The following is a 288,358-nucleotide window of genomic DNA, read 5'->3' as shown; positions in this document are numbered from 1 at the left end:
CCTGTAACTCCTGGAAACCACTGAGGTTTCAAATATCTGCTTAGTTGTATCTATTCCAGAATGTCATGTGTTGGAATCATACAGCGTATAGGCTTCTCATATTGGCTTCTTTCACTTAGTAGTATGCACTTAAGTTTCTTCCATGTTTTTTCATAGATTGATAGTGCATTCTGTTTTAGTGCTAAATAATACTCCATTGCATGGATGTGCCACAGTTAATTTACATTCACCTACTGACGGGCATCTTGGTTGCTTCCAAGTTTTGGCAATTATGCATAAAGCTGCTATAAACATTTGTGTGCAGGTTTTTGTGTGGACATCGACTCTTTTTTTCAAATAGTTTTGGCAAATACTAAGGAGCAAGATTGCTGGATTATATATATGGTAAGAGTATATTTAGTTTTGTAAGACACGTAGACCATTTTTGATTGACTTAAATTCTGTAGACAAGGCCTCAAAATCAACTCCTTTATTTCATATACACTCCATTACAGCTGACAGTTTGTATGTTAGTGCCACATCTATATCAAGGTCTTCGTTTTGTTGCCTTAACACATTTTTTCACAAATATTTCCTAAGATCAGTATAGTGATGTTAATGCTATCTAGTGGAAGTAAAGAAAATGTGTTTTTAAGGAACACCAGCAACAACAAAAAATAATTCATCAACAAAAATAAATAAATTTGAAATGTTATTCTACTGTGCTAAGGAAGAGAGAGATTCTACTCTTTCGGCTCAACTTACGTGCTACAGTGGAGGCCAAAACTTGAAGAATGGTAGAGAAAAGTAATTAACAAAGACTAGGCCACAAGTGAATATCTTGAATCTGAATTTATTTACCAAAGAAATTTGGGATCCTCGTACAAATGCTAAGTTTTTCTAGGGGTGTGTGTGTATGTGCATGCGCGCCCGCATGTGTGTGTTGGGGAGGAGTTGTGTAGAGGGAAGGGGAAGGGAGAGAGTTTAAAAGATAAACTTGGTCATTGTCTTTTGCTCTTCTAATCTAGTTGTGGGGCAAGACCAATTATGGCAACGTACACAATATGATTCAGTGTTAAACTGTAAATTGCAGACAGGAGGAGAGAGAGAACTCAGAAGGCAGAGTGCTCAGGGAAGGTATCATTACAAAAACTAAACTGGCATTAGTCTTGAAACATGAAGTGGATATGGACAGGAAACAAGGGTATCAAGAAAGAATAAATTCAGGACAATAAAAAAGGTCTGAATATAGAGTTCACCTACAATATCTATGTTGTAATTCACTGGGACTTAAGAGGGGTAAGTGAAAGTAGTAAACTGTTTTAGGAGACTAATGAATAGTAATTTTAAAAATATTAAAATATAATGTTAATATTAAAACATTGATAAGAGCTAATGTTTACTGCTATCTTTGACATGTAGTCACTATCCCAAACACTTCTACATATCTCATTTAAACCCCATAATTATCCTACAAGGTGGATATTACAATTCTTCTAATTTTATTTTGTTTTATTTATTTTTTTGAGACAGTCTTACTCTGTCTCCCAGGCTGGAGTGTCTTGGCATGATCTCAGCTCACTGCAACTTCTGCCTCCAGGTTTCAGTGATTCTCCTGCCTCAGCCCCACTGAGTAGCTGGGATTACAGGCATGCACCACCACACCTGGCTAATTTTTGTATTTTTAGCAGAGATAGGGTTTCACTATGTTGGCCAGACTGGCCTCAAACTCCTGACCTCAAGTGATCCACGTGCCTTGACCCTAAGTGTTGGGATTACAAGCGTGAGCTACCATGGCTGGCCCTATTTTTTAAATTTTAATTTGAGGAAACTGAGTCATCAAATTTTTCAAATCTTTCATGAGATCACAAAGCTAGTAAATGGAGGAGCCTTGATTCACATCCAAAATTCAGATTTCAGAGTCTATTATGTCTTGAATTCTGCTAGATAGAGTAAAAGAATTAGGATGAACAGATTTAGCAGCCCGAATTATGGACCTCATTCTGTTATTTACATAACTTGGGAAAATCCCATCCTGTTTCTAGGCATCAGTGTCTTCGTGTACTCGGTGAGAATTTTAAACCACATCACCTGTCAGGTATCTCTTAGTTCGAAAATACATTGATTATATATAACTAGGATTTGAAGTATTTTGTTCTGATAGTTAAATAACACTAAAATATCTGAAGTTATAGAATCCCATTACTTTAGAATTGATGTTAAACTATTGGAGTAATTTAATGCATTCCTGACAGATCACTCCTTTTTCCTGATGTAAGTTTCCCAGCTTGTAAGGTAAGTGTTCAGATTGTCCTATATGGACAACAGTAGTGCTGTATCAGGGTGTGGGGGTGAAAACCAGCTCTGGATTGAAATGCCACAGAGATATAGACCAATGGAACAGAACAAAGTCCTCAGAAATAATACCACACATCTACAGCCATCTGATCTTTGACAAACCTGAGAGAAACAAGAAATGGGGAAAGGATTCCCTATTTAATAAATGGTGCTGGGAAAATTGGCTAGCCATACGTAGAAAGCTGAAACTGGATCCTTTCCTTACTCCTTATACGAAAATTAATTCAAGATGGATTAGAGACTTAAATGTTAGACCTAATACCATAAAAATCCTAGAGGAAAACCTAGGTAGTACCATTCAGGACATAGGCATGGGCAAGGACTTCATGTCTAAAACACCAAAAGCAACGGCAGCAAAAGCCAAAATTGACAAATGGGATCTCATTAAATTAAAGAGCTTCTGCACAGCAAAAGAAACTACCATCAGAGTGAACAGGCAACCTACAGAATGGGAGAAAATTTTTGCAATCTACTCATCTGACAAAGGGCTAATATCCAGAACCTACAAAGAACTGAAACAAATTTACAAGAAAAAAACAAACAACCCCATCAAAAAGTGGGCAAAGGATATGAACAGACATTTCTCAAAAGAAGACATTCATACAGCCAACAGACACATGAAAAAATGCTCATCATCACTGGCCATCAGAGAAATGCAAATCAAAACCACAATGAGATACCATCTCACACCAGTTAGAATGGCGATCATTAAAAAGTCAGGAAACAACAGGTGCTGGAGAGGATGTGGAGAAATAGGAACACTTTTACACTGTTGGTGGGATTGTAAACTAGTTCAACCATTATGGAAAACAGTATGGCGATTCCTCAAGGATCTAGAACTAGATGTACCATATGACCCAGCCATCCCATTACTGGGTATATACCCAAAGGATTATAAATCATGCTGCTATAAAGACACATGCACACGTATGTTTATTGCAGCACTATTCACAATAGCAAAGACTTGGAATCAACCCAAAGGTCCATCAGTGACAGACTGGATTAAGAAAATGTGGCACATATACACCATGGAATACTATGCAGCCATCAAAAAGGATGAGTTTGCGTCCTTTGTAGGGACATGGATGCAGCTGGAAACCATCATTCTTAGCAAACTATCACAAGAACAGAAAACCAAACACCGCATGTTCTCACTCATAGGTGGGAACTGAACAATGAGATCACTTGGACTCAGGAAGGGGAACATCACACACAGGGGCCTATCATGGGGAGGGGGGAGGGGGGAGGGATTGCATTGGGAGTTATACCTGATGTAAATGATGAGTTGATGGGTGCAGCACACCAACATGGCACAAGTATACATATGTAACAAACCTGCACATTATGCACATGTACCCTACAACTTAAAGTATAATAATAATAAATAAATAAATAAATAAAAGAAATGCCACAGGAAAGTCAGCTCAGCAAACAGGCAGCCATGGGAGTGCTTCATTCTTGTCTCACTCCTCTCTCACCACTTGCATCAATCGAGTCGTATTGATATAATTCATAAAGTACTCTTGAATCCATCTGATGCTGTATTGATCGATACCCAGGTTCTCCTGAATCCATTCAAAGCACTCATTCTCACCACCTTTATCCTAAGTCAGGACATCATCATTGTTCTTGAACTATTGCAATAGCTTTCTAACAGGTCTTCCTGCCTCCAGTATGGCCTCCCTCCAACCATTTTGTTTAAGCTGTGAGCTGAGTAATCCTTCTCAATGAGAAGTCATAGCATAGAAATCTTCAGTAGTACCCCTCCAGTGGCTTCTCAGTGCACTTGGGATGGGTTCCCAGAATTCTCATTTCTTTAACATGCCTAAGCAGTATATCCCATTCAAGTCATGGCTCACCTTCCAGCCCCAGACTTTACCACTTCTTAAAGTGAATCTTACCTTTCAGCCATTTCATATCATATATTCTACCATATACAGGCTTCTGCAGAGTTTTCTCTGAAAGACAGCACTCCACAAACTCCCTACTTTAATCCCACCCCTACCCGGTCCATCTGGTGCTAGGTTTTAGTCTAGATGTCACTATCACTGAAAAGCATTGCTTACTTTACTCCTTGTGGTAATCGAGGTGGCCCTTCTGCCTGTCACCATGGCATTCTGTATTGCAGTAATCATAGCATCTGCCACACTGTGATGCAGTTACTTTTGTTGCTCACTGGGCTGTAAGAACCGTGATGGCAAAGATCGTACCTGCATCATTCTCACTTGGTTTCCCAGTTCCAGTACAGTGCTTATTACTAAACAAATGCTTAATGGATGCATGAACAAACACATGAATGAACCAATTGACTAAAAAAAAAAAAACCTTAAATATCTAGAAAATGTATAGAAGAGTTTAAAAGGGCCTAGAGATCACATAGCCTAACTCCCATTTAGAACATGCCTGCTTCACACAGACTGTAAAACTGTGCCAGAAATCCGCTAGTCATAGATAAGATAAACCTCAGAGCTATAAGAGACCCCACGCCTCAGCCTCTGCTGCTCTTGGTGCTCTCTGACCTCCTTGTTATGCTGCTGAATAACATCACCTAGACCATGATGTCCCTTCTGATTACCCTCACCCTGGGAGTTTCCTTCCCCTCTTCTTCTGGGCTGAGTGGGGTAGCCTCTGGAAGCTCTCAGACTGTGAAGAACTATCACGCACCCCAAAGAAACCTGTCAGATCTCATTGTGTGCTACTGCTACCTCATGGTCATCTTTTCCCTTGATCAACTACACAATCTTTTGAACTCACCACAGTGAGGTTAGGCTTTATCTTAAGAGTGAATGGGAAGTTATTGAAGAGTTGTTATCAGAGGAGTGACATTGATCCTATATATATCTCCAAAAAAAAAAAAAATTCCCCAGTTGGAGAGGAGCAGGAGGGAGAACCAGGAGACCAGTTAATAACCTGGGTAAGAAGAGATGAGGCTAGGATTAGGGAAGCAGGCAGATACTGGAGATGGAGAGAGAGAGAGAGATGAAGGTAAGAATTTAAAGGTTGAGTCAATAGGACTTCCTGAGAAGTAGAATGTGAAAGTGAGGGATCAAGGATCAGTGTCCGAACAACTATATGGAAGATAGGGCCATTTACAAAGATGTGTAAGATGGAAAGAAACTGATTTGTGGATTGAAGGGGGGGGGTGAATAAAACTCAATTTTAATATACCATGCTTAAAAACCTAACAGTGATTTTCACACCCCCATCTCTGAAACCTTGTAGAGTCTACTAGTTTCTGTCAGCAGTGTCCTAAAATGTCATTATATGTGGGTGTCTTGGAATGTGTCTGATTCATCTACTGTTCTGGGAATTTGCTGAGCCCTTTGGTGGGCAACTACATGCCCTTTCAGTCTAGGACATTTAAAAAAATAATTTTACTGTTTACTTTCCTAAATTTATTTAGTTCTAGAATTTCTATTTGGATGTTGGTATACTTGAACTGATTTTGAGTGTTTTTTGTTTTGTTTTGAGACAGGGTCTCACTCTGTCCCCTAGGCTGGAGTGCAGTGGTGTGATCTTGGTCACTGCAAACTCTGCCTCCCAGGTTCAAGCAATTCTCCCACCTCAGCTTCCCGAGTAGCTGGGATTACAGGCGCACACCACCATGCCCAGCTAATTTTTGTATTTTTTGGTTTCACCATGTTAGCTAGGCTGGTCTCGAATTCCTGACCTCAAGTGATCCACCCACCTCAGCTTCCCAGTATGCTGAGATTACAGACCACCGTGCCTGGCCTGTTATTTTTTAAACCTATCTTTTTCTATTTCTGTATTTTTGTTCCACTTTCTTGTTTTTATAAACTTTGTTTTCCAGCCCTGTTGTGACTTAAATTTCTACTGCTGTTTCTAATATGCAAGAGCTCTGTTTGGTTTTCAGCAACATAACCTTTTTTTGGTACTCTCCACTTGTTTTATGGATGAAAAATCTGTTTTTGTTCTGAAGATATTTGAGATTATCAATGAGATTTTGTTTAAGCTTCATCACCGTGCATAGTTTTGGCTTTCTTCTGTAGTTGTGTTTTACATTTGGGATTTGGATCTTTGTAAGAGGATTTTCTCAAATGTTTTAGGATCATTGGTGTTTTTTTTCTTATTAAAGACAGGCCTGGGAGATCTGGCAGAAGCAGTGAGCCTCAGGTTGGAGCTAGTCAACAATGGACTTTACTGAGGTTGATCTGGAAGGACTGTTTTCTTGGGGGATCCCCCAAACGTCAATGCTTTTAGGTCTTTCCTTGCACATTCATCAGGTTTCCCAAAGAAGATTTTTTCCATTTGAGAACCAAGAAGGAACAGAGGTCACTAGGACTCAATATTCAATACTCACCATTGACAACCTGGAAAGAAACACCAGGAATGTGTTTCTCTTTCAGAAAAAGAACCTGTTACTGTCATTCACAGCCAAAAGGCAATGTGTCTACAAGTGGATCTCATTTGGATAAAGAGAAAGAAAATTCGCTTTGCAATAAAGATGAACGTTTTATAAATGTACTGGATTAGAGACTGCTTTTTACTGATTTGACATTGAGGTTTGTGTCTTAAAGAGTGTGTGACTCCTGATTATCTAAAAGTGACAAGAAAAGTCTCAGACTATAAGAATTTTCATTCAGGGGTAGAAAAAGAACAACATACATTGAGTAGGAAATTGCTGATAGAAGAAATTGGAGACAGAAATAAAGTAACTTATAACTCTACTAGTTTCTACTTCATTGTATAAGTTAAACATTATTAAAAATGTACAGTTAACATATTAACCTTCTCTACTAAAATCACAGGGACCTAATAATCTGTTATCTCTGATTACTTTTAATTTACATGTAATTTTTACATAGTAGTTATATCATTTTGGAGCCCACAGATTGACATTATTGTTTGTATACAAGGTTCATACTTATTTTCACATTTACCAACTTGTTTGCTCCCTTCTTAAAATTTCAGAACTACTTTCTAGGTCGTCTTTCAAGTTTTTAGAATCATGAAATATATCCTTTGAAAATTTCTTTATGAAGCCTCTACGGTTGGCAAGCTCTTAAGAATAATTTTTCTGAAAATATATCTAATTGGTTTCATTGGATGCATATTTCTAGATTGACATTTATTCTCTGGCTTTTATTTTTGCTGTTGAGAAGCTTATTGCGAGTATAATTGTTGCTCTTTGCAAGAAACTCATCTCTTCCCTCTGGCGGATTTTAAGTCCTCTTCTTTGATTTTAATGTTTTGCAATAATACTACAATGTGCCTCGGTGTGCCTTTTTTTGGTGACTTATCCTACTTGATGCACAGGGTGTTTAATCTTTGTTTGCATTGTAGTACTGCTGCTTTTAGCTGTGATTGCTTTTTAGGGAACTTCTGTTTAATCCTCTTCCATCATGAGAGGAAGCAATGAACACTTGCCAGAATTTACAAGATAACAAAAGAGATATAACTTTTGGAGGAAATATGCATTGGGTCCTGAGTCATACCTGAGAAGGGGAAAGTGGTCCAGGACATAACTGAAGTCCTGTCTGATGATGAGTCAAAAGGGGTGCTCTTTGGAGGACAGCCTGGCAGGAAAAAGGAAGCCTCACATCAAGAGGCTGTGGAGTGTACTTTTGGGAGTGGCCAGCTGAAGGAGAAGTATCCCTACATCAGGGAGCTGCAACTGGAGAGACCCAACAGTGGGGATGAGATGCTGGAGAACTCCTGGAAGTATCCTCCCCACATCCTCAACCATGTCTCTCTTGTCACCTCAACTGTTTGTCTCTTTGTCCGTCTAGGTTGATTAAAAATATTTTTAAATAACTCTAAAAATATCTTAAATATCATTTTGGTGAGGTTTTAGGAGAAAACAAAAATAAATATCTATGTACACAAAGGTTCTTAAATGTTTTTTAACACTTAAGTTATATTTCATGTGATATTTGGGACAATGGTTATTTGTAATATTGAATGTGTGTTATGGCGCAGAATAGTAACCACACACTTGCAACCCTATCCCCCAACCAAAGACACACAACAATGCCATTGTGTCAGGATGCCCGAGCACATTCCCCTTGGCATCCCTTTTTCAATCTACTCAGAGAATCCCCTCCTAAATGTGTTTTCTTTTTTTTTTTTTTTTTTGAGACAGAGTCTCGCTCTGTCGCCCGGGCTGGAGTGCAGTGGCCGGATCTCAGCTCACTGCAAGCTCCGCCTCCCGGGTTCACGCCATTCTCCTGCCTCAGCCTCCCGAGTAGCTGGGACTACAGGCGCCCACCACCGCGCCCGGCTAATTTTTTGTATTTTTTTTTAGTAGAGACGGGGTTTCACCGTGTTAACCAGGATGGTCTCGATCTCCTGACCTCGTGATCCGCCCGTCTCGGCCTCCCAAAGTGCTGGGATTACAGGCTTGAGCCACCGCGCCCGGCCCTAAATGTGTTTTCTTGCTTTTTTTGTTTAACCTCTTGGTTTTGAAACATTATTATATCTTTACTCTCTATCTGATAATTTCAAGATTTGAAGTCCTCTGGAACCTAAATTTGCTGACTCTCATTTATGGTTTCTTGCTTCCTCATGTGTTTATTTCTGTTCTTGTTTTACCTTTCCTGAGGTCATTTAAGGCTGAACTTACCAATTAACACTAAAGGACCAAAGTTAGGGATGCATTATTCTGTGGTGTACTTGTGCTTGCTTCTGCTGGACCTCGGGAGATGCTGCCACATAGGGACTACTTTATTTCCTTGGCTTGGGATTTCTTTCTGACCAGAAAGATGGTGTCCATTCTAACTCCAGACCCAGGTGAGAGAAGGCCAAGAGCTACAGTTCTCAAGGGAAACTGCATATGGAAACAACTGCAGCCAGAATTCCTGGTGACCTCCTTTTGCTGATAAGCAGACTCTTGCAGGGTATAGTCCCTCTGTGAACCCCTGGCTTAATGTAGGAGTCTAAGTTCAGCTCCAGTACTTCTCAAGGGCCTGGAGTTGCTCATTTCCGATTTCCTTCTTGTTTCAGCATGCCTTGAAAGCAGTCCTGATTCATGCGTTTGATTGGTGCTGTGGTGTCAGTGCTTTGCTTATTCTCATTGGGTTGCTTTCACTGTTACTGTTTATATGGCTTTATTTTCTTGAGTGCTTAGCAATGAACCAAAAAAATATACATTTGTCATAACTTATCTAGGTCTCATTAAGGAATCTAGTTCACTGTATTGCTAGAAGCAAAGTCTATACTTGAAATTTTTATATCCTTTATAATAGAAGAACTATTATGAGAGAGGTTTGCATCTCTGTTTTGTTCAGTTACATTTCAGGAGTTGCTAGTATTGCTGATCCCATATTTCCTGTTTCACTTTTGCTTTTCATTCAAGTTTTATTATGATGACTAAAAAATAAAGTCAGTTTCTTCCTTTATCATTTTGTTTAAAAATTTGTCTTAGTGTTCTATTAGACAGCTTTAAGTATTTGAACAGTTTATATTATCTCTTTACAATATCTTTACTGTATTTTTGAAGTCTCCTTAATAATTTTTTACTCACCTGAAAGGTCAAGTTTTATAAGAGAGAAACAGTTTGCTACCTTTTTTTTTTTGTAGATTTTACCTCCATTGTCTGTATAGATATCAATATTATATCTTTCAGTGCTAAAAGATCGAATGATAACCATGTGTTTATAGATTATAACCTTAAACATTATAAGGAGATTTTCTTTAATCAACACTTTTATGATATAAATAACATACTGAAATGGGAGAAGTTCCCTTATCCCTCTCGCAGGGCTTGTGACAGGGGTGTGGCTCACTTCTTTGGTTCCCTGCTGCTCAAACCCCTAGGGGGAACATACAGGCAGGTCATGGGGAGTATTTTTGGGCGCCGAATCCATGGCAGCATCTAAGATTGAGTGTTTACAGCTCCTGAAGCCCCAGTGGGCCTGTGTTACAGTGTGCTCTTTCAAGCTTTGCTGTCTGCAGGTGACTTGTATTAATCAGCTCAATTAGACCCTCTGCCTTATCACAAGGACAGAGGGCTTTCTGTGTCCTGGGTTCCTGCACTAGTGTACCGAAACAATGGGATCACATGTGAACTTAGGGGATGGGTGCAAGGATTTGTTGAGTGGTGGAGGTAGCTCTCAGATTGGTGAATGGGGAGCTTGAAGGGGGATGAAGTGGGAAGGTGGTCTTTCCCTGGAGTCAGGTCGCCCAGCTGCGGGACTCTCTTCTGACTTCCCCAGATCAAATTCCATGTTGTCCCACCATCAATGGACTGCTGGTGTCTACTGGTGTCTGTCAGTGTGCTCTTCTGCTGCTCCTGACATCCAGAAGCTTGTGTCTGTGCCGGCTATGGTCTGGGGGTTTTTATGGGCACGGGATGGGGGCCGAGGCAGGCCAGAGTGGTCTTGGAAAACACATCATTTGAGTGTGAAAACAGGAGTGCCTGTTCTCACTTAGATCTGTGGGCACAGGACTGAGGGTGGAGCCCTCACCAGGGACTGTGACCTTCTATGTCCAGCACTTCCCTGACCCCCTCCCGTATCAATACCAACTTTGGATCAGAGAAAGCCAAATATATATCCCTAACTGATCACATATGATACCCCAAATTTGGTAAATGACCTACAGCCTCCCCAAACCACCAGCCTACAGTCAGGGCATACCTGAAGTCTTCCCGTGTATCCACTCTAAAGCTTCTCCACTGCCCTGCCTGCCTTTGAGTCTCTGTTAAAACTCTGGCTCCCTTGCTACAGCAAACTCTGAACAAATAGGACTTGCTTATTCTCTTTGGGTTGGTTTTCATTCATTTCCATTCTCTGTTGTATCATAAGGACTAGGTCAGAGAAAAGGAGCAGGAAAAACAAATGTGCCTTCATGGAACTCGCATTCAAGTGGGGCAGTGATGAGAGGTGACAAACAGTAAAATGTGGTAAGTAAGCGATACGGAAGTATGGGCAGGTTATAAGTGCTATAAATAAAAGACATGGGAGCTGGGGGAGGAGACTGCAATTTTAAACAGGATTGTCAGGGAAGACTTTCTAATGAGGTGACATTTGAGCAAAGCCTGCTAGGAATGAAAGAGTAAGTCACACAGAGGCAATGGGGGAGAGGAAAGCATTTCCAGGAGGAGCCTCAAGTCAAAGTCTTGGAAGCAGGAGATGCCTGGCAGTTTTCAGTAAAAGGAGGACTTGGGGCTGGAGTAAAGGGAGAGAGGAAAGAGACAGGTGTGGTCAGAGATGTCAGGCAGCCAGATCATGGAGAGCTTTGCAGGTCATTGGAAGGACATTGGCTTTTAAGTCAAGGAGGTGAGAAGCCTTTGGGAAGGAGTGGCAGGACTCTTGTTTTAAAAAGATCTCCTGGCTGAATGGGCACGGTGGCTCATGCCTGTAATCCCAGCACTTTGAGAGGTGAAGGGGGAGGATCACTTGAGGTCAGGAGTTTGAGACCAGCCTGGCCAACATGGTGAAACTCAGTCTCTATTAAAAATACAAAAATTAGCCAGATGTGATGATGCATGCCTGTAATCTCAGCTACTGGGGAGGCTGAGGCAGGAAAATCACTTAAACTCGGGAGGCTGCAGTGAGCCAAGATTGTGTCACTGCATTACAGCCTAGATAACAGAGTGAGACTCCATCTCAAAAACAAAACAAAACAAAACACTCCTGGCTTCTGTATTGAGATTAAGTAGAAGGACCATACGCCCTGCCTTGTGCAGGGCAATCCTAGCTTATGCCTATTGTCCTAGCCCCTTTCACTTTCAAAATGTCCCAAGTTGGAGGATGAAACACAGGATCTCCCTAAGAATAAACAACTAGGGGCAAGGATGAAAGCAGACACAACTAGGACGCTGGTTTAATAATCCTGGTTACAAATAGTAGTGATGTGGAAAAGGGTGATGAGGAAAAGTAGTGATGTGGAAAAGGGTGGTAAGAAATGTCCAATTCAGGCTGTATTTTCAAAGTGGAGCCAGTGGGATTTCTACATAGTCTAGATGTATGGAGTAGTAGAGAGAACGAAATGTTAAAGATGACTCTGCTGGGTTTTTGCATTTGAGTAAAGAGAAAATGCATTTTTGTTAACTTCAATGTGGAGAAACTGTGACCTAATTGTCAGGGGAAGACGTGGAATTTGGTTTCGCAGATTTTGTTTTTGGGTTGTCTATTAGATAACTGGGTGATAAAGAGTAGGCTCTGGAATGAGTTTGGAGTTTAGGGGAGAAGTACAGGGTAAATGTGTTTTCTCCATTTATTGCGTGCAATGTTTTACAAATATGCAATTCCCTGTTAAAACTAAGTAGGCATAACTCAGCGATTTGCATCCAAACTGTCCCAGAAGTCAGGGCCTGATATCTCTTTTCTTCCTGTTTCACTAACCACTTCTGTACCTTATGCTTTTAAGATACTTTCTTTTCCTTCTCTTTCTTTCTTTCTTCTTTTTTTTTTTAATACAATTCTAGTGGGACTCAAATGCAACATTCTTTTATTGTTAAAGTCTAACAACTTAAGCAGAATTGTGATTTCAGACATTCTTTAAATTTCCTGGAAAATGAGAAACCTGTTGGACCTTCAGATAAACTCTTGCCTTCACTTCTAAATTATTTTCTTCCAATACCTATTTGAATATTTTTTTCTATTGCAATTAGTTTTTCTCCTTTTTCAGGGGGAGAAATTGTACATGTAATGGTCCTGTATTATCTGTTCCCCTCTACATAGTTACATTTTTCTCTAATCATCTTTATTTTAGTCTTTTTTGACTTCAGCATTATATATGATATTTTTCAAGCCTGCCTGCAACATCACTGACTTGTTATTTATTTGTCATAAATGCCATTTCTGCTTTAACTCCTCATCCTTTTAGAGAGTATATGTAAGGGAGGAGACCACCCCTCATATTGTCTTATGCCCAATTTCTGACTCCAAAGAAAGAAGTAAAAACTAAAAGGCAGAAATGAAATCCACAGGCAGACAGCCTGGCACCACACCCTGGGCCTGGTAGTTAAAGACTGACTCCTGACCTAATTGGTTATGTTATCTGTAGATTCCAGACGTTGTGTGGAAAAGTATTGTAAAAATCACTATCCTGTTCTGTTCTGATCTGATTACCCATGCATGCAGCCCCCAGTCATGTACCCCTTGCTTGCTCAATCGATCACAACCTCTCAGGCGGAACCCCTTAGAGTTGTGAGCCCTTAAAAGGGACAGGAATTGCTCACTCAGGGTGCTCAGCTCTTGAGACAGGCGTCTTGCTGATGCTCCCGGCTGAATAAACCCCTTCCTTCTTCAACTCGGTGTCTGAGGGGTTTTGTCGGCGGCTGTTCCTGCTACATATGCAATACCAGTATTCCTGTACTATTACTTTTCTTTTTATTGTGTGTTGTGGATTTATTTCATGTTTTATAGCTTCATTATTTTCTTTAATTTCCTTAACAGGGAAAAGCAGTTGGAATATATTATTTTCTTTGCTATCTCATATTCCATATCTCTTTCATTCTTTTAGAGGTTCTGTACTGGGTTATTTCTTCTGCTTACCTATCATTCAAAATGGGCAATTCTATTCAGTTCATAATAGTAAGTATGGTTATTGAATGAGGCAGATTAAGTAAACCTCCAACAGAAAACAACTTTATTCTTTCACTGTTGCTGTTACTCTGTACTGTGTCAAATAGCCTTTCTGTAACCCTGATACTACCTTGAGTATATTCCATAGCTTTTGATGTCACTTGTAGTAGTAATAAACAGTCTCCTTTTTCAGGCATCCAGTCTAATATCAGCTTCAAGATTTCTTCCAGTTTTTGCCTTTACCCCTTTCTGTTGAGCCAGATCCAGGCTTGGTTACCAATGGAGAAAGTGAGGGATGGTCGGACAGCTTGGACATCTGCTCACTTGTCCTTACAGGACTGCTCTGCCTCCTGCATGACTATAGGTTAGGGCTGTGAGAAAAGGGAAGAGGCATTAAAGTCTTATAGGACAGGCAGGGTTGTAATCTCATGTTGATGCTCTCCAGCTATGAAGGCCGGCCCTATGAGGCTTTTGTGCAAACCCAACCTCTTCCACAGAGCCATCCTGAGTCATAAGATGCCATCTAGGACTGTCTGCTGCTGAAGGCTCCTCAGCTGTGTCTAACAGTATGAGGTTATACATACAAGAAAACTTATATAGCAGTGTTAGGTGTTATTATTACTCTCATGAATGGTTCTATTGTTATTACTGGTATGAGAGAGATTTTAGCCTCTTAATTTTGGCTAATTCTATGATGTACTTGTATAAGACAGGTGATGTTTAAATGAGAAATCGTAACTAACAACTTTACTTGGCACTAGATATGTGAGAGAAATCGTAGGTATTTATTTGTAGATTATATTCTGTTTTATTAGAGAGGAAAGAACTTAGAGGCTGAGTTTATTTCCATCATTACCGAAGCCCAGAGAGAAACAGAGGCCTGTCTATTCTCTAGGAATAGTCAGGACTGGGACACAGAACTTCAACTTCTGTGTAGTTGTCCTCAGTTTCTGTGGTTTCTCCTTCTGAGGAAAGGTGCTCCGTCCTTCAGGACTAAGTGTAGATCTCACCAGATTTTTCCTGCCCTCTTGGTGGGTAGCTCAGTTCTGACACATGCTTTGATAGATAATGAACTTTTCCTTAAGGTACAAACCTTACCCTTTTAGTGAATGTTTGTAAACCTTTTAATAATATAGCCACCAGATGTCACCCTAGGCTAGCTTATGCCAAATAAGACTATTGTATCTGTTGCCAGATTTGCTTTGAGGAAAAAATGGGATCAAATAAATGCTATACATCCTAATGTTTTAGCTTATAAGGGAATTTCTAGGGCTGTCTTGAGACAGACCGCCAACCATGAGAACAAAATATGAAAGAATCCTACAGAGGTACAATAATACCAGTATCTTGGTAATTACAGTTTAGTGGGATGTGCAGGAGGAGTCATGTGCAAAAAATTACATGTTACCCATTCCTTTTGCCTGCAAGTGAAATAGACCAAGACAGGAGAAATCAGAGTGAGTGAAAGAAAAAGCTGACAACATCAAAAGGGAGAAAATTGCAAGAAGTCTTGATGGGTGTCTTAGATTTGGGTCTGTAGAGTGTTGAACCTGGAAGAGGCCACTTGATGGGTTAGAAAGGGGTGGGAAGGATGGCAGAGTTAAATGTATAGCAGTGTAAATGAGTGAAATAGCCTGGACTTTTCAGAAGAATGGGAAGAGACCAGTTAACCATTCAAGATGGGATAAGTCCGAGAAGGGTAGCATGTAAGGCTGGCAGTGTGACCTGGTGGCACAAACACAGATTCTACAGACAGGCCACCTGAGTCCAAATCCCAGCTGTGGCACATACTAGTTGTTGGAACATACTTTGGGGCATGTTACCAACTCAAACTCCTCATTGAGAAAGTGAGATGATAATATATTCAACTCATAGGGTTATGGAAAGATTGAGTTTATATTTTTACAGTGTTTAGAAAAGTGTCTAGCTCTTAAGAACTACATTAAGTCTTTGAATAAATAAGTTTCTGTGTAGCAGTAGGCATAAGAAGTCAAAATAAGGTTAGTGATTAAAAGACAATAGTTTGTATTATTTAAGGAATTTATCTGGAAGTGAAGTGAACATAGGCCTGAGATATACCCAGATCAGCACCTGTTCACTGAACACTGTGCCAGACATTTAATGGGTGTGGCATAAAACTTAAAAAACCTATAATGGTGTTGATAATAATTTCTACGTACTGATCTGTAACTAGGGTCTAGGAACTAAGTTTGAAGTACTTTAAATGCATTACTTTAGTCTTCTCCAAAATTTGCAGGGTAGGTTATTGTAATTTCAATTTATAGATTAGGGAAGTGAGACCCAGAGAGAATAATTAATTTGTTCAAGGTCATACAAGCAGTAAATGGCAAAGCTGAGATTCAAACCCAGAGCCTGATCATTTAACCACTGCTCAAAGTACCTAACAGACATTGAGGCATACTATAAAATCACATTACTTTAGAGCCAAGAGGGACTTTAGTTTGACTGACTCATTTTATGGATGAAGAAACTGAGAATTATAAATTTTAAGGGATGTATTCAAGATCATTTGGTTGAGGGATGGGATGGATGGTATAAGAACCTGCATTTTCTTTCCCAGTCCAGTTCTGATAATAAGGGGTTTTAAAAGTAAACAGGAAGTATCAATCCAGCATATTATTATTCAAAGAGACTATGCTAGATCTTTTATTTGTTTTTTGCTGACATTTTTGTCTTGCTTCTGGGATAGCATGAACTCTGGTGTGTTATAGTGATCCTTGTTGTTTAAGATCTTTTTTCAAGATAAAAGTTAAAGAGTGGAGTGGAAACCTGCCTGGAGAGTATATAGTATTTAGTCCAAAATGTGAGTTACATAGTGGACCTCAGACAGTAAAATCAGCTTCCTTGTCATCAGAGAATTCCAGGCAGGATAAGTTATAAGTTATCAACCTAGAACAATTCATGGAAGTTCATGTCCTCTACCAGGTCACAGTAATTGAAGTTTAATAGATTGCAGGCGGTGGAGGCAGAAAGGTGTAAACACTAATACATGACTAATTGTTTTCTCCAACACATACAATAGATTGAAAATGCATGTGAATTATAAATATGAAAGAGAGACTAGATTAAGCCTTTGCATGATTAATGAAAAGTATATGTTGGAGAAAACAATTGTTAGTGTATGAGTGTTCACAGCTTTTCTTCCTTTACTGCTTGCCAAGGGGAATTGTGCCTGCCATGCTGTTTCTGGGCTTCATTGTAAAAGCAGGACTGTGGGTAAGAGAGCTAATGGAAGTGAGCACAGATAGGCTGGATGGATTTAGTTTGGAATGAGCAAAGATGTCTCTTAAAAGGGGAGAAAATACCAAGGTGGGTGAAATGAGAAAGAGAAGTCAGCTTGGGATGGGTTGAAGAGAGTTTTGCAGTTTTGAATTACAGTCAGTTGCTTTACTATGTTAAATGGGGTTTAGATGCAACAGATGGATACAGAGAAAATCTTAAATTGATAGGAGTTCTGAAATATACCTGCTATGGTTTGGATGTCCCCTCCAAAAGTTATGTTGAAACTTAATCCTCAATGAGGCAATATTAAGAGGTGGGGCCTTTCAGGGGTGATTGAAACATAAGGGGTCTGCCCTCATGAATGGATTAATTTGTCCATAGACTAATGGATGATCATGGGAGGGGAACTGGCCCTTTATAAGAGGAGGAAGAGAGGCTTGAGCTAGCACGTTAGCACACTTGGCCCCCTTACCATGCAATATCCTGTACCACCTCAGAACTCTGCAGAAAGCCCCCACCAGCATGGAGACCTTCATCAGATGTGGCCTCTCAACCTAGACTTCTCAGCCTCCTAAGTCTAAGAAATACATTTATTTTCCTTATTAAATCACCCATGTTTAGGAATTGCATTATAAGCAACAGAAAATAGACCAATATAATATTTCCTGGAATTTAACTACAAGGAAGCCTGATACAGACTCAAAGGACTCCCTAATTTAAATTTGAACATTAGAATAGTGGTTTTTCTAAATGTGACACCAAGCTGTGTACTAACTCAGGGGCTATCAGATCGATCTCGTCTAAATGTGAGGGGGAAATACATTTGTGTTGTACCTTAAACTACCAGTAAGATCTTCACTTGCATAACATCCTACTATACAGGACACAGTTTTGCAAACTGTATTCCTTGAATCACTTGGATTAATTTTGTTAATAAGTATTTGTACAATAAGGTTTTAAAAGTAATACACAGTCTCTTCCATTCTGAGTGTCACAGAGCACATTAACATCATAAAACCACCAAGAAATTCAGTAAAAAAAAAAGGAAAAAAATTTACATTTGACCAATGTTTTTCAGACTTAAAAATATGTAGAACACCTATTAACATCTTGATGGGAATATTGTTTCATGGAGTATTGTAGGAAATGCTAGTTCAGTTGAAAGAGCATAGGTTTGGATATCTGGAAACTAATTCCCAATTCTGGTCTTGTAAACTACTTAGCTGCAGTCAGTGCTACTCAAAATATGACCAAGGACTGCCAGTTTGCATACTACCTGCTATTAGACTGCACTACATAAGAAACCAGAATGTAACAAAATGTATAAAATAAGCATACGATTTAGTTGAGCTGGGGTTATTTGTAGCCAGACTGATGAAGGAAGTCATAAATGCTGATTTATATTCTACTGCAAGTCTGACACTCGGAGTAGTATTAGCTGCAGTGATTGTAGTAAATCACTTGACCTTTCTTTTTTTTTTTTTTTTTTTTTTGAGATGGAGTCTTGCTGTGTCACCCAGGCTGGAGTGCAGTAGTGCAATCTCGGCTCATTGCAACCTCCACCTCCTGGGTTCAAGCGATTCTCCTGTCTCAGCCTCCCGAGTAGCTGATATTACAGGCACGTGCCACCACACCCAGCTAAATTTTGTATTTTGGGGTTTCACTATGTTGGCTAGGCTGGTCTCGAACTCCTGACCTCAGGTGATCTGCCTCCCTCAGCCATTTGTCCATAGATTAATGGTGGGATTACAGGCGTGAGCTGCCGTGCCCAGCCTCACTTGACCTTTCTGATCTCAGTTTCACTTTCACTCAAATGATTAGGTAGGAAAACACACATGAAGATTCAACCTATTCTGAGTTCTATAATTCTAAACCCAGTAATCTTCTGGGAGCCCAGGGTCTTGGGGAAAAGCTGAATATCTCTGTTCTAAACTGGCATAATCCATGAGAATGATAAGGTTTTGACCTGCATCTTCACTTCTAAACTAGCAAAATGGAGATATTTAATATTCTCTAATTCTTGTCCTAATTAGTAACCAGTAATGCTGATCTATATTTCATTGTCTTATTGTTGCTGTTTAAAGTCTATAGCTATTATAGATAAAGACACAAGCCAATCATCAACTTCAGCAATGTTGGCTAGTACTTAAATTGTGCTTGCAATAATGGTATATCTGTTTCTCAGATGAACACATTTTGTTATAGGCCATTCTAGCATATTCTTGATCAGAGGTAAAGATAACAAAGATAATTCCAATATGGATGAGGATTTAAAAGCAGCATGGTACTCTGGAAGGATTGCAGGCTTTTGCATCATGTAAACCTGGATTTCTATTTCATCTCCGTTATGTAGTACCTGTGTGACCTTGGCAAGTTTTATTAGCCTTCATGGGTATTCATGTTCCCATCTATAAACCTGATAAGTGTGCTATGATGATTACATGAGGTAATACTTGTAAAGTTTTTATCATTTTTGTAGATTTTTAAAAATAAGAAAAATATATGAGTTAGAGAAAGAATTATAAAATCAGAACAGAAGTGTTTAGGGAAAACAATGTGCAGGTCATAGAATGATGGCCACCAAAATACTGATTTAGACACAAGAATAGAGCCCACTAAAGCCACTTGAATAGTAAAAAGTGAGCATAACTAGAGGTTTCACAAGTTCAGAATCTGGGTTCATAGGTCAAATATAGAGTCAACACGGGAAGCCTAGGCTGGAATAAAGAAAATATCAGCTTTATGAGTTAAAAAAAATGGCTACATTAACACCTTTATTCTATTCTGTCTAAAATAATAGCATTCTTCAAGTGGGAGGAGAGTTAATAAAAAGAGCTGTAACTGACCTGTATGGTGACTGGAATAATATTCAACAGGGTAAAAAGCTTGATGGTATCAGGTGAGTCAATCAATATATAACACTTAACTGAGTTGTCATCACCCTGCATAGTAGAATTGAGTTCATGTAATCCTAAGTAAAATGGGTAAACCCATTGGGACCTATAATTGCAAAAGATCTCTCAATTTTAAATAGGAAGCCTGCAGATATTTTTTTGCCTCATAATAACTCATATTTTTATAGTACTTCTCAATTTCCAAAGCACCTCTGTGTGCATTGTTTCAATGGAGCATTATGACAGCTAATAAGACTCTGTGTAGTGTAGCTAAGGACCCTAAAGCCCAAAAAGGTCAAATGGTTAGCATGAGGATGCATAGTCAATACTTGAAAGAGGTAAGATTGCTATTAGAGATCTTAAGTCAACATAACTTAGCTTTTCCCAGAATGCAACAGTGTCTCCCTGAGAATGAACATTATCAGTTACCATCCAGCCCGTTCACTTGTATTAGATGGAGACGAAGTCTCCCTGAGAGGATCAGCAGAGGTATAGTTGACAGACACAGGCTTCACAGCTGAAAGGTTCTCACTCCAAATAAGCCACTTAATTGTTTTTTATTTTAAAATAATGGCCAAATGTCAATATGATTATTTCAGAATACTTACAAGAGGTCACATGAGTTGAAAGCTAAAACTGCAATCCTTTATTAGTCATGGGTGGTTTAAGTCAGAGAAGATATGTACAGTATATTCAAGCTACCATTTTCCATTTCCATGACCATGACAGTCATCGATAGTCAATTGTGATATTCTTTCTCATTGGATCCAGATGAGCTTCATAGTTCTTTCCAATTTGGTGTTCTAGTCAGGCACTGCTAAGTGTTCAGAACTAGTCTATTTTCCATGTTGCTTTAAGCACAGACATACTTAGAGGTTTGCCTGAGCCTTTTGATCTAAAACCATCCTTGAAACCCCATTTCCTTTTCTAGGTGATATTCAAAACAATTGTATTCTCTTTATTATGCCTGGTACTTATTAAGAAGATAGCCTGTGTTACTACAATTCATATGAAATTATGTAAACATTCCAAAGAACATGACATTTGCACAGAAGCTGACAGACTGGGTACTTTGTTTTTTCTACATCTTTGAGGATATTATCATTTCTGCTTGTAAGAAGACACAGTGGCCCCCCAGTAGTCATTCGTGAATTCCCCTCTTCAAAAGCATAATTGCTATGCACTTACTTCCTGTACTTCTAAGAAGTAATTTTATTCTAGGGAGCTGGTGAAGTCAATCATTTACTTTAGAGAAGAAAATTTTTCTACTTTATTGTTCATTGTTACTAGCTCAGAAACCAGTTATTTGTTTCATAAAGTGTAAGGCACTGCTTTAAATTGGAATCTCACTTCTTTTTTTTTTTTTTTTTTTTTTTTTTTTTTTTTTTTTTGAGACGGAGTCTCACGCTGTTGCCCAGGCTGGAGTGCAGTGGCGCGATCTCGGCTCACTGCAAGCTCCGCCTCCCGGGTTCCCGCCATTCTCCCGCCTCAGCCTCCTGAGTAGCTGGGACTACAGGCGCCCGCCACCGCGCCCGGCTAATTTTTTGTATTTTTTAGTAGAGACGGGGTTTCACTGTGGTCTCGATCTCCTGACCTTGTGATCCGCCCGCCTCGGCCTCCCAAAGTGCTGGGATTACAGGCTTGAGCCACCGCGCCCGGCCTGGAATCTCACTTCTACACCATAATTGAGTTCTTGGCACTCAATGTAACAAAGCAGTATAAGACTGTAAAGTTGTTTTAGAGCTAGGAATGAATCAATCACTCAAGAAAGCTTTCTTGAAATAAATTTGCTTATATTCTCAACTTTATTTCCCTTTTACTGTCAACCTTCAGCCTCTCTTCATTCTGGTTTCCCTGGGGGCAGGTGACTATTGAGGGAAAATGTACCTGTTGGAAAAGTTATTCTAAGTTATTCCATGACCTAAGTCTCATTCTTCCCTGCAAATAAGACCGATGCGATGGAAAAGATACTTAAATTTTAAGTCGGAGGACATTGTTGGATTTGAATCTTGGCCTGTCACTTTTTTCCTAGATAAACTTCGTTATTATTCAAGACTTACTTGTTTTCAAGAAACAGAAACCCAATCACACTGGCTTTGGCAAAAAGAGGGGGTTTAGTTCACATATCTAAGGCTGATTCTGGCTGGCTCCAAGTATAGCTGGATCAATGTCCCAAGAATTATTACAAGAAACTTATTTCACCATCTCTTTAGCTCTTCTTTCCTCTCCTTTGGTGTGATTCTCTGATTCTACGTGGGAGCCCCCAATGAATTTAGGATTTCTCTCTCTGTCTCTTATAGCTCAACAAGCCTCCAAGGAAGGAGACATCTCCTTTCTTTAATAAGTCCTCCAAAGACCTTAGTTCTGCACATTGGCTTGACTTGTCCCTTGTGACCATTCTGAAACTAATCACTACAGCCACTGAGGATGAAATAGCTGAGTTTTCTTGCTTCTTGTCAGGAAAGAGATCACTCAGTAATCACCCCTATAGTTGTTATGGCTGTTTGTGGCTGATGTATTCTATGCTGTTCCAGGGCTACATGCTGTATATTTCTGTTCCTTGGCTACCGGCTCATCCTTAGAGTTAAGAATGGGGGTGATCTCTCCTGAACATAATGATTTAGAACTGGGAAAGTGGTTGATTCTCCGTAGGAAAATTACACTAGGAGAAAATAGAATGAATATCTTTTTTTTTTTTTTCCCAAGGAAATGGTATCACCACTTTGGGTCGTGTTTTTTTCATATGTAAAACAGAAAGTATGAATCAGTTGTTCTTATGAGTTGCTTAATACATTCTAATTTTCTGTGAAAAGAAATAGTACTCTGTAGGCTTTTCATTACATATGTTAAATTTGTATAAGTAGATGTATATATATGCACATGTAGGTACATACATGGGTCTGTGTGCGATTGTGTATACGTTGCTGTGTTTGCACATAATCAAACAGACACACAGAACTTACTGGAGACACACTGACAAGTAGTATTGGGGCCAGTTCTAAATTTCCTAGTGGAGAGCTTTAAAAAAAAAATATATATATATATGATTATACTCATATATTCATGCCTTATCCTTGGAAAGTTAACACTTTAAGAGGATTTTACAATTTATGTCAGTCTCCTTAGAAATGAAAAACTTTAACTCAAAGATATGTGTGTAAAATGCTGGAATTTGGAGTACCATTACCAGAAATGTGCAGGTGGGTCATAACCTTGAGGAGAAAGGGCATTAGAGAAAACACAGGGTCTGCACCATTATTTGGTAAGGCAGTATTTACTTTATAAAGCATCGGCCATTGATTGCTTTTCTACCTTTGTCACCATGGTGTTGCATTTATGGGTATCATGCGAATAGCCTATTAATCACATGCTTCATACTTTTATTCTCACCTGTTATCTAATCAAACAATAAAAAATGCACCAATTTTCTAGAAAGTGGCCTTTCCTACCTCCCTAGCTACTACCTTAGCATGATGTGCTAACAGGGGTAAAAATTCAGGTTGTGGGGCAGCTTCTGATAATTTTTAGATCATGTTATATTAAATCCCTATGTATTCCATATATGTTTGGTTGTTGTTTTCTCTTCATAGGTCCCAGGGCCCAGAAATTCTTTCTCCTCTCCATTTCTGACAAGGGCTTCCTGCAGAAATTATTAGGCAAATAGATAAAATCCAAACCATGGGCCAAAAACGAGTCTCTCTATCTCACTTAGGTGAAAATCATGTATTGAATACCTATTCTGTGTAAGTCTGGGTGTATAAAGATGAATTGCTGTCTTATGGAGATAAGGCCTGGATATAAATCAGCACAACACAAGATAGATAGTAATGTGTGTCACAGGAGAGGAAGAGATAAATTGCTACGGGAGGTGAGAGGATAAAGAAGTCACTTTGTTGGAGAGGGGCTGAGGAGTGCTGTATGTTGGCATCATTTGACTGCAAGTAAATGACTGACTTCAAATGCGTGTAGGCTAAAGTCAAAGTATGTTTGCATTTAATTCTGGGGTAAGGGAGGGTTTTGTGAAGGAGAAGGGGTTTAAGCTGAGCCTTGAGATGAGTAAGATTCAGTGTTAAGACAACTCCAAGAAATTCTATAAGGATCCAAATTACCTTGGCAAAGGAATCACTTTAACCCATTTGTGGCTATTGGATGCTTAGTTTAGGGGTGACAGTATTTGTCAGAATTAAGAGGAGGCACCCAGAAATGGATGGGAATAGAAAGAGGAGAGGCTGAGCACAGGCCATGCCCTGAAGAGGCAGGTGATTCTGGGGAGTGGGGAAATGACCTTGAAAGTGGGAGAATTCACTTGTCTGCTTTCAAGTAGGTGTCAGGTAGTTTACACAAGATCAGGGACAGATTTATACATTTTAAAAAGTGAGAATTGACAAATAAGATTTGGAAGAAGCAATATGAAGGACAATGTTATGGATGAAATATTTGAAAAATGGATGCAACCTTATTTAGAAATAAAGTTGTCATTTCATTTTTATATGTGAAAGTAATGATATGAAAAGGGACAAGACGGTTTGTATCTCCTTACCATAGACAGGCTCTGTTCTCAGTGTTGGAAATACAACAGTGAACAAGCAAAAGTCCCTGCTCCCAGGGAGCTTATAGTCTAATGTGGGGAGAGAATCAGTCAACAACCAAGAGTTACATTTGTAATGTCTGTGACAACCCTGCCTCATTCCTGGGGCTTGAATTCTCCCAAATGACCTACCCCAACCATCCACTTTAATTATTGGTCTTAATTAATAATTTCCCCCACTAGTAGTCATTCAGTTTTTCTTTTATTATTTTCTATTCACTCTTTGATACATTTATTTGACAAACATTTGAGCACATAATATGTTCCAGGCTTTATCACCTGTGCTGGAGGAACTTATGTTCTAGATTAGCGTTATCCAATAGAACTTTTTACAATGGTGAAAATGTGCCACATCTCTTTTGTTAAATGTGTACCTGCAAGCGACCTGTGGCTATTGAGCACTTGAAGTGTGGCTGGTGTGACTGAGGAACTGAAATTTTAATTTTATGTAATTTTCATTAATTAAAATGTAAATAGACACATGTAGCTAGTGGCTACTGAATTGCATAGCATAGATCTAGAAGGAGTGGTAGGCAATTAATTAGTGCCCTTTTAAAGAAATAGGGATTGTCTTAGGTGCTGTGAAATAAACGAGGTCTTTAGAGGAAAATGGGAAAGGGTGTACTTTATGGGGTGTTCAGGTACAACTTGTCACCCCATTTGAGATCTGAGAGGTGAGAAAAAAACAGCAATAGAAAGAATATTGTGGAACAAAAGGAAGAAGTCCCCAATAAAGGAACTGGGTTGGTATGCTTGAAGAACTGACAGAAACTGGAGCTTGCTGAGTGAATTGTATTGTGTATGACAGAAAGTTGAAGGAGCAGAAATAGCCACATCATGCAAAACTCAGGCAATGTGTGGGCCAGTACCATGGAGAGCACCATGCTATCTCCCGAGGCATGCACCAATCCCTGTTTTGCATTACAGGAGTCACTTCCTAATGAATCTTTTTTGTAGAGCCCAAGTGCTGGAGCCCCTCACAGCATCTATCATCATGTTTGATCATTTGTCAACTCTATTATGTGATTTGATTTGAAAATATCAGCGCCTACCATGGAACAAAAAAGTTAGGCAAGATTCTTGCTTATAAGAAGTTTAATAAACTTAATGTAAATTAAATATTGGCCAGAGCAAATAGGCAAGAGAAAGAAAGGGCATTCAAATTGGAAAAGAATTTGTCAAATTAGGCTTGTTTGCAGAGGATATGATCTTATACCTAGAACAATCTAAGGACTCTTAGAACTGATAAACAAATTCAGTACAGTTTAGGGTACAAAATCCACATTTACACGTCTATAGCATGTGTTTATACCAACACAGTCTGAAGAAGATATCAAGAAAAAAAATTATAGTTGCGATAGCTATAAAACCCATGAAATACTGGGTGTCAATCTAATCAAAGAAGTGAAAGATCTACATAGGGACAACTATAGAGCTCTGATGAAAGAAATTGAAGAAGACACAAAAAAGTAAGCTACTCCATGCTCATGGATTAGAATAATTAATATTGTTAAAATGACAATAGTACCCAAAGCGATGTACAGATTCAATGCAATCGCTATCAAATACCAATAACATTCTTCACAGAAATAGAAAAAGCATCCTATAATTTATATTGAACCACAAAAGATTCCTAACAGGTAAAACAATCCTGAGCAAAAAGAACAAAGCTGGGGGAAATCACTCTACCTGATTTCAAAGTTTTCTACAAAGGTATAGTAACCAAAACAGCATGGTACTAGCATAAAAACAGATACATGGACCAATGGAATAGAATAAAGAGCCCAGATATAAATCCACGCATTTACAGCCAACTCATGTCTGAAGGCACCAAGAGCATACGATAGGGAAAGGAAGGTTTGAAATAAATGGTGCTGAGAAACTGAATAACTATTTGCAGAAGTATGAAACTAGACCCCTATTTCTCACTACACACAAAAATCAAAATGAATTAAAGACTTAAGTCTAAGACTTGAAACTATGAAACTACTAGAAGAAAACATTCAGGAAATGGTCCCAGGACATTGGTATAGGCAAAGTGTTTTTTTGTCTGTGTGTGTGTGTGTGTGTGTGTGTGTGTGTGTGTGCAAGATGTCAAAAGCACAGGCAACGAAAACAAAAATAGGCGAATGGGATTACATCAAGCTACAAAGTCTTCTGCTCAACAAAGTAAACAATAAACAAAGTGAAGAAACAACACACAGAATGAGAGAAAATATTTGCAATGTATGTATCTGACAAGGGATTAGTAACCAGAATATATAGGGAGCTCAAATAACTCCATAGCAAAAACAAACAAAAAATCCAACAACAATTAAAATGTACAAAATGTCTGAATAGACAATTCTCAAAAGAAGACATACAAATGGCCAATAGGTATACAAAAAAATGCTCAACATCACTAATCATCAGGGAAATGCAAATCCAAAGCACAATGAGATGTCATCTTACCCTAGTTAAAATAGCTTGTATATTAAAAAATAGCAATAACAGATGCTATCAAGGATATAGAGAAGGGGTCACCTGTACACTGTTAGTGGGAATGTGAGTTAGTACAGCCACTATGGAGGTTTCTCAAAAAACTAAAAATAGACCTACCATACGATCCAGTACTCCCACTACTAGATATATAACTAAAATAAAGGAAATCAACACATTGAAGAGTTATCTACACTCTCATGTTTATTGTAGTTTTATTCACAATAACCAAGAAATGGAACTAACCTAAATGTTGAATCAGTGGATGAATGTATAAAGAAAATATGTAATATGTAGACAATGGAATACTATCATAAGAAGAATGAAATCCTGCCATTGGCAGCAACATAGATAGAACTGAAGGTGATCATGTTAAGTGAAATAAGCCAAGCACAGAAAGACACGTTTTACATGTTCTCACTCATATGTGGGAGTTTAAAAAGTGGACCTCATGAAGATAGAGAGCAGACTGGTGGTTCCCAGAGGCCAGGAAGGGTAGGGAGAGGGGATATGAAGGGGGAAAAAATATAAATGTAGTTATTATCACTTAACTGTACACTTGCAAATGATAATGGGCTGGGCGTGGTGGCTCATGCCTGTAATCTCAGCACCTTGAAAGGCCGAGGCAGGCAGATCACTTGAGGTCAGAAGTTCAAGACCAGCCTGGCCAACATAGCAAAGACCTTTCTCTACTAAAAATATAAAACAATTAGACAGGTATGGTGGCATGAGCCTATAGTTCCAGCTACTTGGGAGCCTGAGGCACAAGGATCACTTGAGGCAGAGGTTAAAGTTAGCCAAGACTCCACCACCGTACTCTAGTGCAGGTGACAGAGTGGGTCTTCCATCTCAAAAAAAAAAAAAAAAAAAAGGAACGATGGCAAGATATATATATATGTGTGTGTGTGTGTGTGTGTGTATTTTAAATGTTGTATCAGTAATCAATTGAGAGTGATTAAAAGTAGGATAAAAACTTTTTAAAATTTTCTTTTATGATATTGCTAGAAGGAAGCTAACTTATGAGGTCTCGAGACATTTACTTTTTGAAAGCTTTTGAAAGAAAATATGAGAAAGTAAAGAACTGAATAGGAAATTGACCTAAAATAACTTGACTATTTTTAAAGCTGTCAGTCCTTGGAGTTTCTTCTCCAAATGTATAACATTCAGACTGCATAGATTAGTAATTTATGGTGTGAGATATAAGTGATTATGCAGATGAAATGCCCATGGTTGGGGTGCTGGCAAATAGCTGTGTTTTCCAGCAGTAATTTTTGTTAGCTTCATTGATTTAAAAATTTGTCAAGAACTTGAATTCATAATACAGGTTTCTGTTTATATACTTTTTTTTCCTACAGTGTCATGGTACATTAGTTTGAGTTCTAGAGCCAAGAGAATTACCTTTAAATGATTTTTTTAAATGCAAAATGTCATGTGCTTTGTTCTGTAGAAATGCAATTTTTCAGTTAGCTAGCAATATGTATTACAGATATTCGTTAGACATCACTAATTAGTATAACACTGACTTGAATGACTGCTTAACCTTTTCATCTTGCCTAGTCCAGCACCAAATTTGTACATTTATTGTCTTGGCAGGTTGTTTTCATAACTCTATGTGATACTAAATTTTATCACCGGAGCATCTAGTTTGAACTAATGATAATACCTAGTTCTACTAGACTTTAGACTTGACAACATTCATTCATAAACATGTTGTCATTTCATACTTAGCCACATGAGAAAGTACGACGTGTGGGACATTATCTGCCTCTTCTTACAGAGATCCTTGGGACCACCTCTGTTATGCCATGGAGTATTGGATGAAGTGTGGGTAGCACTTGAAGTCGGGATAGGCAAGTCATCTTGATAGAATAAAGAGGGAGTACTTCCTCCTCTCCTCCTCCTTTACTATTCAATGTAATTTGATTATAAAACCAGAAACTAGGTTTAAGAGAATCCTTTGAATTCAGAGAGAAAAAATTCTGAGTATCAATTAAGAATCTTTGTTTCACAAGTAACCAAAATATAACTTATGGTGGTCTAAAATCACAGGAATATATTGGCTCCTATAACTAAAAAGCCCAAAGACAGCAATGGATTCAGGGTTCAAATGATGAAATAATGAATCATCACTCATTTCCTCTGCCTTTGGATCTGTTCCATTATCAAAAAAGACATCTCCTCTTTTAGTGACTCAACTCATACTTTTAAAAGAGCATCCTATATCTTAAAGAGTCAGTAGCACACAGTGGAAAGAATACAAGATTGGAAAGAAGGAAGCCTGGTGTCTATTCTGAACTCATCATTGGCTTTGTGAGTTCCCTGTGTCAGAGCAGTCAGACAAGTGAGTTAGCTAGAATTACATCATTCCATATTGAAATCTAGAGTTTATGTATGTGTGTGTGTGGGGGGGGGCGGGGGGGGCAGGGGGTGTACCTTGGTCCTCACAACTCCAGAAAAGGTGTTTTCTCTGTTTGGGATCACATATTTCACAGTCCCACCCAAGAACCAGTGTGGGGGCTTGAGCAACGGAGTGCCACCTGTGAGTCTATACCACCTGAACTATGGAATGAATGACTGTATAACTTGAAATAGGGGGCTACTCTTAGAAGTACAGTAAATGAATTCTAGATGGTCCTGTATCCAACAAATAGTATGCAACATCACATTCACTGATCCTCTATAAATCAAACCTCTAATCTCAATCTTTTTAGTGCCATGAGCTAATCTCCTTGGCTGACTGTTCACAGAACCAGAATTCATCTCTATGCTTTTCTCTCATAAGGACTCCCCAGTCACAAGATGCCCAAAGGGGAACTGGGCTACTCCAGATGGCTTTGATCCATGCCAGTACACTTCATTATGTAAACTTTCCTTCTGACAGCTCACGCGGAACATGTCACATCTTGAAAGAGGAGTTTTCATTAACTACTTTGCTTCTGCCAAATGGAATCAGTGCATTATGTGGCCCCCTGCCAGACGTCAGAGAGAGATGTTCCTTCTGTCTGCAGCACCCGCCTGGCTCCCACATTCAAGCTGGAGTCTCCTGTTTTTCAAAGATCAATACATGTTGCACCTTACATGGAGGAAGGTCTCTTGACCACTGGAACCATAGCCTCAGTAGAATAGAATCTAGGTTTGTCTCACAAGAAGTGTTGTGCTCTTTCCATTGTATAGTCCTTAATCTTTAAAACCCCAAATTTGCTACACACACACACACACACACACACACACAGCCACCATCTCAGCTTGCCTCTCTCACCTCACTGCCATATGTGGTCAGTCAGGACATTCTACCTACTTTAACTCTTAAGTACTTCTAAATATCTTCACTTGAAGAAAAGTCTTCACTATCTAGGCCACCATCATTATTCTCCTGGCTATTATAAAGTATCTTAAGTGGATTCCCTGCTCACAGAAGACATAGGAAGTTGTCTAATGTAAAAATTGATCAGTTCTTTTCTTAAAACTTTTTGATGGCTTGTAAGATTTTTGCCTCAATGCTCAATCTCGTATAAAGTTTCCTCCACTGCTTTTCTGGCCCACACCCTGGACCCTTTCTCCAATACAGAACAGAACAGTGAGCCACTTTCTGATTTCTTTGAAAGAGCCTGTTCTCCTTTTTTTTCATCTGAAGACCTTTGCACATGATATTGCCCTTATTTGGAATGTTACACTCCTTCCCATCATCACTACCTTCAACTTAACAACGTCTACTCATTCTTTTGCTCTCAGCTTAGAGGTCCCTCATTCTGTTAAATGTTCCCTCACTTCTCAATCTGGTTTTGGTGCCTCTGCTATTTGCCTCCATAGCCTCTTATACTGTTTTATCCCTGCTCACTGTGCTGTCTGTTTTATCAGCCTCCTTGTGTTCACACCACACACACACACACGCCCCTCACTGTAAGCATTTGCTGAGTTTACTGCAGACTTGGAAGTTGTGGAGAAGGAATATGTGACACAACAGGAAGCTTTTCCTCTCACAGATCCTGCTTCTTATCTCCCCTTCACGGCCCTCTTGACCAAAATGAAGAGCCTTCTCCGCAAAAACCCTAGCCTCTACCAAAGGCTATTGTATTTATCAATTGCCTGTGTTTTTTTTTTTCTTTTATAATCAGTTTTCCTTTAGCTTCCACGTAAAGCATTTCTTCTGGTGAATGTGTAGTGCAGTCTAATCCCCTTTTACCTAAAACCATTCTTTTTCTCCTCAATTTCTTTATTCAAACAGATGTATGATAATTATTCATAGAGTTTAAGTCCCAGGGGTAGTTCATGTTTAAATAAAAATGGACTCCTTAAAAAAGATACTGAAATGGCCGGGTGCGGTGGCTCACGCCTGCAATCCCAGCACTTTTGGAGGCCGAGGCGGGCAGATAACGAGGTCAGGAGATCTAGACCATCGTGGCTAACACGGTGAAACCCTGTCTCTACTAAAAATATAAAAAATTAGCCGGGCCTGGCGGCGGGCGCCTATAGTCCCAACTACTCCGGAGGCTGAGGCAGGAGAATGGCGTGAACCCAGGAGGCAGAGCTTGCAGTGAGCCAAGATCGCGCCACTGCACTCCAGCCTGGGCGACAGAGCGAGACTCCGTCTCAGAAAAGAAAAAAAAAAAAAAAAACTAAAATTTTGGTGATAAAACTTCAGGAGACATCCTGAGAATGACTAGGATGTTGTAGCGAACATCCCAGCCATTCTTAGAATGTCTCCGGAAATTTTGTTAAATCCCCTAGAATCTTGCCTAGGGATAGTAAATCCCTAGAATCTTGCCTTGTTAGTACCTAGCCAGGGTCCCAGAGCCTCAGCGTTGGAAAGAAATTTCAATGCCATATTTGTGATTCTGTGACTCATTCTTCTCCAAAGTTCTTTATAGACCTAAATATTTGTGTGTGTGTACATGTGTGCGTGTGTGCCACCCTGATTTAAGTCACTATTAGTTCTCCAGTAGATCGAGTAAATAACCTATAACCTCTTCCTTTTTCTTCTCTATTTGATTCTCAACATGTCATAGCTGGAATGATATCTTTACAAAATTGGTCATTATGAGTGAAAGCCGAAGTGCTTAGGATGGCCCTGAGGGTCTTTCCTCTATCACTATGCTGATCTCTCCTCTTATTCTTACCCTCTCACCCATTTTACTCCAGCCACACTGTCCCCCTTGTGCCTCACACATGCGAGGCTTTCTCCCTCTTCATAACCTCAGTGGGTGTCCTTGGCCATGCACACTCCACTCCCCCACCTCATTTCCCATGATTGGTTCATTCCTTCTTCAAGGTTTTGCTTCAGTGCCCCTTTCTACATGAGATCTTCCTTGACCACCCTACTTAAAATCACAACTTTCTCATGGCATTTCTGATTACCTGTCTCTGCTCTGTTGTTGTTGTTGTTGTTTTTTTTTTTTTTCCCATAGCTCTTATCTAATCTACAATGAATTTATCTGCTTATTCGGTTTATTATCTACCTCCTTAAGAAAGGGTGAAGTCTTGATGAAAGCGTGGTTATCTGGCTGTGTCCTCACTGACACGTGTCTGTCAGCTAGAACAAGTGCTTAACAAATATAGGTTGAATAAATGACCATTGCCTACTTTATACTTCTACTAATTTATTTATTAGCTTTTTGAGAGTTTATAAAACTCTAGGCCAAACTGTAAACTTCCAGTTAGCCCTAGCTAAAGATATAACAATGCTTCTTATATTATCCAATTTATGTTTAAAATTGACATTCTGTTTCAAAAGCACATCTCATGAAGTTCCTAAACCCATTTATGATTTGCCACCTGCCACCCATTCTCCCTACCTCATGGTATTCCTGGTTTCTAACATGACCCTTGTTGATTTCAATCAGCCTCATCTTCCCATCTTGCATCATACCATGTTCAGGTCTGCCTTTGCATCTTTTCCTTAGATACCTTTTGAAAACAGACTCCCTCCCCTTTCTGATAGTTCCCCACTCATCTAGCAATACCCACTTGATAGAATACAGCCATAATTAGAAGGGTAAAAAAATTAGTTTTTTGACCACTATGAATAGATGCCAGAGTTTATTACTAAATCTGATGTATTTAGTTCATAGAAGTGACGAGTCACTCTATGCACAACCTTGCATGTTTAGAGCTCCTTTATTCTCATGTGATTCCAAAATATTTCATACCAACCAAAAATTTAGTGGCTTAAATCAACAACAGCTAGTTATTTTCAGTGAATCTGTGAGTTTACTGGGCTCAGCTGGTTGGTTCTGCCTTACATGGTATAGGCTGAGGTCACTCAAGTGGCTGCATTTAACTGGGGGATCAGGGATGGGGCTGCAGTGTCCAAGACAGCCTTTCATCTTCTGAGGCCTGCCTCTCGTCCTGGGCCTCTCATTATTTAGTAGTTTGTTCTGAGGTGCTTTACAGCATGGAGGTTGGGTTTTTAGAGTGGAAGTGAAACTGTCAGACCCATTAAGGGCTAGGCCCAGAATCAGCATAGCATCACCTCTGAAGCATTCTTTTGGTCAAAGCAAGTCATAAGGCTGACCCAGATTCAAACAGATCCACCTATTAATGGGGGGAATTGTTGTAAGTTATATTTGCAGATCAACTACCATGATTTTTTTCTTAGAACTTACAAGGAGCAGCAATTCAGAATGTGGGGCTGAAGGCAGGGACGCAAACATTTGCAGAGACTTTGGCTAATCAAATAGGGTGTATCAGAATGGGTGTATATGTGCATGGGTGACTGGTGGTCTTTAAACAAAATACATATAGATGTATAAAAGAGTGAACATTTCCAGTAGTATTCATATCTTATGGGATGTATAACATGAAGGCAAAAAGCATGATGATCCCCAAGAGAATGTGTCATAGCCAGTCATGTAATTGATATGCATATTAAAAAGTTTATCTAATTGCATGTATGCTCAATTCAAATAGATGAGAAAATGTTTATTGTAGAAATTTTGCAGAACAAAAAGCTACATTATTTTCTGAAGTTTTGGGATCCAGAGGGTAAATTTTAATTTAAAAATAACTTATGGACAATGATCTATTTCCCATCCATATCGGAAAAGAGTCTTCCTTATAATTTCTTCAAAGTTGATTGTTTTTAAGCATAAGTCTGCACACACAATAGGTGTTTGGTAAATGCTTGCTGATTAAAATCAGGCCATAGATGAAAACTAGAGAAATGTGATGTTATCTTTGTATCCAAAGGCAGATTTTCTTTCCCATAAAGGTTAATTTTATAGCTTCTAAAAATATGAACAATAGGCTTTTTTCTTTTCATAGCAGTGATAATGGTACCTGAGCGAATTAATTACCTTTTTGTTCCCATTAGCTAATGGCAAGTATGCAGGGCCAACAGCACAGAGCAAAGGAAGTTATATTAGTCATGGTTTTCTTGCAGACCATGGAAAAGAAAATTAGGTTAATGAGAGGGCATGGGGATTGAATACCAGAGCCCATGGTGGAGTGCACTGAAGATAGAGGCTTAGACAATGAGTAATTGGATGGGGAGGAAAATGCATATTCTGAGAAATCAAGGGGTAATTGAGCAAATTTCAAAGAAACAGAGGTAAAACTAAAAAGGTTTTGCAGAAGGAAATGACCAAATTAAAAGGCCACCTATGGAATGAGGGAAAATAATTACAAACGTATATCTGATACAGGGTTAATATCCATTGAAAACATATAAGGAATATCTACTTAATATCCAAAAACCAAATAACCCAACTTAAAAAATGGGCCAAAGAACTAAACAGACATTTCTCCAAAAAAAAAAAAAAAATACACAAATGGACAACAGGCACTTGAAAAGGTGCTCAATATCACTAATCATCAGGGAAATGCAAATCAAAACCACAGCGAGGTATCACCTCATACCTGCTGGGGTGGCTGTTATATTTAAAAAAAGTACTGGTGAGGTTGTGTAGAAAAAGGAGCCCTGTACATTGTTGGTGGGAATGCAAATTGGTGCAGCCACGATGAAAAATGGTGTGGAGGTAAAAAATTAAAAGTAGAACCAACAATTATGTGATCTAGCAATCCTTTGGATATACAGAGAAATTGAAATCAGAATCTTGAAGAGAGATCTGCACTTGTGTGTTCATAGCAGCATTATTCAAATTAACCAAGAAAACGAAGTAACCTAAATGGCCAGAGGCAGATGAATAAAGAAAATTTGGTATATACACACAATGGAATATTATTCAATCTTAAAGGAGAAGATCTTGCCATTTATGGCAGCAAGAATGGACCTGTAGTACATAATGCTAAAGTGAAATAAGCCAGACCCAGGGAAAATACTGCACAATACCATTTATATGAAGAATCTCTAAAATAGCCAAATTCATAGAAGCAGAGAGTAGAATGGTGGTCGCTAAGGGCTGAAAGTATGAGTAAAATTAGCAGATACTGTCAAAGGGTATAAAATTTGTTATGCAAAATTAGTAAGCCCTTGAAATCTATACAGTGTAGTGCCTATAGCTGACAATATTGTATAACTTAAAAATCTAAGAGGTAGATCTTATGTTAAGTGTTCTTGTCACTCACAAAAATGTGATAGGAGTAAGCTCTTGGAGGTAATGGATAAGTGTATGGCATAGATTGTAGGGATGGTTTCACAGGTGTATACTTATCCCTAAACTCATCAATTTGTATACATTAAATAGATACAGCTTTAAAAAAATGTCAATTATACTTCAATAAAGTGGTTTAAAATAAAAGAAAGTAACTTCTCCTGAGAAGATAGTCTTTACTTTGGAGAATGTGATTCAGCCCTTGATGGTTGCCCTCTTCAACCATTAAGGAATGCCAGGTATTTAAACTAATACCTATGTCTATAGAATTTGCATTCTTTCCAAATGAGCTTAAGAGTCTCTAAAATCTAACTCCCACCTCATTCAATGTTTATGATACTTGGATCTCTGGCTTCTGTGTGGACACATCTGATGATAGGAAGCTCACTTGCATTACAGGGTTTTGGTTCATTAAGAATACAGTTTCTGACTGGGCGCAGTGACTCATGCCTGTAATCTCAGTACTTTGGGAGGCCGAGGCGGGAGGATCACCTGAGGTCAAGAGTTCGAAACCACCATGGCCAACATGGTGAAATCCTATCTCTACTAAAGATACAAAAATTAGCTGGGTGTGGTGGCAGGTGCCTGTATTTGCAGCTACTTGGGGGACTGAGGCATGAGAATTACTTGAACCCAGGAGGCAAAGGTTGCAGTGAGCCAAGATCATGCCAGTGCACTCCAGCCTGGGCCACAGAGCAAGACCCCGTCTCAAAAAAAAAAAAAAAGTTTCTGGCCCCTGTCTCTACAAAAAAATTAAAAAATTATGGTTGCTGGTGAGGCTGTGGAAAAAGGGACTGCTTATGCACTGTTGGTGAGAATACAAATTAGCTACTATGGAAAGCAGCTGTGAGATTTCTCAAAGAACTTAGAACTACCGGCCTGGCACAGTGCCTCACGCCTGTAAGCCCAGCACTTTGGGAGGCGCAGGTGGGCAGATCACATGAGGTCAGGAGTTCGAGACCAGCCAGGCCGTGGTGAAACCCTGTCTCTACTCAAAATACAAAAATTAGCCAGGTGTGGTGGCATGTGCCCGTAATCCCAGTTACTTGAAAGGCTGAGGCAGGAGAATTGCTTGAACCTGGGAGGTGGAGGTTGCAGTGAGCCAAGATTGTGCCCCTGCACTCCAGCCTGGGCGGCAGAATGAGACTCTGTCTCAAAAAAAAAAAAAAAAAAAAAAAAAAAAAAAAAAAAAACCACCAACAAAAAAGAAACAGAACTATCATTCAACTCAGCAATGCCACTACTGAGTATATACTCAGAGAAAAATAAGTCATTCTACCAAAATGACACATGCAGTTGTATGTTCATCACAGTGCTATTCACAATGACAAATACATGGAATCAACCTAGATGTCCATCAGTGGTAGAGTGGATAAAAATGCGGTACATATACACCATGGAATACTATAAACCCATGAAAAATGAAATTATGTCCTTCGCACCAGCATGGAAGTAGCTGAAGGTCATTATCCTAAGTGAGTTAACACAGGAACAGAAATCCAGATAACTGCATGTTCTCTGTAGTTTAAGTGGGAGCCAAACAACAGGTATTCATGGACATGAAGATGGAGACAGTAGACACCGAGGACTACTAGAGACGGGAGGAGAGAAAGGGGCCATGGGTTGGAAAAACTACCTATTTGGTACTATGCTCACTACCTAGGAGAGATGGGATCCATATCCCAAACCTCAGCATCACAATATACTCATGTAACAAACCAGCATATGTACGCCCTGAATCTAAAATAAATGTTGAAATTGTTTAAAAAGCCAGGCATGGTGGCATGTCCCTGTAATCTCAGCTACTCAAGAGGCTGAGGTGGGAGGATCACTTGAACCAGGTGTTGGAGACCGCAGTGAGTTACGATCTCACTGCTGCACTCCAGCCTGGGTGACAGAGGGAGATCCTGTATCTAAAACAAAAAAGAATACAGCTTCTGAAATAAGAAAGACTTACCTAAATCCTCAATTCATAATTGGCCAAGTGTTTTCCTTTGAGTCCATGACATCCTCTCTAAACCTTGGGCTTCACATTAGTGAGTTGGGGGATAGGGAGGAAGGATAGATAGTATTTATATCATAAGGGGATTAAATAAAGTAGTGCAAGTAAAGTACTTAGAGTATCTAGCCCATATTTGTTCCTCTGTAAAAGTTATTTTTCATTTCTGTTCCACAAATATTCAACACTATTGTTCCAGTGAAGTAGCATACTCAAAAGTATTTTGCATCCTTGCTTCCTTAGATGCTTGCAATAATAGTTCTCTGCAGTAATTACCATTGTTTTTAGTTTTCTGTTAAGATGACGAAGACCCACGCTCTGTGTTTCTTCTCTTGCTGTTTCTTTTTCCGGAAAAAAAAAGATGAAATTTTATGTTGGTAACAAGTCTTGCTATTCAGAGCTGGCCTGGGACAAGATAGTGCATGAATCACCTTTTGTTTTTGTCCTGTTACCCCTATTCATGGCACCTCCACTCCTAGATGTCAAGGAATTGCATACTATTTCCAGAATCTCACTTGCTAAAGGAAAGACTCTGACAGCAGTCAGCACGTTGGGAAGATGACCTTTGGGTTCTCTCAAAGGTTTTATACTTAGACTCTGAGGGCATTAGGACTTTTCCCGCCAAAATGAATTCCTGGCATTAGGGAGCCAGGTGCAAGAAAAGTCTAGAATCATTAAATTTGACGATGTGTTGACAAACTATTATTTCCTACATACATAGGTAGGCATCCCTTTTCCTAGGTATCTCAAGGCCAGGGGAAAATTCAGATCATTCCGTAGCTACAGTTTTATTAGGGAAGGAGCCTGAAATACTTAGACATGAATAGATTTTCATGGAATGTGGGAAGATCATAGAATCGAGGACTGGAAAAGGATTACTGTAGTCTAATCTTAGGATGAAAATTTAATCTGAAGTCCAGAGGCAAAATACACTGTGCTTAAGGTCAGAGTCAATGTCAAGCTGTGCTAGAATCCACATCTGCAATTTAACATCATTGATTACAAAACCCTAACTTCCCTTTGGAATGGTTTAAACTCACTGGGCCTGAGAATAATATGTTTGTCTCTTCTTTTTAAAAAGACTTTCTAAAGCTTTATTCTCATTCCCTCCATAGGTGACCCTGCATGAACACATGAGTCTAGTGTTTTTGCTTTATAAAGAACACTGAAAGTTAGGGAGCCCCTAGCCCTGCTTGGCACCAAGAAGCTGATTGGAGCTGGATACTGGCCAAGGACGTGTCACTCTCTGTGTGCATGCTGTTCGGGCCATCCTGCTTTCAGCACAAAAGCAAAAGGCAGTGGAAATGTGGATGCATTTAGAGATTCATTTCACATTATTGAAGCAAGGCTGGAGTCAACAACCTGAATTTAATTACTGTTCTGACAGTTGGGAGGCAATTAATCCTTCTCTCACTCCTCCTCCTTCTGCCCCAGCTTCAAAGTGTCATTTCTTTTCTTCCCTCCCTCTCATACTAATTAGAAACATGCTGTAGGGTGAAAGGTGACTAGTGTAAAGCTAAAACAGTGTCACCAAAGCCCCTTTCATAGAAAAGAGAGCTCACGGTTGGAGGAAGTTGGTCCCCAACACAGGAGCATCTGCTTCTGAGGCAGAGAAGAAGAATGGGGTGTGGAACTGGCCCTGAGGCCTGACTGCATCTCTGCCACTCACCGGCTCCATAACTTGGGCAAGCCATATCATCTCTCCATTCATATTTCCACTTCTGGGAGTCAAGGGCTCCCAACTTTTCTACTGCTCAGTTGTATAAGGGAAAACAATACAAGTGACTGTCATTAGAATAGGAAAAGCATCATTCTAGTATAGGACATAAAGATATGAAAAATGACTCCCTTCAAATACAGCCATGAGCTGGACCTGGAGAGCAAGGATCCTGAAATTCACAGGATGCAAACTTCTTAATGTATTTAAAGGTGGGAGTCAGTTTTTATACACTGTTCTCACTTGGCAAGCTGTCCGCTTCTCTTCACAACACCTCCTTAGCTGCAGTGCCAGGTTCTGCATCAGCCCCAGGGCCTGCTTCATGACAGTGAAGAGAGAGAGATTCAGAGATCCCATGTTGCTTCCTTCATGGATCCCTCCAATGCGGCATTGAGCTTTCTGTTGTTTGTCCTAGTGTCAGATTTGCTAGATATTTATGTTAATACATAGAAAAAGTTTAATCATTTTGATGTTCAGGGTAGGGGAGATTATCATCCCAGGAGAGCTGTAGAGTCAAAGTGACTTTTCCAAGTCACTTGCTAGTTAGTTCTCAAAATGGGGCTGTAATGCAAGCTTTCCAAATCCCAGTAGGAATCTTAGTTTGGTAGTTAAGCTCCTCCATAATTCCTTTCTCCTGTTTAAAGATGATTATGGCTCCAAGTCTCATTACATTGAATGGCTCTTTCCATATGTAAACTACTTGTAGACACACAAATAATAATTCAGCTTATAATGCATCCTTCTTTTCTCTAAGTGCTTTTGATCCATCCAGGCTGCATTTCTTACCCAAATCAGCATGCATTTTTTTTTTTTTTTGAAATTGGCACTTTCTGGAAAACAGAGGCGAACTGTAGATGAAAGTCCCTACTTGTGTCATTGTGGTTCTTTTCGTAAATGGCAGATGTAACAAGATGTGTGTGAGGGAGAGGAAAACATCTGAGAAATATATCAGTTCCCCAATAAAATGAGGTGCAGATTATTCTCTTGTCTCCTTCTGTCCTTACTGTTGACTAACCATGTGACGAGATCCCTTTCCCCTAACTTCAGGTTTCATTCTTTAACATATGGGGCCCTAAATAGGTCAGAAGGGCAAGTAAAAGTTCTGCAGGCTGAATCTTGGTCGCTGATCTGCTTGTTTGACTTGCACTGAAACAAAGTATGTTTTGAAAAACCAGGAAATATTATATAAATTCCAGAGTTTTGACTTCTCTTAGTATATTTGCAAAGCTGGCAAAAGCATGCCCACATTCCTGCCTAAAAACAATGATCCAGTTCCGAGTTGTGGCTACTCTCACAAGATAGGGCATTACTTGCTCCTTGGTTTATCATGGTCCCACCTCCAAACCAGATCACACGTGTGTGTTATCTGCCTGGTTCATGAATGAGGGACACCTGGAATAGGTCATCCTTGGTCTCCTTTCAACTCTGCCTTCACCATAAAATCATTCGTCTTAAAGGCTAAGAAGGAGTGTGACGCTGTGTATCTATGATGACCTGACTCTACCTCTCATTGTGGCCTGGAAGATTTTACTGCTTTTGTGTGTTCTGACTCCATATGTGATCACATTCTCAGGGACAGTGTCCAAAACGATCTGGATATGACACACTTTGAACTAAGATCATAGATTTTGGGGCTACCATTTTATTGCCTGAGGGCCATTTTAGGCAGCTCTGCTCAAGGTGGTAATGATAATGTTATTAATTATGTTATTAATAATATTGCCTATAATATTAAAAGAAGAATAATATTTTTCAGTATTAACTAACATTATTGAACCCAGCCATGAGCCAATCACTGTAAGTGTAGCATCAGTATAGGGATGGTGGGCATCCTCGTGTGCTCCCAAATGACCTAGTGCAACATCTAAATGTGCTCCTATGATATACTAAAGAAGGGAAAAATAGGATGACTTGGAATGTGCCAAACCCTTGGGAAGAACACAAAAGTACAATGTGAAATGAAAGTCACAGTTCTATTTGTTCTGCAACATTGTGAAAATCACATTTTCCCCCTCTAGATAAAAATGAAAAGCAAAGGTACAAGGAGCAATGGCTTATGGAGCAACTCCCCGTTGCCCCCCAGAATGATGGTCCCCCTTCACTAACTGAAACAGCCTGCCACTTGCTTAACTGAGCATTTTACTTTTGGATCCTCATTTAATATCACCACAAACCTACAAGTTAATTTTATAATATTCATCAAAAAGAGGAGAGTATGGAGACTTAGATTAAGTGACTTGCATATGCCATAAAGCTAAAATGTGGATCATCCTGACTTTGGAATCCAAAGGTCATACTACTTTTTTTTTTTTTTTTTTTTTTGGACAGTTTCTCTCTCTTGCCCAGGCTGGAGTTCAGTGGTGCAATCTCATCTCATTGCAACCTCTGCCTCCTGGGTTCAAGCAATTCTCATGTCTCTCCTAAGTAGCTAGGACTGCAGATGTGCACCACCACAACTGGTTAATTTGTGTATTTTTAATAGAGATAGAGTTTTGCCGTGTTGGCCAGGCTGGTCTCAAACTCCTGGCCTCAAGTGATCCACACGCTTCAGCATCCCAAAGTGTTGGGATTAGAGGCATGAGCCACTGCTCCCGGCCTGAAGTCCATACTCCTGATCACAATGCCATTCTGTCACCAATACCATTGAAAGGGTTTGACTTCATGGTCTCGTGGAGTCCTTTCAACACAGTCTATGATTTAGGGTGGCGGAATGGCATAGTGGGGTAGCATGACTTCTTGCCTTATTTTCTACATCTGTAATGAGGATTAAGTATGAACCTGTCATTCTATTTTGCGATCAGTAAACTCAAGTCATAATCATTATTAACATGTGTATCCCCAGTGTTCACAAAACAGTCACTACAAAGTCAAAGACTGTTTCTATTTTTCCCACAGATATTCCCAGTGCCCAGAAAAATTCTTCACATTTAGTAGGCAATCAGTTAAATGTTTGTTGAATGAATGTATGTTTCTTTGATAAACAAATGAAATATTTGGTACAATGGAAGACCATCCTCCTCTGAAAGGAGGAATGTGTGTTTCTGAGATTTTCACTTTGACAAACAAGGTGACTACTGGAACTTACTGCACTGCCATGTGAGCAGGGAAAAACGACTTTATAAATCAGCACTGTCAATCACACCAAATATCCTGTTTTGGGCCGCATTTCCAAGCTGTTACTCTTACCCTGGACATGCTCCTGTGGCCTCTTGTGACCACGAGGGGGCACTGCATGTTTACTCACGCCAGGAGCTGAATTTATTCTGAACAATACCCACAGCCAGTCTTTGTGTGGTCTTATTCCTTGGAGATGTCTTTGTGGTGCTTACGAGTGTGGAGCGAGATTGCTTTCTAACTACCTGCATGGCAAATAAATTGTGTTCTTGTTAGTGCAGAATATTTAAATAAAATAGGATAAGAATCAAGTGCAGTATTTTAGTAGGCTGAAACTGACATAACACCATGTGATGGTGAGGCAGTAAGTGGCATACCATCCCTATTTTACAGCCTTTTCCTTGAGTCTTACTGGAGTGAAACCCATCTATTCATGAAAGGCTAGCTCAGACTGTATTCCATGCCTAGGATATAAGCAGCACCCAACATAGGGAGTTATGATTTCCATTATTTTCATGTAGACACCGGAAGGCTAGAACCTCAGGCGTATGGAGGGATCATGGTGTAGGTTTTGCTCCAGGTCCTGTGGCAGCAATTCCAGCAGCAGATATCAAAAGGCTTGGCTGCGGTTCCTGTGCGCTGCCATGGCCCATCACCTGGACTGAGGCAGCGTGGTAGATGAGGAGACACTCTCTTTGCTGGTGAAAAGTTGTCATCGGTTTGGAATTAACACTTAGTCACCTTGGGAATTATTTTCATTTCTTCCAAGAAAAGAAAATTCCACCTGTGTGACCAAGGTGTTTTGGGAATTTACATTCACAGGCAGTATTTTAAAGTGATGGCAAGTATTAGCCACAATATGAGATTATTAGGCCTGATGGACCAAGACTTCAGTTACAGCTGCTGGTGCATATGAGAAATTGCTATTCATGGCTACTAAAGCCTATTCAAATTGACTTCTCTGCCATCTCTCCATAGAGGTATCCATCCATATGTTTTTCTGCAAAATGTTTTTACTTTACGTTCCAGCCATTTTCTGGCCTCCTGGAAGCCAAGTTGTATGGAAGTCAATAAGGGCTACCCTACCATGCATTTACAGGGACACCTTTCTTGTTGCCTTCAATGTGAATGCCACCCCTTGAAACACAACTCTAACCAAAGTAACTGGACTCAGAGGTGATCCAAAGGTGAGGCCCTGGCTCCAAGTTTATTTTGCAGGATCCTGTCAAATGCATCTCAAACTGAGGCTCAGAAAATGTTCATTTAAAGAAACTTTCCAGATGGTTGTGATGCCGATGATCAACAGGTTCTGTTGATGACTCTTTTGGACTGTGAGGGCTCTTTGTCTTTTCTAGAAGATCCCTCATATTAAGACAGGGGAATAAAGGTAGCAGACTAGACAAAAGCGCACTAGTTATTTGGTGCCAATTCTGCCCCGAGTACTGAGTTGGGCTTGTATGATTTGTTAATGTAACTTAATTGAATTTTACCCAGTGTTTCTGTGTTCACCTTTCAGGTGAAGAACCAGGATGCCATATAATCCTCTAATCCCCTGGTCTCAACGTTTAAAATGTCTATCATAGCCAGTCAGGCACCAAAAACATAGTTAACCAGTTTCTAGAGAATATTTGCACATCTATGGGATTCAAGTCCCACTTTGGATGTTTTCATGTTTCTAGAGATGTTTTTCAGTTTCTAGAGAATATATGCCTCTATTTATTGCCTGACTTGCTGGATTTTTCAAATAAAACTAGAAAAAAAAATACGTGCAATTTCTTGGTTTGTAAAAAATGTTGGTGACAAGTATAAATTTTATAACAAGTAGAATATAGGATAAACAAACCCCCACTGTGGGCCAGATTCTAGAGCATAACTTGTCCATTTGCAATCCTGATCTAATTCTTGACAATCATTGTTTTGAGATGGAAGAGCCCTTTGGTTATGGTGGAGTAGTAGAAAGGATACCAAATGTGTGGTCAGGGGACTTGATGTGAGTCTCAATTCTGCAAAACTCTAGGAGACTTTGAGTAGTTCTCATCTCTCTGAGTATCCATATTGTACCAAAAAAATGGAATTCATAGTACCTTCTTCACAGGATTACTATAAGGCTAAAATTAAATACTATGTGTCAGTATATTCTATACTTCAGTAACTCAAAAACAACCTTCACTTTTTTTTGCCACAGCCAGATAACACATCTATTACTTAATATTTTTCTTTCTATTCACTTTTTAAAAATCTGAAATATCTACATAGCTCTCAGTCAAAGTAATAATATTCATAGAAATAGGAGTTCAAGCTAGGGACATGTTTTTCTCCTGTCATATGATAAATTAAATATAAAACACATTCAAATAGTTTGGCTATATGCCACTTTATACTTCCACAATACTTTCATAAGATTAACATGCTTGTAAAACAAAATAGCAGATGAGTGGGTATAATTGCTTCAGTAGTAACTTTACGGCAAATGTTGATCATTACTTTTAATGAGGTAAAAATAGATTTTATATTTATGAAGTAGCTCTTAAACTAGCAGCTCTCAGTTTAATTTTTTTATCATTTTTAACTTGGGGCTTGCAATTCCTTTTCTGCTTTCTTTAACAAAAATCAGCATGGGGTAGGTAGGATCCAATAACCTAGGATGTATTTAATATCACAGCTTTTCCTTGATATTGATTTGTATATTAATAAACATTTCCATTTTTTAGCATCTCATTTTAGTGTTAAGTCAATAAACAGTAATATCTTCAAATTGATTTTTTTATTACATGGTTGGTGGGTCTTTAGTATCCCAAGGTTGAAGTTAGATAATAAGGGAGTTAAGGTACCTGATATGGTTTGGTTGTGTCCCCACCCAAATCTCACCTTGAATTGTAATAATCCCCAAGTGTCAAGCGTGGAGCCAGGTGGAGATAATTGAATCATGGTGGTGGTTTCCCCCATACTGTTCTCATGGTAGTAAATAAGTCTCATGAAATCTGATGGCTTTATAACTGGGAGTTTCCCTGCACAAGTTCTGTCTTGCCTCCGACCATGTAAGATGTGACTTTGCTCCTCCTTTGCCTTCCACCATGATTATGAGGCCTCCCCAGCCACATGGAACTGGGAATCCATTAAACCTCTTTTTCTCTATAAATTACCCAGTCTCTGGTATGTCTTTATCAGCCGTGTGAGAATAGACTAATAAAGTACCACACCTAATTCCTAAGACTGACTCTGTAGTTATTTACTCAACAAAAAACATACTGAATATACAGCCTGGGCACTGCGAATACAGCAGAGAACAAAACGAAGTGTTAGTCCTTATGAAGTTTCACTCTGGTGAGGGAAAATAATCAAAAATAATATGTTTACTATATCAGGTGGTGATAAATGCTATGAAAACAAAAAGCCAAGGTGGAAAGAGACAGCGATAGGATTGGTCCTATTTTATTAGAGCCTGAATAAGGTGAGAGAATAAACGATGATGTTACCTAAAAGAAGTGTGATCCAGCAAAAGAAAAATTAGGAATAAAGGCCTTGAGAAGGGTGCTGGGTGTGCTTGTGAAGTGGCAAAGAAGCCAGCATAGCAGATAGCTGGAGGAGGAGATCAAGCAGGAAGGAGAGGGGCAGGTAATGGGGTCAAATAACATAGGTCTTTTTTTTTTTTTTTCAAACGGAGTAAGCGGGAGGCCTTTGGGGGATGTGAGTATAGGAGTGACATGATCTGATATGATTTTGAACTATCTGTCTAGCAGTTATGTGAAAAAGAGACTTGACGAGGATAAGTTTGGGAAAGGCAGACCAAAGACCATTGTTATGCTGCCATGAGAGAGGATGGTAGCTTGGACTAAAGAGATAGCCTTAGAGGTGAAAAAATGTGGTCAGATTCTGGACACATTTTAAAACTAAAGCAGATGATACCTTCTGATGAAATACATGTGGGATAAGAAAGCAAAGAGTCAAGGATAAACCTAAAGTTTTCAGAAACAGAAAGAGCATTGGGAATAATCAAGTTTTGATTTACTGTAATTTTCACCTTTGCTAAGCCTTTCATACTTTTTCCATATGCAGGGCTGCCTTCATAGGGCACCCTGATATAACTTACTTCCCTGTATGGCAAAGGCTAGTTTAAATTCATGCTTTATTATGCAAATTAATATGCTTTTGGCCGGTGACCACTGACCACTTTTGTTAGAGTGGCCAAAAATATCAATTAAAGAGCTCAAGATAAACAGAGAATAATGCTTACTTTTCACCATTCTTCTCCTCTACTTGATTCTTTTAATGATATACTGCCTATACCTAAAAAGATGAACATTTCCCCAAAAGATTCATATCAAGTAAAATAATACGACTTGAATTATTTCTACCTTTCTTGTCCACTTTTTATTCGTATGAACCTAATCATCCACTATGTCCTAAACACCAGTCAGTACTCTCTTCTCTTTTTCTTTCTCTAAATACTATGTATCCTTGCACTTTAAATATTATTAAAAGCTTACCATTGGGTTTTCATCAACCCTAAGTTAGTTGTATTATCTCCTTTTACAGTTGAAAAAACTGAAGTTCAAAGACTTTACTTCAATTAATCAAGCTTATAAATCTCAGAAAAGGTGGTACTGAGATTTGAAGCTGGGAGGGTCTGACTTGCAGTGCCAGCTCTTACATGCTATGCTCTACTGCATCATTGTTCTGCTTTTGCTGTACGGCATTCGCAATGATCACATTCCTCCTACTCTACTGATTCCACTAGCTTCCCAGTAGATTCTATTAAGATGCTGTCTTAAAGAAAAAGTGGAAATTTTTAAGTGGGAGACCTGTCATCACCAGGAAGCCTTCCTTGAATGCCTCAGCATTTCTACAAGTCTCATTTCTTCCGGAAATACTACAATATTGAAATATTCTCACTGGCATGCCTAAAATATCAACTCTTTTGTGAAGCCTTCCAGACTATCACCATTGCAATTTCTCTCTGCTTCCTCCTCCTACAGTGCTAAACCATCTCTATTATGCTACTTGTCAGAGTCCACCTCCAGTCATGGTCCAGTCTTGTAGTGCTAATAGTACTGTTGTTTGTTGGTGGTGTCAACTCTCCAATTGAGTTCCTTAAATGGGCACCATCTTTTTGTATTTTTCATAGCCCAGCATTGGTACTAAATATATTTAATTCTTTGAGCGTAAGAATCTACATTTATTCTATGTGTTTCCCAGTGCCTAGCAATATGGTTGGATGTAAAGTAGGAATTGAATATATCTTGAATGAGCAAAGGGAAAATAGAGAGTTTCTATTTGTCACATTACCTTCTAAAGAAAAAAAAATGTATAGTCAGTTTCTCTGGCCTTTGTAGCTTCATGAATTTCCCTTCATAAGGAAGGTTTATATTTTTGTCAAAAGAATTTCTCTAGGATGTACATGAAGCTTACTGAGGCTGAGCTTTCTCTTTCAAGCAGCAAAGGCCAAGTCAGCAGGGAGACTCCTGCCACCCACCCCAGCCTACTCCAAACTTCATGCAATTTTTATTAGCCCTCTTCTAGCCAGCCAACTCAGTATTGCGCTTACATACAAATTCAACCCTCTGGCGTCTGATGAATAAAATAACTCCGTGGCCAGATATACTTGTGGCAGGGGAGGGATTCAAAAGACATCCAGCTGTGCATCTACTCAGATTTCCTCAGTGGGGCATCCTTCCCATTTCAGTGCCCCTCAGTAATTAGCCCAATGCCATTTGCTCACCTAGAGTGTCTTTGCAGTGGGAGGCAGCAGGATAGGATGACAGGAATACCAGACTTGAAATCAGGAGACCTGCTCTAATATTTACTAACTTTTCCATTTGTCTCAATGTTTCTGACTCTGCAAAATGGGAATTAGAAATCACTTCAATAGCCACTGGATTGTTTCTAGAATCAAATGAGAGAAGATGTATGAAAATGTTTTCTAATAGATAATTCTATTTACAAAATAACCTTAAAATGATCTGTCTTTGCAAGATGATAATTAGACAAGTGAAGAAGAGGTGCACAAATAAGAAAATGGAGGAAACAATCCATATGAAACACTTAGCACAGTCCTGGAACCTGGCAAATGCTCAGTATGGCTGAAGTAGTTGCTGCTGCTATCGGTTTTGCTATTATAACCTAGTTTCTTGACTTTACCCCTACCATGTTGATGATCCCAGTTCTAAAATTAGTAATAACTATCAATTTTGGGTGTTTGCTAAATGTCAGAAACTATGATAACTGCTTTGAAAACATTTTCTCATTTAGTGCTGGTATCAAATATCCCCTCTCCTCTTTCTCCTCCTATTGTTTTACAAATGAGGAAATTTGTGTTGAGAGAGGTTACGAGTAACTCAGTTTATAAGTAGTCTGAGGTCTGAACATGACAGTCTTAACTCCAGAGGCCTTACACTTATTGCTATGAATTATCGGCCATTGGTGTAATGTAACACTGTAAAAATAAATATAGTGAGGTATCTAGCTAAAACAATTCTGGAATTTTATATTAATCATCTGCCTTTTGATCTGAGCAGTAGAGGATATATCTTTAATTACCTTTGTAAATAAGAAAACTGAGAGAGGCCTAAAATGACTTGATGAAGAAATTGTGCCATTTCACAAAATTTTAGAATTCTTGGAGGTCATCTTGTTTAAACCTGTCATCTTATAGAGGAGACGTTTGCGGGGAGAAAGCATAATCTATTCAACTTTATACATTGAGCTACTAATATCATCAAGGCTAAAATATATTCTCATTTAACCATATTCAAGGACAAATTGACCAGGCATGGAAGCATTATCAGTAGTTACATATCAGATCACATGAACTGATCTGTACAGCTTTGGAATGAGTAAGATTTCTCATCTACTTTAACTCCTTGATTGCATAGAAATATGGTGGTAGTTCAGGTCCTGAAGTAAATTCATGCTATTATTTCTACTGGGAGCAATTTTAGATTGAATCAAAGGTAGCTATTGGAGGATTTACCAGGTTTTTTATTAACACCTGAAATGAAAAGTACAATGCAAATGGATATTTTTACAAGGATACTTGAAGCAAATAGGAGGCCAGTGGGGAAACTGATTTCCTCCTTAAGCTAGAGACACTAGAGGGAGGGGATAGAGGCTCATTGACCTTAGTGTGTCTGCCATTCTTGGGAATGACAGAAATGCTAAGCCTTTGTGATCCAACAATGGGTGCCAATGTTTCATATGTAGTACAGAAACTATGATTTTTGGGATTATTTTTCTCCCTATTGAAACAAATAAGTATTGGAAAAGCACTTATTTTCACCAAAATCCTAAGCAACAATTCTTTCCTCATCTAAAATTGTATGCCTTGCCAATGATAGTTTTGAAATCTATTTTTTCTTCTCTTTTCTTTCTCCCAGCAATGACAACCTAATAATGATGATGATACTTAAAAAAATAGTAATAATGACTCATAAAAGCTCTCAGTCACTAGACAGAAAACAAGATGCCAAGTTTGAGGCTCTCTTGAGATTTGGAAGAAATTATTTTTTTGTCATTGACTTATGTACTTCATCAAAGAGCTTGCTATATAACTTGGCGATGGTTCAGAGAGAAGTCCAATGCACATGAAATGTGGACGTTGAATCCAAAAATGCCACTGTATCTCTTAGTGGAAGAGAAAAATATATACTCAGGCTTGTGACAACCGCTAGACAAAGGATGCATAATAATACTTCTGGGGAGGACTCGTACACAGGCTATTGTGGATGAATAAGTGGAGCTGTCCGTGGAACTGGACAAAAACCAAGAATCTGTGCAAAGCCATCTGGAATATTTAGGCCTTCACAATGGGGGCAATCAGACTTCTTCTAAGAGGACTGATTGCTAGTCTTGTTAACAGGGAGGAGTTAGTGATCAACGTGTTTAATCACAGCCTGACAATAACTTCTAGTAAATAAGGACTTAAGGAAAAACATTTTAGACAAGAATCAGTGTTCTATAGTGTTTGAAAAGTTTTGTGTTTTGCTGCTTCTTTTAAAATCTATCAAAAAAAAAAAATCTATCAACCCAGGCAGCTTTTTTTTTCTTTTCAATGTCTTTTTCTTCATAATAAAATCGTATGGATAAAGGATACTGAAATCTGTAGAGCACAGCAATGTGACTCCATGGAAATGTGTGAGTGGGAATCTATAACACTGTAGGTGACTTTGGTTAGTGCTTATGTTTGGGCAAGAATAGGTAGTTGCATATGTGTAAGTATTTTAACTCAATGAATAAAATTCCATTGTTAGCAGTATCACATTTGAGGGTGATTTAGAAATGTTCCAGGCGCAGATTTAAATTATAGTGGAGCTAAACTGCAATAACACACATTCCCTGATGTCAGATTACAAAATAATATAAAGTATAACAGGTGACATATTATCTAATACACCTTCAGTACAAGGTAGAGTAAACTAATGCCTTTACTGAGAGGTACAGACAGTGTAATAGGAATGTAAATGAGAGAGAGAGACATATATCATATATTTGGTAGAAAAACAAAAATGTGAGATGTAGAAATGACATTTGAGAGGGTCTTTGACAAGCAGACAAGATTTAAATCATCAGTAGTGGGTCATGTCAAGTATTTTTCCTATATAGTAGTCTTTTATTTTAACTATATAATCCTTCACTGTATTATGACATACTAAACGATTAAACTAAAGGATGCAAATTGGTGGTTTCAAAATTTTTCAACTAGTACAGGTTTTTTGAGCATTTTGTTACATATACTCTTACAGGTTTTTAAAAGCATTGCAATGAAATAGTGTTTTGTTTAGTAATAGAACAAGTGCTGAGTACATATTTTTGTATACCCAGAAAGCATTGTGATAACTTTATTAACCTTCATACATTTGAATATATGACCTCTGGCCTAAATAGTAATGACTTTATCAGATTTATTTCTTCTGAAGACAGGGCTAATGTGGGCAGAATGAGGAATGGGATGTTTTATGGAAAACAGGAGGCATTAAAAGAAAGTACTTGGCTATGGAAAGGAGGGAATGAGACTCCTTTCTATAGAAGTCATTAGTTCCTCTTTTATAGATAGAGAATTGAAACCCAATTAGAATCACACAGTAAGCCAATGGCTAAACTTGGAAGTTAGTCAGTCAACCACTCAACTTGTCACGTGTTGTTTTTCTTTCTTTTTTTCTTTTTCTTTTTTCTTTTTTTTTTTTTTTTTTTGAGACAAAGTCTTGCTCTTGTCTCCCAGGCTGGAGTGTGCTGGCGCGATCTTGGCTCACTGCAACCTCCGCCTCCTGGGTTCAAGTGATTCTCCTGCCTCAGTCTCCCAAGTAGCTGGGATTACAGGCACACGCCACCATGCCTTGCTACTTTTGGTATTTTTAGTACAGATGGGGTTTCACCATGTTGGCCAGGCTGGTCTCAAACTCCTGACCTCGGGTGATCTGCCCGCCTTGGCCTTCCAAAGTGCTTGGATTACAGGTGTGAGCCACCACGCCCAGCCCGTGTTGTTTTTCTTACACCCTAATAGAAGCTGTTTTCAAAGACAACTGCCTTCTAAATTTGAATATTCACATGCAGCTCATCCTGACAGGTTGACTTACAGGGACATCTCAGTCTTAGGGCAAAAATGATAATGATATTGATGATGATGGTGATAACTTGAACCAAGCAAGCCATAGAAAAAATGTGATCTGGATCAGTGAAAAAGGATACAGATTTAAAAGCATTAACAAGTTCACAGATTTCTAGTTGTTTAGTTGAATGAAGCACTGGCAGTCTATTAAATTATTTATTCTGGTAATATCTTAATATCTCCTGCTGAAATATACAGAAATATATTTTAATTATTTTTTTCTGAGAGAGAAAAATGTCCTAACTACCTGGCCGTTATTTGTGTTTTGTCCTCTGACTAGCAATGTCTTTATTGTTTATCTTTTTTGCAGCAGGAATTTATAATGGATAAGAACATTTGGGTATAGGGGAAAATGCTGACATTAGAGATGAATCATTGAGTAAATTGACACAAATTTATTGTGACTGCAGGTCAGTGTGCTGACATCAATTCTCCCAAGAAAATTTATTTTATCAAAATACAAATTAATGAAGAAAAATTTTCTATTTTCTTCCCTTTGAAGAAATTATTCCTGGTCCTTCTTATATAGAGTGCTGAATATTTCTGAAAGTAATTATTCCTCAGGAAAATAAGCTTTGGATAACTTCATGAGTTGTGAAAAAATGCTAATGAAGAATATCTGATTTTCTGGCTACAAGTAAGACATTTTCCTTTTGTGAGACTGATGTTCAGAGTGGACTAAAGCATGCACAGTTTGAGCTTAATAGCACTTAAATATATTTGCATAATATTTTATGTCAGTGGTTGTCAAACTTTATAGTGTATCAGAATAACCAAGAGGGCATGTTAAAATGATACTGCAAACTGCCAGCCCCTGCACCTCTCCCCCCGCGTTTCTGATTCAGTAAGTCAGGGGTGGAGTATGAAAATTTTCGTTTCTAATAAGTTCCCAGGTTGTGCTAATGCTACTGACTCAAGGACTACATGTTGAGAAAATGTTTTACACTGTGCTTTAAAATTTTCTTTCACAGTAATCATCAGGTTTGTTTGTCAGATAAGCTACATGAAATAGGAGAGGCTGGCAAAATTTCTTATATGTTATGCATGGTAAAAGGGGAGCTGAACTAATTTGCCAAAGTTTGTATGGTAAATCAGTGTTGAAGAACATACTGAAATCCATCTTCTAACCCGTAGAGTTGGCTTTAATGATGCAAAATCTTTTTTAAATGAGGCCCACGTGATGAGGCTAAGAAACAGGATATGAGATGATCTTTATTTGCAAGTAGATAAGATATAAATTACATATGAACTCTTTTGCCCTGCGATGTGGTTTGGCTATGTCCCCACCCAAATCTCACCTTGAATTTTAGCTCCCATAATTCCCATGTGACATGGGAAGAACCTGGTGGGAGGTATTGAATCATGTGGGCAAGTCTTTCTCATGCTATTCTTGTGATAACGGATAAGTGTCTTGAAATCTGATGGTTTTATAAAGGGGATTTCCCCTACACAAGCTCTCTTGCCTGCTGCCGTGTGAGATATGACTTTGCTCTTCATTCACCTTCTGCCATGATTGTGAGTCCTCCCAGCCATGTGAAACTGTGAGTCAGTTAAACTTCTTTTCTTTATAAATTACCCAGTCTCAGGTATGTCTTTATTAGCAGCATGAGAACAGACTACTACAGTAAATTGTTACCAGTAGAGTGGGGTGCTGCTGTAAAGATACCTGAAAATGTGGAAGTGACTTTGGAACTGGGTAACAAGCAGAGGTTGGAGCAATTTGAAAGGTTCAGAAGAAGACAGGAAGATGTGCAAAAGTTTGGAACTTTCTAGAGACTTGTTGAATGGCTTTGACCAAAATGCTGATAGTGATATGGACAATGAAGTCCAGGATGAGGTGGTCTCAGATGGAGATGAGGAACTTGTTGGGAACTGAGTAAAGATCTCTCTTGCTATGCATAGAGACTGGTAGCAATTTGCCCCTGCCCCAGAGATCTATGAAACTTTTAATTTGAGATAAATGATTTAGGGTATCTGGCAGAAGAAATTCCTAAGCAGCAAAGCCTTCAAGAGCAAGCAGAGCATAAAAGTTTAGAAAATTTGCAGCCTGATGATGCAATAGAAAAGAAAACCCGTATTTTGAAGAGAAATTCAAGCTGGCTGCAGAAATTTGCATAAGTAACAAGGAGCCAAATGTTTACCACCAAGACAATGGAAAAAATGTCTCCAGGGCATGTTAAGAGACTTTCATGGCAGGGCCACCCATCACAGGCCTGGGGGCCTAGTAGGAAAAAATAACCATTGCATGTGCCTGGGCCAGGGTGCCTCTGCTACGCAGCCTAGAGACTTGGTGCCCTGCATCCCAGCTGCTCCAGCCATGGCTAAAAGGGGAAAAAATACAGCTTGGGCCATGGGTTCAGAGGGTGCAAGCCCCAAGCCTTGGCAGCTGTCGTGTGGTGTTGGTCCTGTGGGTGCACAGAAGCCAAAAATTGATGTTTGGGAACCTTCACCTATATTTCAGAAGATGTATGGTAATGCCTGGATGTCCAGTCATAAGTTTGCTGCAAGAGTGGGGCCTTCATGGGAACCTCTGACAGGGCAGTGCATAAGGGAAATGTGGGGTTGGAGCCCCCACACAGAGTCCCCACTGGGGTACTGCCTAGTGGAGCTGTGAGAAGAGGGCCACCATACTCCAGACCCCAGAATGGTAGATCCACTGACAGCTTGCACTGTGCACCTGGAAAAGCCACAGAAACTCAATGACAGCCCATGAAAGCAACCAGGAGGGGAGCTGTACCCTGCAAAGCCACAATGGTGGAACTGCTTTGGGAGCCCACCTCTTGCATCAACCTGACCTGGATGTGAGATATGGATTCAAAGGAGATTATTTTGCAGCTTTAAGATTTGACTGCCCCACTGGATTTCGGACTTGTATAAGGTCTGTAGCACCTTTGTTTTGGCCAATTTCTCCAATTTGGAGCAGGTGTGTTTATCCAATGCCTATAGCCCCATTGTATCTAGAAAGTAACTAACTTGCTTTTGATTTTACAGGCTCATAGGCAGAAAGGACTTTCCTTGTCTCAGATGAGACTTTGGACTGTGGACTTTTGAGTTAATGCTAAAACGAGTTAAGACTTTGGGGGACTGTTGGGAAGGCATGATTGGTTTTGAAATGTGAAGACATGAGCTTTGGGAGGGGCCAGGGATGGAATGATATGGTTTGGCTGTGTCCCCACCCAGATCTCATCTTGAACTGTATCTCCCATAATTCTCATGTGTCATGGGAGGGACCAGGTGGGAGGTAATTAAATCATGAGAGCAAGTGTTTCCCATGCTGTTCCATTGATAGTGAATAAGTTTCACAAGATCTGATGTTTTATAAAGGGGAGTTCTCCTACACAAGCTCTCTTGCCTGCTGCCATGTAAGATGTAACTTTGCTTCTCATTCACCTTCTGTCATGATTATGAGGCCTCCCCAACCATGTGGAACTATGAGTCAATTAACCCCCTTTCCTTTATAAATTATCCAGTCTCAGGTATGTCTTTATTGGCAACATGAGGACAGACTAATATACCTGGCATTCAAGGTTTTCTTGACCTATCTCAATCTTTTTGTTTTATCTCCAAATTACCTCTATTCTAGTCTCAAACTGAGCATTCCTTAAATAGGCAGATGATTTTCAGCTTTCAAATAGGAAGATACCCAAAGTATTTCCTCCATCTCTTCTCAATAAAATTGTATCTCAGCATTCAGTTAATATGCTACCTCTTCCATAGAACTTCCCATGTCTTTTCTAGTCTTACCCCCTTGTTCACACAGTAAGTACTATGTAAGTATGTACCAAATAAGTGAATAAAAGCACATCATTGTGGAAGAAAAATATTAAGCTTTTATTTGATTTGAGAGGAGGTACACAGACAAATGGGAGAAGCGAGTGGTAAGTTTTCCATATTTCATAGTCCTTTGCTTGTCATTTATTTTCTATTTTTGTGTTTAATTTTTAATAGAACATACAATAAAATTTACCTTTATTATGTGTATGGTTCTATGAGCCTATGTTTAGATTCATGTAACTATTGCCAAAATCAGTATATATAACAGTCCTATTACATTATAAAATGCCCTCATATTATCCCTTTGTACTTACACGTTCCCTAAACTCCTAATCCCTGGCAACCACTGATCTGTTGTGTCACTATAATTTAATCTTTATAAGAATGATATACAAATGAAATTGTATACAATATAAGCTTTAGAGACTGGCTTCTTTCATTCAGTATATCTTTGATATTCATTTGATTTGTTGACTATATCAGTAGTTTTATTTTTTATTTTTACTTTTTAAAAAAAATTTAGTAGTACTCCACTGTATGGATGAAACAAAGTTTATTCACCTACTGAAGAACATTTGGATTTTTTATTCTTTGGTAATTGTGAATAGAGCTCCTATAAACATTTGTGTACAGATTTGTTTTTGTGAATGTAAGTTTTCATTTCTCTAGGGTAAATATCCAGGAGTGGGATTTATTGGGGCATATGGTAAATGTATGTTTAACTTAAGAAACTGAAAAATGGATTTCAAGTGACTGTATTATTTTTCATCCTCACCAACCTTATATGAGAATTGTGGTTGTTTGCCATCCTCATCAGCACTTGGTGTTCTTAGTATTTTTAATTTTAACCATTCTAAAAGACATAAAGTGATATCTCATTGTAGTTTTAACTTGTGTTTCCATAACAGCTATCAGTCTTTTGTGTGCATGTTTGTCATCCATATATCCTCTTTGTGAAATATCCATTATTTTGATATTTGACTGTCTTTTTGTGTTTTCAGATTTGGGGTCTCCTTCTGTTGCCTAGGCTGGAGTGCAGAGGTGAGATAATGACTCACTGCAACCTCAAACTCTTATGCTCAAGTGATTCTCCCACATCAGCCTTCTGAATAGCTGGGATTACAGATGCTAGTCATGATGCCCAGCTAAGTTTTTTAGTTTTGTAGATACGTAGTCTTACTATGTTGCCCAGGCTGGTCTTGAACTTCTGGCCTCAAGCAATGCTCCCTCCTCAGCCTCCCAAAAATGCTGGGATTGCAGGCATGAGCCACCACACCTGGCTGACTCATTGGGCTGTTTGTTTTCTTACTGTTGAGTTTAGAAAGTTCTCAGTATATTCTGTATTTAAGTTGTTAGATGTGTAATTTGCAGTTGTTACCTCCCAGCTTAATCTTCTCATAGTTCCCTATGCAGAACAGAAGTTGTTAATTTTTATGAAGTAACAATTTGTCCATATTTTCTTCTATGAATCATGCATCTAAAGTTGTGTAGTAATTCTTTGCTAAGAAAGGAGATTAGTGGATGGCTAGAGCTAAATGATGAGGAGGAATGGGAAAGGTTGCAAATAGGTATAAAATTTTTTATGCTGGTGAAAATGTCCTAAAATTAGATTGTAGAAAGAGTTTCAAACTCTGTGAACATACTAAAATTCTTCAAATTGTGTACCGTGGGTAAATTTTATGTAAATAATATATCATAAATTTATATATTATAGCTCTATAAAACTAATAATCAGTGATTACTAATATATCAATATTATTTAATTTAAAAATAATTCATTCAACTATATAAATAACATTATTTTTAAAACAAGCTGTTTCATCTAAGATGATAAAGATTTTCTCCTGCGTTTTCTTCTGAAAGAAAAATAGTTTTATATTGTACATTTAGACCCATAATCCATTTTGGGTTAATTTTTATATAAGATGTAAGATTTAAGTTAAGGTTTTTTTGTTTGTTTGTTTGTTTTTTTGGTAAATGGTTGCCCAGTTCTTTAACATTATTCATTGAAAAAAACTCTTCTTTCATTGATTTGCCTCTGCACCTTTGTCGAGAATCAGCCATATTTGTGCTGATACGCTTCCGGATTCTTTGTTTTGTTCCATTGGTCTATACTTTTGTCAATACCTTGCTGTCTTGATTACTGTAGCTCCATAATAAGCTTAAAATCTGCTAGTGTGATTTCTCTGACTTTATTTTTTTAGTTCAAATTTATGTTGGCTGTCTTTGTTTCTGTATCTTTTCATGTAGGTTTTAAAATAAGCTTCCTTTTATCTATAGGCAATTCTGCTGAGATTTATTTGGTATTGTGTTGTCTATAGGTCAATTTGGGGAAAATTAACATCTTTATAGGATACGTCTTCCAATCCATAAACATGCTATCTTTCTCCATTTACCTAGATTTTCTTTGATTTATCAGCATTTTGTAGTTTTCAGCATACAGATATTGCACATGTTTTATTATATTTATACATAAGTGTATTATTATTTTGGAACTTTTCTGCATTAAAAAGTTCTGTTTTCAGTTGCTCATTCTTAATATGTAGAAATGCTATTGATTTTTGTGTGTTGATCTTGTATCCTGTGACCTGGCTAAAATCAATTATTATTTCTAAGAAATTGTTACGGATCCTGAGAATTTTCTCAATTATCTTCCTTTACAATGTACATCACTTTTATTTCTTATTCTTAGGTTATTTCACTGACTAAGACTTCTAGGATGATGTTGAAGAGAAGTGGTGAGAGTAGATATCCTTGCTATATTCCCGATCTGAGGGGGAAAACATTCTATGTTTTACCATTATATATTAGGGTAGTGGTAGGCTTTACAATTTTTTATTTTTATTTTTTATACCTTCTGTTAGGATGAGGAAGTTTTCTTCTATTTTTACTTTACTTAGACTGTTAGCATGAATGGATGATGATTTTTAAATGCCTTTTCTGTGTCAATTTTATTCTGTAGGTTTTTTTCCCTTTGGACTGTTAATATAGTAGATTACATTGAATTATTTTCAAATATTGCAACCCAAATGCATTCCTGTGACAAGGCCCACTCACTTGTGGTGCACCTTTCTTTTTATATATTATTGAATTGGCTTTGTTAATATTTGATACAGGATTTTCATGTGTATGCTCATCCGAATTACTGATTTTTAATTTTCTTTCCCTGGACTGTCATTGCCTGTAGTCAGTATTAAGGGTAATAAAGATCTTACAGGATAAATAGAAAAGTGGTAGCCTTATCTTCAGTTTTCCAGAAATAATATGTAAAATTGATATTATCTGCTTTTTAATATTTGGTAAATTCACCGGTGAAAACATTTGGGCCTGGGAATTTTTTTCTAAAGAGTTTCAACTATGAATTTATTTAAAAAATAGTTAAAAAGCTATACAGGTTATCTATTTCATTTATTTGGTAATTCATGTTTTCTGGGGAATGGGTCAGTTTTATTTACATTTATGAATTTATGTATATAGAGGTCTTTGTATTATTTCCCTGTTTTAAGTTATTTTGATGTCTTTAGTCTGTACTGCCATTTCCTCTTTGATTCCAAACAATTTGTAAACTCACTTTTAGTGTCCTTTATTTTATCTTTGTTTTATATTTCATTGACTTTGTTCTTACCTTTTTTTCCTTCTTTATGCTTACTCTTAATATTCTTAATTTTTTTTAGTTCCTTAAATAGAAGTTTGGATTTTTGATTTGAGACCATTTTCCTTTTCCAATGTAAGCATTTAATGCTACACACTTAACTCTTAGCCCAGCTTTAGCTGAATTGCATAACTTTTGCAACGTCTTACTTTCATTTTTGAGAGTATGCTAAGTTCCCACTTACCATTGTTTGTTCACAGTATTTTCTAATATCCTTGATTCATGAGACTGATTCATGAAGTATTTACAAATATTATTTTTTTAAATTATACTTTAAGTTCTGGAGTACATGTGCACAACATGCAGGTTTCATTTCTAAGTGGATATTTTTCTGTTATTCAGTAATTTAATTCTAGTTTACTTCTATTATAGTCATAGAAAATGTTTCATATGATTTTAATTCTTTAAACTGACTAAGCCTGAGATATGCCTATTTTGATGAATGTTCTGTGTGTGCTTGAAAAGAATGTGTTCTGCTGCTCTTGGATAAAGAGTTTCAAAGTTGCAGTGAGATTCATTCAATTGACTGATGATGTCCAATTCTTCTGTATTCTAACAAATTATGGTCTATTAGTTCTATTACTAAGAGAAAACTGTTGATGTCTCCAACAATAATTGCAAATCTGTTTTTTCAGTTGTATGAACTTTTGCTTCATGTCTTTTAAAAGTTCTGTTATTTAGTGTGTATATAATTAGGATTGTTATTTCTTGCTGATGACTAGCCCTGTTATCATTATGGTCCTCTTTTTTCCTGTTAATTTTCTTTGCTCTGATGTTTAATTTGTTTGATACTAATATAACCTCTCTAGCCTGCTTTTAATTAATGTTTGTGCAGTATATGTATTTTTCATCCTTTTGATTTTAACTTTTCTATTTCATTATATTTGAAGTATGTTTTTTGTAGATATAGTAATTCTTTTATATACATTCTGACAATCATTGATTTTTCTTTTTAAAAAAATTCTAACTTTTAGGTTCATTGGGTACATATGCAGTTTTGTTATATAGGCTAATTGTGCATTGCAGAGGTTCAGTATACAGATAATTTTGTTACCCAGGTAATTAGCATAGCACCCAATACATGGTTTGTCAATCCTCACGCTCCTCCTACCCTCTACCTTTGAGTTGGCTCCAGTGTCTACTGTTCCCTTCTTTAGGTCCATGTGTACTCTGTTTAGCTCCCACTTATAAGTGAGAACATGAAGCATTTGGTTTTATGTTCCTGTGTTAATTTGCTTAGAAAAATGGTCTCCAGCCCATCCATGTTGCTGAAAAGGCCATGATCTCATTTTTTCATAGCTGCATAGTATTCCATGGTATATATGTACCACATTTTCTTTATCTAGTTCACCATTGATGGACATTTAGGTTAATTCCATGTCTTTGCTATTGTGAATAGTGTTACGGTGAACATACACATTCATGTGCCTTTATGGTAGAATGATTTATATTCCTTTGGGTATATAATCAATAGTAGAATTGCTGGGTTGAATGACAGTTCTATTTTAACTTCTTCAAGAAATTTCAGACTGCTTTCCACAGTGGCCGAACTAACTTAAATTACAACTTAGCCATGTATAAGCATTCCCTTTTCTCTGCAACCTGCCAGCATTTGTTGTTTTTTGACTTCTTAATAATAACCATTATGACTGGTGTAAGACAGTATCACACTGTGGTTTTGATTTGCATTTCCCTAATGATTGATATTGAGCATTTTGTTTCCATACGCGTTGGCCACATGCATGTCTTCTTTTGGGAAGTGTCTGTTCATGTCTTTTACTGAGTTTTCAATGGGGTTATTTGTTTTTTGTTTGTTGATTTGTTTGAATTCCTTATAGATTGTGGATATTGGACCTTTGTCAGACGCATAGTTTGCAAATATTTTCTCCTATTTTGTAGGTTATCTTTTTGCTCTTTTGATAGTTTATTTTGCTGTGCAGAAGCTCTTTAATGAGGTCCCACTTACCAATTTTTGTTTTTGTTGCAATTGCTTCTGGAGTCTTTGTCATGATGTCCTTGTCTGAGCCAATGTCCAGAATGGTATTTCCTAGATTTTCTTCTAGAATTTTTATAGTTTTATGTTTTACATTTAAGCCTTTAATTAATCTTGAGTTGATTTTTGTGTATTATAAAAAGTAGGGATCTGGTTTCATTCTTCTATATGTGGCTAGCCAGTTATCCCAGCAGCATTTATTGAATAGGGAGTCCTTTTTCCATTGCTTGTTTTTGTTGACTTTGACAAAAATAAAGTGGTTTTAGATATGCAGCTTCATTTCTGGTTCTCTAAGCTGTTCCATTGGTCTATGTGTCTGTTTTGTACCATGTTGTTTTAGTTACAGTAGTCTTGTAGTATGGTTTGAAGTTGTGTACTGTGATGCCTCCAGCTTTCTTTTTGCTTAGGATTGCTTTGGCTCTTTGGACTCTTTTGGTTCCCTGTGAATTTTAGATGTTTTTTTCTAAATCCAAAAAATGTCTTCGGTAGTTTGATAAGAATAGCATTGAATCTATATGTTGCTTTGGGCAGTATGGCTGTTTAACCATATTGATTCTTCCTATCCATAAGCATGGAATGTTTTTTCATTTGTTTGTGTCATCTCTGATTTCTTTCAGCAGTGTTTTGTAATTCTCATTGTAGAGGTCTTTCAGCTCCCTGGTTAGCTGTATTCTTAGGTATTTTATTCTTTCTGTGACTATTGTAAATGGGATTCCATTCTTGATTTGGCTCTCAGCTTGGACATTGTTGGTGTATAGGAATGCTATTGATTTTTGTACTGTGATTTTGTATACTGGAACTTTGCTGAAGTTGTTTATCAGTTCTAGGAGCTCTTGGGCAGAGACTATGGAGTTTTCTAGGTATAGAAATATATCATTTGCAACAGTTTGACTTCCTCTCTTCCTATTTGGATGTTTTTTTATTTATTTCTCTTGCCTAATTGCTCTGTCTGGGATTCCCAATATTATATTAACTAGGAATAGTGAGAGAGAGCATCCTAGTCTTGTTTCCCATCGCAAGGGGAATGCTCCAAACTTTTGCTTGTTCGGTGTGATGTTGGCTATGGGTTTGTCATAGCTGGCCCTTATTATTTTGAGATATGTTCCTTTAGTGCCTAGTTTGTTGAGGGTTTTTAACGAGGTATTGAATTTTATCAAAAGCCTTTTTATCAATAACCATGTCTATTTAGATGATTATGTGATTTCTGTTTTTAGTTTGGTTTATGTGGTAAATTATATTTATTGATTTATGTATGTTGAACCAATCTTGCATCCCATGAATAAAGCCTACTTGATTGTGGTAGATTAGTTTTTTGATTTGTTACTATATTTGGTTTGCTAGTATTTTGTTGAGGACTTTTGCATGTATGTTCATCAGGGATATTGGCCTGAAATTTTCTTTTTTTGTTTTGTCCCTGCCAGGTTTTGGTGTGAGAATGATGCTAGCCTCATAGAATGAGTTAGGGAGGAATCCTTCCTTATCAGTTTTTTGTAAGGGTTTCAAAAGAATCAGTACCAGCGCTTCTCTATTTTATTATTATTATTTTTTGAGACAGGGCCTTACTCTGCAACCAAGGCTCGAGTACAGTGGCATGAACGTGGTTCAGGGCAGCCTTGGCCTTCTGGGCTCAAGCCATCCTCCCACTTCAGCCTCCCAAGTAGCTGGAAAAACAGCCATGCCCCACTAGACCTGGATATTTAAATTTTTTTTTTTTTTTTTTTTTTTTGTAGATATAGGGTGTTGTCATATTGCCCAGGCTAGTCTCGAACTCTAGGGCTCAAGTGATCATCCTCACCCAGCCTCCAAAAGTGCTAAGATTATAAGCATGAGCCACCCAGCTCTTCTTGATACAAGTGGTAGAATTTGACTGTGAATCCATTTTGTCCAGGCCTTTCTCTGGTTGGCAGGTTTTTCTTTTTCTTATCTTTTCTCTCTCTGTTTTTTTTTTTTTTTTTTTTTTTTTGAGACAGAGTCTTATTCTATTGCCCAGGCTGGAGTGGAATGGCACTATCTTGGCTTACTGAAACCTCCCCTTTCCAGATTCAAGCAATTCTTCCACCTCAGCCTCCCGAATAGCTGGGATTACAGACACCTGCCATCCTGCCCTGCTAAGTTTTGTGATTTTGTAGAGAGGGGGTTTCACTATGTTGGTCAGGCTGGTCTTGAACTCCTGACCTCAGGTGATCTGCCCTCCTCAGCCTCTCAAGGTACTGGGATTACAGACATGAGCCACTGTGCCCAGTCACAGTCTTTTCATTACTGATTCAATTTTGGAATTTGTTATTGGTCTCTTCTGGATTTCCATTTCTTCCTGTTTGAAGCTGGAAAGGTTGTATGTTTCCAGGAATTTATTCATTTATTCTAGATTTTCTAGTTTGCATGCATGGAAATATTCATAATAGTTTCTGAGGATTTTTTTTTTTTTTGTATTTCTGTGGGTCTCCTCACATGTGAGATGGGTCTCTTGAAGACAGCATACAGGTGAGTCTTGTTCCATGTCCAATAGTCACTCTGTGCCTTTTGAATGGGGTGTTTAACCTGTTTACTTTAAGGTTAATATTGATATGTTTTGATTTGATCCTGTCATCGTGTTGTTAGCTGGTTGTTATATAGAATTTATTGTGTATTTGCTTTATAGTGTTGATGGTCTATGTACTGGAGTGGGTTTTTGTGGTGGTTGGTAACAGTCTCTGATTTCCATACTTAGCACTCTCTTAAGGACCTCTTGTAAGGAATGCCTGGTGGTAATGAATTCCCTTAGCATTTGCTTGCCTGAAAATGAATTTATTTCTCCTTTTTTATGGAGCTTAGTTTGGCTGGATATGAAGTTCATGGTTGAAATTTCTTTTGTTTAAGGATGCCAAATATAGGCCCTCAATCTCCTCTGGCTTGCAGGGTTTCTGCTGAAAAGTCTGCTGTTAGCATGATGGGGTTCCCTTTGTAGGGTGATCTCCCTCTTCTCTCTGGCTGCCTTTAATATTTTTTCTTTAATACTAATCTTGGAGACTCTCATAACTATTTTTCCCGGGGAGAGTTGTCTTGTATCTCACAGGAGTTATCTGAATTTTCTGAGTTTTTATGTTAACCTCTCTAGTGAGGCTGGGAAAATTTTCATGGACAATATCCTCAAATATATTTTCTAAGTTGTGTGCCTCTCTCCCTCTCAGGAACACCAATGAGTCATAGATTTGGTTTCTTTACATAATCCCATATGTCTTGGAGGTCTTTTTCATTTTTTAAAATTATTTTTCTTTATTTTTGTCTGAGTTAATTTGAAGAACTGGTCCTTGAGCGCTGAGATTATTTTCTCAGTTTTTTTCTATTCTGCTGTTGATACTTTCAATTGTGTTATAAAATTCTTGTGAATTATTTTTAGCTCTATCTTCTTGGTTTGGTTCTTTTTCAAAATGGCTATTTCATGTTTCATTTTTTTGAATTATTTTACTGGATCCTTTAGATTACTTGGAATAGGTTTTAGTTTCTCCTAAATCTCGGTGGTCTTTGATGTCATCCAGATTCTGAATTCTATCTCTGACATTTCAGTCATTTTCTTCTGGTTGACAACCATTGTTGGGGAGCTAGTGCAGTCATTTGGAGGAAAGGAGATACTCTGGCTTTTAGCATTGTCAGAGTTCTTCTACTGGTTCATTCTCATCTGTGTGGGCTGATGTTCCTTTACCTGTGGTGTAATTTGAGTATAGTCAGTTGACTTCTTTTCTGGATGTTTGTAGAGGACTGAGGCTTTGTGCAGGGTCTTTATTTGTGACTAAATTCTTGTCCTTGGTTTCACAGGGGGACATAGCAAAGTATTTTTGGTTTTGAAGTTTGGGCTGTGATGCAGTAGATGGCCTTTACATGTAATGGCTAGTAGGTAGGCTGTTGCTCAGTCACAAGGCTCTTCTGTGTCCTTGTGTTTATGGCCATGCTCTCTCTCCATGCTCTGAGTATGAGCTCCTCTCCCACTTGAGTGCTGGCTGCACATCTTGGTTTGGCACTTCCAGGCTGCATACAGAAGCCCTGGGGCAAGCTCAGGCTTCATGTTTCCTCTTCAGCTTGGGGACAGCAGGGGTGGGAACCTTGGCAGTGGCAATGGCAGAGGGCCTTTCACTTGTCTCTTGGCACTCCACCCCAGAGAACCACCGCCAATTGGAACAATCTTCTTGGGGTTGGGTGGCTGCATTGTGGGCCTAAGCCAGGGGCCCAGCCTGGTGATAAGCAGAGGAAGGTGGGGGGCTTGCAGGGGCTCAGAGGGAAGACAGACTGGCCTTTTTTCCACAGGGCACCTGCAGCATGCTGGAGATGCCAGTAAATCACTGAGGGTCTTTGTTCCTTCTCCAGTCCAAGGGCAGCAAGGGCAGTTCCACTGCAGTTGCAGAGGCCTTTCAGTTGCCTCTGGGAGCTCCATCTCAGAGAAACACAGAGCCACTGCTAATGGGAAGGTTCAGTCATGGGTGGTGTGGCTGTGCTGTGGACAGAGCTGGGGGCCCTGCTTGGTGAAGGGTAGTGGGTAGGGGCTCACAGTGAAGAGAGACTAAGCTCCTCTCTGTATGGCAGCTGTGGCATATTAGAGGTGCCAGCGAAGTGGCCAGGCCCTTAGTTCCTTCCCCAGCCCAAGAACAATATGGGTGGTACCTCTATAGCTGCAATGGCAGAGGGGCTGTGGATTGACTCTGGGCTTTTCTTCCCAGAGAAAGGCAGAGCTGCCATTGACTAAAGTATGTAGACAGGGGTAGGGCAGCTGTGCTGGGGGCCCAGGTTGAGAGACCCCAGGCAGTTAGGAGTAACAGGGGCAGGGACCCTTGTGGAAAACACTCTGACTGCATTTTGGAAGGCATCTATGCTGTCCTGGAGGCCGGTAATTGTCCATAAGTTCTTCATTCCCCACCAAGCCTGAGGGCAGTGGGGTGGGAGAGAAGAGAGGGGCAAAAATGTCAGGCCTGTCTTTTACCTCTGAGCTCTGTCCCTTGGAAATGCAAAGCTTCTGCTGGCCCCAGAGTTCAGTGAAGAATGGAATGTCTGTGCTGGGATACAAGGTTGAGTGGCCCTGCACAGTGAAGATTAGCAGGGGTAGAAACTCAGCAATCACTGATTTTCAACTGCTGTGATTAAGCCTTTAAACATAATTATTAACATATTTGGATTTAGATTTGTTATTTTCTTGTGTGTTTTCTGTTTCCCATTTATTTGGTTTCTCTCTACTCTCTTCCCTATCTTTCATATTATTTTGAACATTTAAACAATTCTACTTTATCTGCTTTATTTTAAAACTATCTCATCCTATCATTTTGATAATTGTTTCTCTAGGGATTACAAATGCAAATACTTAATTCTTTTATTTAGAATCAGTATTTTACCACCTCAAGCATAATTTTCAAACCTTACACTTTGATATAAGTTTCTTTTATGTTGCAGTTTTCTTATATATTGTGTATACATCTGCTGGGAACCCTATTAGACAATGTTATAATTTTTACTTTCAGTACTCAAATATATTTACTAAAACAGGTGATAGACTAGATTTGGCTCATTGACTATAGTTTGCCAATACCTTTTCTATAAACTGGATTGTAATGGAGGAAAAAAGACACAGAATAACAAATTATACAATCTAAGAACATTAGTGGCTACTATAGGAGTGCTGAAGATGAGTTATCTAACCTAGCACAATAGTGATGCTTAAGAAAGTCTTCCTAGAGGAGGTCGTGTCTGAGATATGTCCTGAAGTGAAAGTGAAATTAAATGAGGAGGCCAGGCTTGGTGGCACACACCTGTAATCCTAGCACTTTGGGAGGCTGAGGTGGGCAGATCATGAGATCAGCTGTTTGAGATTAGCCTGGCCAAGATGGTGAAACCCCATCTCTATTAGAAATACAAAAATTAGCTGAGAATGGTGGTGGGTGCCTGTAGTCCAAGCTAGTCGGGAGGCTGAGGCAGATACTCTCTTGAACCTGGGAGGTGGAGATTGCAGTGAGCCAAGATCATGCCACTGCACTACAGCCTGGGTGACAGAGTGAGACTCCATCTCAAAAAAAAAAAAAAAAAAAAAAGTTAAATGAGGACTGATTAGAGAGAAAAGGGAGGCATTAAGAGGGCATATTCTTAGGAGAAAATAACGTGACCAGAGTACAAAGATATGTGCAGAGAATTACTCATAGACTTACAATGTTTTCTGAAGAGTAAGTTTTTTGAAGTATGTGTGCTGCTCAAGTGAGAGATGAGGTTAGAAAAGTAGATCAGTAGGGATCCAGTGAAAGTTCTTAGGTGGATAATTAACATGTTCAGGTTTTCATCTTATGTAAGTAGTTCTGGTGGCCATGTAGACAGAAGATTTAAAGAAATCCTGGAAGCCATGGCTTTATTAGGAGGCTATCCAGAAGAGGACCTATATCCAGAAACTGGACAGAAGTGAAACGCAAAGAGGGTTGGGGGATAAAATGCGAGAAATATTTAAAAGCCAAAATGAGTGGGATATAATAATTGATTAGACGAATATATTGTATTTGAAGATGAGGGGAAGATAAAAGTCAGAAAATAGAGGAGGTTCCAAGATGGCCGAATAGGAAAAGCTCCAATCCACAGCTCCCAGCATGAGCGACACAGAAGACGGGTGATTTCTGCATTTTCAACTGAGGTACCAGGTTCATGTCACTGGGGCTTGTCAGACAGTGGGTGCAGCCCACAGAGTGTGAGCCAAAGCAGGGTGGGTCATTGCCTCACCTGGAAAGTGCAAGGGGTTGGAGAATTCCCTTTCCTAGCCAAAGGAAGCCATGACAGATAGTACCTGGAAAATCGGGACACTCCCACCCTAATACTGCACACTTTTCCAACAGTCTTAGCAAATGGCACACCAGGATATTATATCCTATGCCTGGCTTGGAGGGTCCAATGCCCATAGAACCTCACTCACTGCTAGCACAGTAGTCTGAGATTGAACTGCAAGGCAGCAGCGAGGCTGGGGGAGGGGCATCCACCATTGCTGAGGCTTAAGTAGGTAAACAAAGTGGCTGGGAAGCTGGAACTGGGTGTAGCCCACTGCAGCTCAAGGAGGCCTGCCTTCCTCTGTAGATTCCTCCTCTGAGGGCAGGGCATAGCTGAACAAAAGGCAGCAGAAACTTCTACAGACTTAAATGTCCATGTCTGACAGCTTTGAAGAGAGTAGTGGTTCTCCCAGCACAGAGTTTGAGATCTGAGAATGGACAGACTGCCTCCTCAAGTGGGTCCCTGACCCCCAAGTACCTAACTGGGAGACACCTCCCAGTAGGGGCTGACTGACACCTCATAGAGCTGGGCGCCCCTCTGAGACGAAGCTTCCAGAGGAAGGATCCAGCAGCAACATTTGCCGTTCTGCGTATTTGCTGTTATGCAGCCTCAACTGGTGATATGAGGCAAACAGGGTCTGCAGTGGACCTCCAGCAAACTCCAACAGACCTGCAGCTGAGGGTCCTGACTATTAGAAGGAAAACTAACAAACATAGAGGACATCCACACCAAAACCCCATCTGTACGTCACCATGATCAAAGACCAAAGGTAGATAAAAACCACGAAGATGGGCAGAAACCAAAGCAGAAAACTTGAAAATTCTAAAAATCAGAGCACCTCTTCTCCGCCAAAGGAATGCAGCTCCTTGCCAGCAACAGAAGAAAGCTGGTTGGAGAATGACTTTGATGAGTTGAGAGAAGAAGACTTCAGATGATCGTTAATAACAAACTTCTCCAAGCTAAAGGAGGATGTTCAAACCCATTGCAAAGAAGCTAAAAATCTTGAAAAAAGATTATATGGATGGCTAACTAGAATAAACGGCATAGAGAAGACCTTAAATGACCTGATGGAGCTGAAAACCATGGCATGAGAACTATGTGATGCATGCACAGGCTTCAGTAGCTGATTCAATCAAGTGGAAGAATAGGTATCAGTGATTGAAGATCAAATGAATGAAATGAAGTGAGAAGTTTAGAGAAAAAAGAGTAAAAAGAAATGAACAAAGCCTCCAGGAAATATTGGACTATGTGAAAAGACCAAATCTATGTCTGATTGGTGTACCTGAAAGTGACAGGGAGAATGAAACCAAGTTGGAAAACACTCCTCAGGATATTATCCAGGAGAACTTCCCCAACCTAGCAAGGCAGGCCAACATTCAAATTCAGGAAATACAGAGAATGCCACAAAGATACTCCTTGAGAAGAGCAATTCTAAGACACACAATTGTCAGATTCACCAAAGTTGAAATGAAGGAAAAAATGTTAAGAGCAACCAGAGAGAAAGGTCAAGTTACCCACAAAGGGAAGCCCATCAGACTAACAGCAGATCTCTTGGCAGAAACTCTACAAGCCAGAAGAGAGTGGGGTCCAATATTCAACACTCTTAAAGAAAAGAATTTTCCTCTGTCTCAAAAAAAAAAAAAAAAAAAAAAAGAATTTTCAACCCAGAATTTCATATTCAGCCAAACCAAGCTTCATAAGTGAAAGAGAAATAAAATCCTTAACAGATAAGCAAATGCTGAGAGATTTTGTCACCACCAGGCCTGCCTTACAGGAGTTCCTGAAGGAAGCACTAAACATGGAAAGGAACAACAGGTACCAGCCACTGCAAAAGCATGCCAAATTGTAAAGACCATCGAGGCTAGGAAGAAACTGCATCAACTAATGAGCAAACTAACCAGCTAATATCATAATGACAGGATCAAATTCACACATAACAATATTAACCTTAAATGTAAATGGACTAAATGCTCCAATTAAAAGACCCAGACTGGCAAATTGGATAAAGAGTCAAGACCTATCCATTTGCTGTACTCAGGAGACCCATCTCATGTACAGAGACACACATAGGCTCAAAATAAAGGGATAGAAGAAGATCTACCAAGCAAATGGAAACAAATAAAAGGTAGGGTTGCAATCCTAGTCTCTCATAAAACAGACCTTAAATGAACAAAGATCAAAAGAGACAAAGAAGGCCATTACATAATGGTAAAGGGATCAATTCAACAAGAAGAGCTAACTATCTTAAATATACATGCACCCAATACAGGAGCACCTAGATTCATAAAGCAAGTCCTTAGAGACTTACAAAGAGACTCAGACTCCCACACAATAATAATGGGAGACTTGAACACACTGCTGTCAACATTAGACAGATCAATGAGACAGAAAATTAACAAGGATATCCAGGAATTGAACTCAGCTCTGCACCAAGAGGACCTAATAGACATCTACAAAACTCTCCACCCTAAATCAACAGAATGTACATTCTTCTCAGCACCACATCGCACTTATTCCAAAATTGACCACATAGTTGAAAATAAAGCACTCATGAACAAATGTAAAAGAACAGAAATTATACCAAACTGTCTGTCAGACCACAGTGCAATCAAACTAGAACCCAGGATTAAGAAACTCAATCAAAACCGCTCAACTACCTGGAAACTGAACAACCTGCTCCCGAAAGACTACTGGATACATAACGAAATGAGGGCAGGCATAAAGATGTTCTTTGAAACCAATGAGAACAAAGACACAACATACCAGAATCTCTGGGACACATTTAAAGCAGTGTGTAGAGGGAAATTTATAGCAGTAAATGTCCACAAGAAAAATCAGGAAAGATCTAAAATTGACACCCTAACATACAATTAACAGAACTAGAGAAGCAAGAGCAAATACATTCAAAAACTAACAGAAGGCAAGAAATAACTAACATCAAAGCAGAACTGAAGGAGATAGAGACACAAAAAACCCTTCAAAAAATCAATGAATCCAGGAGCTGCCTTTTTGAAAAGATCAACAAAATTGTTAGACTGCTAGCAAGACTAATAAAGAAGAAAAAAGAGAAGAATCAACTAAATGCAATAAAAACGATAAAGGGGATTACACCACCGATCCCACAGAGATAGAAACTACCATCAGAGAATACTGTAAACACCTCTATGCAAATAAACTAGAAAATCTAGAAGAAATGGATAAATTTCTGGACACATACATCCTCCCAAGACTAAACCAGGAAGAAGTTGAATCCCTGAATAGATCAATAACAGGCTCTGAAATTGAGGCAATAATTAATAGCCTACCAAACAAAAAAAGTCCAGGACCAGATAGATTCACAGCCAAATTCTACCAGAGGTACAAAGAGGAGTGGTACCATTGCTTCTGAAACTATTTCAATCAATAGAAAAACAGGGAATCTTCCCTAACTCATTTTATGAGTCCAGCATCATCCTGATACCAAAGCCTTGCAGAGACACAACAAAAAGAATTTTAGACCAATATCCCTGATGAACATCGATGCAAAAATCCTCAATAAAATACTGGCAAACCGAATCCAGCAGCACATCAAAAAGCTTATGCACCACCATCAAGTTGGCTTCATCCCTGGGATGCAAGGCTGGTTCAACATATGCAAATCAATAAACATAATCCAGTACATAAACAGAACCAAAGACAAAAACCACATGATTATCTCAATAGATGAAGAAAAGGTCTTCGACAAACTTCAGCCCTTCATGCTAAAAGCTCTCAGTAAATTAGGTGTTGATGGGACGTATCTCAAAATAATAAGAGCTATTTATGACAAGCTCACAGCCAATATCATACTGAATGGGCAAAAACTGGAAGCATTCCCTTTGAAAACTGGCACAAGACAGGGATGCCCTCTCTCACCACTCCTATTCAACATAGTGTTGGAAATTCTGGTCAGGGCAATGAGGCAGGAGAAAGAAATAAAGAGTATTCAATTAGGAAAAGAGGAAGTCAAATTGTCCCTGTTTGCAGATGACATGATTGTCTATTTAGAAAACCCCATTATCTCAGCCCAAAATCTCCTTAAGCTGATAAGCAACTTCAGCAAGGTCTGAGGATACAAAATCAATGTGCAAAAATCATAAGCATTCCTATGCACCAATAACAGACAAACAGAGAGCCAAATCATGAGTGAACTCCCATTCACAATTGCTTCAAAGAGAATAAAATACCTAGGAATCCAACTTACAAGGGATGTGAAGGACCTCTTCAAGGAGAACTACAAACCACTGCTTAACGAAATAAAAGAGGACACAAACAAATGGAAGAACATTGCATGCTCATGGATAGGAAGAATCAATATTGTGAAAATGGCCATACTGCCCAAGGTAGTAGATTCAATGCCATCCCCATTAAGCTACCAATGACTTTCTTCACAGAATTGGAAAAACTACTTTAAAGTTCATATGGAACCAAGAAAAAGAGCCCACATTGCCAAGACAATCCTAAGTCAAAAGAACAAAGCTGGAGGCATCACACTACGTGACTTCAAATTATACGACAAGGCTACAGTAACCAAAACAGCATGGTACTGGTACCAAACAGAGATCTAGACCAATGGAACAGAACAGAGCCCTCCGAAATAATACCACACATTTACAACCATCTGATCTTTGACAAACCTGACAAAAACAAGAAATGGGGGAAGGATTCCCTATTTAATAAATGGTGCTGGGAAAACTGGTTAGCCATAAGTAGAAAGCTGAAACTGGATCCTTTCCTTCACTTTATACAGAAATTAATTCAAAATGGATTACAGACTTAAATGTCAGACCTAAAACCATAAAAACCTGAGAAGAAAACCTAGGCAATACCATTCAGGACATAGGCATGGGCAAGGTCTTCATGACTAAAACACCAAAAGCAATGGCAACAAAAACCAAAATTGACAAATGGGATCTAATTAAACTAAAGAGCTTCTGCACAGCAAAAGAAACTACCATCAGAGTGAACAGGTAACCTACAGAATGGGAGAAAATTTTTGCAATCTGCTCATCTGACAAAGGGCTAGTATCCAGAACCTACAAAGAACTTAAACAAATTTACAAAAACAAAAAAAAAAATCAACCCCATCAAAATGTGGGCAAAGGATATGAACAGACACTTCTCAAAAGAAGACATTTATGCAGCCAACAGACACATGAAAAAATGCTCATCATCACTGGTCATCAGAGAAATGCAAATCAAAACCACAATGAGATACCATCTCACACCAGTTAGAATGGCAGTCATTAAAAAGTCAGGAAACAACAGGTGCTTGAGAGGATATGGAGAAATAGGAACACTTTTACACTGCTGGAGGGACTGTAAACTAGTTCAACCATTTTGGAAGATGGTGTGGTGATTCTTCAAGGATCTAGAACTAGAAATACCATTTGACCCAGCCATCCCATTACTGGCTATATACCCAAAGGATTATAAATCATGCTGCTATAAAGACCATGCACACGTGTTTATTGCAGCACTATTCACAATAGCAAAGACTTGGAACCAACCCAATTGTCCATCAATGATAGACTGGATTAAGAAAATGTGGCACATATACGCCATGGAATACTAGGCAGCCATAAAAAAGGATGAGTTCACGTCCTTTATAAGGACATGGATGAAGCTGGAAACCATCATTCTGAGCAAACTATCGCAAGGACAGAAAACCAAACACCGCATATTCTCACTCATGGGTGGGAATTGAACAATGAGAACACTTGGACACAGGGTGGGGAACATCACACACCAGGGCCTGTTGTGGGGTGTGGGGAAGGGAGAGAATAGCATTAGGAGATGTACCTAATGTAAATGAGGAGAAAACACTCCCTGATTTACAGCTTGATAGTACTATGAAGTGATATCAAGAATATTGGTAGGAAAAAGCAATTTAGGGGACAAGATAGAAGTTTAGACAAGTTGCATTTTGGGCATCTGTGGGAGATGCAGATAAAGTTGTTCTGGCTGCAATTAAATATCTACAACTAAAGGTTGAAGAAGAAACACGAATGTACACAAGAGGGAGAACTGGATGGGATATTGTATCATGTTATTTTTAAAGACTGGAGGAATGAAGGTGAGGATTGGTGTAGCCGCATGTAATTTACAGTTGGCAGTAGGGAAGCTAGTTGATGCAAATCATACTTGGTGGCCTCAATTTTTTGATGCAATAGAAGACTGGACCATACTTTAAGAGAGATATATGGGCTGCATACTGGGCTTGAAGATAGTGATAAAGACCTGTGTGATTCCCATGAAAAATGGGAAAGTGAACTGATTGCAAAAAAACATGAGGCTCATAAGTAGTTTCAACTCATGAAATTATAAAGACTCTGATTTTCACAGTGAAATCAATCTTTCCAGTGATGCTAGTCACTTAGAAGGGCAGAGAGAGAAGACTGTAGAATTGAGCCAAGGTTATGGGCTTTCTAAGCAGGTATGGTGCTCAGATGAGGTGGATGACAAGGAGAATGCCAGAAAGGAATGTGCCACAATTCCTGAGCACTTTTATCTTTTCTTCTACTGATGCTTGTATTTTCTCCTGCTTTGTCTACAATACAAAGGGTTTTATGCTGTGACTTAGCATAATCCTCAAGATATTTCTCTCTTCTTTTGTGGTTCTGAGGCAAAGCACAACCCTGCTATTATCTGAGATATATATGTGTGTGTGTGTGTGTGTGTGTGTGTGTGTGTGTACACACACATATATATATTTTTTTCTATTTAAATTTCTTTAAGTCACTTTAATGTCATCTGCTTGAAAACTGCCATGGTATCACAACAAATACTTAGTAACGAGGAATGTGAGTGGTGCCCTCTAGAGTTAGGAAACGAAAAATTTACACAACAGTGAGCAGTAGGCTTGGTTAAACAAATAACATGGTCTTACCTCTGGTAAACAAAACATAACATAAAGGAAGATTGAACTAGTGATTTGACACACCAACTTTTGTTTTATTGACTCCCGTTATTTATTTCCATGCCCATACCTGTAATTCTTTATCGAGAAGATCAGCATTTCTGGAATAAATAGATGAAGTGATTTCTGTTCATTCTATTTCACCTTGGGTTAGATCTTACTTCCAGATGGTAGGGGAACTTGTTCCATCTACCTAGCGTGTTTTATTCTGAGGAAACCATTCGTAAACACAAACTGTCCCTTCTTCTTCTTCTTTTTTTTTTTGTTTTTTTTTTTGAGACGGAGTCTTGCTCTGTCGCCCAGGCTGGAGTGCAGTGGTGCGATCTCCACTCACTGCAAGCTCCGCCTCCTGGGTTCACACCATTCTCCTGCCTCAGCCTCCCGTGTAGCTGGGACTACAGGCGCCCGCCACCACGCCCGGCTCATTTTTTTAAATGTATTTTTAGTAGAGACGGGGTTTCACCGTGTTAGCCAGGATGGTCTCGATCTCCTGACCTCGTGATCCGCCTGTCTTGGCCTCCCAAAGTGCTGGGATTACAGGCGTGAGCCACCGCGCCTGGCCAAGAGTTGATTCGTAGGTACTATTAAAAACATTAAAGAAAACAAGAAGTCATGCTGCCCTTAAAAATAAAAGATATATTATTCAGCTGCAAATAATAAGAACTAGAAATAACAAAGGTTGAAATTTAAGTAATTTGAGATCAATATAAAGAAAAACTTTCTAACATTTTTGTCAGACCAAATATAAAATGCATAGTGAGAGCTAATAATTTTTGGTCACTTTACTGGAAATTCTGCAGAGTTTCTGATAGTCAATTTAATTTAATTTAATTTAGTCAATTTTGATGACTGTGCCACTCTGTACAGCTATAACTTTTCTTAAGAATCTATTCAATATATCTCAAAAGTTAGTCAGCTTTAGAATCCTATGTCTGAATGCAACATAAATGAAAACAGATTCAATGAAAATAATACTGTTCGACCAAATTATATTTTAATAATAAATTACATTTATTTCTCTCTGAATCTCTTAAAGGACTTTCATTGTGTTGTTACTGAAAACAAAGTAATTTAAGAAATATTGGCATTGCTTTTCAATTTTCTATAACCAAAAAAAGTGTAAATAATGTTTTTTGAAGAGGTTTATTTATTGAGTTGACTTCTCCTAAAGACAAGTATTTCCATGTAATTGGTTAACTGTCTGTTAATAAATGTAATTTGATTTAAAGCTCTTTGTACAAAAAAAAATTCTAAAAACCCACATTAATCTACTTAACCTCCTGAGTCAGGTCAATAGAATTGGAATCAGATGAATTTGGCATATTACCTGCAGTATGGGAATTTCTGTTTGGGTATATACCCTGAGCCCCTCTGATTAGGAAAGTTTATATTCATGCTAGTGTGTGTGTGCATGTGTGTGTGTGTGTGTGTATGTATGCATGCACTACACTTGGAAGAGATAATTAATAGTCAAGCAAGAAGCAAGGAGCCATGCCCAGACTCTAGTCAGTGTTACTCCTACATTTAGTTGCTCTGAGCTAACTTAAATCCACATTTCTTCTTTTTCTTCTGGGCAGGGTCTCTCCAGAGACATAGTAGCTGTGAGTCTGTAGCCTCATCTGTTATAAAATTGCTCTGTAATGAAAGGCCTAGAGCCAAAGACCTTATTTCTTTTCCCCAGAGTCTTCACAGATGGAGGTTAGGATTTCTATTTCACAATGCAAAAGAGCTTACTATTGGATTTACAGTCTCTGCTTCTCTACTCAATTAAGCAAATTCAAAATCTAACGTCCCCTGCTGCCGACCTTGTTATAGGGGCTGTGTTTTTTTTTTTGTTTTTTTTTTTAACCCGGCTGTGTCCCCTTTGTGACTGTGCTTTAACTCACTGCAGGACCATACCCTTGCATGGTTAGGACAGATGCTGCAGCTTGGCTCTCTTGAGTAGCATAAGAGAAAGGAATCCACAGAGATGCTGTAAGAGACTTGTGGCTGCCAATGTGAGGTTTTGGAGAATACTGTTCACCATTCTGGACTTTCTTTTCATGTATTCTACAGGAATCCCATTAGTGATCTATAACCTACCTTCTTCCTGTATAATGAGGACTGACTGTGAGACCCAATATATTAGTAATTTGACTAATTTTATACTGTAATTGAAAGAGGTAAACCCCAAACTTATATATTATCCCAGAGCCCTTTTACATCCTCAGGTTATATATATATTTAATTTACTTATCTGTAATTATCACCCATTTTATCATGAATTGGTGCTTCTTTCAGGTCAGAGTTTTTTCAAGTATTGTTCCTAGGAAATCTGCATCAGAATCTCCTGGTATACCTGTTGAAATGCAGATTCCTGGGCTCTGCTCTCGGACTATCATTTCCATGTCTCTGGGATTGGAGAAATTTGTGTTTTCAAGTCACACTTCAGGTGATTCCTATGAAAAATAGTGTGCATATGTTTTTGACATTTTGTTTTGAGATAATCTTAGACTTCCCACGAGTTATAAAGACAGTACAGGGAGTTCTTGTGAACACTTAATTCGGCTTCTCATAAATAATGTTAACGTTTTACCTAACTATATAACAAAGATCAAAACCAAGAAATTAACACTGGAACAAAACTATTAACTAACTCTAGACTGTATTTATATTTCATCAATGTTTTTCACTATTTTTGTCCCCTATTCCAGGACCCAGCTTAGGAGTTCCACATTGTTTTTAGTTGTTACATACGGCACGTTTTACTGTTCTATCTAATAGTCCCATGTTCCACGTGACAGAGGCAGAATCCTGGCTCTGAAAGGTGTTGGAGAGTTTATTCAGGTAATGATATGACTAAAACTCAAGTCACAATAACATGACTGTTAAATAATGCTGCAAATGCTGAATTAGCCAGATTCAGAGTTAGAGGAGAGATTTAAAAATTATTCAATCTTGCATTCTTATTTCATTGATGAGGACTTACAGCCCAGAGAAGAAACATGAGCACGTTGGTAGAAAGATTGGAACTGAGTACATATCACTTGGCTCCCAAGTTCCTTGCAATGTATTTAAATATCTGCCGCTGATTATATTTCTTTTAACTCAAAGCAAGGATCATGAAGAATTAAAAACATCATATCTATGGCTTCATATGATTCTTCCAATTATCCAGCGAGAAGAACATGAAAATTCTCATTTCCTCCACGTTGGGATTAAGAAAACAGGTTCAGAGAGGGAAACTGACTTACCCGAGGTCGCATGGCCAGGATACAGTTGAGCCATGTCCGTATCTCTATGACCCGATTCCAGAGTTGGTGCTATTTTGCGGTACATCACACTCCTCTGGCCCAGAATGTATGCACTCTGTGCTGAAATGGATATTTTGTGTATTCAAATGGAACATTTGGAGGAGCGAGTATTTATACACAAATTCAAATAGGGCACCCAAATGGGGAAACGTTGTGAACCTGGCATATTTAGCAATTATAAATGGGAAATGTGATTGTAGGAAGAGAACTGACATGAATCAGTGTGAAATTTTGCACTTGGCAGACAGAACTAGATAATCCCAAGGTGTTTCTTTTTTCTTTTTAAATTTAATTTAAGCATCTTAGTCTTTGTCTGTCCTGAGAATGAAATGGGTTGCTTTTATGAATTTTTCTACTGCTGGTAGTTTGGCATATTTCTGAAAAAAAATTGTTCTTGGGAGAATAAGCATAATTTAGGACTCTGCCGTAAACACAGCTACCAACAAAATCGTAGACAGACAAGAGAGAGTTTGTGTTTTGCTACTAAAACTTGTTATGTTCCCATAAGCAAATAACTATTTTTGGATGCTATGCCTCAGTCACACAAAATGTGAAATGAGAGTGTTAGAACTGGTGACTTCTTGGGCAAAGTCATAGCTGGGATAGATCATGGGAGATGCCCAGGGGAGGGGAAGGATGGGTTGAACAACGTCTGTACTATTAGTTGATGGGGGCAGTATTCGCATAAAAAGTATCACCTTTTTCCTATATTGTCTGTGATTCCCAAGGTCTTGGTTTAACACTGTTTCCTGTGATATCTTTTTGTTATCCTTAACAAAAGCCATGTCTGTGCCTGTCTTTATTTTTATTGCTTTAAATGCATAACTAGTTGTAAAAAGGTTCTATTTTTCCTATTCCAGCTGTGTCTCTGGCCTGAATTCCTACACTTTGTAAGTTTACAGGACTGAAGTATCTCTCAGTAGATAGAATAAAGAAGTTTTTTGTTCTTTGAGAGCCTCAGATGACAAAGATTTGCAGAGTGGACAGCCTTTTGGGCAAAGCCATATGAAATACTCAACTGTTGCACCTAAAGGCCTAGTGTGGGAGATAACCTTGGCAAACTGTGGATTAGTGAAATATGGCTTTAGTGTCTGGCACCTAACTTAGTATTTCTATACCCCAGTACCACCTACTAGTATCCCTATTTTCCCAGCCCCTAAATAACAAACATGACCTTAGGGGGTTGCCCTGCCAATAGGATTTGCCTTCCAACATGAGGATTTTATAGGTAAAATTTCTGAAGGGTGTCTTGGATTTTGAGACATTGTTAGCTGACCAGGACATATCTTAAATGCAACCATAAGGTGATTTTTTGTTTTTTATTCTTTAAGGTTAGCCCCAGAAGTTATATTAGAAATTTTACTTAAATTTGAAATACATGACAAACTAAAGTGGCCCTTGCCCTTCTGTATCACCCTCCATCTTTTAAAACCAGAACCACAGTTATAGATAGTGGTAGTTCCAGAATTTAATTGGAGAGTCTTATATGAGCTAGAAACCTTGTCTTGAAATGGACACATTGGTTTAATTTATAAGCTTGTTTGGTATGGCTTGAATGTGGGGTCACTTTGCCAAGGATGGAGACAACCATAGACATTACTTTCTCTGACTTTTCTTTCAATTGATGAGGACACCATGTTCAAAGATGGGAAATAAATTGCCCAGGGTCACAACATAAATCAAGAGAAGGGTGTTGTTTGAAAACCAAGTCTGAGATTCTCAGGAAAGCAAACCCTTCCCTATAAAGCCATTAATTAAATTCAAAGCCTCAACTGGAGGGAATGTCTGCTCTTTTAGATGAGTACCCTTTTCCCAAGGCCAACTCAATACTGAGTGTGTTTCAGCCATATTGATTTTACAGAACACCCTTGCAATTCTTCAAGGCGCAAGAGAGGTTTTTATTTGTTTTGAAGTTTCTAGCCAACAGTATTTTACAGGTATTTTGAAGAAAATGGTATCTTCTATTTGGATTCACAAGTATTTTGTAAGTCAGAAGAAAAAGGCAGTAGAGAAAAATTCTCCTCTAAAATTACAGAAGTTTAAGATGTTATATAAAACGTAAGTTTAGTAGAACTAGTGCATCAATGAAGACTAACAAGGCAGTCAAGCCTCATATTTAAAAAGGGGCTCACAAGTCAGCATATGAGGCAAACATCAAGTTTAGTTACAACTATTCTTGAAAATATCCTAAGCAGGTGACATAATATCTCAGAAATTCAACAGAGCCAGTTTTTCCTCCAGTGACAAAACAGATATCTATTTCTTTGGATGAATATAGTTAAAGTATTTTCAGGGCTGTGCAATATTGAAAAAAGTGCAGTGTGTCATTAAACACAAATCACATACAGCCCTGTTAGATGTTCTTTCCATGAAGCACAGGTAAGAACCAGATCTGCTAAGTCTCCCACCTCACACTCACTACTGGACATGAGGCTCATTGAGGGGAATGCTGTATGGAACTGCTTATACTATTTAAATCATGCTCTCATGCTTTCTTAGTTTCTCTTCTCATTAACGCTCTCACCCAATTCCTAACCCCCAGAATGGGTCAGATAGAATTTGCCTACATGCATGTAAGATATAGAACTATAGGCTCACCTATAACTCAAGTCTTTCACTCTGGTTCTAGCCTAACATTTATTGACACTTCCATTCCTTCTCTCTCCTCTCCTCTCTCTTTTTTTCACACATATTTAGTTTGTGCCTATCTGTGCCAAAGACTATAGAAAATATTGGGATGACCAGATAGAATCTTACCCATATGGCGTTCATAGACTTAGGGGAAAAAGTAAAAGCAAATAATTGCTCGTTTATTTATTCAATTGAAGAGGCAATAGAAGTTCAGAGGACTATGAGATCATATAACAGGATGACCTAATCATATCAAGTTTGGGTTCAGAGAAGCAGAACTCATGCTACTCATTAGCTATAGGACCATAAGTATATCACTTACATAACTCAACTTCCATTTTCTCAACAATTATATTAGCAGGTTGTTAATAAGAGTTCAACTAAATAGCGTTTCTGGGAGAACCTGGTAACCTATTGATTGTAACACAAATTATTTGTGCTATTTTTGACCAGCCTGTTTCCGCATTTGCACTGGGCTCTACTGGAAATACCAGAGAAGTAGAAGACACAGACCTGCCTTTTTCTGCTTGGGAGGTCAGATTCATCCAGGGGAATAGTGAAGAGATGGTATTGTGGGACTCAAGTAATACATGCAACATAAGTTCAAAGAAAGGAGGAATCTATCAGTATGGATGGGGACATAGGGTAGTCTTTAAATAGTTGACTGAATTCTGTGGGTTTATTTAGAGGGAAGAATGAGTAACTTGTGTTTCCAAGAGGGGACACAGAACGTGATGTGTATAGGTGTAAGGATGCCATTATACTGGACTAATCTATCATGGACGAACTTCAAAGGCAAGCCACTGTGTAGCTAGAATGTTTGTGTTTCGATGTTACTGATATTTTTTCCCACACCTTTCAAACAACAAAATGTGCAGCTTTCAATTATAGACCATTAAAAATGTTGCATTACCATATCCCTATTAATAAATGCACATGAGAATGTTCTCTTTTTTGACCTCTCACTGTTTTGAAGCTACAAGAAACAAACATGGCTGCTTTGTGGAATGGTCATGCCCATATTTGAAGATAGTTTCCATGTGCCCTTTTGTCATACCTCAAGTTCGTTTACTCTTATGAGTTACCTTACTTTTCTATAATTCTGCAATTCCAAAAGCAGGGGAACCATTTTATAGATTTTTATGAGTTGTGTAGACCATGAAATTTTTCTTAAAGTAAAAGTCTTCCTCCTTTTGACCACCATATTTCTTTACTCTTAGTCAAGGCACATTTTTGTGGCTACTAAAATGGAGTTTTATAGTCATAAGCATCTGTGAAGATGTCAAAATTCATTTTAATTATTCTCACAATATACATTTCTGGGTTACACAATAGAGCATGTAATTTTATGCTGTCTTGCATTGTATTCTGCAAGATTGTTGTCTGTTTCTTTAGGTTCAAAGATACTTTGGACAAAAATCCTATGTGGCCTTTGTATCTCCCACTTAAAATGTCTAGCAGAGCTAAGCATAACATTTTGTAGTTAATTTTTTGACATTTTGATGGACACTGTGTTATATTCTTAAGCACAAAGTAAATATCAACTGAAAGAATGTTTGAGTTTGTTGATGAGTGGGGCTCAGACTACATAATCTTGGATGTCTTCCTATTAGGCCAGAGGAAAATAGTGTTTATCTTTGGTAATGTATCTTGTAAAGCTGCTGTGGAATCAAATAGTCTGGGTTTGAAGATAGTTTTCTTGTTCCACCACTTAAGAGCTGTGATCTTGCATCTCTCAAAATGTAGACAATAATGGTAACTACCTCATGAAGTTGTGAGCATTAAATGAAGCAATGCATATAAAGTAATTTGCAGTCTTTGAATATTATTTATAGTCATTAAATGTTAATTGTCTTTAATGTCAAAAATCTCAAATATGGAGTAGCTTTACTTTTTAATACTTAATTATTAGAGTATTTTTTTTTTCAACCCATTATTGTCAGAAGGAATCACCAATCCATAGAGGCCCATCTCAAGTATTTTTCCCCTGGAGGTCGTTACAGTGAGGGATAAGACCTCAGTGGTCTTGATTATAACCTGACCAGCTCATTCCAGAGCATTGCATGGAAATCACAGCTGGCCCTCAATACCATGTCAGACATTAACAACTGACAAGAACTGGCCAGGAATTTCATACCTTTGAGCAGTTGTCTCCTTACCAATTGAGGATTCCCTGTTCACTTGTTTATTACTGGGTGAGTCAAGAGCACACTGACTGATTCTTTACTTGAATTCCAACTCCGAATCCATCTTTGTTAGATCTGGAATCTAACCACCTATCACTTGGATCATGAGCCCTAATTGTTTCCTCTACAGACTTGCCACATGAAAATCTTTAGACTAATCAGCTTAGACAAATGTTATCTTTTATCTTTTTTCAAAGAACCAGAAGTATTTGATTGAAATAGCTCTTGAGTCAGCAACTGGGCAGGAAATGAGAAAATAGTCTCTGTGCTTAAAAGGTTTCCTTTGATAGCAGCTGTATTTGCTTGGGGAGTTGGTGGTGGTTTGTTCACTAAGGGTTATTGCAGGCACAAAGATGTTTTAACCAAGGGCACTTCTGTGTTTTCATATCGTGGGTGCTCTACCTCAAAACTTATCCTGAATCTTGCCTCTTCTCTCCATCTTCAAAATCACCTCCTTTAGGCCTCTGGGGTCTCTTGCCGTTGTGTACTGCAGTAGCCTCTAACTTGCTTTCCCCAAAGAATCTGTTCTTCACACAGCAGCCAGATTGACTCATGAAAAAATAATAAAAATAGCAATAATGATGGCTATCCCTTGTATACCATTAACTCTCTAATGGGTTCTGCTTTTTTTTTGAAACAGTTTTATTGAGAAATAATTCACATATCATAACAGTCACCCTACGAAAGTGTATAATACAGTGAATTTTAGTGAGAGAGTTGTGGAACAGGCACTGTTACCTAATTTTAGAATATGTTAGTCAACCCATAAAGAAATCCCATACTCATTAGCAGTTCCTTTTCCTACCCCTCAGTCCCTGGTAATCACAATCTTCTTTCTGTCTTTACAGATTTGCCTAGAGTTTGCTGGATATAGAATGATATTCTTTTTTTGTTTTCTTTTAGCACTTTGAAAATGTCACACCACTGCCTTCTGTTCTTCATGGTTTCTGATAAGAAGTGTGCTCTTTTTGAGGACCTCATTGTATGTGAAGACTATATTTTCTTTCTCTTGCAGTCTTCTAGATTCTCTTTTTTAAAAAATTTTTCAATAGCTTAAAATATGATACGTTTGGATGTAGAACTCTTTGAATTTATCCTACCTGGAGTTCACTGATATTCTTAGATGTGTAAGATTAATGTTTTTCTTCAAATTTGGGAAATTTGGGGCTATTATTTCCTAAAATATTCTTCCTGCTTCTTTCTCCCTGGGTATTTACCAAAGCAAAATGAAAACACATATCCACACAAAAACTTTCACACAAATGTTCATAGCAGCATTATTTGTAATAGTAAAAAAAGAAACAACACAAATATGCAGCAACTAGTGAATAACTGGATTGTGGTATATACACATAATGAAATGTAATTCTGCCATAAAAAAGAATGAGCTACTGATATCTGCTATAACATGGATGAACCTTGAAAACATTCTGCTCAGTGAATGAAATCAGACACAAGGACCACATATAGAATTCATTTATATGGAATGAAGTCCAATGTATTCTTTAATTTTCATCAGCAAGTATTCCTTTTTGTCATTGTTGTTGGCATGTTCTAATCTGAACCATTGGCAAGTGTTTCTATTCTAAAGAGACTTATCCGAGGAGAAAAAATATTTATCATGTACTGAGTACTTAGCATGTGACTAACAGCAGCCACATGAAGAAGTGCCAGTCACATGTATCTGGAACATGTAAAATGCAAAGATAGCAAGCCCATCAAGGAAATTAATGGTAATGAGCCTACTCCTGATAAAGGGCATATAAAATAATCTGGTGGAATACGGGCTTGGGAGTTAAGCAAGGTTCAATCCCAACTCAACCCCTTTATAAAAATCAGTGATCTTAGAAGGTTTTAAACTTTTGTCTGATGTACTTTTTTCATTTTAAAATGGGTTTAATTATGCAATGTGGAAAGGTTATCAGGAAAATTGAGTGAGAGAAGTCATGCACTATTCCTGGCATATACCAGGTTCCAAGTACAAGTTCACATAGGAAATTCAATGCTGGGAGACACAACTTTAGAGGAGGCGCTCTCAGAAATGGCTTGCTGAAGGAGCCTAAAGTCTAAGTAATAATTATTATTACAAAAGTATATGTAAAACTTACTTCAAATGAATGACAAAGGTTATATGTATTATTGGAAAAGTGGTGTTGATATAGTTTAGAGTGAGACCAAGATTTGAATGCTGTAGGTATACCTCTTAATAGCTATGAAACCTTAACCAATTCTTTTTTTTTTTTTTTTTTTTTTTTATCTGAGGAAAAGAAAATTAAGCTGCCTCTCTCTCTGACTTATGGGAGTGACAGACATGAGAACACTTGAAAATGCCTGATCCCAGGCAAATGTCAGTTCATTACAGGGATTTATTCGGGGTGGAGGGGTGGGGGCGGTAAAAGGAGCGTTTCAGATTCAAATAGACTGGAAAGAGTTATAGAGATGATAAAGCTTATGTAACCTGTGAACAAGAGTTGAACACTTGGTTTTCACAAGCATGTGGCATTCAATTTCCAGCAACTTGTTACAGCCCCCACAGTACCTGCTTCTCACCTGACCATGGTAGTTGTACTGTCAGCGGTTGCTGTCTGGTTATAGGTTGATTCCAGGTAGAGGAAGAGTGAGATGAGGTATGGAGGCAGGAGTCTCTGATCTCATTGTTTGGATCAGAGGTCTCCAAAGGGTAAGGCCCATACAATAAGAGGCAACACTAGGGGTGGGAGTGAGGGAATATTAAAATTGATATTTACATGTATTTTATAATAATTTGCATTTTTAACTTTTTTCAAACTTATTTTAAAAATTGACAGATAAAATGGCATTTATTGTATAACATGTTATAAGTATAAATACATAATGGAATTGTTAAATTTACCTAATAGATGTATTATTTCGCAGTTATTTTATCATGAGAATACTTAATATCTACTCCCTTAACATCTTTCAAGAATACAATGTCATAATTAATGTTAGTCATCATGCTGTAAAATAGTCCTTTTGAACATATTTTTCCTATCTAACTATAATTTTGTATCCCTTCAGCCAGCATCTCTCCAACCCACCATCCCCAATTGTCCCAGCCTCTGGTAACTGCCATTTTACTCTATCTATGAGGTAAACTTTTTAGATTCCACATATGAGTGGAGTCATGTGGTATTTGTCTTTCTGTACCTGGATTATTTCACTTAATAGATTTCCTTCGGGTTCATCCATATTGTTGTCCATGGCAGGATTTCCTTCTTTTTATGGCTGAATGGATTCCATTGTACATACACCACATTTTCTTTATCCATTCATCCATCAATGGACACTTTGGTTGATTTCGTCATATCTTGGCTATTGTGAATAGTGCTGCAGTGAGTATAGGAATATGGAGAGGTCTTCAACTTACTGATACTATTCCCTTTGCATGTGTACCTAGAAGTGGAATTGTTGGATCATATGGTAATTCTATTTGTAATGTTTCAAGGAACCCATAGTGTGTTTCATAATAGCTGTACTAATTTACATTCCCATCAATAATGTACAAGAGTTTTTTTATCCATATCCTTGGCAACACTTGTTATGGTTTGTCTTTTTGATAATAACCATTCTAAAAGGAGTTATGTGATATCTCACTGGATATTTGATTTATATTTCCCTGATGGTTGATGTTGAGCAATTTTTTATATAACGTGGTTATTTGTATGCCTTTTGTGAAATGTTTATTCAGGACTTTTGCCCATTTTTAATTGGGTTATTTAGGTGTTTTGTTGTTTGATTTTGCTATTAAGTTCCTTATGTGTTTTGGATAGTAACCCCTTATGAGATAATAGTTTGCATATATTTTCTCCTATTCTGAAAGTTGTTGCTTTACTGTCTTGGTGGTTTCCTTTGCTATGCAGAGTCTTTTTAGTTTGATGTAATCCCATTTGTACATTTTTACTTTGACTGCCTGTGCTTTAAGTCACATCCAAAAAAATAATTTGCCAAAATCAATGTCATGGAGCTTCCCTGCCATGTTCTAGTAGTTTTATAGTTTCAGGCCTTCTGTTTAAGTATTTAATCCATTTTGAGTTTATTTTTGTATATAGTGTGAGATCAGCATCAACTTTCATTCTTCTGCATGTAGATACTCAGTTTCCCCAGCACCATGTATTGAAGAGACTGTTATTCCACCATTATGTGTTCTTGGCACTTTTGTTGAAAATCAGTTGGGTGTAGATGCATGCTTTTTTTGTTGTTTGTTTTTCTTTTTCTTTTTTTTTCTTCTTTTGGAAACAGAGTCTCGCTTTGTTGCCCAGGCTGGAGAGCAGTGGCAGGATCCTGGCTCACTGCAATCTCTGTCTCCTGGGTTCAAGCAATTCTCCTGTCACAGCCTCCCAAGTAGCTGGGACTACAGGTGCACACCACCACGCCTCGCTAATTTTTGTATTTTCAGTAGAGATGGGGTTTCACCTTGTTGGCCAGGCTGGTCTTGAACTCCTGACCTCAGGTGATCCACCTTGACCTCCCAAAGTGCTGGGATTACAGGCATGAGCCACTGCACAGGGCCTAGATACATGAATTTATGTTTGGGCTCTGTATTCTGTTCCATTGGCCTGTGTGTCTGATTTTATGCTAGTACCATGCTGTTTAGATTGCTAAAGCTTGGTAGTATATTTTGAAGTCAGGTTGTTTGTTGTTTGATGCTTTTAGTTTTATTCATTTTTCCCAAGATTTCTTTGGTTATTTGGAGTCTTTTCTGGTTCCACATGAATTTTAGGATTGTTTTTTCTATTTCTAAGAAGAATGTATGTGCTTTGGTGTAATCACAGGAATTGGAGGAATCATAACTTTTTTGTTGTTGTTGTTTTTTATTAACTAAATGACCCTGGCAAACCTCAATTATACCATGATTCTCTAAACACGTGTTGGAGAAGCTGGTGCTAAGAAAATTCATCACCTCTTTCCCTGCCAGGGCTCTATCATAACTCTTTCACTATCCTTAATTGATTCTGTTTCAAACATATAATTTCACTGGGTGACAAATGCTCTTTGTGGTGGAACACATTCCGTTCGTGTGGCCCTGGCTGCCTGAAGGGAACGGATTTTTCTCTGTGGAATTACCTTGGGAATCATTGAAGCATCTGTGAAGCCTTTCTTGCCAAGTAATGTTGCTTTATTTTCTCCCCCTACAAGGGAAGGGGAGACTAGAGATGTGGCTGGGGAATCTCTCCCCAGTGAGAATTCTTTGCATTTTAAATAAAAAGAATCCCACAAGTCATTCAATCTATTAACTCATGTGGAAATGGTTATATGGCCCACATCAGTCTTTCATTGAAGACACAGTCTTAATTTTATGCTTAAAAGATATACAGATAGTAGCAGATTTGGACAGCAGAAATATATTTGTTATTGACTTTAAGGAAAGGGATTTTGAAAAAGATATGGTGTGTTTTACAGATTAGATGATTAGGATGAAACATTGCTCTTAGGCAAATGTTGTATTTTTTAAAAATGTAAATGAACTTCCACCATTATTCACTCTGAATCCCCCCAGCCTCCATTATGTGAAATCAAATGGGCTTTTATACTGAGAAGCTGTTCAACTCACAGCAGGCTATTCCCTCCCAACACACTGACAGTTGTTCTGCTTCAGAATTCTCTCAGGCTTCCTGTCAAAGAGGAGGCCTGTTCTGTGCAGTGCAATCAGGGTCAGCTCAATAGGATGTTACATCCACACCTGTGAAAGAGCCACATAAGCATCTTGGTAGTTAATGAGAGTATTGCAGGACCTCCATTCGAGTAAACCAGTGAGCAGAGGGTGAAAAGGTCTGCAAGGAGACTGCTTTAATGAAAAACAGATAGTTTAAAAGTGATTATTTCTGAGGCCATGGCTTCAGAGAAACTGGGAAGTGATGCAAATGAGAAGTGGGGGGTGGACCTAACAGAGTGATGATAGAAATGGAGAGAGAGGGCAGCATGATGAAGAAGAAAGAACAGCGATTGCAAATCTGCAAGCTGAGTGCCAGCTCAGGTTTTGCTTTTGCCACCTGTGACACCTTGTGCAAATCATTCTACTTTTTACTCTTTGGGCTTACACCCAAACACGGGTGTCTTGGATTACCTTACATTCATGTCTTCTTTTAGCTGTAGTGCTCTGTTGATTAGCAAAGCCCATGCATTTCAATTTCAATGTGGCTGTTTTTGATAGTGCCCAGGATCTTTGATTCTAGGTTTCCATAAGATCCCTGGTATTTATATAAAGTTTTCTCTCTGTGAAAGAGCTTTAATACAACTCAGCGCCTAGGTGTATAATCTGTGGTCTATAAAATAGATACATGTAAGGTAGACAGGAGAGTTTTTATCTGAGACCTGGATGTTCATGAACGCGAAGTGTTTCAAGGCAAGGGATTGAGAAAAAGGAACTTCCTTAGGAGAAGGAGGCGAATAATTAATGTATGATGTTGTGGAATATCCTTTAACCCCTCTGAAATGCACACTGGTGGTGATGCTTCCCTTCTCTGAAAGCACAGGGCACAGCCAGGATATCATTTTAGGCTCTCTGAAATACTGACTTCTGTATGGTTGAATGCATGTCCTCCTAGTTTCTGTGGAGGATGTAAGTCTGGATGCCTCTGGCTTTCACTGAAGCCATCCCCACAATTTCCTTCTCAGCCTACCCACAGAGGCAGCATAATACAGTGATTGAGTCTAACTCCCTGAGTTTGAATCTCAACTTATGTCACCTGCCAGCTTTTAACTTGGACAGGTACTGCACTTCTTGGGGCCTCATTTTTCACACCTCTGGAATAGGAAGAACAATAATAGTCAATTTATAGGGTTTTGTGATGCTAAACTGAAGTAATACATATACATTGTTTATCTCAGGACCTTGTTCATGCTAAGAATGTAGTTAAAAAAAAAGAATTTTTATTCTCATATATTTCACAGCCAACCTAAGTCAACATTTTCAATTAAAGCACTTTTTTGTTACTTTGACCAATAGAAATGTATTCAGTCTCAAATGATAGCACTTAATATTTTTATAGCCTAATTTAGCTCTTGCCCACACATTGTCTTGAATAGTCCCTAATGGCAAAACTTCCCAATCATACAATCAGCTTCCTACTGAAAGAGGAGGGGCCTGAGACAAATTAAGTGTCTTGGTAAAAATGAATCAGGTAATAAATGGCTCATTTCTTATTTTCTGGCTTCAAGGCCAATTCTGTCCCTTACTGTTTCTCAGAACACCTCTTGATTGCCTAAAACAAAGCTTTGCTGAGTTTTCTCATAGGTGTTTCTAAGAAAAGAGCACTTCTCTAGGAGTTAGTAATCCAGGTTTGAGGGCTGTCACTACCAGACTGCTAGACTAACTTACTCTGGAAATATGGGCTCGGGACTTTCCCTCTCTGGGTCTCAGTTTCTCCAGCTTTAAAATGAAATGATAGTAGTCACAATTGAAAAGAGGTTGGGCTGGGCGCGGTGGCTCAAGCCTGTAATCCCAGCACTTTGGGAGGCCGAGAAGAGCGGATCACGAGGTCGGGAGATCGAGACCATCCTGGCTAACACGGTGAAACCCCGTCTCTACTAAAAAAAATACAAAAAAAAAAAAAACAAAAAACTAGCCAGGCGAGGTGGCGGGCGCCTGTAGTCCCAGCTACTCGGGAGGCTGAGGCAGGAGAATGGTGTAAACCCGGGAGGCGGAGCTTGCAGTGAGCTGAGATCATGCCACTGCACTCCAGCCTGGGCAACAGAGCAAGACTCCGTCTCAAAAAAAAAAAAAAAAAGAAAAAGAAATGGTTCTGATTTTTGCATGTTGATTTTGTTTCCTGAAATGTTGCTGAATTCATTTATCAAATCTCAAAGCTTTTTGGTGGAGTCTAAGTTTTTCTAGACATGAGATCATATTATCAGCAAAGACAGACAATTTAACTTCTGCTTTTCCAATTTGGATGCCTTTTATTTCTTTCTCTTGCCTGAGTGCTCTGGGTAGGACGTTCAGTGCCATGTTGAATAGGAGTGGTGAAAGTGGGCATTCTTGTCTTGTTCCAGTTCTTACAGGAAAGACTTTCAACTTTTCTTCAGTCAGTATGACATTAGCTGTGGGATTGTTATAGATGACCTTTAGTATCCTGTTCCTTCTGTCCAGTTTGCTGAGAGTTTTTTTTATCGTGAAGGGATGTTTAATTTTATCAAATTCTTTTTGTCTGTTGAGGTGATCATATGGTCATATGGTTTTTGTCCTTCATTCTGTTAATGTGATATATTATGTTTACTGATCTGCATTTGTGGAACCATTCTTGGATCCCTGGTATATATCCCACCTGATTGTGATCTGTTATCTTTTTGATGTGATGTCAAATTTGGTTTGCTAGTATTTTTTTTGAGGATTTTTGCATCTATGTTCATCTGGGAGCTCAGTTTCTTGAGGCAAAATAAAGATACTGATGTACCCCAAGAAAAACCGTAAGGGTGAAATGACATAGTGTGTATAAATCAGTTGGCACAATGCAAGAACAACGTTTGTGTTTTGCTGCTTCTGTTGTTCTTAATAACAATACCTTCTATCACCACCACTACCACTACTACTATCATTATCACCTCTATTAGCTTTTATAGCACAGTGGGATTAAAAAATATAGGATATGAGACAAGCGTGGTGGCTCATGCCTGTAATCCCAGCACTTTGGGAGGTCGAGAGGGGCAGATCATGAGGTCAGGAGTTGGAGACCAAGCTGACCAACATGGTGAAACCCCGTCTCTACTAAAAATACAAAAATTTGCTGGGTGTGGTGGTGCATGCCTGTAATCCCAGCTGCTCAGGAGGCTGAGGCAGGAGAATCACTTGAACCCAGGAGGCAGAGGTTGCAATGAGCTGAGATTGTGCCACTGCAGTCCAGACTGGGCAACAGAGGGAGACTCCGTCAAAGGAAAAAAAAGAATATTTATATGATATGGAGTCAGACTACCTGGAGTTTTAAAATCAACTCCATTTCTCACTAACTGTGTGACGCTAGGCAAGTTACTTGGCCCTTCTGAGGCTCAGCTTATTTATTTGTAGAATAAGGGTCGCAGCAATGCCTACTTTACAAGGTTGATGTGAGGATTAAGTGAGGTATTACTGTTAAGTGTTTTGTATATTCTCTAGCATGCGAGTATTCAAATATTAGCTGATGAAAATATTTAATAATGACTAACTGCTCAGCTATAACTTCTGTAATTTTCTAGTTATAAACTTAAGCTTTGGGAAAAATTGGAACTTGTGTGTAACTTGGTAAAGCCATCTGTGAGTAGGTGTGAAGTAAATATCCTCTGATGTAGCCTGCCAGACAATTGTCTAGAGCCATTGCAATGGCCTTTGAAAGAAAACAAATGGAACGTGGCAGGCTTTTGGCCTTCCTCCTCAGGACCGGCATCTTGGCTCTGATGTTCAGGCTTCCGCAGACCAGCTGGCCAAATAAAGTCCAGCTGACTTTCTCCCCACTCTGTTCCTCACAATAGCAAATGGAGGGGAGAATACAAGAAGGTGTTCTGGAAGAGGTATGATAAACCCTGAGACCCTATTGTCACTAAGAAAATTGCAACCCTGATGAAGACATTCTGGAGGGAATAAGGGAAACCGAGAAGTAATGGCCAGTGGGAATAAGTATTCTTTGTAAAAAGTACTTCCCATTAGTTCAAAGAGACTTCAGATTAAATATGGGTCTCCTCACAGAATACTATATTCAGGGGGCTGTATAGCTCAGTGGTAGAGCATTTGACTGCAGAATCCTATACTCAGGGGAAGGAGAACTGGGGGCTTCTCAGTGGGTCAAAGGACTTATACTATAGTGGTAAACCAAAAGCAACTCTCTTTATAAGCTATGTAACAAACTTTAAAGTCATATGTACCTGGCTTCAAATCTTGCTTCTGCCATTAATGAGCTGTCTGATTTGGGGCAACTGATTTCCACTCTCCATGTGTTACTTTTCTCATCTATTAATGGAGATGCTATTTGTTTCCCCCTCATTGTTGATAAAGAATTTAAGATAATGATGGGAAAGCACTTAGCTAATGTATGGCACTGGTAATCATTCAGTAAATGTTACCTGAATGAATAGTAAAGGTAAGATTAGTATTGCTAGATTAATTCTCTATTAATCTTAGTATTAATAGATTAAAAGATTAATACTAATCTTACCTATTAATAAAGGGAAGATTATATTGAAATCTTGTCTCTGGCTAAGAAAATCCACTTTATCTTTCTTGAATCTCAGTACGCAACAAGAAACCCAGACACAAATCAGCAGTGTCCCCAAAGGCCTCTGCATAAGGTGCCTCTTTCAATCAGTAGCCAAGGAGATGGAGATGGAAGGTCCTGCCTGTTCTTTGTGATCCTATTTTCAAAGGTTAGGGACATGCCAAAGACATTCTGTTCTCCTTTGATGATATATTAGTTTTACTAAATCTGTCTTTTAATTCTGCACAGTTCCTTGGGAATAATGAATTTACCAGACTTAGAAAAGGGACATTGAAATAGGAGGAGCCTTTGTGGTTCTGTGACACCCAGTTGCCATGTGACCTGTGCCTGGGGATGTACAGTCTTAGGTGTTCATTTTCCCCACTGGCAATACAAAGGACCTTCATTAGCTGAATTGGAAGGTCTCTGGGAGATTCAAGTGTGTGATTCTAAACTCCATTTCCTTTCATTTATTTTGAATTTACATGACCAGAGCTTTACAATGAATATGGAAAAAAGATCACTTTTGAAGTATTCTTGGGTTTAATCATGTAAGCCAAAGTTGCTGAGCATTTACCAAATGCCAGACACTGTTTCAGTCACTGCGGGTATAATACTAAACAAAATAGGCAAAACATCATTCTCTTATGAAACTGACATCCTAGTTGGTTTGATGTATATGTTATGTGTTCATCTTTTCTTTGATATTCCTGATGTCATTCATGGGAAGTTGAATGGTAACTTTCCAAGGAGCCATAGGAATAAACCAATCATTATTTTTACACTTAATTAAATCACAGAATGTCAATATTTAGGGGTGCTTGGTTGTTCTTCCTTTGGAGTGGCCTGTCTTTCTAACGCACACCTGGGTTTCATGGACATTCATGAATATGGTGTTAATATTTCATGTGAGGGTTGGATTTTAGAGCTAGAGAATTTGGGTCAGTGCCATAACTTTGTTGTTTACTAGTGTATAACCTTGGTCAAGTCACCTTAATTTTCCTAACTGTGGTTTTAGATCATTATATTTAACACAAGACTTGGATAAAGTAAATTCAGACATAAAAATGTTGTCCTGCTTTTTTGTGAAGATCATATATGTTATTGGATATGAAAGCATTTTAAAATAATTTTATTCATCTTATTACTAAGCAAAGTGAAAATGTTGCAGGTAGCCACTCTTCTTAGCTGTTCTAGTTATGTAATACTGTGTAACACTAACTCAAAGTTAGTGTTATAAAACAACCATTTGTTATGATCACAAATTCTGTGGGTGAAAAATTCAAACATCGCTCTTCAGGGATGGTTTGTCTTTAGCCTCTTGATGCCTGGGGACTTGAATGGAAGACTTGAAGACTGGGAGCTGAAGTCGTCTGTAGGTTTGTTCACTCACATGTCTGGTGGTTGATGCTTGCTGGCTGTCAGCCTAAGTTTCTTTCCATGTGGGCCCCTTTGCATGGACTAGTGTGGGCTACCTCCTGGTTGGCTGCTTGATCCACAGCAAACATTTCAAATAAAAAGAGTATATAGAAGCTGTGTCCTTTTTTCTTCTTTTGGTTTGGATGCTTCTATTTTTTTAAATTTTTATTATTTTACCTTCAATTTTTATTTTAAGTTCAGGGGTACATGTGCAGGATGTGTAGGTTTGTTACATAGTGTGCCATGGTGGTTTGCTGCACAGATCAACTCATTACCTAGGTATTAAACACAGGGAGGGGGAAGTTGTATTATTTTTTTAAGACAAAGCCTCAAAAGTCACAAAACATCACTGCCAATGTACTTTGTTGGTCAGAGCAGCCATAAGAGAGCCAAGGTGCATGGGGAGGAGAAATGGACTATCATTTGATTGGAACAAGCAAAATTATAGAAGAGCATGAGGGATTTGAAATATTGCTGTAACTATTTTTGAAAAATGCCACAGTCAGCCTTCTGGTCACAATAATTCACATTCTTCTCACATGCATGTAAAATATACTCACCTCTCCATCTATACACATTTATCAAAGTCCCATCCCATTATAGTGTCAGGCTCAGGTTTGTGGTCTAGAATCTCATAATCTGAAACAAGTACAGGGATGAAAAATGTTTCATAGATACAGCATCTCAATATAGCTTCTTGGGTATAGTTTCTCTTAACCTATAAACTATAGAAACAATTGTCTTCCCCACATCCACCCAACATACCATGGTAGAACTGGCATAGGATCACTACTAAAGGCATTCTTATTTAAAAAATTAGAAGACATGAGGCACACAGCAATCACTAGTCCATAGGAATTTTGAAATCCAACTAGGCATTTTTAAAATTATTTTTGCCGGTTCTTTGACTGGTTCTCAGGACTACTGCTTGAGAATGATTCTCAGTGGCTCTTGGCTGTGTTTTCAGAGTCATTCTTCCATTTCCTCAAGAAATAGTGGGCAGTGTTTTCCTTTGTATATGAGAATATATAAGGGAATATAATAATTATCTTGTAAATGTTGTAGATTTTCTATTTATTTATAGAGGTTAACCCCACTAGACAAAAGGTACCAACCACAAACATTGTTGAAATACGTGCTTACGTACGTTAGACTGATTGTAACTCTGCAAGGGAACAATGCCCTTAAGATTTTTAGAAATTCCACATTTAAATAAAGAGGATCTTTGAGACATATCCTTAAGATCTTTGAATGGGGTTTTATATGTTTGAGACACCACCTTAAGTTTGAGATCTTAACAAAGGGTTTGAATGTCATACCCTTGATTTTATCTGTAGATCATGGTTTCCCGACAGAACCCAAGATTTGATCTCGACAGCAAAGCTGTTTATTAATTTCAGCATAATTTACCATCTGGAAAGCCTAGGAATGAAAAACATTGTTATTTTTAAACCCAGAAAGTCCTGGCTCCTTTACATTCAGTAGTCTTTTCATTAGCATTTCTCTATATTTATCATAGAATGCTCTAGCAGCCTATAGTACAGGTGGCACCTTCAATAAATACTCTACCTGGAAGTCTCCATTGATTATCTAGACCAGTCAATACATTTTCTAGCTTCCATGTTATCACAGGTAATAGTGTTTCTAAACTGTCTACCAGTATATCACAAGTGTATTATTTCGGTTTCCAGAAACACTTTTATTTATTTAATTCCACTCTTTAGACTCTTCTTGAAGGCCATCAAACTTTCATTGTCAGACTTCTTAAGACCCTTTAGGTTTTCACCAATGCGCTCCTCAGTGTCTTTCCAGTCTCTATTAATCTCCAAATCCTAAAGTCACTCTCCTGTGGTTTTTAGGTAGTTTTGTTATGACAGCACCTTGTTTCCAGGCATAAAATATGTTTCATTTATTTAATGCTACATAACAAACTACTTTGAAATTTAGGATATATAAAACCCATGTATTATGTTCATGGATTCTGAGTCAGGAATTTAGACAAGGACATAATAGATGATGACTTATCTCCTCTCCATGACGTGTGGGGCCCCAGCAAGAAGATTCATTCTGAGGGCTGGAATCATCTGAAGGCTTGTTGACTCACACAAATGGTGGTAGATAAAGGTTGTTGACTGGAACTTCAATTACACTGGCCATGAGCTTCTCTGTGTGATCCTTTTGTGTGGGTGAATATGGGCCTTTTCATAGCATAAGAGTTGTCTTCTTGGAGTGAGCAACTCAAAAAGAAGGAGACAGGTGGAAGCGGTATGCTTTTTGAGACCCAGTCCTGGAAGTCATACAGCATTACTTCATTCTACTCTATTGGCTGGAAAAGTCACAAGCCTTTCCAGGTTTGAGGGGAGAGGAAATAGGTGACAACTCTTGATAGGGAGTTGCAGGGTTCTGGAGGGGCATATGGAATTGAAAATATGCTGTGGCCATCTTTGGAGATTACAGTCTGCCACACTGCCTTTTATTAACATCATTCAAACATTTCTGATTTTTAAACATTAAAGCGATATGTGCATATGGCAGAAATGAAAAGACCAAAAGGTATTATACAATATGAAAATAAAAAGGCCTTCAGTTTTTCCCTAATCACAATTATGCACACTTAACCAATAGCAATTAAATTTAATCATTATTAACTTTATTATGGAGTCTGTCAAAAATGCTCTATGCACATACCAACATATGCTTATTATATTCTATCGAGTCTCTAATTTCTAAAACACTTTCTTATTTATCCATATTGATAGGGTTGTAAATCACAGACTACTCTTGGAGTTTTTCTCTTGAAAGTTTTTCTGAGTGTTTTTCTTCAAATCTGCTACGCATATGGTTTGACTAAGCTAAAATGCATCTGTATCTCCAATCACACACTGATGGCAGAAAGTAGAGCAGAAGCTGACTGTATCCTGGGATGGCAGAGTGGCCATTTAGGAGGAAAATATTGTCCCTTGATGACCAAGAGGGGGTTTTGTTCTCTCATGTTTAATGTTTTTAAGAGTTTGGTAGGGCAGATTAAAAAACTCATATGAGGATTTTTGCTTAAGTATGAGAATCTCAGGACACCTCGAGACTTAATGATTAGGGGATGAAGGGGAAATGTGTTTCAGGTTTCTGATACATGCTGTGTAGTGGAAAGAACCCTCAGTTAAGATTTTAGAGACTTTGTTCGATCTTGGGTCTTCCTGTTGGTAAGCTTTGTGACCTTGAACAAGTCTCCTACTAAAAGTATGGTCCATGAAACAGCGGTATCCACATCACGTGGAAGCCTGTTGAAATCTTGAATTTCTCTCCAGAACTACTACATCTGATTCTACATTTTAAAATCTTCAGGTGGTTCACAATAAAGTGTGAAAAACACTGAACTAAAGAATCTCTAAGGTCCTTTTCTATTCTAACTTTGTAGGACTGAAAGAACTTAAAGGAGAAGGAGAAGGAGGAAACACAGCAACAGTGATGTTGATATTTTCTGAAAAAGGCAAAGATTTTCTTTTTTTCTAGTTCAAAACTAGGGTGGCAAAAATGCTGAATGATACAAAGTTGCCTGTTATATTTCGTGATCTTGTAGCTCTGTTGTAGTTTCCACCCAGAGCCTTTTCTGCTTCACTTGCTGTTCTCATTAGTCAGCTTCTCAAGGTAGCTTTCAAGAATTCTGTTAGAAACAAGCCAGGAAAAGTAAAGTGACCCACCAAAGATCATGCTTTAAGGCAGTGCTGAAAATACCAGTCATAATAGATGACAATAGTATTCCAGAAAGAGTCTCAAAAGATGTAAAAGATTTAGTTAAATAAAGCCTAGAACAGTAAGTGGTGTTTCAGGTGATTTAACACATGGTAGAATAAATAAAAGAAAGGGAGTTACTTTATTCCTCTTACAAAAACATTTTCTCCTTCCTCACTGCAGCTCAGTATGTGGACATAATAGGAGTCTATTATGGTGAATTTATTCCTTCCTTAATCTTTCCAATAAATATTTAGTGGGCACCTATTAGGTGTCAAACCTTGTGCTGTAAAAAAAAAAAAAAGAAAAGACAGGAACTTTATTCTTTTATTTTTAATAGTTAAGTTAAAATTCACATACTACTATATGATTCACATATGTAAAATATGTGAATTTAATCATTTTCATTGTATTCATCAACATGAGTAACCATCAGCGGAGTCAATTTTAGGACACTTTCATCACCTGAAAAGTCCTATGCCATTTAGCTATCACTCTCCTGTCTCCCCTTGCCCCAGCCCTGAGCAGTTACTGACTACTTTCTGTCTACAGATATTTCTTTATTCTGTACATTTTATATAAATGGAATTAAGTGATATGTGGTCTTCTTGTGACTGGCTTCTTTTCACTTAGCATAATGTATTCAAGATTCATTCATTTTGCATGGATCATATTTCATTCCTTTCACAGACAAATAGTTTCCTTTAAATAGAGCATCACATTTTTCTTATCCATTTATCAGTTCATGAACAGTTGGGTTGTTTTCACCTTTTGGCTATTATAAGTAATGCTCTAATAAATATTCACATGCAGGTTTTTTTTGTGGACATATATTTTCATTTCTCTTGACTCTGTACTTAGGAGTGAAACTGCTAGGTCATACAATAAATAATTCTATGTTTTATCACTGAATAACTACAAGGCTATTTTCCAAAGTGGCAGCATGAAACTTCACTCCTAGCAAACTTAAAGAAGTGGGGTTGAATTGGAGGGGGCAGTATGTGAGATATTTGACAGCATGTGGTCTGAATCTCATCACCCCATCCATTTCATTTTTCCCACCTCCATCTGTATATGTTTCTTAAAACATCCTTATATTTCCCTGCTGAAGGACCTACCAGGGAAACTCACTGACTGGTGGGCTCATGCCCTCAAGGATGTGATACTCAAGGTGCTCCATATTATGACGTAAGCAGAGCAGTTTAAACATTGTTAGCTTTATGTTCTTGAATGTATAGTTCATTTATTTCTGCCTCAGTTTCCTTTTCTCTTGGATTGCCATAAAATATTGAAATGCAGAATCTTTAATAGAGTTTCTGACATATTACAGGTAACCCATGGTAATGATTGATATACCACCAATAAAAAATAAAAAGTTGTATTTCTATCTAGCTGCAAACATGGAAAATAAAATGTATATATGCCATTTACAATAGCATAAACAGACCATATATATTTAACAAATTTTAATTATGGATACATAATAGTTATACACATTTATGGGGTACATGTGATATTTTCATACAAGCATACAATGTGTAATGATCAAATTAGGGTAGCCATCACCTCAAACATGTATCATTTCTTTGTGTTGGGAACATTTCAATTCCACCTTTTTAGTTATTTTGAAATATACCACAAATTATTGTTAACTGTAGTTGGGCTATCGTACTACAGAATGCTAGATCTTATTCCTTCTAACTGTATTTTTGTACCCATTAACCATTCTCTCTTTATGCCCCCCTCTGCACTACCCAAAAAGATATAGAGACTCTACTAAACATTCTAACATATTCCTCAGAGATTTAAAGAAGACCTAAGTTTATGAAGACAGATAACATGTTACTGAACTGGAAGATTTAATATGGTTTGATTAGACCTAATTACAAACTAAATGAAATCTGCATTCTTTTGTGGAAATACACAACTTTATTCTAAAATTTATGTGAAAATACAAGAGATAAAGAACTTCCAAAGCTATCGTGAAAAAGAACAAATTCAGATGAATTATATTACTTGATATCAAGACCTGCAGCAAACCACAGTAATCAAGACAGTATTGTATTAGCATAAGGATATACAAGCTGATCACTGGCACAAAGTAGAGTTCAGAAATAAATCAATACTCATATAGTCAGTTAATTTCAATAAAAGCTCAAAGACACTTCAATGGAAAGTCTTTTTGAGCACTGCTGTAATAACTGGATAATCATGGAAATAATGAATCTTAGCCACAGTTCACAATATTCACAAAATTTATGTAGATAAATTCTAGATCCAATTATAAAAGCTAAAGCTGTAAAGGTCTTGTGAAGAAAAAACACCACAGAAGACTATATTATGATCTTAAGATAGGCAAGATTTTATAGAGATGAAAGAAAAAACACTAGCTGCAAAAAAGCAGTAAATTGGATTTCACCAAAATAAAAAAAGAAAAAATTCTCTGCTCATCAAAAGAAACTTAAAAGTTTAGCTGCAATGTGGGAAAACTATTACCAATATATTTTCGATGATGAACTTGACCCAGAATAAGAGCAAACCATTAATAAAAAGATACCGTTTTTTTATTTTTTATTTTTTTTTTACAACTGAACAAAAGTGCTGGACGTTAAAAAAATGGTGAATTGCACATGAAAACGTGCTTGATATCATTAGTCATCAGAGAAATGTAAACGTGTAAACGAAAATAAAATATTGCACCACTTCTTTGTGGCACAACAAATGTTGGTGAGGATATGCAGTAAGTGGAACTTTCAGATCTTACTCAGAGAAGTAGATAATGGAACATCCAGTTTGGAAAACAGCTTGATAATTTTCATAAGGTTAAGCATATACCTCTGTTGTGACTCAGAAATTCCATCCCTAAGTGTTTACCTACGAGAAATGAAAATGTTTCTACAACAAGACTTGAGCATGTTTATAGCAACTTTACTAGTAAAGAGCCAAAAGCTTTACTAACAATAGCCAATGTCAAGAGTACAATGGATACATAAGTTGTGGTATATTCATATAATGGAATACTCCTCAGCTACATTAAGGAGCAAATTACTGATAAAATGGAACAATAGGAATGGATTTCAAAAAAATGATACTGCCCAAACTAGCAAGAAACAAAGGAGAAAGCACTATATAATTTCCTAAGATGTGAAGTTCTAGTACACAGTGATAAAAATCAGAACCATAGTTGTTTCCTGTGGTGAGTGGATTGACTGGAAGGGGACATAAAGTAATTTCCTGGGTGATAAAAACGTTCTTCATCGTGATAGTGTTGCTTACATGGATGTATATAGTTGCTAAACTCGTGTAATTGTGCACTGAAGATTTGTGCATTTAACTTTTTGTAAATTTTACTTGAAATAGAAAACCCTAAATCCATCCTGGGAAATTTATTAGCTTGTATACTTGGCAATGTGGTTTACTTGCCTGCACATTGGCACCTTCATCTCTTTAATGGATTATTACTGGATTTAAAGAGAGATGTAAAGTATTCAGTTAGTTTGGGCACATTACAGGTATAGATGGTGTAGCATATCGTTAACTTCCAACTCGCCAAATATTTACTGTAATCAAATGAGAATCTTGACGACTTTTGCATGTATCCATTTCCTTAATTCCTCTTTGCGTTTGCTTCTGGACATCTCAGAGTTTGAACTTATGAAGTTAATCACTGAAAATTAAGAGTTGGTTATGGTAGCTACCATATGCTACTGCAATCTTAAACTGTTTTATTCCTTTAAGCTTTTGTTTCCTCATAGTGCTTCTTATGCCTAGCTGTACATTAGAATCAGCTGGTGATGTTTTTAAAGTGCACTGTTGTTTGGTTGTCATGGCAGAAATATTCATCTAATTGATCTGGTGTGAGGAGCAGGCATTAGTATTTTTAAAAAGCTGTCCAGGCATTTGAATCTGGAGTCAGAGTTAAAAACTACTGGACCAGGTGATGTTTAACGATCTTTCCCGCTTAAATGGCAAATCTACAAGCTAAAAATATTCAACTGAAGTGTTTGGTTAAGCTACATTTTTAAATTGTTGTGGTATTGACATTGTTGTTGAATTACAAAGTGCTTAAGCAGAGCACAGAGGTTCCAACTAAACTTCAACACTATGCTTTCTATTGCTTCATATCCATCCCTTTTACCTATTTACTTTATTTTAAAGGCATCAAATTTTTTTGTTTGTGATTTTTGGTTCTAAATACATTCAATTCAGCAGCACCTATAAGGAAAGGGTTCCCCCTCCTTTTTTATTTATTTATTTATTTTAACCATTGTGACTTATTGTCATCTATGAATGAAAGTTCTGATCTTACTCATCTGGAAAGACGTATAAAACTGTGAAACTAAATTTTGAATACAATTTCTCATCCTGCCTTGTTCAGTTGCAGCGAGTTGGCTACAAAATTGCCCTATGCAGCTATTGTATCTACTGCTGTATCAGCAAAGTAAAGGGAATCTGATATAAAACCTTCTGAAAATGCAGATAGTTATTTTTTTAAGTCTGGGAATTACAGAACAGATGAAAGAACAGCTTCACTCTTTTCTTTCCGTATATAATAAGGTATTCAACTGGAGTCAGGGTAGTGAGGTCACTAACTGCATTACAAATAGCTGGATCAGGTGGGCTCTTATGAGAATAATAACTTAGTAGAATTCATAAAGAGAGAAAAGAAGGGGAAACTGGGATTGGTCCTGAAACCCCTTTCAGTTCAAAGGAGCTGGACTAATGTGCTGTATCAGTGATAAATGATTTGCTATTGTCAAATCTTCCACATGGCTGACAGTATAATCCATAGCCCAGAAGTCTGTATGGTATTTGAAATGTTTTGTTCCTCTGTAGGGAAAAGTTTAACAAGTAAATCCCATGACAATTGAAGTAGATGATATCTCTCCCCAACCACCTTGATCCACCCAGACATGTGACATACTTCCCTCCTTAATTTTGATTAATAAAATTCTTTGGCATTTTATATAAAAGTAGCCCAAGTTACTTATTAAGACTCAGCAAATAAGCATATGAAATCTTCCACAATAGTGCCTAATAAAGAAGAAAAGATAACTTAGAAAATACATGACTGAGTTGGTTAAATGCATGATTTTTAAAAGTTCTTTATGACCACCAAACATTAGGCATGCTGCAGATAAATTTATACGTGTGCTTCTTTTGGAATAGTTGTGATATTAGGTACTCATTACTTCACAAGAATTGTTTTTCATTTTTGGACAGGTTTTAGAACTTTCAACTATCAGTTGTATTCTGTTCTCCAAACCCACATTAAAAAAGTCTTCTTCTTCAATGTGACAATTTTAAGTGTTAGGTAAAACATAACTGTCTTTAATTTCCTTTTGTTAGAAGAAATATTCTCAGATTCTTCAGTCATCCACCACATGCTATTGCTTTTTGCCCCATCATCATCCTGGTCACCCTTCAAGTTCTAATTTCCCAAAAGACCACCTGAAGCTCTTTTGTGGAATTTAGGACTCTTTTTAAGTGTGTGATCTGACAGCCACAAGTATAGAGAGAGATTTCTATCTACTTGTTTCTGGACAAAATTTGTATTACACCCTTAAACCCTTCATGAAGTGGAGCAGGGAGAAAAAAAACAACAACAAATGCCTGTTGTTCTATTCAACACAGTCTTAGATTGCAGTAGTGTCCCCCACCCCCTCTTTGGCAGCCTCATTTTTCCTTTTCAGTGAACTCAATCTCCACAGCTGGTTAATTCTGTCTCTTGAGTGTGTGATTCAAATGAAGCCTGGCTGAGGGCCAAGCCCTTACATGGACACAGCCCACAGCCCTTTTCCCTGCCAGTCACTTGCCCACAGACTCTTGGTCATGAGAGAGACTGACAAACACTTGGTTCTTCCCATCCCCTAAATGGCAAATCTGAGGGCAGAGAAAAAATAAGCTGGGTATTAGCAACTTGGGGTAATAGTTCTGCATCTTCTCAGAATGACTCGGTGACCTTACATAAGTTCTCTAACGGGGTTGCTAGAAGTTGTAAAAATTAAATTGATATTTTGGGAGGCCAAGGCGGGCAGATCACCTGAGGTCAGGAGTTTGAGACCAGCCTGACCACCATGGTAAAACTCCGTCTCTACTAAAAATACAAAAATTAGTTGGATATGGTGGCATGCACCTGTAATCCCAGCCACTCAGGAGGCCGAGGCAGGAGAATCGCTTGAACCTGGGAGGTGGAGGTTGCAGTGAGCCGAGATCCCACCATTACACTCTAGCCTGAGCAACAGAGTAAGACTCCATCTCAAAAAAAAGATATAGAGCGTTCTTCTTACTCATATCCATTGATCAGTATTAAGCATCACATTCTTTTTGGAAGGTGAGCACATGATTTTGTTCGTGGTCTGATAGAGCAGCTAAACATATTAAGCTTTGTTCAAGTGATGGAATTTCAACTGTCCTTTGATTTTCTTCTCTATTGAATTCTGAGTATGGAAAATCACTTTCTTTACTATCACAACTTTTGAATGTTCATTAAATTCCCCACTGTATTCTAAGGACATAAAGGAGTTTTATTGTAGATTGAATTCTATCATGTTTAGTAACAGATGTGAGGCCGTGTGATGGTTAATAGGAGGTAGAAGTGGCCCCACTCACCGCTACCCATAGTGACCTAACAGCAGAATGTTTGCTTCCTGTTCCCATGACATTATGTTCTGCTGGCCTAGAGCTCTTAGTTCCTGAGGGAGGAATGCTGCCACCAAGATACAACGATTCCATTGAAATGAAATTTAAGACTGTCACCTGGTCACTTTTAACACCTCATGCCTCTAAGTCAAAAGGTTAAGAAAGGGGTTACAGTGTTGGCTGTGGTGACTGACCCAGACTATCAAAATCAGACTACTACTCCACAGTGGAGGTAAGAGAGAGTATGTCTGGAATAGAAAAAATCCCTTAGGGTGTCTGTTATTAATAGTATTACCCTGCTCTATAATTACAGTCCATAGGAAATGACAACAGCTCAATCCGGGCAGGACTAGGGATGACCCAGACCCTGTGAGAATGAAAATTTGGGGCCTGGAGTGTTGGCTCACACCTGTGATCCCAGCACTTTGGGAGGCAGATCGCCTGAGGTGCGGAGTTCAAGATCAGCCTGGCCAAGATGGCAAAACCCAGTCTCTAGTAAAAATACAACAAAAATTAGCTGGGTGTGGTGGCACACACCTGTAATCCCAGCTACTTGGGAAACAGAGACAGGAGAATTGCTTGAGCCCAGGAGGCGGAGTTTGCAGTGAGCCAAGTTCATGCCACTGCACTCCATCCGGGGTGACAGAATGAGACTCCATCTCAAAAAACAAAACAAAATGAAACAAACAAAAAAATAAGTTTGGGTCACTCTAGCAAATAAAAAGCACAACCAGCTAAGTACTTGTTAAAGACAAAGAGAATACAAAATAAATAATAGAAAAAGTTTTTTTTTTTTGAGACAGAGTCTCACTTTGATACCCAGGCTGGAGTGCAGTGGTGCAATCTTGGCTCACTGCAACCTCTGCATCACGAGTTCAAGTGATTCTCCTGCCTCAGCCTCTCAAGTACCTGGGATTACAGGTGCGTGCCACCTTGCCTGGCCAATTTTTGTATTTTTAGTAGAGACAGTGTTTCACTATGTTGGCCATGCTGGTCTCAAACACCTGACCTCAGGTGATCTGCCAGCCTCAGCCTCCCAAAGTACTGGGATTGCGAGCAGAAAAAGGTAATTATTAATACCAACTATGACCATGTGACCAGTTACAGAAATGAAGACTATATTTGCTCATTTTGGTAAAAATATGTTTGTGCATATTTATATATATATATGTTTGTGCATATATATATATATATATATATACCTATATTAAGCAAATATCTTTATTTTCTCTATTCCCTTGAAATGTAATGTAAAATTTATTGAATTCATGTTGGCACTTAAGTGTTAATTTTATGTAATAACATTTAAGTTAAGGATTTGTGCATTTTTGCTTGCATGAAGAATTGTTAGGCAAAATTATGACTTTATTATCTTTAGAGATTATAATTTTAAAACATATATGGGTGTCAAGTTGACAAACAGTGGATTTTGTGATGGTTAATATTAAGTGTCAACTTGGCTGGATTGAGGGATGCCTAGATGGCTAGTGAAGTACTGTTTGTGAGTGTGTCTCATACTGTTTATGAGTGCCAGAGGAGATTGACATTTGAGTCAGTGGACTAGGAGAGGAAGACCTTCCTCAGTGTGGGTGAGTACCATCCAATCATCTAGCAGCACAGCCAGAACAAAGCAGGGGGGAAAAGGGGCATAAGCAGCTTGCTGAGTCTTCCAGCTCTCTCTCTCTCTCTCTTTTTCTCTTCTTTTGTGAAAGGAAAGTAAATCTTGGAACCCCAAAATCACAAAGTCAAAGGGAAAAATCAAGCTGGGAACTGCTTAGGGCAAATCTGCCTCCCATTCTATTCCTTAAAAAGATAGCTACTAAGATAAGCTACCTACCTTGCTGACAAGGAATTTCCTTGTGGACAAAGGACAGAAAAAACTCAAAGTCATCCCTCTGCTCACTGAGATAAATGCATATCTATCTGATTGCCTCCTTTGGAAAGACGAATCAGAGACTCAAAAGAATGGAACAGTTTGTCTTCTATCTACCCTATGACCTGGAAGCCCCCTCCCTGCTTCGAGTTGTCCCACCTTTCTGGACTGAACTAATGTGGATCTTGCACATATTGACTGAGGTCTCCTGTCTCCCTAAAATGTATAAAACCAAGCCGTGCACGACCACCTTGGGCATATGTCATCACGACTTTCTGAGGCTGTGTCAGGGGTGCACAGTCCTTAACTTTAGCAAAAGAAACTTCCTAAATTGATTGAGACCTATCTCGGATATTTGGAGTTCACACCTCGCTGGACCCCTTGCTTCCTCTCCTACTGCCCTTGGACATTAGGCTCCAGGTTCTTTGGCCTTAGAACTCCAGAACTTGGACCAGTGGTCCCCTGGGGACTCTCAGGCCTTCAGCCTTAGACTGAGGGCTGCACTGTCAGCTTTCCTGATTTTGAGAGGTTGTTGTCTTGAACTGAACCACGCTACCAGCCTCTCTCTTTCCTCAGCTTGCAGAGGGCCCACTGGGAGACTTTCCGTTGCAATCACAGGAGCCAATTCTCCCTAATAAATGTCTTTATGTACATACATATATCTTATTGATTCTGTCCCTCTGGAGAACTCTGACTAATTCAGGCAGAGTGAAGTTAAGAAAACAAACATTTCAGTTGTGAAATTCTAAACTAGAGGATAGTGATCTAAAACCTTACGACGTTGAGCCACTCAGGGTTGTGGTAAGATGTCCTCACATGAGTCCAAAATCCATTACAATGCTGCCAAGGTAGCAAAATTGTCTTTGCTTCCTTCACTTCTCACTTGTGGTATTTGGGCAAGCTTACACATACAGTTAGTGAGTGCTCAACCTCTGGAACCCAGATCAGTGTTGCAAATACTCTTTTTGCATGTCTTAATTCACCTTCTTACCTGTGGCAGACTTCAGCCGTTGAGTACAGCACTCCTTCTTATGAAGCCCAAACATAGCCCAAAGTACTTCTCCTTAGAGGACCACAGAAAGTCACTACTAGTCTGTGGCTGGCATAAGAATGAAATCTCATTTTAGCATAATATTTAGAGCTAGACCATCTGCGTTCAAAGTCCATTTTTCTCAACATAAGATTTAATTTCTTAGTGTCTCATTTCCTCATATGTAATATGAAAATAATACCTACTTCATAGAGTTGTCAGGACTAAATGAGAGAATGTAAAAATGTTAGAACAGTGTCTATACATAGTTCTTACTATATGGTAGTTTGCAAGTCAGTCTAATTGCCCTTTTCTTTATGTAGTACTACCTTCAGCTATGTAATTAAAAGCTGCTGTTTTTGTTTTTTTTTTTTTTTTTTTTTTTTTTTTTTTTTTTTTTTTTTGAGAGAGTTTTGCTCTGTTGCCCAGGCTAGAGTGCAGTGGCATGATCTCAGCTTATGGCAACCTCTGCCTCCTGGGTTCAAGTGATTCTTCTGCCTCAGCCTCCTGAGTAGCAGGACTACAGGCACATGCCACCATGCCTGGCTAATTTTTGTATTTTTAGTAGAGACGGGATTTCACCATATTGGCCAGGCTGATCTCGAACTCCTGACTGATCCGCCTACCTTAGCCTCCCAAAGTATTGGGATTACAGGCTTGAGCCACTACACCTGGCCTAAAAGCTTCTTTAGTGATAAAGCTGGATATGAGTCTTAGCAGTAATATACTTCATAGTAAGAGATGGTCAAGTATGTGTCTGTATGTTTGTGTCCAAGTTGATTCCTATGTGCATTTGGAATGAATCTAGAAGGATTGTGCTTTATGTTTTTATATCTTGCTACTTCAGTTAACACTTGAATAGGGTCATTTGGTAAACATGAACACTAAAATATCCTTTCCAAAATGGGGAACAATCTGGATAATGTTAATTCTTAGCCATTAACCTGAAGTTCTTCCATTTGTAATTCTATTTACAGAATTCCAGAAAAAAATACCAATAGCTTTAGGAAGCAGGAGTCGGTCATGCTAACCTTTGTGTTGGCATTTAGTCAGGTCTTGGTCACACAGTCTTTGTGCCTGTGCCTGTCTTTATTTTGGGGCTCTTGTTTTAGACAGCTTTGCTGAGATGCTGTTGTTACTCTTGTTGATATCAGAAAATATGCAGAGGTGAAAGAGAGTGAGTGTATTGTGTCATTTACAGGAACATATTTACGTGTAGGTGTGGACACATGAGTTGAATATATTGAGTTAAGGAAATGAGCCTATTGTGTATATATGGGATGTGTGGGTGGAGGAAATGTATAGCTATGTGTCTCTGTATATATATGTTTGCATGTGTGCACCCCTGGCAGTATAAAGAACAACCTCTCCTCAAGCTGATTTTTTTTTTTTTTTTTTAAACTCGGCCTGTTCAAGGTTATCCTGTGGTTTCTTTTTCCCTTTGTTGTCTTTTCTTTCTACTCCTTCTCAATCACTTTTCCATTCTCATCTCCACAAGTTTCACTCTCTCATATCGTACTGACTCAACAGTTTACACCTTACCATCTTTCTCCTAAAGCTAAAGCTACCATGTATTTACCTGCTGAGGGCCCCACAGAGTGACTCCACCTAGTCTCTCAATGGTTCCATATAAGATAGCTCATGTTCACCCAAAACTTGTATCACTTCTGGCTTTCTTGGGTCAAATATGCCTGAAACCTTGACTCTCCACTCTTCTCTGCTGCTCCCTTTGCAGAGCATTTATGATCTGCCAGCTCCAGCTAAACAGGGCAGATATAATTTTTCCCCCTTGAAGAGTGAGGATTTAGAGGGCTCTGAGAGGGTCAGAATTAGACTATGGAGTTCTACAGAGGGCTGGTAGGGAAGAACTCTGCAGATCAGACATGTGGAAGGGGCTTACCAATAAATACTCCCAGAATATTCTTTTACATTCTAGCCTTTTTCTAACTCCCAATATTGTTGAATTATTACCCACGACAGGCCTTAGCAGTGATCTGTCATTTGATCGACTATTATTACAGGTCATGAATGAGATGTGTATCCTTTTTTAAAATTTTTATTTTTTGGGGGTACATAATAGATGTATATATTTATGGGCTATATGAGATATACAGGCATACAGTGTTTATAATCACATTGGGGTAATTGGGGTATCCCATCCCCTGAAGCATTTATCCTTTGTTATAAACATTCCAATTATGCCCTTTTAGTTATTTTAAAATGTACAATTATTACTGACTATAATCACCCTGTTGTGCTATTAAATACTAGATCTTATTCTATTTTTTGAACCCATTAACCATCTCCACTTTCCCTCCCCTACTCCCACTACCATTCCTAGCCTCTGATAACCATCATTCTATTCTCTATCTTCATGAGTTCAATTGTTTTAATTTTTAGCTCCCACAAACAAATGAGAACATGTGAAGTTTGTCTTTCTGTGTCTGGCTTATTTCAATTAACACAATGACAAATGACAGGATCTCATTCTTTCTTATGGCTGAATAGTACTCTGTTGTGTATATGTACCACATTTTCTTTATCCCCTTGTCTGTTGATTAATGCTTAGATTGTTTCCAAATCTTGACTATTTATGCACAGTGCTGCAATAAGCATGGGAATGCAGATATCTCTTCAATATACTAATTTCCTTTCTTTTGGGTATATACCCAGCGGGGGGGTTACTGGACCATAGGGGTAGCTAGATTTTTAGTTTTTTGAGAAACCTCCAAACTGTTCTTCATAGTGGTTGTACTAATTTACAATCCCACTAACAGTGTACTAGGGTTCCCTCTTTTTCACAACCTCACCAGCATTTGTTATTGCCTGTCTTTTGAATAAAAGCCATTTTAACCGGGTGAGATGATGTCTCATTGTACTTTTGATTCACATTTCTCTGATGATATCATTGATGTTGGACACCTTTTCATATACCTGTTGGCCATTTGTATGTTTTCTTCTGAGAAATGTCTATGCAGTTCTTTTTTCCCATTTTAAAATCAGATTATTAGATTTTTTCCTCTATAATTGTCTGGGCTCCTTATATATTACGGTGATTAATCCCTTGTCAGATTGGATATCATTTCCTTTTGGAGTGACATTCGTAGTGAATTAAGTTCTGGATAAAGGAGTTGTCTTTGCTTCATGTTTAGTACGCACGTTGACAACCTGCCCTGGTGAAATTGATAGTAATATTAATAATCATGGCAGGTCATGAACAAAATCTGTCAGTATCACTAAATATTCATGCATTTTGCAGCCCTTATGTTCTGTTTACAGTTCTAGCAATTAAGTATCTCAGAGATAACAATTACGAAATTTTAAAAGGTAACATTTACATAATGCAAATAAGATAATTAATTACAAACCTGGAGAGAGTTCTTGCCTGCTGGTGAACTCTAAGCCCACAACATTCACATTAGGTAAGCTTTACCTTTCTTCTTGCAATGACATTGACCTTCCAAATGTCCATGGAAAGAGGATTACACCTTGGGGATTTAGAGGGTGTGAGCCCAAACATGGTAACTCTACATCTGATTCACAGGGTGACTTAAGTTTACAGCTTGTGCCTGATATATGTAAAGCCCTTTGAATTTCACATTTTTTTTTCTTGTACATGGTCTCCTTTAAGACTTATAACCACACAAGAGAAGGGAGGTCAGATTTTGCTTTTGAGGAAATAAAGTTACACAAGCAAATGAATACCTTTGGAAACATATCAGCTGACAAACAGTTTCCTTGCAATGAGAACTGATCCACAATCTGTTGGGACACAGGAGTGGGCCTCAGGCGTGATGTCTAAAATTCATATACAGCCTGTTCATACTTTTTGGTGAGGGGGAATTAGCTACGTCTATCATATCTTCAGCTAGGAATTAAACATGGAAATGAGAATCAGGAATCAGTCTTTCTTTGTGGCTTTCATGGCTATACCATGAAAACTTGGATTATCTTGTCTTCCACCAGGCAGACTGGGCAGTAAAAGAAAAAAGCTGATTGGCAGAGAGAGAGAAGAAAGGGAAGCAATAATGAAAGAAGAATGAGCCCCTTTCTAGATCCCCTATCCACTCCCTTTGGGACCCTGTTGGTAACTCTAGTGTGTTTTTATTAATAGAGTCTCGAGTAAGATAAACATTTTGCCTAAGTTAAAAAACTAATGAGTAGCAGAGAGTGAGAGAGAACTCAGGTTTTCTAACCACTAGTCTATAGTTCTTTCTATAGCACTGCAACTGCCTCTTATATTTCCCAGGCCTCATCCCTCTATTCAGGACCCATCCTCCCTATCATGAAGATGGAGCTGCTTTAGGGTTCTCAGATCTTAGAGTTTGGCTTCTAGCATGTACAGATGTACTCTATGAGGATGCTCCTTGATTCATTAAAATGCTATAAGAAGGAAACACAACCAGCTGCCATTCTCTTTGCTCATCATCTTTCCTGGTGTCGGTCGCACCTCATTGCGTTTGGCAACACTCCTGACGTGAGTGACATTAGCCAGAGCACAAATCAGGTAGCATCTGCTGAGGAGCAGGAAAAAAAATCACAAACACATTTATAAAAGGGAAAATAAAATCAGGGTGACATTCAAGTTGTCTTTTTGATACTTTGTTTCTACATTTGTATTTAGAATAGATGGCTCCATTTTGTGGTGTTCTAATTTACCTGTTTTTGAAGCCTGTTCCTAACCTTCATCTCAGAGGAAACTCACGACATTGAATAAATATAGTAGAATAGGAGTTATAACTAGGGCAACCATGTGGGTCAATTTGCTGAAGATGACCCCAGTTTATAGTATTGTCCTAGTATAATTTTTAGTAGACCCTTTTCCTCTTTCAAATATGTCCTGATTTGGATGATAATTTGATCACCTTGGTAACATCTCCATTTGATAAACCATCCACCAGTGATACTTAACATCTATGCATGACCAAAGGTGGTGTGTGTGGAATCATGTCACCACCATCTCTTCCTTTAATGAGCTTCAAATTTAGGGTTACAACAATAGCAAAATAGAACTGCAACTCCAGGAGTCATCTTAACAGTGGGACCCAGAGAATACAAGCCAACTGGTTATCAGTTTCCTATTCTTGAAATGTATGCATGCCAATGTCAGGGTATGCATGGGTCAAGGACAGAGAGTCTGGAGACAGACAACTTGGGCTCATAACACTTCCATTTCCTAGTGCTGTGACTATGAGAAGGTTAACTGATTTTCTCAAGCTGTTAATTTCACAAGTATACATATGGATGATAACAGTATATCCTCCTCCTTGTTGGAGTGCTGTGAGGATTAAGTGCTATAATGTGATCGGGTAATTAACATAGTGCCTAGTGGAAACTAAGAGTTCAGTAAATGAGACCTCCAGTAGGATCCATAGCAACAAGTGCTTCTTGGATTAAAACTCCTTAGAATCAGCCTTTCTTTCTATCTTTCAAACTTGGTGACATATTAGGTAAGGCTAATCATAGCAATCCCATGGTTGGAAGGGCCTGTACTATTTTCCAGCCCGCACTCCCTACCACTCAGCGGTGGATGGTTAGTAGGTAAACAACATTCCTCAGAATCATTCATCACATTTCTTCTCGACATTTTCAAATAGAGTTGTGACAGCAAGGCAAACTGTGTGCTGTGGGCTAAAAAGAACAGATGGTGTCAGAAGAATCTAGCATGTGATAGAAAAACATGGTATGTTTCCATCCAGCACAGGGAGGGGCAGGAACAGTGTGTACTGAAGAGCTCCTCCTTCCACGTGGTGGGGTGGGAAGAGAAAAAGAGTTGGTGGGGTACCAATAGCAAAGTCCTTTGTGGACAAGGTCTGTCTATACGATAACTTCTCTGGGATTTCCTCCCTGAGTCTAGAAAGATGCTACATTTTGTTAAATGCTGTTTGAATACGTTTCTTAGATGTATACAAGGAACATTTTCCATGACTTGATTGAACAAAGGCCAAAGAACATAGACCCATTAAAAAAAGCAAATATAAAGCCAAGTATTTATTCAAATTACTATTACCTATTATCATAGAAATTAATGGCTAACATTTATTGAGCTACATGCCAGTTTGAGCTAAAAGCTTTGGAAGCATTATCTTATTACGTGTCCACAACTGCATTGTGACATACATGCTGGGATTGTCCCAATTTTGCCTCTAAGGAAACTGGTGAAAGAGGCCTAGGGGTAGCACAGCCATTAGGAGGGGAGGCCTTTAACCTAGGTCAGTTGGACTCTTATATATCCAATTGTTTTATGCTCTTGACCATTATGCTGAGATTAACTTGCCAGAAAAATAATCTATTGCAGAACTTGGTAAGCAAAATGTCTTTGGTTATCACTGTGTTTAAGGATGAAGTAATATTAAATAAAAGGAAGAAAATTTAAAATATTGAGGGCTAGAGGACATTTCTGGTTTGGATGAAACTGCCTCCTGTTCCCAATATGAATTACAGGGCATCTGGCCTTACAGTTGGGTGCCTAGTCTTATTTCACAAGGAAGATCAATTTATTTTTCTTCAGGAAAACATTCTGAGATTTTAGTGGTATTAAATGCCAGAAAGGTCTTCCTGCTTTTTAACCTAAGATGATCTAAGTAGAGCACAGGAAGTAGGAATTGGAACACAGCTCTTTTTGCTATATTTGGTAGCATACAAGTTCCTTATTTGCTTTCTCTTTAGTTTTATTTTTAATTATATAAATATTTGTGATATGACTCTTACATGCCATGGTCTGTACAAACTTACACATGACATGAAGGTGAGAAAAACAGAGTGCCTATTCTCACTAAATGCATTATCTTGATTTTTTTCTAATAAAAAAGATTATGAAATTTCACCACATTCAATAGTTGAGTGTGTTTAACTGTATTTTATCAATCATGTCTATTTAAAATTTAGTTGCTTGCATGTCTCTCTAAATACGGTCATATGCTATTTTAGAATAAAGCAACAGAGAAATCAGTAATGCAGCATTTATAGCTGATTGCCTTGATTCAGAAAGATAAGAGGGTCACAGCTTTACTGAGTGACCTAGAATAAGTTGTTACGTTTCTCCAAGCTTATTTACTAATTTAGAAAATGACCCTCTGCCGTCCCTTCTCTACAGGCAAACTACTAATATATAGTCATTGCCCATGTGAAAATGCATCTGTCCCAGAGTCGAAAAGCACCTGGAGTCAGATGTCTGTGAAGAGCTGGTTTTAGAAGAATAAGCTCTGTCTCCTTTTCCCTGTCTACCTTTAGGTGATTTACCTCATTTTCTAGTAAGTGAGAGTGTCACTCCATTTTCTGTTGACCTTGATGACGGCCCAATGTTAAGATCTAATGAGATGAGTGTGAAGATTCTCTATGAATTTAAGGGTTTCTAGTTGAACACAGCTGCAATCTGAGCTGCTTAGATGAGAGATACGAAATTATTTCAGACTGTGTGGTTGTATGCATTGGAATATTAGAGGATTTCTCTGTGGATTGTATGGGTCAAGAAGATGATGCAAATTTTTTTCTGAATTCAGATCCCACTGTAACAAAAATATCTACTCTAATGCAATGTCTCATGACTAACCAAGTGGAAATGCCTGTACAGATATCTATCAATGCAGCTAATAGTCCATGCAATAAAAGGAGTTCAGCCTCAAACTTCTATCCCTCCTGTTTCAGGAGAGATGTCCATAGCTCCTGGCACCAAGTCCCCAAATCTGCTTCCAGAATACAGCATATGCTCAGCAGGGAGCTGCTCCCTTGTCAACAATGAGCATTAGTATAGCAGTTGGACTGGAAGGAAAAGCCTTGGTCTATTAGGAAGCCTGCAGAGCTTGGTTGCTAGGCAACCCAGTCTGGAGGCAGCAACCAGTGTGCACCAAGAGGATATCTAGGGAGGTGGGTCTAGAAAACAGGGAAAAGCAATTCTTTTCTCAGAATCAGCTGAGGCAGAAAAAAAAAAAAAAGCCAATTGTACTGTCTACTATCCAGGTAAAGAAGTGGTCTATATGTTTATTTATGCAGTGCATCTTAGTATAAAAGTGTTAGGTGCCAACACTCACAGGTAACTATATATTGTCATCTGGAAAATTATGTGACCTTGAGTAGATGACTTACTCCAGCATTGGTTTCTCTGACAGTAGCAAAAAGTCAAGGAACCAGGTAGCAGCAGCTTCTCCTCATGCCTGCCACTGCAGCCATCACCCCTTTGCATAACCCTTAAATCAGAGAAACACTGAGTCTGATTTATTAGAAAATGACCCTCTGCCATCCCTTCTCTAATGGCAAACTACAAATATATAGTCATTTCCTGTGTGAAAATGCACCTGTCCCAGAGTTGAAAAGCACCTGCAGTCAGATGTCTGTGACAATCTATTACTTTCAGTAATAGATTGTAAGCTTGGCAGACACAGATTTAAAGCAGGGCTCCTTTGCTTATTTTAATTGTTAACCTTGGGCATGTTTCTTTGCATAGTTTACTCATCAGTGCTTGGGGCCTGACATATTTGTAAACAGTGAATAGAGGCTAGTGAGCTAGCCAGTGTAGGGACTTGGGTTAGTGTTCCAGACTAAAACTGAATGGCATGGTTTAAAAAAAAAAAAAAAAAAAAAAAAAAAAAAAAAACAGGAGAAGGAAGCGAACATGGAAAGGTCCAGTAATAGGAGTTGGGAGTCCAGACTTCTGTGGGAGTCTATGTCATCACCAAGCAATCAGTCCAAATGGGATCTGGATCAATAGTTCTAGTCAATGATACCAGCTCAGAGGATGCACAAAAAGAGCAAGCGCCTGTGAAAGGCCACATTCTCAAGTATCACAGAAAACTACTATAGATCTCTGCTGAGGCAGGAAGATTGCTTGAGCTGAGTAGTTTGAGGCTTCAGTTAGCTACGATAGCACCATTGCACTCCAGCTTCGGAAACAGAGCAAGACTATCTCCAAAAAAATAAAAAGAGAACCAAAATAATTTATTTTCGTTAACTCTTCAATATTTTGATGTACCGAATATATAAAAAAGTTTAAAATCTTTACAATAACATTAAATCAAAATAACTAATAGAATCAAGGTAAAGGAATATTGATTATTGCAGATTCTTCAAGTTGCTGGTATGTTTTTAATCAGCAAGTTGAGAAATCAAACACTTTTACTGTATTGTATTAAGTTGTATATTTGGAAAAGGAAAATATTACTTGGGATTTTTCTTTGTTGTGATAAAAGATGGCATCTGTATTTCCAAACATGGAACAGTATTTTTCACATCTTGCTTGATGTAAGATTTCTCAAAGTAGAATCATCACTTTTTAAAATGCATCTTTGAAATAAAGGGGTAAAATGAAGGCAAAAAAAAAAAAAATTCAGCAAATCAACTCCAAATTCAGAACACTTCCAGTCTGAAATTTGTAATCTGTAGGTATCACCTTTCTTTGAGTGCTTTCAGAGGCTTTTGTATTCTTGGATCTGAAATTTTAACTGTGAGTATTTTGCATTCCAGAAGACCACATTTGCAGATTATTTTCTATTGAACAGGCCTTGCTCTAAACAATGTGTATCGTTTCCTTTCTGAGCTCCCATTTCCTCACCAATAACAAGAAAAATTGGCCCAGATGACCTCTGAATCTGCTTCAGCTCCAGTATTTTATACATTTTTCTAATACTTAAGAGCCTTGGAAATTGCCATTCATTTACCAGACACATTTTATTGAGTGCCTACTAGGTGCCAGACACTATCATAGGCACTGTAGATACATACAAAGTTAAATAGCCTGGCAAAACTCCTGTTCCCATGGATCTGATGATAGCAGGAGATGGATTGATAACCAGGTAATAGGACTGCCTGATTATTTCATATGGTGATAAATGCTATGAAGTACTTCAGAAAAAGAATTGTCTTAGTTATCAATTTCAAAGTAAAACTATCAAAAAGTTACTTCCTTAAAGCAAAACTTTATTTTCATGGTTCTGTGGGTTGACTGGACTCAGCTGAGTGGTTCTCCTCCTCCCTGTGCTGTAGTTGAAGTTTTTCATGCAACTGCATTCAGCTGGGACGTCAGCTGGGGCTGGAATAACCAAGACGGTGTCTCATTCTCAAGGCCTCTTCATCCTGTTGCCACGCTGTGTTCCTTCCCAGGCTATTTTATAGCATGGCAGTGGGACACCAAGAGCACAAGCCACAATATGCAAATGCCCCTAAAGCATATGTGGTCATGATGGTTTTATTTATTGAGATGGAGTTTTGCTCTTTGTCACCCAGGCTGGAGTGCAATGGTGCAATTTCCGCTCACTGCAACCTCCACCTCCCGGGTTCTAAGCGATTATCCTTCCTCAGCCTCCTGAGTAGCTGGGATTACAGGAATGCACCACCACACCTGGCTAATTTTTGTACTTTTTAGTAGAGATGGGGTTTCACCATGTTGGCCAGGTTGGTCTCGAACTCCCGACCTCAGGTGATCTGCCCGCCTCAGCCTCCCAAAGTGCTAGAATTAAAGGCTTGAGCCACCATGCTCGGCCTCATCATGGTTTTTTTTTTTTTTTTAAATGTGCCATTGGCAAAATTAAGTCACATGGGCAAGCCTAGAGTTGGTTTAGGAGGGAACAGTACAAGGACATAAATGCAGGGTGATGGGAGATACCAATGTTTGGGGAAGATGACTGCTTCTTACCAAAACATGAGAAAAGCCTTTCAGAAGCAGTGCTATTTGAACTGAGACCTCAAGGCTGTGAGTAGATCAGACAGAAGGTTTTAGGCAGAGAAAAAACAAGTACAAAGGGGATGGAGTAAGAAAAGCTTAGCATTTTTACACATCTGAGATGAGGCCTCTATGACTGGATCTTTGTGAGCAGGGGTAGGAAGAGTTAGAAGAAAAGTCAGTGAGTGTGAGCAAAGGCCAGACCATAAGGCCTTCTAGGCCATAGTAAGACTTTGGGTTTAACTCTACATGCAGAGAGATGCCATCAGTATATTGAAGATGGAGGGTGAATGGATATAATTTACACTGCAGAAACAAAAGTCAGACTTTTTTGTGAAGAAAGGATGTTAAGAAAATCAGCCCAGTGTTTTTAGTAAGTTGGAAACTTAAAGAAGACTATGCTAGATTGAGAAGTTTAAATGACAAGAAGGTATAATGTGTGATCTGGAATGGGGGAAAATAGCTGAAAAGACAATTGAGAATAATTGAAGAAATTAAAACATTATTAAATGGAGACAGATTATCCACTGGAAACAATTTACAAAACAGGAACACTATGCTGTCACATTAGTTAAAAAAAAAAAAAAAACCACATATGTGTACATACATGGATAGAAACAGATCCACAAAGATGTATATTAAAGTATCCTCTTAGTGGTGATTCCTAAGTATAAGATTGTGATGTTTTTATTTGCTTTAAAAATAATGGTAGGGAGGCAAGAGTGAAAACTTGAACAGATAGGAAGCTGTTGCGGGTGAGATAATAGTCATTTTCATAGATTAATTGCACTGAAGTTGGTGAGAAGTAGATATATTGGGGATATATTTTGGAGGTAGGAGGTTAAGACTTACTGATGAATTAGCAATTCTAGGAGAGGTAGAAATTAGAATGACTCCTAGGTTTGTGGCTTGAAAAATAGATGGAAGTTGTTGACATTTTCTGAGATGAAGAAGACCAAGCAAGTCTGGCGTGGATACCTTTCTTAGAGGGAGGTTCAGAGGTGCATGGACACTCTATGGATGGATGATTAATGAGATGTAACATTTGATGTTCTAAATTGTCTCAGATGAGTTCCCTTTGATCTCCAGAGTTCTATTCAGGCCAGACCTTGTCAATCGGATTCTTAAAAATATGGCTAAGCAAGGCTGAATGAATGAAGACATGTCTTGAACAGTTCTCCTGAGATGCTAGGTAGAATGTAAATAAAATAGCACAGGATGCTCCATCACTTATGCCTCTCCATTTTAGGAAGTCAGTATTCATACTTGAGATGGGCCACAGAAAAGGAACCCAACTACTTACCACAGATGAAAATAGGACCACTGAAGAACAGAAAGAACAGTCAAGGTTACTATGCCTAGAGAGTGAAGTCACACATTTTGGAGAGAGATTTATCAACATAAATAGTCACCTTTTTTTTGTTAGCCAACTCTCAGTTATATGAAATCTCCAGTTAACACAAACTCATATGTGATGATGGTTTTATTGTGATAATTTCACAACTTTGTAGGACTAACTGGAAGACTTCCCTCTCTCTGCTAAAAGAAAGCAATAAAAGTTTTATTACAGGTGGAGAAGAATTTCCTGAATAGTAAGTCAGAACTAGAATAGAGGACTCTACCCACAGAAGTAAAGGTTTCTGCCCTTTGAGACTATTTCCTAATTTATGACTTCATGTCCAAATCTGTAAGGCAAAAATAACCAGACCGTTGAAAGGCAACTCCATCCAGTGTATTTTTTTTTAAAACCTGGCCCATAACCAATCTACCCAGATGCTTCCCAGCTGAATCAATCCAGATGGTTCTTTGAAACAGCCAAACTGAGCATTTCAGATGTGCCACAAATTTGGATATTGGAGATCTCAGGCTCGTCACTAAATAGGAAATCTGAGATGCCAATTACAGAAGCTCTGGGACCACGGGAATTAAGAGGGTAGGGGTAAAATGTCAACTGGTGAGCAGGTGTAGTTTTTAATGGAAAAGCAATTCCCCAGCCTTCAATTGAGTTCAGGTATTCAACACAGTTTCTTCATTAACACTGTTCCAATTTTCATAAAAAATATTGAAATTTTATACTGTCTAAAGAAAAATCTCAGAATACATGCTTTCACTGTTCTTATTTAAGAAGTAACTTCCCAGTGGAAAGAAGATAATGTATAAAACACTTGGTTGTCTTAACAGCCTGTACAAAATAGTAGGGTATATAATCAAAAGTTTGCTTTCTTTAGCATAGACTAGTAAAGCTAAATAACTGTTCTAAACATTTGTTCTCAAAAAAATCTCACATAAAATAATTTTCTCAACTATCAAATATAGAAAACATTTATCCCCATCAGATAGACCATATTTCATTGCATAGTTATGTAATGCAGGCTTGCAGACAGCTGTGTAACTAGAATTCATCCTAAGACAGGCATGTCCTTCCCTTTCAGATCATCAATACGTATAGCCTATTGATAATGAAATGTTAGTGTCTTTGAAAAATTCCCCAATAAGTGAGTTTAAACATTGGAAGTCTAAGAAATGGGGCCAATAAAATATATGGGCAGGAGGTTAGTAGAGATCAGATTAAGCACTGGACTCAATTTCTAGCTGGTTTCCATGGTGAGAGAAGGACCAAACAGGTTTTAAATAATCCACAGGTGCCTTTAGATGCCAAGTGAAGATGCCCAGTGATGGGCGATAGGCATTCTGCTTGATCTCTTCCCTTGGTAGAAGTTCTACTTCCATAGAGGGAAGAACAATGCTAGAGACAAAACAACTCAGGTCACCAAAACTCCCCTGAGAAAATTATACAGAACTGGGTTCATATACTGACTCTATCAATTATTAGCTCTAGGACTTTGGATATGGCCCCTCACTTCTCTAAGTTTCCATTTTCTCAGTTAAAAAGGTTGGTTTTGGAAATTAAGATGCTGATATAAATACTGTCTACAGTGTTTGATATCAAATACGTCTCATCAATGTTAGTTGTTTATTATAATCTAAGGAAATAAAGAGCATAGATAAACCAAAAAATAAATCACGTGGTGGCTCACACCTATATTCTCAGGACTTTCGGAGGCCGAGGCGAATAGATTGCTTGAGCCCAGGAGTTCGAGACTAGCTTGGGCAGCATGGCAAAACCCCGTCTCTGCAAAATATTAGCGGGGCATGGTGGTGCGCACCTGTAGCCCTAGCTACTCATGAGGCTCAAGTGGGAGGATTGCTTGAGCCCAGGAGGCGGAGGTTACAGTGAGCCAAGATCATGCCACTGCACTCCAGCCTGGGCAACAAGTGAGACCCTGTCTCAAAAAAAAAAAAAAAAAAAATTAAGAAAAAAATCCAAACATTATGTATTTTTCAATTGCATAACAACAGTATTTCTGAAAATGCTATAGTTCCTTCAAATACTGTAGGGAATAGAATCACATGGAAAAGCCACTTAGTGCTAGAAAGCATATAGCTCTCTCAATACTTACAGTCTGTAATTTTCTTAGTAGCTATTAATGTCATTTTATCACTGGGCCAAATTTGTTGACAAACAATTGTCTTAATGTTTCAGGGGGCCTACAGAGATAAGATGATTAAATCTACTGTGGATTCATTCTTAGCTCCCTAATTTGTAAATTTAATAACTTTTGGTTGAAGACCACCAACTTTAGGCTGGTAGTGCAAAGATGGTGCAACTACAAACAGCTTCTGCCGTGAGACACAGTTCAATCCTGTCAGCTACAGCTGTTCTTGTTTAACCCATAACTACTTCAATTCTAAATTCTGTATTTTCCTTTGCATGCCTGGAATCTCTCTTACATGAAATTGAACACATGTAACGTGTTTTCTCTATTCCTTTATCTTAACTCTATTCCTTGGACTAGCCCAAGGAATATTAAAAGCTTAATAAACCACACACACTGAAAACAATAGGAAAACTCTTACAAGGCAATATTTGTAACATGTTATGGTTCTAATAGCACATACACTTATATAATGCCCCATTTACTAACGGGGGATCTGAGGTCTAGAAAAGACCAAGTTACACAGGAGCAGGGGAAAGGAATTTATTATTCAGGCCCTGGTGTTCTGACACTGTTTGGTGTTTTTTTCTGTGTCACCATTCTGCCCCAAATATTATGACCTGAGGAATTAGGAGAGATACCGTGATAGGACTTGATGGGGAGAATCGGGGAAAACTACTGAGCAAAAACAAATCTCAAAGGCAGTGATAAACAAGAAATGGGCCAGGAGTGGTCGTGAGGAAATTTTCAACCAGGTCCAGCCACACATATCCTAGTTTATGGATTAACAACTCAGGCCTTGTATTTTGGGGAGGAAAAGCCTAAGTCTGTCATTTGGGTCTTTCATCCTTACGATGGTAATGTTATTTTCCAGCACAGAATGCTTTTCTGCATGGTGGGTGGGCTGGCCACGGTGCCTAATTTAATCTTCCACTGAATATATTTCCTCAAATACAGTATCTTTGTTGACAGTTATTAAATGCCTGGTTGACTACAGACATCAAAGAATTGAGGAACATACATGAGGTGCCACAGATTCATTTAGCAATCAAGGATAACTGCTGGATAAATAACGACCAGAGTAGATTTATTTTCAGGATGAATGGCCAGTTGCTATGTGAATTGCAATTCCTGCATTTGTCCTCTTCATCAGCTTGCCAGAACACTCCAGAGGCACTCGTTTGAGGCCTTTCAGAGATTGGTTTTTAAATTCTTATTGCTGCTTAACCAACAGTTCTTTCAGATGCCAAAATGAATTTTCCTCTCTCACATCATTCCTCCACTATACATTTAGTTTTTTTCGCTATCTTAGCTGGCGTGGCATCTGTTACTTGAGAAATTCCTAAAAAGGGGGATTTTTTCAGTCCTCTCCCCTCTTCTTTCCCAATCTCTAGGGCAACCAGGCAAGTTCGCATGGAACCACATTCTTTGCTGTGCGGCTCTTGGTCTTCTAAGCTGAAGTGTGCCTGGGAGTTTCACATTCCCAAATCTCTACCTCTTCACTCTTTGTGTAGGCCTTCCACTCGTCAGTATTTTACGGAAGATTGAGTCATACTGGTGACACAAGTGAATTTCATCTTATACCATCTTAATCCTAAAGGATGATCCATATCTAGTAGAGGAGAAAACACAAATGCCTGCAAGGGCATGAAATGTAGCAAAACAAAAAAAAAATAGAGTCTGGGATTGGGGAGGACAGGCCTTGCCTAATGGCATTCTCATTGCTCATCATTATCCAGATTTTTTTTTTTTTTTTGAAGGACCACTCTTTCAAGCCAAATTTAAAACATCAGTGGGGCAGATTGGATCTGGGTCTCCCATTTGTAACTTCTTATTTACTTCTTTGTAATTTTCTTTTTTTTTTTTTGAGACGGAGTCTCGCTCTGTCGCCCAGGCTGGAGTGCAGTGGCCGGATCTCAGCTCACTGCAAGCTCCGCCTCCCGGGTTCGGGCCATTCTCCTGTCTCAGCCTCCTGAGTAGCTGGGACTACAGGCGCCCGCCACCTCGCCCGGCTAGTTTTTTGTATTTTTTAGTAGAGACGGGGTTTCACCGTGTTAGCCAGGATGGTCTCGATCTCCTGACCTAGTGATCCGCCCGTCTCGGCCTCCCAAAGTGCTGGGATTACAGGCTTGAGCCACCGTGCCCGGCCACTTCTTTGTAATTTTCAAAGCAGTCTCACAGTATGTGCATATGATCCCCAGGGCAACTTAAAGAGACAGTCATGATTAATTCTTACGCAAGGACAGTAATGATTAATTCTTACGCAAATGAGAGAATTCAGCTTAGAGACTTAAAGGAGACCAGGGTAGAGTTAGGGCTCAAATGCAAGCCTTTGCTCTGCAACCCCAGAGAAAAGGAGTTGCAGTCTTCATTACACTAAGCCTATTTTCCTTCCTCTCTACTGCAGCTTTTCTGTCTAGGTAATTGGGGCCCCATTTATTGCCTAGTCATTCAGGGATACTATAGTGATTCCAAGTCTGGGGTCTCAACAATTTCCATTTTTCCCTCAAGACCTTTTATTACTGCTGTGACATTTTAGAATGCCTGTTAATACATTTGCCTATCAGTGAGTAACTCTAGGTGAGTAATCAGATAGGCTAAGAGTTTTAGGCATCACAATGCTGGAATTCCTGTGTCAACTGTTTTTGAGAGAAATAACAGGAGTTGGTATTTTTTTTCAATGAACAAAAATTATTAGCGTACTTAACATCATATGATAATTATCTTAAAAGGAAGTTTAATTTCCCTTTCAGTTAGAAACTGGAAATAATAATAACTGCAGAGGACAAACTTTGTGGGCCAGTAGGTTTTGGTTCAAACTATAGAACCACCAATCTCAAGCAATGTGACTTTGGCAGCAAGTCCTTTCAGCTGCTTACACCGCAGTTTTCTCATCCATAAAATTGATAGTCATAGTAGCTAACTTAATATTCTAAGAACAAAATGAGATAATGCATGTAAAGCATTTGATGCAAATACAATAAAGTCTTTGGTAGATTTAATAACAGAACCCAGGCAGGCTGTGAAAGAGATATTTCAAGACGAAGTCCATCAGCTTACAAAGAATGACATCTTTCCTTTTTCCATTGTTTTCTCTCAAGCCAAGCTCTGAGTCAATTAGAGACAAAAGCACTCTCCTGCCCACCTCGGTCTACAAGTAGCCCCCATAGAACTCATTGTTTGCTCTCTGACCCTGGTAATATAAATTTGACCCCAGATGGTATGAATATATAATTGTGTATAAGAAAGCAGATTACATTTGTCATGACACTTATCTCTGAACTATAGCGAATTTTCTAATTGATGTGATGCTGTTTAAAAAGTAAATCATAGTCTCTTTTTACTTAACCCTTGAGCATGTTCAAACTTGTTGTGAAAAGCAAAATATTCCTTCTAGTATGGAGTGAGAAAGCAGTCTGTAAACACAGATCTTCCAACGTTCGAAAAGAAAGAAAGGGTGTGACTGAATTGCAAAATTATAAGGAACGTTAGCGAAAACGTAAGCCAGAACTGTGAGGGGAACAGCTGAGAAGGGAAAGGGTGGGAGGAGTATTGATAGAAGTGAAGTCAATTTTCAACAGAATAATAACAACAAATAAGACGGTTTAATAAGAGTAAGAAATCATCCAGATAATGGCATGTTGGTATATGACCTTCTCTGGTAGTAAAGGAATACATTAAATCAATCAGTTAACAAACAAATAAGTTCAAGCACATGACTCCAGGCATAGGTAATTGTTTACTGGATAGCTGTGGACAAAGTCATTATTCCTATTGTGAGTAAAGTCAATAAAATCACTACTGAATGGCTGCTTGGCTGCAATGTAATAGGCAGACCCACTCAGGGCAGATTCTGAAGGATCTGTTTTACAGCACCTCCTTCCAACTCAACTCCCATCTAAAAAACCCCTCTTAGATTTCAGTGAGCTAGATAAAGGCATGGGTAGAAGTGTGCCTCAGAATCCTTCCTGAAGGGAGGTTCCATCAGGCAATGCTTCCCTTCAAGCCACTGCTTGAATAAGATCATCTTGCCATTGCTTCTCAGATGGTTATTGTTCAAGGCACCCAGCAGTACTGTTTTTGGTTTTTTCCTTGTTCCTGAGTTTTTGCCAGAACAATGCAAATGGAGTTATATGTCCCCTGCCATGGTGTGGTAGTTGCCACTTGGCAGGCCAGGTGGGCTCCCAGCTTGGTTGACCTATTACTTCTATCTCTAGTTATGAAGTCCTTGTCACCCAGATCTGAGACTGAGACATAATTATCACTTTACTATTTGGCAAAATATTTTACTTTTCCAAACCTATTTCACAACCTATATAATGAGGGTAAGGTTGTTCAAGTCCCAAAGGTTAGGAAAGTTAACATTAGTAAAATTCTTTGCGTTTGTTAGCATACTTTGAGTGCTGACAATTTACTTCAAACTTAATCATGAAAAATCTTGTAGAAGTTAATTGTGACCCTTAAATGTATATTATTTCATTTGAGAAGAAAAAATTTGTTACATTTATTTTGAGGAATTACTTAGAATGGATGCATTCTGGGAGGAATATAGTGATTAAGAAAAATAATGAAGCCATTGACCTTAAATATACCCTTGGACTGACAGACTAATTAGAAAACTAGAAGATTAGATAATTTTTAAAGGCTGTGTCACCACAAATTTCTCTCTAAATCCCAGAGTAAGAAACTGTATCAAAGATTCTTAACATGCTCAGCAAAGACATCTTTAAGAGGACTCTAGTCTAATTCGATCCCAGTGCTTGACTTTTTTTCCACAGTAACTCTTTCTGCTTTTATATCTTAGACGGTAGGGGACTTGCTATCTCTTGAGACTCTTTATTCTCTTCTGATCTTGAATGTCTTGAACTGCTCTATTTAAACACACTATATGAAAGACATTTCTGACTCCCTGAACTTCCAGAAGTTAAATTCTTGTTGTCACAATGTACATAGCAAGTCTTTCCTTAACAAGACAGTCCCTTCATTTGATTCAAAGAGGGTATCACAGACCTTAGAATCTTTTTCTTTCTGGTTAAATAACCTTAGGTTGTTCAATTATGCTCCATGGCTGATAGTGTTAAAATCTTTTTTTCCTCTTGGTAATTTTCCTCTTGGTAATTTTCCTCTCAAAACACTAAACACTAACTTGGTGGTATGGTGTCCTTCTTAATGAATAGCACCCAGAAACATTCCACATGCTTATAATCAGAATTCTACATCTCATGTTCTCATAATCACAATTGCATGTCAAATTGTTTCAACCTTTATTCCACATAAGCTCCTGCCAGGCCACATTGCCTAGGTCCACTATTTCCTAGGTGTATCTTTGTTTAAATCTTATATTTAAGACATACACACAAACTAATACGTCAGTTAGTCTGGAGACAATTTTCATCTGTTTTTTCCCCAAGAAGAATACTTGCTCATTTTGCTAGATAATATTTTTGCACTGTGAAAAGAGGTTAGGTTCTGTCCCATTAGGCAAGGTACTTACATTCCCTTAAATTCTCAGCTATTATATAAAATGGGCATAATACTAAGATGTGAAGATTTAAAGAGTTATAAAATAATGATGGTACATGGTGACTTCCAGAGAATCAGAATTTGCAACCCCTCAAGTAAATCAGATTTTCTTTTTTCATAATCTACACATCTCAGAAGCACTTTGTGTCCAGTTATATTCCATTCCTAGAAGGAAACTGGTTACCTACCTCTACAAAATAACCTTAGTCTTATACTTCAAGCCTTCATCATCCTGCAGAGGTTAAATTAACAGTTGCTTTGACATTCATTCTCTGACCTCACAGTTTTCAGGGCACATGAACTTCCTAGAGAAAGGAAACAGGTAGGAGCCGTCGGAAATTTTATCTTCGGTCTTTTTAGGCAATATAATCCTTTTTATTTTTCTTAAAATTTAGGGAGGATTTTTAAAAGTTATCAGATAGAAATAGAGCCATCTCTTTAATTGTAGAAAATTGTAATTCATCTACATATAAACTATTTCAAGTGAAGAGATTGCTTTCTGGAAAAGAATAGTCCTGATATGGATTGAGATTTAGGAGTTTGTGTTTTAGCTTTGCTATGCAATTAGGCAGCCTAATTGTCTACTGTAGTTAAAATTCTCTATTTTATATTGTTTTGCTTCAGATTGCTGGACCAGTTCATGATTCCTTGTGAGAAATGGGGTTTCACATATGTTATAATGACACATTATGATTTTTGTATGTTTACAACACTTTATTTTATAAATTATTTTTATCAACAAATTAAAACTGTATTTATGGTATACAACATGTTTTTATATATATATATAATGTTATATATATGTATATACTGTGGAAAGGCCAGATCCATCTAATTAACATATGTATTGCCTCACATATTTGTCATTTTGTATTAAGAATGCTTAAAATCTTAAAATTTAGCAATTTCCAAGTATGTAATGTATTGTCAGTAACTGTAGTCATCCTGATCTCTTAAACTTATTCCTCTTGTCTAACTGAAATTTTGTATCCTTGACCAATATTTTCTCAATCTCTAAACCCCAATACCATGCATTTTAATAATGTTTATTTACCCTTTGAAAATGAAGATATATTTTTCTATTTTATAATTGAGCAAACTGAGGCTACTCTAATTTTATAAACTAGGATTGAAGTTATTTCTTCTTCTAAGGGACAAACTCACTAACAATAATGACTATTAAATAAATGAAATAGTAATTAAAACAGTATGACCTTATTATAATGCAAGGATGACAGAGGTGTTTAAATACTAACAGGACATCTGCCTTGGGGATAAGGACTGGTTGCTCTGAACCATTCTGTCACCATCCATAATAAATATAACAATTCTAAAAATGGAGTTTTAAAAAGTTATTCATGGTATGAAACTGAGCAAACAGGTATTTGGATTTGCATTGTACCATGATTAAACTCCTTTCTCTAAGCTGAAATCACATATTCCCTTCTCTTTACTAGGCTAGGATTATCTTTAATCTCTTGCTTCATGAATGGTCTTCAGACAAATTAAAAGCCCTGGAGAACTGCCATATAGATATTTCTAACATAACATGACGAGTTTCATAGGAGATCTACCCTGAAGGCCATCAACATGAGTTGCCCAGGAAAAGATTTCAAACATTCTGAAAGCAAAAAAGAAACAATGACCACAGGTGGCATACCAACCTTTTAAGAGTTGTGGTTATTTAAACTGGGAGAGGGTTCTGGGCAAGGGATACCTCATTTGGTAGTTGTCAACATATACGTGGTATTTATATACTACAAATAGATTAGATCAGCAGAATGGGTATTCATAGAGAAGCAAAGAGGACCAAGAATTGAGGCTTGGTTTATTCCCATGTTTAGAATCTGGGGAGAAGGGGAGGAAGCAGCACAAGGAGTCAAGTTGGATGAGGTAGAAGCTGAACCAGAACAGCTGAGGTATCCTGGAAGCCAACTGAAAAAAATATTTCAGTCTGGGTGCGGGTGGCTCACACCTATAATCCCAACACTTTGGGAGGCTGAGGCAGGTGGATCACTTGAGGTCAGGAGTTTGAGATCAGTCTGACCAACATGGTGAAACCCCATCTCTACTAAAAATACAAAAATTAGCCAGGCGGAGGTTGCAGTGAGCCAAGATCATGCCTGCATTCTAGCCTGGGTGACAGATTGAGACTCTCAAAAAAGTTTCAAGGAGGATCTGCTTGTTTCAAATGCTACTGATAGGTCAAATGGGATGAAAAAGGAGAATGAAATACTGGGGTTAACAATGTATGCAGAGCAACAGTGATATTAAAAAGAAATTTGTTACAAAGTATAGGTGGCAGTCTAATTGGAGTGAGTTAAAGAAAATTGGAGGAGAGGCTTTAGAAAGAGTATTATGTAAAGTCTTTTTAGGAATTATACCGTTAAGGGGAACAGAGAAATGGGGCTGCAGCTAGAGAGGAAAGTCGGTTAATGTGAGTTTTGTTATTTTCATTTTGTGTCTTAAAATGAAAAAAAAATCATATTTATGATCTGAATGGAAGTCCAGTAGAGAGGTAAGAAATTGATGACATGAGAGAATGTAGAAAACTGAAATGATTCTGAGAAGGTAAGAAGTCATGGCATGTGGTGCACCAGTATAAGGATTGACCAGCTGGGAATTTACAGTGTGCAAGGGAAGTCTTACATTGCTTCACTCTGGAGGGCAGTGGCCTGACTTTGCCTGCTGCCTCTGCCACTCTTAATGCCAACGTCATTAGGTTTTAGGGAGATTAAATATATGTATACAAAGTGTATAGAACTGTGCCTGACCCATAGAAAATGCTTAATAATTAGTAGTTGCTTTTATTCTTCTATCGTTTGATAAAAAGTCACATCTTCCAAGAACAAAATAGGATGTATTATCACATTTAGTCTATTCCAGGCTAGCACTATTTGTCTCTGCTTCTTTTGAACTCAGTCTAGCAGAAGAATGAGGATATTCCTAGTCACTCTCCTGGGAGAAGCTAAACTTGCCAAAAGGATGGTGCATATAGTCTATTATTCCTACTTGTTTTTTACATGGACTTATTCTAGTAACATTTAATTTTCAATAGCTCTTTAAGATAGATACAAGTATTGCCCTCCTTTGTTAGATAAGTGATCTGAAAGTTAGAGAGGTTAAATACCTTGCCCGAGGTGACAGTATTAAAATTGGTTGTGAACCCATGAAGTCTGACTTTACTGCCTTTCTAATTAGTCTACAGGCAAGTATTCATAATTTGTATTATACTTCATTGGTCCAAAGCATTATTACCTGAGAAATACGTTAAATTAACCATGTCATATCTTTAGCAAAGAAAAGAGTGCACATTAGTCAGTACCAAGTGGAACAGAAGCTTAAGGAGGCTATTAGGAAGGAAGTAAAATAGTGAGTCATGAAACTTTCCAAAAGGATCCTATGCCAAAAAGAATTGTAGAATTACCAGGCTATAGTTCAGCATGGTGAACTAGATTCTCTTCCAGAAAGGTCTGAGGATTAATCAGTTAATCATTTGGTGACATTTAATCAAGAGTCAGAAATCCAATCAATGGCCAACATATTGCAACACTAGGGGTACTGGTTTGGCTTCTTGCCTGAATTGTCCAATCTTAATTAGCAATTATCTCAGCTGGATGACCCTTTGCTCCTGGGAAATTTCAACAAGAAATAACTGTTTCTAAGTGGAAATTTCACCTTTTGCCTTCATCAATTGTTTTCAGTCAGTATGTTTATTCAGTTTCCCACATCACATGGACCCATTTGACAAAAAGATCTGGGATTAGCCCAACAGTTACTTTAATGAGCAGAAAAAATGGAGCTGTCCTGAAGGTAGATGAAGATTCTCTTTACTTTCATCTCATTTGATAACTTTCTTCCTTTCTGTCACTCCTCCTTATTTAATTAAGTGCCTTCTGGACTCAAACCCAACTCAGAGTCAAGCATGACTTTTGCTTCCACTAAAAACTCAGTTTTGAATTTATTATTATTATTTTTTTAGAATAAAGCCTTACTCAGATTCCTTCAATGACATTTTCTTTTGACCTCCACTTCAGAAGGTCTTAGATTCAAATCATGACTTTCCCTCTATGTGTCCACGGGCAAATGACTAAACCCTTTGAGTCTGTTTCAGAGAGGAAGGTCAGGAAAAACATTTCTGTAGAGGTGTCATGTTAGCTAGGAGCAAAATGAGCACACACAATGATTGCCAGAATTGAGGACATTCCTGGAAAAGTGCTTTGTATCTTGTGGCTGGAACAAAGGGTGGTATACACTGAGGCCAGAGACAGACACAGGCTGCCCTCACAGGGCCTCATGGATAGGGTGAGGTGTAAGCGGATTTTACCCAAAATGCAAGTGGAATCTATGGGAGAGTTTTAAGCACTGGAATGATATGATCTAATTTACCTTACACAAAAATCTCTTTAGTTTCTGTGTAGAAGACCAACAGAAGAAAATGTAAATAAATAGAGTATGTAGCACAGAGTATGTAGCACAATGCCTGGCTTATAGTATTTGAGAAATGTTAGCTATTGTCATTATTATTATTGTACTCAGTGAGGGGCACACTCCCTAGGATGGCATGTCAGAATCTTCTGTGAGAGGGGGTTGAATCTCAAACTAGGAATCTCTTAACCCCTAAAGCATCTAGTCAAGTTCTACAGGAAGAGATGCTCTTACCAGGGTCCCCTCCCCCTTCTCCATTTTCCTGTGGAGTATCATCATTGGCATGGTGTGTGCTGTCCATCTCAAGTGTGATGAAGGTGAACATAATGTTGAGAACCTCCATGTTTGTGTCTAATCTCCCTCTGCAGAATTATGCTGCCACTGAGATTATATCAAATTCAAACTGGTCTGCAGTTTATTAGAGAACCCATTTCTATACCAAATGGAGGAACATAATATTTGCAGATAAGCACATTTCGAGGAACTCATTATAACTCCAATTTTAAAAGCTGCAGCACTGAAAGCAAGTCAATTTTTGTAACGTGTATTTATTTGCTGCTGTTAATAATACCAACAAGTGGCCTTGGATGACACTGAATTCTTGGAATGACATCTTACAAAACTTCATCTTATTTGACCTTTACAATAATCTGATATTAGGTAAAGTTGGTATGGTGACTTCCACAGGGACAGGGATTGTGTGACATACCCGACCCCACTGAGAGCTCCAACTGTGACCCCTAGTTGTGAATCACTGTGAGACTCTTTTCATCATCCTAAATGACTGCTGCCACCACTTGCCTAGTGTTATGGAGAAAAGGAGCATTTTAAAGTGCCATATAGAATTGGGATTTCTAAAATGTCATTGTAAAAAGCATGCCAGTGTTAATTTAGTGTTCTAAAAAGAGAGCAATTCTGAATGGGCACTCTTAAACAGAAAATATATGCCTTCAAACATTTTGCAGGGGAAGCCTAGATTTCACTTGGAAACCTAATCTGTTTGGAATCAACTATATCTCTCAGGCACATGAAAAAACCTACTAGGTTTTGGAGAATAAATTGCCTAAGTTTAGTTTTGTTTTTAACCTATGATTTTCATGACCCTTCTTAATAAAAGCGGAGCTAACAGTTTGAGGAAATTCTAGGATTTGCAATGGGATTCCTTTTAAAATGAGCCACTTTTTTGTTTTCATTTTGTGAAGTGTTTATTAAATGATAACATCCATAGAGGACAGTGCACACATTTTGAGTCAACTATTTGACTAATTTTTACCAAGTGAATGTGCCTATGTAATCACCACCCAGATTGAGAAACACATTACCAGCATCCGGGAAACTTTCCCTCCCAGTGAATACCACCCTCTTGTTCAGGAAACCACTATTTTGATTCTCTTATCCTAAGTTAATTTTCATTCTCTTAAATTAGTGGATATGATTTGATATCACATTTGGTAGGGCTTTAATGCATTCCTTGAGGCATAATTTACATAACATAAAATTTAACCATAAGTATACACTTAATCATTTATAGAAAACTTAGAGTTGTGCGACCATCACCATAATCAAGTTTCTGATCACCTAACAATTTCACCCTGCCTGTCTACAGCTAATGTCTACTCCCGTTCCCACCTCCCACCTGAGACAACCACTAATCTGTGTTCTGTTTGTATATATTTGCCTTCTGTGGAAATTTTACAAATTGCAAGCACACAATATGTGCTCTCTTGTGTCTAGCTTCCCCCAGTTAGCATAATGTTTTTGTGGTTTATCCATGTTTAATTAATAGTCACCACCTGCATTTTCTGGAAATACCACTGCATCCTTAATCTGTCATAAAATCAAGTCCTGCAAAGGGGAAGATATAAATATTGAAAGAGGGGTTTGAATGACAGAGGTTTGTGAATCAGTAGTTTGTTTCTTCTTGTGGATGAATAATATGCCGATGTGTGACTTTTGTTCATCAGTTGTCACACATTTCGGTTGCTTTTACTTTTTGGTTGTTATGAATAGGGCCACAATGAACATACAGTGAGTCTTTGTGGAGATATGTCTTCATTTACCTTGGTAAGATACCTAGGAGTGCAATTGCTGGGTCATATGGTAAGTATATCTTTAACATTTTAAAGAACTTCCAATCTGTTTATAACGGTGGTTGTACATTTACATTCTCACACTAGCAATGGATGAAGGTTCTAGTTTCTTTACCTTCTTACCAATATTGCATATTAGTCTCTTTGATTATAGCCAAACTAATATGCATCTAGTGCTATCTCATGTATGTAGTGCTATCTCATTGTGGTTTCATTTGTATTCCCATAGGACTAAGACTATTAAGCATCTTGTGTTTATTAGCCATTTGTATAAACTTTTGCCCATTTAAAAATCTTGAGTTACAAGTGTTCTTTATATATTCTGACCACAAGTCATGTATCAGATATATTGTGATACAATCTGATTTATCTCTTTCTTTCATGGCTGTGTTTTTGGTGTCATATTTAAGAAATCTTTACCTCATCCAAAGTCACAAAGATTTTCTCCTGTTTTTTCTTTCCAGAAGTTTTGTATTTGCAACTCTTATTCTTAGACATATGATGCTGTTTGAATTAAGTCTTATGTGTAATAGAAATTAAAGGTCTCTGTTCCTTACATGTACATTTGCTAAAAAGACTAATTTGAGTTGTATTGACATGAACATAAATATCAGCATTTCTTTCTTGGGTATTTTTCCTGTTCTTTTGATCTATATGTTTATCTTTATTTCAACACTACACTATCTTGACTACTGTAGTTTTGAAATCAGATAGTATTAGACATTCAATTTGCGCTTTTTTTTTCTGCAAGAATAATTGTTTTGACTATTCTAGGTCTTTTGCCTTTCCAGATATCAGACCCTACTTATTAAACAAATAACAACCTCCTTGGATTGTGATGGGAATTTCATTGAACCTATAGATAAATTTGGGTAGAACTGCCGTATTAAACGTATTCTGTCTTCTAGCACCTGAACATGGTGTCTCTCTCCACTTATGTAGATCCTGAATTTTGGTTGGAAATGTTATATAGTTTTCAGTGTATAGGCCTTGTTAAACTCATTTTTTAGTTCTATTTTTATTTGTATATTCTTTCAAATTTTTAAAATATAGGATTATATTTCTATATATTTCTAGAGAAAGGTATTTTCATGTTTTGCTTTTCAAAGTGTATGCCATCTATTTTTCCTCTGTCTATGGGCCTTATTACATTGTATGTTTTTTCTCTGAATCAACTTACAGGAATTCTTTACATAAGAGCTCTTCAGTGGCTATTTGTGTTTTCATCCTGTGTCTTGCACCTTCATTTACTTAATTGCATCTTTTGATACACAGATATTTATTATTATTATTGTTATTATACTTTAAGTTCTAGGGTACATGTGCATAACGTGCAGGTTTGTTACATATGTATACTTGTGCCACGTTGCTGTGCTGCACCCATCAACTCGTCAGCACCCATCAACTCGTCATTTACATCAGGTATAACTCCCAATGCAATCCCTCCCCCCTCCCCCCTCCCCATGATAGGCCCCGGTGTGTGATGTTCCCCTTCCCGAGTCCAAGAGATCTCATTGTTCAGTTCCCACCTATGAGTGAGAACATGCGGTGTTTGGTTTTCTGTTCTTGTGATAGTTTGCTAAGAATGATGGTTTCCAGCTGCATCCATGTCCCTACAAAGGACACAAACTCATCCTTTTTTATGGCTGCATAGTATTCCATGGTGTATATGTGCCACATTTTCTTAATCCAGTCTGTCACTGATGGACATTTGGGTTTATTGCAAGTCTTTGCTATTGTGAATAGTGCCGCAATAAACATACATGTGCATGTGTCTTTATAGCAGCATGATTTATAATCCTTTGGGTATATACCCAGTAATGGGATGGCTGGGTCATATGGTACATCTAGTTCTAGATCCTTGAGGAATCGCCATACTGTTTTCCATAATGGTTGAACTAGTTTACAATCCCACCAACAGTGTAAAATTGTTCCTATTTCTCCACAGCCTCTCCAGCACCTGTTGTTTCCTGACTTTTTAATGATCGCCATTCTAACTGGTGTGAGATGGTATCTCATTGTGGTTTTGATTTGCATTTCTCTGATGGCCAGTGACGATGAGCATTTTTTCATGTGTCTGTTGGCTGTATGAATGTCTTCTTTTGAGAAATGTCTGTTCATATCCTTTGCCCACTTTTTGATGGGGTTGTTTGTTTTTTTCTTGTAAATTTGTTTGAGTTCTTTGTAGGTTCTGGATATTAGCCCTTTGTCAGATGAGTAGATTGCAAAAATTTTCTCCCATTCTGTAGGTTGCCTGTTCATGCTGATGGTAGTTTCTTTTGCTGTGCAGAAGCTCTTTAGTTTAATGAGATCCCATTTGTCAATTTTGGCTTTTGCTGCCGTTGCTTTTGGTGTTTTAGACATGAAGTCTTTGCCCATACCTATGTCCTGAATGGTACTACCTAGGTTTTCCTCTAGGGTTTTTATTGTATTAGGTCTAACATTTAAGTCTCTAATCCATCTTGAATTAAAGATCAACAAAATTGACAGACTGCTAGCAAGACTAATAAAGAAGAAAAGAGAGAAGAATCAAATCGACGCAATAAAAAATGATAAAGGGGATATCACCACCGACCCCACAGAAATAAAAACTACCATCAGAGAATACTATAAACACTACTACGCAAATAAACTAGAAAATCTAGAAGAAATGGATAATTTCCTGGACACTTACACTCTTCCAAGACTAAACCAGGAAGAAGTTGAATCCCTGAATAGACCAATAGCAGGCTCTGAAATTGAGGCAATAATTAATAGCCTACCAACCAAAAAAAGTCCAGGACCAGATGGATTCACAGCTGAATTCTACCAGAGGTACAAGGAGGAGCTGGTACCATTCCTTCTGAAACTATTCCAATCAATAGAAAAAGAGGGAATCCTCCCTAACTCATTTTATGAGGCCAACATCATCCTGATACCAAAGCCTGGCAGAGACACCACAAAAAAAGAGAATTTTAGACCAATATCCCTGATGAACATTGATGCAAAAATCGTCAATAAAATACTGGCAAACCGGATTCAGCAGCACATCAAAAAGCTTATCCACCATGATCATGTGGGCTTCATCCCTGGGATGCAAGGCTGGTTCAGCATTCGCAAATCAATAAACATAATCCAGCATATAAACAGAACCAAAGACAAGAACCACTTGATTATCTCAATAGATGCAGAAAAGGCTTTTGACAAAATTCAACAGCCCTTCATGCTAAAAATGCTCAATAAATTCGGTATTGATGGAACGTACCTCGAAATAATAAGAGCTATTTATGACAAACCCACAGCCAATATCATACTGAATGGGCAAAAACTGGAAAAATTCCCTTTGAAAACTGGCACAAGACAGGGATGCCCTCTCTCACCACTCGTATTCAACATAGTGTTGGAAGTTCTGGCTAGGGCAATCAGGCAAGAGAAAGAAATCAAGGGTATTCAGTTAGGAAAAGAAGAAGTCAAATTGTCCCTGTTTGCAGATGACATGATTGTATATTTAGAAAACCCCATTGTCTCAGCCCAAAATCTCCTTAAGCTGATAAGCAACTTCAGCAAAGTCTCAGGATACAAAATTAATGTGCAAAAATCACAAGCATTCTTATACACCAGTAACAGACAAACAGAGAGCCAAATCAGGAATGAACTTCCATTCACAATTGCTTCAAAGAGAATAAAATACCTAGGAATCCAACTGACAAGGGATGTAAAGGACCTCTTCAAGGAGAACTACAAACCACTGCTCAGTGAAATCAAAGAGGACACAAACAAATAGAAGAACATACCATGCTCATGGATAGGAAGAATCAATATTGTGAAAATGGCCATACTGCCCAAGGTAATTTATAGATTCAATGCCATCCCCATCAAGCTACCAATGAGTTTCTTCACAGAATTGGAAAAAACTGCTTTAAAGTTCATATGGAACCAAAAAAGAGCCCGCATCTCCAAGACAATCCTAAGTCAAAAGAACAAAGCTGGAGGCATCACGCTACCTGACTTCAAACTATACTACAAGGCTACAGTAACCAAAACAGCATGGTACTGGTACCAAAACAGAGATATAGACCAAAGGAACAGAACAGAGTCCTCAGAAATAATACCACACATCTATAGCCATCTGATCTTTGACAAACCTGAGAGAAACAAGAAATGGGGAAAGGATTCCCTATTTAATAAATGGTGCTGGGAAAATTGGCTAGCCATAAGTAGAAAGCTGAAACTGGATCCTTTCCTTACTCCTTATACGAAAATTAATTCAAGACAGATATTTTCTTAAAAATAGAATTTTATAGTAATTTCTTCCATACAGCTAAAGAAAGAGCAAAATAAAGCGCTAATCTTATACACATTCTTCCATGACATATAAAATAAGTAAAAACTCCCCAACTTGCCTTCTGAGGCAAGCATAATAGAACTTGACAAGAGCATTACAAGAAACCAAAATTGCAGGTCAACTTTTCTAATGAACATGGATAGAATATTCCTAAACAAAATATTAAAATCCAGTGATACAAAAAATAGATAATATAACCAAGATGGTTTTATTCCAGGAATGCAAGATTTATTTTACATTTAAATGTCAATGTATTTCATTACATTCATGGAATAAAGCAGAAAAGTTATAACATCATCTCAATAGATGGATGAAATCAACACCCATTCAGATAAAACATTTTTCAGTTATAAAAAACATTTTTCAGTTATAAAATTAAGTGAACTTCAAGATGATTAAAAAAAAATACCTACAGTGGCCATTATATTTAACAGTCCCATACTGAAAGCCTTTCTTTACCCCCAAGTTTAGGAACTACATGAAGATGTCTGACATTGTGACTTCCATATAGCATGTGCTGAAGTTTCTAGCCAGTGCAGTAGGAAAGAAGAAGAAATAATTGGTATAAGATTTGAAAAAATGAAGTAAAACTGGTACTATTTGCAAATAACATGGTTACATACATAGATTATCTATGAAAATCTTCGTGTATATATATTTAAAAGTAAATTTTAGAGAAAAGCTAAGGCAAGATGTTGGAATAGGACTTTCCAGCTTTCATTCCCCCGCAGAAACATCTATTTGAACGAGTATGAGCCAAAATGCCTTCATAAAAGCTAAGGAAAGCAGATGAGAGATTACAGCACCTGGGGTAGCACAGAAATAAGATATATGTTGAAGACGGTAGAAAGGACAGTTTCAAATTACCCATGTCACCTGTCCCCACAAGACCAGACAGCGCAGCATAGAGATAAATACCATTTACTGAAGGGAAGAACAGGAAAGTAAGCACTAGAATTTTAACACCTTAGAGTAACACTAGGCAGGCTCCCATGGCTGTAGACTTCAGGCTTATACCTGTGTACAGAGCATCCTGGCCTGCTTCAGCACAGGCTGGATCCTGTAGCTAGAGGCCTTCCTGACAGACCCAGTTACGAGGCCCTCCCCACCCAGAGGCCTGCAACAGCAATCCCTAGCCATCAGGCTGGCACTTGAGGACCCAGGCTTCAGGCCCATTCCAAGTTCCAGATCACTTTGGTGGATCCACTCAGTACCAGAGTTGCCCTCTGGATCTACACTTTAAAAGACCTAGGGTCTAAGTTCATTCCAGTAGACCCCAGTGCTGGCATAGCCCCAAAGAATCCAGGCTCCAGAACTGTCCCTGTGGACCCCATTTCCTAGCTTTCAGGGCAGCATCCAGAAACCCAATCTTTAGGCCAATTTCTGTGGACTCAGACTTCAAGACTTTCCTAGTACCAGGGTCCAGGGCTCCTCCAGTAGGGTCCAGCTCCAATAAACCTTGGTGCCAGGCTGGCCCCTGTAGACTCAGGCTCAAGGCCTATCCCCGCACTTCTGTAGATCCAGGCTTCAGGCCATCCCCATGGGTACACAATGACATAGATTCAGGTGCCAGACCTTCCTTCCTGCTGATGGACCACATCAGATAATCTGCTCAGAATATCAGGACAGGGTGATTGGTGAAGGGCTTTCCCAGACAAAGCCAGTCTAGAAAGACTACAATAGGTTCCTACTTCTTCAAACACACAGACACGAACATAAAGCAATGAGAAGACATAAAAATACAAGGAGATATAATACCATCAAAAGTATACAACAATTTCCCAATAGCTAACTTCTAAAAAATGGAGACATACAAACTGCCTGAAAAAGGACAGTTATGTACCACATAAGGACATCTTGGTCAATGATGAAGCATATGGTCCCTTAAATTATAATGAGCTGAAAAATTCCTATTGCCTAGTGATACTGTAACCATCATAACTTTGGGACACGATGCATTACATGTTTGTGGTGATGCTGCTGTAAATAAACCCATTGCCTTGCCAGTCATATAAAAGTATTACATATATGTATAGTACAAAATATTTGACAGAGATAATAAATACGTTATTGGTAGAGGTATTCCAGAAGAAGGCATTGCTATCCTAGGAGGTGAAATCTCTATTCATGTTACTGCCCCTGAAGGCCATCCAGTAGGACAAGATATGGAGGTAGAAGACAGTGATATTTATGATACTGACCTTGTATAAGCTTAGGCTAATGTGTACATCTGTTTTTAACAAAAACATTTAAAAAGTAAAAAAAAAAAAACACATATAGAATGATTTAAAGGAAATATTTTTGTCCAACTGTACAAGATATTTGTGATAAACCTGAGTTAAAAAAATTTAAAATTTATGAAGTAGAAAGTTATAGTAAGCTGAAGAAAAAAATTTAGTGTAGCCTAACTGTACAATGTTTATGAAATCTACAGTAGTACACAATAATGGCCTAGGCCTTCACCAATCTCTGACTCACCCGGAGCCACTTCCAGTCCTGCAGTCTCCATTTACAGCAAGTGGCCTCTAGATTTTTAAAATAGCATACCATTTTAAAAATCTTTCATACCATATTTCTACTGTACCTTGTCTGTGTTTAGATACACAAATACATACACTTGTGTTAAAACTGCCTACAGTACAGTAACATGCTATAAAGGTTTTCAGCCTAGGAGCAATAGGCTTATACCATCTAGGTTTGTATAAGTACACTCTGGTGTTCACACAATGACAAAATTGCATAATATCACATTTCTCAGAATGTAACCTGGTTGTTTTAAGGAAGTTCAGTAAACATCAAATACAGGGAAAAAACTCAAGGAATAAGTTATCAAAATTAGAAACTTAACAAATCAAACAAATCCTGGAACCAAAAACCACAAAATGAAATTTAAAAAGCAATAGAGCATATCGACATGCAATAGAGGACTGATGACACAGAAGAATCAGTAAACTCAAAGAAAATTATTTGAAAATATACAATTAGAGGAGAAAAAGGAGAAGAGAATGAAAAGAAATTAAGAAAACTTTCTTCTAAAAAGTTAAGGATTTGTGAGGCAGCATAAAAGCGAATATTCAAGTTATTGGTGTTTGTGTAGGAGAAGAGAAAGAGCGTAGAAAGCTTACTTAAAGAAATGATAGCAGAAAACTTCAAATATTGGGAAAGATATACCTATCCAGGGATAGGAACGTCAAATGTGTCCAAGAAGATTTAATCCAAACAAGACAACTCCAAGGCATATTTTATAATCAAACTATCAAAAATCAAAGATAAGTAGGGGATCCCAAAAGCAGCAAAAGAGAAGCATATTAGATATAATGGAGTTCTAATAAGGCAAGCAGATTTCTCAGCAGAAACTTCACCATCAAGGAAATGATATGTTAAAAAGTTGTAGAAAAACAAAACAACACAACTTACGATTAAGAATATATTTTTTTCTGGCAAAGACGTCCTTCAAAAATGAAGGAGAGAGAAAGACTCTCTCAGCCAAACAAAAGCTAAGAGAGTTCATTACCACCAGATCTGCCTTACAAGAAATGCTAAAGGAAGTTCTTTAAGCTGAAAGAAAAGGATGCAAATCACTAAGAAAACATATAACTCACTGGTAAAAGTACACTTTTTTTTTTTTTTTTTCCCAGAATACGCCGATGGTGGTATGTGAATCACATATTTTTAGTATGAGGGAAAATACGAAAATACTAAAAATCGTATCTACAATAATTTTAAAAGGAATGCACAATAGAAAACATACATATTGTGACATTGAAAACATAAAATTTGGGGAGCAGGTGAAAGAAAATTGTAGAATTGTTTATGCAATCAAAGTTATTATTAGCTTAAAATAGCCAGTTATAATTATAATATGTTTTATGTAAGCCTCAGGGTAAATACAAAGTAAAAATTCAGTAGGCCAGATGTGGTGGCTCACGCCTGTAATCCTGGCGTTTCGAGAGGCTGAGGCAGGCAGATAACCTGAGGTCAGGAGTTTGAGATCAGCTTGGCCAACATAGTGAAACCCTGTCTCTACTAAAAATACAAAAATTAGCTGGGTGTGTTTAAATGTAAATAAATCTTCCAATCAAAAGACCAAGTGACTGAATTGGGGAGAAAAATAATACACAACTACATGCTGCCTACAGTAGATGCATTTCACTATTAAGGTTACAAATTGACAGTGAAGGGATAAAAAAAGGTATGCCATGCAAGAAGAAAAAATCAGAGCAGAGACAGCTGTACTTATATGAGATAAAGTAATTTTAACTCAAAAACTGTAAAATGAGACAAAGAACATCATTATATAAAGAGGGTATAACATTCATAAACATATATGTACCTAACATTGGAACACCTAAATAGATAAAGCAAATATTAATAGATCAGAAGGGAGAAATAGAGTACACTGAAATTATGTAGGGGACTTCAATATCCCACTTCCAGCAATGAACAGATCATTCAAACAGACTTGAATTACACTTTAAACTAAATGGACCTCACAGACATATATAGAACATTCCATCTAACAGCAACAGAAAATACATTTCTGTCAAGCACCTATGGAACACTTTCTAGGGTAGACCACAAAGCAAGCCTTAACAAATTCAAGAGGATTGGAATAATATCAACTATTTTTTTCTGATCACACAGTATCAAACTAAAAATCAATAACAACAGAAAATTTAGAAAAATTACAAAAACATAGAAATGAAACAACTTGCTACTGTAAAACCACTAAAAGGAATAGCATAAAATACCTTGAAACAAATGAAAATGGGCATGTAACATGCCAAAACATGGGGCATAGCAAAGACAGTTTAAGATGACAGTTTATAGCGATAAATGTGTACCTCAAAAAAGTCCTTAAGTAAATGACCCAATATTACACTTCAAGAAATTACAAAAAGAGCAAATTAAATCCAAAAGTTAGCTTAAGGAAGAAAATAATAAAGATTAGAGACTAGAAAAATAATTTAAAAATCAACAAAATGAGGGCTCATTTTTTAGAAAAATAAAATCTACAAACCTTTAGGTAGACTTAAAAAAAAAGACCCAAATAAAATCAGAAATGAAAGAATACCACAAACAAAGAGGATCATAAGAGACTCTAAGGAACAACAGATTTGATAACCTAACCTAAAAGTAATGGATAAATTCCTAGATACAGACAACTTACCAAGACTGAATCGTCAAGAAAACTCAGAGATCAACAACGAAGGAAAACATTGATTCAGTGATTTAAAAAAGTATCACATCTAAGAAAAGCCCAGGACCTGATGTCTTTATTGATAAATTCTACCAAACATTTAAAGAGGAACTGGGCATAGTGGCATGCACCTGTGGTCCCAGCTACTTGGGAGGCTGAGCCAAGAGGATCACTTGAGGCTAGGAGTTCAAGGCTGTAATATGCTATGATTATGCCTATCAATAGCCACGGCACTCCAGCCCAGGCAACAGAGTGAGAACCTATTTTTACAAAAATAAAAATAAAAGAATAAATAATACTGATCTTTCTCAAATTCTTAAAAAAAAATCCAAGAGGAGGCAATATTTCCCAACCCATTTCATGAGACCAGCATTACCCTGATACCAAATCCAGACAAGGACACTACAGGAAAAGAAAATGATAGGCCGATTTCCCTAATACAGATACAAAATTTCACAACAAAATACTAGCAATCCAAATTCAAACACACATTAAAATGATCACTCACCATGATCTACTGGGACTCACCCCAGGCATGCAAGGGTGATTCAACATTTACAAATCAATAAATGTGATAATACCACATTAACAGAATGAAGGACAAAACTCTGATGATTACTTTCATAGATGCATAAAAGGCACTTGATGAAATTCAACATATTTTCATGATAAAATATCTCAACAGATAAGGTTTCAAAGGAAAATACTTCAACACAATAAAGGCCATGTGTTTCAGTCTCACAGCTGACATCATCCTCAATGGTGAAACTTTGAAAGTTTTCCTCTAAGACCAGGAGCAAGATAAGGATGCTCACCCTCCCCTCCCCTCCCCTTCCCTTCCCTCCCCTCCCCTCCCCTCCCCTGCCCTGCCCTGCCCTGCCCTTTCTTTTCTTTCTGATGGAGTCTCATTCTGTTGCCAGACTGGAGCACACTGCCGCGATCTCGGCCCGCTGCAAGCTCTGCCTCCCAGGTTCAAGTGATTTCCTCTACCTCAGCCTTCTGAGTAGCTGGGAGTACAGGTGTGAGCCACCACCACGCGGGCGCACTCTCATTATTTCTATTCAACATAGTACTGGACCATTCTAACCAAAACAATGAAGCAAAAGAAAGAAAAAAGAGGCATTCAGTAGGAAAGAAAGAAGTGAAATTGTCACTATTTACTGATAATATGATTATATATATAGAAAACCTTAAAGATCTGTTTAAAAAAAAAAAAAACCTGCTAGAACAAATAAACGAATACAGTAAGGTCTCAATCTTGTCAAAAGGTTCTCGGAAACTGCAACTTTCAGTGAAATGACCTATAATGAAACCATTTTTTCCTCAACATTATAATTAAACAGCATTGAAGGAATCTACTTTATTCAAGGACCTGCCGTATGTCATTTCATTTAAAGTCATTGTTTCTGAAAACCCACTGATGGTGTTAAAGAGGACTTACTGGACAGCAAAGTTTCAGGACACAAAATCAACATGCAAAAACCAGTAGCATTTCTATAAAAATAATTAACCATCTGAAAAGAAAATCAAGAAAATGATCTCATATAGCATCAGAAAGACTAAAATACTCAAAAACAAATTTAACCAATGAGGTAAAATAACTATATACATGAAAAACTAAAAACATTAAAAAGTTGAAGAAGGCACAACTAAATGAAAAGTTATCTTATTTTCGTAAATTAGAAGAATATGGTTAAAATATATTAGTCAAGGAAATGTACAGATTCAATGCAATCTCTATCAAAATTCCAAAGTTATTTTTTGCAGAAATAGAAAAAAAATCCTAAAATTTGTGTGAAAACACAAAAGACCCCAAATAGCCAAAACAATATTCAGTAATAGAACAAAGCTGGTGATATGAGGCTGCCCATTTTCAAAAGATACTACACAAAGCAACATACTGCTGATGTATAAGCAGACAACAGACTAGTGAAACAGAATATAGAGCTCAGAAATAAGGTCATGCATTTACAGTCTACTTTCAACAAATGTGCAAGAATATACAATGGGGAAAGAGTAGCCTCCTAAATAAACAGTGTTGGAGAAACCATATATCCATATGTAGAAGAAAGGAATTAATACCTTATCTGAACATTCCACACAAAAATCAGTTCAAAGTAGAATAAATTTATAAACAGAAGACCTGAACCTGTAAAACAATTAGAAGAACAAATAGGAGGAAAATTCTATGACATGGGTCTAGGCAATGATTTTTTTAATATGACCTCAAAAGCACAGGTAAGAAAAGCAAAAATCGACAAATGGGATTACCTGAAACTAAAAGGCCTCTGCACGGCCACGAAAACAACCAACAGGGTGAAGAGATAACTCATGGATTATGGAAAAAATACTTGCAAACCATATATCTACTAAGGAATTAATATCCAATGTATATAAGGAACTTAATAGAAAGCAAAATATATAAGGAACTTAAATATTCTAATTAAAAGTGGGTAAAGAACCTGAATCGGCATGTAGCAAAAGAAGTTATACAAATGGCCAGATATATGAAACAATGTTCAACATCACGAATCATCAGAGAATTGCAAGTGAAAACTATAACAAGATACCACCCAGCTCCTGTTAGAATGGCTACTTAAAGACAAACGAAAACAAGTGTTAGTTGGAATGTAAATTAGTATAGCCAATATTGAAGATATTGTGGAAGTTTTTCTAAACAATAGAAATAAAACTATCATATGGTCTAGTAATTCCACTTAGGTATATATCCAAAGAAAATGAAGTCACAGTATCTCAAAGGGAACTCTGCACTCTCATATTCCTTACATCATTATTTGCAGTTGTCAAGATATGGAATCAACCTATGTGACCATCAAGGAATGAGTAAAGAAAAATAGTCTATATACATAATGGAATACTATTAACCCTTATAAAGGAAGAGAAATTCTATCATTTGAGACAACATGGATGAACTTGGAAGTCATTACATTAAATAAGCCAGGCACAGAAAGGCAAATATGGCATAATGTAGCTTATATGTAGAATTAAAAAAAAAAAAAAATTGAGCCCAAAGAAGCATGGAAGAAAATGGTGGTTACCGGGGGCTGGGATGGGGACTGGAGGGATGTTGTTTGGTCAAATGATACAAAATTTCTGTTAGCTAGAGGTAATAAGTTTAAGAATTCTAATGTATAACACACTGACTATCATTAGTAACAATGTGTTCTATTCTTGAAAATCACTAAAAGTCGATTTTAAGTGTTCTCACCACAAAAAAATGTATTACATGTTAGTTTGATGTAGCCATTCCACCATGCATACTTATTTTAAAATATGCTCTACAAAAAAATACGTACAATGTTAATTCATCAATTAAAAGAGCAAGAAGGAAAGGTTTAAAAAATTTTAAAGAATAATCCCAAAATTTTAGGAATAAAAGGGGAATATTAAGATGTGAAATATAAAAATCAATTGCATTTTCATATACTAACAACAATTAGAAAATAAATTTTTGAAACCACTGAAATTGGAATTCAAACAACATTAGATATCTAGGAATAAATAACAGGAGATACACAAAATTCCTCAGAAAACTAGAAAATATTACAGAGATAAACTAAAGAACACCAAAATATATGAAAAGTTATTTAATGTTCATGAGTTAGATGCCTTACTATTTTACAGATGTCATTTCTCTTCCACGTTGCTAGGCTCAGTATATCAGTAAAAATAATATCAGGGATTATTTTTTCTGTAGAAACTGACAAGCTGATTTTAAAGAATACAGTAAGAGAACCTATTCTGCCAGAAATCAAGACAAATTAGCTACAGAAATGAAAACAGAATGATAAAGGTAGGGAGTAGATAAATTGATCAGCCGAACAGCCTACGGAGTCTTAGAACAAATGGATACATATTCACAGTCCCTTGACTTATAGAAATGAAGTTTTGTCAATAAATAGTTCCAGCACAATTGCCCTAATTGTAAAGCTCATCTGCTACCTTAAATCATAAACATTCAATTTCTATTTGATCATGGATCTAAACATGAAAAATAAAAGAACAAGTTTCTAGAAAATAATGTGTAGGAGAATATCTTCTCTCATAGATAGACAAACATCTGATCTTGAGGTAGGTAGGTAGGCAAATAGTTCTCAGGGCACAAAAAGCACTAACCATAAGAAAACAGAATGGTAAATTGAACTTCGTTAATATTCATCTATTGATTTTTAAAAATTATCTACTTGTAAAAAGTAAATTAGAATTTGCCATCAGATATTGGAAATAAGGGAATATTATCTTTTCTGTCACAACACATACATGCATGCAGACACACATTCCTCTCTCTCCTTCTATCCTTCCTCACTGCGCAGAAAACAAAACACAAAACAATCTTATACACCAAATATAATGGTCCTTGATTATACATGACTCGACAGTATTTTGTAAGCAAAATCATGTTCATATTTAGAAAGATAATTGGATTACAATCCGCTTAAATTCATGGACTATCTCTGGCTTTTCCAGGTGATCAGTTTGACTTGACCAGCAGTAGGATTCATACCATCCTTAATCCACAGGACTCCAAACAGAAACTCAAGGTTAAGTGAGAAAGGTCTTTTGAGTAGGTAAGTAACACCCAAGTTCACATAGGCCTACAATCTAACTCAAGACAGCACCCAAACCACAGAGTGAGATTTAAAACTACAAATTAGAAGGCCGGGCATAGTGGCTCAAGCCTGTAATCCTAGCACTTGCGGAGGCCAAGGCGGGCAGATCACCTGAGGTCAGGAGTTCGAGACTAGCCTGGCCAACATGGTGAAGCCTTGTCTCTACTAAAAATACAAAAATTAGCTGGGCATGGTGGTGGGCACCTGTAATCCTCACTACTAGGGAGGCTGAGGCAGGAGAATTGCTTGAACCTGGCAGGTGGAGGTTACAGTGAGCCAAAATCATGCCACTTCACTCCAGCCTTGGCAAAAGAGTGAAACTCCATCTCAAAAAAAGAAGAAAGAAGAAAGAAAGAGACTACAAATGAGAATAGGTAAGGTAACTGGGAATAGAGACAGCAGGAGGAAGCCTGCAATGTTTATGTTTCTTGGCATGTGACTCAGTAGTTAAATATAATTTGGGATGTCTGAGGGGGTTAGAAATTGCAATTTGGAATCAGCCCCAGGACTCCTATCCAGTTTTACCAGGAATAGGCTAATATTTTGTACCATATATTCCTCCTGTGTTTTTTCCCAAGTTATGAACTTAATGGGGAAAGAGGGATGATCAGTTATTGCACTTAAAAGCAAACAGTGGCCCACTGAATTTGATGCTTTTATGTGACATTCACATGGAACAGAGATGACATTCACATTCGAACAGAGATGATGTTCGAATAACCATCTTTCAATGCAAGCGTCAGGTGTTGGCTCCTGAGGAGTTAGAGATACATGAACAGAGAGTGAGTGTGAGGAGAAATGATGGAGGGTCTACAGTGCCCCAATAAGTTGTTTTGAATATGTTCTCTGAGAAGATAGGGAGGCTCTAAGTCAATGTATATTTTGAAATGCATATACAGTTATTGATTTATTGTGCTGTTGAACTGACATCTACTGAAACTCGTAGGTAATATAGCAACAGTTCATAATCTTATTCTTCTTCTCCTGCACCGTGAGACTTCTCATGGCTCAAACATATCTCATTGTGGCATTTAGGGGAGTAGAAAAAGAAGGCATTGGTGTAGGTTTCTGAAAATAAATTGCTCTAATACTGCAGCTGTATTAAACTGTCATAAGCAATATTCCCATTGGGCTCATGGATAAAATACTGGCTTTAAACAGTGCCTCATGACTAGGTCCAAGACTCTAAATTCTATCTGAGTTTAGCCACTTGTTATAGAGGTAAGATGAATGTCTGGGAATTAACCATGCCAACTGAACACCTCTGGAATGTTGACAGAGATGAAGCATGCTAATGGAGTGCTACACTTCAGACTGATTTATTAAAAATGGATTATCTGGAGAGAAAGCAATTCTTGGTAGGACTTGGCTTAAATTGATTCCCTTGTTGCCCTTGAAAACAAGGGAAAATCCCCACGCTTTCTTAGCGGTACGTAGAGATGATGGTGTTGGATGGAGCTAAACGTGAAAAACATTTCTAGGCCCAGCTGTGTCAATCAATAACTTGTGGCACATATATGTCTTCCTAGTAAGAATGATAGTTTTAAAATTACATGATTTCTGTGGAATCTTACAGCTTTAATATGCTTGGGTTAAAGTGTTTCTTATCAGGTAAGTAGGAATTAAAATAATCTTTGTTATATTTGGGACTGTCTCTTCTGTGAGGCTCAGGTTTATTATTCCCATGAAATTTTATTTTAAAATTTTGTAAAATTTCATTTTTTTAATTTTGTTAAATGTGATCATGATGTTGTGGCTACTTAGGAGAATATCCTTTTATGGAAGAGAGATGTGCTAGAGAAATTAGGAGTGGAGAATTAGGATGACTGACTTTCAATGTTTCAGGCTGAAAAGGTCTTTTATCTTTAATGAAAAATACATTATATCTGCTATTGCTTTACAGCTTGCAAAGTAAAAGTATCACTTTCACCAAGATTATCTTGTTGATCCTTGGTTTTCTAACTCACTAAGATTAAATCTGAAATTTTTAAATACCTACAAAGCCTTACATGATCTGGCCCCAGCCTGATTTTTCAGTTTCCTTTAGAGCCACTCCCTCCTTGGATCCGGAAACTCCAACCTTTTGGGCTCTCTAACATGTCATACCCTTTCCTTCCCCAGGGTCTTTGTAAATGTTCATTCTTAGCCACACCACTCTTTCCATTCTCACAGCCCTTCTGTATCTAACTCTTACATGTAGTACTAGTCCACTTTTTCATGGTTATGACACAGTAATAAACAATAGTTTCTCAACCATAGCAGCCTACTAAGGACCCTGGGAATTTAATTCCCTTCACCAGGTTTTCTCCTCCATCTGCAAAATGAGCTGATGATATTCATCCTTAGTATGTCATAGACCTCCCTGCTGTACTTAGAGTATAATCCAAAGTCCTTAAGCACAGCCTGTATGGCCTTACGCCAGCCCAGAGATTTTGCCTTGTTGTGAATCACTTTTTCTTCTTCCATTTGTTCCTACTATAGTTATCTCCTTTTAGTTCTTTGAAAGGACCCTACTTGCAGTGTTGTATGACACTCCCTGCTCATGGGAGCCTTTTACCCCTACTCCATAACTAACTTTCCAGGTCCCAGCTTAAAACATCCTTTTTCAGAGAAGCTGTTTGAGTTTTTCAATTTAAAATTAAGAGCTTCACCCCTCCTAGGAGCTAATTATTTTCTCTCTTAAGAGGAAGCAGTGCATTTAGTGGTTAAAAATTTAGGTCTGGAGTCACAGTGCCTGGGTTTGAATTCTATCTCTGATAGTTATAGTACTCCCAACTTATCCATGGGACATACAGTCGAAGACCCCCAGTGAATGCCTGAACCTGCAGACAGTACCAAATCTAATTATCATTCATCAGAACATCTGTGTTTTTGTTTTCCACATACAAATTTGGTGCCTTTCCCATCTTAGCGAAACACCAATCATGCACCGTACCCATAACTTTTGCCATCCTTGAGGTGCAACAGCAAAACTATCACAAATTTCTCTTCTCTTCTCTACAGCGTCACAGATAGAAAATTCATTCTTACTGCAGATCTTAGCAACCCCAGCATATGACTTTGTTTTCCTTCCTTAAGTTGAGAACTTTCACCTTTTCTCTTAAAGAAAACACTTGACAGTTTCTCTTTGGCATATCTGAATTGCCAGCATCACCACTCTTGGGCTGTGAGTCAATTATTACGTAGAATAAAGGTTACCTGAACAGAAGCACTGTGAGTTGATCTGAAAACTGAGACAGCTACTCAGTCACAATGGGTGAGAAGGGTTTAAAGCTTGGATCCAGTGGAGAAAGGGATGATTCACAGAGCAGCATGAGATGGCTCAATATTTCATAACAGCACCTAGAACAGTGCATGTTTAAGACTCATGAATTGCTTATTTCTGAAATTTTCTATTTAATATTTTCCAACTGCAGTTGACCATAGGTAATTAAAACTATAAGAAAGTAACCATGGAGACTACTGTTCTTAGTAGGTAACCTTGGGGAAGTTACCTTAACTTGCTTTTCTTACCTGTAATATGGGTATAAGAACATTGCCTACTTCATAAATCTGTTATAGGAATGATGTTAATTAAAGGGCTTCACATAGTGCCAGGCAAATATTAAATACTTAATACATAATAGCCATCATAATACTTCTAATAATCATAGATTTACGTGTTTCTTGGACACTTGCCTTTTCAAGTTAAAAGAGATCTTAAATATCTTCTTAACTGATCACTTCCCTGACTCAGAAATGCTTTCTCTGATATTCTGGATAGTCACCTAGACCTTTTTTGAATATTTCCTTAGATGATTTTGCTATATTACAAAGTAGTCCCAATTTTTATAGGTTTGTGGTGTTAAATTGAGATATGTGTTCCTATAAATTCCACCTCTTGATTCTTACACACACACACACACACACACACACACACACACACAGAATTAAGTTCCATTTTCTAAATGTAAAGTGTTCCTATACTTGAGGCAGCTTTCCTGGCAGCCCAAGGGACACCAATTCCAGTGCCAAGATGTCAGGTCTGACATCATCACTCTTCCAGTCAGCTTTTGAATCTGAAATGATCCTGGATGCCCTCGCCTTCATGCCACGTGAGTTTGCTGGTTTGTTTTATGGAGCTCAATGATGACTATGTGGAAGTGTGGAATGTGCATTCAGAGCTAATGTAGATGCAAGGAAGAGGAGGTACTCCGCAAAAGTAAAGCTAGTGCTGGTAGCGTGCTTGGAATACAAGCACATTGACAAAGTCTGAGGACATATTCTCATCTAGTAAGACTCTTCTGGATTCCTCCTCATTTGTACATCCTGTACAGAAGTTAGCCAGGCAATCAGTACTCACTTGGTGCCTGTGATGTGGTTCTTTTCTGAGTATGAGGGATGTAGACACCCTGTAGTCATGGAGACTAAAGTCATATAAATTTTTAGTTTAGACAGCAGAGAATTGATATGTGGATTCAAAACTGAAGTTACAGGTATTGACACTGATAACAAAACTACTGAGTTGGTGTCAAGACTTTAGCTATTCAGTTAGCATTTGCATACCTACTATCTGTCAGTCGCTATAGCCACTGAAATGACATAGGAAACAAGAAGGCAAGGCAATACAAGAAACTCAAGTCAGTAGAAAGTATAAAAATACACAATCTTAAGGACTAGCCTTCAGGTGCTCCTAATGCTTATACTGGCATCGGAGTGGGGGATGAATGGCCAAGGTGGGCTGCAGGCTTGTTGAAGCTGTCAGAGCTGTAGAATATAGAATATCTTGGAACACGGATGGAGCTGGAGGCCATGATCCTTAGCAAACTATTGCAGGAAGAGAAAACCAAACACCACATGTTTTCACGTATAAATAGGAGCTAAATGATGAGAACTCATGGGCACAAAGAGGGGAACAACAGATACTGGGGCCTACCTGTGGTGGGAGGAGGGAAAGGATAAAAATGCCACAAACTATGGGTACTAGGTGTAGTACCTGGGTGATGAAAATGTGTACAACAAAACCCTGTGACATGAGTTTGCTATCTAGCAAAACTGCACATGTACCCCTAAACTTAAAAGTTTAAAAATATATAGAATCTTAGAACTGAGGAATGTATTGTATCGGAATAAAGATCTCTGGGGACATACTTTATACCTCTTGTACCTGACTTAACAATTATGTCCATACTTCCTCCTTTCTAACTGCAGTCTCTCTTAAGCCTATTCTGTCTGACCATTAAATAGACAGTCAATAAATGCTCCCCAAATGATTCTTTAATGCCTTTGGCAACACTGCCAGGACCTGCATAAAGGCTGCGACATTACAGTGGCAGCTAAGCTAGAAAGGCCGCTCCAGTGGCAAATGGCATTAAGCCACTTGCCTTTTTTTATTAACACTAGTACATAAAGGTTGCCAGCACAAAGCCCCTGTAATAACAGCCAACTGCTTCTAAGCATCTGAGCCCTTAATGAAACCCCATCCTCCTCTCCAGAGGGAGGGAAGAATTGTTGGTTTTCTCTCTCAATTATTTTTCCAGTCTATTAAATTGTCACAACCCCTGTGTCTCTGTGAGAGGCGGGTGTCATCATAGCTCATCTCCTGGAGACAGGGAACAGTGCTGCCAGAGGAGATGTTTTCTGTCTGCTCCACCACCGCCAGAGAAAAGAAGGTGATGATGGAAAAACTCCAAAGCAGCAGCAGTAGACGTCCTGGAGAGATTTATGAGACGCGCAACAAGCGAAACGAGGATGTTTATGCCATTGGGTTATACAAGATATGCAATTTTAATCCACTAAGCAGTTTATCTTTTCATGCAGCTTAGTTTGCTGGGATAATTACCTTCCTGAGCAGTCCATGACATGGACGAAGCAAAGTGTGTGCAAAATACACAAATCTATGTGTGCCATTGGAAAATACGTCAGAGGAAGGAGGATTAACTCAAATTTTGGAAAACATGCTGTAGACAATGCCGAAAGTATGCTGAAAGTTTTTCTTCTGTCGTTAGCAAAATTATTGAGGTTTATTTTCTCTTAAAGCAGCAATAGCTACTTGACCCCTTACTATACATTAGATACTCTGTGGTGTATTTTTCAAGCACCACAGAGGTTCAGGGAGATTAAATAATTTACTCAAAAATATGCAGTAAAGCCATGTGTGGGCTTAGATGTGACCCCAGGCAGTCTGCCTCAGGAGCCTGGATCTCCTTTCCTGACCTGAGCCATCTGCGCCTATTGAAGACTCACACCTTCACCAGAGCATTTGACCCTTTGCCTGAAGCCTGATGACACACTGCAGCCATTCTCCCCATTTAATTCCCTTTGTCTACTACATCTTTCCCATCAGTATGCTTACAAATACAGCAGTTTTCCCATCTTAAAGAACATCTGCTGACCTCATTTTCTCCCTCAGTTAGTTACCACCCCATTTCTCTGCCCTCTTTATAGCAAAGCTACTAGAAAAACTTGTTTATGCTTATTGTCTCCAGTTCCTCTCCTTTAATTCTCTCCTTGACCCACTGTCATTAGGTTTTCATCTCACCATTCCAGACACTGTTCCTCTAACAGTCACCTACACATTGCAGCATGTGGCATTGATCACTCCCTCTTTCTTGAAACACTTTCTACTTTTTTTTTTTTTTTCTTGAGACGACAGAGTCTTGCTCTGTCACCCAGGCTGGAGTGCAATGGCGTGATCTTGGCTCACTGCAACCTCCGCCTCCCAGGTTCAAGCGATTCTCCTACCTCAGCCTCCCAAATAGCTGGGATTACAGGCTCCTGGCACCATGCCCGGTTATTGCTTGTATTTTTAGTAGAGACAGGGTTTCACCATGTTGGCCAGGCTGGTCTTGAACCCCTGACTTCAGCTGATTAACCCATTTCAGCCTCCCAGAGTGCTGGGATTACAGGTGTGAGCTACTGTTCCAGGCCAACATTTTCTACCTTTAGCTGCCAAACAGACATAGTCCTAGTTTCATTCCTTCACACTAACCCTTGCTGGTTTCATCTTCCTGACATCTTCATGGTTAAGAAATACAGAGGAGCTCATTCCTAGGACTTCTCTTTTCTGTCTACACTCACTGCCTTGTGCTGACGGACCTTCCTGACATCCATCTTCTTATTTAATATCTTCATCTGGATGCTAATAGACATCTCAAGCTTAACATATCTCAAACTGATCTAGCAAACTCCCTGCTTCTCAGCCAAATCCACTCCATCCATAATTATCTACATCTCAGTTGATGACAATTCTATCTTTTCAGTTGCTTAAGCCAAAACCATAAAGTCACCTGACTCCTGTTTCTCTCATGCTCCATGTTCAATGTATATCTAGACTCTTACTGCTACTCACCCTCCACTGATACCACTACAATCTCTGTCAACACCATATTTTACCCGGATTATTGTAAATGCCTCCTAGATGCCTGTTTCCTCCAACCTTACTCCCTACCTCTTAGTCTCAATGTATAAGCCATAACGATATTTTAAATTTGTCAGTCAGATCGTGTCATTTACATGTTTAAATCACTGTGGTGGCTCTCCATCTAACTCAGAAAACATGAAGTCTTTGCAAAAGTCTATAAGACCCCATGCAATATGTCCCATTCCTGCTTCAAATCTCCAATCTTTTCTCTGAATCACTCTGAGTTAGACATAATGGCCTTCTTGCTGGGTGTCCTGGCTTTTCTCTCTGCTTGCAATGCTCTTTCTCCAGATAGCCATATGGTTTGTTCTCATCTCCTCCTTCAGGTCTTTGCTCAGATGACTCTTTCTCAGTGATGTCTTCCCTAATTACTATGTTTAAAATCAAACTCCCCCTCATATACACATGCATAATCTATTCTCCTTCCATACATTATTTTCTCTATTCCATTTATTGTCCTTTAACTTACTACGTAATTTACTATCTGCTTTCCCAATTGGGATACAAATTCCTTGAAAGCAGTTTAATCTGTTTTCTTCACCACTGTATCCCAGAGCCTAGAACAGTGCTGGAAACACTGTGAAGTGACTATTTGATGAACAAATGAAGAGTCATGACTCTTAAAGTCATTACCTAGAGAGGGTTGGAAATGACCTCAGAGTGAAAGATTCCTCTTCCAAGTGGGCTGGTGTGCTGCCCTGGATTAGCATTGGAAACTGTAGCTACAATCCCATCAGTTATAATGTCTATAATTTACTTGTAAGAGGCAGTGGAGTGTTGGGGTTATATGTGGACTCCTGAAGCCAGATGGCTTGGGTATGGATTCCATCTCTGGCACTTACTAGCACTTTGAGTAAGTTTCTAAAATTTTTAGTGCCTAATTTTTTCTCATCAGCAAAATGGATGTAATAATATTACTTACCTGAGAGGGTTGTTATAACGATTTGATAAGTCAGTCAGTATACACAAAGTGCTTAGATCAGTGCCTGTCACAAGGCTTAAGTCAGTACCACATAAGTGGTATCGTAACAATGATAATGATAATGATAATGAAGATAACAATAACATTTCTGTTTATCAAGAGAAATCTGAGATACTATAAAAGATTCTGAAAACTTTTCCATTTTTAAATAAAGCAACTTAAAATATATACTATACCCTATGAAGTACACCTTAATGACTTTATACAAAAGAGGCATCAACATCACAAAATGACTTGTGAGTATAATAATCTTATAACAGCAACTAACATGTATTGAGTACTTGCCAAGTGCTAGACACTATTCTAAGCATTTTACATGTGTTTAAAGATATGGAAACTGAGGATGGATAAATCAGTTTGCCCAATATCATAAATCTATAAAATCATGAAGCCAGAATAAAAACCTGATGAATTTGCATAGCTACTATAATAGAAGAACAATGTTTTCATTGAAGATTCCTTCTTTTTTGTTTGTTTTTTGAGAAGGAGTCTTACTCTGTCGCCCAGGTTGGAGTGCGGTGGCGCGATCTCGGCTCACTGCAAGTTCCACCTCCCGGGTTCACGCCATTCTCCTGCCTCAGCCTCCCAAGTAGTGGGACTACAGGCGCCTGCCACCACGCCTGGCTAATTTTTTGTATTTTTTAAATTAGAGACGGTGTTTCACCATATCAGCCAGGATGGTCTCGATCTCCTGACCTCGTGATCCACCCGCCTCAGCCTCCCAAAGTGCTGGGATTACAGGCGTGAGCCACTGAGCCCGGCCTCATTGAAGATTTCTAAGGTATAAAAGAACATATTAAACTCAGTGCCTAAAGAATGTACATTACTGAAAACACCCAGGATGGGCTGCAAGTGCCAATATCTATGGGAACTCAGATATATCCTCTAAAGTTTTCAAGTGCAGTAGTTCTCAAGTGTGGTTATGACACTAATGTTCTCAAACAATTTTAAGATGGGCCTTAGATAATTTTTCCTCTAAGTACTAACGTTTTTAAATGATTTAAACATTAGAGTGAATGCACGACTGTCACTGCAGCTATGCCACTCTTTCTATGATATGCTTTCTGAACAAGGAGAGGCAGGTCAAAGGTACAGCTAGGGTGTTGAGAATTACATTTCATAGATAGAATCTACACTGTAGCAATTCTTTGTGGAGAATGATTACTGGTATATAATTAATAGTTGTGGTAATTACTGTAGTACTTGCAAGACATGACTGTATAGTTATATCCATTTTCAATGTTTCATCAAGACATGGGTGTATCTATGAGAAACTGTCACTCATTGGAGTAGCATGGTTGTATATGTTACAGCAAAAGAGGGGGTTGAGACTTCCTGAACTAGATGGTAGTGTGTAATTAAATGTAAAAATTTGCTTAGGTAAAGCTGCCTTCTGTGCTGCAGAAGTTTGATATCTAGTTAAAGGGATCTGGTCTTATACGCAGAGAATGAACATAAATAAGTACTAACCAACATGCCATATTATAGATAGAAGAGTTCATAGCTGGGTGATTGCCAGTGAAGAGTTTTTTGTTAGGGCTTGTGCTAAACCCAGTCACAGTAACAGAAATTGAAGAACAAAGGCAAGGTGCCTCCATCATCACAGGGCAAGAGTTACTCACTCATTAAGAGGTATCTCAGCTGGACCTCTGTCTTTAGCAAGAGTGAAATCTAAGCCCTAGATCTCTTTGCACTCTTGAGAAATCCCCATCACTCACCCTTCTCTCTACCCCTACCTGCATTACCTGTGACTACTGGCAACACAAGAAACCCAGGACTCCTTTGGAATCCATCATGTTGCAGACACTAATACCCCACATGACTCTGTACATCAGTATTGCTGCTTCTTCCCCATATCCTACAATCATCTCACTGTGTCCCGTGGGCTTCCCCCACAAATTTCCCATGCCCTCAATGTCTTCATGAAATGTTCATCACCTTCTTCCTCTAATATAAACCTGAATCTTTCCTGAGGACATGGCCACCCCTGAAGCCCTCTTGCTATAGGTTCTTTCTCCCCCACATCTCTTCTACAAGGGTCCTGAGGTGGAGTAATTGTCCTCCTTGCTTTTCATTGATACTTCCAGACACTTCTTATTTTTCTTTTACCTAAAAACCTATTGGAATCTTGTATTGACCTTATATATGTGTTGCCCCCTCTTAGTATCATTGTCAGATGACATCTTCATCATTATTCCTCATTCCTTAAAGATTTTGGTTCACTGCTTTTCCCTATTTAAATTTTCTTCTGGAATAATCTTGAGTGAAGTCAAAATTCACCACAGTGGATTGTCCAACACCCTGGCCTTTGCTTCTAACCTCTCCTTCTTCGGTCTTTCTCTCTTACTCATTCCCCATACCTTATCATTAACAATAACCACAATACCTCCATAACCTCATTTTTAAACATTTCATTCAAAAACCACCATCTTGCATCTCTCTAGCTCATTCCACGTACTATCCTAACTACAACATTCTGTTGAGCCCACAGTCATCTAAATTCCTTGCTTTTGGTTATATATATGTATATTTACCATTGTGTGCCTACCTACTTTCACTTGTGCTATAGAAGAAGTGCATTAAAAGTGAAAGACTAAGGACATTAACAAAAATGTCAATCTGAAAATTTTCTCCATAAAAGCAGTAAGAACACCAGCATAAATTGTCAGAATTAACTTTTTCAAAACTCTAATTAAAGGTTTATGGAAATCCTGAAAACATTTAAGATAACCAGCTGAATCTAGATATGAACAGTGAGCTTCATGACATTTTAGTTTTTCCTATTTGCATACCCTCCCCTCCCCAGCACCATAGTAGTCTTGAAATCCAATAGCCTGCAATCATGGTAAAATCCAGCAGCCTAAGAACCACCAAAGGGAGGAGAATGGGGCAAACCCTTTCAAAGTCCCATTATCAGAGAATTGTCATTATTTGATCTGTTCGGTGGTTTCCTAGAAGAACCCACTAGCAAAGCTTTCTTTATTTAACCTAACATGAAGCTTAATTCCTGAAGAAGTGTGAAACAGTTGAGGAAAATAATAGGCTAACCAAAAAGCTTAAGGAAATCTTGGGAATAAGAGATCCAAAGTGTGTTTTGAAAAGCTCTGACATATTTCAGAGAATCTAGAAGGTCACAGGCACGCACATAGTGCTGTGTACATGTTTAGGCCTATGAAAACGCCCTGGAAACAACTGAGAAAGGCCTAAGCTCTTACTTCTGGCTAACTTTGAGTTTCTGCAGAAGGAGGAGGTAAAGGCTAAATCATGGTTGTTAACTGCCTGGGAGAGTGTTGAAGGAGTGCAGTCTATCAAGCATACTAATATATAGACAGTGGTAACCCCAAAAGGATAGCGATAGATAGAATATTTGAAGAAATAATGGCTGAAAACGTGTCCAAGAACTCTAAATAAGATGAATTCAGAGATCCATGCTCAGACCCATAATAATTGATTGAGCTGTTGAAAACCTAAGACAGAAAAAATCTTAAAAGCATCAGACGAGAAGAAACTGACCATTTAAAGGGGGTGCTCGCTCAAAGAGAATAAAACTGATTTGCCATCAGATATCAAGGAGACCAGAAGACAGAGGAATGGCATATTCAAAATGCTAAAAGAGAAAGACTGTCAACCAAAAATCTATATCCAACCAAACTATTCTTCGAAAATAAAAAAAGAAATTTAGACATTTCCAGATGAACAAAAACTGAGAATTCAGTTTTTGACTTTTCCTATAAGAAACGCTAAATGAATCCTTCAGCTGATGTGAAGAAACACTAGAAAGTAACTTTAATTCACATAAATAAATGAAGATAACTGGTAAAAATAATTGCATAGATAAATATAAAATGAGGTTAAATATATTTTTGTTTATAAAGGTTTTTTCTATTTGATTAAAAAAACTGCATAAATCAATAATTATAATTTTGTGTTGATGTGTATATCATGTGTAAAGAAGTTATTTGTATGACAATAGCACAAAGAAGGGTGATGAAATCTATGCAGGAACAATTTTTTGTATACTGGTTGAAATTGATTGAAATAAACTAGGTTGTTTCAAATTAAGGTCATTGCTATAAGCCCGGGGTAACCACTAGGAATATAAATTAGTAGTAAAGGAAACAAGGTGATTAAAATGGTACACTTGAAAATATCTATTTAACATAAAGACGGCAATAATGAAAGAGATAGGAAACAAAAAATAAGGAAAATAAATACAAAATGGCAGATATAATTCCTACCTTACCTTATCAGTAATCCCATTTGTACTAAATTCTCAAATTAAGAAGCAGAAATTAGCAAAATGGATCAAAAGAAACCATGATTCCACTACATGTTGTCTACAAGACATATGCTTTACGTCAAACACAAAAATAGGCTAAAAGTCAAAGGATGTAAAAAACAAACACGATGTAAACAGTAACCAAAAGAGAGCAGGAGTGGGGCTAGACTAATATCAGACAGAATGGACTTTAAGATAAACATGTTACTAGAAATAAAGAGCAATATTTTATAATGAGTCAATTCATCCAAAAATAGACAATAATTATGTAAGCACCAAAAAAATCCCAAAATACATGAGGTAGAAACATATAGAATTGAAGGGAGTAATAGAAAATTTGACAATAATTGGAGACTTCAATATCTCAATTTAAACAATGGATAGAACAAGAAAGATGATCAACAAGAAAACAGAAGACCTGAACAACAATATAAATAAATTAAATACAAAGTCTCTATAGAGTACTCCGCCCAGCAACAGTAAAATAAATCCTCTTCTCAAGTGCTCCTGAATACTTCTCAAGATAGAATCTATATTAGGCCACAAAACAAGTTTCAATAAAGTTATAATGATTGAAATCACAATAAGTATGTTCTCCAAGTACAATGGAATCAGTAACAGAGGGAAACTTGGGAAATTCAATAGCATGTGGAAGTTAAACAACATACTCCTAAACAACAATAAGCCAAAGAAAAAAATCACAAGGGCAACTACAAAAGACTTCAAGATGACTGTAAACAAAATAGCATGCCAAAATTCTGGGATGCAACTAAAGTAGTGCTTAGAGGGAAATTTACAGCTGTAAATAAGTCAATTAAAGAAGAAAGACATTTCTCTGAAGAGTATATACAAAAGGCCAATAAACCATGAAAAGATAGTCATCATCATCCATCATTAGGGAAATACAAATCAAAACCAAATGATATTATCACTTCATACCCACTAGGATAAATACATTTTAAAAAGACAATAGGTGTTGGAGAGAATGTGGAGAAACTGGAAAGCTCATATACTTTGGGTAAGAACATAAAGTGGTGCAGCCAGTTTCGTGAACAGTTTGGCAGTTCCTCAATGGGCTAAATGTAGAGTTACTATATGATTCAGATTATTTTACTCCTAGCTGGGTGTCTACCCAAGAGAAATGGAAATAAATGCCTATATGAAAACTTATACATACAAGTTCATGTCAGTATTATTAATAATACTCAGGGTGGAAATGACTCAATGGCTGTCAATTAAGAAATAAAATATGATATATTGACAGAAGGGAAAGTCAGCCATATAAAGGGATAGAGTACTGGTTCATGTTCTACATGGGTAAATCTTGAAAACATCCTAAGTGCATAATACCAGACACAGAAAGCCACTCATTTTATGATTCCATTTGTATTAAATGTACTGAATATGCAAATCCATAGAGACAAAAAGTAGATTAGTGGCCGCTAAGGGCTGGGAGGTAGGTGGAATGGAGACTGACTGCTAATGGGAATGAGATTTCTTTTTGGAGTGATGAAAATATTCTAAAAGTATTGGTGTTGAATGCACAACTTTGAGAATATTCTAAAAGTCACTGACTTTAAAAGGATGCACTTTAAAAGCATAAATTTTTAGGGCATGTTAACAATATCTCAAAAAATGAAACATTAATTCTGGTTAGGAAAATTATAAAAGACTTCATTGTTAGGGTACATTCACAGTAGAGCTAGATCATGAACACCCTGCAAGCAGGGAGACAGTGTTATGGCGTGGAAGAAGGGAACAGAGGCAGGAAAGCATTAAGCACAAGTCAGAAGTTAATGTTTCTATTTTGGGCTGCAAGGTGATATTGGGGAGTGAGGTTAGAATTGTTACTTGCAGCTAGGTTGGAGAGAAGCAACACTGAACCTCCATGTATGTTGCAGGCCAACTATCTATGGCCCCAGCTTTAAAATGAAATTGTGGAGTACATAAAATATTCTCAGTGGTGGCCTCAAATTTTGCTTTTATTATTCTTTACTCTGTACATCTAGGATTGTCCTGTTGTGAGTTTTCCAGGCCGGAGAGTAAAAGACTCCTAATCCAAATTTCTCTCAAATCATAAAATATAGACAGCCTCCGGGTTCTATATAATTATGAAGTTAGGTTTGTATTTCAGTTTCCAAAATAGCTTTCCAGGGCTGAACTTAGGTAACACTAGTGATAATGTTTGAGCCACATTCCCAAACTCTGGAAGAAAGCCCACAATTAACAGAAAAGTACATTTCCCCAAAGCAGTCCCAAGTCAAATTAATGACACTGCTTGGTTTAGAGTAGTTCAGAGAACCAAAATATTCGGCTGACTAAAAGCATAGGGTTTGCCTATACCCACTGCAAGAGAGAAATAGTAGTAAGGGGAGCCAAGAACCCAAGGTATATATTTGGGGAGTTTTGTTTTAGCTTTTGTTTGTCCATATGCAAACAAAGACCTAGATTTGAAATACCTTAATGTTCAACTTTCAAACTGGCAAACATACCTGTAAAATAGCTATTACACTGAAAAAAAAAAAACAAAAAACAAACAAAAAAATCCTCTGATGTCATTTAGTCCATTCTGCTTTTAGACAAAATGACACTTATGCATACTTGTCAGTCTAAATTTAAGCATCTGTTTTAACCCACTCTTCATCTCTCCTTCCACCACCCCATCTTCTAGAAGCAGCGTCACACCCTGTCACCAACTTACTCTGTAAACTCTTAATATGGCCTCTGGAAGATTGTTTTAATTTATGGTGCTTATCTCTAGAGGTTGTAAGATGGGGCCCATTTAAGTCTCGTTTCTCTTATTCCTTTATGGGGACTGATAAAAAGAACTAGAAGTCACTCCTTCCTCCATTCCTCATATTCTGTCGCAATCCCAACTCTTCATACATGGGGCACTCAGAATATACAGTGGAGTTGGCCTCTTTTGTTATTTTTATCTATGTTTAGGTTACATGGGGAAATCCAAGCTAATGTGTCTATGTGCCTTTCGACTCATCCTCACTTACGGTGAGGGTATAATTTAAAAAAATTCTTTAAAATTTTACCTTCATCTCTCTTCCAGGATGCCTCACTTTCCAGATTCTAAGATGCCTCATTCTCCAGATGCATTTGTATTTATTCATTTCTTTCTCCAGCTCCCTCTCTCATTCTGTCCCTTTCAGACTACCATCTGGAAAAAAGTAACATATGACAGATTTTCAGAAATAACTCAGTGGTCTGAAGGCTGTGCTGATGGTGTGTGAGGATAACCCTGTGTGACTAAAAACCTGTGCATCATGATGATGCTTTTCCTGGCATTTGCGTCTACTTTGGCTTCATAGATTAAGTTCTAATGAGACATTTTTCAGGCCTATGATCTGTACTTTGCCCCTTGACTGCCACCTTGGGACAGGGAGTAAGGGATGATTGATTCATACAGCAGTTCATATTATTATGGCTTATTGATCAGCTTTCCGCTAATGACTTAATATCTTAGCCCCATTGCAAATGCAACTTTCTCCCAGAAGTCATCTGATATTGAAACTTTGAAATATATATATATAATATGTATACAAATATAATGTTTATATAAAATATATATATTTTAATTGTATCCTCTGAGTATTAACTGAGCATCATCTGAACTTCTCTTATAAATACTCTTAACAGGTATTTATAACTGTAATAAAGTATGAATGTAATTTTTGGGAATCTATTACTACCTATAAGTACCCTGAGGCCAAAATTAATGTCTAAATGAGACTTCTACCCCCCCCCCATGGTGGCAAATATGACATTTTGTACATCACAGTTAATAAGCATATTTGTTGATGGATAGGTATATATATAAGTTAAAGAAAAGGAGGGCAGAACAGGAATCAGTATACTAACAACTGATTCCACAATAGAGGAATAAGGGATATAGGTACTGAGAGTAGAGTCTGGGAGAAGAAAGGTCCTTAGTACCAAAGTCAAAATTTATGCCCAGAGGACTTGGTGTAGAGACCTGTGATACTTATGACTTAACTGAAAACAGGAGAAAGATAACTTCAGTCAACCACCTGGAGAATCCAGGCGCTTAGCTGGCCAATCTTAGTATTGAAGAGAAATGATTATCAAGCATTTATTACCTGCAAGATACTACGATTAATGCCTGACCTCTTCCTCTCCTTTCCATTCACTCACTCTCATCTTAATTCTCTCATTTGTTTTTAGTAGAAAGGAAGTCTCATTCCTACTGTAATAAACCAATACTAATCAGTATTGTTTTGGTCATCTGAAAGCTTTATAGAGTGATGTAAAAGGTTACGTGAGGTCATAATATTAATACTTGTGAGGGATAAAAAGTGGAGGAAATAGAATTGGGCAAATCTAACAAGTCTTGGACCACCCAATGGGAAGACAGAGAGCAAAGACACAGAGCAAAGAGGTAACCCACAGTGGGCAAAAATGGTCAAACTCTGATAACCCCATCATACTGAGTCATTGGCTGGGGATACGGGCGAGGACCGTGGCATCAGTTGGAAGGATGGGGCAGATCCTGAAGGTCCTAATATTTGCAGGGCATCAGCTCACTGTATTTCTTAGAGTTGAATAGCAAGTTCCTTAAGAGTGATCCCAATGGCATATGTCCCTGGCTGCCATACCCCATACATGAGATCTGAATTGATGTTTATAGACCTTCTAATGACATCATGCTTTCCTGATTCTAGTGTACTGCCTCATAGATTCATAAATCGTTGTAACTAGAAGTGAGCATGAAAAACATCTAATCCAATCATTTATGAAACACATTCCAGATAGTTCTAGATTTCCCCCAAAGATGTCTCTTGGTTCACTGTAGGAATCATAAAAGAAGAGAGAGTAGCCAATTGTTGTAACCTTCCTCCCAAACATAGTGGCTTCACTTTCTTGTGCCAGAGATATGGGCTTCCATGCGACATTCAATTTAAAAAGTAGTCTCTAGTACTGATTAATTAAAAGTGTAAAAAATCATTGATATCTGGAAGTGAACATCAGGGGTTTATAACTTCAGAGATTAGTAGTTTTATAGTAGGTACCAGGAACTACACATAACCCAAAGCAAGTCTTGTCTATATCATAGTCGCACACCTGGGAATAGCCATAGAAGACTGTAGGAAATGGGTCAGAGTGGTGGGAGAAAGTATAGGGAAAGGAGCAGGCCTTCTGAAAGGTCAGAAGGCTCTGCATAGCTTCAGGGGAGATTAGCTGAAGTCAGCTGTTCTCTAACCCTGAGGCAGAAGGCAAGAAGTAGGTACAAGGGAGTGTAGGGGAATTTATCTTAAACAGGCTTGTTTACTTATGTTGACCAGGAGCTGACCTTTAATCATTCATGCACCCTTGACATTCCCTGAAAGGGGCACGATAAATGTTACTCACAGATTCTGTTTGCTCTATGCTTTCAGCATTGTGCCTATGCTGAATAAAAGCCAGCAGCTCCAGCTTCTCAGGGCTGCTGCTCTTTGGCCACTAGAGCCTGGCAGTCCCCTAGCTGCTCTTATACTGCATACCTGTGTCTGAGTACTCCTTTCATCTGTCAGTCGGCCAGGGTCTGCGGGACAGACCTGGCAGAAGAGTAACACCTAGAGACCAATGGGGGAGAGTCAGGTTGAGAAAGGGGATGAGATTTCCTCAAGGTTACAGAATAATTAGGGGCAGAAATAGGACACCAGTGGCCTGGTCTCCTGAATCCCTGTGCAGTATTCTTCTCACTCTGCCATTATGTGCCTATGACTGAGCAGACCCAGACAAAACTGAAAGTATAACAGATGCTACTGAGAGAGAACTGTCAAAGATTATTAGTGTCCACATTAAAAAATTAATATGTTGAAGGGATATCTGTACTCCCATGTTTATTTCAGCATTATTTACAATAGATAAGATAGGAAAGCAATCTAAGGGTCCATCAATGAAAGACAGTAAAGAAAATGTGGTATTTATACATAATGGGATACTATGCATCCTTTAAAAAGAAGATTCTGTCACTCATGACAATATGAATGAAACTGGAGGACATTATGCCAAGTGAAGTAAGCCAGGCACAGATAGACAAATACTATATTGTCTCACTTATATGTGAAACCTAAAAACATCAATCTCATAGAAACAGAAGAGAAAGGTTACCAGAGGCTGAGGGGAAAGGAGATGGGGAAAAAGGGAGATGTTGATCCAAAGGTACTAAGTTTCAGTTAGACTAGAGTTTTAGTGATCTGTCATACTCCATGGTGACCACAGTTAATAATGCAACAATGGCATTTGCAGCAACCTGGATGGAACTGGAGACCATTATTCTAAATGAAGTAACTGAGAAATGAGTTACATCATATGTTCTCATTGATAAGTGGGAGCTAAGCTATGAGGACACAAAGGCATAAGAATGATACAATGGACTTTGGGAACTTGGGGGAAAGGGTGGGAGTGGGGGTGAGGGATAGAAGACTACACATTGGGTATATTGTACTCTGCTCAGGTGATAGGTGCATCAAAATCTCAGAAATCACCACTAAAGAACTTATTAATGTAACCAAATACCACCTGTTCCCCAAAAACCTATTGAAATAAAGTTTACCATGAAAAAAAATAGGCGTTTAATGTTCTCAATCACAAAACAATAACTTGCTGAGGTGATAGATATGTTAATTAGCTTGATTAAATATTTCTATAATGTATACATAGATCAAAATATCACATTGTATTGCATAAGTATAGAGTTATTATTTGTCAATTAAAATTTAATCAAAAAATTCTCATCACATCACAGTCCCTGGAGTAGAATCATTTTTTACAGAAAACTTTGTGAGGTGCCACAATACAAGGAACAAATGAAAGTTGAGCAGCTCTGATTACAATCAGGGGTGGGGGTTAGTCCAAGTCAGAGATTTCCCACCCTATTTGGCCTTTCTCTTCTCCTCCCACATTATGGTCACCCCTGAACACCTCAGTAGAGCTCTTGGCCTCTAAGTGACATGATTTAATAAGGAGGAATGTGCCGAGACTCAGAACAGCACGGCCGCTTGCAGTGTTATAAGTGGATTAGTCATAAAATGAGCTGACTCATCATTGCAGCCCACAATAAGACACTGCCTTTGAAAGCCAACTCCTATCCTTTAAAACCAGGCATTTTAGAAAGTTTTGGGCTTAGAAATTATTCTCTCCTGTGCTGTAAGTTTGAACCTGAAGGCAGCCACTGATTTGAAAGTATTCATGGGGTTCAGGTCAAGGTTAGGAAATTCATTTGCAAACATAAACTAATATGAAGGGAAGACCGCTATCACTCTGGAGCAGTTGATGCTGCAAACCAGTCACCTGACAAAGCAATTTACATCTGTCAACTGTCTGCCTTCGCCTAGGAGCAGGTAATGGGCTCTTGGCTCACTAAGGTGGCAAGAAGTACCACATTGTGGAATGAATTCAATTACCTGCTGAAATGTATATTTTGACTTCCCCAACTCTACTGTGGGGAATGAATTTAAATTCCTCTATCTCAGCAAGGTGGACTGTTGTCCATTCCAGAATGGGTGTCCATTCAGAGAGTTGTAACACACAACCCTAGAAACTAGAAAAGCAGTTAGGAAGCCACAGTGAGGACCTTCCCCAGGGCTTCCCATTGGTTGTGTTCTCCTCTACCCACATGACCACTCCTACCTGCTCTGAGCCCCAGGCTGTCTCAGTCTCACCAGACACATCACTCCCATCAGCTGCTGCAGAGACACACTCAGGAAGATCTTATTGGGAGCTGCTCAGTCCCTTGAGGCAGAAAATATGATTAGATTTCCACGCCTTCCAAATGCAATACTGCATGCAGTCGGTCAAGCGAATCACTGGGCACTTTTAATCAGTCATTTCACGGGGAAGTTCCTGGGGCCTTGGGCACCGTCAGACTTCCAGGAAGGAGGTACAGGAAACACTCTTGGGAAAGCAGCCAAGGCTGTGTGGGCCCAGGCTCAGCTAGATGTGTGGTCGAGGATTAAGCAAGTACAATTTGAAAGGACTCACGGTTTACAAAGCACAAATGTGCTCATTGTTTGAGGTTCTAAACAAATCTATGAGGTAAAGCTAAAAGGAGGTATTCTTCATTTTTTAGGTTTTATTTTAAAAAATTGAGTTCATATAAATAGTTGCTTAACCCAATTCCGTCCAGTTATTGGCAAAGCTGAAACTCAAAGCAGGATTTTGTGATTCCAAGTCCCATGTTGTTGGCATTTTCTTGCAAGATGCTAAATATGCACAATTATCAGTAACAGCAGCAGCTAACATTTCATGAAGTACTATATGCCAGGGCCCTGCACAATGTTTTTCCTGTGCTGTCTTTACAGACATCCTGTGAGATGGGTACTGACACATCCCTGTGAAGCACAGTGAAGCTGAGAGTGACTGTAATCTGCCGAAGGTTGCCTGTCTCCAGGATGCAGCACTCTATGAGGCAAATTTGTCTTCACCTATGCCACTAAAACGTCCTTAACTTCAGAGAAATTGGGCTGATACACATGTGTAGTTTCTCCCTTCTACCCCTAAACCTTACATAACTTTGGGAGAATCTCACATACCATGCTTTCAGCAGCCCTAAAGAGGTACCTAGTTACAAGGCTGGGGAGATGATAGAGGGTAACGCTGGAAATATGGTTATAATTATGCTTCAGTTAAAAATTCAACAAGTGTTAGTAATAATGACAAGAATCCTTCTACATTAAAAAGAATGCTATTCTTTTCATCTTATTTCTTCCTCTGTCATGCCACCCCCACCCCCAAATATCTACCTAGGTGATAATGTCACAAAGTTGGAGGGACACAAGGGTTATTGTGTTCTGTGTGTCTCTTTGATTTGTGTGATGCAGAACTGAACCCTTCTGTTGCTTGAGAAGGCCCATTGGTCCTAACATCTTGGAGAATGAGGCAGGAGAAGGCTAGGTAGAAAAAAAAAAAGAGAGAAGCAATTTCAGAAGAGGATAAGACAAAAGGCGAATGTTCAGTGTTCCTCTCTTGGCATTTTGAGTGACGTTGTGGTTGAAAGGACCTTGCAATTGTGGTGGCTTGAACTGAATAAGTCATGAGAAGTGGACATCAGTCTAATCCTATTTCTTTGCATTCTGGAAAGCAGAGCAGGAAGTAAACTGGGAAAACAATTGACACTTTTCATAAGTTTTCTTAATGAGACATTTCTTTACAGAGGTGCAGGAATAAACTTGAAAATAAAGCCTTCTTGCCCTTGGGTGTCCCTCCTTTGCTTTGCTTGTTACATGTCCAAGTCTCTTGCCTCCTTCAAGGTCTTCCAATGCCAAGAAAACCTTCCTTAACTCTTTTACCCACTCAGAAAACACCATAGCATTTATTGCCAGAACTCAAAACAAGTATTGATTATATAGTTACACTGTTTTCTAATTATTTAGTCTGGTAGTCTCAACTAAACCTCAGGATACTTGAGGGCAATGATCATATTGTCCTCCTCTTCCCAATGTATCTTATGCCATTTGCAACTCAGTGAGTCTGTACATGTAGCCAGTGACAAATAAACCTAACTGCCTGTTAATAGTGATATGCATGTAAAACTTTATCCCTCAGTAATCCAAATTGTATAGTGCTTGTGTACAGAGCACATGTGTTTGTATTTGGGCTAATAACTCTTGGTGAGGGAAGAGAATTTCCAAGTTCACTATTAATAAAATAATTTTAATCTTCTCTAATGTTTTTAGAAATTTCTAAACCATAAGACTTCTAAATACTTGTACCATTCAATGATATTTGTGGATCACATTTTATTTTTTATACAGTCACACCTTAGACATATGGCGGGTTTGGTTCCAGACCACTGCAACAGAGTGAATATTGCAATAAAGTATGTCATACAATGTTTTTTTTTTGTTTCCCAGTGCATATAAAAGTTATGCTTACACTATACTTCCTCTCCTTGTAAATTTCCATTAAAGTTCTTGGGTAACTAGGTGCATTGTCAATGATCAGTAATATTTTGAAAGGAATTTTTGTTTAGCAGTTCTCAACAATGAGCTTAAAATATTCAGTAAACCATGCTCTAAACGAATGTGCTGTCATGAAGGCTTTGTTTTATTTCTAGAGCACAAGCAGAGTAGATTTATTATAATTCTTTTTTCCCCCAACTGAGAAGGAGTCTTGCTCTGTCGCCCAGGCTTGAGTGCAGTGGCACAATCTCGGCTCACTGCAACCTCTGCCTCCTGGGTTCAAGTCATCCTCCTGCCCCAGCTCCTGAGTAGCTGGGATTACAGGCATGTGCCACCACACCCAGCTAATTTTTGTATTTTTGGTAGAGATGGGGTTTCACCAAGTTGGCCAGGCTGGTCTTGAACTCTTGACTTTGCGATTTGCCCACCTCGGCCTCCCAAAGTGCTGAACCACTGCACTCAGCAGATTTAGTATAATTCTTAAGGATCTTAGGATTTTTTGGATGCTAAAGGAGCATCGGCCTCAACTTCAAGTAACCAGCTGCATTTGCCCTTTTAAGAGACTCAGCCTGTCCTTTGAAGCCAGGCATTGACTTCTCCTCTATCCTAGATGGCATCTTCTTCCAATAGAAGGATGTTTCCTCACCATGTAAAATCTGTTGTTTCATGTAACCACCTTCACCTATTATTTTGGCTAGATCTTCCCAGGAACTTGCTGCAGCTTCTACAGGAGCACTTGCTGTTTCACAGTGTGCTTTTCAGTTCTAGAGATGGCTTCTTTTATAAAATCTCACAAACTCATCTCTGCTAGGTTCCAATTCTTCTTCTGCAGCTTCTTCCCCTCTCTCAGTCTTTACAGAATTGGTCAGAGTTAGGTCCTTTCTCCGGATTAGGCTTTAGCTTAAGGGAATGTTGTGGCTGGTTTGATCTTCTATACAGACCACTCAAACTTTCTCCATGTTAGCAACAAGGCTGTTCACTTTGTTATCATTTGTGTGTTCACTGGAGTAGCACTTTTAATTTTCTTCAATAACTTTTCCTTTGTATTAACAACTTGGCTGTTGGGCACAAGAGGCCAAGCTGTGGCCTGTCTCAGCTTTTGACATGCCCTCTTCATTAAGCTTAATCATTTTTAGCTTTTGATTTAAAGTGAGTGACATGTGACTTTCCCTTTCACTTAAACACTTAGAGGCCATTGTGGCATCATTAATTGGCCTGACTTCAATACTCTTGTCTCAGGGAATAGGGAGGCCCGAGGAGAAGGGGGAGAGAGAGGTTGGGGAAAGGCCAATCTATAGAGCGATTAGAACACACAGTTTATTGTCTTCTATAGTCACAGTTTGTAGTGTCCCAAAACAATGATTAACATTAAAGATCACTGATCACAGGTCACCATAACAGATATAATTTAAAATGTTGTGAGAATTACCAAAATATGACACAGCGACAAAAAGTGAGCACACGCTGGTGGAAAAACTGGCACCAGTAAACTTGTTCAAAGCAAGGTTGTCACAAAACTTCAATTTGTGAAAAATGCCGTATCCATAAAGCCCAATGAAACAAAGTGCAATAAGGCAAGGTTTGCCTGTACTTAGGGAGCTTGCCTGAGCAAATGCCATATCCTAGTCCAAGTAGCTCCAATGAAAGCAGAAGCCCCTCATTAAACAAAATGGAAAGCTAGCTTAAAATACATATTTTTGAATATTAAATCAACCACAAGCAATATATGGTGGGTTAATTTGTGTCTACCACTGGAGGAGAAGCGTCATTGCTATATTAAACAAGTATTTTAAATTTCTCAATGCAGAGCCATTAAGAAAAATAGGACAATACATCAGATTCACAAAATGGCACAAGAGAGAACACAAGAAGGCTACACTTGGATATGTTTCAGTCATTCAGAATAAAGCCTTGGTGGCATAGCATAGAAGATCCATTAGAGAGCTTGAAGTTGAGCTAGCTCAATCCCCTCAGCTAACAGGTGAGGAAACTGAACCTTAGAAGTGCTAAATTATGCATGTAGAGTTCCACAGCTGAGTGGTCAGGCAACTTGGTTCTAGTCCCAATTCTGCCTCTGATACGATATAAGCAACTTAAGAATATAAAGATGACACATATGAAGGTAAAGTGGAATAGTCCAGGAAAACTTACATAATTCTTTACTGACTTTATTCACTATTTCTCCTCAAGATAGGTGGGAGGATATCTAACTTTTTAACTTTGGAAATTCTACTGCCCAGAATATTAAAGCACTAAATTATCGGAGAGCTGCAAACTAAACAAGGCTTATCCTTATTCATCAGATGTAAATGCAATGATTTGACTATCACTATCATTAACTGGCTAATAACTATTTATGACCCCAGGATGTAGTTTCTACCCAGTTAATGGGCTCCATAGTAAAGCTATGATTTTATCTTAGCTGCTGTGGCTGTTGGTTTCAGTTGCTTGCATTAAGGGATGAGCAGGTTCTGCTGATTATCCAGTTAGCCACGTAATAAGAGTTCACGTCCAAGGGCCTTCAAACAAACAAACAAACAAACAAAAACTCTCATCAAACAAAATAGGAATTGTGTCTGAGAAGGAAGCCCTGCAGAATAACATGTTGATTGCCCCCAAATAATCCTCACGAATCACACTTAAGGGAGCTTGATCATACATTTTCTCAGCCACATTTTAAAGCAATTGGGAATCACTAAGTGCTGGGGGATTGTATCTGCTGACACTTCTCAACTAAGATTTTCCCAAGCTGTTTTCACTTAGCCTTTCAGCTAGTACCCACCCCTTGTAGGCACAGCTTTGTGAAAAATACAGAGTCAAATGTGGCTGAGCTGGGCTCTTAAGTGCAGGGGCTATTTCTGAATGCTTGGCCAGATGGGCTCCAAAGGAAGAATAGGTCCTGACAATCCCTACATCTGGTATCTTGACCATCCTCCAAGCCAAGCTCCACTTCTTCCTCCTCCTAGATTTTTTTCCTGTTAAAAAATTGCTTTCCTTTAAACACTGTATTCCTTTATTCAATCTGTATTTAATGAGCATACATGATGTGCCAGGACAAAGAAAGATGTGAAGAAAGCTTAAGATACGTTCCTTGTTCATTCTGACCTTGCAATTTAGTTTACGAGATGAAATATATACAAAAGCAATTTTCTAGATTTTACCTGACACCTACTATTTCTACTATGTCACTCCTCTTGAAATTACCATTACCACTTTTGCCTGGATTATTGCAATGGCAATAACCCTAACTGACATCCGCTTATCCATTTTTGTTAAAAGGTCAGATCATTTTAGTTATTTTTCAGAAAGCCTCTTGTGAGTTTGTATCTCATTCAGAGTAAAAGCCAAAGCCCTCCCATGACCTACAGTCCGTCTGTGACCTGGCTCTATTTTTTTGTTTGACATGATTTTCTGCCACCTGTCATCTTACCTCACTCTGATCTGGCACCACTATCCCTTTGCTGTTCTTCAAACACAATAATGGCTCAAGCACATTAAGGCTTTTGCCCTTGCTGTTTCCCCATGTGGAAACATTTTCCCCTAGTATACACATGGTGTTCATCCTCATTTTATTTGGGCTTCTTGTCAAATGTGAATTTGCTCTAAACCACACTCATCACTTTTTTCTCACCCAGCCTCATTTTTTTTTCTTAGCATTTAAAAGCATTTAATGGGTTAATGTATCTGTCTCCCCAAACTATGCAAGTTTGATGAGAACAGAGACATTGCTTAGTTCCCCAGTATATCCCTAAAACCTACAACTGTGACTGGCACATAGTAGACTTATTTCATTGGTCAAACTGGAAAACTTAAATGCTTCAATGATAAGAGACAAATGAAGGAGTGAATAAATGGAGTGTCCAGATGAGCTTCCCACTGTCTAGTAAATGAAATCCTATCTCTTTACCCTGGTCTTCAGAAATTATTCCATTGGGGTACTTTCCGATTTAACCAACAAAATGCTTTATGAGAAGTTTAAGCAATAAAGATACTCAATTAGGTCATACAACAAGATGCTCAGAGGGAAGCAGTCTTGACCCAGCAGGTGCAAAGATGTATCAAAGACAGAACATCTTTCTATGTTTACTCTCACTATCCTTAGCATGTTCCCTTATAGCTTTATGGCCATAAGACCATGGCTGTACAACCAGGCAGCAGGTAAATATTTGAGGCATAGAAAGTGGAAGTGGTAACAATAGTGACATTTAACCCATTTTTCAGGAAAACAAGAACTTTCCCAGATGGCTTTTCCTAAGACATTTTCTATTATAACTGTGCAATTTATTCATCCCTCAAGGAGAGATAAGTTTTTCATTTTTCCAGCTCTAGGAGGAACCTGGGCAAAGAAACGGGTTGTAAATGTGGTTTTGTGTAGTCAACCTCCACTGTCTGTCACCTAATGCCTTCTATGATATGACCCCCCCCACCACCTGATTTCCCACCATTCCACTATACATAGTTCTTGTTCCAGCCCAACTCTTTACTGTTCCCCAGACATTTCGACTCTTTTTAAAAGAGTTTAAAAACTATTTTAACAGAAAAGTTGAGAAGATAGTACAAGGAAGTCCCATATCCCACCCTACACAGTTTCCTTATCATTAACATCTTCTATGAATATGGTACTTGTTTTTTTTACAACTAATGAACTAATATTGATACATTATTATTAAAGTCCATACTTTATCCAGATTTCTTCAGTTTTTACCTAATGCCCTTTTTCTTTGTTAAAATATATTTAATTTTTTTGAAACAATTATACATATTTTGGGGTACATGTGATAGTTGTACGTGCATACAATTTGCAATTATCAAATCAGGATAATTAAGATATCTATCACCACAAATATTTATCATTCTATTGTGTTAGAAACATTACAATTCTTCTCTTCTAGCTATTTTGAAATATACGATAAATTACTGTTAACTATAATTTCCCTACTGCGCTATCCAATGCTAGAACTTAATCCTTCTATCTAACTGTATTTTTGTTCCCCTTTGACCAGCTTCTGTTCATCTCCTGTACCCTCTCCCCTTTCCAGCCTCTGGTAACCACCATTCTACTCTCCACCTCTATGAGTTACATATCTTTAGCTTCCTCTTATAAGTGTGAACATGGAATGTTTGCCTTTGCCTGGCTTATTTCACTGAATATAATGTCCTCCAGTTCCATCCATGTTGCTGCAAAGGACAGGATTTTATTCTTTTTATGATTGAATAGTATTTCATTGTGTGTGTATATATGTATGTGTGTATATATATATCATTGTGTGTATATGTGTGTGTATATATATATTATATATACATCATTTTCTTTATTGAGTCATCTGTTGATGGACACTTAGGTGAATTCTGTGTCTTGGCCACTGTGAATGGTGCTGCAATACACATGGGAGTGCAGATATCTCTTCTCTATACTGATACCCTTTCTCTTGGATATCTGCCTAGCAGTAAGATTGCTGAATCTTATGGTAGTTCTATTTTTAGGATCGCATCCAGAATACCACATTTGGGTGTTATGCCTCCTTAGGCTCCTCGGCACTGTGACAGTTTCTCAGACTTTCTGTTTTCGAGACAGAGTTTTGCTCTTGTTGCCCAGGTTGGAGTGCAATGGCATGATCTCGGCTCACTGCAACCTCTGCCTCCCAGGTTCAAGCGATTCTCCTGCCTCAGCCTCCGAAGTAGCTGGGATTACAGGCACCCGCTACCACACCCGGCTAATTTTTGTATTTTTAGTAGAGATGGGGGTTTCACCATGGTGTCCAGGCTGGTCTTGAACTCCTGACCTCAAGTGATCTGCCCACCTTGGCCTCCCAAAATGCTGGGATTACAGGTGTGAGCCACTGCGCCCAGTCCAGACTTTGTTTGTGATGACTCTGACAGTTTTGAAGAATACCAGTCAGGTTTTATAGAATGATCCATACTGAAATATGGTTGGTATTTTTCTGATAGTTATACTGGGGTGATGGGATTTTCTGGGAAGAGGACCACAGAGATGAAGTGCCATTTGCATCATATCATATTAGCACATACTATCAACATGAGGTTTTGGTTAGATTTCTGTAACATACAGTTATGCTTTTTCACACTTTCCCTACTGTGTTCCTTGGATGGAGGTCACTTTGTACAGCCCACACTTAAGGCGCAGGAAGTTATGCTCCCACCCCTTGAAGATGGACATAGACTATTTGGAATTCTTCTGCATGGGGGATTTGTTTCTTCTCCCTCAGTTATTTATTCAGTCATTTATTTATGTAAGTATGAACTCATTAGTTTTTATTTTAGACTTTGGATCATGATGCAGTACTGTACGAATCTCCTGGTTTGTTTAACCATTCACCTATTGAAGGATGACTTGGCTGCTTCCATTTATTGACAGTTATGAAGAAAGCTGTCCTAAACACCCATGTGCAGGCATTTGTGTGGACATAAGTTTTCACGTCAGTTGGAAAAACCTCAGCATTGTGACTATATTTGGCTTTGGAAGAAAATGACCAACTGTTTCCTCAAGTGACTGTACCATTCTGCATTCCCACCAGCAAGGAATAAGAGTTCCTGTTGTCCCAAATCCTTGTCAGCACTTGGTATTATTATTTTTTTAATTACCCATTCTAATAGATATATAGTGGTACCTCATTGCCATTTTAATGTCTTCAAATTTTTATGCTCTTCCTCAGGATATGAAATTCTGCATTATTGTTATATGTTTATACCCTTAAAAGCCAATTTCAATGTCATTTACTCCATAAAGTATCTCTCCAACATTTCCCTTCCTAACAGGATGAACTTCTACCTTCACCAAATTTAACATTGTCCATTACCTTAATATTTCAAAGTGACTATGAGACCTTCAAGAACCATGTCATCATTTTCCACATAAAATTCAACATTCTAAAATTAAAATATGTGTCAACACTTTAGATGCTTACTGATAACTACTATGTAGATGGCAGTGAATAGGAAGCAATAAGGCCACTTTGAAGCAGAGGTATTGGGATGGCAGCTTAGTTCATTTACCAATGCTGCAATTCATTGCACATACTAGTCTTACCCTACAGGGTAAGATTCAATCATCTTCTCAAGTTCTATACTGCCATGGGCCACTGCAGTAACTTTTTAATTGTTGAAATTATGAATATTAAATCCATGAATGCAAAGAGTCTGCAGAACATTACCCAGGGCATACTTTTTTTTTCATCACAGTGATTTTTGCTCATGTCTTATTTCATTTTTAGACTGTAAAGACTTGAGGATAGAATATTTCTCTAATTTTATATTCAGTGTTTACAAATAAATGTAAGTAGCACTGTAGAGTTTTAACAGGAAAGAAATATTCTTTCTTACAACAGAATTAGCTGGAGTTTAATTGATTCCTTGGGATTTTAAAAAAGCCTCTGAAAGATAGTAACATAACTCTAAAATAGACCACAAATTTAGTCATCTTGTAGAGAAAGCAGCCCCTGTATTAATACCAAAGCCCTTGGGAGAGACATGTGTTTCCTTTGTCCCCATAAAGGCCATGGCTAGGGAGTGAGTGATGGTGCTGGTGATCAGCTTGCTCATTGCCATGGCAATGGAGCCACTCCTGCTGCAGTCAGCAGGTTCCCAGTTCTGCCTCTGCAGACTGAAGCCACCCACCTGATTTTTCTCTGTGTTTCCTACCTGACATGGGGCCTTTTATTGAACACAAGTCGGGGTTGGGAAATTTTGTCTCTGCCGGTGGGCTCATCAGGTGCCAGAGTACAGGTAAGCATAAAAGGATGGCTGGGGAAAGAGAAGCTGATAACCTCAGAGAATTGCGGGAGGTTATCTCTGACACTCAGCTAGGGATCCCGTCTCTTTTTTAAAAAGAGCAAAAGCAGTTGCAAGGAGATGCTTCTCAAGAAAATCCTCCTCAGCCCTAAATACGTGGTTCTATATTCTGAGTGTTTCCAGAAGAGAAATCCAGAGTACAGGTGACTCCACAGACCTGGGACAGTAAAGAAGAGTCTTAAGTCAGCAAAGTCGGTGTCCCTGCAGGTTCCTAAAGTTTTGCCACATTCAGGGCTGATCCTGGTGAAGGAAAGGGGAATAAACCTCTGGAGGCATTTGAAGGGGTAGTAAGTCATCCCCTAGTTATCAAAGAGAAAGCATTTATTTTCCTATTCAATAGTATTTTTGAGCATCTACTCTATCGCAGGCACTGGAGATACAACATAAATTAAGACAGATGTGTCTTGTCCCTCATAAATTAAGTAGATCTTCAAATTCTAATTGTTAACTATTCCCTTGGGTTACATAACTTATAAGTAATCTATAATCCATACATTTCCTGAAATTATTAACACTATTATCAATAATTCTAATAACAAAATCTCTATATATTTAGAGTCCTTTATGACTGTCACAAAATTCAGGATTTCCTAAAACAACCCTGGGAAATCTTCATCTCCATTTTGTAGTTGAGAAGACTGAGGCTCAGAAAGAGTGCCTGACTTGCCTAAGTCCAAACAGTAGTCTTTCAAGATGTGGTCTGAAAACAACTAGCATTTGAATTTCTTGGGGAGGTATTTTTTGAAAAGGGACTTTTAGCAGCCAGCTCACTTTCCACTGGATCACAGCCTATGGAGGTGAACTCAGGAACCTTTGTTTTTCACTGGTTCTAGTTCATAAGGTATAGGAACTAACTGCCATATACCTTAGTTCATTTGGGGTTTTAACTCAGATCTTCTGAGCCTTTTTACACTTTCTACCCTATCATGGTGACAGCATGACCTGGGAGAAGTGCTGTCTCTTGGTAACCTGAAGCATGTTTGAGACTTAGTGTATCTTTCTCAGTACTTGCCTAGCTACATGCTTCCTTGGAAAGGAAGCCTTCAGAATGCTGATTCAGGTTTTTTTTTGGTTTTGTGTTGTTTTAAACATCAACCATCCTTCACCCATAAAGGCTGACCCCTTAAAAGCGCAGCACTGCTGTGAAGTGCTCAGATCACCATGAGTCTCTTGCTTTTTGCTGGTGGCAGCATTTTGTCCCTGGAGTTTTCTGTTTTGACAGCTCATCAGAGCCCTGGAAGGTGGCAGGAACCTCACTGTTCAATTAAACCTTAAGTGTCAACAGGGCATGAAGAGGAGAAGGAGGGACCTATGTAGAGGCAGATGAAATAAATGAGCTTTAGCGAGCTGAGTAGCCATTTTTCAAAAGTCAAGAGCTTCCCAAGATTTCAAGCATGGTGCCTAGATGCAGTGGGATACACTGTATTCTCAAAGCTCTGATTTGCTTGGTTTACATGTACAGATGGTCTCCAACTTAAAATGTTTTGTCTTACAAATTTTTGACTTTAGGGATTCATTGGAATATTAAATGCATTTTTGACTTATGATATTTTCCACTTATGATGGGTTTATCAGGATGTAGCCCGATCATAAGTTGAGGAGCATCTGTATTGTTCTTTATAAATTATTAAGTGTTCCACAAAATAATGATCAGTTTAACAAATATTAAATACCTATTATGCTACCGGCATAAAGATTATAACTGCAACCCTGCCCTAGTAATGAAGCACTTAGCAGGGACTACAGACTTTTAAAAAGTAATTTAAAGAGCAATGTGCATTTCCATGGAGACATTAAGAAAGGTATTCTGACACCATACACAAGGTAAGTTAACATCACTCAGAGCTTCTCGAAGTGTGGTCCGAGAGCTACCTGGTCAGAAACCCCAAAGGATATTTGTTGGTAAAAATACACAATGACTGGATCTACCCCTAGACACTCTGGGGATGGGACTTAGGAAACTATTTTTTAAACAAACAGAAAGAACTCCTTAGGTCATTCTTTTGCACACAGAAGCTGAGAATCACTGAATAGGGAATATTGGAAGATGCCAGGAAGTTATCAAGGAAGTCCTTTGTGAAGAAATGGTATGGGTGCAAAATGAAGTTTGAAGATTAAGGTTTAAAATAATGGGATTTGGGCAAAAGCTTCCCAGAAGGAAGTGACAGCATTCAAGAAGATCCAACATGATTGGAAAGAGGCAGAAAGTCCTCTGTGGCTGGAGAATAAGGAGAAATATGGAGAGGCAGAGATAAGGTCAAGATCCAGATGTAGGGTCATGTCAGTATTGCAAAGGATTGGATTTTATTTTAAACCCCTGAAGGGTTTTAGGTGAAGATGGAGCATAGGTAAATTCCTATTTTAAAACAAAAAGCATGAAGAGTTTTGGGATCTCCAGAGAGGATGTTGGGCTATGAGGAGGAGGTTGTGGCAATAATTTGATGAGAAATAATGCTACCTTGGATTAGATCAGAGGCCATGAGAATGGAGAGAAATGATTGGATTCAATAAGTATCAAGGAGGTAAAAATCCAGAGAATTCAGGGTTCTTGTAGAGACAAATTGCCACCATGAGCATGTAGACTCTCCCTCCAGCTTTGAGTATAGCAGTGGAGAGGATCTGTTGCTGCAGTGATAAAAACATGCTCTATTTCATGGGACCTCCTGCCAACTCTCTCCCTTGTGGCCAAGGACATGATTTGGTTTGGATAAGAAAAGGCTGACTGGGGTAAAATTCTCAGTTCAAGGGGTCAGAAGACCTTCAGTTTGTTTGAGGCTCTGGCTTTAATCTCTTAGGCCCTGGCGGGATGGCCAAGAGCAGGCTAATTCACTGTTATATGACAGCAGATGAGTTCACTTGAGAGAGCGATTATCCCTGCCCTCAGGACTCACTCTTTGAAATATGGGTATGTGAATGTGATACATACGAGGGAAAAAGTGGAAGAATGCAGTGACTATTTAGATATTAAGAGTGAAGGTAAGGAGAAAAGTCTAGAAGGATTCACATGAACTAGTTTGGATACCTGGATGGATGGGGTTACCATTAACTGAGGTAAAGAAATCTACAGAAGAAAATGAGGTCTTACAAATAAGGCAAGTTCAATTTGGGGCATCTAAACTACAATGCAAGACATGCAAATGAGAATGTTTAGTGGGTGATGGGTTACAGAATTTCACGATTTTGAAAAGAGGTCCAAGTCAGAGGTATTGCATGTCATTTCGAAAACTACCTTAAAACTTTTAAACAAATGAATGGCATATGAATAAATAAAATTCAACTAACAAAAGCTGTTGTTTATAGCAAAGTGCCAGCCTCATTTCGAAGTGCTTTATTTAATCTTCATCCCAATTCTATGGAGTAGATACTCCTATGATTCCCATTTCAAAGATGAGGACACTGAGGTACAGAAAGTTTGGGCATCTTGTCCAAGGTTACACAGGCAGCAAATAGTGGGGATAATAGCACTGCAACCCTTACAGTCTGGATCTATTGCCTTTGCTTTCAAAATGAGTTTCTTCTGCTTGTCACAAACGCAGCCAATGCCATAGCTGCCGGGCCATCCTCCATCAGATTTCCCCTCTCCCTCACTCTAGAGCTTCTAAATGTCTTGACCAGAGATCTTGCTTTATTGATCTTTTATTTGTTATTTTATAAGTAAAGACACTGAGGGACAGAGGGGTAAAATAACTTCCATAAAGTCACATTGTTGGGGAGTGGGTGAGCTGGCATTTGTCTCTGCTATTTCCCTGACTTACAAATTTAACTTCTACATATACTCATTACACAAAACCATAATTTTTAGTGCAACTTTTTGATTACTACCAGGGTAAAAAGGAAGAATGGGCATTGGTCTGGGAAGTAGGTAAAGTGAATTATGGTCTAGGAATTTTTTAGTTTTTAAGTTCCGGGATACAAGTGCAGAATGTGTAGGTTTGTTACATAGGTATACATGTACCATAGTGGATTGCTTTACTTATCAACCCATCATCTAGGTTTTTAGCTCCACATGCATTAGCTATTTGTCCTACTGCTCTCCCTCATTTCATTCCCCACCCCATGACTGGCCTCCATGTGTGTTGTTCCCCTCCCTGTGTCCATGTGTTCTCATTGTTCAACTCCCACTCATGAGTGAGAACATGAAGTGTTTAGTTTTTGTTCCTGTGTTAGTTTGCTGAGGATTATGGCTTCCAGCTTCATCCATGTCCCTGCAAAGGACATGATCTCATTCTTTTTTATGGCTGCATAGTATTCCATGGTGTATATATACCATATTTTCTTTAGTCTATCAATAATGGGCATTTGGGTTGGTTTCATGTCTTTGCTATTGTAAATAGTGCTGCAATAAACATCCATGTGCATGTGTCTTTACAGTAGAATGATTTATATTCCTTTGGGTTTATAACCAATAATGTGATTGCTAGGTCAAATGGTATTTCTAGTTCTAGATCCTCGAGGAATTGCCACACTGTCTTCCACAGTGTTTGAACTAATTTACATTCCCACAAACAGTGTAAAAGTGTTTATTTCTCCACAGCCTCATTAGCATCTATTGTTTCTTGACTTTGTAATAATTTTCACTCCAACTGCCATGAGATGGCATCTCATTGTGGTTTTGATTTGCATTTCTCTAATGATCAGTCATGTTGAGCTTTTCTTTTTGTATGTTTTTTGGCCACATAAATGTCTTCTTTTGAGAAGTGTCTGTTCATATCCTTTGCTCACTTTATGATGGGGTTGTTTGAGTCTTGTAAATTTGTTTAAGTTCCTCATAGATTCTGGATATTAGACCTTTGTCAGATGGGTAGATTGCACTCATTATTTGGGTTGGTTTTCACTCTGATGATAGTCTCTTTTGCTCTTTAATTAGATCCCATTTATCAATTTTGGTTTTTGTTGCAATTGCTTTTGGCATTTTCATCATGAAGTCTTAGCCCATCCCTATGTCCTGAGTCATACTGCACCTGGCTTTTTTTGTAGGGCTTTTTTGGTTTGGGTTTTTACATTTAAATCTTTAATCTATCTTGAGTTAATTTTTGTATAAGGTGTAAGGAAGGGGTCAAGTTTCAGTTTTATGCATATGGCTAGCCAGTTTTCCCAGCAACATTTATTAAATATGAAATCTTTTCCCCATTGCACTTTTTTTTTTTTCAGGTTTTTTGAAGATCAGATGGTTGTAGATGTGTTGTGTTATTTCTGAGGTCTCTGTTCTGTTCCATTGGCCTGTATGTCTATTTTGATACCAGTAGTTTTGGTACCAGTAGTTGGGTACCAGTAGCTGTTTTGGCTACTGTAGTCTTGTAGTAAAGTTTGAAGTCAGGTAGCTTGATGCCTCCAGCTTCGTTTTTTTTTGCTTAGGATTATCTTGGCTCTATGGGCTCTTTTTGGTTCCATATGAAATTTAAAGTAGTTTTTTCTAACTCTGTGAAGAATGTCAATAGTAGTTTGATGGGAATAGCATTGATTCTATAAACTACTTTGGGCAGTAGGGTCATGTTCATGATACTGATTCTTCTTATCCATGAGCATGGAATGTTTTTCCATTTGTTTGTGTCATCTCTTATTTCTTTGAGCAATGGTTTGTAGTTCTTGAGGAGGTCCTTAGTCTAGGAATTTTGATTAAATATGTGATGTTAGATATATATTTGGTTCTTCTTATCTTTAAGACAGTGTATCAAGCCTATCTTTAGACAGCCTATCAAGATTTAGGACTTTTATGATTTTTAAAATAAATTATTATAGAAAGAGGAAAAATATTGGGCCACTACAGAAAGCATCAAAACTAGCTTTAAAATACCGCATTATTGTTGTTAAGTAGAAACTTCTTTAAATGTAATATCCCACTTGACCCTCCCCACCAGCGTTTGAGGTGGTACTATCATTAATCATCCCTGCCCCCATCATTTTACAGAAAAGGGAGCTTACCCTTATTATTAAGCTTACCTTTAAATAAACAAGCTTCTCAAGGACACACACAGGTACTGAAGGACAGAAACATTTCAAGTCCAGGTTTATCTAATGCCCAAACTCTTAAACAATATGTATCATTTCTTGTTGATTTATTGTAGAAGTGATTCCATTAAAATTGGGGTTTGATCAAGAGACAATTGGCTCAGGTAAATTTACCCTGGCAAACTGTTTGCATAAGACCAGTGAGTGAGGTATGCCACACAATGAAAGCACTTCTTCCTTAATGAGAACAGGGTTATTCATGCCTCTTCGTCTGCTCTAAGTTCTCCAGCTTGCTCCTGATTACGCTAAAAAACACTGCAGCAGGTTCTACTACATTGACTGTGTATTAGGGAGAAGTACAAAGCTGACCATTTTGACTGTGATTTGGACCTTGGGATAAAAATAGGTGCTAGGAAACATGTAATATTGTGTTGGATAGAGAGAGTTAAGTTTACACAAATATACCTCTTCATATGGACTCACAGCAAGGTCCTCTGCCTGCTTCTTCACTAGACTTATTTTTAATTTTGGCATTTTGAATTCTTACATTTTAAAATGATCTTACATATTCTCTGGATTTTAGCATATGTCTGGGAGAATCTTTAGTTGAACAATAAACAGAATGAACAAATGAAAGGTTAGGAAAAGAGAAAACAGGCAGGACTGGCACTATGGGTGAAATAAGTGATGGTATAATTTCTGGTTGCTTGAAGGCTTTTCTTACCCTGATTGCATAGCTTTAATTGCCTCAATTAGTGAGTCATTTGGTCCTTGGGGTACTTCCTCTTTGAAAATGAAAATGACCAATAAAGTCCAGAAACAGCCATTCATGGCTTAGTATCAATTAGTTTATGCAATTTTCTTCCTAATTTTTAGACCAGTTCCTGAATTAGAAGAGCCTAAAGAATCATGTCATACAATCTCTCACATCAGTGAAGTCACTGAGGGCTAGGAGAGGGCAGTAGTTTGATCAAAAATTCACAGGTTGTTTTATAATCAGCCTTATAACCCAAATATGAAGACTGTCAGTGCACTGCTATTCTCATCGATACTGTGCTGATGCAGCTGTGAAAGTACATGAAAATTGTGTTATCAAATGATGTTATTGGCACAACATAATGTATAGTTAAGAGTGAGATGGAGATAATACTTTTAAAAAATATTTAACAACATCAAACTATCGATTGAAGAGCTCAGAGAACACCAAACAGAATAAATACTGAAACAAACAAGCATACATTCCTGGACACATCATATTCAAATTGCTATAAGCTAAAGAGAAAATTTTGAAGGCAGACAGAAAAAAACAAAGACCTTCTATACAGAATAGCAAAATTAAGAAGCAGAACATACTTCTCATGAGAAACTATGCAAATCAGAAGACAAGGGAGTGACATCTTTAATGTGCTGAAATCAGGTGAAGTGAAATAGAGCACCATTTGGATTGATAATCAATGTTCATTCAACAAAGAATGGTAGATCGGGGCCGGGAGCGGTGGCTCACGCCTGTGATCCCAGCACTTTGGGAGGCCAAAGTGGGTGGATCATGAGGTCAAGAGATTGAGACCATCCTGGCTAACATGGTGAAACTCCGTCTCTAATAAAAATACAAAAATTAGCCAGGCATGGTAGGAAGCACCTGTAATCCCAGCTATTTGGGAGGCTGAGGCAGGAGAATTGCTTGAACCTGGGAGATGAAGGTTGCAGTAAGCCAAGATTGCAGAGCAAGGTTACGTTTCAAAAAAAAAAAATAAATTAAAAAAAAAAAATATATATATATATATGTACATATAAATAAATACAAAGAATGGCATATTTGTCAGTTCTAGGATTATTAGGGGAATTTTTATTTTTGAGGAAGCACATTTAATATCTAACAAGTAAAATAATATAAAATAGTAATTATAATCACCAACATATTTTGTATAATTACTATGTAGTAGGAAAATGTTTTCAGATGTGCTCTCCCATAAAATAATTGTTAAAATCATTGTTAAAATTTAGGGGAGTGGTTCTTCTTTGATGAATAAAGAATCCAGAAAGTTTCCTGGAGGTCATGGCAAAAATATCTATTTTTTGTTTGGTTCTTATTCCAGGAACTAGAGAGCAAGTATGGGCCTAAGTAAAAAAAAAATAAATAAATAAAAAATAATAATAATAAAATAAACCTTCTCCATGTCCAGCAATGATATAGTTGTACTGAAATGCAACATAGGTAAGCCTCAGTAATATACATGACTTTTTATATTTCTTGTAGTCTTTGTTACTTTTTAACGTTACTCAAATTATTAAAAATAATTATTTAAAACACTTTACTTATGTATGTGTAGCCATGGTCACTAGGTGAGACAATCACTGTTTCTCATGATTTTCAAGGCAATATGTCTTAAGTGCATAAAAACCCAGACTTCAAATCTTCAACTCCATTTTGCTGGGCTATTACAAGAACCCTGTTTCCCAGGGGGTCATTGCCTTCCTCTTGACAATAAAGTTTATCTTTATGAAGGCCAAAACCGTGTATTTTAAAAAACTAAGTGCTTACAATATTCCAGGAACTGCACTTATCACTTTGTAAACATTTTCTCATCTAAGCACTATGCATTCCTATAAAGTCAGACTCTCCTATTTCAAGGATGAGGAAACTGAGGCTAAATGAATTTCTCAAAGTAACAGAGAGTCCACAGCATTATAACAAAGATTGTAAAAACCTGAGTCTGAAGCCTATGCACTTAACCAAAATATTATATTGTTCTAAAACACTGACCTACCCGATACTGAACTCTATAGCAGTGTGTGGGGCACAAGTACTCACCCTATTTTCCTGAGATGGTAGCCCACAGCCAGAATTTAGTGGCACTCATAGGACTGTAATCACTCATAGGACTGTTACTTATTTAAATAACTTGTGTTATTTAAACTAGATTACAGTCCTATGAGAGCCCTTAATCACTTAACAAATATTGAATGTTTGCACCTGACATTATTTAGCTTTATGATATAGCAATTTTATTGCTAGTGCAGCTCAAGAGTTTTTAGCCATATATCCCAGTCGGTTTTATTCATCTGTGTTTTCCAAATTGTAGTCCAGGGAACACATTTGTTAAGACCACTATGGCACTGAGCAAAACTGCAGATTCTAGGACCTGATCCAGACCTCCTAAATCAGATTTACTAGGGAGAAGGTAGAGGAATCTGCATTTCTAAGATGTTCCCTAGATAAATCTTGCCTATACTCAAGTCTGAGAACCACTGTAATAAACTATAATCATTAGAAGATAAAAAAGGGTGGCGGGGGGTGTCAGGGGGAAGAGAAATGGTCTAGAACACTGACATTAAATCTTAGTAGTTCTTTTACCCACCAAATGCTTCTTAGAACATATTCTTTCTAAACTATTAAGATTTTCTTCCTCATTATCACGAGGTTAACTTTTATTTTCTTCCAACTAAATGCCCTAAATTTCCCATCTTGTTTCTAGTAAAACTCCTATCTGAATGACCCATTTTTGAAACAAATCAGATTTGTTTGTATGCTTAAGAATTTCTAAGATTATACAACTGGCTGTACATTATCATTTTTACAGCAGAGTTGCCACATGGTTCCAACTTAAAGCAGAAGAATAAAAATGCCTGCCACTCTCCTGCTCCCTATTCAAACACATGTGTCTCAATTAATTTTTTACAGCCTGCTTTCTTTCCAAGTACTAACCTGAGAAGATTTACTGATCCCAACTAGCTGTTGCTGACAATTTGGTTTTCTGTGTGAATGAGGAATTGCATCTCAGCAAGTAACTGGATTGTGTTTTGCAACAGATAACATAAAATACTTAAGAAGCTAGGAAGCTGCATGTATCCAATATTTCTGTAATTAACAACGTTCTGTGCTGTGAATTCTGAAGTTTTGAGAAGGCCACATTCCTTATGCTCCAAATATTAATGGCCCATTGTAGAGCTTTCCAGAAAAGAGAGCAGAAATAACCACTGAAGTGCACAATTCTGAGCTTACTGATCCCTCAGTGTATGTCACCTGTCAGATTCACAAAACAAGTTAGAACGCAATCAGCCCTTTCTACTCAGAGGTGACTTTACCCTATAGGACACTGTAGCCATCTCTGGAAGCATTATTGGTAACTTTGTAGAAGTACATAGTCATGTTGCAATAAAAATTCTCTCTATATATTAAAACCTAAGCCAGAGATTGACACAGAAGACTACATCTCACTTTTCCTTCTCCACTTAAAATCATACCTACTATCCTTAGGACTGGAAATAGACTTATATCTAATAACAGTAGGTAGCTTTTTATTAATTTATTTTCATTTTTATATCATAAGAAATAAAATCAGAAAAACTTACTCCAGCTTTTTCCACCCAGAAAAATCACTTTCTCTTCTATACTTACTGAAACGTGAACTGTTTTTATCCCTAGTGGGTACACCTCTTGCTTCTTATTACCTGATTTTTAACAGATGTGGTATAACATTCAGCAAACAGAGTACTGTGTACTGAGTGATATACCAGGCTGTTGTGTTAAATGAAATGAGCATGGCTTTTGCCTTTAGGTACCTTAGAATTTAGTGGCGCTAACAGAAATACAAATTTTCACAAAATTCTAAGTGTGCGAGTGTTAGAAAGCAGAGGTAGATGATAATGCAGAGGCCTAAAGCAGAGAGATCTGACCAAATCAGAGAAGTCAGAGATGTCCTTGAAGAAGCAAAAGCAGAACCAAAGTCCGAAGGATGGAGTAGGCATTAAGGCGGCACAGATGGTGCAGAAGAGAGCTCCACATAGGCAGCACAGCACAGAAAATCCCTCGGCAGGAAAGATGCTCAAAAGGTAAAGGTGGATAGGGTGGATCACCCACAAAGAGACAGAGAGGGGGTTGATGCAAGATGGCAGGACAAATATATTCAGGGCTTGCTTTTCTCTCTTTTTTTCAAATGAAATTTTTTTAATGGAAGAAATAATCACTTCTATTCATTTATCATTCAGCTTCAACAATTATTAACTTACAGCCAATACTTATTTTATATATAATTTCTCTTGCACTTGTCCTCAACCTGGCTTATTTTGAAGCAAATCCAAGGCATATTTTTTCTTCTATAAATACGTCAGTTTTCATTTCTCAAATATAAAGTCTCCTTTAAAAAATTTAACCACAAAACCATTTTCATACTTAGAATATAAACAATATTATAAATATTAAATCTAGTCAGTGTTCAGATTTTCCCAACTTTTATGTATAAACAAATATATGTATATGTGTATAGATGGATAATTTTTTATAGTTTAAAATTTAAATAAGGTCCATGTACTGTAATTGGTTGATATATCCCCTAAGTGTTGTTTTCTCTATAGGTTCCTTCTACATTTTTGGGTTTTTTTAAAATTGATTTTAAATTGGTTTTATTAAATTGTCCAATTTAAATAGGACATTTTGTCCTATAAAATTTCTCATGGCCTGAAATGTGGATCGACTACCCATGGTATTATTTAATACATTCCTCTCTCTCCTGTATTTTCTGTAAATAATTGGTGGATTAGGGGCTTGATCAGATTCTGCATTGACCATTTGGCAAGAATAACCTCATGGTGGCTCCCTGTAATTCAAGGGGTTGTCTCTCCTTTTGGTTCACAGCCATTGAGGATCATGGCCTAGACCATTATTTCCTCAGGATACACAAAATTGTAACCAAGTTCAATCATTCTGCATTCATTTACTAGTTGAAATACTCCTGTTAAAAAGAAAAACAAAAAAAACACAAAACTTTCCTCCTATTAACTATTTGGTCCCTGACATATAGTTTGTAAATGGAAGGAAGATATAGTTTGTAAATGGAAGGAAGATAATATGGTTGATTCTTTCCTTTAATTTACAAGTTGTCAAAATAATGATCAATGAGGGCTTTTAAAGTATCATTATAAACAGAGATTTAAACATGTTTGAATTTCAATTCAGTTAATAGTCAATACTCAAATTTTTTCACCTTTAGGCAATAGAAAGTACTTCAGGTAATAATCTGTGGTCACTTCCTTGCTTTCAGGTATGACAAAATGTTTTGAGTTCAGCATGTCCATTAACTATGCCAGATATGAATTTGGCCATTTATGTAAGAAACGTTGGCTCCTTTATGGGAAATAGTATTTGCAGATTACAATACAGGTAATAATAGTGCTGGGGGATCATTGTTTTTAGGCCTTTTCATGGATAAAGTTTTGTTTTAAAGATGTAATATTTCTTGTATTTATTCTTTCAATTCATATTTGAGATCACAGGGTTTTTACCTAATCTTTCAGTCTTCCATGTGTATCTCCTTTCTCCCACATTAAGAACCCTGATTTTCATGGCACTGAAATAATCACTTTTTGCTGTAATCACCTAATGGACCAGAGAAAAGTCCCAATGTGACTCCCAACATTATGATTGCTTAAAACCATTTTAAGTCCTGTTGCAGTCTTGCTTGTCCATAGGGCATATACTCCTAGGAATATATGGTCAAATCACATTGTTTTTGGTCACTTGTTTAACTCTATTAGTTGTGCCTCTAATTTGATATACAAGTTTACGTGTTTCATCTTGCTTTAGATTTTAGCATTTTTTAATTTACTTTTGTTTCATTGTTATGTAATTATGTGTATACAAAATTAAATATACAAAACAACCCAACCCATATAATGATTTCTATTTGATGATAATTTTTTAATAAAATATATAAGCAAATACCCATTTATGTTTCAATGTCCTCCTTTTCATGGATAAATGGTAGCGTACTTTATGTACTTTTCTTCACCTTGTCTTTTACACCCAATATATGCTGGAAATCATGTTATAGTAGTATAAAGAAATATGCCACATTTTATCTTACAGCACCCCAAAGGGTAAATGTATTATAGTTTATTCAACCATTTTCCACTTGATAGACACATAGGTGGTTTCCTGTCTTTCCATTGCAGTTGTTCATTTCATAATGTGTTACACATATCTTTTCATATTTTTTGCTAGATTCCTGCAGGTGGATGCTGGGTAAAAATATACAAATATGAGAAATTTTGGGCTGGACATAGCGGCTCACACTTGTAATCTCAGCACTTTGGGAAGCCAAGTCGGGAGGAATGCTTGAGCCCAGGCATTTGAGACCAGCCTGGACAACATAGTGAGACTCTGTCTTTATTAAATTAATAATTTTTTAAAAAATAAAGGTTTATACGTATTGCCCATATACCCTCCATAGGGTTTGTAACAGTTTGAATTCCTACTAACAGTATTCCTACTAACAGTATGTAAGAATAACTTTTTTTCACATAGCCACATCAATGGAGTATGTTTTCAAACTTAGATCTTTGTTCATCTGAAAGGTAAATAATAGTACCTTGACAGATTGAAGAGAGCCAAGAGTGGAAAGGGTAGACCAATCAAACGATATAGATATGGTACGATTGACAATTGGAATAAAGTTAAGGTCACAATATTCAGGAGGAAAAATGATAGGACTTGGTACAGAATCAAACTAGAGACAGAAAGGAAGGGAGTACCAGAATAAATCTTTTCAAAAAGCCAAAATAGTCTGGGCAACATGGTGAAACCCCATCTCTACAAAAAATACAAAATTGAGTAGGGAGTGGTGGCACACCTGTAATCCCAGCTACTCGAGAGGTTAAGGCTTCAGTGATCCAAGATTGCACCACTGCACTGCAGCCTGAGCAACAGAATGAGACCCTGTCTCAAAAAATGCACTAATGATAATAAATAAAATAAAAACACAGGAAATATTTTTTTTATTTGTAGTTTTCTCACCACCATTTTAAAAAACAACTTTTCAATGCTTTCTTCTCTATGTGGAACACTATCTTTCTTCTAGTTGTAGAATAGTTTTGAGTGAAATGTTTGTAATACATGAAAATACATTTACTAGAGAAAATTGTGCTGAAAATATATGAATGGGTCAAGATGAACATATGATATTTGAAGTGGTCTTAAGGTTTTGTTTGCATAAGGCAATTTTCTAGGTTTAAATTAAATTTGGCCTAAAGCTGACTTTTTGTATGTTTTAAGTTCAACCTAAAGATTTCTCCATACATAATAAACTGCAAGCCAACTTGATGTGTAAAGAGATTATAACCTACATGTCTAACAAGTAGCAGAGTCTTAGCCAATCACAGTCGCCAAATGTCAGTCAACCACAGTCAGCCAAATGTTCAAGTCAGGTTGAAATAAGGGCAATGTCTATTTGTAACCCATCTAGCTGTTTCTGTACCTCACTTGATTTGAGAGAGCCGGGTGGGAGGGGTTCCCTGGAGACACTCCAACCAGCCTGCCCACTGAAGTGGAGACTCGGGAAGTTCATGACATTTGCAGCAGAGAGGAGCCTGGCCCCTCCTCTTCCTGTGGAACCTGGGATTCGAACGGCCAGGCAGGAAGCACTCTAGCAGGGACAGTGGCTTAGCAAGAGTCCCTGTTTCCTCCTTTTCTTCCTTTTCACCCAATAAAACCCTGTCTTACCATTCAAATTGTCTGTGAGCCTAAATTTTTGTGGCCATGAGACAAAGAATCCCATCTTTAGCAGAACTAAGGAAAAGTCCTGCAACATGTGTACCGTATGCCACTTTCTTTTTTTGGTCCATAAATTTTATTCAACCACGAGATAGCCCTGGTTTTCCTCTGAACCCACTCTAGATCCTAGGGGTTGCCTGATTTGTGAATCATTCTTTGCTCGGTTAAATTCTGTTAAATTTGTCTAAAGTTTTTCTTTTAACAGGTGGTATTACAAGCGGAATCTGAAGTAGAGCTTCCAGTGACCCCCAGGAGGATCGTGTGGCCAAGCAAGGTACCTGATGAGCCCACTGTGTCCGCTGCTGTCTCACAACAACTAGGGAAGGTAAGTTTTTTTGTCAATTTTGAAAACTTTAGAGATTTGTATTTTGAGCTATCTGAGTTTGTTCAAGCAAATTTTTTATCCACACTGGGCTAAAAATTAGGACATAAACTGGACTGATTCTAGTTTTGGATTGAATCCAAAAACGAACCCGATTGGATCTTGATATAAGCCTCCAATATATAGGTGGGTCACACATAAACTGGCAGCAATGGCAATACTGCAAGGAGTGCAAATTCTGGCTTCCAGAAATTCATAGGGATTTTGTGTTCTATTCTTTTTGTTTCTTTTTCTTACATGCTTAGAGATAGGGAAATCTCATTGGCTAAGTTGATCACAAAGATCACAGAGGCAAAGCCAAGAGAGAGTATAAAAATGTTAATTTCTGAAGGACTTACTCTACCCTTCATGCTATACCTACCTTTACATATATGTAGGTATTAGGCTCCAGAGGCAGCAAATACTTACTAAAATGGCAAAACATAATTACTAAACATAATTTTAAATTATGGTGGAACATTCCAAATGAACAACATTACACTTTAAGAAATGCATTTACAAATGACAGCTCCCAAAGTAGGCTCACCCGGGGATGCCTACTGATGTGTAGAAACTTATAAAAAGATTTTGATATTTTTATTGTCCCTTTTAAAAGACTCTTTACAAAAGGCAAATAGAAAGCATGAGTGACTAATTGATTTTAAAACTTTGACTCTGTTAACCTGTTGGTTATTCGTGCTGAGTCCAGGTGTAGATAATGTTTTCTTTGCCTTCTTTCTTAATGGACTCCACCCTAAACTGAGTAATTTTAGCTAAGAAATAGAAGCTACGTTAAAAAGACCACCTATGGAACTAAAATTGGTTTCTAAAATATACCTTTCTGGCATTTAGCTGGCTATTTTGAAATGCTTTTGTATAATAAATTTACATTTACAATGGAAATTTCCATTTGTAAGGATGTCTGCTTCTGGGCACTGGGAAGAGAGGGAGGACTGTCACTGGAAATACTTACAATGAAAAAGGCATTGGTTTAAATTTGTGTAACAAGCCAAACTTTGTTAAGGTGCTTTTTCTGGCCATCTTATCTTAACCAGGGCTTCACCTAAACCCTCCCTTCCTTGGTTTTGGCAAATGATGGTATTTAGGCCCGAGCTAGTAAATAGTTTTTAGGAAAGATGAATGGACCCTTAGAAGAATGGATAATGGTTTGTGTCAAGGTTTGTCTGAATGTGAAGTCTCCTTTCCTGTGATAAAAGTTAATCTTCCAAGGTTGCTGGAACACCTAAGGAAAGTATTAAGCATAATTGAGTTCCTTTGGAAAATAGACAAGGAATTCAAAAAGCCTTGCTTTGTTTAACTATTGGTAGCAATAATATACCAAAGTGACATATTTTAGTGTAGTATTTTCTAAACTTCTTCAATAGTCAGCTTTTTAAAAATAACCAATCCAAGTATAATTGTTAAGAACTAATAATGTAGGCAAAGGCAAATGGCATTAAAATTACAATTGAACTTGGAGTTTCAAAACTCTTTCAGCAATTTAAAACCTTAAAGTAATGTTAAATTAAGTAATAGATACTCATTAAATATCTGAATCATTTCTAAGCAAGTTAAAATCCTGAAACATTAATTGTTCAACATAAGTTGTTTATATATTCCAACATCTTGCTTTTATATAGTATAGAGAAGCAAAATATATTTGCATATGTTAAGAAACAAAGAAGTGAGGAAACATGACTTTCTAAAAATTATAACATTGTTTTCATCTATAAATACTGATATAAAACAGTTCAAAATGGCTCACATCCTAGGATTTTCACTGGAAATTAAGGTTACTAAGAGTTAAATTGTTATTAATGTAAGGTACTGTGAGTTCCTCTTCAAAGGTTTAATTTGTTCAGTTTCCTTATTCTTCATTCCTATAAACAACTCCCTTGTACCTCCTCAACCCTAGTTACTGGCTTAGTTACCTGGTTTGTAAACAACTCTTCCCGCCAGTCCCGACCTGTAACTCACATCCCCCTTTCCTTCCTTATTTGGGAAAATATTCACAAATAGCCATTCAGGTCAACTTAGATTGTGCGGTCTGACCCCAGCCCATGGGGGGAGTGACATAGAGGTAGGGACTGTGTTAGTAATAAAAACCCCTTCCCTCTTTTCTTTGGGGTGCTCTAGAAGTAGACAAAACTGTGAGCAGCACCCTTCTGCAGAAGTAAACTTTGCCTTGCTCTCTGTTGCCTTTGCCTTTGCTCTCTGTTGGAGTGCTTGTTCTCTTGGCAACTCTAACCTCTTATTTCCAACAACCTAGGTGTTCATCCGGGATCCCATTCTCCTCTGGGGAAGGGTCTCTGATCCCCTCTTATGAGGAGACACGTTCCGCTGCCTCACTGCAGTGGCCTTGGGGGTAAGGAATCAAGACCCACCGAGTTTGACTAATAAACCCAGACTCTCAGCAATGTGGGATGAAAAGGCCTACAGATACCACAGTAACCAGGTAACTTTGTGCAAAAACCAAGGTAAGGAAAACCACAGGGGCGGTGAAGTACTTCCTTGGTGGTCAAGACATCCTGATAAGTTGAATGTGTGTGAATGGGATGCACAACTGAGTGTGAAGTGAAAGGAGAGTAGTGCAGGAAACCTCCACTGGGGGCGTTAAGCCTCCAGGGCAAAGGGTGCAAGAAATCTCTAGTAAGAGAGGTTGAGCCCCACAGACTCAGAAAACTCAGGGAAACACCTAAAACTTCCAGGATGAGAAATATCTCAAGCAAGGCAGAAAATAAAAAGTATAAGGGAGACAATAAAATTCCCTCCAATAGCCCACTGAGGAAATACAAGAGACCTAAGGGAAATGATAATTAAAGGAATTAGAGAACAGGTGCCCCACACCCAGAATATTACCAAAGCCTTTAATATACAGTGGAGAAAGGATAAAGGACCTATGGGGTACTTAGATAGGCTTAAGGAGCAAATGAGAAAGTATGCTGGCCAGAATTACAAGAATCCCTGGGACAAGAGATGCTAAAACTCCACTTTGTCACCAATAGTTGGCCAGATATTACAAGGAAATTACAGAAGATAAAAATTGGAAAGACTGTCCCATAGAGAAACTTTTAAGAGAGGCCCAAAAGGTATATGTATGAAGGGATGAGGAAAGGCAGAAGCAAAAGGCAAAAATTATGCTGTCCACACTACAACAGGGGACTCTTCAACAGGGAGCCCAGGGAAATAGAACCTGTAAGCCTTCCAAATACCTGGCTGTCAGAGCCTACGCAGGAGGCAAAGGAATAAAGATGGAAGGCCAGGAAATAAAAAGAGGAAAAAGGCAAAACAAATATTTCAAATATGGAAAATAGGTCACTTTAAAAGAGAATGCCCTAAGTGGGAAAAAGACAAGGAAGTCATCCCACTTATGGCTTTTGAGGAAGAATGGAGGCTCTGTCTTTTCTATCTTGAATCCCACCAAGAGCCTTTGATATATTTAGAGGTGGGACCCAACTCTGAGCTTATTACTTGTCTTAATCAACTCAGGAGTGGCTCACTCCTCTGTTTGTCATTCCCCATCTGGTGTAATTTGTTCACAAGAACAACTCCTTATTTCAGGAGTGAAGGGAGAAAGATTTCAAGCAAAAATTTTAGAGGAAACAAAAGTCATATACAAAAATAAATCAGCTAACATAAAATTTTTGTTAATACTAGAGGCAGGAACTAACCTACTAGGAAGAGATTTAATGCTAGAATTAGGTTTAGGCCCCTATGTTAACCAGGGAAAATTTCTCAACTCCCTAAACTTACTCACTACTTAGATGAAGAGTATATCCATTCTAGTATCTGGTCAAGAGAAGGTGATCAAGGAAAACTACCAGTCCTTCTAATCCATGTGAAATTAAAAATTCTTGGGGAAGTAGTAAAAAGAAAACAATACCCTATTCCTTTAAAAGCTAGAACAGGTTTAAAACCTATAATGAAAGCCTTGTCCATGATGGACTCCTTGAACCTTGTATGTCCTCTTATAACACTCCCATATTGCCTGTAAGGAAAACAGATGGGTCATATTGGTTAGTACAAACCTAAGGGCTATTAATCAAATAATTCCAACCACCCACGCTGTTGTTCCCAATCCTTACACTCTTATTAGTAGAATCTCACACAACCACCAATGGTTCTACGGGTTAAATTCTACTAGTAACCTTCCTACATTTGAAACAAAAGATCATTTCCTTAAAAACTATATATTTGGTCTGTCTTCCACCCTTTCCTCCCTTAGGACTCAAGGTCTCTTACCGCAGACTCCACCCCTAGAATTTCCAGTTCACCAGCGCCAACCCAGAGATCACGTCCTTGTTAAAAGCTGGAAAGAGGGAATGCATGAGTCCACCTGGGAAGGACCTTACCTTGTGCTCCTCACAACTGAGACAGCAGTCAAAACTGCTGAAAAGGGGTGGACCCATCATACGCGAGTCAAAAAGGCATCGCCCTCTCCAAAGCCATGGACCATTTCCCAGGGCCAACTCCCACCAGAGTAATGTTAAAAAGAAAAGTTTAATCTATTTCTTCCTCCTTTTCCTCTTCTCCCCAGCTACTTCACATCTTATTCCAAAGCCAAAGAAAGCTAGCCTCTTCAGAAAAGTACTCCTGCACCAAATGAGCACAGGGCAGTCATGGGAAGTTCTGTTTTGGTTGGTGGGGATGTGGTCTGGACAATCAAGTATCAAGGCTGGACCTCCCCAGGAGGAGGTTCCACTAACCTAAAGCCTTACATCCACTTTACAAAAAAGACAACTCCCTCTAATTGTCAACTCCAACAATGTAACCCTGTGCAAATCTCTATTACTGTCACCACCTCTACCAATACTAACCCCACTCTAGGTCGCTTCTATGGCATAGAAGCTGATGTTCCTGGAATAGACCCTATAGGATCCTTTGAAATGCACTTCATTGCTCCTCTACCCTCTTCCCTTCCTCCGCCGTCTAAACCTTATTCCAATCAAACAGCTGTTCTTTACGTACCCAATGATGAAACTAGAGTAAACATTGTAGAAGTTAAGGATTTAAAAGAAACCCTAGCCATAGAAACTGGGTATCAAGATGTAAATGCCTGGCCGGAATGGATTAAATATTCTGTTCACACCCTAAATAAGAGCGATTGTTACACTTGTGCAACAGGCAGGCCAGAAACCCAAATTGTTCCCTTTCCATTGGATGGTCCTCCAACCAACAGGGTATGAGTTGTATGATAGCTCTCTTGCAAGACCCTGCAGCTTGGGGCAATAAGGCATGCTTAACTCTCTCACTGCTATTCTTGGAAGTTTAAGGCCCTGCAGGTCAGCCCCCAAGGGCCTTCTGGCCTCCGGTTAACAATGTCATTTTTACCTTGGGTCTCTCACGACAAAGGGAAAATTTAGCATTCCTCAGAAGCCTAATGGGATGCAGTGAGTCCAAGCCTTTTCAGAAGCTAACCAATCTGTCTGCCCTTGTTCATCCCCGGTTGGATGTATGGTGGTATTGCGGTGGACCACTATTGTGTACTCTGCCAAGTAACTGGAGCAGCACTTGCACTGTACCCCAATTGGACATGCCTTTTACCCTGGCGTTTCATCAACCAAACAGAAAGGAAAATCTCAAAAAAAGAAGTGCCTCTCGTGGGTCTTTTGACCCTCACATTTATATAGATGCCATCGGAGTTGCATGAGGGGTACCAAATGAATTTAGAGCCCGAAATCAAATAGCCACAGTATTTGAATCTGCATTACTCTGGTGGTCTACTATAAATAAAAATGTAAATTGGATAAATTACATTTACCATAATCGAGATGGAACCATAACAAAGGTGCTACAAGGTCTTACTACCTTAGCCAGTGAGTTAGCTGAAAATTACAGAATAATCAACCCCTTCACTAACTTAATGGAAAAATGGTTTGGCAAATGAAAGAGACTCAAGACCTCAATCCTCACCTCCCTTGCAATTGTCATAGGTGTACTTATTCTTGTGGGACGCTGCATTATACCCTGTGTCCGCAGATTGCTGCAAAAACTTATTGAAACAGCCCTCACCTAAAACCTTCTCCAATTCTCCCCTGCCTTATTCAGATAAACTGTTACTCTTAGAAAATCAAGAACAACAACAAAGCCAAAATACGTTAGACAAATTTGAAGAGAAAGAATTATAAAAATCAAAAGAGAGGAAATTGTAAGGCACAGTGAGTTCCTCTGCAAAGGTTTAGCTTGTTCAACTTCTTTGTTCTTTGTTTCTCAAAACAACTCCCTTGTACCTCCTCACCCCTAGTTAACTGCTTTGTAAACAACTCTTTCTTCCCACTAGCCTCGACCTGTAACTCACGTCCCCTTTCCCTTCCTTATTTGGGAACATATTCACAAATAGCCAATTGGGTCAGCTTAGATTGTGTGGTCCGACCCCAGCCCATGGCGGGAGTGACACAGAGGTAGGGACTGCATTAGGGATAAAAACTCCTTCCGTCTTTTCTTTGGGGTGCTCCAGGAGTAGCCAAAACTGTGAGCAGCACCCTTCTGCAAAAGTAAACTTTGACTTGCTGAGCAATTCTCTGCTTGAGTGCTCATTCTCTTGGCAACTCCAGCCTCTTATTTCCAATATTAATGTGTTTAGCATTAATGTGTGTGATTAAAACTACTACATTAACGTGTGTGATTAAAACCACTAAATAAAGATAAATAATTTCATCTGCAAAGGGTACAAGAAAAACAGGATGTGTTTTGGGGAAGAAAGATTACGAAGAAGATATAAAAATGTCATTTTTGTTAAAAGAAAAAAAAATTCCATTTTAGAGATGACTTAAACGTTTTAAAATGAAGGAATAAATAAAAAAAAAGTAGAGATAAAACTAAATGGCTATTGAAAGCTAAAGTGTAAAAAAAATCTTGTGTGGTTAAACTGACTCAGGTTAAATAGATGTATTATAAGCGTTTTTAAAATTGAGCCTTAATATCAAAAGTACACCAATATAAAACTAAAATTCAGTTTTCGCTTGTAAATAAGAGAGTAAAAGATTTTCATTCACCTTTTGAGTGAACTACAAAAACCAAAAAAGGGGTAAGGGAGAGAAAGGGAAACAGATTTTGTGTGGTTTTTTTGCTGTCTTTATTAGGTCTTTTGATTATTTGGAAAATTGAGTCTCTATCAAACAGTGAAGGTTTTTTCTTTCTAAAATCTTTTGGTTATTATTTTGGCTAAATGAATAATTATTACCATGGTCTATGATCCCATTTTGATCACTTATTTTAAACCTCTGACATAATTGACAGACTTCCCAAAATCAAAATTCAAAATCAAAATGAAGTCTTTTTGACCTCAAACTAACTTTGGATGTCCCAGAGGTCCCCTGAAGCATCTAAAAGAGAGATAATAAACAAATATAATAAACGAAGGCTTATCTGATATGTTAAATTACACAAGAAGCACTGTCATGTAACAAGAAAGAATGTTTAACCTTTTAATGAATTATATTTCTATGGATATGCTATTAATACATTTTCCAAACTTGTATGAGAGTCCTAAAATTCGGATATGTCTTGATGTATGTTATGAGTCATAACTATTACTCTTATGTTAAATTATTACAGGCCACAGGAATAACCAAGTTTCCTTGTCAATTGCATCTTTTTTTTTTTTTTTTTTTTTTTTTGAGACGGAGTCTCGCTCAGTCGCCCAGGCTGGAGTGCAGTGGCTGGATCTCAGCTCACTGCAAGCTCCGCCTCCCGGGTTTACGCTGTTCTCCTGCCTCAGCCTCCTGAATAGCTGGGACTACAGGCGCCTGCCACCTCGCCTGGCTAGTTTTTTGTATTTTTTAGTAGAGACGGGGTTTCACCGTGTTAGCCAGGATGGTCTCGATTTCCTGACCTCGTGATCCACCCGTCTCGGCCTCCCAAAGTGCTGGGATTACAGGCTTGAGCCACTGCGCCCGGTCAATTGCATCTTTAACCATGACTGTTTTAAGTCTGGTTGTACACAGCAAATTGCTTAATTCTGATGCTTTTTTTGAAAGCTCTTTGTAAGCTATTATAATCCTAAAGGGCTGTGCTTTCAAGGAGGTTCATGGAAGAGATTCTGAAAGTATACATGTCTGATAACTTTAAGATTATACCGTTGGACTGGATTAAAAACCTCAGAACTCTAATGAAAATATCTGGTTTATAATACTGCTAACCCAAGCAGGAGAATTAAATTATGAGCAAATACTTTGGCAGATTTTCATGCTAAGTCAGCTGGTACTGAAATTGTTAAAATATGCAATTTGAATGAACTCCTTGATCCAAATCAAATTACCTATAATAATTAATTTAATAAACAGTGCTATGCACTGGAATTGGAGAAACAAAATTGGTATTTCAGAGGAGATAAATTCAATATGAAATGTCTACTCATAGAAAGCCTGAACAGCTGCCTAGTCCTTCCTGCTTCTTTAACATCTCCATTATTAAAACTCAACACTCCATGACTCTTAAAACTCAACACTCCATGACTCATCATGGAATAAAATGATCAAAATCATGAAAAAAAAAAAGTGTGGAGACTTTTCTAAAATTATTAAAATGATTTATGATCAATATTTTGTTTGTCAAATCCCTAATCCTGGAAACATAATCAAAACTTTGGGTACATTTCTGCTACCTGATGGGCCATATGAACATTTCTGGAGGGATTTTCATTCAATTGCCATTTTCAGTCTATGTTTTCTGGTTCTATACAAGCTTTTTCAGGCAAGAAGACCAATGCTAACCTTAGCTAAAGGTTATTAGAAATGTATTTTCATAGTATTCCATGAGCACACCAACATGGCACATGTATACATATGTAACAAACCTGCATGTTGTGCACATGTACCCTAGAACATAAAGTATAATAAAAAAAATGTGTTTTTTCCAGGGGTATGCCTGGGGAAATCCCCAGTGATAGAGGTACTTGTTTCACTGGACAAGTTGTAAAACAGTTAGCTAAATTATTACAGATACAATAGCATTAAGCAAAACTAACTGAATCCACTGGATTGCCTTGATCAAAGGCATTGCAAATTGATGACAGTCATGTCTACTTCCAATTGAAAACATAAGTTGACCCCTTATGAAATAGTCACTGGAAAGGCCTATGCTCCTAATAATAGAACTTAATGTACCTCCTGCTCTCCTAAACTCTAGTATGACTAAATACTGCAAGACTTTATTGTTGTATGCCAAGGTATATTTTTGCCAGTTAAAGGAAGTTTTTCATGATCCACCAGCTGAGGACAATAAAACTCTTTACAATCTAGAATGCAAAGATTAGGTCTTCTGGAAGTGTCATCAGAGAAGGAAAGACTGCCCTTGCCACCAACACTGCAGCAAAACTTTGGGACCTCAAACCTTGGGTCCACATTTTGTACCTCACAAGCATTTCTTTATACTCTTGGACATGGTACACCCGTGTGGATCCTAAGGTAACTCAACAGAAAAGTTTCTACTCAGAAGCAGACAGTATCCTAGACATGGACGACTTTCCCAGAATTATAGGTCAATACTTTTCGGTAATCATGAAACTCTTATCTTTTTCTTATTTATATATACCTCTTTTGCTCGGCAGGATAATGCTGTAATTAGATTTCCACAATCAGTACCTTCTGTGGGTAACTTTATGGAGCATTTAATCTGTCATGCCAAACACAGAATTCACATGACCTGATGGATCCCTCAGTTCACACAGTAGGTAACTTTAGCAACATCCCTAACATAACTTGTTCAAATTATACTACTGGTCACATTTCTAGACCCACCTTTTCTCAATCCTTGTTTTAATTTAACTCAGTTATGGGATACAAGGACCAGGACCAATACAAGACAGGTTTGCACCAAAAGCCCAGGAGGAGTTTCTTGCAAACTGACTTAGGTGCTAGGGTACTACAGTGTTCTTTCAACCTGTAATAATTCTACCTCAGACCCTTGGCTAGAAACTGCTAATTTCACCATTCCAAGTAATGTATCCATAAACAGTAGAATCAGAAAAGGCATCTTTGTATGTATACATGGGGTTTACTTTTATTTGTGGAGAATTTTGCAGATAGCTGTATTCATGCACGAACTTTTATCTTGATTAATGGAAGATAAAGGGCCAATGTGGGCTAGAAAATTTAGTAGTACCTTTGTTGCTTCATAGTTAGAAACAGAACATTGATCCACTCCTCCTAACCCACACTGCAAGTTAAAAAGAATATTGCTGGCCAGGCAAGGTGGCTCACACCGGTAATCCAAGCACTTCGAGAGGCGAAGGCGGCAGATCATTTGAGGTCAGGAGTTTGAGACCAGACTGGCTAACATGGTGAAACCCTGTCTCTACTAAAAATACAAAAATGCATGGCTGTAATCCCAGCTACTCGGGAGGCTGAGGCAGGAGAATCACTTGAACCTGGGAGGTGGCGGTTGCAGTGAGCCAAGATCGCACTACTGCACTCCAGCTTAGGTGACAGAGGGAGAGTATGTCTCAAAACAAAAACAAAAAACATTGTCAAGAGGCCTTTACCCCTCTGGAGCGACATCATTTGCTAAGTCTCCTTTTTCATAGCCTGGAATGAATATAAATGAGGCAGTGGTGGCAATGGTTAAATATTTATTCCTCAAAATAAACTTTATAGCAGATTCTACTACAAAGCCACTGGTTGCACAGTAGACTTATTCTCTTACTAAAGTTGCACTACATAATAGAATTACCCTAGCTTACCTACTGGCAGAATAGTGAAGGATCTGTGCAGTTGTCAACACTTCTTGTTGCACATGGATGAACACAATGGGTATTATAGAGACTCAGTTGCAAGGGATTAACAAACAAGATGCTTAGTTAAAATGAGTAGAATTCATCCAGCTAATTCTTTAATGTATTTTAGTTGGGTTGGTTCATGGAAATCCTGGCTAAGAAGCACAATTCAGATTCTTGGCATTGTCTTTCTGATAGTTATACTAGTCTCCCTGATTTACAGTATTCTCTCAAAAGTTTTATTCTTTATTTTTATTTGTTGAGATGGAGTTTCACTCTTGTTGCCCAGGCTGGAGTGCAGTGGTGCATTCTCAACTCACTGCAACCTCCGCCTTCCAGGTTCAAGCAATCTTCCTGCCTCAGCCTCCTAAGTAGCTGTGATTACAGGTGCCTGCCACCATACTTGGCTATTTTTTTGTATTTTTAGTAGAGATGGGGTTTTACCATGTTAGCCAGGCAGGTCTTGAACTCCTGGTCTTGATCTTGTGATCTTGTGATCAAGTGAACTCTTGATCGCTCAGGTGATCCACTCACCTTGGCCTCCCAAAGTGCTGGGATTACAGGCATAAGCCACCACACCCAGCCTCTAAAGTTTTAAATAGTTGCATACAGCCATCTGTAGAACATTAAATGGACCCTCTTTGACTGGAATAGCAAAATCTCAAAGAAAAGCATGATTATGAGGACGACACAACCTAGGAATGGCGTATTTAAACCAGAAACCTAAAATCGATGGTAACTGAGAAGAGCAGCACTCATGCCCTAAGGTTTGGTCCCACTCTCACTTAGGTAAGAACCTGATCAAAAAGGGGGCAATGTTTTTGACTGAGCTCCTGCCCTAGGCCCTATCGGACCAGAGAAAACTAAAATAGAATCACTCAGGCTAAATGCCTTATAATCAAAACAAAACTTTTAAGCAAAGAGATACAAAAATCAGTTTTCCCCCCCTCCACTCCTTCTGAAGGCAAGAGATTCTGGTACAATAAGATCCCTTTAGTTCTAACCCTTACAAAAAACTAACCTGAAGTAACTTGATGGTAACCAGGCATTTTTTTCGTATTGTTCTGTTTCTTTGCTCATACCTTACAAAACCCATTGCTATTTTCTAGTGGGATTTGAGACTAAATAAGTCTATTTACAGTGGTGACAGAGTTATGTGAATGTCTAAAGTTTTGTTCAGTCTCTCAAAATTGAGAGGCTGACCAAAAGGGAAGATTGTTAAACTTTGGGTCAGTTTGGCCTAAAGCTGACTTGTTATATATTTTAAGTTTTGCTGAAAGGTTCCTCTGTACATAATGAACTATAACTTAACGACGCATAAACCACCTGTAACCTACCATGCAACAAGTAGCAGAGTCTCAGCGAATTACTGCAATCAAAGTTCCATTAACCACAATCAACTGTTCAAACTAGGGTCAAATAAGGCAAGACCCAGCTGTAATCCATTCAGCTGTTTCTGTACCTCCCTTCTATTTTCTGTATGCCACTTCCCTTTCCTTGTCCACAAGTTTTATCTGACCATGAGGCAGCCCTGGAGTTGCTCTGAACACCTATTGTAGTTCTGGGGCCTGTCTGATTTGCACATCATTCTCTGCTCAATTAAACTTTGTTAAATTTAATTTGTTTAAAGTATATTTTTAACACTAGCTTCTCATCCAGGGAGGACTACCTTCTTTCTCAATCCTAACTGAGCTAAACAAGAAATAAAAACACGCTCTTAAAGTCCAAATAGACTTCTAGAGAGTTTCATTAATTAATACTGACTCATTTGGTAGAAATGTACTAGTCCTCCCACCCACAATTTTGTTTCCTGCAGTTTTATTTACTCTCAGTCAACCGTGGTCCAAGAATATTGTAGTACTTTGAGAGAGAATGTGTGAGTAAGAGACTGTGAATACACATTTTCAGAACTTTTATTATAGTATATTGTTTTAACTGTTTTATTTTATTCTTACTGTGCCTAATTTATAAATTAAACTTTATCATAGTTATGTATGTATAGCAAAAAAATACATTTATTATAGGTCAGATTCTATATGATTTGGGGTTGTCGGCATCTACTGGGAGTCTTGGAATGTGTCTCCTTGGATAAGGAGGGATTACTGTACTACAGTGTAGGCTGAATTTTTTGCAATAGTTTTCAATTTTGAGTCTATTTTCCTCTCATCTTAACACTGTCAGTCTCTTCTAAGTAGTTTGCTTATTAACAGCTGCATGTGCCCTGTTTGACTGGTGGTAACTTCCTCCATTTGTATTGCACTTCTCTCTACCCAATGCTAAACCTAATCCTATTTGCACTTCGAAGTTCATGTTTTCAAGAGTCACCTGTATTCTTTGGACCTTCCTTATGTATTCTTAATATCTATATGTACCTTTCTTATTTTAAGTACAAGGAGTACACAAAGCAGCATAAGTAAAGTGTGTTGAGTATAGGAGGAAGAACGGAGTACAGAGGACATAAAGAACAAACTTAAATAGAAAAAGAAAGCCTGGGCTTTGTGTTTTTTTATTTTTTTTCCTTGAATCTGAAACAAACTTTGTGAACTTGAGACAATTACTTTGTGCCTGATTTCTCATATGTAAAATATAGCTGACAGTGTCTGCCTTGGTCCTTCATGGAATAGTTGTTAAGAAAAATGTATGGATCTATGGTGAAATGGTACAAGAAGTAAAATCACTATGAAGAGTTTTAAATTACATTTTTTATGTCCATATTAAACTTTTTGGAATATACAGTTTTACTTTAAAGTTCATACAGGTCATTTTTGATTCCATAACCTCAGAACGTAGAATGTATTTTCTGGTGAATATAAATTTTGAAATTTTGGTTCTGATAAAAGCCTGTGTAAACTGTATTAGAAATACCACATATACATTTTGGGAGGCTGAGGCAGGCAGATCACGAGGTCAGGAGATCAAGACCATCCTGGTGAACATGGTGAAACCCCATCTCTTCTAAAAATACAAAAAATTAGCCGGGCATGGTGGTGGGTGCCTGTAGTCCCAGCTACTTGGGAGGCTGAGGCAGGAGAATGGCGTGAACTTGGGAGGTGGAGTTTGCCGTGAGCCAAGATAGCGTCACTGCACTCCAGCCTGGGCGACAGAACAAGATTCCGTCTCAAACAAAACAAAACAAAACACATATATACACATAGCATATATGCATGCATACATATATATGTATATAACATATTTATGTATATAACATGATCTATATAGCAAAATGACAGAAAATACCATTGCACTAGTAGGTACTAGAAATGGAAGTTGATAAAACAATAACGTTTATTCAAAATGATATTTCTTAAAAAAATACTGATTACTGGTACTTGAAGAAAAGTGGATGTAATTCAAGGAGTGCAAGAGGTAGATACCTTTTGCAGAGATTCTGAAGGAGATTTATGAACACTTAAAATCATTTTAGAAATTTACAGCCCAGATTCTTAGATGCTGTGATTTCAGAGCTTTCTTAATACAAGCAAATAATTATTAACAATAGTCTTTCTTGTTGTCTTGAAGAAAAACAGCAAAGAAGAGAGAGGGAGGGTGTTTTCTAACACATTGATGAGAAGTGGAAGAAGGAAAAAACGGTTTAAAAATAATAGCTACCATTTACTGAGAGATTAGAATGAGCCACAAAATGATTTGCTTGTGTTCTTTAACTACTAATACTGGTTCCATTTGCTTGCTTGCTTTTAAGGTTGACTTTTATCAAGAAATAGTATACATCTTGTTTCAAATGCAGAAATCATGAGTATTTACCTTGTAAATTTTCAAAATGTGAACACACACATCTGGTGTGGAACAAACATCCTGATCAAGAAACAGAAAATTACAAGGAGAAGCTACTCACATGTACCCATCTCATTTCTAACCCCATGCCATGGATAAGCACTGTCCTGACTTCTGAAACTATAGGTAATTTGGGTTTGTTTTAAACATTATATGAATAGCAAGATATAATATACATTCTTTTGCATCTTTTTGGCCATTTTGTGATGGTTGTCACTGATATTGTACATAGTTGCAATACATTCACTTTTACTGCTGTAGAAATGTAGCCTCTGATGAAATGTCAAGTCTTTTTTATATCTTAGCATTTGCAAAATTATGATATTTCTATTTTTATAAATGTTATATTTTTAATTTTTGTGAGTACATAGTAGGTATATATATTTATGGGGTACATGAGATACTTGTCTTTTTATTATTTTTAATGTACATTAAAATTTTACTTGATTTATAATTTTTATATAATCCGGCTATGAATATATACTCATATATATAGATATATGATCACATATATATGGGTGTATATATGTATGTATATGTGTATATATATGTATATATTTTTTGTCCTACTCCATGGCATATATTTTCGTTTTGCTTCTGGTATTATCACACTTAAGAAAGCAGAATTTTCTTTATATTGGTTTTTATTTTATTATGTTTTTATTTTGTGTATTATCTTAATTAAAAAGAACTTTTCACTTTCATTTTTATCTATGCTTTGTGCAATTGCTTCCTGCTTAAAAAATGTTGTCTACCTCAAATTTATGAAGATATTTTGCCATATATCCTTTAGAACTTACTTGATTTAGTTTTTCTCATTTAGATAAGCAATCGTTTGGAATGGATTTGTGTGCATAGTGTGAAATCTATGGCTATGGTTTGTATTTTTTTATATTAGAACTTGTGTTTTATATTGTTGAATTAAAATATTAGCACAAAGTTGATGGCTGGAAACAACAAAATTTATTATCTTACAATGTTCTAGGTTAGAAGTCTAACAGAGGTCTTGTCCAGCTAAAATAAAGTTTTTGGCAAGCAAGGCTATGTTCTTTCTGGAGGCTCTAGGGGAGAATGCATTTTCCTGCCTTTTCCACCTCTAGAGGCCATGTTTACTCCTTGACTCATAGCTCCTTCATCTTAAAGCCAGCATCAATGGGTCAAGTTCTGTGTAGCATTGTTTTCCTGTTAGTTGCATGCATCTCTCTCTGACTCTGACCTTTTCTCTCTAGGTAGATTTAAAGTTTTCTGATTGGCAACTGGTTGAAAGAGTTACTATCTAAAGGTCTGGAATCAAATAGAAAAGAATGTCTGGGTTACAATAGGGATTGTGAGATCAAGGTCTTATCATGCAGGTGAAGCCTTCAGGTAGCAGGCTTCAGACAGAATAGATTGTAAATGTTTTTTTACCATACTTAAGGAGTCTGTTCTATCAGTTTTAAAGTCTCTGTATTGATGTTTGTGAGGCATGTCTGATTCCCACTTCCTGTCATGTCCTGAACTAGTTATTTAGGATAATTTGGGGAGGGGAGGGTCCATCAGTCAGTTTGGGGGGTTTAGAATTGTATCTTTGGCTTACATCTTTTATGGATATTTCAAATAAATGGAATCACACAATTTGTGGCTTTTGTGTCTGGCTTCTGTCACTTAGAAATGACGTTTTCAAAGCGTATCCATGTTGTAGCATGTAACAGTACTTCATTCCGTTTTGGGCCTGGATAATATTCCATTGTATAGATATATTAAATTTGCTTATTGCTTTAGCAGCTTATGGAAATTTGGGTTGTTTCTGCTTTTTGTCTTTTATGAATAATGCATCTGTGGACATTCATATACAAGTTTTTGTGTGAACATGTTTTTAACTGTCTTGAGTATATACCTAGGAGTAGAATTGCTGGTTCATATGATAATTCTAAATTCAACTTTTTTAGGAACTGCCAAACAATTTAAAAAAGTGGCTGTCCCATTTTACATCCCTATCAACTATGTGTTAGAGTTCTCGTTTCCTCACTGATGTTTGGTATCATCTGTCTTGCTGGTCAAAGCCATTGTCTTAGTCTGTTTCCTGCTAACATACCAGAATGTAACAGACCGGGTAATTTATAAAGAAAGTAAGTTTATTTGGCTCATGTTTCTGGAGGCTGGAAATTCCAAGAGCATGGTGCTAATACCTGGTGATAATCATCTCATGGTGGAAGCTGGCACACAAGACAGAAAAAAAGAGCCTGCTATTACCCACTCCTGCAGTAACAGCATTAATCCATGTATGAGGGTAGAGTTCTTATGGCAAAATAACCTCCCAAAGGCAGCATCTCTTAACACTAATTTAATAGCAATTAAATTTCATCATGAGTTTTAGCAAAGACATTCACGTCATAGTAGCCATCCTAGTGGATGTGAAGTGATATCTCATTGTGGTTTTGATTTGCATTTCCCTAATGACTAATGATGTTGAGCTTATTTTTATGTATGGACTGGCCATTTGTATATATTCTCTGAAGAAATGTCTATTCAAATCCTTTCACCATTTTCTTTTTTAAATGGGCAGTTTGCTCTTTTACTATTGAGTTGGAAGAGTTCTTCATGTATTCTAAATACAAGTCCCTAATCAGATATATGATTTCCAAGTATGTTCTCCCAATCTGTGGGTTTTTAAAATTTTATTTTTAACTGAGAAATAATAATGTTCATTTATGCAACACAGTGTGATGTTTTGATCTACGTAAACATTATTGGAAAAGTTGACCAAGCTAATTAATATATGCATCACCTCACAAACTTATTTTTTGTGGGTAGTGACAGCATTAAATATCTATTCTTTTAAAAATGTTGAAATGTGCTTTATTATTAACTGTGGTCATCATGCAGTGCAATAAGTCACTAAAGCTTATTCTAGCTTTCCACCTTTTGATCAGCATCTCCCGTTTTCCTGTCATTCTCCCTACATCCTAGCCTCTGGTAACCACCTTTCTACCCTCTGTTTCTGTGAGATTAACTTTTTTAGATTCCACATGTAAGAGAGATCATATGCTATGTGTCATTCTGTACCTGGATTATTTCACTTAGCATAATATTCTCCAGATTTATCTATGTTATCATGAATGATACAATTTTCTTCTTTTTAAAGGCTGTGCAATATCCCATTGTGTATATATGCCACATTTTCTTTATCCATTCTTCTGTTGCACTTTTAGGTTGCTCTGATAATCATGACTATTGTGACTAATGCTGGAATGAACATGCGAGTGGAGCTATCTCTTTGACATACCTATTTCACTTCCTTTGGCTATATACCCGGAAGTTGGATTGCTGGATTATATAGTGATTCTATTTATAGTTGTTTGAGGAATCTCCATACTATTTTCCAAAGTGACTTAGTGGGAATGCAAATAAATACATTTGCATTTATTTATTTATTTGCATTCCCACTAAGACTGTACAAGGTTTCCCTTTTGCTCACATCATCACAAACATTTATTATTACTTGTATTTTTAATAATAGTCATTCTAACTGATGTAAAGAGATAACCTCATTGTACTTTTAATTTGTATTACACTGATGATTATTAATGCTGAACATTTTTATATGTCTGCTGGACACTCATATCTCATGTTTTGAGAAGTTTCTGTTCAGATCCTTTGCCCATTTTCAATTTTTTTTTCTTGCTATTCAGTTGTTTGAGTTTCTTATATATTTTGGATATTGGTCCATTATCAGATGTATGATTTGAAAATATTTTCTCCCAGTCCATGGGTTGTATCTTCATTCTGACGATTATTTCCTTTGTTGTGCAAAAGTTGTTTTACTTTTATAGAGTTCCATTTGTTTATTTTTGCTTTTATTGGCTGTGCTCTTGGAATCCTATTGAAGAAACCATCACACAAATGGATGTCATAGAAATTTTCCTCTACATTTTCTTCTAGAAGCTTTAGAGTTTCAAGTCTTTTAAGTCATTTGTTCATTTTAGTTGAGATTTTGTAATTTTGTATATGGTGAGAGATAAAGGTCCAACATAATCCTTCCGCTGTGGATATCCAGTTTTCCCAGCACCACTTACTAAAGAGAGGCTTTTCCCCATTGTTTTCTTGGCAGCTTTCTCAAAAATCAATTGACCATATATTCTTGGGTTTATTTCTGGGCTTTCTAATCTTGTTCCATTGGTTGATGTGTCTGTTTTTATGCTAGTACCATGCTGTTTTAATTACAATGACTTTATAATATATTTTGAAATCAGAAATTGTAATGTCTTTAGCTGTGTTCTTTTCTCTCAGGATTGCTTTGGCTCTTTGAGGTCTTTTCTATTTCCATACGAATTTTAGGATTTGTTTTTTATTCCTGTGAAAACTGACACTGGAATTTTGATAGAAATTTCATTGAAGCTGTAGATCACTTTGAGTAAGATAAACATTTTAACAATATTAATTTTTTCAATGTATGAATATTGAGTATATTTCCATTTATTTGTATATTTCTTATACTTCTCAGTGTACAAGTTATTCACAAATTAAATTGGTAGGTGGTAGGTGGGTAACCTCCCTTGCCTCTGCTCCAATCCTGGGTGAGTGATTGTCTTGCCTCATTCCTCTCTGCTCTCTATGGGTCACTGATACTTCCTTGATGAATCACAATATGGCTTCCCAGATAATCCTCTTGAAAAGCTAGTGTTTACTCATCACTCTATCTCCTCTCCATGACAGTAGCATACACAAGTTGCTTCTAGTCAGCCTTCTTGGAACCTCTCCCTCAATGGTGTCTTTTGATGCAGAGAAGTTTAACATTTTGGGCCAGGCACGGTGGCTCATACCTGTAAACCCAGCACTTTGGGAGGCCGAAGCAGGTGAATCACCTGAGGTCAGGAGTTCGAGACCAGCCTGACCAACATGGTGAAACCCCATCTCTACTAAAAATAGAAAATTAGCTGGGCGTGGTAGCACATGCCTGTAATCCCAGCTACTCGGGAGGCTCATGCAGGAGAATCAATCGCTTGAACCTGGGAGGCGGAGGTTGTGGTGAGCCAAGATTGCACCATTGCACTCCAGCCTGGGCAACAAGAGTGAAAATCCATCTCCCAAAAAAAAAAAAAAAAAAAAAAGGTTTACCTTTTTGATAATATTCACTGTATCCATTTTATTTCTTTAGTTGCTTAAGCTTTTGCTGTTACATCTACGAAACTGCAGCCTAAATTATAGTAACACAGATTTATAGCTATGTTTCCTTCTAAGAGTTTTATAGCTCTAGCTGTTTGATTTAGCCCTGTAAATTTGAGCTAATTTTTATACATAGTGTGAGGTAAAAGTCCAAATTGTTTTGCATCTGGATATTCAGTTGTCTCATTATCATGTGTTGAGAAGATGATTATTTCCCCCATTGAATGGTTTTGGCAGTATTATAAATATTTAGTTGACCATGGATGTATGGGTTTATTTCTGAATTCTCAATTTTATTATATTGGTCACTATGCCTATTCTTGTGGCACTACTACACTGTCTTGATTATTACAACTTTGTAGTAAGTCTTGAAATATGGAATTGTAAGTTAACGTTTTCCAGGCTGTTTTGGTTATCCAGGGCCCCTTGCATTTTCATATAAATTTTATTATGGTCTTATTTACTTCTGAAAAACCAAAATTGTAGATTTAATAAGAAATTCAGTGAATCTGCAGATCCGTTTGGGGAGTACTGCTACCTCAACAATATTAAATCTTCTATGCCATGTACATGAAATATCAATTTATTTAAATCTGCCTCAATTTATTTTAACAATTATTTGTAGGTTTCAGTGTAAAAGTATTGGACTTTATCTTTAAAATTGTAGTTTTAAATTATTTTTGATGTTAGTGGCATTGTTTTTTCAATTTTCTTTTCAGATTGTTCACTTCCAGTATATAGAAATACAACTGGTTTTAGGGAGAGGGATGTCAGAAATACAATGGAACAGGAGGTCTCCTGTTTGTGTCCCCCCAAAACAATAATTTGTCAGTGATAGGGGAACAAAAATGGTTTGTTATAGCTTGGAGATCCAGGTAGGAGGATACAATACCTTAGTAGAATCAAAGACATAGGAGGGTCACTTTTGAGAAGGCAGGCTTGAACCTGCACAGAAGGATTGCCCACAGTAGTCTCAGATACAGACCTGGAAATAGTCCTGTACGCCCATGGACTCAGCTATAGTTTTGTCACCTGGGCTTTCCACAAAGGGAGCTGGTTGGAGGCACATCTGCTTGTGCCTTGGGTAACAGACTTGTTAACCTCATTACCAGCTGTTGATTATGAAGTGGCCTGTAAACCAAGTCCACCTCCCAGCTGTGATCTGGAAGAATCCTGCTTACCAAGAACCCAGAAGGAGATATAACCATCCTTGCCCTGGAGACAGGCTTGCCAACCTAATTTGACTGCGGATTTGAAACTTGCCCTATGATTTGGTTCTAGCCCTTTTCAGTTGGAGTCTAGGAGCAGTCTTGCCTTCCCTTCAGAGAGGAGTACATGGAGGAGCACGTTCCCCACTGAGCCCTAAGGAAAGACTGAGTCAAAGGCAGGAATGCCAATGTAGGTTCCACTGCAGTTCCACTGGCCCTATGACCCAGTACTGGCTGCACTCCATTGAGATCTGGGGCCAGTCCTGCTGCCTAGGAACCTAGAAGGAGGCATACCCATCCCCAAAGACAGACCTGTACATATCAGTACCAGCTGTCAACACTGAAGCAACCCTGTGATTCCATTGTCGCCCATCAGCCACACTGCAGGACCATTTCTGATTGTCCATGGATGTACCCAGTGATGCAGTATGAGCCACCCCCATCTGCATAACTGGTATCAGGCCCACCATCTGTGGATCCAAATGTGGACCCTGAAATGGACCCTTTCCCCAGCACTAGCCTTACTGACCAATGTCCTGCAGACAGTTCCATCTACCCAGAGACCATGCAGGATCCGCAATTGCCTGATAGCAAGCCTAGGAACCATAGACTTCATTGCAGACCCAGAGGCAGTCACATAACTTAACCACAAAACCACTTTACTTCATTCCCAAGAGGCAATTTCCTCAGTAAGGGGACCTGATAGAATAAGGTCATTATCTGCAGAAACCAGACTATCAGAAATAGAGATGTTTGCTCCTTCAAATGCATGAACACTGATGCAAGCCTACATGAATCACAAAGAATCAAGCAAATATGACACCACAAAAAGAACAGAGCTCCAGTAGCCAACATAAAAAATTGAAGATCTACAAATTTCCTGACAAACAATTCAAAGTATTCACTTTAAATATGCTCAATGACATGAAATGTAAGAAAACACAAATAGAAAAACAAAATCAGGAAAATGATTTAGGGAAAAAGAGAAATGTAGTGAAGAAATAAACACCATAAAGAAGAATCAAACAGAAATCCCAGAACTGAATAATACATTGACAACTGAAAAAAATTAATAGAAAGCTTGAATATCATACTTGATCATGAAGAAGAAAGAATCAGTGAATAGAAGGACAGGTCATTTGAAATTAGCCAGTTAGAGGAACAAAAAGAAAAGAAAAAGATGAGAAAGAATCAAGAAAGCATATAGGACATGTGGGAACCACCCAACAAATGAATATATGCATTATAAGAGTTCCAGAAATATGCTGGAAAGAGAAAAAATGTAGAAAGCTCATTTAAAGAATAACATGGCCACTTCCCAAAATCTTCAGAGCAATGCTAAATGTAGATTCATGAAACTTTCAGATCCCCACTCTATATTAATCAAAAGAAGATTACTCAGAGAAACCTTACCATCAGATTGTCAAAAGTTATGACAGAGAACTTTGAAAACAGTGAAAGAAAAGTGACTTACCACATACACAGGAGTATGTATTAGGCTATCAGCAAATTTTCCAGCAGAAACTTTGCAGGCCAAGGGGAGCGGAATAATATATTTAATGGGCTGAAAAACAAAACAAAAAATGCCAACTAATAATATTATAATCAGCAAAGCTGCCCTTCAGAAATAAGAAAAGATAATGATATTCTAAGACAAATAAAAACTGAGGGAATATATCACCACTAAATGTGTTTTACAGGAAATACTAAAGAGAATTCCTCAAGCTGAAACAAAAGGATGTTTAGTAATAAAACTTACAAAATGAAAACATATAATAGTAAGGTAAACCTAAATTCAGAATACTTTAATACTATAATAGCTGTACATAAGTCACTTTTAACTCTAGTATAAAAGTTAAAAGCCAAAAGAATAAATGACTGTAACTATGATAATTTGTTAAAAGATACATAAGATAAAAATGTGTAAAATATAACACCAATAGCATACAATGTGTGTTTGGTGGATGGAGGAGTAAAATGTAGAGTTTTTATACATGAATAAGTTTTTATTTTAAAATAGATTTGTTATAACTAAAAATATTTTATGTAAGCCTCGTGGTAGCCACAGAGGAAAACAAAATAGGAAGTACACAAAAGATAAACAGAAAAGAAACATTGAGCAGTAGTTTGTAGTTCTCCCTTCATTTCCCTTGTTAGCTGTATTACGAGGTATTTTATTCTTTTTGTGGCAATTATGAATGGGAGTTCTTTTGTGCTTTAGTTCTCTGCGTGCCTGTTGTTGGTGTATAGAAATTCTAGTGACATTTGCACATTTATTTTGTATTCTGAGACTTTCCTGAAGTTGCTTAATAGCTTAAGAAACTTATGGGCTGAGATGTGAGGGGTTTTCTAGATACAGGATCATGTCATCTGCAAAAAAAAAAAAAAAAAAAAAAAAAAAAGATAGTTTAATAACCTGTCTTCCTCTTTGAATACCCCATATTTCTTTCTTTTGCCTGCTTGCCCTAGACAGAATTTTTAATACTATGTTGACTAGGAGTGGTGAGAGAGGACATCGATTTGTGCCAGTTTTCAAGGAGAATACCACTTTTTCCCACTCAGTATCATATTGGCTGGCTCTTATTATTTTGAGGTATATTCCTTCAATACCTATGACACAAGCAAATGGAAAATAATTTCAGGTTTATGGATAGGAAGAGTCATTATCTTGAAAATGACCATACTGCCCAAAGCAATTTACAGATTCATGCTATTCCCATTAAACTACCATTGATTGACATTCTTCACAGAACTAGAGAAAAACTATTTTAAAATTCTTATGGAACCAAAAAAGAGCTCGAATAGCCAAAGCAATCCTAAGCAAAAAGAGAAAAACTGGAAGTATCACTCTACCTGACCTCAAACTATACTATAGGGCTACAGGAAACAAAACAGCATAGTACTGGTACAAGAACAGACACAACCCAGAAATCAGACCACACACCTACATCCATCTGATTTTCAACAAACCTGACCAAAAGAAGAATGGGGAAATAATTTTCTATTTAATAAATGGTGCTAGGAGAACTGGTTAGCCATATGCAGAAAATTGAAACTGACCCCCTTTCTTACACCATTTACAAAAATCAATTCAATATGGATTAAAGACTTATATGTAAAACCCAAAACCATAAAAACACTACAAGAAAACCTAGGTAGTACCATTCAGGACACAGGGATGGTCAAAGACTTCATGACAAAATGCAAAAAGCAATTGCAACTAAAGCTAAAATTGACAAATGGGATCTAATTAAACTAAAGAGTTTCTGCACAGCAAAATAAACTATCAACAGAGTAAACAGACAACCTAGAGAATGGGAGAAAAATTTTGCAATCGATGCACTCAATGAAAGTGTAATATCCACCAACTGTACAGAACTTAAACAAATTTGCAAGAAAAAAACCCATTAAAAAGTTGGCAAAGGACATGAACAGGCACTTATCAAAAGACGACATACGTGCAGCCAATAAGCATATGAAAAAAATCTCAACATGACTGACCATTAGAGAAATGAAAAGCAAAACCACAATGAGATACAATCTCATGCCAGTCAGAATGGTTATTATTAAAATGTCAAAAAAATAATAGATGCTGGCAAGGTTGCAGAGAAAAAGGAATACTTTTACACTGTTGGTGGGATTGCAGTCAACCATTATGAAAGACACTGGTGATTCCTCAAAGACCTAGTAACGGGATTACCCAGTAATGGTATTACTGAGTATATACCTAAAGGAATATAAACCATTCTATTATAAAGACACATGCACACATATGTTCAAAATAGCACTATTCAAAATAGCAAAGACATGGAATCAACCTAAATGCTCATCAATGGTAGACTGGATAAAGAATACGTCTATGCAACTGTAACTTTACAAGGACATGGATGGAGCTGGAGGCCATAATCCTTAGCAAACTAATGCAGGAACAGAAAACCAAATACCACATGTTCTCACTTACAAATGGGAACTAAATGATAAGAATGCATGGATGCATAGAGGGAAACAATGCACACTGACTGGGTCCTACTGGAGGACAGAGGCTGGGAGGAGGGAACAGATCAGCAAAAATAACTAATGGATAGTAGGCTTACTACTTGACTGATGCAATAATCTACACAACAAACCCCCATGACACATGTTTACATATGTAACAAACCTTCACATCCTGCACATGTACCATTAAACTTAATAAAGAGAAAGGAATCAAAGAATTATGTTACAAAACAACAGCAAATAGCAAGAGATGAAAAAGGAAATTAAAATGTCATAAACAATAAAATTGCAGTAGTAAGTCCTTACCCATTAATAATTAAATATAAATCGATTAAATTTGACAGTCAATAGATGCAGAGTGAAATGATAAACAGAAAAATAAGATTCAACAATATGCTGCTCATAAAAGACTCATTTAAATCCTAAGGATTTAAATCCATAGGCCGAACTCATTTAAATCCATAGGCCGAATTTAAATCCATAGGCCGAAAATAATGAGATGGAAAAAGATATTCCAAGCAAGTGAAAACCAAAAGGAGCAAGGGTGGCTATATTTCTATTAGACAAAATGAACTCAGTCAAAATCTGTCACAGGAGACAGGGAAAATTACTATATAATGATAAAAAGGGTCAATTCATCGAGATAATATAAGAATTATAAACATATATGCAGCCAACACAGTAGCACCTAAATATATAAAGCAAAGATTGCCTAAAACCTAAGGGAGAAACAGAAATACAATAATAGCAGGGAGTTTCAATGCCCCCTTCAACAACAGATAGATCATTCAGATAAAACTCGAATAACCCTATAGACCAAATAGACCTAACAGATACATATGCAGCACATTCCATCCAAAGAGAAGAATACACACTCTTCCCAAGTACACATGGGACATCCTCCAGAATAGATTATATGTGGGGCCACCAAACAAATATTAACACATTTGAAGCTTTAAATAATATCAAATGTATTTTTCAACCACAATGATATAAAACTCAAATTCAATAAAAGGATAAATTTTGAAAGAATACAAACATGTAAAAAGCACACTACTGAACAACCAGTGTATCAAAGAAGATATCAGAGATGCAAAGATGTTTCTATATGTACAAATCAGTAACCATAGTACACCACATTAGCAGAATGGAGAATTTAAAAATTATACAATCACCCAATAGATGCAGAACAAGGATTTGACAAAATTTGGTATCCTTTCACAATAAAAAAAAAAAAAAAACCTCTCAACAAATGAGATATACGAGGAATTTACCTCAACATACTGAAGAACATACATGACAATCCTATAGCTACATTATTTTCAATGGTGAAAAGATGAAAGCTTTTCCTCTAACATCAGCAACAAAGCAAGAATGTCCAATCTCACTATTTGTATTAACATAGTACTAGAAGTCCTAGGTAGAGCAATTAGGCAAGATAAATAAATGAAAAGTATCTATACTGCAAAGAAATAAGTTAAATTATCTTTATTTATAAATGATATGATTATATTTATAGGAAACCCGAATACTTCCCCCAAAACCTGTTAAAGCTAATAAATGACTTCAGTAAAGTTGCAGGATGCAAAATTAGTATAAAAAACAGTTCCCTTTCTATAGACTAACAAGTTACCTAAAAATTATATTAAGAAAACAATTCCATTTATAATAGCATCAAACATAATAAAATACTTAGGAATAAGTTTAACCAATGCGTTACCTTTTGAAAGAAATTGTAAAAGATGCAAATAAGGGGAAAGATGTCCTGTGTTTACAACTTAGAAGAATTAATCTTGTTAAAATGGTTATACTACCCAAAGCAATCTTCAGATTCAGTGCAATCCTTATCAAAATACTAATGTCATTTTTTTTCATAGAAATAGACAAAAATCCTAAAATGTATGTGGAACCACAAAAGACCTTGCGTAGACAAAATAGTCTTAAGAAAAAATAACTGGAGGCATCACGCTTCTGAATGTCAAATTATATTACAAACCTCTAGTAGTCAAAACAGCATGGTACTGATACACACAGAAAGACAAATGGAGCAGAATAGAGCACCCTGAAATTAACCCATACATATATGGTAAACCAAGCTTTGAAAAGGGTGCCAAGAATATGTGATGGGGAAAGGACAGTGTGTTGAATATATGATGTTGAGAAAGCTAGATGTCTGTATGCAAAAAGATAAAATTATATCCTTATATTACACACAAAATTAACTCAACATGGATTAAAGACTTAAATGTAAGACCTGAAACCAAAACTTTTTTAGAAGAAAACATAGGGGAGAAAAAAAAATATTCCTAGACATTGTTGTTGGGAATGATATTTTGGATATGACACCAAAAGCACAGGCAACAAAAGCAAATGTAAACAAGTATGACTATATCAAACTATAAAGTTACTGCACAGCAAAGGAAATAATGAACAAAATGAAAAGACAACCTGAAAAATGAGAGAAAATATTTGCAAGCCATCTATTTGGTAAGGGTGAATATGCAAAACTATAAGAAACTTATATAACTCAAAAACAACAATAATCTGATTTAAAAATCAGCAAACAACAATTGATAGTTAATTCTGTGTATCAACTTGACTGCAATAAGGGATGCCCAGACAGCTGAGAAAACATTATTTCTGGGTGTGTCTATGAGGGTGTTTCTGGAGAGATTAACATTTGGATCATCAGATTGAGTAAAGAAAATCAGGAGAGGCCAAGACAGCCAAATATGAATAGCTCCAGTCTTCATCTCCCAGCGAGACCAATGCAGAAGGTGGGTGATTTCTTCATTTCCAACTGGGGTACCCAGTTCATCTCATTGGGACTGGTTAGGCAGTGGGTGCAACCCACAGAGAGTGAGCAGAAGCAGGGTGGGGCATTGCTTCGCCTGGGAAGTGCAAGGAGCAGAGGGACCTCCCTCCCCAACCCCAGGGAAGCCTTGATGGACTGTGCTACCCAGCCGGGTTACTATGCTTTTCCCAGTTTTTGCAATTGCAGATCAGGAGATTCCCTTGTGTGCCTAGACCATAAGGGCCCTGGGTTTCAAGGACAAATTTAGGCAGCTGTTTTGGCAGACACCAAGCTAGCTGCAGGAATTTTTTTCATACCCCAGTGGTTCCTGGAACCCCAGTGAGAAACGTTCACTCCCCCTGGAAAGGGAGCTGAAGCCAGGCAACCAAGTGGTCTTGCTCAGCGAGTCCCACTCCCACAGAAGCCAGCAAATTAAGAACTACTGGCTTGAAATTCTCACTGCCAGCACAGCAGTCTAAAGTTGACCTGGGACGATTAAGCTTGGTGTGGGGAGAGGCGTCCGTCATTACTGAGGCTTTAATAGGCAGTTTTCCCCTGACAGTGCTAAGGAGATTGGGAAGTTTGGACTGGGCAGAATTCACCACAGCATAGCAAAGCAGCTGTGGCCAGACTGCTTCTCTAGATTCCTCCTCACTGGGCAGGGCAACTCTGAAGGAAAGGCAGCAGCCCCAGTCAGGGGCTTACAGATAAAACTCTCAACTCCCTGGGACAGGGCACCTGGGGGAAGGGGCAGCTGTGGGCGCAGCTTCAGTGGATTTAATCTTTCCTACCTGCCAGCTCTGAAGAGAACAACTAATCTTGACAAGGGGGATTGTCCCAGCACAGCACACCAGCTCTAAGGGACAGACTGCCCCCTCAAGTGGGTCCCTGATCCCCATGCCTCCCGACTGGGAGAGACCTGCCAACAGGTGTCGACAGATGCCTCATTCAGGAGAGCTCTGGCTGGCAACAGGTCAGTGCCCCTCTGGGACAAAACTTCCAGAGGAAAGAGTAGGCAGCAATCTTTTCAGCCTCCACTGGTGACACCCAAGCAAACAGGGTCTGGAGTGGACTTCCAGCAAACTGCAGCAGACCTGCAGAAGAGGTCCTGACTGTTAGAAGAAACACTAACAAACAGAAAGCAGCAACATCAACATCAACGAAAGATACCCCCACACAAAAACCCCCTCCAAAGGTCATCAGCCTCAAAGATCAAAGGTAGATAAATCCACAAAGATGAGGAAAAAAAAACAGCACAAAAACACTAAAAATTCCAAAAACCAGAATGCCTCTTCTCCTCTAAATGTTTGCAACTCCTCTCCAGCAAGGGCACAAAACTGGATGGAGAACAAGATTGATGAACTGACAAAGTAGGCTTCAGAAGATAATAATAAACTCCTCTGAGCTAAAGGAACATGTTCGAACCCAATGCAAGGAACCTAAGAACCTTAATAAGTTACAGGAACTGCTAACTAAAATAACCAGTTTAGAGAGGAAGATGAATGACCTGATGTAGCTGAAAAACACAACAGAACTTCGCATAGTATACACAAGTATCAATAGGCGAATCGATCAAGTGGAAGAAAGGATATCAGAGATTGAAGATCAACCTACTGAAATGAGGCATGATGACAAGATTGAGAAAAAAGAATGAAAAGAAATGAAAAAAGCCTCCAAATAAAAATATGGGACTGTGTGAAAAGACCAAACCTACGATTGATTGTTATACCTGAAAGCAACAGGAAGAATGGAACCAAGCTGGAAAACACACTTCAGGATATTATCCAGGAGAACTTCCCCAAACTAACAAGATGGGCCAACATTCAAATTCAGGAAATACAGAGAACACCACTCAGATATTCCTTGAGAAGAGCAACCTGAAAACACTTGTCGGATTCTCCAAGGTTGAAACAAAGGAAAAAATGTTAAGGGCAGGCAGAGAGAAAGGTCAGGTTACCTACAAAGGGAAGCCCATCAGACTAACAGCGGATCCCTCTGCAGAAACCCTGCACGCCAGAATAGAGTGGGGGCCAATATTCAACATTCTTAAAGAATTTTCAGCCCAGAATTTAATATCCAGCCAAACTAAGCTTCATAAGCAAAGGAGAAATAAAATCCTTTCCAGACAAGCAAATGCTAAGGGATTTTGTCACCACCAGGCCTGCTTTACAAGTGCTCCTGCAGGAAGCACTAAATATGGAGAGGAAAAACCGATACCAGTTACTGCAAAAAACACAACAAAATATAAAGACCAATGATACTACGAAGAGACTGCATCAACTAATGTGCAAAATAACCAGGTAGCATCATTATGACAGGATCAAATTCACACATAACAATATTAACCTTAAATGTAAATGAGCTAAATGCCCCAATTAAAAGATGCAGACTGGCAAATTGGATAGTCAAGACCTACTGGTTTGCTGTATTCTAAGACCCATCTCACGTGTAAAGACACACACAGGCTCAAACTAAAGGGATGAAGAAATATTTACCAAGGAAATAGAAGGAAAAAAAAAGAAGCAGGGGCTGCATTCCTAGTCTGTGATAAAACAGACTTTAAACCAACAAAGATAAAAAAAGGCAAAGGCTTTTATGGTAAAGGCATCAATGCAACAAGAGCTAACTATCTTAAATATATATGCACCCAATTCAGGAGCACCCAGATTCATAAAACAAGTTCTTAGACACCTACAAAGAGACTTAGACTCCCACACAATAATAGTGGGAGACTTTAACACCACACTGTAAATATTAGATCAACAAGACAGAAAATTAATAAGGACATTCAGGACTTGAATTCGGCTCTGGACCAAACAGACCTAATAGACATCTACAGAACTCTCCACCCCAAATCAACAGAATATACATTCTTCTCAGTGCCACATAGCACTTATTCTAAAATTAACCACATAAATGGAAGTAAAACACTCCTCAGCAAATGCAACAAAATAGAAGTCATAAAGTCTATCATGGAGAGATGAAATGGAAATCATGAAGTCTCTCAATCAAATTAGAACCCAGGTTTAAGAAAACTGACTCAAAACTGCACAACTACATAGATATTGAACAACCTGCTCCTGAATGACTACTGGGTAAATAACAAAATTAAGGGAGAAATCAAGCACTTCTTTGAAACCAATGAGAACAAAGAGACATTGTACCAGAATTACTGGGACACAGCTAAAGCAGTGTTAAGAGGGAAATTTATAGCACTAAATTCACATATCGGAAAGCTAGAAATATCTGAAATCGACACCGTAACATCACAACTAAAAGAACTAGAGAAGCAAGAGCAGATAAATTCAAAACCTAGCAGAAGACAAGAAATAACTAAGATCAGAGCAGAACTGAAAGAGAGACACAAAAAAAACCTTCGAAAAAAATCAATAAATCCAGGAGCTTGTTTTTTGAAAAGATTAACAAAATAGATAGACTGCTAGCTACACTAATAAAGAAGAAAACAGAGAAGAATTAAATAGACACAATAAAAAATGATAATGGCGATATCACCACTGATCCCACAGAAATACAAATGACCATCAGAGAATACTATCAACACCTCTATCAAATAAACTAAAAAAATCTAGAAGAAATTGATAAATTCCTGAACACATACACCCTTCCAAGACTAAATCAGGAAGAAGTCATATCCCTGAATAGAACAATAACAACTTCTGAAATTGAGGCATTAATTAATAGCCTACCAACCAGAAAAGTCCAGGACCAGATGGATTCACAGCCTAATTCTACCAGAGGTACAAAGAGCAGCTGGAACCATTTCTTCTGAAACTATTCCAAACAATAGAAAAAGAGGGACTCCTCCCTAACTCATTTTATGAGGCCAGCATTATCCTGATATCAAAACCTGGCAGAAACACACAAAAAAAGAGAATTTCAGTCCAATATCCCTGATGAACATTGATGTGAAAATTCTCAATAAAATACTGGTAAACTGAATCCAGCAGCACATCAAAAAACTTATCCACCATGACCAAGTCAGCTTCATCCCTGGGATGCAAGGCTGGTTCAACATACACAAATCAATGGATGTAATCCATCACATAAACAGAACCAATGACAAAAACTACATGATTATCTCAATAGATGCAGAAAAGTAATTTGATAAAATTCAACAACCTTGCATGCTAAAAACTCTCAATAAACTAGGTATTGATGGAACATATCTCAAATTAATAAGACCTATTTATGACAAACCCATAGCCAATATCATACTGAATGGGCAAAAGATGGAAGCATTCCCTTTGAAATCTGGCACAACACAAGGATGCCATCTCTCACCACTCCTATTCAACATAGTATTGGAAGTTCTGGCCAGGGCAATCAGGCAAGAGAAAGAAATAAAGGGTATTCAAATAGGAAAAGAGGAAGCAAAATTGTCTCTGTTTGCAAATGACATGATTGTATATTTAGAAAACCCTATTGTCTCAGCCCCAAAACTCCTTAAGCTAATAAGTAACATCAGCAAAGTCTCAGATTACAAAAGTTAATGTGCAAAAATCACAAACATTCCTATACACCAATAATAGACAAGCAGAGAGCCAAATCATAAGCAAACTCCCATCCACAATTGCTACAAAGAGAATAAAATACCTAGGAATACAATTTACAAGGGACGTGAAGGACCTCTTCAAGGAGAACTACAAACCAGTGCTCAAATAAATGAGAGGACACAAACAAATGGAAAAATATTAAACGCTCATGGATAGAATCAATATCGTGAAAATGGCCATATTGACCAAAGTAATTTATAGATTCAATGCTATTCCCATCAGGCTACCATTGACTTTCCTCACAGAATTAGAAAAAACTACCTTAAATTTCAGATGGAACTAAAAAAAGAGCCCGTATAGCTAAGACAATCCTGAGCAAAAAGGACAAAGCTGGAGGCATCATGCTACCTGACTTCTAACTATACTACAAGGATACAGTAACCAAAACAGCATGGTACCAGCACCTAAACAGATATATAGACAAATAGAACAGAACAGAGAACTCAGAAATAATATCACACATCTACAACCATCTGATCTTTAGCAAACCTGACAAAAGCTAGCAATGGGGAAAAGATTCTCTATTTAATAAATGGTGCTGGGATAACTGGGCAGCCATATGCAGAAAACAGAAACTGGACCCCTTCGTTACACCTCATACAAAAATTAAGATGGATTAAAGACTTAAATGTAAAACCCCAAACCATAAAAACCCAAGAAGAAAACCTAGGCAATGCCATTCAGGACATATGCATGGGCAAAAACTTCATGACTAAAACACCAAAGGTAATTGCTACAAAAGCCAACATTGACAACTGTAATCTAATTAAACTAAAGAGCTTCTGCACAACAAAAGAAACTATCATCAGACTGAATAGTCTTACAGAATGGGAGAAAATTTTTGCAATCTACCCATCTGACAAAGGTCTAATATCCAGAATCTACAAGGAACTTAAACAAATTTACAAGAAAAAAAAAAATAAAAACCCAACCTCATCGCAAAGTGGGTGAAGGATATCAGCAGACACTTCTCAAAAGAAGACATTTATATGGCCAACAAACATATGAAAAAAGGCTCATCATCACTGGTCATTAAAGAAAGCAAAGAAAGCAAGTCAAAACCAAAATAAGATACCATCTCATGCCAGTTAGAATGGAGATTATTAAAAAGTCAGGAGACAACAGATGCTCGAGAGGATGTGGAGAAATAAGAATGCTTTTGCACTGTTGGTGGGATTGTAAATTAGTTCAACCATTGTGGAAGACAGTGTGGTGATTCCTCAAGGATCTAGAACCAGAAATACCACTTGACCAGCAATCCCATTACTGGGCATATAACCAAAGGATTATAGATCATTCTACTATAAAGAAACATGCATACGTATGATTATTGCAGTACTGTTCACAATAGCAAAGACTTGGAACCAACTCAAATGCCCATCAATGATAGGCTGGATAAAGAAAATGTGGCACATATACACCATGGAATACTATGCAGCCATACAAAAGATTGAGTTCATGTCCTTTGCAGGGATATGGATAAAGCTGGAAGGCATCATTCTCAGCAAACTAACACAGGATCAGAAAACTAAACACCACATGTTCTTACTCGTAAGTGGGAGTTGAACAGTGAGAACATATGGACACAGGGTGGGGAGAATCATACACTGGGTTCTGTCAAGGGTTGAGGGGCAAGGGGAGGGAGAGCATTAGGACAAATAGCTAATGCATGTGGGGCTTAAAACCTACATGATGGGTTGATAGGTGCAGCAAATCAGCATGGCACATGTATGCCTATGGAACAAACCTGCACGTTATACACATGTATCCCAGCAGTTGAAGTAAAAAAAAAAAAATCCCCTCATTAATGTGGACAGCATTATCAAATTCATTAGACCAAAAGGTGGCAGAAAGGCAAATTAGTTCTCTCTTCTTGAGCTAAGACATCTGTCTTCTCCTGCCTTTCCCTTCAGAGCTCCCAGTTCTCAAGCCTTCAGACTCTAGGCCGTACACCATTGGCTCTGAGTTCTCAGGCCTTTGACCTATAGACTTAGAGTTACATTATTTCTTTTGGTTCTTGGGACTTCGGACTAGGATCAAATTACACCACTACCTTTTCGGATTCTTCCAGCTTGCAGATGGCATATTGTGGGACTTGGCCTCCATAGCTGTAAGTCAATTCCCATAATAAATCTCTGATATCTATCTGTATAATTGCTTCTGTTTTTCTAGAGAACCCTAATACAGACCTAAACATTTTTCCTAAGATGACATATAAGTGGTCAATAGGCATATGAAAAGGTACTTATCATGAGTAATCAGGGAAATGAAAATTAAAATGAGATATCATCTCACACCTGTTAAGTGGCTGCTATAAAAAGACAATAGATAACAAGTGTTGGCAAGGATATAGAGAAATGGAAATTCTTATACACCAATATGATTTAATAGGAATATTAATTGGTACAGCTAGTATGGGAAACATCATGGAGTTCCTCAAAAATTAAAAATAGAACTATGCTATGATCCAGTAACACCACTTCTGGGTATACAGTTGTTCTTTGACTTACAATGAGGTTGTGTCCTAATAAACTCATTGTGTGTAAGTTGAGAATGTTGTAAGTCAAAACTGCATTTCATACACCTACCAAACATTGTAGCTTTTTCTACCCTACCTTAAACATGCTCAGAACACTTACATTAGCTTACATTTGAACAAAATCATCTAACACAAAGACTATTTTATTATAAATGTTGACTATCCTCATGTAATTTATTGGAGATTGTATTAAAAGTGAAAAAGAGAATGGTTATATGGGTACTTGCAGTGTAGTTTCTATTAAATGCATTTTGATTTCACACCATTGTAAAGTCAAAAAATGGTAAGTCAAATTATTCTAAGTTAGGAATTGTCTGTATATCCAAAAGAAATGAAATCAGTATCTTGAAGAGATACTAAATTCATATTCATTGCAGTCTTCACAATAGCTAAGATATGGGAACAACCTGTACATCCATCAGTGCATAAATGGAGAAAGAAAATGTGAGACACACTGGAATATTATTAAACCGTAACAAAGAAAAGAAATTGTCATTTGCATCAATATGGATGAAACTGAAGTCATTATTAAGTGACATAAGCCAGAAACAGAAAGACAAAATACTGTGATCTCATTTATATGTGGAATCTGAAACACGTTGATCACACAGAAACAGAATGGTGGCTGCCAGGAACTAGTGGCTGGGGAGAATGAGAAGACATTGGTCAAAGGATATAAAATTTCAGTTATAACTGATTAAGTTCTGGAATCTAATGTAAAAATGATGAATATAGTTAAAAATAGTATACTGTGAAATTTGCTAAAAAAGCATATCTTAATTGTTCTCAGCACACACAGAAAAGGTAATGATGCGAGGTGATGGGTTAATTTACTCAACTGTAATTATTTCACACTGTATGTTTATATCAAACTGCCACAGTATACAACTTTTGTTAATTATACCTTAAGAAGGAAAAATAGAAATATAACTAGTTTTTGTATGTTGATATTGCATCCTACGTATTTGCTAAATCATTTATGAGCACCAACCGTTTTTTACGGATTCTTCAGTTTTTTTATGTATGAGATTATGCCATCTGCAAATAGTGATATTTTTACTTCTTCCTTTCCAATATGAATGACTTCATTTCTTTTTCTTGCTGTTTCCCTGGCTGCATTTCCAGTACAATGTCAAATGGAAATTGTGACACTAGACATTCGTATCTTGTTCCTCTTGTTAGCAGGAAAAGTTTTCAGTCTTTCACTATTAAGTCTGATGTTAGCTACGCTTTTTTCATAGATACTCATTGTGAGGTTGAGAAAATTCCCTTTATATTCCAACTTTGTTGAGTATTTTCATTACGAAAGTATATTGAGTTTGGTCAAATGATCGTTCTGCATTTATTGAGATGATCATATAAAGTTGTTTTACTATTATAGCATTTACTGATTTCGATGTGTAATCAACCATTTGTTCATGGGGCATTGTCTTTATGAATGCTGAGCTTTCCTTTTCTAATACACATAAATGAGTTCAAGTCTGCATTTTTTCTGTTAAGAGAGTTTTAACTGCATGCCAAAAGATTTGAAAAGTATTATCAATTATTTAAAAATATTTTCTAATTTATATTTTTATGTTTCTTAGGAATTGGGGATTATTTAAAAGTATTCTGCTTAATTTTTAAGCATTTGAGGATTTTCATAGCCATGATTTATAGTTTTTTGTGTTACCAACTAACCTCTTACCCAATTCTATCCTTAGGAAAATAAAAAATAATGCTGTGTATAATCTCCAATTTAAAATTTGTTGAGAATTGGTTAAATGACCTAGCGATTGATCAATATTGGTAATTATTCTATGTGAATTTACAACTGTGTTTTGCAGTTATTGATTGCATGTGTCTGTTTGTGATCAATTTTATTGTTATAAAAATATTTAATACTGCTTTGTTTTACCAGTTACTGAGAGATACTAAAAATCTTTTACAATAATTATTGATCTGACTAATTCTCATTTTCTGTATGTGAGGTTCTTTTACTTGTTTTGCAGGTTGAAACTATGTTTATGTGTATATATGTGTAGATTAAGTATTTTATCACAGCAAAATGTTCAACGTAATCTCTAGTACTTTTTCTTTAAAATTCTATATTGATTTTAGTATACTAGTTCTCATTTGGTTAGGATTTCCATAATACATTTTCTTTTAGAGTTCTAATATACCTTTGTCATGTAACTTTCTCTTCTTGCCACTTAAAAATTAGTCTGTTTTAAAGTTATTTGATGTCTTTTATTTTCTTTCATTGAATTGCTTGTTACACATTTAAAAGTATTTTTCATGGTGTCTCTAGATATGCTGGAATGGATTATTGACTTATTAGCATTGGTAATAAATAAGTGCTTTTTCCAAGTCCCATAAAATGAAAGTGTCTTATAATATTCTAGCACGTTTATCTCCTCATGCCTTTTGTGCTGTTGCTATATTAAATTGTATATATATCGAAAATTTTGAAATATATTATCTTTGGTTTTAACTACTCAATATTTGTTTAGTTTTGTCTATATATTTACTCCTATGTTATTCAATCTTACTTGCAGTTCCACATTTCCGAGTTTATTTTTGTTTTGCTTGAAAATATCCCTTCTCAGAATTCCAGACATTTCACATTTACTATTCAAGAGCTTAAGGATGATAGTGTCTTTTTCTAGAGATGATTTAGTTCTCTTATTGGCAAGCAGTTGAAGTAGGTGCAGAGGATTTGAACCAGGAATTGCAATTTTTCGTGCTTTAGTTTTAGTCTTTGTAAGTCCTAGTTTATTTTGGTTTGCCTACTTTCTCTGGCTTAGTTCTTCAAGATTCTCAACTGAAAGCCAATACATGTAGGACCCTCTTCTCTGGGAGACCTAAACTCCAGTTGGTGGCTGATAGCTCTACCTGTCTTCCCAGAATCTCCCTTCTTCTTGGCTTATGAAAACTTTCGCTCTTTGCTGTTTAGGGTGAGGCAAATTCATTGAGGTAAAAAGTCACGTGCAATATCAGACAAACTTTGTAGTTCTACTTTCTTTGATAACACGACCTCTCAGGTTCTAGCTAACATGGTTGCTCTTCAGTGCTTTCAAATGCCGATTTCTTTTTGTTTTATTAAATTTCTATAATTTTCTCAGCAGGAAGGCTAGGCTATTAAGCTACTCCATTACAACCAGAAGTGTAATTTTTTTCATTACTTCTTACAGTATTCTAAAATACATTTATTGTTACTCTCATTTGACAGATGAGGAAATTGGTTTTAAAAAAGTGATGTTATTTACCCAAGGTCACACAGGTGAGTGGTCAAGCTGTGCTTATTTTTTGATTCCAAAAATTGTGCTGTTAACAAAGCAATATTATAAGGTATAAAGATGTTCTAAGGCCGGGAACGGTGGCTCACGCCTGTAATCTCAGCACTTTGGGAGGCCAAGACGGGCAAATCACAAGGTCAAGAGATAGGGACCAGCTTGACCAACATGGTGAAACCCCGTGTCTACTAAAAATTCAAAAATTAGCTGGGTGTCATGGCATGTGCCTGTAGTCCCAGCTACTTGGGAGGCTGAGGCAAGAGAATTGCTTGAACCTGGGAGGTAGAGGTTGCAGTGAGCCGAGATCATGCCACTGCCCTCTAGCCTGGGAGACAGAGCAAGACTATGTCAAAAAAAAAAAAAAAAAAAAAAAATCTGAAGCATAGTGAGAATGTGATATGAAAGAAAATGGTGGAGAAACACAACATACCTGAACCAGTCTATAATCAGAACTCTGGTTTCAACTTGACTTGGTGGCAGTGTCAGTAGGGAAAGAAAGTATCTAAGTAGCCATAATAAAATGTATCTGAATCAGATTATCATAATTTAGGCAATACTTATAAGACTTCTTCATTCAGATGCAATATGCATTTCTTTAAAAGCAAGGTTATTTACTCTATTTGTCAGTATCACCACTAATGAGGCCAAACACAATACGGTGTGAACTAGAGATAACTGCTAAATGGCAAGAAAGCTAGTTAAACTCCAAGGGTATCCTTGCTCCTATTCTAGTCTGTACTCTAAAGACTAACTATATTTTGTACACCAGGTATTAATGTTTCTACTTATGCATGCTATGTTGAAATATAATGTCCCAGTACCAGGTCTAAAAAAACTCCTAATATGTTTTCTTATAGAAAATCCAAGCAAATTTCCTGGACTTTAAACTCCATGACAGCAGTAGGTCAGCATCATCTTACTTTACCTACCTACAGTAACATCAACTGATTGACAGTGTTTGAATGTAGTTGACCCTTGAACAACATGGTTTGGACCATGTGGGTCACTTATATGCAGATTTCTTTTCTACCTTTGCTATCCCTGAGACAGCAAGACAACCCCCTCTTCTTTTTTCTCTTCAACCTATTCAATGTGAAGACAACTCTTACTTAGAGACAGAGGAAAAAAAGTTACTCCCTTAAATACAGGGGAAGTGACAGCCTATGTGTTAACACATCTAACTCTTCAAAGACTAAAGACTTGATCCATCTTCCTCCAAATATCTCCTACCTGCCAAATTTAAACTAACAAATAATCCTCTAACGAGGCAAAAGTCCCCCTCTTAAAAAGTTGCCAAAGCTTCTGAGAAAGTTAACATCTCACTAATTAAATACATTTTGCCAAAATGAGGTTCATCAGCTGACATATACATTTAGTATATATTTGTTTAGTACTTGCTCTTTGAAGAGAGTCTAGAGTTTATAAATTGACTACATCATTTTTGCCTTCTTGAAACTTACAACTCATGATTAGCTACAATAAAAATAGCTGCAGTAGAGCATAATGAAGAGAGTTTTAGCTTTCACAACAAAATGGCTTTGAACAAAATTCTAGTTTCACTCCTTAGTAGCAGTTTGAGTTTAGACAACTCAATTAACATTTCTATACTTAAATTTCTTCCTTTGCTAATTAAGGATTATTATGTCACAGGGGTTGTTTCGAGATTTTATTGAAATAAAATATTTAAAGTACTTATCACTTTACCTGACGGGGAGCAGGCACCATATAAATAATTCATTTAAAATTATTATTAGAATTAAAACTAAAATAATTAAATTTGCTATGTTTTATAAAGCAGAAAATAATTTCAGTGCTATTGGTAACATGAGACAGTTGGTAATTTAAATTCCCATCAATAAGAGAGTGCATCAAATTAAAAATTTAGATACAATAAAATAGACACAGTTCAAAGCAGAGCAAGCAACTGAAAATATATTTGCAACATGTCTAACAAATTAAGGATTCATATTTAGAACACAGCAGTAAATCCTACAAATCAATGAAAAAAGGTAAATAATCCAACGGAAAAAAGTAGGCAAAGGCTGTGAACAAGGAAATCACCAAAGATTAATGCAAATATACACATGAAACAATTCTCAATATCACTGGGAAATAAAGTACTGCACTTTATTGCATATTTCACTCAACAAATTGACAACAGTGAAATACTTTGATGATATCAGTTATTCATGATGGCTAATGATGGTGCTCTCCCTTTGGAGAGCAATTGGCACATTAAACTTTTTTTATATTAAAAAGTTTGTTTTAGCATATATTATGCAAAGCAATTTAAGAATGTGTAAGTATCACTGTTAGAAAAGCATCCATGCTTACATAAAAATAGAAAAATAACACATTATATAAAATCCCAATTAGTTAGTTAAGCAAGATTATTTCATTTTACTTAGCAAGCCTACACTGAAAAATCACAATTTGCAATGTATTCTAGCTTCAAAAAAAGAGCAAAGAAACAAGCAACAGTGGAATCATATGTTAAAAAATAAATACAATGTTGAACAGGAAATAGGGAATTTGATACAATAACAGTTGGCAAAAGGAAAGGGAAGGATGGAGGGGAGCAATGGCTTTTGGTTTTATCATATGCCAGTGATTTTCTATGTGATCTTGGTATAACTACTTTTCAAATTTCTTTCAGTCTATGTTTCTGGAGTGTCTCCTGCTGACTGGTAAATCACCTTGGTTGTGGAAGTTTATGGGGATTTTTTACAACATGAAATAGACTGACATTTATTTCCAATCTGTCCTTTATGTTATGAATAACCCTATGTGGATTATTTGATGATTCAGCCTTGCAGCATTGCCCAATTATATGCAAACTAATGAATTATTCTTCAGTTATTACAATGACATGTGTTTTTTTTTTTTATTATGGAAACAATCAGACGATTACCATATTGAATCCCCATGTATCCATTACCCAATTTTAGCAATTAGCAACTCATAGCTAATCTCGTTTAATCTAATCCATACTCACCACCAAACAAGGTTACTTCAAAGCAGTTTGCAGACAAAATATAATTTTATAAATATTTGAGAATGTATCTAGAAAAAATAAGACTGTATTTTTACGATCAGAGTGAATCTTTGTTATGCCTAAAAAATAACAGCAAGCACTTAATATCATCATATACAGTTTCCAAATTTTCTCACTTGTATTATAAATTTTACTTTACCATTTATTTTTGATTTTGGGCCTAAATAAGTTCTATATAATGTGATAGGTTGATATAAATTCTGAGTCTCTTTAAACTATAATTTGCCCCCTCCTTTTATTTCCTTGTAATTTTTTTGCTAAAGTAACTGGGTCCTAAGTCCTGCAGAATTTCCCATAACTTGGACTTTGCTGATTACATTTCCACGGTTATTTAATGTTTACCTTTTTTATTTTCAGAAAAATTGGTGGTAGGATACAGAGGCTTGTTCTAATTCTGGTTTTGTATTTACTTTTGGCATGACAACACCACATGTGGCATGGTGTTTTTTCATCAGAAGACTCATATCTAGTTGACTGTCCTGTGATATTAGCAACTGTTACAGACCATTGTCTACATCAGTGCCCCTCAAAGTGTGTTCTGTGGACCCATCTTGGTACCACCTAGAAGCTTATAAGAAATGCAAATCAGTGGCTCCACCCCAGACAGGTAAATCACAATCTCTGGAGATGGTGCCTAGAAGTCTTTGACAAATTTCCTGGGTAATTATTATGCACACTAAATTTTGAGAATGGCTAACTTAGGTCAATTAATTTACCATAGATTGGAAAATTTGCCATGGTTGGAAAATGGTTATGATAAAATATCATTTCTTTTCAAATTAATAGTTGTAACTCTATATACTATATATTATTTCTTTTCAAATTAATAGTTGTAAATCTATATATTGTTGTTTTTTATTGTGGTCATATTTATCACTATAATTTATTATACTCATTATTTTTAACTGACATAATCTTTGTATATATGTGTGGGGTAAAATGTGATAATTCAATACACATATACAATGTGCAATGATCAAATCAGGGTGATTTGCATATTCATAATAAAAAAGTTATCATTTCTTTGTATTGAAAATATTCAAAATCTGCTATTTTAGCTATTTGAAAACATAAACAAAATTGTTTTTTATTATAGTCTCTCTATGGTACTATAGACTCCTAGAACTTTTTCCTCCCGTGTAGTTTTACTTTTGTATTGTTGATGAAAAGAGTCAAACTCCATAAAATATTTTAAGAGATTTATTCTGAGCCAAATATAAGTGACCATGGCCCTTGACACAGCCCTCAGGAGGTCCTGACAATATGTGCCCAAGGTGGTTTGGCTACAGCTTGGAGGTATATATATACACACACACACACACACACACACACACACACACACACACTCATATATATTTTTTACCATTATTTATTTTTCCTTATAGTATAGAAAGCTATGTGTGTGTGTATATATATATGCCTTCCTAAAATAAATAATTTATATTTATATAGTTTATATTATTAATATAAAATATAAAAAATATATTTTATATTATTCATATATATTTTAGGAAGGCATGAGACATCAATGAAATACATTTAAGAAATATGTTGGTTTGGCACAAAAAGCAATGGCAATGAAAGCCAAAATTGACAAATGGGGTCTAATTAAACTAAAGAGCTTCTGCACAGCAAAAGAAACCACCATCAAAGTGAACAGGCAACCTACAGAATGGGAGAAAATTTTTGCAATCTATCCACCTGACAAAGGGCTAATATCCAGAATCTACAAAGAACTTAAACAAATTTACAGGAAAAAAAAAAAGCAGCACCATCAAAAATTGGGCAAAGGACATAAACAGACACTTCTCAAAAGAAGACATTTATGCAGTCAACAAACATGAAAAAAAGCTCATCATCACTGGTCGTTAGAGAAATGCAAATCAAAACCACAATGAGATACCATCTCACACCAGTTAGAATGCAGATTATTAAAAAGGAAACAACAGATGCTGGAGAGGATGTGGAGAAATAGGAACACTTTCACATTGGTGGTGGGAGTGTAAATTAGTTCAACCATTGTAGAAGACAGTGTGACAATTCCTCAAGGATTTAGAACCAGAAATACCATTTGACCCAGCAATCTCATCACTGGGTATATACCCAAAGGATTATAAATCATTCTACTATAAAGAAACATGCATACGTATGATTACTGCAGCACTGTTCACAATAGCAAAGACTTGGAACCAACCCAAATGCCCATCAATGATAGGCTGGATAAAGAAAATGTGGCACATATACACCATGGAATATTATGCAGCCATAAAAAAGGATGACTTCATGTCCTTTGCAGGGACATGCATGAAGCTGGAAACCATCATTCTCAGCAAACTAACACAAGAACAGAAAACCAAACACCACATGTTATCACACATAGATGAGAGTTGAACAACGAGAACACAGACACAGGGAGGGGAACATCACACATTGGGGTCTATCAGTGGGTGGGGGACTAGGGGAGAGATAACATTAGGAGAAACACGTAATGTAGATGACAGGTTGACGGGTGCAGCAAACCACCATGGCACATGTATACCTATGTAACAAACCTGCACGTTCTGCACATGTATCCGAGAACTTGAAAGTATAATAAATTAAAAATATATATACATTGGTTTGATTTAGAAAGACAGGACAACTCAAAGTAGGGGCTTCCAGGACATAGGTAAATTTAAAAATTTTCTGGTTGACAATTGGTTGAGTTTGTCTAGAGACCTGGGATTCCCAGAAAGGAATGTTCAGGTTAAAGGATTGTGGAGACCAAGTTTTATTGTATAGAGGAAGCTCTTAGATAGCAGACTTTAGAGAGAGCAGGACATAAATTGTTTTTTATTGGATTTAAAAGGGTGTCTGGCTCTGAGTTGATTATCTCTGGATCTGGGAAGAAAGAAAGGAAAACAAATGGGGAAGGAGATTCTCTATAGAATGTGAATTTTTCTTGCAAGAGACTTTGCAGGGCAATTTCAAGGTATGACAAGGAAATATATTTTGGGGAAAAACACTGATTTTCTTCCTTGTTAAGCCAGAGTCAAATCGTAAAGTAAGTCACAATATACAGGGTCAAACAAAACTCATCTGATGAAAATATAAGGTTTGCAGGGAATGATTCCTGACACCTCTTAGATAGGAATTTGGGCAAGATAAAAAAATCACAGCTTAGTCCTCAGTATCCATTAAAGAACCACTGGCTATTCCCCTGTAATTCTATATTAATCTTTATGTTCTTACCTCACTAATTACACTGGATTTCTAAAGCTTGTTCTACAATAGGCTCTCATGAAATGCCTGTGGGACAAATACCTTATGTGTTCTTGCATATTCATAATGATTTGTCTTAGCCTTCATACTTGAAGCTCAAACTGGCTGAAAATAAAATCTGAGGGGCACTTTTTCTGTGCGTATTTTATAGACATTACCCACTTTATTTTTTTTTTTACCACATAAAGGTTGAGATATACAGAAATGTTGAAAACATTTTATAATGAACTCTAATATACCTGCTACCTAAATTCTATTATTACTATTGTCTACATTTTTTTTAATCACAGTTAATATCTCCACCTGTCAAACCATCTTAATTTTGATAGACTTCTAATTATAGACAGTGCATACTTCCTCAATACTTCAGCATGTGTATCTCTTACTAGAGTTCATCATTTTTTCATTTCTGTAAAATTTATGTACACTAAATAAAATTTAAAAAGCCAAAATAGACAAATGGAATCTAATTAAACTAAAGAGCTTCTGCACAGCAAAAGAAACTACCATCATTGTGAACAGGCAACCTACAGAATGGGAGAAAATTTTTGCAATCTACCCATCTGACAAAGGGCTGATATTCAGAATCTACAAAGAACTTCAACAAATTTACAAGAAAAAAATCAACCCCATCAAAAAGTGGGCAAAGGATATGAACAAATACTTTCAAAAGAAGACATTTATGCAGCCAACAGACACATGAAAAAATGCTCATCATCACTGGCCATCAGAGAAATGCAAATCAAAACCACAATGAGATATCATCTCACACCAGTTAGAATGGCAGTCATACCCAAAGGATTATAAATCATGCTGCTATAAAGACACATGCACACACATGTTTATTGCAGCACTATTCACAATAGCAAAGATTTGGAACCAACCCAAATGTCCATCAGTGACAGACTGGATTAAGAAAATGTTCTTACTCTGACTTGATCCATAACCTTGTTAGTTCACAATTTGTTTTTGCCTTTTTAAAAATAAACCTATTTTTGTCTTGGTATTATTATTTTTAGATCTTTATATATCCATGACACCAGTCCTTTTTTAGATATATGTTTTGTAAATTTTTCTGACTCTGTGGTGTACCTATTCATTTTCTTAATAGTGACCATTAATGGGAAGTATATTGGATTTTGAAAATGTCCATTGTATTAATTTTTACTTTTATATTTATTTCTATATTGTTTAAGAAACATTAGCTTATTCCCTTATAATGAAAATATTTTTCTGCTTATTTTATTTTAAAAGTTCTATGACATTTGACTTTTACATTTTGGTTATGATTCCTCTCTCAATAAATTTTACGTATGCTGTGACATAGGGTTACATTTAATCATTTTGCCATATGGATATCGACTTGGATCAGACCAATTTATTGAAAACATTTCTTTCCCAAATACATTCCGTCCTCAAACAACTGTGTAAGTCTTAGTTGGTTTCTGGGCTGTTGGTTTTGTTCCATTGGTTCGGTTGTCAATAATTATTTCAGTACCACCACCCCCATCTTAGAAACTGTTAGAGAAAGTACTCTATGTCCTTCATGTTGTCTTTTTTCAAGGGTGCGTTGGATTGTCTAGGTCTTTTGCTTATCTTATAAATGTTAGAATTATGTTGTTAATTTCTAGAAAATTTCTGCTGGGATTATGATTGAAATTGCATTGATCCATAAATAAGTCTTTCTCAGTTGAAGTGATTTTGCTTCTCAGGGGACATCTGACAATATATGGGCACAGCTTTTGTTTTTACAACTGTGGAAAATATTTAGGAAGTGAGACTAGGGATACTGCTAATTATCTTACAATGAATAATGTCCCACCTCTGCCAATAAAGCATTGTCTAACCTAATCTTATTGTCAGATTTCTCTTTTTCTTCTATGAAAATTTATCTGCTTAAACCTTTCTTCAGAAGAACCTATATGGGCAAATAATGTGTCCCAGGAAATTAGACATTTTAGGTAGACTTGACTTTCAAATATGGATTTAATCCTTAATTTTATAATAGTACTATTTACTTTATTAGGATGACAGGCAAATATTTATTTCTTAAAAGCTGGATATATAAAAGAAACCAACATTTCTCTTGCCTTTCCTATTTGGACTATGTCATTAATAACAATAATAATGAGAGGAAATGTCTCATTAAAGTTATTCTCAAAAATAGTTTTAAAACACAATTAAAATATCACCATTTTGCAAATGTTACTAAATTAATATATCTATGTATTAAGCAGCAGTGGGTGAAAACATCACAAAGAACAAAAACTAGACATTATACACCTCCTGATGAAAGAATACAGTGCCACACATAATCATTCTGAAGGGGTCGAATCTAAGTATAATCAAGCCTTTGGGTCTGCCTCCCAATTTATAGAAAATCCAGAGGACAATGGAGTGTATTGGCTACACCGAGAGTGTACAGTCAATAACATCCAGATGATAGAAAAAAAACCTCTATAGATCAAATGTCCTGAATTCTTCAAGAGAAAAATTGTATGGAAAAAGTTAAATGATAGGAAACCTGTAGATTAAAAGGAACTTAAAAGACATATCAGGTTAAATATGGACAAGACTAAATTAAAGTATCTAGAGGTATATACTTAGATAGTGAAATAATGAGGAAAAACAAGAGTTATTACTATAATATGCAGGATAGTGGATACCGTTAGGGAAGGAAGAGAGTTGTGAATGAGCAGAATACATAAACAAGGCTTCTGGGGTAACTAGAAATATCCACTTCATGACCAGGGTGGCAGTTGCAATTAAATTCAGTAAGCCATTTATTTGTTTTAGGTGATTTTCTGTTAGTTTTATTTTGTACTAAAAATGTTATAAAACATCAAAGACAAAGGACAATCAGGGAAATACTATTTGCAACTTCTTAGGCAAAACATGTATCTATCTCTGATTTTATAAAGAGCTCTTATAAATTGAGAATTTAAAAAACCCAAACTCTAAAGAAATAATGAGCATAGAACTTGATTAGCCAGGTCACAGAATAACATGCAAATGCACTTAGACATAGTTTTTAAAGGCTCAACTTCAATTACAGTGAAAGAAATTATATTACTTGCTATTTCCAGTTATTGCTGGATTAGTAAAATTAGAGAAATTTGAAAGCCCACTTTGGTGAGATTTTGAGGAAATAGGCACTTTCACACATTGCTAGTAGAAACAGAAAATGGCACAACTACTATGGCAGGTGCTTAGCAGTATCTACCAGAATCACACATGCACTGCTCTTTAAACTAGTAGTCACTTCTAGGAATGCAGACGTACACAAAGACCATTTCCAAAGCTGTATATTACAACATTGTTTGTGATAGCAAAAGGCACACTCTAAACATCCCTCTGAGGGGATTTATTAAATAAACCATACTATTACACAAAATGTAATACTATTTAGCTGTAAAAAAAGAATGAGAGCCCTTCACATACATACCGAAATGGAAATACTTCTAGGAGACTAGATGCAAAAAAGTAAGAATTTAACTTATCTAACCTACAGGTACAAAACGTAGATTAAAAGAACTAATGATTTATATTTACTTTCTAATAAACCTGAGAAATATAAAACACATTTTAAAAAGAGGTATTCACAGATAACAAAATGAGAAAAATCATGGCAGAAATACTTCTCAATATGTACTGTTTCTATCACTTTGATTTTGAAACATGGGAATACATTTAATAAATAAAATACAATTTAGTAAAATAAGCATTCCTGTAGATTGCATACCTTTTATAGATATTACCTCATTTCTGTTTACCTTACAACAAAATTCATTATGTCTACTTCTGCAACATTATTTCTTGAAACCTCTTCAATGGGACTTTCATCCCTACCATTATGCCAAAACAGCCCTGATGAAGATTATCAGTAACATTTATTAGATGTCTAAGCCCAATGATCAGTTCCTAGTCTTTATCTTACTTGATCATCAGCAGTTTTTTACACAATGGATCCCTTGTCCTCCTGGAAGCATATTTTTATTTTCTTCCAGGAAAATCCCAGTGGCTTGGAATTAGTCCTTGAGTCTCTTAGCTTCTTTAATCTTACTCCCTTGATGATCTCTTCCTGCAATCTTGGCTTTAAATACCATCTACATACCAATAGCTTTCAAATGTGTAACTTAGGTCTGGACTTATGGCTGAACTCCACATTTCTAGGTTCTTCTGTCTACTCACTATCTTCACTTAGATATCGAATGTGAAACTCGATTTTAATAATTTAAAAACACAACTTCTTACCTTTATCACCCTTGCACCAAGCCTGCTCCTCTTACAGTTATCTATCTTATTAAATGATGACTCCATCTTTCTCATTGTTCAGGCCCCAAACTTTAGTGTTATCCTTAATTTCTTTCATTCATACCCCAAATCCAATTCCTGAGAAAACCCTACAGTGTCTACTTTAAAATACATCCAAGACAGTAAACTAGTAATCACTTCCCCTTGCTCTTTTCTGTTCTTAAAACAATAGTCAAAGGGATTCTTTTCAGTACAAGTTAAATCATGTTGCTCTGCCCAAAACTCTCCAATGGCTCCATATTGTTACCTGCCCTGCAAGGCCCTACATGATCTGAAACCCTTGCTCTCTGACCTCTCCTCTAAGTACACTCACCATGAGCATTGCTCAGTGTCTTCAGCTACGCCAACCTCTCCTCTCCCAAAGTCATCCTGGTGACTTGCTCCTACACCTTTTTATGTTTTATGTTGAGATCTCAACTTAGTTACCATTCTGTTTCAAATGGCAATTATAAGCATTCTTTCCTGATGCTTTGTTTTTTCATAGTATTTATCGTGTATACAACATTTTATATATGTTATTTACTTATTTGCTTCTATCTCCATACAGGCAGGGATTTTTTAGTCTGTTTTGTTCACTGCTATATTCCCAGTGCCCACACAATGCCTGAAACATAGTAGAGACTCAATGAATAAAAGTGGCGACTAAATGATATACAACTTAAGCCTTTACAATTTTTGGTGCTTTTTCTTGTGTTGCTTAGTTTACATGAAGCAGAAATTAATCATTTTGACATTACATTTCTGCATATCAGGGAACAGGCCATTTTATACCTCCTCTACAATGGCAGAAGGAAATATATTTGAAAATAAGACATACTACCATCCATGGAAAGCTCTTTGAATAGTGGGAATAGTCTTCAAGCATTCTCCATCAGAGGTCTTCCGTACTCTCCATGAAAACCAAAGAGTTTCATTACATTCCTTCGACCTGAGCTGAAGTAGGCTATGTTAGTGTAAAATGTTCATGGGGATTTAGAACATTTTGTAGTATGTATTATAGTGTGTATTTATGGTTCTGTGGCAGAGTGCAAGGAGCAATAAGGTTGAGAAAAATTTATTACAGCAATCTATTTTAATCTGTATTTTCACATGTTGAAATGCTTTAACACTGTCTTAAAATTATGACTAAAGGTAAATCAAAGGCATTGAAAAATAATTGTTACAACTAAATCTCCCACTTACTTGGAATGATAAAAACATATTGGACAAATATTTCTGGTCTAGGTACTACAGTAAGTTTATAATTTGACTTACCTCACCCTGCTCCAAACATAACAATAATGCATTAAATATATTTGGGGAAAAAATAAATTGCAGGATTCTCAAACAAAATGAACAGAAGTGGATTAAAAACAGAAGGTAAGAGAAAAACCAGAGCCATGGGCTGCTCTAGGCCTGCTATAGGCAAGGGTGGCCTGAGTTTATCTCCTGTGTGAAAATAATAGAAAAAATATTCCTGTGCAATAAAGCAGTGGTCCACAACCTTTTTGGCACCAGAGACCAGCTTCGTGGAAGACAATTTTTCCAGGGACCGGCGGTGGGGTGGTTGGTTTCAGAATGATTCAAGTGCATTACATTTATTGGGCATTTTATTTCTATTATTACATTGTAATATTTGATGAAATCATTATTACAACTCATCATAATAAAGAATCACGGAGAACCCTGATCTTGTTTTCCTGCAACTAGATGGTCCCATTTGGGGGTGATGGGAGACACCGACAAATCGTCAGGCATTAGATTCTCCTTAGGAATTTTCAACCTAGCTCCCTCACATGCACAGTTCACAATAGGGGTTGCACTCCTTTGAGAATCTAATGCCACTGCTGATCTGAGGAGGGGCGGAGATCAGGCAGTAAAGCAAGCGATGGGGAGTAGCTGTAAATACAGATGAAACTTTGCTCGCTCACCTGCCGCTTACCTCCTGCTGTGCAGCCCAGTTCCTAACAGGCCACAGACCGGTACTGGTCCATGGCCCAGGGTTCAGGACCTTTGCAATAAAGTACACACAAAATTCATCTTATGAAATAATCTGAAAAAAAGACTTCAAAATGTGCATTAGAGTATATTTAGGATGCTCAAAATAAATGTAAATAATTTTAATATAGTAAAACATATCATGAACTTTCAACTGAAAGAAATGAAACAGGAAGAGGTAAGTGTATAAAATAAAGCAATCAGAAATCTCTGCTATGATGAGATTATAACTTAATTACTCCCTTACGCTCTGTGGACCAGATTCAGAATACATGTGACCAAGGCTGAAGGCCTAGGTTCCATGGTTCAGACAGTGAAGCAAGAGTGGAGACAGTAGGCTCAACTTCTTCATGTTAGTGACTTGGAGGAAGGCTCACAGCTTGAAACCAGAGCTTGGGATAAGTCACCTCCATTCCTAAAGGAAGCTCCCCAAACCACCACAATAAAGGTTAAGCTTTGACTGGGAAGACTTTACCAGATCTATAGGCCTAGGGAAACAGAAAACAAAGATGGAGTCTTACTCCCAGTGGCTATGCTAACCTATCCCTATGCATATATATGACATAGCCCACACACAGAGGAGGCTGCAATTCGAATCTGCCACAGTAAAGCCTAAGAGGCCTGTTGACCTCTTGCAAGATGGAAGCCTAGTGGGACTCTGAGTCACTGTGCAGAAGTGAGGCCCCCAACCTGTGTCAGACTATGCATGAGACAATATCAAAAACAAATGTTTGGTTTGTTGTGACACTGAGATTTTAGAATTCATGTTTCTGTTGTGGAAGGCAGTGTTAATAACCTAATTAATATAATAATTTTTTAATTTGTCTAGTAAAATAAAAGTAACAAGATACAATGTACAATGGGTAGTTAACATACATGAAAAGTCTTTTTTGTTTATAAAAGGATGGAAACCCTGCATAGCTTTAGAATTTTATAAAGTTATTAAATCTTCTATCAATGCTACAAAGAGCAGATGGGAGGAAAAAATATGCTCACAAAGATGACAACCAACTGATAGAAATAAGTCTAAATAAATAAAAAAATTATAATGAATGTAATCAAGTTGAACTCCTGATTAAAGGATAAATATTATCAGGTTGAATAAAAACAGTAAAACATAGTGATAACCTGCATATAAGAAACACTCCTAAAATGAACTTGAAATAAAAATGAGCCTCATAGCAATATTAAAAATGGAAATAGCTTACAAGGCAAAACTCATAAAAGAGAAACACTACATTGTAATAAAAAAGATAATTCACCAAGAACATATCAAACCTATGAACTGGATGCTCACATCATTGTGCATTAAAGTATGTAAAGTAATACTGACAAGCATAAAAAGAAATTGACAAGTCTACAGTTATACTGGAACATGTGAAACACCTCTGTGAGAATGAATGAGATAGCTGAAGCAGACAAAAAATTAGCAAGGCTATGAGAATCTTAACAACAAAATAGACATATCCAACATGTCTGCCAATCTACATATTTACCTCTACATTTGAGAAATAAAGTACTACTACAAGATATTATTTTAAGAATACAAGATTTAATTTTTAAAGGAAGTCCATTTTATTCCCTTTTTCTTCTTACTGAGATGAATTTAAATTTTGAATGTCCTCTGAGCAGCAAGAAATAAAAGCTACCATACAATCATCTTTGCATCTGCATTTTTGGTTTGTTAGTAGTAGTGATAAAATAATATTTGCCTTGTTTTCATTGTCCTCAGTGGGTTTTACAAATTTGACATTAAAAGTTCAATGTTATAAACATTGAGTAGCATAAATGTGCTTTGTTTGCAAAGTTTTAAGTGAGCATTATTTAAAACTTAAAAGAATGCTTACTACCATATTATGCAAGACAGACATATTATGGAATCATTTATTTGCAGACAGTGTTCTATAGCTTTTTTTTTTATTGTGGTAAGAACAACTAACATGAGATTGCCCTCTTAAATTTTTAAGTATGTAATACATTCTTGTTGACTGTAGTTACAGATCTAATGTTTATTCACCTTGCTTGACTGAAATTTTATGCCCATTGATTAACTCTCCATTTTTTCCTCTCTTCATCAAAAGCACCTGGTTTTTACATCCTATCAAGGAAAGAGGCACTGAAGAGGGTAGGAAAGACAGTTTTGAATTGCCAAAACCAAGTTTTCCCCATTTCCCAGCAGTAAGCATGTGGTACAGAGAGAGAAAGTGTATGCTTGGGAGGGAGAGTGCACTCACTGTGGGACTTTGCGTTGGAACTCTGTGCTGTCTTATCACAATGGAAAGGAAAACAGGGAAGAATTCAATTGGCACCAAGGAAGAAACATTTAGACCAGCCCTAGTCAGAAAGGAATCGTCCATCCCAACAGTTGGAGACTGAGTTCCAGACTTAGCCCCACCATAGTGAACTAAAGTGCTCTGGGGTTCTAAATAAATTTGAAAGGCAATCTAGGCCACAGGGATGCAATTCCTGGGAAAGCCCTGGTCCTGTGTTGGGCTTGGAGCCAGTGGACTTGGGGTACACATGATCTAGTGAGACACCAACTGTGGTGGCCAAGGAAGTGCTTATATCACCCCTCCCAAACCACAGGCAATGCAGCTCACAGCTCTGGGAAAGACTCCTTTCACCTGAGGAAAGGAGAGGGAAGAACAAACATGACTTTGTCTTGCAACTTAAATACCAGCTCAGCCGCAGTTATAAAAGGCACCAAGCAGAGTCCTGAAGCCCCCATTCTTGGTTGTAGCTCCTGATCAATATTTCTAGATAAACTCTGGGGCCAAAAAGAAACCCACTGCTTTGAAGGGAAAGACCCAGTCCTGGCAGAACTCATCACCTACTGACTAAAGAACCCTTGGGCCTTGAATAAACATTCACAGTAGCTAGGCAGTACTTGCCACAGGCCTTGGGTGAAGCCTACTACCAAACTGGGTTCAGGTATGAACTAGCACATTGCAAGCACCATGATGACCATGGGGAGAGACTCCTTCTACTTGAGGAAGAGACTTTGTCTTACAACTTGGGTACCAGCTCAGCTACAGTAAAATAAAGCACCAAGCAGATTCTTAAGCACTCTGGTTCCAGGCCTTAGCTCCTAGACGGCATTTCTAGACATTCCTTGGGGCAGAAAGGAACGCATTATCCTAAAGGCAGAGACTTAGGCCTAGCAAGATTCACCACAAGCTGACTCAAGAGCCCTTGGGCCTTCAATAAACATCAGTGGTAACCAGGCATTACTTGCCCCAGGCCTTGGGCAAGACCCATTACTGTGCTGACTTCAGATCTGACCCAGCACACCCCTAGTGGTATTGGCCACAGGGATACCCCAGTCATTAACACCAGACCTGTCCTATAAGAAATACTAAAGGGAATTCTTCAATCTGAAATAACAGGATGTTAAGAAACCGTTTGAGGGTACAAAACTCACTGATACTGAGTACACAAAAAAATATGAAATATTATAACACTATCATTGTGGTGTGTAAAATATATCAGGAACACAAAGACTAAAAGATGAACCTATCAAAAATAATACCTCCCGCAACTTTTCAAGACATAAACAGCATAATAAGATATACATAGAAATAACAAAAGGTAAAAAACAGTGGGGTGGGGTGAAGTTAAAATATAGTTTTCATTAGTTTTTTTCTCTATTAGTTTGTTTCTGCAATCAGTGTTGTCATCAGTTGAAAATAATGGGTTATAAAATGATATTTGCAAGCCTCACTGTAACCTCAAATCAAGAAACATACAACAGATGTACAAAATTAGGAAGTTAAAACATACTACCAATCACCTTCACTGAAAGGGAGATAGGAAGAAAGGAAGAGAAGGCTGGAAGGAGGCAAGGAAGGAAGACCACAAAACAACCAGGAAAAAAAATGGCAGTAGTAAATCCTTACTCATCAATAATAACACAGAATGTAAATGGACTCAACTCTCTATTCAAAAGATAAAGTGGCAGAATGAATTAAAAACCAAGTCCCAATTATATGCTACCAGAAACACACTTCCCCTATAAAGACACACATAGACTGAAAATAAAGGAATGAAAAAAGATATTTCATGAAAATGGAAACCAGAAAGGAGCAGGAGTAGCTTTATTTTTATATAAAGTAAAAGAGATTTCAAGACAAAAACCAGAAAAAGAGGCAAAGAAGGTCTTTACATATTGATAAAGGACTCAATTCAGCAAGAGATTATAATAATTATAAATATATATATATGCATTCAACACTGAAGTACTGAGGTATATAAAGCAATTATTATTAGAGCTAAAGAAAGAGATAGACCCTCCAATACAATAATAGTTGGAGACTTCAACACCCCACTTTGAGCATTGGACAGATGATCCAGACAGATAATTAACACACAAACATTGGACTTAATCTGCAAATAGACCAAGTGGACCAAATAGATATTTACAGAACTTTTCATCCAAGGACTGCAGAATACCCATTCTTCTCAGCACATGGGACATTAGGATGGCTAGAACATATTTTAGGCCACAAAACCAGTCTTAAATTTTTCAAAAAAAAAAAAAAAAAAACCAAAGAAATTTAAATAATATTAAGTGTCTTCTCTGATATAATGTAATAAAACCAGAAATCAAAAACAAGAGAAACCTTGGAAACTATGCACACAAATGGAAATTAAACAATATGCTTTTAAATTATAAGTAGTTCAATGAAGAAACTAAAAGGAGAATTTAAAAAAATTCTTGAAGTGTTCAAGATGGCCAAATAGGAACAGTTCTGGTCTGTAGTTCCCAGCATGATCCACACAGAAGATGGGTGATTTCTGCATTTCCAACTGAGGTACCTAGTTCATCTCACTGGGACTGGTTGAACAGTAGGTGCAGCCCACGGAGGGTGAACTGAAGCAGGGCGGGGCATCGCCTTACCTGGGAAGTGCAAGGGGTTGGGGGATTTCCCTTTCCTAGCCAAGGGAAGCCATGACAGACTAACTGGAAAAACGGGACACTCCCACCCAAATACTGCACATTCCCCTAGGTCTCAGAAGCTGGCTGACAAGGAGATTCTCTCCTGTGCCTGGTTTGGCAGGTCCCATGCCCAGGGAGCCTTGCTCACTGCTAGCACAGCAGTCTGAGATTGAACTGCTAGGTGGCAGCCTGGCTCGGGGAGGGGCGTCTGCTGTTGCTGAGGCCTGAGTAGGTAGACAAAGTGGCTGGGAAGCTCCAACTGGGTGGAGCCCACCACAGCTCAACAAAGCCTACTGCCTCTAGACTCCACTGCTGTGGGCAGGGCATAGCTGAACAAAAGGCTGCAGACAACTTCTGCAGACTTAAACATTCCTGTCTGACAGCTCTGAAGAGAGCAGTGGTTTTCCTAGCATGGTGTTTGAGCTCTAAGAACAGACAGATTGCCTCCTCAAGTGGGTCCCTGACCCCCGTGTAGCCTAACTGGGAGACAGCTCCCAGTAGGGGCTGACAGAAACCTCATATAGGTGGCTGCCCCTCTGGGACAAAGCTTCCAGAGGAAGGATCAGGCAGCAATATTTGCTGTTCTGCAGTCTCTGCTGGTGATACCCAGGCAAACAGGGTCTGGAGTGGACCTCCAGCAAACTCCAACAGACCTGCAGCTGAGGGACCTGTTAGAAGGAAAACTAACAAGCAGAAAGGAATAGCATCAACATCAACACAAAGGTCATCTACAACAAAACTCCATCTGTAGGTCACCAGCATTGAAGACCAAAGGTAGATAAAACCACAAAGATGGGGAGAAGCCAGAGCAGAAAAGCTGAAAAGTCTAAAAATCAGAGCGCCTCTTCTCCTCCAAAGGATCGCAGCTCCTCTCCAGCAATGGAACAAAGTTGGATGGAGAATGACTTTGATGAGTTGACAAAAGTAAGCTTCAGAAGGTCAGTAATAACAAATTTCTCTGAGCTAAAGGAGGATGTTTGAACCCATTGCAAGAAAACTAAAAACCTTGAAAAAAGATTACACGAATGGCTAACTAGAATAAACAGTGTAGAGAAGACCTTAAATGAACTGATGGAGCTGAAAACCATGGCACAAGAACTTCGTGATGCAAGCACAAGCTTTAACAGCCGATTCGATCAAGTGGAAGAAAGGATATCAGTGATTGAAGATCAAATTAATGAAATAAAGCAAGGAGACAAGGATAGAGAAAAAAGAGTAGAAAGAAATGAACAAAGCTTCCAATAAATATGGGACTATGTGAAAAGACCAAATCTATGTTTGATTGGTGAACCTGAAAGTGATGGGTAGAATGGAATCAAGTTGGAAAAGACTCTTAAGGATATTATCCAGGAGAACTTCCCCAACCTAGCAATCCAGGCCAACATTCAAATTCAGGAAATACAGAGAACACCACAAAGATACCTCTCAAGAAGAGCACCCCAAGACACATAATTGTCAGATTCACCAAGGTTGAAGTGAAGGAAAAATGTTAAGGGCAGCCAGAGAGAAAGGTCAGGTTACCCACAAAGGGAAGCCCATTAGACCAACAGCAGATCTCTTGGCAGAAACCCTTCAAGGCAGAAGAGAATGGGAGCCAATATTTAACATTCTTAAAGGAAAGAATATTCAACCCAGAATTTCATATCCAGTCACACTAAGCTTCATAAGTGAAGGAGAAATACAGTCCTTAATGGACAAGCAAATGCTAAGAGATTTTGTCACCACCAGCCTTGCCTTACAAGAGCTCCTGAAGGTAGCACTAAACATGGAAAGAAACAACTGGTACCAGCCACTGCAAACACATGCCAAGCTGTAAAGACCATCAATGCTATGAAGAAATTGTGTAAACCAATGGGTAAAATAACCAGTGAACAGCATAATGATAGGATCAAATTCACACATAACAATATTAACCTTAAACGTAAATGGGCTAAATGCCCCAATTAAAAGACACAGACTGGCAAGTTGGATAAAGAGTCAAGAACCATGAGTGTGCTGTATTCAGGAGACCCATCTCATGTGCAAACACACATAGGCTCAAAATAAAGGGATGGAGGAAGATCAACCAAACAAATGGAAAGCAAAAAAGAAAAAAAGCAGGGGTTGCAATCCTAGTCTCTGATAAAACAGACTTTAAACCAACAAAGTTCAAAAGAGACAAAGAAGGCCATTATATAATGGTAAAGGGATCAATTCAACGAGAAGAGCTAACTATCCTAAATATATATGCACCCAATACAGGAGCACCCAGATTCATAAAGGAAGTCCTTAAAGACCTACCAAGAGATTTAGACTCCCACACAATAATAATGGGAGACTTTAACACCCCACTGTCAATATTAGACAAATCAACGAAACAAAAGGTTAACAAGGATATCTAGGACTTGAACTCAGCTCTGCAACAAGCAGACCCAATAGACATCTACAAAACTCTCCACCCCAAAGCAACAGAATATACATTCTTAGCACTACACTGCACTTATTCTAAAATTGACCACATAATTGGAAGTAAAGTACTCCTCAGCAAATGTAAAAGAACAGAAATCACAACAAACTGTCTCTCAGACCACAGTGCAATCAAATTAGAAGTCAGGATTAAGAAACTGACTCAAAACCACCTAACCACATGGAAACTGAACCACTTGCTCCTGAATGACTACTGGGTAAATAATGAAATGAAGGCAGAAATAAATACGTTTTTTGAAACCACTGAGAACAGAGACACAATGTACCAGAATCTCTGGGACACATTTAAGGCAGTGTGTAGTGGGAAATTTATAGTACTAAATGCCCACAAGAGAAAGCAGAAAAGATCTAAAATCGACACCCTAACATAACAATTAAAAAAACTAGAGAAACAAGAGCAAACAAATTGAAAAGCTAGCAGAAGGCAAGAAATAACTAAGATCAGAGCAGAACTGAAAGAGATAGAGACACAAAAAACCCTTCAAAAAATCAATGAATCTGGGAGCTGTTTTTCTGAAAAGATCAACAAAATTGACAGACTGCTAGCAAGACAGAAGAAAAGAAAGAAGACTCAAATGGACACAATAAACATTGATAAAGGAGATATCACCACTGATCCCACAGAAATACAAACTACTATCAGAGAATACTATACACACCTCTATGCAAATAAACTAGAAAATCTAGAAGAAATGGATAAATTCCTGGACACATACACCCTCCCAAGACTCAACGAGGAAGAAGTTGAATCTGTGAATAGACCAATGACAAGCTCTGAAATTAATACAATAATTAATAGCCTACCAACCAAAAAAAGTCCAGGACCAGACGGATTCACAGCCGAATTCTACCAGAGGTACAAAGAGGAGCTGGTACCATTCCTTCTGAAACTATTCCAATCAATAGAAAAAGAGGGAATCCTCCCTAATTCATTTTACGAGGTCAACATCATCCTGATACCAAAGCCTGGAAGAGACATAACAAAAAAAGAGAATTTTAGACCAATATCCCTGATGAACATCTATGCGAAAATCCTCAATAAAATAATGGCAAACCGAATCCAGCAGCACATCAAAACTTTATCCACCACGATCAAGTCTGCTTCATCCCTAGGATGCAAGGCTGGTTCAACATATGCAAATCAATAAAGAAAAAGTAATGTCAATCCTATTAACGATTTCAACAAATAGAGGAAGAGGAAATACTTCCAAACTAATTATATAAGGCCAATATTACCATGATATCAAAAAAATAAAAAGACATATCAAAAATAGAAAACAAAGGTCAGTATCTCTGATGAACACTGATGCAAAAATCCTCAGCAAAATACTAGCAAATGGAATTGAACAACACAATAAAAGATAATTCATCATGACCAAGTGGGACTTATCCCAGAGATACAAGGGTGGCTTGTATGCAAATCAATCAATGTGATACATCGTATCAACAGAATAAAGGACAAAAACCATAAAATCATTTCAAGTGATGGTAGAAAACTAGTTGGTTTTATGGTTTATGTTTTTTTGTAAAAACATAAAAGTTAACATCTCTACATGATACAAACTCTCAGTAAACTGGGTATAGAAGGAACATACCTCAACACAATAAATATACCTCAACATGTCGTATATATTATATAGCAACATATTATATATATATGGATAGACTAACAGGTAATATTATGCTGAATGGGGAAAAATTGAAGCCTTGCTCCTAAAATCTGGACTAAGACAGAGATGCTCACTTTTACCAGTTATTTAACACAGTACTGGAAGTCATAGCCAGAGCAATCAGATTAGCGAAAGATATAAAGGGAATCCAAATTGGAAATGAACAAGTAAAATTATCCTTGCTTGCAGATGATATGATCTTATGTTTGGAAAAATCTAAATACTCCACTAAAAATACTATTAGAACTGATAAATTCAGCAAAGTTTCAGGATACAAAATCAACATGCAAAAATCAGTAGCATTTCTATAGGCCAACAGTGAACAATCTGAAAAAGAACTAAAAAGTAATCCCACTTGAAACAACCACAAATAAAATAAAATACCTAGGAACTAACCTAACCAAAGAAGTGAAAATCTCTACCATGGAGACTATAAAATGCCTGACAAAAGAAATTGAAGACACTAAAAAACTGAAAGACATTCCATGTTCGTGGATGGGAAGAATCAATGCTGTACACATTACCCCAAACAATTTTTAGATTCATTGCAATCCCTCCCTATCAAAATACTAACAACATTCTTCACAGGAATAGAAGATAATCCGACAATGTATATGGACCCACAAAAGACTCTGAGTAGCCAAAGCCATCCTGAACAAAATAACAAAATTGGGAGAATCACATTACCTGACGTCAAATTACACTACAGAGCTACAGTGACCCAAATAGCATGAAACTGGCGTCACAACAGACACATAGACCACTGTAACAGAATGGATAACTCAGAAACAAATTCATCCATTTAAAATGAATGCATTGTTTACAACGGGGACAAGAACACACGTTGGGGAAAGGACTTCTGTTTAATAAATGGTGCTGGGAAAACTGGATATCCATATGCAGAAGAATGAAACTAGACTTCTATCTCTTCCATATCCAAAATCAAATCACAAGGGATTACAGCCTTAAATCTAAGACCTAAAACTACTACAGAAAAACACTGGGGAAACTCTCTAAGACATAGGTTTGGGCGAAGACCTTCACAAGCACAGGCAACTAAAGCAAAAATGGACAAATAGAATCACATCAAGTTAAAAAGCTTCTGCACAGTGAAGGACACAATCAATAAAGAGACAACCCACAGAATGAGAAAAAATATTTTCAAACTATCCATCTGACAAGAGATTAATAACTAGAAGATATAAAGAACTCAAACTCAATAGGAAAAAATCTAATAATCAGAAATGGACATAAGGTCTGAACAGACATTTATCAAAAACAGATATACAAATGGCAAACAAGTATATGAAAAGGCACTCAATATCATTGATCATCAGAGAAATGCAAACCAAAACTCCAGTGAGATATCATCTCACCCACATTAAAATGGCTTTTATCTAAAAGACAGTGAATGACAAATGCTGGAGAGGATATGGAGAAAAGGGGACCCTCATACACTGTTGGTGGGAATGTAAATAAGTACAACCACTATGGAGAACAGTTTGAAGATTCCACACAAAACTGAAACTAGAACTACCACAGGATCCAGCAATCCCATTGCTAGCTATATACCCAAAAGAAAGAAAAATAGTATATCAAAGAGATATCTGCACCCCTATGTTTACTGTAGCACTATTGACAATAGGCAAGATTTGGAAACAATCTAAGTGTCCATTAATAGACAGATTAATAAGGTGGTACATATATACAATGGAGTACTATTCAGCCTAAAAACGAACGGGATTCTGTTATTTACAACAACACTGATGGAACTGGAGGACATTAGGTTAAGTGAAACAAGATAGGCATAGGAAGATACACTCGCATGTTCTCACTCATTTATGGAAGCTAAAAATGGAAACAATTGAACTTATGGAGATAGAGAGTAGAATTACCAAAAGCTGGGAAGGGTAGTGGTAGGGGGTTAGGGGGAGTAATGGGGGTGGTTAATAGGTACAAAATATAGTTCATGGGAATTAATAATATCTAGTATTTGATAGCAAAACTCGATGACTTCAAACAATGATTTACTGTACGTTTAAATTAACTAGAAGAGTATAATTGGAACGTTTGTAACACAAAGAAATGGTAAAAGCTTGAGGTGATGGATACCCCACTTACCCTGATGTGAATATTAGACACTGAATGCCTATATCAAAACATCTCATGTGCCCCATAAATACATACACCTTCTATATACCCAATAAATTAAAAAATAAAAAATTTTAAAAATCATATAGGCCAGGCATGGTGGCTCACACCTGTAATCCTAGCACTTTGGGAGGCCGAGGTGGGCAGGTCAGGAATTCAAGACCAGCCTGACCAACATGGTGAAACCCCGTCTCTAGTAAAACTACAAAAATTAGCCAGGTGTGGTGGCATGTGCCTGTAATCCCAGCTACTCAGGAGGCTGAGGCAGGAGAATTGCTTGAACCCGTGAGGTGGAGGTGCAGTGAGCTGAGATGGTGCCACTGCACTCCAGCCTGGGAGACAGAATGAAACTCCATCTCAAAAATAAATAAATAAATACAATAAAAAAATAAATCATATGGAAGTATAAAACAGTGGCAGAAGTAAACTTGTAATCAAAGTTAGAACAGTTAGTTAATGCAGTGATGGTGTATAGTCTTTCAAATCTCAGTACAAAGGTTAAGAGTGAAAATAGTAATAACCATAGCTACAATAAGTTGTTAAGGAGTACATGATATAAAAAGATATAAATTAAGGCCACAAAATTACAAATTGTGGAGGCAGGGTATAAAAGTCTATGTGACTGGCCGGGCGTGGTGGCTCACACCTGTAATCCCAGCACTTTGGGAGTCCAAGGCGGGCGGATCACAAGGTCAGGAGATCCAGACCATCCTGGGTAACATGGTGAAACCCCGTCTCTACTAAAAAATACAAAAAATTAGCCGGGCGTGGTGGCGGATGCCTGTAGTCCCAGCTACTCAGGAGGCTGAGGCAGGAGAATGGCGTGAACCAGGAAGGCGGAACTTGCAGTGAGCCGAGATCACGCCATTGCACTCCAGCCTGGGTGACAGAGGGAGACTCCATCTCAAAAAAAAAAAAAAAAAAAAAAAAAAAAAAAGAGTCTATGTGACTATGTGACCAAAGTTAAGTTGCGGGAAGCTCAAAATTGTCTTCTATAACTAAAAGACATTTTTTGTAATTCCTGTTATAACAGAAAAAAATTAAAGTAGACACACACGAGAAAGAGAAATAAATCGAAGTGTATCAATACAGAAAATCACCGAACTGCAAAGGTAAACAGCACAAGAGGAAGCCAGGAACAAAAGATCTTCAAAATAACCAGACAATAATTAACAGTATGGCAAGAGTAAGTACTAACCTATCAATAATAACCTTGAATGTAAATGGATTAAATTAAAAGATACAGATTGGCTGAACGAAACAAACAAACAAACATCCAACTATATGCTGCCTACCAGTGACTCACTTTACCTGTAAGGAGACACACATAAACAGAAAGTATAGAAATGGAAAATGATATTCCATGCAAATGGAACCGAAAAGGAAGCAAAGTAGCTACACTTATATAAAATAGATTCGAATCAACAACTGTAAAAAAGAGACACAAATGGTCATTGCATAATGACAAAGGGGTCAATTCAGCAAGTGGGGTATAACACTGTAAATACATGTGCATTTAACACCAGAGATCCCAGATAAATAGATCAAATATTATTAGATTTAAAGAGAGAGACTGACTGAAACAAAATATTAGTAGGGCTCTTGAACACTTCACTTTTAGCCCTGGACAGATCACTCTGACAGAAAATAAAGAAACAGATCTAAATTTTACTCCAGATCCAATGGACCTAGCAGTTATTCACAGAACATGCCACCACACAGCTGCAGAATACACATTCTTCTCATCAGCAAGTGAAATATTCTCCAGGATAGATCACATGTGAGGCCACAAAACAAATCTTATTAATTTTTAAAAATTGAAATAATATCAAGTATCTTTCCAGTTGGAAATGGAAATAGAATAATACTAGAAATCAATAACAGGAGGAACTTTGGAAACTATGTAAATATATGAAGATTAAACAACAAACTCTTGAAGAACAAATAAGTATACCACTTTTAATGTCCATACCGACTTTAAAAATAATTTTATGTCAGTAATTTTGAAAAAACTGATAATTTTTAAGAAAACGATGAATAACCAAACCTATATGAACAAATAAGCAATAAAAAGATATATTTATAAAAGCGTCCCTCTATAGCAGATTACAAACCCATAGAGTTAGGTTGTCAAATTTTATAATTGTTTCAGAAAACAGAAAAAGAAGGCAAGCTACTCAACTCATTTTATGAGACTCCATGACTTTAAGAATCTCGATTCCAAAACAAAAAGGACAGTGTAAGAAAATTACAGACCAATACCTCTTAAAAACAGAGGTTGCAAATGATAAATAAAATGACAGACATAATTTAGCAGCATGTTAAAATACACATGTCATGAAAAAGTAGGAATTTTCTTGAGTGGACAGATTGTTTAAAATCAAAGTTTATTATTAAATATACCACATCAATAGATAAGATGTATCATTTAAACATTAGAAAAACATCTAATCATTTCAATAGATGAGAATAAGCATTCAATATAGTCCAAAACTATTTATGAAGAGAATTATTAACATTTAAAAATAGAAATTAATTTTCTTTACCTGTCAAGGAATATCAATGAAAAAACTGGAAAAAATTTATTTAATGACATTTTAGAAACATCCCTTGAAAGCTAATAAAAGAAGAACTCTACTGCTACTTCACTTTTACATGATACTAGAAGAACCAGTGAAATAAGAGAAGAAAAAAACAAAAGAACTGGCATATGAATTGCACAGGAAAAGTTCTTTGAACTTCAATTACTATAAAAACTTTATATTGTGGTTAACAAGGCCCTGTGTGACCTGAGCTTACCTGCCTCTCCCAGTTTAGGTCCTGACGCTCTTTATCCTGCTCTGTCCGCCTGACATATTTATTATCAGATTTTTATTCAGTGTCTTTAAACGGCCCGCTTCCCCCACCACCATTTCTAGAATATTTTCCCCCTGGGTCTATTCATGACTGGCTTTAGTCCCAGTTTAAATATACCTCCTTTACTCCTACTTATTTTCCTCTTTGCACTTGTCGCAGCCTAATTGATGATTTAGTGGTGCATTTGCTAATTGTTTGCATTAAGTTGGCAGCTGGGTAAAGATATCTTGTTCACTGTCATATCACAGGAGCTCAGCACAGTGTGCATGGGCACAAAATCTACACTCTATCAATATTTGTCAAGTGAATGAATAAGTGAGCAAATACTTTGATATGCTTACTAGATAAACTTCATGTGGTACAGCACCTTCTTTCCTGGATATTTTTGAAAGACATTATCAAACTTTACATCTTTGTTCTCTCCTTTTATAGAAATGCAGATTCATCTGGTAAGGAATAGCTCATTTGTTTTTGAGACTGAGTATGGTATCATTATGTGGACATAATTTCTCTTCATTGCAATGATAAAGTCATACCATTATGTCTCACTGAAGTTAAGCCGAGGCCACCTGGGCTGGATCTGGGATGCTGAAAGGCTATTGTCTGTCAGTTTCGGAGCATCTTTAGAGGGCAGCTTCCTGTTAGCACAGTAAACAGATGACAACTTAGTAGAGCAGACAAGAAGCAGAAGTATCATATGTATGGATATGCACGTATACACACAAATATAATGATCTAGACTTGCTTTATATATATACATATATTTTGAGATGCAGTTTCACTCTTGTCTCCCAGGCTGGAGTGCAATCACACAATCTCGGCTCACTGCAACCTCTGCCTCCCTGGTTCAAGGGATTCTCCTGCCTCAGCTTCCTGAGTAGCTGGAACTACAGACACATGCCATCACACCCGGCTAATTTTTTGTATTTTTAGCAGCAATGGGGTTTCACCATGTTGGCCAGGCTGGTCTCGAACTCCTGACCTCAGGGGATCTGCCCACCTCAACGTCCCAAAGTGCTAAGATTGCAGGCATGAGCCACTGTGCCTGGCAGACTTGCTTTATAACACATTATTTTTAAAACTAAGATCTTACTATTTATGTATCTGTAGATAACAAACTATCCAGAAAAATTGTATGACAAAATAATATACTGTGTAACAAGGTAATAATAGTTATATGATACAAATTACCACGTGTATTTCACACAATATATAGGTAATACAGAACATATATTTTCTAAATATTAAATATACCACCCCCTTTTTAAGTAAATTTGCTTTCCTTGAAAAGCTATTACTAAAATAATAGTGCTTTAAAGGAAACAAGATAACAAGTTAGAGTTAGATGTTCATAAATAAATTGGCCACTAGGATCTGTAGAACTTAAATATCCTGAACAGATGCCCCTCTCCCGTGACCCTTTGATAAAAGTGGCAAATCATTCATACTTGTAAATCAATCATGCCACTTAGTGCTAATGAATTAAAAACCATTCATGAAGACTGTCCAATTCTTGGCTAATGATGTGACAGCTGATCTGACCAAGCCTGCTGAGGATGATGACTTTGTCAAACAGTAACTGACTCTTCAGTTTTCACTCCTGTCATCTTTCATAAGACCCAGCATCAATGAGTTTGGGGCAAACGTAAGGGGAATCTACATAATGAGATGCTTCATTCCATTATGTTTATATTTTCTATTACTCTCTGTGGAATGATAAGTAGAAAAAGGTCAAGGAGTTCCTTCTGTTTTCTCTGATTTGAAGAAACAAATATATAATTGCGCAAGGGGCACATAAAATAGCTAACTGGGAAGCTGAGAAGTCAGATATAACACATCTCAGATGTCCAGAAATGCACAGAGGCACCTTGGCTGCAACATCTAGCCACCAGGGCCATAATAAAAAGCGATTATCATTTGACTTTCTCTCTTCACCTTGCGTGTATGCAGGTGTGAAAGTAGAAAATGTTGGGAGACTACTGTGGGTTCAAGAAATCTGGTCAGAGAGACACAGGTGAAAACGCCCCAGAATAGGAAACACAGAGGTAAGCTCTGCTTTCAGGTTAGATGCCAACTATTCATGCCATGTTCCATGCAATTTGCTATCATCACAAAGAAATCTACAGATTTGTTTAAGAATACTATAGCAATACTGATTTTAAAAACATTTTAAGTGATCTACTATATTTAATTCACTATTTAGCAAAATGTGTACTGTCTTGAGTGCTGTTCCTTCATTCCTATGTGCATCTGAGTCTTCCTATGATTTGGCTACTGTGGCCTGATTATGATCACCTTATTTCAATGTTTACCCATACACACACATACTCACATACATGTAGCTAATTGCCTGGTTTGTTTTTACAGTAATTGGTGCAAACACTTGAATACAGAGATGGATGATACCAGGTTCTAGGGTGGAGTCCTGCCCTGGCCTTCTACTGTGAAAGAGCCATTGCAAATCCAGATGCCCTATCATTCCCAAATGGATACTTTTTCCTTGGCAGCACACAGATCCAACCAAAGCATATGCTGATCACTCTGGGCAGATAATCCCATTGCCTTTAAAATGTCAGCATTAGGTTGTGTCATGTACTGTTTTTAACTTCTGTAATGTCTGTATTAGTCTGTTCTCATGCTGCTAATAAAGACATAGCCCAAACTGGGTAATTTTTAAAGGAAAGAGGTTTAATTGATTCACAGTTTAGCATGGCTAGGGAGGCCTCAGGAAACTTACAGGCATGGTAGAGGGGGAAGCAAACATGTCTTTCTTCACATGGTGGCAGCAAGGAGAAATGTAGACAAAAGTTGGGGGAAAGCCCCTTATAAAACCATCAGATCTCATGAGAACTCAGTCTCTATCACGAAAACAGCATGGAGGTAACTGCTCCCATGATTCAATTACCTCCCACCAGGTCCCTCTCAGGACACATGGGGATTATGGGAACTACAGTTCAAGATGAGATTTGGGTGGGGACACAGCCAAACCATATCAGTGTTGCATTCAAAATCACAGCAAAACCAAGCATCAGTTTGTGGGAGTGCTGGTACCAAATGGCTGATAGAATTTCTTGCAACCATGAGATTTTAGGATTCTTTAAAATCACCTAGTCATGTAAACACAGGCTCACTGACTACTGTGGTCACTGTGTACCCCTTGACAAGCCACATGAATTATGTAAATAATCTGATCCTTCATCTCTAGAAAAATATGTAAGTGACAGAACGATAATTTTTTTCAAACCTGAGCAAAACCCCTGTGTATGGGAATCTGTGGGAAGAAATAACACACATTGATGTAGTGTATCTCTGAACACAATATAGTAGTGTGAGTGTTTGGGTCCTACCAGGACCACTTGCTCTGCTTCTGTGTCTCCTCTGGGCAAACCATTTAATCTCTTTGAAAATTTGAAAATTCATAATTCATTCTTGTTTTCAATTTTGTCCAATGGGAATAACAGACCTAGTTCATAGGATCACTATAAAATTAAATAAGCTGAAGCATATACTCACATAGTATAGTGCCTAACATCTGGCAAGTACTCAACTAAGGCCAGCAGTTATTATTTGTTTCCAATCATTTATATATCTCATTTTTATTTTTACTCAGGTTCTCTGGGTTTAATAACTCATTTACATTAAGGCTTTTCATTTCATATGAACTAACAAAATAAGCTCTGATTCACTTTCTTTCCATGAAACACAGCCTCTTCGCATCCTCCCACATGAAAGCAGCAAACTGGAAAACAATTTCAAATACTATGCATTCCATGTGTAGAAAACCAGAGTGAGGAAAAAATACTCTATCAGATCATATTTAAATTGAACATTCTGAGCTACTGGATTTGGGTGTTTGACTTAGTCTGTAATTGACATTCCTGAAGCATATCCAAGCAAATCCAAAGTACAACAGTTTTTGCATTTCCTCTTTATTGCAGTCAGTCATCCACTCAACAACTATTTGATTCTGTAGTAGAACTGAATGATTTTGACACTAGAAGGGGGCTTAAAAATGCCCTATTACAATATGTCCTTTTTAAAAATCAGGTCCAGGAAGGTTAAATGCCCTGTTTTTATTTCCACAGTGGGTAGAAAATAAACAAAACATCCTGCAAGGCAGGGTAGTAAATAGAATGATGAGTAGGAGCTTCCACTTAGTCTTGAGGATCTTAAGGTTAGTAGGGACATGAGATGTGTATACAGATATTAATAATAGTAATTTTTAATAGGAAGGGAGTTGGAAAAAAGCTGTCAAGTTCTACAGAAATTTTTATAGGATAAAGTATTACTTCCAGCAAGGATAAATGGTTGAAGTAGAATCCCATGTCTGTGCTATCTCATTAACCATTCCCCTTTCTTCCGTTAGCAAACCCCCGCTTTTCCTTTTAGTAGTCACTCTCCAGCACTCACAGATCATATAGTACAGGTGGAATTAACCCCACTCCCAAAACCATGATTAACAATGACCTTGCCTACCAGACTGGAGCACCACATTCTCCAGTCATGACAACTGTCTTGGAGATGGGCACATGACCCAGTGGCAACCATAAGACCCCTACCAAGAACTTTTGCTCAATGTATCAACAAGTAGTTTTGCTAGTTTTAATAGGATTGGTAAGTTAGCAAAACATATTGCTTGAAACTGCTAGCACCCATTTTTGCTACTTCAAAAGAAGATCTATAAAGAAATAATTTCCCCCTTTGGTAAAGAAGGCTGCATGATAGACATGTTATTAATGTTTTTGTAAAGTCCTTCCTTTTGAGAAGGAGCAACATACTTCTATTTCCTTCTTGACATAAATTTGTGTTCTGTGAGATGATTCTTTCTACTGATATTTTCTGTTGCTTAAATTTCACTCTTGGTTCCTGGGAAATTCTAGGGGTATCATTTTACATTCATGCTCATACATTCACTTTCAGTGATTACTTACAATGTCTAATCTCTTCTTCTTTAAATCATCTTCAACTCAAAATTTTTCAGACCCATCACCATTAGCGTAGAACAACATGGGAAAAATTATTTTACCTATCACAAGCATGGTTACATCTGGGAGTCAGTTTTTAATAATAATAGTATGTTATATTCTTGTAAATTCCTTTTACTTTCTCATGATACCTTAGCGACAGTTCCTTACTTTGAATATCCAAATATCCTGCCAAATAATTAGGGAAGTTTTTATCCTGCTTTAACCGATTTGGTGACTATAGCCCAAAGCTGCTCAACTAGTTGCTTAAGGGCAGAGTCAGGCTAGTTACAGAGCTGGTGTTTAAATTTCAGACGCCTGGCCCAGAAGTTTTTCTATCATTCCAACATAGTTTTTCAAAGTTACAGTGTTAAAAGGACTTCTCCATCTAGTTGAAGGATACATTTGCTTAGAGACATTTATATATTTTGGAATGAAATGTGGTGATAGATTTTATGACAACAAATCTTTTGCCCTATAACTTTGCCAGTAATTCTTGAGGATAAATATTGACATACTGAAGAATTCACATTAAATACAAAAATACAGTTTCTATAGAGACTAGGGTCCACTGGTTCAATCATGACCTAAGAAGGTCCCATCATTCTTCCTGCAATAGGAAAATCTTGCTTCAAGAGCTGCCTCAGAGCACTCCTTTTAAAACAGAACTTGAGCAGCCATGAGAATCACTTAAAATGCTGATTAAAAATACAGATTCCCCAGGCCTACCATCACAAATGACTCAGTGGTTATGAGTGGAGGCCTATAATCTGTTTGTGGCGCACAATTCACACATTGAGAACATAATGGCCCTCCAACCATGCTTCCCGAGAAGGCTCAGAAGTTATGTCATTGTAGTGAGATTCCTAGAGGAATATCGTGAAGAGGTCTTACAACCCAGATGTAAGCAACACCGTCTGTTGAAAGCTAAACAATAAAAAACAGATTAGAGCAAAAGGATGTAAAGTCATCTTGACTTCTTATCAACAAACCAGATATGACACTAGAGTTACGAAACCTAAAAAAGTAGTATGTCAACCAGAAGAGGTCAGCTATAAAAACAGAGGAATATGATGCCCTCACAACAAAGAGTAGCCACAGCAAACATCCAGGTTGGCTTATCTTAGGAGCTCCAAGAATGCACCCAGTGCTGACATATGCCTAATATGGATTACACCACCTGGCTTTTCTCTAGGGCCTTGTTTTTCAATCTTTTCTTCCTCATTATCCCCTCCTAAGGAACCCTTTAGACTTTTTCCCCCAATTGTTTCCCTATGAAATGTTAATATCATAGATATATTGTGTATCTATTTATATATGGTATGTACAGCTGTATGTTACACATAAACAGTAGGATCCCCTTCTCACCACCAAGAATTAATTTTTGCCTCCTTGGTGTCAATATTGCCCCAATTGAGAATACATGCCCCAGGGACACTTCAGACTTGCTGTCTTGCAGTAAAAGCTCAACATTACATGACAGACTTTTTAACATTCTAGCATATTTTCATTTATGTGCACTGTTATTTTAGCAGATACTCTTAGAGTGATGCTCTGAAAACAGCCATGGCATTAGATTCATGTTATTTTGTGTAAACTGCTTTCTATACTTACAATGTGAACTTGCATATATTGGCTTGGAATTTAGCCACATCTGATATAAACAAGGCCTTTGTCTCTCTTGCCAAAAGTTAGTGGCAAAATGAGAAGAACCTGTTATATCTTATTGCTAGTTTTTACAGTTACTAGAACTACACAAAAGCTTCTCTGGACATCCTGACTCTAGTTTGATATCATTCCTATTCATTAAGCCTCTCCTTGACCATTTCTTCTAGAAAAATTGTCTATTAATTTCTTCCTTGTCGCCAAATAGAACATAGGTTTTCCTTTCTCTATACCTTTGTTTTTGCTCCTCTTTTTGCATGAAATGTCATCCTTTTTTGCATCTACCCATGCAAATTCGAGGTATATTTCTTTCATAAAGGATTCTCAGGCCATGGTGACCTCCTTCTCTCCTCCACAGCACTTCCCATGTCTAGTATTATTTGGCATATATTCGTTACTGGTGGAAGAGATCTGAGTTACCCCAAGTTACCAGTGGCATATCTGTAGGCCTCTGCAGCAACTTTAGTCCCTGCCTCCCCAGAAAAAAGAATTTGAGGGGCATAAAACAGAAAAAGAGACTGAGGCAAGTTTCAGAGCAGGAGTGGAAGTTTATTTAAAACGGCTTTAGAACATGAAAGAAAAGAAGGTTCACTTGGAAGAAATCCAAGAGGGCTCCTGAAGGTCAAAGACAGAAAAACGAGCATTTAACCTTGATCCTAGGGCTTTCTAAGCTCACCTCTTTTCCATGATTCTTCCTTTAGGATGGGCTTCCCACATGCTCAGTGCCCTCCTTACCCTTAAGAATTGAGCGGGGGCAGTGTGTTTAGGAAGTTGGACGCATGCCCATCTGAGGCTTTCTTCCTTTTTCCTAGTGGAGTGCACTCGGAAGGTCGTACTTCATCATCTTGTCTCTTAATGCACATGCCCAGGAAGTGCACATGCCCAGAAGCGCATTTTCTCCCTGGCATCCATATTCAATTCATGCTTTAATGTTAATAGCTATGGATCATCAGGAAATGTCTTCTCCCTGGCTTTAGAGATGTAGTGTGATAATTATTGAACCATCACCTGATATTCCCAGTGGGTTGGGCCCTCTCCTGCCCCGCTCATGCCATCTAACTACCTGTAACATATTTATGGACTCCTCAAGGGCCTAGAATAGGGTCCACACACATATACGCTGAACACTGAAATGAGGATGGAAGTCCTTTTCTACAGTACTCATGACAGCTGTTAATAATCAGTCATTCCCACTGAACAATGAAGAAGCTCAAGAGAGACACTTTTAGTGATATCAAGTTAATATACAAATAAAAGCAAATTGCCTCCTGAGTTTTGTTATTATCTTTATAGACCCAGAGCCCTCAACATAATCTATGTACACAAAATATGTTCAGGAATAATTATTCCTTTGATAAATGAATAGGTGAATAAATCTATCCAATACGGATGCCTCCAAGAATGCTACAGCCTCCATTCCAGAGCCTACCAGAAACCTAAATGGAAAGGACAGAGAAAAAATGAAGACAATAAGAGGGAGGTAAATATTAGTCACATCTAGGTGATGTTTGCCTGAGCTCTTAACTTCTTTGGATGTCAACTAAAAAAAAATATAAATGATATATTCTAGAACTAAAACCCAAAGTTACCCTATATCTAAACTACTAAAGTAATTGTCTTCAATGTCATGAAAACATTTGTCAAGAGAAGAAAAGAATCAGGTAGGCCGCAGTAGCTGCTTTTATATATCTGAAGAGATCATTCCGTTTTCAGCTCAATGTAAAGAAATTTCTTACAGTAAAATCCAGTCAAGGTCAGATTAAACTTCTTTTGGAGATGAGTCACATGACAGTAGCAGCATTAAAGAATACATTGGACAGTTTGGAAGGAAATCATTAGAAGGCATTCAAACAGCAGAAGAGGGCAGGGGAGACTTGACCACCCTAAATTCTTCCCCAGCCACATGAGACTGTAATCCGGATGGCTCATTCTAGGGCTAACTGGTAATTTACTGTGAGTATCATATTCAGAGCATACAAGCCTTTCTCTGAAAGGGCCTGATTCCTTTATCTCATGAGGACACAAGCTATAGTCTCAAACCTTGCAACTTCCTATGCTCAGTGACAAACAAAGGAATCATCACAATGAAGAAAAAATGAAAAAACAAGTAGCTGTTTAAAATTACTATCATTGTTGCTGCTGTAAAGAAAAGCATTTGTTGATTTCCGCTCTTGTCCTCCTCACAAAATTACCAAGATGCTTTTCCCAGGTGTGGAGTAGCTCTTTTGATTACAGGCTGTTTGAATATTACATTTCTTCCCAGACAGCAACTTTATGCTGTAGGCAAATTGAGTTGTTTTCATATAAATACAGCCAATCCTTCAGCAATATTTTAATTACCAACTAAATGGGTACTTCACTTCCCCCCCCTACAACCTACCATACATTACAATCCTCTGAATAACCTCCCTAATTCAGGTAGACCCATGGGAAAATCATTAAACCCAAAGTTGAAGTGTTTTCTAGAATTCCTCCATTATAATACTTATTCATCATATACACCATGCAATAATATCTTCTCCAAGTAACCCAGAGCCCTTTCTGGGTAGAGAAAGCTCCATAAAAGTAACTGATGTCTGCTGAGCACATAATGTGTGTTACTTACATAGTGCTCACAAAACTGATGAAATAAGTATTATCATTCCCATTAATTTAATGAGGAGTTACTGAGGCTTTGAAATTAGGTAAATGGCCCAAGGAGATACAGTTAATATGTAGTGCTGCTGGAATTCAACCCTATGCCCATCTTGTTTTAGAGCTGGAGTTCTTTACCACAATGTTATGCTTTAAGTCATTGATTCTCAAAATGTAGCCCCTGAATCATCAGCAGCAACATAACCTGGGAACTTGTTGGAAATGCAAATTCCCAAGCCCCACTATATTTACTGAATCAAACTCTGTCTTCCAGTGATTCTGATGTATTCTGAGAACAACTGGACTAAGCAAATAATGTATCTCTACTCTGGGTCAAGAGTCATGCTGGGTACAATATAAGCTACAGAAGAATGGGAAAGTTTGGTTTCTTCACAGAAGAGTTTATGATTTAGCGAAGGGAAAAAAAAGATTAAAATAAAAAGAATGAGTAGTATAGAGAAACACACATGGAATTTAATAAATATTTGTTCATTAATTGAAATAGATTTGAAATTGTAGGCTGAATTATTTTGTGGATTTAAATTTTCTGCAACTTCATTTTCTCCCTCCTACATATCTATTCAAGCTTGGGAAATATTTTATGAAGCTTAACAAAAATATTTAATTTTCAAATAATCTTTTGTATGTGTTTCTTAGTCTACTATGCATTTCTAATGTTTGTGTGATGTTAGTATGTTTTAAGTACCTTGCATTTTAATTTTCAGAAGACTTTCCAGTAGAGAAGGACACTTCTTCAAATGGACTAATCCCAAGGAGCTGAGTTCTGAATCTGCCATGTATACCCCACACAGGTTCTGCTGAACAGTGGAAGGAAGCCAGAATGGGAAGTTTGTCAAAGGGTCACACTAAGGTTCATTCTGCAACCCATCTACACTCCTGAGTGTTTCCCAAATGCTCTGGCATCACTGTCAACATTGTTAACTCATCCTCTCAGAAATAAGGGCTTCATTTTCTTTTAAAAACAGGATTAGAACCTGGCAGGCCATCAGTATATAAATTTGTTTAATTTGGTCAGTGATTCTCAACAAGGATAGCTTCATCCCAAGGGGGAACTTTTTGTTATTACAACTGTTTGATGCTACTAGTTTTTACTGAGTGAGATCAGAGATGTTAGAAATCTTGCAATTCATCAGACCTATACTAAGAAAAATTGTCCTATATCCCCCAAACTTTCTGAATACCTTGCCAGGCCCTCAGGAGGTGAAAAATATAGTTTATGATAATCTGAGCCTAGAACCTAAGTAAATTTTACATGTAAACAAATGGTGTTTTTGCATGATTTTCTGCTAAATTTTCTAGGAATGTAACTATAAAGTAAATCAAGGGAAGATCATACTTTTTTCATAACTTTATCAAGACTTATTCACTATTTCAATAAAGCAGTCAGTCATCATTCAGTCATCGGTATTGACATTCTTACTGTTTGTCTTGCTATATGATACATCAATATCAGTAGGCACTTGTAGCTGTGACAGTCATTATGAATTTAAATGTGTATGTTAAGCCTCCATTTTGAAACAACAATTACAACAAAAAGTATTGATTATATTCAGATACATATTGTCTTATTGTCATATTTCTCTCAAATCTAAACATGTTCATTATAAATAGATGTGGCTGGGCAGGGTGGCTCATGCCTGTAATCTCAGCACTTTGGGAGGCCAAGGCAGGAGGATTGCTTGAGCCCAGGAGTTTGAGATCAGTCTGGTCAATAAAGTGAGATCCCATCTCTCTCAAAAAAAAAAAAAAAAAGATAAAGAAAAAGTAGATGTGTTGTAGAATATTATATCAAGGTATCAAATAATATAATTGTATTATAAATCAATATTTTTGTATTATTTTTTATATTTGGATTTTATAAAAAGTATGATTAATTGCCAGAGATGGTGAATTCCTCTTCAAAGGGTTTAATTGAGTAATGTCCTTGTCCTTGGTTCAGAGGCCTCACCTCCTTGTACTTTCTTGTTTCTAACCTGCAAGCAGCCCTCCCACTCTTGTTGTGCACCCTGACTTGCCCAGACATGTCCGAACATGCCTTGTGCTGTAGCAGAGGGACCACTCCTCCCCACTGCCTCCCTTGCAGATGGAACGTTTACCCTAATTGGAAATGTATAAGTCAGCCAATCAGGGTCTGCCTAGATTGTGCAGTCCAAACCTAGCTAGTACGGGAAGGACTCGGGGATAGGGACTGCATGAGGAATAAAAACGCCCTCTGTCCTTTGTTTGGTGTGCTCTCGCAGAGGCCAAAAGTGCAAGTGGCACCCTTCTGCAGAAGTAAATTTGCCTTGCTCAGAAATCCTTTGTTTGAGTGCCTGTTTTCCTTGCAACTTCGAGCTCTTGTTTCTAACATTGATGAATACGTTGATTTTACCAAAGTATGCATCAAAGTTGGTTATATTACTTATAAGCTTCATATCAGGATATGAAAAACATCATGAAATATTTGTTATTAAAAAGGAGCTCTGGGTCTAGTAAGGTTGAAATATGAATAAACAAATGATGTTTTGATGTATACATTTTTCTGTATTACTCTTCCTAGACTATAAATGCCACAGGGCCAGGCATCTGTTACACTCACCATTGTAACCCCAATGCCTAGGATAGAGCATCTCACCTAGCAGGATCACTCACTCACTCTACAAACATTTGCTGAGCATGGCTGAGTCAGGCACAAAGGGAACACACTCATGGATAAGACAGCAACCAACAAATGGCAGGTAGTATACATGTAGACTGGAGTAAGTCCTAGCAGGAAAATACAGGTGGTAGAAGAACCACCTAGGATGGGTATAATTTGATAGCATAGTAAAAGCAGGTCTCTCTGACAAGGTGGCTTTTGTAAAAAGGCTGAGCTGTGAAAGTAAGCCAGCCATGAGAGAGCCCTGCAAGAGCATTCTGGGCAAAGGGAACTGTGATACAAATGCCTAAGGCAAGGTAGAGATGAGCTTGACTTCAGGACAGAAAGCCAGATGTGTGGCTAGAAGGTAGTGATAGAGGTGATGGGAGATGAAAGTGATAGAAGGTGAACTGAAAGAAGCAGTCAGGGGCCAAATCTCACTTGGCCTCATGGGTCTTGGTAACACATTGGAATTTTATTCTGAGAGCAATATGAGGCTACTGGAGTCTTTTAGGGAGAAAAGGAATATGATCAAGTTTCCATTTTAAAAAGATTACTCTGGCTGCAGTGAGAAGATTAGACTATCAATGTTCACTAGTTATTTGTTGAATAAGTAAATGCCCAAATAAATACACTTTTTGCATGAATGAATGAATAAATCTGTGAATTCAATGACACAAAAAATGCCAAGGGCTGCAGCCCTACGCTGGGCTCACATGCCACCTCACTCCTCCTTTACCTTGCTGTATAACCGCCCATCTGTCCCTTTCTGAACCTCAGGTCCCTCACAATAGGTCAATAAGGTCTCGAAGATCCCCTCCAGCTTTGGAAATAATTCAATAACTCCTGCCAACCCCACCCCACTGCCAAGGCTCTCAGGCTGCAAACAGCTGAAAAGGAACGATGAATGCCTCTGCTCTGTTTATAATCCTCGCTTTGGCATTTCATCTGCAGCTGGAGCCCTCTCTATAAGACCACTCAGCAGCTATAAGCTGACTAATTTCCATGTTGATTGCAAAGCTAGAAATGTACACACTTGTAATTCTTATTCTTGGCCCAAATGCTTCTTGTCGGCAGTATCTCTGACGATGAGGCTCTGACACCACTCACTAGTTATTGTCTGACGTGCTTGCTATTGATATGAGTGGGTTTAGGAGGATGCACAATTTGATAATCAGACCCCATCTGCAAAGCAATCACGAGTCACATTATGGAGAAAATGTAAGTAAATGCTGGAGATGTGACTGTCTTATTTTCAACTTCCCTTACCCTAGCAAAGATTGAGTAAACAGATGTTGATGTATGAAACAATTTTGTGTTTTTTTAAATATAAAGAGCATCTCCTAGTGCTTTAGCATTTAATATAAGTACAGCAAATGACAAGCTATAAAACAAAATGCTTTTATGTGTATGATCTCATTTTGCAAATGCATTGTATTAGAGTTGTAAAGTAATGTGTGTTTGGTGAAGATATTCTGACCATGAAGAAACATATGACATTGAAAGAAAATATCCCTGAAGTACATTTTGGTATCATCCCCAGGATGATGTAGTGCCTGAGGGCAGAATGTCTGGTCAGACTACGTGGATTTAAGTCCTGTTTTCAACTTTTAGATAATTTTCTGTTATGACCTCAGACTTATTATGTCACCTCTGTCCCTCAGTTTTTTCATCTGTAAAGTGGGAATAAAAATAGTACCCTCATAACAAAGTTGTGATGTCAATCAAGTTAATGAATATAAAGCCTTTAGAATAGTGCCTGACACATATTAAGAACTCAATATATATTTGCTATTCTCCTTCTTATCAATTTTATTACTTTTCCTCTTCAAAGCCAACTATACTTCATGGCGTCCTAAAGCTTTCAATCTAACAATTCATCTGCCCACATACCTTTTACTTCTATTTTCTTTTATTAAAAATGAAACCATAGGTATGCCAGATTTTCAATTCTTTCCATTCAAAATGTATCATGGGGATTTTATTAGTATGTAGATCTGCATCATTAACAGTTGCGTAGTATTTAATCTTATGAATGGGCTAGTGTTCAACCGTTTTTCAGTTAATGAACACTTAGCCTGACTCTAACTTTTTACCAATACAAATAGTGTTAATGTAAACTTTCCTATCAATGTATCTTTGCCCATTTGTGAGAATTGCTGTACAGGACAGATTCTGAGAAGTACCTCATCTCATTTGTATCATCACAAAAACTCTAAGGGAAAACAGAGTGAGTGAGTGCTGCCTTCCACAAAGGGGGCAAATTCTAAAAGTTGAAGAAATTTCCTTAACTCCTCACAAATGCACTCTTCACAGTACATGATGGAAATGAGACAAATACTCAAGTCTTCCATTTCCAAACCCTGTGCTCTTTTTACTAGATGATGAGTTGATGAAAGATTGGCTCAGTGTGTCTGATGACTTTTGCAGCCTGCAAAGTTGCCATATTAAAAATCTTAATAGATTTATTAGCTCCAGCTGCAGGTGAACCTGTCAGGCCTGACTATAAACAGATTGCACATAACTAGGCACGTCTACTTTTTATCCATGTCCACAGATAATTCCCCATCCTTAAACATGGGTTAAAGGTAATATTTGCTGATAACTCAACATGGTAAAGACACCATACAGGGCATTAAAAAGGGAACAAAGTTGAATCAGATCCTGTGGAGAGACTGCCCTCCATCAGCTCACAGTCTAGTAGATAGATATGAAATGTGTGTAAATAGTTAAAATACAAATTAGATTGATCACTCAAGCAAAGTGACAAATAGCAACTCTTGAGGGCTCAAGAAAGAAAAGATTGGTTATTAAAAAACAGCCTACCCCTTCAAGCCTTATCTGCCTGAGTGTCCTGCCACCACATCCCTAAAGTAAATTAGGTATAGCATCAATCCTGTAACCTCATTGTTTGAGTCCTTGCCATCCACAGAATGACCATTTACTCATGAATGGACAGTACTCTTGCACTCAACCAAAAATGCTTAATTTTTGTCATTAATTTGTGAATACAGATTATAAAATTACATATATATATACACACACACACATATATATACACACACACACATACAGAAAACTGTTGAGATTAAATGTGTAGCTGAAATGGTCTATCCAAAAGTTTGCAGTGTTAAAATCAACTTTATATCATATTTTGGCAATATTCATTTGGGTGAATTACATTAAAAATTCTATTTAGTGCGTTATTATTAAAATATTTTTGAAAATCAACAGCAATTCTTATAATGGTCTCCTTGGTCATTATCAAGCTATTCAAATATATTTTCATAGCATTTGTTGGAGTCATTCTTTAGCGGCTTTTATACCACGATTTAACTCTACTGTATTGGTAGAAATGAAATTCTATTTCTTTTTGATGTTTGTGGTTACTTAAAATCCATAATCAGGCAAAGGGAAAATCGGGGTGGTCCTTAGCACTCTGATCCTTAGAATGAATTGTATCTTTTTACTGTAGGCATAAAAATAAATTCCAAAAATGCCAGCTATCTTAGCTATATTAACCAGTGTTTGCTATTAAAAGGCTGAACTTGTTGGATGTTACTTATAGCAGTTTCAGGTGTAAACTTGGTTATCAATGCTCTTTGAAATTCTGATTTGTTTAAAAGACTGATGCTGGTAATATCCATTCGAGTGTTTCATATGGAAGTATTCTGGCTCAGAGGCTGCCAATATACAATTCCACATCCTACTTGAGCAGTGATTATACTATAGATAAAAAGGTGGTGAAGGAGAGACAGGTATGCACATAAATTCATAATCACCAGTATCTTTGCTAATAACAACGAATTCTAGAACATCGAAATAAAGTATCTCCTGACACATTGCAAATATCTATGAGTTTAGGGAAAAAAAGAAAGAAAAGAACAATTTGATTGGTTCAGTGGAAATGAATCGGGAACATATGCCTTGGATTTCTCAGTATGGGAATATGGCTGGCAAAATTCATTTAAACTATGCGGCACCCATAGTGCTTGAAAATGAGCTTGACAGACTGAAAATATATCTGTGCTATCCTATGAGCAATGCAAATAACTCTTGAATTAAGCCCAAATTTTTTTCCAACAGGCCATGAAACCTAACGGTATAATAACAGCTTGCATTTCCATAGCTCTGTTTTTCTGCCTCAACAATCCTGAAATACCATGAGCAATGCATCCATTTTTCCTCTTTTCACTTACAGCAGAAGGTTTCAGTGGGACAGAACACACACACACACACACACACACACACACACTTGCTCGCTCTCTATATGTGTGTCTATATATGTATACACACACACACACACACACACACACACACACACACACACAGATGTTTTCTGGAGTTCAAAAGAAGACAAACAGCCACCATCAATTAAAAGCTTACTGTAAAAAAAAAAAAAATGCAGTTGCAGAGCACTCTAAAAGCATTCATGCATGTAATACTCTCAACAAGTACAGAAAATAGGTTGTCTTGTCTATCTCTATTTTAAAGATGTGAAAATTGAGGTTTATAAGTAAATTGGCAAGTTAGAAACTGACAGAACTCCAGTCTGACTTACTACTTAGCTAGTAATTGTAATCACTGTGGTCTACCTAGTGTTACCAGACAAAATATGACAGTTAAGTCTGAATTTCAGATAAATGGTTAATAATATTTTAGAATGCATATGATCTATGCGATACTTAGTGTCATGTTTATATTAAAAATAGTAATTTAATAATTTTTAGTATAAAAATGTGCCATATATTATTTAGGATATATTAATACTTAAAAGTATTTGTTATTGACCTGTAATTCAAATTAACTGGGTGTTCCATGTTTTAATTTGCTAAATCTGGAAATCCAACTTCTATTGCTTCTTTAAATTCGATAAATGAGACCAGAGATGGAGTTTGTGGATTAGAGACGTGTATCTCTCTACAAAGGAAAACAACATCTGAAATAAGGCTAGAAGTAGCAGAAACTTTTCACCAACCAGCTACTGGGCTCAGAAAGGATACGCATGCCACTACAGTTTGCAAACAAACAAACAAACAAACAAACAAAACACAACCACAGTTTTAAAAAAATATTACTTGACTCCTGGTTTCCTAAAAGCCCCTTCCTACTTTCAACAGTATTGTGGGACAATTAATTATTCTTAGAAGTATAGTAGATAGCTATTTTTAGATAGATATTTTTTCTTTGGAGGACTTATTAGAGAGAGCATGAGGTCACTGTCCACCTGAGTAGGGGAGGAGAAAGGCAAACACTGAAGAGGCAGAGAAACCCAATATGTGCATTATGGTTACCACAGAGGAGCGTGCTTTCTAGAGAGGGGTCCAAAGACTAGGAGTCAATAGTCTCTGTGAGTCTCTTACCCTCTATCTTGTTTAGTGTTATAGTCTCAATTCCCAGCACAGTGCTTGGCAGTGTTGGTACTTGATAAATATTTGTGGAGTAAATGACTACATGGATTTTCTCATCTGTAAACATCAAAGAATACAATCAAGTCAGGCAGAATTGCGATGTTTCAAACCAGGCCTATTATTTCTGCAGATTTGTCTCTGGGGTTCGCTTAATAGAATGGCTCCTGAAGGCAGGCAGGGAAATCCTGGCAAACTCTCCTATTTCAGCCAGAGCACCTCCCTGTCTAGCTCTTTAACGCATTGAGGTGCAAATGAGATTTCACTTAGAAATAATTCCATTGTAAAAATTAAATAGTTATAATAATGTTTAAAAATTAGGAAAAAAATCTCATTTTTTTTTCCCCCTCTACCCGTGGTCTATTCTCCAAAGCAAAATGATCCTACATGCTTGCTCAAAGCCCACAGGTGAGGACTGAGAAGACACAATCTACAAGACAGCAGAGTGAAGATGAACCCTCAAAAGGACTTCTCATCCCTGGTCTCCAGTTTTCCCAAATGATTTGTCTCAGTAACCTCAAGTCTTGCCTGAAGAGATAATTACTAGGCAAATTAACAATACAAAAAATGAGGGAAAAAATCATGCACAATCTCTCCAGCAGTTTGTCATATTGAAAACACAGCATAATTGATTCTATTAATGCACCAAGGGAATACAAAACCGTAATCAGTTTTTCTGTAGTGTTTATATCTATAGTGATGGAAGTCTAATTGCATAATTTATCATTATGAAATAACTGTACAGATTACAGGTATGCATAGTAAACAGCTGGATGGTGTTACTAGCTTTTGTATAAATCATCGTAGGCACTTTTGATTCAGTACACAAATCAGTCTGGGAAAACCTCATTTTTGACCATGTTCAACTATATTATAATTGTCATGTTAAATGTTTCAATACCTGTGTATGTCACTAGCTCAAGCTCTTGTCATCTCAGAGGGCATATTACAGGAGGGTGACCTTGAAAATGCCCTCAAGCCATGCTCCGGTCTGCACAATAGCCTTCAATGGCTTCCTGTTAGCACAGAAGAAATTCAAACTGCTCAAGGTCCTTATCTCCAACTCCTTCTCTTTAGGCCCTGCCATGCATCCATTATATCAGAGCTATATCAGATGACTTGCCACTCCTTGGAAACTCAATCTTTATCTTCTCTGGTCTTTTGTTCATTTTTCTAAATCCTACGGTTTTATACATGGATTAAAATGTCTTTAAATAAAAACTATTCGGACATCAGACATGCTTCTAGGCACATGTCTGTTATTAAAGTAAAGCAGCACGCTACGGAGAAAACAGAATAGATAACAGCTATCCCTATTTCTCCTGTTAAGCACAAATAAAAATGCTGAACATTGTCAGACAAACTAAGACGACTCTGAAAACTGGGCAGAAGGTGGCAGACTGGAGAGGGAACTGTGCCCTGAATGATGACATGGCTGAGTTTCCTGGGTTTTCTTTTTTGCATCATACACCCCAGACTAAGTGCTGGTAAAGCCAGCTAACTGGAAATACCAATAGGCACGAACAAGCCAAGCCAACATCAAAAGACTTTCTCCAGTCAAAGCAGAGCATTCAGGCAAAAACAGAAAATGTTTAGCCAATAATGGCACTCCTGCAGCCACTCTGACTCCTCACTTCCACTCTCACCATGTTGTAACAAGGAGTGCCAGCCTCCCCCAACCCCGCCAGGGTGCTGTCTGGCCAAGTGAGGAACTGAAACTTTTATCCCTGCTGGGCGGTAACAAGCTCCAATCCCTGTCAGTATCAGTGTAAATCGTATGGGGGAATCTGGACTTCCACCCAAACCCAGTAAGGAGGCACACCTTCTCTCCCTCCATACCCTCTCTCCCTCCAGGTGGTATATCAGGAATGTCACAGGGGATGCCATTACAGAGACTGTAAACATAAAAAGGAGAATAAGGGGATACTATGAACAACTCTACACTTACACATTTGACAACTTAGATGAAATGAATCAATTCCTTGAAGCTATCACAACACATTCAATGTAAAACAGAGAATTTGATAGCCTAATAACTATTAAGGAAACTAAATTCATAATTTAGAAACTCCCCATAAAGGAATCTCCAACCCCAGATGGTTTTGCTGAAGAATTTAACCAAATGATTAAAAAGAAATAACAACAATTCCACACAATCCCTTCTAGAGCAAAGAAGAGGAGGAGGAGGAAACACTTTCCAATTCTTTTATAAAGCTAGGATCCCTCTGATTGCTGATACTAAATCACAGAAAGTACAAAAAAGAAAACTACAGACTGATACCCATTGTGACACGTACACAAAAATCCTTAACAAAATATTAGCAAAAGAATTTAGCAATGGGACAGGCCGGTGGCTCACGCCTGTAATCCCAGTACTTTGGGAGGCCGAGTTGGGTGGATCACTTGAGCTTAGGAGTTCGAGACCAGCCTGGGCAACGTGATGAAACCCCGTCTCTACCAAAAATACAAAAAATTAGCTGGGCATGGTGGCATGTACCTATGGTCACAGCTACTCAAGAGGCTGAAGTTAAGAGGATTGCTTGAGCCTGAGGGGCAGAGGTTGCAGTGATCCATGATCACACCACTGCACACCAATCTGGGTGAGAGAGTGAGACCCTCCCCCAAAATAAATAATTTAGCAATATATGGAAATAATTATAAATCATGACCAAGTGGAATTTATTTCTTGGATACAAGTCTGGTTCAATATGCAAAAATATGCCAGTATATAATCCAACATAGTCCTAGGTTAGAGATGAAAATAGATAACATAGGCTGGGCACAGTGGCTCACGCCTATAATCTCAGCACTTTAAGAGGTTGAGGCAGGTGGGTCACTTGAGGTCAGGAGTTCGAGACCAGCGTCGACAACATGGTGAAACCCCATCTCTACTAAAAATACAAAAAAAATTAGCCAGGCATGGTGGCACATGCCTGTAATCTCAGCTACTTGGGAGGCTGAGGTGGGAGGATTGTTTGAACCCAGGAGGCAAAGATTGCAGTGAGCTGAGATCGTGGCACTGCACTCCAGCCTGGATGACAGTGAGACTCTGTCTCAAAGTAAAAAAAGATAACATAGCAATTTATGCAGGACCCATTGACAGCTACAGAAACTCTCAGAAGTGTAGGAATAGAAGGAAATTTCCTCAACTTGATAAAGAGCATCTACACACACCCACACACCCCCACACACATACCAGAGCTAACATTAAACTTAGTGGTAAAACACTGAATACTTTTCCTCTAAGATTGGGGTATAAGACAAAGTTATCTGCTCTTAACATTCAATTTAGCACAGTGCTGGAATTTCTGGCCAGTGTGATAGACAAGTAAAGAAAATAAAGGGCATACAGTTCAGAAAGGAAAAAATAAAACCACATTTGGAGACCACAAGACTACTACAAAGAATATTCCAAGAATCCACACATACACACAAAAAAGAAAACACCTAGAATACAAAAGTTGGTTCAGCAAGGCCATAATATACAGGATAAACATACAAAAATTAACTGAATATCTATATCTCAGCAATGGGCATACGATGTCAAAATTAAAAATAAAATGATGTATAATAGCTCAAAAGAAAAAAAATAAAATACTTAGATGTAAACCTAACAAAACACGTATAGGACTTGTATGCTGAAAACAAAAATCACTAATGAAAGAAATCAAAATATACCTAAATAAATAGAGAAACACACTGAGTTAATGGATTAGAAGACTCAATAGAAAAGATGTCAATTGTAGGTAAATTGAAATAGAGGTTTGATGTAATTCCTATCAAAACCCCAGTAAGGGTTTTTATAGATATATGCAACATTAAACAAAAACATATATGAAAATGCAAAGGAACTCAAATGGATAGTAGCATTTTGAGAAGAAAAAGTAGAAACGATCAGTTTATTTGATCTAAAGATTTAATATATAACTTCAGAAGTCAAGGCTGTAAGTATTGGTGGAAATACAGATATATACATCGATATGAATGGATAATTCAGAATAAGATGCACACAAATATGCCCAATTTTTGACAAAAGTACAGACGCAATTTGGTAGAGGTAAAAGAGCCTTTTTAACAAATGGTGAAGGAAAAATTGGACATCCATAGCCCAGGAAAAAAAGAAAAATGCTATCATAATCTAAACCTCGCACCTTATAATAATGAACTCAAAATTGATAACAGACTTAAACATAAAAATGAAGCTATAAAACTTTTAGAAGGAAAAACAAAATCTTCAGGATCTAGTGCTAGGCAAAGAGCTTTTAGATTTGACACCAAAAGCATCATTCATAAAAGGAAAAATCGAGGAACTGCACTTCATTAATATTAACATCTTTTGCTTTGTGAATGACTGTTAAGAGATGAAAAGACAAGCTACAGAGTGGGAGAAAACATTTATAAAACCATATCTGGCAAATGACTAGTATCTATAACATGTAAAAAACTCAAACTGTAACACTAAAACATCAAACAATTAAATTAGAAAATGCACAAAAATCAGGAATAGACATTTCACAGAAGAGAATAAAAACAGATGACAAACATGTGAGAAAACTGTTCAATATCATTAGCCAAGAGAGAAAGGCAAAATAAAACCACAGTGAGATGTCATTACAGACCTAGGAGGATGACTAAAATAAAAAATAAACTACCAAATGCTTGTGAGAATCTGGGAAAACTTCACCACTTTGTCACCTTACTAATGGAACATAAAAGTGTACAGCCATCAAGAAAACAGTGTGCCAGTTTCTTAAAAGAAAAAACATATAACTACCATATAATCCAGCAATGCAGTCCTGGACATTATCCCAGAGAAGTTAAAATGCATGTTCACATAAAAATGTGTACAAAAATGTTTACAGTAGCTTTATCATAATTATCTAGAACTGGAAACAAACCAGATGCCTTTCAAGAGGCAAATGGTTATCCAAACTGTGGCATATCCATCCTGTAGAACATTACCAAGCTAAAATCAATCAATCAAAAGGGACTTATTGATCTATTGATTCATGTGACAACATAGATGAATTTTTAGAGATTTTTTCTTCTGATCGAAAAAGTCCTAAAAGGTTGCATAATATATGGTTCAATTTGTATCACATTCTTACGACAAAATTATTGAAATGGAGCACAGATTATTAGTATTTGGGGGTTAAGGAAAAGGTAGGAGATGGGAAGCAATTGGGAAACAGGTTATAAAAGGGCAAAATAATCCTTTAGATAATGGTAATGTGCTGTGTCTTGACTGTATCAATGTCAATATCCAGACTGTGATCAAGTATTATAGTTTCACAAGATTACCCAGTTACCACTGGGGTAAATAGTAGGTAATCAATGATTATTTCAAAATAAAAATTTAAAAATCCATTACCATGGAGGTGGCAGGGGTGTGTTTCTAGAGGGAAGTAAATGAATTCCACATGAAACAATGGACTGTTGGTATGTTTGAAGGAAACTACAGCACAGTTCCTATGCTATCGATTATGAGATGCTGTTAAATGGCCCCTTTGGCTGGCAACAACACTTACATGCAATTTTTTTTTTTTCTGTGTTCTTCCTCTTATCCTCTTTAGTGTCTCTCTCTTTGCTATCACCTACCTTCCCCACTTCTCTAAGGCCGTCAATACTCCTTTATAAAAAGATAATTAACAGAATTGATCTAAGCAACTCCCTAAAGTGAGGACAACTCCCTAAAGTGAGATAAATGTTGACGCCATTTCATATAGAAGGAAATATCACCAGAAATAGAGAGAAGACCTGGGCTCTAATTCCAACTTGATACTTCCTTGGAGAGTAATTTTGAGTGAATGATTGGACATCAGTTCCCCTCTTCAGAACATGATTACACTCCCTGTGTGTTCTGCCTCGTAGTGTGTTGATTATGAGAATAAATGAAATAATGGAAATCAAGGGGTTTTATAAAGGACAGGGTGCTGCGCATATGCTGATATTGTTATTTCAACTTGAGGGCATCTCTTTTTATAGGAAGGCAAAAGTGCAAGTCAACCTTCACTGGCTGAATTTTCAGGAATGAGTCACAATTGACAGATGGGATTATTATTATTATTATTTTTTGTATGACCACCATCCAATTTGCCTACTTTTAAGACTATTCTTTGATAAATTCCTAGCACAATAGTACAATTGTCATCATAGGCACAGGCATGATCAGAAATGGCAGTCTGAAAGAACATTGCACCATTATCCTCAGGAGATCTCACAGTGTCCTGCACAGAGTCCTCAAAATATGTTAATTTGAACTGAATGATACTTACAAGGACTAGCTGATGACTGTGACAATCAACAATATAACCAGTATCTTGGTGGGAGGTTAAAACTATGAAGAGGGAACTCTGCTTGGCATGCAAAAGTCTAAAGCAACTAATATTCCTAGGAGGTCGCTCCTTATCCAGGTACTAAGCAGAGGAGACTCTGCCTCCTATTCAAGATCCTAGATATCTGTTTCCTGTCTGTCATCTAGGCAAACCTCCGTCACCTAAACCAGGTATGGTGAATTCAAGGCATGTGTACTGCTGTACTCTACTCCCACATCCAGGGAAGGCATTGCTCATTAAAGGTAACTCTTTGAGGTCAATAATAGCTGCCACTTAAGAAGAAATTCATTGGCCAGCACTTGTTAATATGCTCTTTGCCAAAAAGTCTTTTAATAAACACCTCCGTTTGTATAGTGTGATGTAGTGCCTCTTACGTATAAGGCAGTAGGGAGGGCAGCAGCTAATTTTAAGGGGCTTAGAGTCAACCAGAAGAGAAAATTTGGTCACAGATAACTTTTCCTTAGGGTGGACATGGTAGCAGTGCCAGAACAAAGACAATAGTATCAAAGCAAGTCTAGAAAGTGAGACATTTACTATTAGCATCTAGGAAGACTTCATGGTAATGCAGCAAAAGTGTTGCTTGGTCTCTAGGTTGGGGAGGACTTCGATTTCTAGACATGAGAGAAAGAGCATTCTATTCAGAAAGCAAATGCAAGAAATGTAGGGAAGCCAAAGGTATGTATAGGGAACACTGGATACTTATGTTTGATGCATAGGATGTATTGAGGGAAATGGAGGAATGACCAAAAAGGAAATTTAACAGGAAAATTGGGGCTAAATCTTAAAAAGACTCTGGATCAAATGAGTTGAAAATACCTGTGCTGGCCAGGCGCGGTGGCTCACGCTTGTAATCCCAGCACTTTGGGAGGCCGAAGTGGGCGGATCACGAGGTCAGGAGATTGAGACCATCCTGGCTAACACGGTGAAACCCCGTCTCTACCGAAAACACGAAAAATTAGTCGGGCGTGGTGGCGGTGCCTGTAGTCCCAGATACTCGGGAGGCTGAGGCAGGAGAATGGCATGAACCCGGGAGGCGGAGCTTGCAGTGAGCGGAGATGGCGCCACCGCACTCCAGCCTGGGCGACAGAGCGAGACTCGGTCTCAAAAAAAAAAAAAAAAAAAAAAAAAAAGAAAATACCTGTGCTTCCCAAAACACCCAGATAGGGCAGACTTTTTCATAAACATATCAATTTTAAAACCAGAAGAGATGTCAAAGAAATTTTCTCCTTTTTATACAATACAGTATTACTTCATTTCACAGATGAGAAAACTGAGAAGCCAAGAGGCTAAGTACTTGGGTCAAATCCAGAACCAGGGTAGAATGTAGGGGTCCTGCCACTTAGTGAGAAGCGTGTTCTTTCCTGGTTTTTAGTTGTCTGTCCCATAAGGCACAGGGGTAAATGATAAAGATTGCTTGAATTACGCCCTGCCAGTCTCTTCATTGGTGCTTTTCCTCATCAGAAGTAACCTCCTTGTTGAGGCTTTCTCTGACCATACTCTCTGAAGTAGCCCCCTCATAACTTTCCATCTCATCAGTCTGATTTTCCTCACAGCATACATCACTCTTTGAAATTACTTTCTTCATGTATCTATTTTCGTAAATTTGACTTCTTTTTTCAGTAGGCAAGCTTTATTCTTTTTGCTTTCCCTAGAACTCTATCTTCTATTATTTCAAACCTAGGAATAATTTCAAACCTAGGAAAAAGCAAGAGAATAAGATGAGCCAGATGGATGAGATGGAGAGAGAGAGATGAAATTTAAAAGGAAGTCAATGCAGTTTACAAGGAAGTCAATACTGTTCATTCAACAAACTCTGAGCACCCACCTTTTGTGCAGATCTGTGCCAGGCAGTAACGAGAGGGATACCAGAATGAGAATTAGGCATGCTACAGTCCCCATCCTCAGCGAGGCTGTAGTCCAGGAGGAAAGCCAAAATTCATCCACTTCATATCCAGATTTAAAAAAAATATTGCAACTAGGTTTAGTTTAAATAATGAGAAATCCGAGTAACTATGAGAGCACGTAAGACTCAATCTTATCAGAGAAGGCTTCACTGAAGAAGTGATGTTTAAGCTGAAGACCTTGAGGAAGATATGAGTAAATGTGGTGAAGAGAGGAAGAATACCCTGGGCGGAGAGAACAGCAATTCATCAGCCAAGTGCCACATGCCTAGGTCTGCTACTGATAATGGTGGTCTCCAAGCGATGGTGGTCTCCAGGCAGCCGCAATGTCTGTCTTTCTGGAACACTGTCATCCCAGCAGGGCTCCTGGTCACGTGAGGAATAGGTGGTGTGACAGGATCAGTGGTACCAATTAATTATCATTCTTTGTGCTCGAATCATTATTAGTCTCAGAATAAACACTGGATAGCTAATGGAATTTTATCTGTCTGCAGCAGCATTTTAATTTGCATGCTTTATGACACTAATATTTGTACAGTAGCCAGTAGTTAGTTTTCAAAGCCAGCCTTTCTCACCACTTATCTAATGAAGTGAGAGAGGGAATTAGGTAGTTTTCCTCCGTTCTCCCCCCCTGAGGATTTCTCCTTCCTCTGGGCATTTCTGTTTCCCTTCACATTTCCATGACTTCACTTGCTTATTAATTTAACATTTGCTGAGTCCACTATGGGCAAGCCCACTATGGGGAATTCTAGCTCTCAGGAAATAGATGTGCTCAGAGACTGATCAGTCTTTTTTCTTTTACATTGAAGACAAGAATCATCTTCTATTTGCAGTTCACTGAACACACTGTTGCTTCAGGACTTCATATGTTAGTCTTGTTACTCTCTTTGCCTAGAATTTTCTTCTTCCTTTATAAGCCTTACACTCTTTAAAATTTAGCTAAATTCAACTGCTTTTTTGAAGCCACAAATCTCTCAGGATTATTCTGATTGCAATTGACAGGAAACCTAATTTTAAGTAGCTCATATTTTAAAAGTAAATTTGTTGTCTTATGTAGCCAAACAGTCTTGAGGGATACCTGGCTTCAAGTGTGGCTTATTTCAGGCAAATCAATGTCACCAGCAACCAGATCTTTTTAATTTTTTTTTTTTTTAATTCTGTACAAACTCCAGCCCTTGTAAACTTCTGGTTGCACATCTCATGGGGGAAAACAAGAGTGCTTTCCCAGCAATCTCAAGGAAAAGTTTCATTTCTCATTGGCCTGCACTGCATCTCATGATCATCCTTAGACCTCCCATTGTTCTCACATGAGTGCAGGGCTCTGATCAGGCAGGCTTAAATCATGTGGTAGTCTTGTTGACTCATGGCTGTTCTTAAATACTTTTTTCATTCCTACCATGAAGCCCTCCCTTTCTTTAGCGCTAGAATTACTCATAAAACTGTATTTTCTACATGTTTGGGAATTCCTTGTAGCAAATGAGGTGGAAAAAGAGACAGGGGCATGGTGGCAGAGATGACAAAGGCTGTAATTGACCTACTTGTAAAGATGTTAATAATAAATATTCATTTGTTGGTGGCTTTCTATACTCAAAGTATCACAGGGGGGCACATCAAAGTAGAGGTTAAAAAGGAAGATATGGCCTACACCCAAGAAGCTGGATGGCAGTATTGTCAAATATTAGTATGAAAATAGTATCATTAATATACATTTATTGTATACTAAATATCATTCTGTGGGCTTTACTAACATTTTTCATTTAAACTGTGCAATAACACACATTTACAGATGGGTAAAAAGAGATTTGAAGTAATTGGCTTGGTCATACAACAAATTCCTATGTCAAAATTTGAATCCACTATAAGAGATTAGTGCACAAAACCCAGAAGTTATTGCCTTCATAGAGCAATACAGATACAGTAGGAAGACATTATTTAAATAATCTATAAAATGATCAAATTACACAGTGAAAGATTCACAATGAAATGAAGAGGCACAGGGTGCTATAAGAATATATAGCAGAGGACCTCTGGAGCATTAAGTAAAGTTCTTCTGGAAAAACTATTTGAACTAAGACTTCAGAGATATGACTAGGGTTAAGAAGATGGAAAGAAAAGGGACATTCTAGACAGAGTACACAATATGTTTAGATGTTCTGAGGAACCAGGAAACATGACATATTTGAGGATCTGAAAGAAGATCAGAGTTGTTAGGGCACCAAGAAATGTCGTGCTATATGGATAACCTGGTGTGGAACAAAACTGTAAAGATAGTAGCCAACCTTGCATTTTGGCTAACTTTGCAGGAGTCTGTTAGGCTATAATATATATTTTGGTCTTTGTCTTTAGATTATTCAGAAACAATTTTGAGCATAGGAATGACTTGATTAGATTGCACTGCAGAACAAGAAAGAAGGTAGAAAGAGACCAACTAGGCATTTGGTGGATAGTCAAGACAACAGATTGCAGTGGTGTTAAAAGTAGACATAGATAAATTGACTGATTCAATACATGATTAGAGGTTAAAATCAGTAGCACTTAGTCGTGATATTAGTTGTTGGGTTGGATTTGGAAGGGTAGGGTGGGAGAGAGGGAAGTGTCAGGATGAAGTCCAGGTTTGTGTAGTTATCTTACTAGGAACTAAAGTTAAAAGGCATCCGGCATAGTGAGGTGCATACATCAGGTGAGGAAATTGAGGAATGCAGGTAGAATTGGAGAAGAGGCAAGGGTACCATCACAAGAAAGAGGAAAGCCCATGTGGGGTGGTTTTGGTGAGCAGAAAATTACCAGGAGCCATTTGGTGAGGGGAAACAATGGGAGATAAGATAGGAAAACAGGATAGAAACAGATGAAATAGGATCTCAGAAACCAGAATAAGGTGTATATACATAAATCAGTAGCCAGGTAGAACTACCAAAAATTTCAGAGAAGAGGAATGGCATGACCAGCTGAACATATAAGGAAGACTCTTGTGCTGTGGCAGCATGGAAAATAATAATTGTAGGGAATAGTGAAGGGGCATCGATGAGATCAGAGTGAGGATGAATAATACAGAGGCTGATGCCATGTCTTCCGAGAAAGAAAGTGTCTGAAATGGGACAATGGAGATGGGGTAGAGAGAATCAGATCCAAAATCTAAAGTAAGGTGAATGTGCCGTTGTGCCGAATACCATCAGGTTTAAGAAGAAGTAAAACGTGATTCTCTGCCTCAGGAAAATTACTATTTAGGAAGAAGTGAGATTTAGTTTTATTTGTAGAAGCTCAATGAGTGATATAAAATAGAACAAAACTATGGAATTTCAGAAGACAGAGAGACAGTTCTATTTGAAGGGATATAAGAAGCCCTCAGAGAGAGGACGAGAAGAATTCAGAACATGGCTTTTGTTCAGTAGACAAGAGAAGAGGGGGAAAGCATTTTCAGAGGTCAGGAACTCAAATGTTTTTGTGTCCGGAATGATCTGATTTTGAAGTTTGCCTAAGATTCCATTGTTATATGTCTGATTCCTTGGTATGACTTTGCCTCTCTTTTCAGCCCGTCACTAGTAAACATCTTCTGCAAATTGCTCTAAAGAGACCTGCAGCCCTTTCCAGAGTAGTTAATGAAGATAGTAATGAGACTGGGCTGAACTCTGATCCCAGAGAGCCCCCTGTAGACAACTTGACCTGCTTGAGCCTGTGATGCCACTCGCCGCTACCCTTTGTTAGTTTTCCCATTACATTCTTTGACAGTTTTCAATCCTGATGACAGTGCTCATATCCAAGCCATTTTACAGTTAATCTTGCAGGCAGTTGCTCATCAAACTCTCCCAGTTTCCTGCGATGCCAACATACAACACACAATGCATTTATTTCATGTATTATATCAGAAAACCAGTCAAGGATTTCTAATGTTTTTATCATCGTAACACTAAGTAGCATATCCATTTATATTTGTAGCTATGGAGCTGACAGCTTTGTTAGAAAATGAAGTTGCAATTATCAGTGGTTGTTCTAGAATCATAGGAACAAAATATTTTACTACAGGAAAGGGACTAAGAGGTCATCTGATAACAACTCTCTCATATATGTCCAGCAGTTGTATAGTTTTTAACCATTCTCATTTGCCTCATGAGACACACTGGGCAGGAGTCACCATCACCATTCTGTAGTTGAGGGAATGGTGTCTGAGAGAATGAGCACAACTCACTCAAGGTGACACAGCTAGCAAATGGCACACAAGCCAAAAACCCAAAACTTTTGATTTTTAGTTTACTTATCTTTGTACTTTAGTGTGTTGGTATAGAAAGTATGAGGACTGTCAGGGAGTTGTCAAGGTCAAATAACATCAAGGAATAGGGTGATTAGAAAGTAATAGTGTTTTATATACCCAGGTATTATCGAACATATGAATA

At 37.7% G+C, this 288,358-nt stretch overlaps 4 long non-coding RNA genes across 4 annotated transcripts; 2 read left to right on the top strand and 2 right to left on the bottom strand.

Moving 5' to 3' along the window:
* Positions 1-93,393: 93,393 nt before the first annotated feature.
* Positions 93,394-98,968, bottom strand: LOC139363732 (uncharacterized). The gene is made up of 3 exons (XR_011624563.1): positions 96,157-98,968; positions 95,398-95,476; positions 93,394-95,112 (listed from the first exon to the last, which is right to left on the bottom strand). It is a non-coding gene; the product is annotated as an uncharacterized lncRNA (long non-coding RNA).
* Positions 98,969-104,748: 5,780 nt separating this feature from the next.
* Positions 104,749-233,015, top strand: LOC139363731 (uncharacterized). Its single transcript, XR_011624562.1, has 7 exons — positions 104,749-105,440; positions 193,547-193,666; positions 195,972-196,157; positions 197,928-203,371; positions 208,117-208,334; positions 231,676-231,726; positions 232,597-233,015. It is a non-coding gene; the product is annotated as an uncharacterized lncRNA (long non-coding RNA).
* Positions 150,414-168,894, bottom strand: LOC105466830 (uncharacterized). Its single transcript, XR_978472.2, has 3 exons — positions 168,766-168,894; positions 164,166-164,290; positions 150,414-151,800 (listed from the first exon to the last, which is right to left on the bottom strand). It is a non-coding gene; the product is annotated as an uncharacterized lncRNA (long non-coding RNA).
* Positions 233,016-260,405: 27,390 nt separating the features above from the next.
* LOC105466828 (uncharacterized) lies at positions 260,406-269,112 on the top strand. Its single transcript, XR_978470.2, has 3 exons — positions 260,406-260,470; positions 266,421-266,534; positions 268,414-269,112. It is a non-coding gene; the product is annotated as an uncharacterized lncRNA (long non-coding RNA).
* The last annotated feature ends 19,246 nt before the right edge of the window (positions 269,113-288,358 follow it).

This window comes from Macaca nemestrina, chromosome 6 (assembly GCF_043159975.1).
Source record: "Macaca nemestrina isolate mMacNem1 chromosome 6, mMacNem.hap1, whole genome shotgun sequence".
Lineage (NCBI taxonomy): Eukaryota > Metazoa > Chordata > Mammalia > Primates > Cercopithecidae > Macaca > Macaca nemestrina.
Note: the sequence above shows the minus strand (reverse complement) of the source record. Positions and strands in the feature narration are given on the sequence as shown.